The sequence below is a fragment of the Protomyctophum bolini genome (genome assembly GCF_963924005.1).
Source record: "Protomyctophum bolini genome assembly, chromosome: 2".
Taxonomy (NCBI): domain Eukaryota; kingdom Metazoa; phylum Chordata; class Actinopteri; order Myctophiformes; family Myctophidae; genus Protomyctophum; species Protomyctophum bolini.
The window spans coordinates 52,283,131-52,553,481 of record NC_137863.1 but is presented as its reverse complement, the minus strand read 5'-3'; the positions used below and the strand labels follow the sequence as shown (position 1 = coordinate 52,553,481).

General features: G+C 43.0%; 5 protein-coding genes across 8 annotated transcripts; 3 read left to right on the top strand and 2 right to left on the bottom strand.

Annotated features, from left to right (window-relative positions):
• Window positions 1-31,939: 31,939 nt before the first annotated feature.
• Window positions 31,940-42,405, top strand: park7 (parkinson protein 7). Its single transcript, XM_080781902.1, has 6 exons — window positions 31,940-32,104; window positions 33,671-33,772; window positions 35,041-35,100; window positions 36,822-36,891; window positions 40,383-40,469; window positions 41,991-42,405. Exons 1-6 carry the CDS (start codon window positions 32,015-32,017, stop codon window positions 42,149-42,151), a joined length of 570 nt encoding a protein of 189 aa, XP_080638028.1. The 5' UTR covers window positions 31,940-32,014; the 3' UTR covers window positions 42,152-42,405.
• A 1,294-nt stretch (window positions 42,406-43,699) lies between these two features.
• On the top strand, window positions 43,700-225,139 carry kcnab2a (potassium voltage-gated channel subfamily A regulatory beta subunit 2a). 4 transcript variants are annotated; one of them, XM_080783158.1, is made up of 16 exons: window positions 43,700-43,793; window positions 99,256-99,438; window positions 106,799-106,840; window positions 190,235-190,278; window positions 193,383-193,420; window positions 194,486-194,565; window positions 199,756-199,800; window positions 201,026-201,070; window positions 204,064-204,107; window positions 204,550-204,636; window positions 212,337-212,422; window positions 213,405-213,525; window positions 215,215-215,309; window positions 217,796-217,916; window positions 220,757-220,845; window positions 223,723-225,139. In XM_080783158.1, exons 2-16 carry the CDS (start codon window positions 99,365-99,367, stop codon window positions 223,810-223,812), a joined length of 1,101 nt encoding a protein of 366 aa, XP_080639284.1. In that variant the 5' UTR covers window positions 43,700-43,793; window positions 99,256-99,364; the 3' UTR covers window positions 223,813-225,139. The 4 variants fall into 4 exon arrangements, with proteins under 4 accessions (XP_080639284.1, XP_080639286.1, XP_080639285.1 ...); XM_080783159.1 differs by lacking the exon at window positions 43,700-43,793 and adding an exon at window positions 55,450-55,468; XM_080783160.1 differs by lacking the exon at window positions 106,799-106,840.
• LOC308326730 (bolA-like protein 2) lies at window positions 69,576-69,836 on the top strand (the record flags this gene model as incomplete). The annotated part of the gene is made up of 1 exon (XM_080779734.1): window positions 69,576-69,836. The coding sequence occupies one exon, from the start codon at window positions 69,576-69,578 to the stop codon at window positions 69,834-69,836; it is 261 nt and encodes an 86-aa protein (XP_080635860.1).
• Window positions 225,140-231,457: 6,318 nt separating the features above from the next.
• Window positions 231,458-235,112, bottom strand: LOC308325290 (uncharacterized protein). The gene is made up of 5 exons (XM_080777774.1): window positions 234,961-235,112; window positions 234,651-234,871; window positions 234,120-234,267; window positions 233,656-233,762; window positions 231,458-231,951 (listed from the first exon to the last, which is right to left on the bottom strand). Exons 2-5 carry the CDS (start codon window positions 234,860-234,862, stop codon window positions 231,774-231,776), a joined length of 645 nt encoding a protein of 214 aa, XP_080633900.1. The 5' UTR covers window positions 234,863-234,871; window positions 234,961-235,112; the 3' UTR covers window positions 231,458-231,773.
• An 8,417-nt stretch (window positions 235,113-243,529) lies between these two features.
• On the bottom strand, window positions 243,530-245,594 carry LOC308327657 (C-C motif chemokine 18-like). Its single transcript, XM_080781178.1, has 3 exons — window positions 245,465-245,594; window positions 245,188-245,305; window positions 243,530-243,819 (listed from the first exon to the last, which is right to left on the bottom strand). The coding sequence occupies exons 1-3, from the start codon at window positions 245,535-245,537 to the stop codon at window positions 243,735-243,737; spliced, it is 276 nt and encodes a 91-aa protein (XP_080637304.1). The 5' UTR covers window positions 245,538-245,594; the 3' UTR covers window positions 243,530-243,734.
• Between the last annotated feature and the right edge of the window lie 24,757 nt (window positions 245,595-270,351).

Below are 270,351 nucleotides of genomic sequence, written 5' to 3'. Positions count from 1 at the left end.
AAGAGGGAGTGCCACCATTTTTGTATTTTCATGTTGACAGTATACTTCATTAGACAACCTGGAGTCGTTTTTATGTGCAATGGTGTACTAACTTTGTATTTAGGGTTTCTTCCTGGAGGCTGAACCCTTGAGAGTCAAACGGGCCAATGAAATAAACAGTAATATAGTGACATCCCACTATGAGCCCCTCCCCTATAACCTCTCCCCCTTTATCATACAACTACAGCTGTGGGTGCGGCTTCAGTGGATCACCACCCATCACCCCCCACCAGGCAAACCAGGCATACTTAATGAACTGGTGGGCGTGCCCACATAAAAACAACATTTTAACAAATACTGTACACTTTTTTGAAAAAAATTATACCTCCTTATGTAACAAGACCTGATGATCATGTTTTAAGGTGGGTAATTTTCCCAATTTCTTTTAAGCTCAATTGCACCCCAAAGAAATTAACTTTTAACTTTCAGTATATTTTCTGTGGTGTTGGGTTTTCTGGCTCAAACAGGTGCTCTGATGTAAGAGACAGTGATATACGTCACGGTTTTCACTGTTTTGCCTGTTTTCATTGCAGCTCAGCAGACTTCCAAACCCAAGAGAAAGCTCCAGACCACCAAAAATCCACTGAATGTTCAAATAGGTTAACGAACAATAAAAATAAATGACATGGGTCCGTGTTTCTTTACCGTTGGAGTGTGGCAGAGAGTTTCAGTAGCTGACAGGAATTAAACTCAGACCCAAGCCGTTCCCTGGCAACACAATTCCACTGACAAGGTCTCTGCCCTCGAGTGAAATGGTGCGTCGCTGAGCAAGACCAACATCACCCTTCAATTAAAAAAAAAAAAAAAAAATCTGCACCGGGTTCCACAGCTTTTTTATTGCAATTACCGGAAACCCATAATTACTTCAATATTTTCTGCAATTCAGGGTAAAATCTAATTACTTTAGCGTTTAGTTTAGCGAGACAACCCCTCTGTCGAATGCAGCAGCACACAATGAGTCTCTCCACTGGTAACTTCTTATGCTATGAGCTGTGAGCAATTTCGTTGGAATAATAAATCCAAAGACCTATTCTAAATAAGCAAATCTATAAATGTTTAATTTCTCCTTTTCAACACATTATTTTTCTGTTCCTATTGATTCATACGGTTATACCGCCAGTACATTTAAAGCGTGCTCTGAAGCCGGGCTGCAGGCTGTCAGTAGGCAGTAAAGCAGTGTTGTTTTTGGCAGCAATGTTTTTATTTTAGTTTTAGTCATAGTCTTTTGAATAGTTTTCCTTTAGTTTTAGGCACATTTAGTCACCAGGAATGTTTTATTGTTAGTCTAGTTTTAGTCGACTAAATATCATAAGATTTTAGTCGACTAAATCAACGGCTGATTTAGTCGACTAAAATGTATTTTGGCGGGCCTTGATGCCGTCGTAATGACTGATTTTACACTTGCTGAAAATAGCCGATCTGCACTGCAGGGTGACTGCTGACAGCATCAATGATCGTTGTCCTTCTCAGGCTAAAAGACATGCTGCATGTTAAAAGACTTCAGTCTTCAGGAGTAGAGAGAGAGAGAGTATCTAATTGAATCATGGCTCCCATCAGTGTCTCAACAGAGACTTAAATGACTGTTTGCGCAACATGTCTGCTCATTTTGACTGATTAATTCATATGAAGCCAAACGAAATGTTCTGCCTTGTTTGTCATATTACTACATCCCCGGCTCGACACTCCCTGCCTCCAAATTGAATGTTCTCGCACTAATGCCTTATCAATGGTAGCTACTACGTCGAAGAAGTCTCAAATTGGCTCAAAAAGTCACTCAGTGTCTCGCACTCAGGATGCAGCATCTATGCAAGCGAGGGCAATTGGAGTTGTGAAATGCACAACATGCCACCAACATGCCACCCATGAATAAAAACTGAAACTGAATTATGTGTCAAATCAAATGATAACAAAACAACAACAAAAACAAACACATTCCATGAATCACAATATTTGCAATAATTCTACTTTGGACAAGCCTAGAGTTGTCAATATCTGACTGACTGACTGACTGACTGACTGACTGACTGACTGACTGACTGACTGAGAGAGAGTTCCAGGGGTCCCCAGCTAAATGATAATTATGAACCAAATGGACCCTTATGGGTCTGTATCTCTGAGAGTGTACGGGTCCATTTGGTTCCATTTGTACACTCTCAGAGTTAAATTAACATTGATTTTACAATATAAATTGGGGGTCCCAGAGATAGAAATGCCATTAAATCGGGGTCCGCGACCTAATGAGTGTACAGTTGGGGGCCCTTGACATGAAAACGGTATACAATGGTAACACAATTTGTATTAAAAAAAAGTTTTATTTTAGAATGACGAGTCCAATTCACCAGCCTAGATCACAGCTGAGAGGGAGCTCTAGGTTTCAGTTTTTGACACTGACAGACTGACTGCTCCCGTTCAGTAGAACTTAGGCTTGTTCAAAAAGGACATTTCCCTCCCCCTGACCAGCCGGGCGCCTGATGGCGGGGGAAAGGAACTGATTGGAATATCCCTTCCACGCGCAACGTCCAACCAGGGAAACTCCCCCCTGTCAGGTGTAAAAGAGCAACGTGGATACAGGGGTGAAAAAATCGTGGGATAAAAATTATATATAGAAAAAAGGACATTTCATTCCTTTACCAATCCTTTATAGCCTAAATATTAATACATAATTTCAAAGGAGGAAATTAAGTGTGTGTGTGTATAACGAAGTCAAATCTATTCAAAGGCAAAGTCATATTTAATGTACTTGTATAGGCATAGATTCTCAAGTCACAAAGCAGGTGGTGCACTGCACGCAAGTTCCAACATTTGAGACGGCCTCAGATGTGCTGCACAGAAAAAGGGACACTTGTTTCTTCACAAAAGATATCCGCACACCGCCGTCTTATAGCTCCAAAAATGCATTATGAGACAACGCAACGTTTCGACCTACATGAGGTCTTCGTCAGTGTATTCTGAAGACACCCATCAAATTAAATTAAAAATCATTATACAAGGGTTTTTGTTTTCTCGTATTTAGGCAACAAAGTCTTATGCACACCTGTAGGGATGCTCCGAGGCGGGTGCGTAGGCAGGGCTCAATGAAGGCTATTCAGAAAAATGCACATAAAGTGCAAATGTTATTTGGATGACCCTTTTTTTAAGCAAAAATAGCTGCAGACCTACAAGCTTGTAGGTCTGCTATTTTTGAAATATCGTGAAAATGTGGCGCAAATCTTTGAATATATTCTTTCAGAACAAACATTTTTAACTCAAATCTTTGCTCCTGGAAGGAACATATTTTCAGATGGGGGTCGGCGGCGAATTACATATCATTTTTGGGGTCCATGACATGAAATATTGAGCACCACTGACGTAGAAACATAGGTTGTTTTTTTTTTACGTCAAGCCTTAATTTTGCTGCTCCAACATACATAGTCAATATGTTCCAATATATGGCAGTATGCAGATGTCTTTTTCTGACAATATACGCTACGCTAATGATGATCCATGACTGTTCAAGGTCAAAAGTTAAAAAAGAGAGACAGAGAGGCAGAAAGTCCAAAGAAAGATCCCATTGCGTTGATTATCAATATTGTGATAATTAAATATTAGCATACATCCAGATGTAAAGAGTATTTAAATGAAGATTAAGAAATTAAGAGATGTAAATACATTTTTTGTCTTTAATATTTGAGTATTTTAATTGTTGCAATTTTGTTATTATTTTTAAATAAATGTATGTATGTATGTATGTGTGTGTGTACTGTATGTGTGTGTGTGTGTGTGTGTGTGTGTGTGTGTGTGTGTGTGTGTGTGTGTGTGTGTGTGTGTGTGTGTGTGTGTGTACATGTATGTATGTATGTATGTGTATGTATGTATGTACAGTATGTATTATGTATGTAGACCTAATAATACAAAATAAATAAACACTTCATATTTATGAATGTCAAGGCCAATATGATAATGGGTTTTTTATCAGATAGATTCTGTAACGTTCTTTTTCCACACAGAAGCTACACAAGCTACTAAAACTGTTCACTTCAGCAATTTGGTCTGGCTTAAAATTATTCATACGATCTGTGCATTATATTTCATAGCAGAAATGTTAAATGCATTCCATAGCCATTCTTACCATACAGTCCTGGTGGATTAGTTCTACCTAACATTGTACTATATTCAAGGCTATTATCCACTCTGTGAATAATAAAATCAACAAAAATGAGCAAACTGTTTCTAAAAGTGTTGGAATATGTGTCTCTCTCGTGTGTGTGTGTGTGTGTGTGTGTGTGTGTGTGTGTGTGTGTGTGTGTGTGTGTGTGTGTGTGTGTGTGTGTGTCTGTGTGTGTCTGTGTGTGTTCGTGCATGTGCATGTGCGCGTGTGTGTCTGTGTGTGTGCCATTTAGCGGTATGATACATTATTTGCATTGGTTAAATACTCCATGGATGTTGTTAGATCACAGACCTTGTGACAGCCACAATAATCGTCTTCCCTCCCAGTGCTTCCCCTGGGCCCTATAAACCACATTAACCACCTCTCTCTAGCCAGGCAGTTCATTTAGGCTTATAGAAGAGGGGGCTTCCCCGCCAATCCACCAAGGCAGAGTGGTGCAGTTGAGTGTATGGATTTATTCTGAGATTGAAGGAAGACACAATGACTTTGGATTTGACACAAATACGGATATTTACAAATGTGGTGACTGTATTAACGACGTGACATCTCTACAGAATATCTGCATATTTTCTTTTTTTTTATACCGGTAGTTAAAATGTCATACAGTAAGTAGGCCTACATGTACAGCTACATTACACTTCCCCCACCCCCAACTCCCCTTTTTTAGTTTTTAGAGATTGAGCTATACAGTGTAGCTGTTGCACTCGGTCCTCCCTTTCCTCAAACCAGTATCCACTGACCTGTCCAATGATTGACTTCCTCTTAGCAGCCAGTCGAGAGACTTGCATGACCAATCCCTCCCTCTCGGCGGATAAAAGAAGAGGGCTTTAACCTCGTTACTGTCAGCTTCTCACCTGGATCAAAAACCGACTCCTGCTCCAACGCATGCAAACCAATATCCTCCCATTCTCCAGCCCAGCCACCCTCCGGGAATACCTCGGCCCGAAAGTCCCTTCACAAAGGCCGGCGGCAGAGCCCTATCTCCGTGTTCACTTATTGAGTTACCTGTGGCTAAGCTCCGAGCGAGCACACACAATGGGCAGGCGGTTAATGACAGCGGAGGCCCTAACCCCTCGTCCCCGGCCCTCTCCCCGAGCCTCATTTCCGTGCGGCGGCTGCCATTTCACAGCTGTTAGCCACAGACTCCTCTTTGTCGTGATTAAGGGACAAATTAATAGACGCCTCCTGGTAATCAGCTTTCATTAAGGGGGCTGTCAAACCATCAGCAAGGCGGAGCACTTTCACTGCACCGTCCGGACGGACGTGGGGAAGGAAGATCACTTCCCCGAGTCGGAAAAGATACACGCAAGCAAAACAAACCGCCCCCCTGTGTGCGGTTGTCGCGGCGGTGGCGGATATGGTCCCGACTCTGAGCTATATGCTTCATTTGCGTTCTCTCTGTGGCTAACGTGTGGGTAACCGTCGCATTAATATGCTCCTTCGTGAGTTTGTGGCATTAAGTGTTTGTAGCCATGTGCGTTAACAACAGTGCTCCTCCGTGTGCAGCTCCAAGATGGAGGTCATCGTGGGAATGACTTAAAGAGTGCATCTTTCTGCTGGGGTGTAATTGGCCCCAGCATGCAGAAAATGGACTGTGAAATGTAAGGGAGGGGGAGTGGGGTCAAATAATTGATTCCAGGGCTGGGCTGTTTAGTGAGTAATTTACAAGAGCAGTTCAGCCCCGCGCTGACTGGCATATCTGTGGAAGGTTCCCAGGGGCACAACGAGAAGATAACACGCACCTGAGTCCCTGCAGCAGACAGACAAGACAGCCAGACGGACGGACAGGACAGCGGCAGCCACTCGGCCACTGTACATCTGACGAGATTCACTTGAAACGTACTTAACAGAAATATACTAGGCTATAGGCAATATTGAACTCTATATGGACTCGAGTATACTTCATGCATTGCACATGCCCTGCACTCTTACAGGCACACACAGCTTAGTCATTGAGACAAACATGCAATCAGAAAAGAATATTTCTCTCACTACCTGACACGCACGCACACGCAGGGCATGCACATGCACCACTTTCTCTCTCTCTCTCTCTCTCTCTCTCTCTCTCTCTCTCTCTCTCTCTTGCTCTCTTGCTGCGCGTATTCCAAGAATTAATGAAATAAACTCCTCTGACTTCACCACCAGCATGAAGTTTGACATTCCGAGCGAGAGCTGAAGTAATTTCAGTATGTAGATTTTTAGACTTAAACCGACATAGCCGTGTTGTGTGTGTCTGACTCTGCGGTGCATAACCACCCCCACCCACCACCCGCTCAGCGGAGAGCAGACGGCACAGGGATGAGCATGACGGGATAGGAAACCTGTCCATGAGACAGGATATAGGCCCCAGTGTTGTTTTTGGCAGCACATTTTGATTTGACTTTTAGTCGTACACGGTAGTCTCTTGAATAGCTTTCATTTTGTTTTATAGTCACATTTTAAGTCACCTGGAATGTTTTAGTGTTTAGTCTAGTTTTAGTCGACTAAATATCATACAATTTCAGTCAACTAAATCTACAGCAGATTTAGTCGACTACATTTTTTGATACCGTAATGACTGATTTTACACTTTTACACCCAATCTACAAGCTCACAACGCGTCGCGCAGCGACGCTTTGTGAGCTTCTAGATCTGCTATTTTCAGCATGCAACCAACTGTAAAATGACTAACATTTTAGTCTAGTTTGTATTTGTTGACGAAATTGTCACCATATTTAGTCTTATAGTTTTAGTCATCATAGCTCAGTTTTCATTTAGTTTCCATGTAGTTTTCGTCAGTGAAAAAAGGTAGTCGACGGGAAAAAAATTGTCATAGTTTCACGAAAACAACACTGGTCTGGCGACTATGGTCTGCATTATATTCGGTGTTTCCTCTCCTCTCCTCTATGGTCCTCTCTGCATTATATTCTGTTTCCTCTCCTCTCCTCTATGGTCCTCTCTGCATTATATTCAGTGTTTCCTCTCCTCTCCTCTATGGTCCTCTCTGCATTATATTCAGTGTCTCCTCTCCTCTATGGTCCTCTCTGCATTATATTCAGTGTTTCCTCTCCTCTCCTCTATGGTCCTCTCTGCATTATATTCAGTGTTTCCTCTCCTCTATGGTCCTCTCTGCATTATATTCAGTGTCTCCTCTCCTGTCCTCTATGGTCCTCTCTGCATTATATTCAGTGTCTCCTCTCCTCTCCTCTATGGTCCTCTATGCATTATATCCAGTGTTTCCTCTCCTCTATGATCCTCTCTGCATTATATTCAGTGTTTCCTCTCCTCTCCTCTATGGTCCTCTCTGCATTATATTCAGTGTCTCCTCTCCTCTATGGTCCTCTCTGCATTATATTCAGTGTTTCCTCTCCTCTATGGTCCTCTCTGCATTATATTCAGTGTTTCCTCTCCTCTATGGTCCTCTCTGAATTATATTCATTGTTTCCTCTCCTCTATGGTCCTCTCTGCATTATATTCAGTGTCTCCTCTCCTCTATGGTCCTCTCTGCATTATATTCAGTGTTTCCTCTCCTCTCCTCTATGGTCCTCTCAGTATTATATTCAGTGTTTCCTCTCCTCTCCTCTATGGTCCTCTCTGCATTATATTCAGTGTTTCCTCTCCTCTATGGTCCTCTCTGCATTATATTCAGTGTCTCCTCTCCTGTCCTCTATGGTCCTCTCTGCATTATATTCAGTGTCTCCTCTCCTCTCCTCTATGGTCCTCTCTGCATTATATTCAGTGTTTTCTCTCCTCTCCTCTATGGTCCGCTCTGTATTATATTCAGTGTTTCCTCTCCTCTCCTCTATGGTCCTCTCTGCATTATATTCAGTGTTTCCTCTCCTCTCCTCTATGGTCCTCTCTGTATTATATTCAGTGTCTCCTCTCCTCTATGGTCCTCTCTGCATTATATTCAGTGTCTCCTCTCCTCTATGGTCCTCTCTGCATTATATTCAGTGTCTCCTCTCCTCTCCTCTATGGTCCTCTATGCATTATATCCAGTGTTTCCTCTCCTCTATGATCCTCTCTGCATTATATTCAGTGTTTCCTCTCCTCTCCTCTATGGTCCTCTCTGCATTATATTCAGTGTTTCCTCTCCTCTCCTCTATGGTCCTCTCTGCATTATATTCAGTGTCTCCTCTCCTCTATGGTCCTCTCTGCATTATATTCAGTGTCTCCTCTCCTCTATGGTCCTCTCTGCATTATATTCAGTGTCTCCTCTCCTCTATGGTCCTCTCTGCATTATATTCAGTGTTTCCTCTCCTCTATGGTCCTCTCTGCATTATATTCAGTGTTTCCTCTCCTCTCCTCTATGGTCCTCTCTGCATTATATTCAGTGTTTCCTCTCCTCTCCTCTATGGTCCTCTCTGCATTATATTCAGTGTTTCCTCTCCTCTCCTCTATGGTCCTCTCTGCATTATATTCAGTGTTTCCTCTCCTCTCCTCTATGGTCCTCTCTGCATTATATTCAGTGTTTCCTCTCCTCTCCTCTATGGTCCTCTCTGCATTATATTCAGTGTTTCCTCTCCTCTCCTCTATGGTCCTCTCTGCATTATATTCAGTGTTTCCTCTCCTCTCCTCTATGGTCCTCTCTGTATTATATTCAGTGTTTCCTCTCCTCTCCACCACAGCCTGAGGCAATCCAAACAAAAAGCTGTATACATCGTGCTAACGTACTGTATAATCAAAACAGCATTTTATTTGTTGTGCTATAAAATGACGCTATAGATTCTATAGCGTCATTTTGGCACGACAAATAAAATGCTGTTTTTTCCTCTCAATTAAACATTCACATGTATTTTCTATAGCGGCTATAGAAGAAAGTACATGTGATTAATTGAGAGAGAAAAAAAAACCGCACACGGCTAACCAATCTGCATGGAGGAAATTGGTTTCATCTCTGATTTGACAAATTTCATGTCAAGTGAAGACATAAGTGGCGATGGTCTAGGTGCGTGACCTCTGTAATTGGAATTTATGGAAAACACTGTACACATTGTGTATTATGATGATGTGCGTTGTTGTTGTTGTTGCTGGACAAAAGAAAAAACGATGTTGACGGGCCGGGGAGTGGGACCACCTTGCTTCAGTGCGGCATTTGCATGGTGCATATTATGCAGGCTGCAGCGCTCTCTCATTTTGCTAAGCGTGTTTGGGGGGAAATTGCACCAAACAATTTCTAAGATCAATTCCCTGCGTCAAGAACAATGCCCACAAATCCCATTTATTCAAACCCATATTGTGTTGGAGAGGGCCCCTGTGTTTGCATGAAGGTAATTACAGTGGGATTTGACGCTGTGGTGTGCCCAGAATTCTCCAGCTTTAGATCAGGCTCAGGGGTTGCTCCACCCCATTAATACTCCATATGGGGAACCCAGCTGTGATCCGAATTGGAAGAGCGGGAGGGGAAATCGATTTCATTTGCTAGGATTATTGGTGTAACCGAGATGCCATTTGTATGAAACATAAAGTCTCATTTCAGAGGTTATGGATAAAACTGGATCAAGGGGTTGGGGGGTGTTTGTTTTATTCAATCAAACATTACAGAAATAGAGAAGTCAGTATTATACACACACACTGGAGACAGCAATCCCCATCTGCACTGTGCAGAATTTCAATAGTGTTGTGTTTATAATAATACTACTAACACAAACCACACTTTGTTTTCACCACTTTCAACCTGGCATTCCTATTTTGGACACGTCATTATTACAGTATATAGGCAGAAATCCTTCATTATTTTTGATAAATAGCCACCCTATAACAACGTGGCAAGTCAAATGTGTTGTTGTCGTCGTCGTCGTCAGCTTACAGGCTATTTTCGCCAGCGGACACCGCGGTAAATGGTGCATTTATATAGCGCCTTTATCCAAGGTGCTTTACATAGATTGTGCATTACATTCACCCATGCACACACATTCACACACGGCGGAAACCATGCAAGGCACCAACCTGCACATCAGGAGCAATTAGGGGGTAAGTGTCTTGCTCAATTAAACTTCGACACTAACTCTGGGGGAGCCCGCAGGGTTCGAACTGGCAACCTTGCGGTTACCATCCAGCCACTCTACCCCTGAGCCACCGCCGCCCAAATGACCAGTAAGACGCCTGAGGGCGAGAAGCGGCCTCAACCCTGGGAAGCGTGCACACATCCGCCTGGGTGACAGTAGACTGCTGGGCGAGCACTGGTGCTTTAATTGCCATGGGGGGGGGGGGGGGGGGTCAGATAAACATATGGAATGAATTCAGTACTGGCCATATATGGAGTGTGTCTTGAGTGTACAGGCTTTGATGAGGGACAGATCAACATACTATGGAATGTCAAAACAGGTCAGCTCCATGGAGATCTAAGGGTGGCAGCAGGGATATGTGTATGGAGTGTACAGGGTTTGATGAGTGCCCAGGTAGGGCCGGGCCTTTATTTGCAGGCCTGTTGAGAACTCTAGTTTTCGCCGGATGCCGGGCACTAATAACTTTGGGGCAGGCCCGTCTAGAGTTTAAATGGACAGGTATCAGTCAAAAGGGAGACATCGAAGAGGAAGGATGGATGGGGAAGGATCAACATAATTATGGAATGTCAGAACAGGTCAGCTCCATATATGGAGATCTAACGATTTGAGGTTTGAGGTCAGATGTAGAGTTGCTGGCCAATATTGATGACATCAGGGATCTCAGGGATATATGGGCATTCCCATATAGGGGCTTAATAATGATGACATCAGGGATCTCCATCCCTGATGATGTCACGTGATGTCACGGGATGTCACAAGGCATGACCATATATGGTCATACCTGGGGGTGACGGACTGACCAACAGGAAATATACATTTTCACAGTAAATTTGACCTGCAGTCGCAATCAAAATCTTTCACATAGATGTTTAGAAGCCTTTATTACTTGCGCAAGCAGTGCGCGCAAGTAATAATAGTTTCGCCCGGCTGCACCGTCCCAGCCAACCCGCCACTTTTGATGCGTATGCACCGTCCCAGCAAATTGTGCCTGATTTGCTGGGACCAGATTACATGGTGTGTATATGTATAACTAGCTCTCAATGATGACGTAAGAAATATGTGGATTAAAGGACCCAATGCCAGAGTGTAATTGGTTTTCGATGGTGACGTAATGACGATATGTTTTAATGTTGGGAGGATTAAAGGTAATGCTCCTGTGTATACATGTATGTACTGTAAGCTGGCACCACTGCCGTATCAGGCACAGTTTGCTGGACGGTACATACACATCAAAAGTGGCGGGTTGGCTGGGACTGCGTACGGCACAAAGTAATTATGTTTTAGTCTTGGGAGGCACTGATTGACATATACGTCACCATCCAAAGTCGTCACTTACGTATTCATTACAACATTATGTTTCTGAAGTGTATAAAAACAATTACCATTGTTTCATTCTGGCACCACTGCCGTATCAGGCACAAGTAGTCTGAGATTTGACAGTTTGTAGCGGTCGAAAGTACTTGCGCGCTCTGCTTGCGCACTAGTAGGCCATTTATGGCCTACTAAGCAAGTATGCACTCGACAGAGTGCAGTTCTAGTTGTATATGTATCCACTTTGTTACAAATAATATTAGCTTTCTGTGTGAATGGTCCAAACAACCAAGTTCGAATCAATCACACGAAGCCAACACTCCTGCCGTGTAAGGACCACAGCAGACATATCGGACAAGGGCTTAGGGTGGTCAGAAATGATAAATGTACGTCTTATCGAATCACTGTTTGAAGTAAAGAACGTCCATTGCAACGGACGGTGTTGGCAAGGGTGAAGGGATCCTGGCACACTTCACACCTTTCCCGCCCCCCCCCCCCCCCCCCCCCCCCCCCCAAACAGCTGAAACTTTCAACTGCCGGCGCGGTGCTCTTCTCAACCCAAAGCTCGTGCCAGACCACTGCAGTTCCCACGTGTTTGAGGCATGGCCTTGGAGTGATGACAGGCCAGATGGGCGCAAATATTTTCTTTTCTTCGCAAATCAAAGCCTTTCGGAATCAAAGACGTATTTATCACACGCTCATACAAGTAATGTGCAGTGAAACTCTATACTGTTGACAGGGTAACACAACTGGATGGCTTTGCTGATAACTTTGGACATGGTTTTTGTATTGACCTGCACTTTCGTTTCAAATGTACCCAGAATACTGCAATCAATCAATCAATCAATCAATCACTATAAGGTATAATGGACAACACATTCATATATTATTTTGGTCTCAAACAAACTATTGCGATATTAACAAAGTCTCTATATAGTCTCTATGAAACTGCAGGGATACGCGTTTGTATGTAGATCTTCTATTTCCGCTCAATATTTGCCTGTTTTGACTGAATGTTTGCCCATTTTAAAGTTTTAAAGTTAACCTATAAGTAAGGAACAGCTGTGTACTTGAATCTGTATAGAGACAAAGAGGTTGTGGTCTGTCCCGAAGGAGACTAAAGAGGTTGTGCAAAAATGTTCTGAAGCTCATTCTGGTAGCCAACATGGAGTGATGAAGGTCCTGGTTGTTAATGTCCTTGGTCAGAGCAGATATTCGGGGGTGTTCCAGAGCAGTGGTGGGCAGGATAAAAGCATGGTCTACATGTGTTCAGATCGCCATATCGTTACTACAGCTGAAGAGGGAAGTTATGTCATCAAGGCCAGCTGGCTCCAATACAGGCTGCACCACTGTGAGGAAAAGTTTGAACACGGGTTGGAAACATATTAGGACAAAATTATGTTCTATACTGCTCTGGTGACATTTCTTCAACTATACGGTACGTAGCACTGATGTTTGTGGAATTGTGGAACGTGTCGAACGTTGCAAAGTTCGCTATAGACTCGATTCCGCCCCGGTCGAGTTGCGACCCGATATGGACAGAATAGTAAATCTTTGTCCCACAGAGTCCCGCAAGTATAGGGAAAGTCGCCTCATTTACTCGTGCTCTGACACAGATGTTCGCGAATGTGACACACATATGACTAGAGGTCGAAGCAGTTCCGCGTGCGTCACACTCACAGAAGGGTAGCGCAGAAGTGCATTAATGGCGCTAAAGAACACCCTCGAGGGTAATATTGCAACAGTTACCCTTAAAAGTAACTAAAATAATCGCTGAAGAACTACCGGTATATCACTATACGACCACAAATGTCCCAAGAAACTATAGCTAAAACAACGCAGATGAAACGATGCAAAGACGCGCTGTGAGCTGACAAATTTTAGACTACCAAGTCGATTTTTGTAATTTTAGTGAATTAATGTATGCCTTTACACAATTTCGCCAGAGCCATATACCAAAAAGGGGGGTTTGAGGTGATAACCACTAAAAAGCTGCCAGTCAGCAAGGTCTATCATATCAAAACCTAATCTAGGGATGTATAGGAATAAAAAAATCACAACTAAACTTTGCCGCCTCACCGGTACTGACATGTCATATCTGGGCACTTGGCCCAAGGACTAATAGAGAAATTACTTCCGCGAACCAGGGGAATCGAAGGGAGGAGCGTGTTACGTCAGGACTTCGGTGCTTTAAAAAAAATACATAGTCGCGTCTTTGGGCCGGTAAAGACCACAAATGCCAGGGCAGATTTCCTGTGCCACACACACACACACACACACACACACACACACACACACACACACACACACACGCACACACACACAGACACACACACACACACACACACACACACACACACAGCCAATCCTTGTTCTTCAGTTTATTTTCTGTCATAATAATTAACAGGTTTAACAATTGAGATTCATAGGCTTGTTGTCGATGATAAAGGAAATTGCAGAATTCCAGCATACAGTCTTTGTATTTTGACAGACAGGGAGAAAGCTGAGCCAAGTGTAAAAGGAGAATGCGGCAGCTTGGTGCTGTATGTCCGTGTGGGGCCAGTGTTTTCTTATGGGCCCGCTGTGGACTCCATGGAGAGAGAGAGAGAGAGGGCCGTTCTGGAGCTTAGGTCTCCATGATCTCCATCTATGCTAATAAAAACACTTTAATGACCACTTCACCACTTTTCAACTTACTTCATACAATCATGGTCCTCACTATAATGTTCAGGGTAAAACCAAGCTCCATTGTAAAATGCAATGATAAAATGCCACAGTTTTTTCCTACTCTTTACTTAGTATTACTTTACTTTATTTGTTTATTTAGACGGGACAATGCATACACTATTAACACAATCAGTCCCGGGATTCCTTCAAAATAGGAGCTCTGGGGTGCTTTTACTCTGAAGCCAATGGAAACTGCAGGCCATAATTCCTGAAAAATTGCAATGTGAAAATGGAAGCCATCGTTCTCACGATAATAAAAAAAATCTAAATATTAAAAGAAAATCTTGTTTTAAAAAAATAACTCTGCCTAACGTCGATTTCACTGGTGGACGGTTTTCTGAAGTTACCTGGTCCAATAACAGAGCATGTGGAATAATAGTCTCCACACCTGCAGTCACATGGAGTAGTAATAGAGCGTTGCAGTCCCGCCTCCTTTCATGACGACGCCAGGCCCAGGAAATCATTCCCCATTTTTCCTCATAGAGTATTTATTTAAATATCTGTAAGCCTCGAACAAAGCCAACTCGGATCGTGACAAATCATGACAACAAACACAATATTTTGGGCCGAACAAATAATTAGAAAGAAGAAAAAAAGGGCAGGGTGCAACCCTTTTTTGGCCGGGTGTTAGGTGTGCACGCTACAAGTACGTCAAGTCAAACCACAGTTTTCAAAGGCCTAATTTTGCCAATATTGCAGACGGCACACATTGTGCAATTTTGCCTTGTTCATTTCCCCTGGATTCCTTGGATCGTGAAGCACCTCCCAATATAGGCTGCCACCTATGCCACGCCCATTTCTGCCTAAATAGATTTTCTGCCATGTTGCATTTTGATCTCACTTGATCTCCGGAGTCATGTGACCATGAGCGCCAAACAGCTTTTCGGTTTTCCATACAAGTTAGTGGAAGGGGCGGGGCCTATTCTTCCAAGTTCCAATCAACCCCAAATTAGCTCTTCACTAAATCCCACCCCAAAAAGCGATTGCAACGGTTGCTATGCAGGTTAAGCTTTCTTCACTGCTAATGTGCCTATTGGACAAGGATGGGTTGGGGAGGGACTTAGTGAAGGACTAATAGAGAGAATGCACATGTAATGACATCATCGTACCTGGAAGTTATGCGGGAACGCCCACTAGTGGCAAAGAACTACTTTCTGGACTTGACAGCCAATTCATCCAAACAGAAAAGTCCTGTCTGGTTGCATTAAACAATGTTAAACTCACCAACATTGCAACATTCCAAACTCCAACACTCCATGCTGCTCGCTCAATGTTTTGTCTGTCTAGATGAGGGGGGCGTGTTCTGATGGGAAAATCATGCATGTGCATACTCTCTATTTGAAGAAAAACATGTTGAGGGGCCTTTATAGAGCACCGAAGTCCTGACGTTACTGTCAGTAGAGGGCGTCAATCCACAGGTTAGTGTACTTTTAATTTGCATTGTAATCTCCATAGGGGGATTTTAGATCGCCTCATATAAGAACTGTGTTTGAAAAATAAACCGATCACCCCGGCCTTTTCACTCATATGGATATGAAGCAACGACTGAACGTGGAAATGTACAAATAAATCCAAAGAGTAACAAAATAAGCATTATAATCGAGTCAAACAACCCAGAGACTACATTTCCGGGTAGGCGGGTGGCTGCATCTGCCCATCGCACAACAGAAACTGAATGTTAATTAAGTTTCTTTTTATTTTATTAATATTCAATGTTTCGTGTTTAGTACGAGTCGAGTCACCACCAGCTGAGCTTACGTAAATGAGGAATCTCAGGAACACAATGTGTTGACAGCTGGGCGTGACGTACAGCAACATTGCCTTCATATGTAGTTTTAAGGCTTTTGCGGCCACATTAATTCAATTTTCTCCAGAAACTGGCTGTATCAAATATGAATGGACATCATTAACGATGCACAGCCAAGGCCGGGGTGGTCGCTGGTCGGTTTATTTTTCAAACACAGTTCTTATATGAAGCGACCTAAAATCTCCCTATGGAGATTTCAGTGCAAATAAAAATACATTAACCTGTGTATTGGCGCCCTCTACTGAAAGTGACGTCAGACTTCGGTGCTCTATAGAGCACATATCCAAAAGCACTTCCACACCTGGCGCAGAACTGTGACACAGGAGCTGGAACAGATGAATCTGTCCTGGGGAGAGGCGCAACATGCTGCCAGGGATCGAATGAAATGGAGAGTGCTCATTGAAGCCTTATGTCCCATTGGGGACGAAGAGGAGTAAGTAAGTAAGTACTTCCACTTCTGCCCATGGGGGGGCACCACAAATGCCAAAAGTTTAACCGTAATGTTGTAGAAACCCATGACTTCCACAGAGCTGGGTAGGCCACCCAACCTGGTGGAGACATGTGCTCCTCTTTCTATTCAATTTTGACTTTGGCTTTTTTCCCAAACTTTATTCATTGGGAACACACTTCCCAACTCATGTTTGTGCTTTATTTTCTCTTCATCCATTTATTTTTGCTCAAGCTTTCTTTTTAGGCACTATTCTTTGATGGCGTTTATGGAGACACTTTGAAGCTTTCTCCCTATGCCACTGCATAATCCCCATTTCTGTTCGACACAGACCCTCGTATGAATGAGGAGCAATGCCATGAAAGACTCGTGTTGTTGGCAGTCCTGAGCCAAAATAAAAAGTGGCATTTTTTATTTGTTTTGCCTCCCGTTTTGATTCTTGGTAATGCAGACAATCAACAGGGTAGAGGAGTTAAGTGCATTATACATTACGGAGCTGTTAGAGAGCCACCTCGCTCTTGGAGCTCATCCTGACATAGCTGCTGCCACTTTGGGTTATGTGAGGAGTAAAGTACTTTACCAGGGACCGTGGAGCCGCACCGCGACGCTCCTTTGCATATCAAATAAACAGCAGCAGGGGCACTCCAGCGGTGCCAACCCCGACATGTATATATATATGTACATATATCGTACACCCAGGCACATGCACGCTTTCACTGAGATGTCATTGAAGCCTATACTATACCACTTCTGAATGTCCTCTGTCAAAGATGGGATTCACAGCAACCAAAGGGATTGAGAATATGCATAAATGGTTGTACTTCCTGGGAATGAGGTTTTTTATTTATTTAACCGAGACCATTGGGGGGGGGGGGGAATTGATTGAAGGCAAACCATTCTCTTAAAACAGAGTCATGTGTATACAATATAACAGAGCAGCGTCACTGCCGATAGTGGTTTCATGTTCATTATAATATTGCGTACTATTCTGCGTGTTATCATTTTTCATATTACATTGTTTCGATACATCGTTTTATTTCAATAGCACATGCATTCATATATACAGTCATAATAAGTGGAGGTTTTCATGGCTAAATCACAGGTTTATAGTGCCCCCCCCCCCCTATTCTGTGTCCTCAATCCGTGAGGTAAAGAGATCCATGACTCTTATTTTCATCACAAAGCGTCTCAGGGTCCAGCAAAACAAACTGTTGTATAGGATGTACCATTGATTTCACATTCACACGTCCGGACTTAAAGGGCCTATGGGATTGCCCATGAATTCCAAATCTTGTGTGCTTATACTCAACAGTCTGTCAAGTTGACATTCACTCTGCTCTGTAAACCGGCAAGATTATTCACTCAACAGGATCTCTTCTCCCTTTCATCCTGCAAACTACAGGCCAATGCAGCCGCTGACAGCCGAGCGATAGCATACAGATGGAAATGAAGCACCGAGCGACAGAATGGTGCTGTTTGTCAGACACAAGAGGAGAGGAGGGAAGGCTTCTGGGTTCAGGGAGCACATCACTGAGGAGAGGAGGGAAGGCTTCTGGGTTCAGGGAGCACATCACAGTGCTGAACCGGGTCCTCCTGTGTGCCACTAAAGCGTTATTCATAGTCTTGATGGTGGTGAGGTGACCACCGAACTACAACATGACGTCACGAGCCGTGGCGAAGAGCAAACCACCGCCACCGCCTCTGTTTTTACTCACCACCGCTCAACGTTATTTCAGCTCCGGTGGTCACCTCACCACCGGAGAGGTAGTCACCTCACCACCGGAGAGGTAGTCACCTCACCACCGGAAATCCAGACTATGAATGAGATTTAACTTCTCTTCTCTTGTGGTCGTGGTGGAATGTTTCATCACCCCAAATAAACACCTGAAACAGGTTATTAACAGTGGTGGAAAGTAACAAAATTGATTACTGTACTAAAGAAAGAAAAGAAATACTGTACTATAATTTTTAGGTATTTGTATACCTTACAAGAGTATTTCCAACTTCCAATACTTTATTTGACAACGAGTTGAGTTGTCTGATAATGATGTATACCATGCCTGCTCACATCATGTATACTTTGGATCATTTTACAGTAATACTGCAGTAATATTCTACTCCACTACATCTCGGATCCAAGTATTGTACTTTTACTCCACTACATTTATTGGAAAATGTTTAAGTTACTATAGTTACTTGGTAGATTTTGATCATTATTACAAAACACGCAGCATGAACCACTTCAGCTCTCTACATATTTCTGCCATTTGAAAACAGCAGATCTACAAGAGATCTGCTATTTTCAAAAGATTTGTTTACACTTGAAAACTTGAAATGGGACATTCTGCACAATGAGTACTTTTACTTTTGGTACTACTTTAAGTACATTTTGATGCCAATACTTTTGTACTTTTAAAACATTTCAGTACTTTTTCCACCACAAGTTATGAATATGATCTGGGTATGGTGGTAGTCACTCCCTAAAGCCAGACTATCTCTCCCACATTCTTTGAATGCTATAGAGAGTCTCAATTTTTTCCCTGGTAAAGGTTTGATTGATTGATATATTTATTAACAGTTTGCAGAATTACAGTACATTTAAAGCACAACTCAATACAAAGACTGTTAACTGTGAGTGGACGACCCAATAAAGCATTACACTTGTTTACAAGAGGGTCCACCTTGTTCAATTCATCAAAACATTTAGAGACGTACGAATAGACACTTCTATATAGCCAAAGAACAGAATAGGAATTCATCATAAAGGAGGTAAAAAGGGAAAAGAAACACATATACAGTGACGGGGAAAAGGCATTGGGGGGCAGAATAGACCGGAAGAATATTGACAAAATCACGACGCAGTCTTAATGAAAGTGTATTTAAACTCCATGGACACTAGAGTCCATATTCTGGCAGTGAACATTTGGCAAAGCATATTGCCAATATACAATTTACGAGACTGCAAAGGCTAAACAGAAGTATTTTCTACACATAATACATACCGGTAGGCAAACAAACGAACATAAGAATCTGGATTTTTACAGGTTGCTGCGCTGTAGGAAATACCGTTTCTTTCTTGTAGATTATGACACATATTCCAACTTCTGTTCTCCTATCAACTGCAAGCTGATGTTAAAGAAACCTACATTTTATGAGTGTAGCGTAGGTCAAAGGCCTATTCCATTCACTTTATAATGTTTATGTTAGCCCCTGGTTATACTGTCTCTGCTTTGGTGAGTTCCCAAACTTTTAACGTGAAGGACACTATTCTAAGCTGAAGGGAAGTGTTAATAATTGAATGTGTGGTTCATGTCAGTTGTGGAAGTTAAGTTATTGCCACAACATTGATAACAATCATGTGACTGGCCTCAAAAACCGATATGAGTTATATCTACTGTGAAATATATATTTCCTTTTCCTTGGGCGAGAGGAAATGTGCATTCCCCCCTTGCAGACCACTATCCAGTTTATACATTCTGTCCAAATTCAATCATACTGTTAGATACTACTGGAGATGGACATTGTGCTCTGTGGATCAAGGTTTGATTTGTAACAAAAAATAGCAGAGGGATGTCATAATTAGTTAAGCTACTTAATCTATAGATCTCTGTGTATGACTAATAGGGGAAATAGTTCGCAGATCTGCCATTTTTGGTATTTTTGAATTAAAAGGTCTTTTGACACATTTTTACACATCTTTTTCAAATGTATACCAAATAGGGACACCAAAAATTGTGTCCGATATTATCGAACATAAATATACAAATTAATGAGTGGGGGGGGGGGGGGGGATATCAAAAGCAGAGGTACGGATCACAATTCACAGCCGTCCAGAGTAAACTAATCAGAGTTCTTCCCAGCATAATGCAAATAAATACTAACTCCGATTTGCCTGTTTTCCACGAGCTCTCTCTCTCTCTCTCCTATACCCCGTTATCAGCACATATAGCGTTCCACTCTCTCTCTCTCTCTCTCTTAAGGATGGAATAAAAGGCTCCCTCTTTTCTTGGGAATCAAGGCGGAGGCAGAGCCTTGGTGCCAGGGCTGATTCATGTCGCTCACACTGGTGGGATGTTATGCATGGATAATTGATTGTGGATGCAGCATGGTCACCGTTGGATCTTGATGGTTGCTGCTGAAATGTCACCTTACTGATGTTACAGCGAGCGCAGATATTAAAAAGGCTGCTCTCAAAGGCTTCCATCCGAACCCCTCTCGTCTCCCACTGTGTCTGGGAGAGGCCGCTGCTGTTTGTCAGGGTTCCATTTCAGAAGGACGGATCTCGCATTCGCAACCTTATCTGCACAGGACAGTGCAAACCCACTTCCAGAAGGGCATTGAACATTTCCAATCGTAGGGGTATATCACTTTCGTCTTTTAAGTGGAAATCAAAAGTGTGGGAAATGTGGGGGAAAGGAGGACATAATTGCGATACCAGAGTCTATGTTTATTGGCGGTTTGTGTCCTCTCCAAGACCCAGAAAAATTACACTCTGCGCTGGAAAATATCCCCTCTGACAACAATAAAGAAGCCATCATCTCGTGGAAATGTTTTCATGCTAGCTCGAAGACGTTTTCAGATTTCAGATTGTTTGGAAGCGTCTCAGACATTAAGTCAGATAATGCAATACACACACACACACACACACACACACACACACACACACACACACACACACACACACGTTATATATATCGATATATATATATATATATATATATATATATATATATATATATATATATATATATATACACTGTATAGGCTACTGTATATATATGGGATTAAGGAGTGTATACCAAAACTATGCAGAGACAGGTAAATCCCAAAAGGCAGGAACATATAGACAACTTCATGCTTTTTACGCAACATGTTGCTGAGACAGTTAACGGTCGAGCATCCATTTTCCAATACCAAAGGATAGTTTGCTACTCAGTTTTCCGAGTAGTTTATATAGGGTACATTGTTCCAAGCATACAGCTGCCACCATTTTTAGATGCCTTTGGAAAACCTGGAAAGGTGTGGCATGTTTCTTAATTTATGTTTTATGGTATGTTACAATTAAAAATAGTCAAATAGTAATAGTCATGTCTATTACACTACTACATTACTTGCTGAAGTTGCAAAGTTGTACAGATTTCCACACATTTAAATTAGCAAGCCTGCCTAATTTGTCTGCTTAGGTATTTCACCATACTGTATAACATAAGGTCATAAGCTGTTGAGCAACGTTCTGTTATACATTATATGTATTTCCTTTGTGCTTGTTGTTGAAGGAATGAGCCATTCCTCGTTTTTTCCCCCGCTTATTGTACACACTGAAACCATTCAGAACCATGCAGGTTTTCCCCCATAATCAAGTGTGAATGAACATGTAAACTTAGCCAAGTATTAACAGAACCTGGCGTTTCTTCTACACGCCGTGGTTCACGCTGCTGCTGTGTGGATCCTGGCTGGCGTGACAGAGGGAGAAGGCAAACAGCTTGAGGAGGACCCACAACAGACAAGCTCGCCGACCGGGGGGAGATCGAGGGCTGCAGCTGAAGGGGGGAGAGAGTATAGAGAGGAGCATTAATGGCCAACATATGTGTGCATATTCCGGGGGTCTCTCAGGAGTAAATTACATTACCCAGTGCGCAAAATGGCCCGCATCGACGAGACGTGCGTAACGTGGCCTGAGACAGCTACCGTGTGAAAAAGCCGGCCGTTGTGTGTGAGAGCCGTGGTCTGATCTGTCACGGTGGGGCTTTTAAAGGAGTAACGGGGGTAGCAGCTGTTTCATTCACCTGTCCTGTCCCATATACGGCTCTCCATCAAGGCAAGAGGCTCACATCCTGCGCAGGTCTGCACCTACAGCCGTGTTCCTCCACACACGGTAATCTCACATGTAACAGTCCTATCTAATGTGACAACTTTTACAAGGCCCACAGCCCCACTATTTTGCAGACTTGTAGAATGATATGCTTTTCCAATTGTATAAACACAGCGGTTTAACCATTTAAACCCTGTGTAGTATAGCCTATTTTGTTTTCCCACCAACAGTGAACGTGTATCCGATCTACGAGCTCACAATGCATTCGTGTTGTGACCCTGTAGAGCTGCTGTGTTGGCTGAATTCTCACCGAACATTTGCCTATTTTCGCCTGATGTTATGGCACGCTATAGGTTAACCAGGCTAATGGCATGCTATAGGTTAACCAGGCTAATGGCACGCTATAGGTGAACCAGGCTAATGGCACGCTATAGGTGAACCAGGCTAATGGCATGCTATAGGTGGACCAGGCTAATGGCATGCTATAGGTTAACCAGGCTAATGGCACGCTATAGGTTAACCAGGCTAATGGCATGCTATAGGTGAACCAGGCTAATGGCACGCTATAGGTGAACCAGGCTAATGGCATGCTATAGGTTAACCAGGCTAATGGCACGCTATAGGTTAACCAGGCTAATGGCATGCTATAGGTGAACCAGGCTAATGGCATGCTATAGGTTAACCAGGCTAATGGCACGCTATAGGTTAACCAGGCTAATGGCATACTAGGTTTCTATAGGGTTCATGCGTTTCAGAGTGATAGCCATAAACGGGGTGCTTAAAGAGATTAAAATAGGGTGCATTTTGCATCCCAAAACGCAGTTTATTATAGTCGAGGGACGCAATAAAACAACGACCTCTGCATCCACGGGATGCACTACTGTATACTCCTGTATTGTTTTTTTATTCTAGTTTATTTTGCTAGCTTTAGTTATAACAATAATTTCTTCTTCTGTTTTCTACATGAATATAACCACATTATAACCATATACAATGAAATGGTTAAATGCTGCAATTTGTCAAAATGGCAAAATATGACTCCTAACGTCGTTGAAGTGGGACTCATAAAATGTCCCTGGGACTCATCTAAAAGACCATCCCTGCATCCTGGGACTCATTACATTACCGGTATTTCAGTCCGGCAGGCATTAGTCCGAAACACCGTCTCTCCCGACATGCATGGTCGGTTACAACTAACCCGTGGCTAGGTTAAAACTCACCCGTGGCTCCCGACATGAGCCAATACTCTGTAACAAACCGATATGTGTATATTTAGCAGGGCATATAGTCTATGCTTTTAGCACTGGACAGTCCACGGGGCAAATCAATTCAAACACACAGTGACTCAGCCAGCTGGTCTCCGTCAGACTGACCAACATGCAGGTTGGTCTGTGGGCTAAATACGCTGTCATGATAATGTTGTTGTTGTTGATGATTTACTGCCCTGGTTCAAAACACTTAACTGTGTTGGAACTCGGAACACACTGGAGGACTTTACTGTGGTATAACGTCTTAAGAGGGGGGAAACACGAGCAGAACACAAGCACACGATGGAATTAAAATACTGTTTGTTTGTTTGTTTATTTATTTATGCATGTGTTCCCTTGTTTGTATGTTTGTTTGAGGGGGTAAAGTTGATACAGTGCTGCTTAAGCCGTGGATTATCTGTCCGCGTCTTTTACTCTCTGCCTGTTTAGCATCAGCATGAATTCACCCACACTCAGCGTCTGTATCACACATGCACAGAGCTCCCCGAGAGAGAGCGGACCTTAGGGAAAGCCCAAACCTCGGGGTGGTGGGGTGGGGGGCTCCCGCAGAACCGAGGAGAAGAGCCACCGAACGGGGCTGCATGGGGTTGAGCCCATGGGCATGGCCTTCTGGCTCTCTGGCAACCACTTCGTTAGGCACACACAACACTAATCCTCCTTGTGTCTCTATTACCCCTCTCTCCCTCGCAGAGGAGAGGAGTGGGCTGCATGGGGTTGTTAAGGGTGGTGGTGGTGGTGGGGTTGCACCGCTGCGGGGCCAGCAGTGTGTCATCAGCATATTCCCGCTTAAAGACAGGCCATGGCTGTACAACATTACGGCTTCTAATAGAGGCAAAGACAAGGCAACCAAGAGAGATATACATGCCGGAATGATGAACAAGAATGAGGGAGGGAGAGTGCATTTACCCCCCCTCTGTCAAAATAGTATTGTTAGAGGCATAATCTGAGGGTAGGCAGATTAGGCTATATTGCAAGTTGGATGGCTGTGAGGCAATTTAGGTTTATGTGGTTACACATACTCAATAATCTAAACAACACATTAATGTGCTGCCTTAATTTGTAATACTGCGTCTGTGCTTGAAAACAATTTGTTATGCATTGGATTTGTAGGAATCTCATTCTGGGGTAATTCTTAAGCATTTAACACAGATATTTTTAATGAATGTTGAGACATACTGAAGCCTACATCAAAGTATTCCATTTGATTTGTGCATTTTTAATGTCTCCTATATATGCATCCTAAAATCTTTGACGGTTTGATAATAAAAACAAATACAACAGATTGTAGGTATTATAACGTTTAACTTTTTTTTTTTTTTTTTTTTTACAAATGCAACAATTTACTATAGATTCATCATTACATGTTCTCTCATCATGCTTATACATGAGCCATGTTACTGAACGCTCCTGCTCCGAGTTCAAATCACTCAATTGGCGCCATCTTGTGGCTGTACTTGTGGCTGTCATCTGCCAACACAGGTGCATGAAATTCAATGTCACCTTTTTTCCCCTCCCAGATAGCCTTGCTCGTCAGCCTCCAGCTGTCACCTGGGCTCTTGGCAGCGTATGGTAATAACATCAATCTGCAATCAAGATTATATGCTTGTCACTCATTTCTTGTACTCAGTGGCTCACAATGCGTGAACACAAGGTAAAGCCTGTGCACAGATGGGCAGATAAAATGCCCCTAAATATTCATCAGTTTGTCAGCATTCATCTCGACTGCTGCAACAACAAGCACTTGAGTACTTCCATTAGTTGACTGGCAAACTGTTTGCAAGTTATCTCAGGTTTTGGTGCAAATTGGGCTGAAATGTAGCTACAAACTCAACAAATAGCCCTACATTTGAGGAAACATTCTCGCCGTTTTAATCTGTCCCCGTAGAAGAAAATGTACTGGAACCACTTTGAACATTTGCAGCACCTCCTTTACTGGGAATCTGAAACAGGGTTTGCAGCTGTATTATATCTCAACTGAACAGAGCCTATGAAGCATGGAAGCGACGACATCCTGGCATTTCAAGTTTATTTCCATGTTTACACCATTCGTTGCAATAGTAACAGGATTACTTTGTGACAAACAGTAATTTGTGGAATTCCCTCATTTCATTCTGTGGATTTCTCTCTCTCTCTCTCTCTCTCTCTCTCTCTCTGAAAAAGATCCTTCATTCTAGAATGCACAGAGGTTTGATTCCAGAAGCCCTTCAGGTCTGAATAGACCAGATAATATAAAGCAGAGCACATGGCAGGCCTGGTGCGATAGGCGTAATAAGGGAGAGGTATATAGAGAATTAAAAAACATACACCTTTCGCTGATGAGCACCATAACCCTGTTTTTCCTACATTTTTCACACAATTTTATGGTTTAAAAAAAATGTCAGCAGTTCCAACAGGTCAGGGACATTAATGTTACCGCAATATATACGAAATGAGGAAATATCTTGGAGGGTTATAACACTATAATTGAGCTTATCATTCTTCATGCCACTTGTCTCTGACACTGCTGTGCTGACAGTGTTTCAGGCATTTAAAGCTCACCCTTCCTGCTGTTTCCAGGGTATTTCTTCTGTGAGATCACATACTTTAGGGGTTGCATGAAAGGAATAAGTAAGTACATACATACTGTACAAACATACCGGTACATACATACATAAATTAATTAACAAATGGAAATGAGCTTCAGTGCCACCGTGGGTCTGGTTAAGTTGATCCCCAGCTGCATATGTTGGTAATCACCGCTGCCTCTTGGATTCTCTCACAGGCACGCAATAAACAACCTTCTGCCAGCACCCCCTACGCTTTTGTCTAATCTGCCGTTTCACTGGGCTCTCGTTTGTTGCACAAATATGAAAGTAAATCTCTGCCGCAGAATGCACAGAGGCAAATTAACCGGGATGGGTGCCTGCATACTAAAGCCCCAGACATTAAGTCTGGGATTTACAGTGGAATATGATTCCCCAAGGTGTCTTACGAGTTCCCAGACAGAGCTATACATGCACAAACTTGGTGACCTTTTTGCAACCTGCTGCCTTAATGTGTCAGTTTTTAAAACAACGCTTATGATCTAATTTAAATTATACTCGAAAGTAGTTCTGTTGCCATGAGGAAATGTGTGTCTTGCTTTAAATGAAGATAACCTTTCAGAATCAGCTTTCTTGTCACATCACAGTTTTACAAGTAAACAAAAGTGCATGGGTGAAATTCGTTTTGTGCACATAGGGATCCATTTTCGTCACCGCTAAACCCCTTATCCCTAAACTTCTTTGCCTTTTTTTTTACTATTTTGAATTTTGAATATTTTGAATTTTTGAATAGTTCAACTAGCCAATCTTCATTAACACGCTGTGAGCTTGTATACTGGCCATTTTAACTATTCAAAAATGTTTTGCAAAATAGTAAAAAAAAAAAGCAAAATAAGTTTAGGGATAGGGGGTTTAGCGGTGATGAAAATGGAGCCCATATTGTCCTTTTTCCAAGCTTTTGCTACAAATAACGTAATATATTTCATTTTTTATATTGTATGAACACAACCGTTGTTTTGTTATAAACAGCATGGGTGCATGACATTTACTATTATTGATAAAGCACTTTATCAATGCCACATAAACCTTCACGTTTCTGATGTATGGGTAACTACCGCCACCTGCTGGAAGAAGTACAATACTGTACTTATTTCATGTGGTGATGATGCAAGCCAGGTAGCCTATTTAAATTCAACAATAGGCTACACCTTTAAGCATCTTGTGTGCAAAATGAAGTAGGCCTACATTAAAATGAAGACATTGAATCCAACAGACTCACCAGTGTATTTCTGCACAATGGGTTTTCTTTCCTCACATCTGCTTTGGCTTTGGAGATGGCATATTTGGCAATCATGAATTCTGTAAAAATACAAAAGCAACAGGTGAGCACTAAGCACTGAGCTATAAGTCAGCATTTTTGTTAATGTTTACCATCCTAATCAGTCTCAAAAGTTCACAAAAACCTTCAAGAGGACCAAAGATAGCCAGAGTTATTTGGTGGCCCACCATTTAATATTGTTCAAGTCTTATAATAAAACAAAGTATTTTGACCAATCGTCAACTTGAGATGAGATGAGAAGGGAGGAATCTGTTCAAATGGGATGATATAGGAATTTACAGTAGGCCTATATACAATAGGCCTATAGTGAAAAGTTTTGTTTGGTTGCCCTCGGTTGGCTTAATTCAAATAGGAAAAGGAAAACTTCATGGTCAAATAAGATTATTGTTATCAACCTACAGTATACAGTAATTGTCCCCCAGGCACTCAACCAGTTACCAAATTTCACACCTTATTTTACAAAGTTATAGTATAGGCTAGTCATTTATACTCTCATATGTGGTCGTAAATCACAACAGCTCAACTCTTACATGGAATAAAGACTAAAGATATAGAAAACAATTATTTGTGAAATTGTGTTTGTTATTTGAACAATATAAGCCTATCTGATGTGATTTCTTAATCTCATGCATGCCATGTGGTCTCCACAGGTAGAATGTAGTGGCCATCTATAGAGTAAAAAAAAACATCTGTGTGAAGTGACTAAAGTGAGTGTTGCAACTCCGTGTGGGGGTCCCCGGGGGGTCCGCGGAAGTTCCAGAACCACAGGCCCGGTTCCGGCGAGCCACCCGGCGTCTGAAACGGTTGAGAAATGACAGAGTTACCGTGTGGTGGTCCCCGGGGTCCCTGGGGGGGGTCCATGGAGCATCCAGACCCCCAGGACCGCGGCCAGGAGGCTGGCCCGGTTCCGGCGAGCCGCGCCGCGTCTGAAACAGTCGAGAAATCACAGATCTACCGTGTGGGGGTCCCCGGGGGTCCCTGGAACATCCAGACCCCCAGGAATGTGCCCAGTTTCCGACAAGCCGCCCCGCGTCCGAAACGGTTGAGAAATGTGAAAACCAACCAGAAGCTATTTTCGTGCTTGAACGGACAGACCCAGGCATGCACCCAGGGACAGACCCTGCAGGGACACACATAGCTGTGTAATCACAACTCCGTTAACCATGGGTTGCCTCAACCCCGTAAAGCAATAACATACTTGATCAGTAGGCCTAAGTAAGATCTTTGAAGCAGTTTGCGCTGTTGCCCCTTTTAGTAAGTGATTAACCGAGAGGAAATCGTCTACAAACGCAACCTTAATTTACTTTGTGTTTTACTAGAATTTCGCCCCCCTTCGGGAGGCTCAATCCTAGTGTCGTTGCAGCGCAATATGGGAAGAAGGAAATTGCGGGAATTGACTCCAATTCATGTTTCAGCTGTGGTTTTAAACTCAGTAGTGTGCCCTGCACACAGCGCACACTCGCAATTGCAGCTGGAGGGCGACGCGACACACACACACACACACACACACACACACACACACACACACAGCGATGTGTGGATAAATCACTGAGATTTGGGAAATGTGTTCAGAAGTACAACGATTAAGCACGCACAGGCAAATGTCAGAAGCATCTGTTTCGGTTTCCAAACAGGAAGTTGTAAATGTGCTTATTAGACGGAGGCAGCGTGATGCTGGCATCTATTGTGATGCCAGCATCACCACATTTCACATAGAAATATAAGCACCCATTTACTCGCTTAGCGGAGACTGTGGGGTGGTAGAGGACATCTCCCCGGACGCGTGGGTATGTCCAGATAGTTGCCTCGCGGAGGCCTCTTTGTCCAGTGTCCATTCTGGGTCTGGAAACGGCACTTTTTTGAGTGTTGACCCCAATAGAAGGTCTGCTGCTCTGAATTTTACACCTCTCCCGCTTAGCGGAGACTGTGGGGTGGTAGAGGACATCTCCCCGGACGCGTGGGTATGTCCAGATAGTTGCCTCGCGGAGCCGTCTTTTGTCCAGTGTCCAGTCTGGGTCCGGAAACGGTAATTTCTTTTGCATTGACCCCAGTAGAAGCTCTGCTGCTCTGAATTTTACACCTCTCTCGCTTAGCGGAGACTGTGGGGTGGTAGAGGACATCTCCCCGGACGCGTGGGTATGTCCAGATAGTTGCCTCGCGGAGGCCTCTTTGTCCAGTGTCCATTCTGGGTCTGGAAACGGCACTTTTTTGAGTGTTGACCCCAATAGAAGGTCTGGTGCTCTGAATTTTACACCTCTCCCGCTTAGTGGAGACTGTGGGGTGGTAGAGGACATCTCCCCGGACGCGTGGGTATGTCCAGATAGTTGCCTCGCGGAGGCCTCTTTGTCCAGTGTCCATTCTGGGTCCGGAAACGGTACATTTTTTTGCATTGACCCCAGTAGAAGCTCTGCTGCTGTGAATTTTACACCTCTCCCGCTTAGCGGAGACTGTGGGGTGGTAGAGGACATCTTCCCAAACGCGTGGGTATGTCCAGATAGTTGCCTGGCGGAGCCGTCTTTTGTCCAGTGTCCACTTTATAAAGTCCATGCACTCCAGTGAATAGCATTTATCCATTTAGATAACTTTTTTATGTTATTTAATTACTTATTTTTACACAGAAACATAATGTGTGTCTTTACAATAACTGTAATGTAATAATAATACTAATAATGTAATGTAAAAATTATTTAATTAACGAATTAAATAACCTTATTTTATTCTGAAAGCAACCGGATGTCTTAAATCTGCTAGCTCTCAGACCGGAAGTTCTAAATTTGCTCATGAGACGGAGCCTTAGACGGAGCCAACTCGCAGGCAGTGCGAGAGGCTGGTTACAGGAATCTATAGGTCACCCGTTTTGGTGTGACACACACGGCTTCCACATTTAGCTTGATACTGGGTGAAAGTGTCCTTCCCAAAATTATTATTTCGCTCGAAATTCTTATTCACAATGACATCGAGTTGAGGTGTTTGTGTTTTAGGGTAATTGTTGCATAAGCGCTATTTCGCACTATTTCTCCCTCCCCTCCCCTGTGTCTGAAGCAGCTAGCATGGAAGCTATATGGATTATGGAAGCTTTCCCTCCGATTGCACACAGCCATGCCGTTATCCACGCGTCCATCCGATTGCTTTTAATGTAAATGTCCCATCCACTGAGCAAAAGCGATATAAGCGCCTTATTCATTCATTCGATTCATTTGGGTGTGGGGCTGTGCAGTGCTGTGGGCAGCCTTTCTGACGGAGGCTCGGAGCTGCTGCTGCTGACGCTGTTCGAGTCGCATGGAGCAGTATAGAGTAGGCGTGGCGCAGCATTAGAAGGGCGCAGCAAATGCACGACATTGAGGGGTAGAAACCATCCCGGTCGCGTGGTTCATCTAACGCGTGTGTCACTGTGAAGGACTGGCCCCATTAAGTGAACGTAGTTGGCGTGTGTGTGTGTGTGTGTGTGTGTGTGTGTGTGTGTGTGTGTGTGTGTGTGTGTGTGTGTGTGTGCAGGCGTGTGTAGTCGGCGGTGGGCTGGCAGGCGAAAATAGCAAAAGCTATACGTGTAACGTAAATATTTCGGCACAATCCAAGTAGTGACAATGAACAATGTTGATTTAACTAAGGGATTCGCTGAGTGTTTTATTTTGTAAATACAGGGATTTAGAAGGGATAAGCACTAATTTCTCCCCTTCCTTCTTTCTGTTATCCTGCGAGGGCCCTAAAAAGCAAGATGGCTGATTGTGAGACTGAAGAGTAGTGTGGGGGCGGGCCTGGTGGGCCTATGAGAACACAGAGCAGTGTTGCCAGGTTTGCGAATTGTAAGCGAGTTGCAGTGTGTGCAAGTAGCCTGGTGAAAAGGCCTTGTTTCTGCCCCTGTTGGGGCAACAGAACATGTAGACCAGTTTCTGTCCACCGCTTTTGGCCACGTGACCAACTTGACAAATGTTAAAATAGATGATAATGTTTCTAATTTATAGATTACTAGTAGGCTACCACCCCCTGCTGGACGAAGTATACTACTGTACTAATATTGCTTTTCAGTTTTCAAACAATACAAGACATAAGTATTAAACCTCGCGTCACCAGGCTTTCCACGAAATAAGAGATTATCAGATTTTTACACCCCAAGTAGTATGCATGTGTAACGTGGACTTATACAGGGGATAATGTAAACGCAAAATGGCAATATATAATACGGGTTCTCTGTCTGGCGCATGGGATTGGCCCCGGCGTACGTTAGACCATGTGTTACATCAACATTGGCAACCTATCGATTTATGTGAGGTCACGGTGGTGCGTAGATTCAGCCTAGCCCAATATTTAGACTCTCTTTTTTCCCGATTCTGGATCGGAAAGAAACGTCTAAATATTAACACGTTAGTTGTACTATTTATTGTTACCTGCAGTCTAATGGTTATCTCTGAAAATATTAACAAGCTAAATTCTGTGCCGACCACAGACTTCGATAGGTGACCAGTGTCGGCATAACACATTCTGACATAACCACAGAATTCGATAGGTGACCAGTGTCGGCATAACACATTGTCATAACACGGCGGAGCAGTCAGACAACTGAGCTGCTGAAAGTCTCCAACCCTCCACCACCAGCTCTATATATCACCATGGCGGGCAAGAGAGCACTGGTGATCTTGTCAAAGGGTGCAGAGGAGATGGAAACGGTCATTCCTGTGGACGTCCTGCGCCGAGCTGGGGTCTGTAACGATACTTTAAGACCCGTTAGTTAGCCCGCATGGTGTTGTTGTGGGCTCTATATTAGCCACTAGCCTAGCCCCAATATTGCCTCAGTCCCTACGCCCATGCTACAGTCTGCTAATTCTGAGCGTAGGGACTGAGGGAACATATTGGGGCTAGCCACTAGCCATGATGGTTCACATCAGCGTCATGGTGGAACTATACGCTGTTTTGAGCACCTTGCTACATTTTCAACGTTATCGTCTACATAAAGGTTCTGATTTCAAATATAAAGTGCTCAACCCGGGCCACGGATGTTAAAATGTTTGCCCGTGCGGGTGTTTAAAGCACCCGGGCCGTGCATTCCGTATTGTTCAATAAAATACGACGATTCCGGCTATTTTCCTCAAAAAGTTATTATGTATCAAAGTGCAATACACCACCCAAATCGATAGGGGCGCGTAGTTAAAAGCACAATGGTGAAAAACTGAGCAACTGGCCGACGGTCGGATACAAATGGTTTTTATTGAACAATAGGGAATGCACGGGTGATAATACTCGCTCGTGCAGAACTCTATCATCCGTGTCCCCCGGGGGGTGAGCACGTTAGAGTTGAAATCTGGACGTTTATGTAGACTTTAACGTTGTAAATGTAGCAATTGTGGCGCAAAACGGCGTGAAATATTATGGCAGTCCTGTTTCAAGGCTAGGCTTTACAACTTAATATCTATTTGCGTAACGTCCGTGAGGCTCATGACAGCTTTTTCGCCAAGGTTAATAAGCTGATGCATTCATTCATTCATTCAGTCATTCATTCATTCATTCGATAGAGAAAGTCATGCTGATAGTAGCTGTAGGCAGCAAGACGTAAGCTACGTTAATATTAGTTGCACTGCCTGGCAAGATAGCATAGCTAAATGTTTTTGTAGTGTTTGGCAAGCATGAAAAGGTTGGTGCACTGCAAAGGCCAGTATAAATGTCAAAGTTTAAACTGTCACTCACTGTAGTCTGTAGCTGTCTTAAGGTCCAGCTCCTCGCCTATAGCCAGTGGTGGGAAAAGTACTCAAATGTTTTACTTAAGTAATAGTATAAATACTGCAATGTAGATGTACTCAAAATGTACTCAAGTAAAAGTACAAAAGTATCGGCATCAAAACATACTTAAAGTACTAAAAGTCAAAGTACTCATATTGCAGAAAGTAAACAATGTGTTCAAAATCATTTGATAATAGCCGATCTACAAGCTCACAATGTGTCGCATCGGAACGCATTGTGAGCTGCTTGTATATCTGCTATTTTCAAATGGCCGAAATGTATATATGGTTGAAGTGGTTACTTTACTTGGAAATACTCAAGTAAAGTACAAATACCTCAAAAGTGTACTTAAGTACAGTACTTAAGTAAATGTACTTGGTTACTTTCCACCACTGCGCCTAGCCCTGGTCCAGCGCGTTAGCGAGTCTAGACTCGCTATTATAATAAGCACTGGACCAGCCCATAATGACTATACAGAAATGCTGATTGATATGCAATTTGGTTTCATTGTAATTCTAACACTTTTCAATATTATGACACCACATCTACAGATTGCTGTGACTGTAGCAGGACTGACGGGTACAGAGCCAGTTACGTGCAGCAGGAATGTTGTAATTTGCCCAGATGCCAGCCTGGAGGATGCCAGCAAACTGGTGAGCGATGATCAGCATCCCTGAGAGAGATTACAGGAGCCTTAAAGCCCTAGTAGTGACACATGGCTGTCAGGTTTTAATGAGCTGTTCATTGTGGCCACAGCAATGCAGCTTTATTTGCGTGTCCCCCAGTAGTGCAGTATTCAAATTTACCGTTGCCAAAAAGGAGAAGGGCAAAGGAAAACACTATCCCCCCTCCTCACCCCCTTCTCACATTTTTATTGTATATGGAACATGGCCTCAAATTGCACCTTCTTAATCTAATCTGTGTTGTATATAATATGCAACATAACCTACTGTGAAGCTGTTCACAAAAACGTTTACCTAATTGCAACTACAGGGAAAACATGCACATGTACGTAACTATTTTTCTAGCACTCTTTATTCCATCCCTTTGTTTGCTGTGCTTGCTGTGTTTTTTATATTATATATTTACACAAGATGTCCAACCTTGAAGAACGGAAATAAAGTGTGCCATTGACAGCACTGACACTGTTTAAAAAAGATCACACATGTGTGAAGTGAGGGGCGCTCTTATCATTAAACATCGTCTCATGAACAACTGAATTCATGTGATTGATTGGCCGATTTGCTCGTCTACATATGATGTAAATTTTCCCTTCATTGTCAATGGCATTTAATGTTTTTGTTGCCACAAATTTACGTCATATTTTGCAGACATTTAGACCTAATTTCTCCTTTCGTCGTCAATGGCAAATATTGAGACGTGTGGGGACAAAATGTACGTCATATTTGAGGCACATATGACCTAATTTTCTCCTTTTATTGAACTGAATTTAACTGAATTCATGTGATTTGGCATTAATTGTTTGTGTTGGCACTGGCGGATGTTTGACCTAATTTCTCCTTTCATTGTCGATGGCAAATATTGACACACACACACACACCCACACGCACACACTCTTTCTCTGTCACTGTTAGGAGCGCTTGGCATTGGCACCGCTCAGAAACTGGTTAAGCACCGGTATTGCGGACACATTAAACCTATTTTGGGCGGGAACCCCTTTTGGTGTTAGCATTATGTTATGCTTTAGCTATTTTTGAAAAAATCGAAGAACGACTGACATAGAAACATAGCTTTTTCAGAAAGTCAGGATGTAGAAGACATTTTTAGAATCTGATCTCAGGTCAAAATGGGTTAAAATCCCAAACGATACCCACCACTGCTATTGAGCCCTACTGGCTGATGTTCTGTCACATTCAACCTCACCCTGCTTGCTATAACATGTTGTCATGTTGTGTCTCAGGGTCCCTATGATGTGGTGCTTCTCCCAGGGGGGATGCCAGGTGCGCAGAATTTGGCAGAGGTGAGCAATATACAATTCTTTTTCCTTTTGTAAACACTTCTTGCAAGAATTTGAATAACTACACTAGAGATTTATTTTAAGTAGGATTAGAAGGGTGCCTCCAGGTGGCGCAGGTTTAAAGTTATTGCCATAGCCACATGAATGAATGAAAATCATTTACATTTTTGCCTTATATAGGTTTTCAATGGTACCCCAACGTTCAACCCCGGAAATTAAGGCCATGATCCAAAATGTAAATAAAATCAATTTTAACACCCTCCGCGCCATTGCCTTAGATTAATGTCAATTCATTAATAAAACGCTTGCCGCCATTGCCGTAGCCCTTCGGCAATTGTTGTTTTATAGTGCATTTGATCGATCGAGCCATAATGCTACTTACGTTAGCCGGTTAGCTAGCTGTGTTGTTAGCACAGCATTGGATCGTTCATCTTAGTTCGTCGTCGCCATAAGAATCCATTCTATCCGTTTCTTTCAATCGCCTGTATCTCCTATTCCTTGTCCCAGATGGCATTTTTGGTCAAAACAGCGTTTCTTTGACGGCACGAGCCGACGTTGTGGAGGTCTATAGTGTACCCGGCATGATGTGATCATGTAAACAAAGGTTGTCATGGCAACGTAAAGCTGGCAGAGATGAGCTCACTTCCGGTTGAGGCAAAATGTGGCTTTTCAAAATAAGAGCTCAAATTAAAAAAATGCTGGCGTGAATTAGGACCTAATTTATCAATAAATGGCGGCAGTCTAAGTGTTAATATGTTATTTGGATGACCCTAAGGATCATAAAAAAAACCTTGAACGATTACTTTTTCAATTTCTTTTGGGTCACCCTTTTTTTTAGCTTAGATTGACTGGCCTTTTTCCATTGAATTGAATTGTCGTGAGTCTCGAGAGAGAGAGAGAGACTACTAAAAATCACACCCGTGTGAACTGAGTGGTGCAACTCCCACCCCCTCATCTCCTCTCTCTCTCTCTCTCTCTCTCATTAGGGCCGATTCATACTCCTATTTTAGAGCCGAATAAAAGTCGGTTCGGCGCTGTTAAGCCTACAATGTGACGTCATTTGAGGTTCAGGGGGGCGGGTACCGTCCTAAAGTCGACTCTTCGGTGCTACTGAAAATTTCTGACGAGCCAAAATCATTGGTAAAATAGGAGTATGAATCGGCCCTTAGCCGGCAACAGTGCAGCACTAATAATATCTGTAGAGGGTTCAGTGGAGTAACCAGAAACATTTTGTGGTATTTTAGACGTGCGGTGGGGAGTGTTATAGCCTGGCCCAGCCAGCGTGATTTCTGGTCTAGAGCGGAAGTTGCCGATGGGATTACGGGGGGGGGGGTTGGGGGAAAGAAATTCCGGCGCTGATTTGTGTTAAAGACAGTTTGAAATGTATGCCTAACTTGTTACTATTCACAACTGTATCCCAAGAGTCCTTTACTTTCAAAGCAGTTTAATAGAATACGATGTAAAACCAACCAGTTACACTGTAATGCATTATTTATAACTGTATCAGTATTACAATTATGAGAATTACAATACACTGTCTGGCCAGGAATTTAGAAGAATCATGACACTTGACCGTATGATACACTGAAGTCACCACGTGCAGCACAGCACAGCATAACACACACACCACACCACACCACACCACACACTGTGTTTGGTGTCCATGATGCTGTCTCTCCTGATAGTCACTGTGTGTTTGGTGTCCACTCTGTCTCTCCTGATAGTCTCCTGTGGTGAAGGAGGTGCTGAGAGATCAAGATGGGAGAAAAGGCCTGATTGCTGCAATCTGTGCAGGTACTGCTCCGTCTGCTCGGAATTATGTGTGATTTGCATTACATCAGGGCTGGATCCAATTCACATTTTCTCTCCGTCCTGTTTTTATATAGGTATATAGTTTTCTGAAAAACTATATACCTATGTCCATATACCTACCATATATATATATCTAGTGGTTATATATCAGTGGTTTTCAAACTATTTCATGTCAAGGACCCCCAAAAATATATGTAATTGGCCACCGACCCCCATCTGAAAATATGTTGTTGGTATGCGAGCAATTATTAACTTAAATACAAATACATTTGAATAATTGCAGCAGTTATACTGTTTATTTGTGAAATTGGTGGATTAATTATTGACACCCCAATTATTGAAAATAGCTGGGTGTCCTAAGGTGATGTGTGCCCTATGGGACCTGGGAGCTGTAACCAATGTTTTACCTTGGCAGCATTAATCATGGCAATACCATTTTTCAAGTCACATTTTGAAATGCACTCCCTCAGAAAGGCTAACCTGTGTATGTTTATTTTGCTACGAGCTTGTAGATCTGCTATTTTAGAAAAATCGTGAACTTTGAATATAATCTTCCAGGTGAACATTTTTAACTCAAATCTTTGCTTCCCGGGGGGTTCCCTGGAACAACATATTTTCAGATGGGAGTCCGTGGCCATATACAGATAATCCTGGGGTTCCTTGACATGAAAAAGGTTGAGCACCACTAACACAGAAACATGGGCTTTTCAGAAAACTGTCCGGAATTAGAAGATATTGTTGAATCTTTTCTCAGGTATAAATACTGTAGGTTAACAAGAATCACACCACCAGGAGACTATACATACAACATAGTGTACAATACATTCCATTTTGTGACTGAAAAGACTGGGCTCGTTTGTGTTTGACACGTAGAGCACACAGGGGTTTGATTTGTAACCGTAAGCCCACAACCACCAGTCATATTTTTATTTGACAGCTTGTGGTTTAGGAAAGGACAATGGAAGGACATTATGAATCGGGTCATTGGACCCATGTGGCACAGTGGCGTCCTAGAAAATGACTGAAATCCTCACTGGATTGAAATGGTATGAAGAACCTTCCACCACTGGTAACACTCCCGCCAGTCCCTATTAACTTTTTAACCCTTTTAGACCCGACACAAGATTCTACAAATCCTGATAGTTTTTTGCAAAACCCATGTTTCTGTGTCAGTGGTTCTCAAACATTTTATGTCAAGAACCCCCAACATTATATGTAAACCCATTCTGGACAGGAACCCTTCTTGGTGTTTTAAGAATTTTGTCATACTTACACCTACCCGGTGCTGCACTATGCGATTGTAGATCTGCTATTCTTGAAAAATGTGGCGCAAATCTTTGAATATATATATTCTTTCACAGTGAACGTTTCTAACTCAAATATATGCTTCTGGTGGGGGTCCCTGGAACAACATATTCCGCAGCCAAATACATAGAATTCTCCGGCTCCTTGACATGAAAACCTTTGAGAACCGCACTGATATGAAACATAAGGTTTTGAAGAAAGCCTTTTTTTGTTAGAATCAGCCTCAGGTCTAAATGGATTAAGGTTTCCTTTTCCAACCAAATAACTTGACTGATGATAAATAAGTAATGATACATTACTCGTAGCAATAATTGTGTCTGGTTCTAGTGTGTAGGGGACCTTGCATTATACTAAGATCAGTAGCAGTCCTCACAGGCACAGCGATAGACTAACCTCAACATGTACCCCGGTCATAGACACATTATGAGTCATCAGAGAACAGCAGGGTGCACACAATACTTGCCTCCATCACCTCCCTTGCTGTGTGGGTTTCAGTCTCTTTTCCAGGCTAGTTCTGTCTGGAGATTGGCAGTAACAAATGTACGTACTGTACATTTTAGCTTGGCTTGAACCAGAGCCATCTAATCGAGTTACGATAATAGAGGGGGAAGAAACCGAGCGCTCGAGCGCTGTTCATGCAGCCTGAACTGAGACAAGCTGGAGTTGGAAATACATTGTTTTCAACGAGGGCGCGCAAATAAGAGCTATTTTAAGCATGTGTGCAACATGCCAACTGTTTTGAAGTATTGTACAGTAACAACTTAAGTATCTTTAATGTTTATGTTGTACTATTGCTACAAAACAATCTAAAATAAAGGGATCATTAAAGCTGGGCTGTTGCCTGAGTCCAATGCATTTCTGCCTATACTTCCGGTCCAGGACTTGTCCCAGTTGGTTGTCCCCATTCTCAATAGAAGTCCATGTAGGAGAGCCGCCATTGGACTGAAGCCACATGAAGTGAACGCAGTTTGTGTAACTGTCTCTGTCTAAGGCTCTGGCTTGAACTTGCAAGACTGCTACTCTTGCCAGAGAGAGGCGTAGACTGCACGGGAAGGCAGCCAAGCAGCACAATTAATACTTAATTAATTAATACACAATTGATAACCTATTTATTAACAGTCTTTGCATGAGCTCACTGCAGTGGAGCAAACAATATCCTGGGTCGAGGTCTTAAAACTGTGTACAGTACGTTATTCTTAGGCTAAATAACCTCCAAGGGACAGTTGTTGAAACTTAGTATGAGCTACAAACACTACGATACATGTATTAATAATAATATAATAATAATAATACAACTTTATTTGTATAGCACCTTTCATGACATGGAATGCACCTCAAAGTGCTTTACAGAGCAATGGAGAAAAAAAGAGAAAAGAAAAGCAAGGCATAAAACATTACAAGTAATAGCAGTAATGCAATACAGTGAGGACATGAATAACAAAAACATTAAAAGACCAATTAAAAGCAAGAAGTGTAGAAGTAGGTCTTGAGCTGTGCTTTAAAAATGTCTAGAGAGGTTGCCTGTCGAAGGTACAGTGGGAGTTTGTTCCACGCCGTCGGCCTGTAGAAGCAAAAAGCTGCTTCACCTTGCTTCATTTGTTTTTAGGCAAAGGGAGCAGGCCAGCAGTGGAAGAGCAGTATTGAGTTTATATCACGGTGGGTTTCTATTAGCACATACGGCTACATTGTGTTGTAGTCGAGCATGACCTTTTAGAGTTAGTCTGGCATCAAATAACCAACAGGTTAATGGTGGCGGGACTCGGTGGAGACTCTATAATGACACAAAACAATTGTTTTTTTTGCTACAGCAGCTCCAACAAAATACGCTGTATCATCAGTATAGGAACATAACAAATTAGGCTTGCTTGCGTCGAGCTTGAAGCACATTACAGTCGAGTAGCTATGACTTGTTCTGTCCATAATATGGTTTCACACTTTTTTTCTATTTTAAGCTTTCTGATGTGGTCATTAAAAGAACCCCCTTCTACACGATATATGCACATGTGTGTGTGTGTTGCTTCACGTATTGCCATCGTGGTTCCATCGAAGGGCTGTTTTCTCCAATTTAGAACTTTGTGAAAATGAGAAGGTCACAATTATATTCTTCTATAAAGAAAAGCCAAGCGATTTAAACATGAAATTCCCATTCCTTTTTTCCCCCCCCACAGGTCCCACTGCTCTCCTGGCACATGGCATTGGCTTCGGCAGCACAGTAACCACCCACCCTGCCATGAAGGAAAAGATGATGGCTGGAGGTATAAACAGAAAACCCCTTTAGAAACCTTGAAGGTCCTTAACCCATTCTGAACGATAACCCCTTTTGGTGTTTTAACTAAGCATTATGTCATACTTTAGCTATTGAAAAATAGCAGATCTACAAGCGCTACGAGCTTGTAGGTCTGCTATTTTTGAAAAATCGTGAAAATGCAGCACGAATATTTGAATATATATTCTTTCAGAGAAGACTTTTTTTTTTTTTTCGACGTCGGGCAAATAAATTATCCAAAAATGCATCTTATTTCACATCAAACATTATTTTCACCATGCTTCATTCATACAGCGTCTTGATTTGCCGTTAAAAATCTACTGGGGTTCGAAAACATAATGATGTTGCTTTATCGACCCGTACTATTTGTGTTCTGTGTGGATGTATTATACTCACAAAGAGCAGAGTTGACGTTCAGGCAAATTAAAAGCTCAAAATAAATGCTGTATAAATGAATATGGGCTGTAAGGCAAAACATGAGCTGTAACCTTAAAGGACAACTTTAGTTTTTTTTCAACCAAGGTTCATGTTTTAGGTTGTTATTAGAACAGCCTCTGTAAAATGTGAGTGTATATATATTTTTCATTTGCTGCTTTCTTTTGTTTTATGGATATTAGCAATTTTTTTAATTCTTTAATATAGTCGTCCTAGACCCCAAGAAATTACATCTGTCCACAAAAGATCACGGGATCTACTGAATATGACAAACTGGCATATTGAGCCTATGACACACAGTGTGGCTTCCCCCCAGTAGACTACCTTCACATTCAGTATATCTCGTGATCTTTTGTGGACAGATGTAATTTCCTGGGGTCTAGTAGGACTATAGTAAAGAATAAAAAAATAAATCGCTATAAAGCTAAAATCCCTAAAATGAAAGAAAGCAGCAAATGGAAAAAAAGAACAATCATCTTTTACTTTCTCTAATAACAACCTAAAACATGAACCTTGGTGGAAAAAAAATAAAGTTGTTTCTAGAGATTTCAGGAGGGCTATTTGCAGTTGTTCATACGGTTCAGCAGATGGCGCTCTTAACAACCGTTTCTTGTGCCTGCTCTGCAGCACCATCTATGCAGTAGAGTAGACTAGAGCACACCCCTCAGAAATGATAGTGGGTGTAGGGATTTCTGACAGAACATAAGTGGGTCAATTTAAGCGATTCTTGCATGCAAGTACATAAAGTAACATTTCTTCAGTTTACTTTTGGCTCTGGTAATGTTGCTAATGTATCGATTGCCGATTGATTGATTGATTTATTAACCGCATAATTACAGTACATTTCAAGTACAACTCAATACAAAAACTGTTGAGTGCGACAAGTGGACAACAGTATAAAGCATCGCACTTGTTTGCAATAGGGCCCACCATTTTCAATTCATCAAAACATTTAGAGACGTATGAATATACACATCAACGCATGTTACAAGTATGAGGCTCAGACCAGGAATTGCAAGTAATTATTTTCAAAATTATTTTTACCTACCGGTATCTCCTCTCTCTCTCTCTCTAGACCACTATACATATTCTGAGGCTCGAGTACAGAAGGACGGCCATTTCATCACCAGTCGTGGGCCTGGAACCAGTTTTGAATTTGCTCTAGCCATCGTGGAGGAGCTCATGGGGGCAGAGGTCGCGGCTCAAGTCAAAGCACCTCTGGTCCTGAAAGACTGAGTGATGACTGGAGGTGGTTCGCTTCGGCCATGGAGTTGGAAGTATAGCACTTAGTAGTCTATATCAGTGGTTCCCAACGTAAGGTCCGGGGACCCCCAGGGGTCCTTGAGGGAGTTCCAAGGGGGGTACCCAGCTAAATGCGAGTTTGGAACCAAAATAACGGTCCATTCGTACACTCTCAGAGTTAAGTCAACATTGATTTCACAATATATAAATGCCATTAAATGGGTGGTCTGTAGACTAATGCATGTCAAACTGGGGGGGGGGGGGGGGGTCCTTGAAATTAAACGGGTTGAGAATCACTGCTAGAGCTGTAAAAATGGGGTGGGGGGGGGTTCACGGGCTCATCGGTGTCAATTTGGGGGTCCTTGACATGAAAGAGTGTGGGAACCACTGCATATTATAACTGCAGCCTAGCCCCAGCACTGTCGGATGGGGCAAAGCCAACTTAGCCACTGTCATGAGCGCTAAATGGAATTTAAATAATTGTCACCTGTAGAGATGGGGATTTATTTTTTGTAATGATGGGTTAACTTATGCTCTTTGTTCTCCTTCACTTTGTGAGGAAGAAATGCCTTTGCACTTTTATTATTTCATAAATGACACGATACACAATAATGTGACTGAGCTTTTTCAAAATAAGTTGGAACGGTTATTGTCACACAATTCAAATTACAATCCATCATTATTGCTCTACCTGCTACACAACATGTGACCATTAAAGAATGACCTTGAACCTGCTGTAACATTATATCAAACCTTCATTGATGTAATTAGGCTATACCTACATCCAAATGTTAATTACATTGCTGTTTTGTTAATAATACCTACTGTATAATGTCATTAAAATGGAATGCTCTGGCTACCTTTGTGTTTTAATACCATAATAACGTCATTTTGATATTTGATGGACCTGCCCTAGGAACTGTTTTATGGTTAACCGATTTTGCGCGGGAACCCCTTTTGGTGTTTTAAGCATTATGTTATACTTTAGCTATTGAAAGATAGCAGATCTACAAGCTCATAGCGCGGCACCGAGTGCCACGCTATGAGCTTGTAGGTCTGCTATTTTTGAAAAATGTGGTGCAAATCTTTGAAAATATATTCTTTCAAAACGTTTTTAACTCAAATCTTTGCTTCTGGGGGAGTCCCTGGAACAACATTTTCAGTATGGGGTCGGCGGCCAAATACATATATTTTTGGGGGTACTTGACATGAAAATGTTTGAAAATCACTGATATAGAAACATGGGTTTTTCAGAAAACTCATGATTTAGAAGACACTTGTAGAATCGTCCTCGGGTCTAAATGGGTTAATGAGGAGGAAACGTAATGATCATCATCATGATTCATGATGGACTGTCTCAACAAGCCTGATTTCCTGACGTCTTCACTATAGATACAGCGCGGGAAACACAGAACGCAAATAGATTGGCAGTTCACTCTGACCAATTACAACGTGTGGGTGGCTGCATTCAACGGCGGCAGCCAATGGGTGGCCACCCCGCAGCCAACAGGGCGGGGCTCCGCAGTAGCGCGTGGTCTCCATGTCTAAACAGCAGCAGTAGCAGCCAGGACTCAGGAGAGAGAGAGAAGGCAGAAGAAAGCTTCACTTCAAAGGAGAGGACAGATTTAGCAGAAGGGTAAGTGACTGAGTGTGTGTGTGTATTACAGCATACATGTCAACACGGTCTGTGTGCTTGTCTGTGCGTTGTTGTAAGTTCATAGACACACTACAAGACATGCTCGAGGCGAGAGTTATAAAACAGGCAAGTCTGCTAGGTTTAGTTTCCTTCTTGATGAAGGCGCCATATGTATCTTTTTTTAGAATTTTTAAGACACTACCATACATGTGTCTCTCGGCTAATAACGCTGTAGGACTGAGCAGTGTTTTCCACAGCCAACCGTGGCTTTGTTTGGCTGCATATATGGTGTAAATAAGCTGCCATGGTGATGTGTGTGTATATATATATATATATATATATATATGGACGGGCAGAATGTGGCACCCATCTCCCCCATGTCATGATACTATTGCTCAGCCTCTGCTCTGGATACAAATGCAATGTATCATCATACCTCCTCATCATTCAAAGTGTGGATACAATGTACCTCTGTCTGTCTGGCTGCTCTGTCTGGACTCGGATACAATGTACCTCATCTAGAGCTACTCCTCCTCATTCAAAGCTGCATGCCACGGATCGTTTGCGGCAAAAAGAACAGAAATACAAGCCCGATATAACGAATGCGACGTGTTGTTGGGCTTTTAGTTCTGTTGTTCCTTCCTTTAGGCAAGCGACACCGTTCTAGGCTGCTAATACAGAGCAGGCTTGCCCCCTAAAGAGCAATGATGCTGCAGCAGTGCTGTATAGCAACCACCCACATGACGTCTCAATAAACATGGTAATGCAGAGTGTTGCGGCGCTTTATAACGATAGGCGTCGTCATAACATATTATAGAATGATGACGGCATATCGTTATAAAGCGGTTGGCTCATGGTTGTCACTTTGTCATGATGCGTTTTTAGACTCTTCTTGTAGGCTACTTAATTATTCCCGGAACATGAGGGACTGATGGTGATGGCCAGTGTTGGGATCAGCTTTCTCAGTAGAATCAATTGCAGAAAATGACTGTGCAGCTAATCTAGCTGTATATGTTTCACTTGGTTGTAGCCGCTGGAAACGGCTGTTTCTTCTGCTGGGTAAATAAAGTGTTTAGTCATTTCTTACCTCACAGAGCAGTGAGTAGAGGAAGGGGTTTCTCAAACAAGAAGAGGGAAGTATATCGTTTACAACTAGTGTGGACCACCTGAATAATCAGAAGCTCTATAGCTCTGACTCCAGTATTCTGCCACAGTTTTGCGAGTCACATGTCAATGTATGTTTGGTACCTTCATGTATGAGTATGTTTGGTGCACTGCACAACAATTTAGAGGCTAGTTGCAATGTGCAATGTTATTTAATTTATTTTTAAATAATTATGATGTTTGTTCTACCTCATAATATTAATTTATAGACCTTAATAAATAAATCGTTTATCCCAGAATCCTATTGTACATTCTTATTAATGCCCCAGTGTTTTTGAGTGGTGCAGCCACTCCAAGGAACAGCAATGTCCATCCCTATATGTCCCTCCATCCCTAGCCGCGTTCCTGTGGGTCTGGAAGTTCCGGGGACCCCGGCACTGCCACATAAAAGAGTAGCCTTGCCGAGCCATGAGGCCCATAGGGGCAGGAGCCTATCTCCTGTTTCTGTAGCGTGAGGCAGCTTGATGAAGTACACCCCCTGGACATGACGCTAATCCAACCCTTGATGCTGAGTGTCAAGCAGGGAGGCACTGGGTCCCATCTTTAGATTCTTTGGTATGACCCGGCCAGGGATTGAACCCCGACCTCCCAGTCTCAGGACGGACACTCTAACCACAAGGCCACTGAGCTGGCACTGCCCCATAACACGTTAGAATTATTATGCTTGAGTACACTTAACAGTTAAGAGCTTGCTTCCCTATTTCTCTCTATCTCTCTCTCTCTCTCTCTCTCTCTCTCTGTGTGTGTGGGGGGGTGAAGTCACAATAACTGAGTCATTGGTTTGGCTAATTAATTATGCAATTAAATTACACTGGTGCACTTTGCATCTCCTGATTAGATAGACTAGGGGCTCCATTTCCATTTCCGTCACCGCTAAACACCTTATCCCTAAACTTCTTTGCCTTTTTTTTTTCTTTTACTATTTTGCAAAACATTTTTGAATAGTTAAAATGGCCAGTCTACAAGCTCACAACTTGTCAATGTAGAGGCTAGCTGAACTATTCAAAAATGTTTTTCAAAACAGTAAAAAAAAAAAAGGCAAAGAAGTTTAGGGATAAGGGGTTTAGCGGTGATGAAAATGGAGCCCTAGGCCTAGATGTTTGGGCCCTCACATCTAGAGTTCAGGCAGCTGTGCTGCAGTGTTTGGGCCCTCACATCTAGATTTCGGGCCGCTGTGCTGCAGTGTTTGGGCCCTCACATCTAGATTTCGGGCCGCTGTGCTGCAGTGTTTGGGCCCTCACATCTAGATTTCGGGCCGCTGTGCTGCAGTGTTTGGGCCCTCACATCTAGAGTTCAGGCAGCTGTGCTGCAGTGTTTGGGCCCTCACATCTAGATTTCGGGCCGCTGTGCTGCAGTGTTTGGGCCCTCACATCTAGATTTCGGGCCGCTGTGCTGCAGTGTTTGGGCCCTCACATCTAGAGTTCAGGCCACTGTGCTGCAGTGTTTGGGACCTCACATCTAGAGAGTTCAGGGCAAATATGGAGATCTGTATCTGTGGACAACACACTGCATATTTTGTCATAGGCTATTTTATTTTTGGATATAAGAGAAGGTGTAATAGTAGTGAGTAACATGAAATGACTGTACAAAAACGTATTGAGTATGCACATGAACACTGAGGTAGGTAGGCACAGTATACCTAACCTGGCTATAACGCAATACAAACACAACAGGTCTTACAAATCATCAGTCCAAGTTAGTCGCAATGTCTTCTTTTGAAGATATCCGATATCTGATAACTATTCTCCCCATCAAAGCAAATACAATTAAAGTAAAATAAGCAGATTTTAACAGATGATGTCGTTGTCTTCGTGGCATGTTGTTTTGTTTTAGGGAGTAATGTCGGGTTATTGCCTGCGTCTTGTTGCTGGCGGTGTCCGGCATGGGTCCTTATTAGGGTAGTCGACACTACGTAGAAGTGTATATATTATACCGCGGCTACCGCCATTCTAGTGAACAGAGACAACAGAGTTAACGTAGCTGTGTCTTACTATGGCTGTGGTGTGGATGCTGTCAACAAAGCGGTGACGATTTTGACGTCACAGGCTCAGCAAGCAGGCTGGTGGTGTTGTGCAAGAATGTGGTTTTCGTGAACATGGGTATTGTACTGTAAATATGACATTGGCATGGATGCGAGGTAGTGCGTTAGGTCTGGACAGGCATGCTGTCGGTGTTGATGTGCATGGTGAGATGTGTGCAAACGGTGTGGTTTGGTAGGAGCAGAGTAATCTCGTAGGAGAGTAATGACACTCACGTTGACTCCCATTGTGACAATGGAATGCAGAAGTGCTCCTTCTATCTCAATGGGATAGTTCCAGCCATAGGAGCCATGTTTGGAACTATAGCCCATAGGCACCCGCTTTGCGGCGAGATCAAAGCGAGTCGCTACTCTCCTGCTCTACACTCTGGGTAGGAGAAGGCGAACAAAGGTGAACGGATAAACGGGGTGCTGGGCTGTCAATTAGTGTGGCAAGATAGAGCCCCAACTGGCATAGTCCTGCGGGAATACAAATAAGACTGGCGAGGGAGATGGGGGAGTGACATGCAGTAAAGGCCGTTGGGATCGGGAGTCGAACCCGCGGCACGCTGCCAGACTCGGGCTACCGGCCAAGGTGCCTGGACCGCTGAGCCACGGCCCAGGCCCTTGGTTGCTCTGCTCTGTTAGAGCCTGAGCATCTTGAGCTACTGGCACGTATTGGCCTGGAAACCAGACGGATCTGCTAGGTAAAAAGAAGGCAGATTTGGTATGGCACCGCTCAGTTGTGATTGGATCTCATTCCCTCCGAAGTAGTGATGGGACCAATCGGGGCCCGGTATGCAAATATAAATGTTCCCCGTGGAAATGCAGGTTCCACACTGAGGTTCCAGAGACTAATATATATATATACACAGTGATATTAGTCTGTCTGGCCATGCCAGACATGTAGGCTATATAGCTATAGATTTATTTATTTGTGGAAGAGATAATGACAAGATTCATTGCTAAATATCTCTGATGTCACTGATTTAAAACGTTTCCAAAAGCAAGAGTTGATGAAAAAAGCTGATCTCTGTGGCCCCGCCCACATTGCATTATATCACAGTATTTATCGCTAGACTGGCTGCACTGCTCCTGTGATTGTATAACCAAATTAGTATTTACATCAGTGTTTTTGGCAGCACATTTTGATTTTAGCTTTAGCTACTACATAGCCTTGCCGAACTAATACGTGGCCTTGCCGAGCCATAAGGCCAATAGGGGCAGGAGCCTCTCCTGTTTCTGTAGCGTGAGGCAGCTTGATGTACAAGTACACACCCTGGACATGACGCTAGTATGTCGCAGGGACTTATACCCCCAATCCCAACCCTTGATGGCTTTAGCCATAGTCTCTTGAATAGTTTTCATTTAGTTTAAGTCACATTTAGTCACCTGGAATGTCTTGGTGTCTAAATCTACAGTTGATTTAGTCGACTAAAATGTATTTTGGCGGGCCTGGCGATGCCATCGTAGTGACTGTTTTTACACTTGCTGAAAATAGTCGATCTACAAGCTTGTAGCTTGAGCATGAAACCAAGTGTAAAATGACTTATACTGGATCTCTCTTGTCCACTAGTCCCTTCCTAACATTTTAGTATAGTTTTTATTTGTCAACGAAATCGACAGTATATTTAGTCTTAGTTTTAGTCATCATAGCCAAGGGTAGTCGACGAACATTTTTCGTCTTAGTTTTAGTCGACGAAATCAACACTGATTTACATAAACCAAATGGGTTACAAGCTACATGGCTATTTAGGGACATAATGTCAGGCCCAGAGTAGCCTCGGAAACCCAGATGTTTTTATTTCTAGGGAGAGAAAAAAAGTCTGGGGCCGAGTCCACTTCAATTCGGCATACAATAGCGCAAACATCGCTCACTCTGCTGATTTCTTATCGTCTGCACCTTTGTTAAATTGACGCACACACACACACACACACACACACACACACACACACACACACACACACACACACACACACACACACACACTCCTCTCTCTCTGTCGCTCTAATTAGGCTCATGTCCAGCAGCTGTGCCTAGTTTCTCCCGGCGGATCCTGCCGGGAGCTGCCTATGCCATAAAAAGCATAGGTGAGTTCCAGTCTAGGGCCAGAGTGTCTCTGGCTACAGTTATAGTAAAGCCCTGTAACCAGGAGTCAGCCCAGCTCCTTATCCAGACAACAGTCATATCAAAACTTGACCATTGTACTGTAACTCCCTCCTTGCTGGCCTACCGGCATGTGCACTTTCCAAATGATCAAAAATGCTGCAGCTCGCCTGGTCTTCAACCAGCCAAAATTCTCAGTACTTGTAGGTCTGCTATTTTAGAAAAATCGTGAACATGTGCCTTTTTTGAGAACCACTGATACAGAAACATAAGGTTTTTCAGGATTTCGAAGACATTTTGTTTTCGACGTCAGGCCTAAATGGGTTAAAGCAACTTTACAGATAAACAAGTCCATATCTTATTATATGGACTATTATATAGATTATAATGATCAGACTTGGCAATATATTATATATAATTATACTCCAAGAGCATACAAATGGACCCTGATTTTCAGAGTTAAATGAACACTGATGATAGTGTTCTCCCAGAGAATGGTATCAAATGGGGGTCTGCGGCCTAATGCATACTATAGGCTATACTAGTGTTTAAACTGTGTTGTGCTATAGGCCCGTCTTATTTAGCTGCTACAGTATTTATTTACTCTTTGAGTGAAAAGCAAAAAAATATAAGCCTTGAAAAGTCATTGGTTTAAGAAAGCAGGGCTGTCTGTACTACTGTCACTTTGTACCTTTTGCATAATCATATCGGTGCCAAATCTTTGCACAATCCTCACAGAAAAGGCGTGTTTTTATTCCAGTTTAAAACAAAATCACTATATCTGTTGCATATCGGTTATCGGTGATAGTTACCCTCTATCGTATCGGTTATCGTATCGGTCACAAAATTCCATATCGGTCGGTCTCTATACGTTACCTTTTACCCACCAAACATTGAAACACATATTAATTACGTCACCATCAACAGCCAATTATTTGTAAATCATTAGCAAAATATTAGCAAATCTTTGAATATATTCTTTCAGAGCCAACGTATTTAACTCTCGTATTTGCTTCTGAGGGGTTCCTGGAACAACATATTTTCAGATGGGGGTCGGCGGCCAATTACATAATAATTTTGGGGGTCTTTGACATGAAAATGTTTCAGAATGACTGACAGAAACATAGGGTTTTTGAGAAAAACTTCAGATTTAGAAGGCGTTTGTAGAATCGTTCCCAGGTCAAAATGGCTTAATACCTGTCGCTGTCACTTGCTCTGTGTCTACTAATCCTCAAGGCGGGCAGGCCTAATGGCCTTCTCTGAGCCGTTCCCAGAGGACCAGAATCATGATTCAACATGAGGCACTCATGTCTCAATCTCTAGACTATCCTTGATTTGCAAGCTGGTCATGTTTCAGTGGCTTTATATTTAGTTTCATAAAGTATCACAGCCAGGGTCTTTATTTAAAGACCCCCCATGAAGCGGGAATTGGAGCTACTGTATATTCATGTCAAGTGAACTAATAAAATGACGGGTGTGGTTGAGCTATAGCCAAAATGTCCACTGAATGTAACAGTTTTGGGGCAGTATTCCATGGCTCAGGCCGGCCCCCTACCACCCCATTGAGTATTAAAACATTCTGGGTGGGAACCCCTTTTGGTGTTTTAAGCATTATGTTATGCTGTTAGAAAATAGCAGATCTACAAGCTCATATAGCGCTGCACCGAGTGCCGTGTTACGGACTTGTAGGTCTGCTATTTTAGAAAAATCGTGTAAATGTGGCGCAAATCTTTGAATACTCAAATCTTTGCTTCCCTGGTCCCTGGAACAACATATTTTGAGAGGCCGGCGGACAAATTCACATAATTCTAGGGGCCCTTGACATGAAATAGTTTGAGAACCACTGACAGAGAAACATGGGGTTTTTCAGAAAACTGTCAGGATTTAGAAGACATTTGTAGAATCATCCTCAGGTCTAAATGAGTTAACTCGACATTCAAGTCCTGACTTTAGTATTGTAGGTATTTATAGTCGACATTCATCGTTGATGTCATATCTGACTGGTGCTACGTCTTGTTTTTTGATTTAAGATTATGATTTCATAGTATTTGAATATTTGTCTTGATATGCTTGCAGCTAGTTCATGCCCCTAAAGGCCTGGTTGTCCATTGTCCATAGCCTACTACTTTCAGAATAGTATAGTATATGTTTGTGTTTTCCTCAACTTCTCAGCTGGTGTTGAGAATGGCAAACACTTGAGCACCTGGCAGGAACACGGAGGCATCACCCTTCCCTTACACAGCTGTCTGGCAATTAAAGGGTAAAAATAACCATACACTTATAATTAGTGATCGACCGATATGGATTTTGGCCGATATATCCGATCACCGATTAGTGGACAATCAAAAAGCCCGATAGCCGATATTATGACCGATTATGAATAGTAAAAAAAAAAAAAGTTAAAAAAAGTAAAAATAACATAACTTTCAACACAAGAATTCCTTTAAATGTATTGGAGAACATTTATTGCTTAGCAAGCACAAGAACAACATTGTTTTCAGTTACTTCAGTAACACTCCCCCTCCCCCCCCCCCCCCCATCAAATGCATTTTTTAAACAAGTGCAATGTACTGTAGCACAGTAGCAGCATGGGACATTCAACACAGTGAGTAGTACAGTATGAACAGCAACATTGTATTCAGTTACTTCAGTAACACTCCCCCTCCCCCCCCATCAAATGCATTTTTTAAACAAGTGCAATGTACTGTAGCGCAGTAGCAGCATGGAACATTCAACACAGTGAGTAGTACAGTAAACTAAAGTGCAGGCTGTGTTTAGTACAGCAACAGACTCCAACAGAGGTTTTTTGGTTATTTTTTTTCACAGCAAAAATTCTCATAAATAGCTACAATTGTCTTTACACCAGTTATACAACAGTGAACATTAAATCACATAAGGTTCAATGTCGTCGTCCAATTGTCGTACGCCGTCCTGGAGGAGCCATCTACAATAACAGGAGGTTGAGAGAGTCAATGATTATTCTTTTGTAATAATAAACATTTACAAACAAGTACATAAATACTGATAATGGCCCTCTACAAGCCTCATTAAAACATTGTGAGCTTGTAGATTGGCTATTTTTTATTTTACTATATTTTAATTAATGTATACCATACTATAAATGTAAAGTACTAAAATATGTCTTTGAGATATTGTGGGGCAGCCCTAAATGTCCAAAAATGCTAAATACAAATATGCCTACTATGATTTCAGCATGGGTCAGGGATTCAAATGTAATCATGTATCACTATTCTGTAGTCTTCTTGTATTCTTACGTAGCCGGTAGCACATTTATATAAGGTCACATTTTATATGCAACACTACATGGCTACGTTCTATGTAACGGTGTTACATTGAATTTCGTGACCCATACAATTGTGCTCCCTCGTCTGATTTGGGGAAAAATGGCTGCCCCCAGTACTTGTTGCACTGTTGTTGACTAGAAGCTCGACCGGCCGCACATTTCATGTATGCGTCGATAATAATCATGCGTTTATAAACAAAGCAGTTCAGTAAAGTTCTCTTACTTTGTGGAAGAAGAAGAATGTCCGTCTCCTTTCACTCCGTTGATGGCGGTGGAACTGCAGCACACCGTGCTGTGAGACGAGATAAAACATTCGGAAGCGAGTCAGCATGCAGTCAGTCACATAATGCTATTATATTTTACATGAGCGTTACATTACAACGAACGGATTACCTGAAAAACAAGCTCCGTGTTGCTTCTTGGAGAAGTTGAACTGGTGAGTGTTTAAGGCGGATTGTGATGGCTCATGGCTGGAAAGTTTTCCACATGTCTCTTTGAGAGAGAGAGAGAGAGAAAGCGAGACAGACAGTTAATTATTTCCAAGATAATAATAAAGTGTAAATGTATAAGCACGCTGTGAAGGGTTATATAATTGTGTCTATCTTACTTGTAAAACAGCCAGTTTCTCCACGACAAAGCGGCAGGTGAGGGTGTCCCCAGCTCTGTGCACAACATGCTGTGTTTTCTTTTTTCTGTGCTCAGTCAGCACTGCAGACGCACGCAGAGGATTCATTCGTTTCATTGGCTCATGATGTACGTTTTCAACCAATCGAAGGATCTTTTGGTCGGCACATTGTTAGTGAGAGAGGTTGTTGCGCCAATATTTGCGCATGAGAAAAAATAAAATAATCGGCCTCGATTATTCTTTTTTTACCACCGATACCGATATTAATTAAAAACATGAATATCGAAGCCGATAATCGGCCGTGGCCGATTATCGGTCGATCACTACTTATAATGTTAAAGGGACAGTTAGAAGATGTAGAACACTTCCTGGGGGTTTATGTGGTTTTATATATTTTAGATTTGAGCAGTGAGCCCTGTGTCTCACTTCCTTCCTGGACTACAATTCCCATAATGCTTTGGTGCACTGCTCCTCCTTGTGGATAGGGGGAGGGCTGTCCTACTGAGACAACATGTAGTCCAGGAAGTAAGTGAGCCCAGTGTCGATGACGATAACTAAGGTACCTTTGGTGATCGGCTGGGTATATGTATGTATTTATGTCGGGGTACGAATGGTGGTCTCCTTTTGGCTGTTGATGGTGACATAACTAAGGTACGTTTCAAGGTTGGTTTAAGGTCAATACCGTTATTGACTCGTTCTAAAGGATTTAGAACAGCAGTTGTAATGGACATTGGTTAGTAGCAGTAGTTGCGCGCTCTGCTTGCGCACAGGTAGGCCATGTATGGCCTACTTGTGTGCAAGGCGCAAGTTGGCACCTCGACATAGTGAATTTCTAGTTAATACTGTTTCAGGTCGGCGGCAAGTCGGGTTGGGTTAAATAAAAATCACACTCATGTGAAGTGAGGGGCGCTCCGTGCTCAGCCAATCGTATCATCACTAATGTAATTCCGCCCATCACTTTTGGCACTTTCATCTTCAATATATAATGTGCTTTGCTCAGCCAATCAAATCATTGCGATGGGGTGATCAGCCAATCACAAGCCAATGTTTGTGTTCACACACCCAGAAATCTGGGCATAGGAGGTTCTAGCGACCCTCAAAACTGACTGGGGTCTACATCAAATTAATTCACTGGAAACCTTTTTTTAGCCTGCTTCCAGAAACTTGATTGTACCCCAAACTTACAGAAGGTAAATTTGTATTTGGTTGACAACATTTAATTTTCCCATTGGCTGGGAGGATGATGGTTCACAATCACAACCAAGCCCGACGACGATAAGGACTCTACCGGCATCAATAACGATAATAACAATATTATTAAACAAACAGTATTAATAAAATAATTGTTTAATAATCAGAAATCAGACTGCCTGAATGTCATCTTGAATTTGATTAAAAACAGAGTAGTTCTGTAATCAAAATCAGCTGCATTTGGATGAACGTGCAACAATGGGAATCAAACGGGTGAATTAAATCAAGATACATTTTTATTCATGCAGGACTTGGACACGTTTTCACACGTCACATTTTCGTTCAAAGGAAGTCATTCAAATTGGATTTTATGGACTTTTGATATAAACATACCCATTGTTTTGTCATCCATTGTTAGGTATGCCCATATGATGGCCACGGATGCGGTCTAAATGTGTGAAAAACATATTTTTCACTTCACTCCGTCTTTAAGTTTCGTCTTTGGAAGTACACACTTGCAAGTTCGCCTTACAAACTTCAGCTCGTTCACTGTGGACAGATCTACAAGCTACATGACATTTCACAAGTTCACTAATCGCTGGTACAGTACAGACAGTACGTAAATGAGCATAATTGAGAAACGGCAGAGAAGCCTGTGCCTATATGATTGGTTCAGAATCATTGTGTTGCTCTTCTCTCTCTGTTCTGAATGTGTGCCGACATGCAAAGGGAGGTGTGTTCATTTTACAGAGAGAAGGCAAGAAAGGAGGGAGGGAACGAGAGTGGCGAGGAGGGTATTGCTGTTAAAGCATACATGTGCTCTCATCTACGACTCTCTAGGCTGACATATTCATTCTGTCTCCCCCCTTTCTCTTAATTTTGAATCTTTCTTCCTCATCCCCCCCCCCCAATTCTGCGTATCTTGTGGGTCAATCTCTCACGCGTGCGTGTCTTGGGTAGTCCGTCTCATATCACACACACACACACATACACACACACACACACACACACACACACACACACACACAGGCTCTCCGGCAACAGACGAGGGAATCCGTAGATGTGCAGGGTCGGTGTCATTCCTCCCCCTGTCCTCTCGGCTCTATGTTTGCTTCCCTCATTCTCGTTCCTTCTGTCGGAATTCGGCTGCTCTTCCTCCATCTCGTTGCCATCCTCCTCCTCCTCCTCCTCCGTTCGGAGCTGTGACCGCTGTGTCAGGCGTTTCAGCGAGCAGACTGAGGTGGGTCTTCAGATGCATCACAGCCAGGTCTGTATAGCTCTAGGTGTTGGACTATATACCTCTCCCTCTCTCGCACTCGGCTCTCTCGGTCCCTCTCTCTCTCTCTCGTGCACTCTCGCTGTTTCTCTCCTCCCATAATGTCAGAGAGCGTTGTGATGATGGTTGACTGTGATGTGTGTTGTCATTCTTTCCAGCGGAGCAGCAGCAGACAGATGCTACGTTTCACGACTGTCTTAAACCCTATTATGTTCTTAGCTGAACGGAGTCCCTCAAAATGGCAGATTTACATTCCCACCCTGTGAGCTTGTGGATCTGCTGTTTTCGCTGAATGTTCGCCGCAGCTTAGGGGATATGCTAGGGTTCATATAGGTTAACCCATTTAGACCTGAGGACGATTCTACAAATGACTTCAAAATCCTGACCGTTTTCTTGAAAAACCCTATGTTTCTATATGTCAGTGGTTCTCAAACATTTTCATGTCAAGGACCCCCAAGATTATATGTAATTGGCCGCCGGGCCCCTTCTGTTCCAGGGATCCTCCAGAAGCAAAGATTTAAGTTAAAAACGTTGGCTCTGAAAGAATATTCCTTAAAAGATTTGCACTACGTTTTCACGATTTTTCAAAAATAGCAGACCTACAAGCTCATAGCTCGGCACTCGGTGTCGCGCTATGAGCTTGTAGATCTAAGCATAAGCATGTTATACTTTTTTAAGTATAACACCCGAAATGGGTTAACAAACAGTAGGCTACTAGTGGAGTGTAGGGCTTTTCTGCCAGGTCTAGATCTTCTCCCACTCACTGTCTCTTCGTACGCTGGCCGTTGGTGCATTGAGAACTATCCTTGCATACCGTATCTCACTGGAATGCATTATTTCACTGTCTGCATATCATATTTTATGCATAGATACCCCGTCTTCTTGAATTCTTTCCAGGGAGTCGGTTACCAGCCAATGCTGTCATGTTGTAAAAGAGAGAGGAGAAAAAAAAGAAAGTATCTTAAAATAGGTTTGCTAGAAGGTAAATTGCGCGCATGCTATACGCACACGTCCACTTCTCCTCATCTGCCCTTGATGCTGCTGCAGTGCTTATTGGTTGCAGTACATTGCTGACGGGATCGCTAACACCCCGAAGCCCGGTCTTTAACTAAACTCCCGAGTTGCTGACCTGTGTGTGCTGCATAATTTGAGAGGTTGTGACAGTTGGCCGTCTGTGTGTGTGTGTGTGAGTGACATGTGCATTTATTAGTGTGTGTACGCATGCATGGCCACATGTATATTTGTATCGTGTGTGTGTGTGTGTGTGTGTGTGTGTGTGTGTGTGTGTGTGTGTGTACTTTACACGTGCGACTGCCAGCCTGTGGGCTTTAGTCCAAGGCTGGAGAGAAAGCAGAGAGAGAAATGCAGGCTGCAGAGGCTTGGTTTGGTGCAGTATACTGTATAAGCTGTTGAATGCTCTTGAAACATGAGAGAAGAGATGGCACATCTGTGATCGCTGTTATTCCCATATATATACCGTAGAACACTCGTTTCCCCAGACAAAAACGGAAGAAAAGAGCCCCCATCTACAAGCTCACAACGTGCTGCTTTGCGCCACGTTGTGAGCTTGTAGATCGGCTATTTTCACTAGTTTCAGTTTTGGGTCGCGAGTAGGGACGATGAGACATGCCAATGAGACATTTTGGCCGATGCCGATATCCGATTAATTGCTGTTATGGCCGATGACAGATATTACCAATGTCGATATGATCTCATTCTGTATTGAAAAATTATAACTTGTCCATTCTGAAAAATAAATGTAACAGGGTATCTGCACTGCAGCAGGCAGATTTAACTTTAATACCTTTGTATATTTATTATTGTGAGCTTGTAGATCTGTGCAAGCTGTTACTTTAGGCTTGTTCATCTGTAAAGACAGACCGATTTAATCGGACCGATTAATTAATCTAAAAACAACAAAAATAGGCCAATATACAGATTGTTTGCCGACTAATCTCCCATCACTAGTCGCGAGCGTTTGGAAAGCGCTGCTGCAGAAAGCCTGGGCCTCCCCTCAGTCACACATGCCTACAGAGAAGACTCGTGTATCCTGAAATAGCATACAGTAGTACAGTATGTCAACGGCATGTGTGTATGAACTTACAGAGGAATAAGACGGTTGTCGTCATAGCCCCCCTATATGTCTGACTCCGTTTGGACACTTCAAGAGCTACGGTAATAACAGTGTCTCACAGTGCTGCTGTGTCTTAACTTATTTTTTTTTGAGGGGTGCTAGTCCCCTCCTATGCCCAGGCTTTCCGGATTACGCAAATTGTGATTGGTCAAAATGAGTTGATGTATGATGATAAGAACGCCCCTCACTTCCCACGGGTGTGTTTAAAACCAAAATGTAACACTTTTTTGCCAACTAGGTGGTAGCGTAGAGCGTCCAGTTCTCAATGTATGATGATTACAATACACACATACTATACAGTGCTATAAAATATAAGTCTGTATAAAATGCTATCTAAGTCTACATAAAGTTCTATATAAGGGGCTAGGGTAAGTGCTACGGGCCATGATGGAGTCTGAAGAGGTGGGTTGTCAGACTACGGCGGAAGATTGGGAGTGTGGCTTCAGTTCTGATTGTAATGGGAAGTGCATTCCACAGTTTTGGAGCCAGAAGGGAGAAGAGTTTGGGACGTGTAGAGCGTTGTCCCAGCGTTTTTAGTGAAGGTACTTCCAGCTTCCCCGCTTTGGCTGATCTGAGTGCGCGGGAGGGTTTGTAGGGTTCCATCATACTTGCAAGATATGGGGCTTGGGGAGCCATATCTTTGGTTGCTTTGAATGCCAGCATCAGAGTTTTGTACTCTGTGCGGGCAGCGACCGGGAGCCAGTGGAGGGAGCGGAGAAAGGGGGAGACGTGTGAGAATTTTGGCTGGTTGAAGACCAAGCGAGCTGCGGCATTTTGGATCAGTAGGAGAGGCTTAATTGCACATGCCGGTAGGCCAGTGCCACAAAGAGTTACCACAAAGTGTCACTGTTTATCAGCCTAACGCACCCACACACGCACGCACACACAGACACACGCACACTAGGCATGCCACGGTATGAGAATTTACAGTACGGTACGGTGCCGGTATTGATAACCTATACCTCGGTATTTATATATAAAACAATTTTAAAAAGTTGACCTTTTGTGATCATTTGAATTTTGTTGTTATTTGTCATGTCATGATGACCCAGGACCTGAATGGAAACAAGACTGACTGTTTTCAGAGATCCCTTTGGACATGTGTTTGACTGTACCCTGTACTGATTACATTTCTGCCAATAAAGTATTCAATCAATGCATCAATAGCTATTCCCCACTGTACTACACTGTACTATGGCTCCCCCTAATGGCCGTTTATGGCACGTGTACCCTGCACGCTGTAGCAGAGCTAGTGCGTAAACTGAGCATGCTTAGTCACAACTCTGTGTGCCGTGTTGACAGTTCACACTTAGTTAGTAGTACATATGGAAATGTGGAATATACAATTGGATCTGGGTGTCTTTCAGCAACACTAACTCAAAGGTAGGAAGCAACTTTTCAATCTACTGTAGCTGTGTGGTGAAAATAAATGTTTTGCCTTAGTCTGCGAGTGGAGTTGCACTGCATATGAGCAGCATGTGCCCAGTGTTGCCAACTCTCCACTAACGGAAGTAGCTAGTGGCTCCTCGAAAAGTAGCTAAAAGTCGCCAGGGGTGGCATATGCGCGCGTAGCGCGCGCCGCCCCTAGCGACTTTTTTGCGTCCCTAGCGACTTTTAGGCGCCCCTAGCAACGAAAATATGTAGCCAGCCCAGAAAAAAAATTGTCATTTATGTGCACTTAGTTTGTATCATCTCTTGCTGTTTTTTTTATATTACAATGAGTTTAAACGAGCAGCGAAATTTCAGAGTTCAGACCACAGCACAGAGTGCCTCTGCAGCTGCTGCGTCGAAAAGCCCCTACCCATTAAAAAACAACAAAAAATAAAATCCTCTCCAAGGACCATCACCTTACCGTGGTGGCTGCCTGACACTGTTTTTTTACACTGTTTGGATTTTATCTCTGGCGCATATCTGGCGCCTGTCAACACGATTTGTCCCCAATTCACTGAGGAAAAAAAGCTAGATTTCTCGCCAGAAGCTTTTCACTAATTCAGTCGCTAGGGGGGTCTGGAAAGAAGCTAAATATGGCGACAAATCCGCTAAGTTGGCAACACTGCATGTGCCGCCCACCGACGCTGTATTCAAATACCGTAAACTCGGAAATCTCACGGTATCAACACTGTGGCTGTTACTCTCGCGGTATTACCGAAATTCGGTAAACCTTGGCATGCCTAACGCGCGCACACACACGCCTGCACAGGTCACTTCAGACTTATTTTTTTCCTTTTTTTAGTAACCATAGAGTAGACAGCTATGTGTATCCCTTTGTCCCTATGTGTACGTGTCCACGCACGGAAATAGCGTTTGACAACCACCAAGTGTCACTGTTGCACAGCCACACACACACACACACAGGCCAGGGAGGAGAGACAGTACAGTAGACTACAGTTCAGACCGGTATGATTATTATTTTTTATTTTTTTACACATTCAGAAAATAACTTTGACCCCTGGAATAACTTGGCGACCCGCAGGTTGTGAACCCCTGGCTGCAATTACATGCAAGCAATGTTACACGTTACGAAGGTGGTCTTTATTTGCTTGTTCATGTGCCTTATGATAGTCTGGGGGGGGAAGAAGCTCTTTACTGTATATATACTGTCTGTAGCCTCTAATGGCTTCTGAGCCATTCCAGGCGGCATCAACTAAAACAGACCGTGGTCGGTTGGGGTGACTGCAATAATTGATGCATGATTATGCAAGCCTTGCTGACGAGCATTCATCGTATAATGTCTTGCATGGATGGAGGGAAGTTCACATCCGCTCTGTGTCCACGTTGCAGTATACCTTGGGGCCCATGTCAGTTGATGCAAATAGCCTGCATCCTTAGACTCACTACGTTGAGAAAGGAAGCAATCATGTCACCCTCTGGTAGGCATTTCACTTCTAGTATTTTTTTTTTACTTAGTTGACTAGTTCCTATATATATATATATATGAGCTCTGAAAGAATATATATTCAAAGATTTGCGACACATTTTCACGATAAAAAAATAAAAAAGCAGATCTACAAGCTCGTAGCGCGCTATGAGCTTGTAGATGTTTCAAGGGACGTCTCCTGAAACCTGAAGGAAATGTTTTAAAACCCATTTTGGGGCGGGAACCTCTTTTGGTGTTTTAAGCATTATGCTATTTTAGAAAAATCGTGAAAATGTGGCACAAATGTTTGAATATATATTCTTTCAGAGCTAACGTTTTTAACTCAAACCTTTGCTTCTGGGGGGGGGGGGGGGGGGGGTCCCCTGGAACAACATATTATCAGATGGGGGTCGGCGGGCAAATGCATATACTTTTGGGGGTCCTTGACATGAACATGTTTGAGAACCACTGACATAGAAACACGGGTTTTTCAGAAAACTGTCAGGATTTAGAAGTCCTTTTGTAGAATCCTCATGTGACATGAATTTCACAGTGCTGAATTCCTCCCCCCCCCCTACCTCTTTTTATATAGAGGGAGAATGAGAAAGGTTTTGCAATAGGATCCGATAACCGTTGCAGTGCTCCACTCAGCAAGAATCAAAGAGCAAGGCTCCGCTGCTGCATTAACAGTGAATGGTGAGCTCATTTATGGGACACAGTGGACAGTGGCAGCACATTGTTCTATATAGCTCAGGGGTTCTCAACGTTTTTGGCCGGGGACCCCCGGAAATGCTTTGGCAACGTCTCGGGTCCCCAAATATAAATTGACTGTTACAATAACCTTAATAATAGAGACAATACACCATAAATAAATACTGAAACCAGATCATTATGGAAGTTGTGACTTGACTTGACTTAATCCTCTTTACCCCGTCGTGGGGCATAGGGCGTCCACCAGAGCTCTCCATCTCACTCTCTTCTGGGCCTGCAATTTTGCTTCCTGCCAGCTCATTCCAATGTCCTTTAGGTCCTGGAGAGTGGAACGTCTCCAGGTGTTTCTTGGCCTACCCTGTTTCCTCTTCCCCTGTGGGTTGTAGTCCAGGGCCTGTCTTGTGGTGTTATCCGTGTCCTTTCTAAGGGTGTGGCCTATCCAGTTCCACTTTCTCCTTTTGATGGTACTAGCTATACTGTCCTGTTTAGTGATCCTCCATAACTCCTCATTTGTGGTTTTGATGGGCCACCATAGCTTGAGGATTTAACGCAGGCATTTGTTTACAAACACCTGGAGCTTGTTTATTAGGCCCTCGGTGGTCTTCCATGTTTCAGAGCCATAGAGCAGGACGGTCTTCGCATTGGTGTTGAAGATCCGTAGCTTGGTGTTGTTATAGAGCTGTTTGGATATCCAGATCAGTCGCAAGATCCTAAATGCCAATCCATGCTGTGTTGATGTGGTACCATAGTAGGGCTTTCACTTCTAGTGATTTTTACTAGTTGACTTAGTTGCCCAGTTTACTAGTCGAGTAGTCGACTGATTGTTTAACTAGGCCTACCTACCTTTGCCATGTTCAAAAGCACACTCAAAACACACCTTTTCAGACTTGCTTTTCCTACGTAATCCCCCTCCCCCTCCTTGTCCGCTAAAAGAAGAAAGGAGGGCCGAAATTGCACACGGTCCAGTGGACTGTCGATCGACCCCTTTTGGCACAGGTTAAATGAATCATTTCAGCAGCAAGGTACTTGTCAAATACCTTTTAGTCTGCTCTGCTGATAATCTTAAACGTTTGACCTCCATTCACTTAGTAACATAATGGGTAGCAAGTTCTTCTGTGTGTGTGTGTGTGTGTGTGTGTGTGTGTGTGTGTGTGTGTGGGGGAGGGGGGGGGGGGGTTATTGATGGTAAGTGGGGAGTGACACGCAGTACAGTTGGGCGGAGGGGGGGGGGGGGATTCAATAGTGAGTCAGTAGTCACGTTTCCCTGGTTTTGGGCAATATTTGCTCTTGCACATAAACGTCTGAATGGAAACGCCTCGAAATGCGATAAGTCTTCATTTCAAATGGAAAAACACTTTTGCGCTTGAAGGGGAAAGATTTGTGCCACATTTTCACGATTTTCCCCAAAAAATGCAGATCTACAAGCTAGTAGCTAGCCACCGAGTGGCGCGCTATGAGCTTGCAGATCTGCTATTTTCCAATAGCTAAAAGTATAACGTAATTCTTAAAACACCAAAAGGAGTTCCCGTCCAAAATGGGGCAGAAATGTATTTAACTGAATGTCCTCCCTCCTTCACCGTGGTGGTTTGGTATTCAGTGGGGCCCAAATGAATGCTCATTGCTCCATCCGACGAGACGTTAGGGGACGTGATCGGAGAGCAGATGCCTCAGATGGTCTTACTATACTACTAGGGTTGGGTGACGATACGAATATATCGTCAATCGCAAATGTACGAGTCCAATCGCCGAATATTTTTATTAGGCGATTTTTAGGGACGATTTCTTCTTTTGCAAAATATTAGCCCAATTAACCTGTAAAGTGTGTGCAACATGTGAATCAATTTTAGGCCAGAAAAGTAGTAACAGCGGCCGGGTGGAAATCCCCTCCTCCTGTTATAATGGTCCCAGAGTCCCCGCACTCCGTTATTTTTTTTATTGACAACGTGAACGAACCCTGACACCAGCGCTGCAAAAATAGACAGATCTACAAGCTCTCAACGCGTAGCGAACGGTTCTGCAGTGCAGAAACAGGCAGGACACGATGCCTTGAGAGCCTGTGGATCAGCAGCAGCCCGGCCGCAGCAGCATGTGGGCGAGCCTCCGACGCCGGTGCGGGGAGGCAAAACTTCTCCAGGAGAAGTTGCTAGGGCAGGCAGGCTACATGTTGCTGTGGCTAATAACACTGTCACCAGCCAGTGGTTGTGATGTTAGCTTGGCTTGCAGCTGCTTGTCCGTTCCTACTTCACTTCATCGCCACCTGTAACTTATTTGAAGTTATTTATTATTTTGTTGACCTGGCTGCGCTGCAAAAAAAGACGGATCTACAATCTCTCAACGCGTAGCGAACAGAGCTGCAAAAACAGGCATGACATGGCTTTTTTGCGACCTGCAGTGAGCTGTTCTTACTTTACTTTTATGACACGAATATATCGTCCATCGGCGATTTTTGGACAGACGATGGGCGATTGAAAAAAATTGGCATATCGCCCCAACCTTAACTACTACTACTAACTACCCATTAGTTTCCCAGCTCATTCATCTATCCCTCCCTCCCTCCATTCATCCAACTCTCCCTCCATACATCCCTGCTCCAGACGTGGTACGGCGCCTGTTCCGCTCCAGGCATGCCAGTTGGCCAGAGCACATGTTGGACCTGGCTAGCTATAGTGCTCAAAAGCAATGGCTATGTACTTAACGTGGCGCCTGCCTCCATAAGGTGGACTCGGAATAGACCAAGCAGACATGACGGCTCGTGAAGGAAATGGGTTGGAGGAAAACACTGTTGTGCTGAAGATGACAGTGACCGTATAGCCGGCAAAAGACCTTGATCAAAGAGTGTTATCACAAAGATAAACGCATAACAATAAGGTTGAGAAACACAACAAATAATAACACAAAATACACAAAATGCCCTATATAAAATTATAATAAATAGAAAATAGAAAAAAAAGGAAAATAAAAGACATTTCAGTGAGCACAGCGCCAACGCGTGTCTAGCAGAACCAGAAAGAAAGCCGAGCGAGAGATGCTGATGTTGGAGAGAGGGACAGAGAAACGGAACTATGTCGGTGACGGTGAGGAGCGAGGCAGAGGGAAATGTACTGTATAGTGGACGTGCCCAAGTGTAAGTGTTTTATCAGCGTGAATGGCTGTCATCTGCCAAGCTTTAACATGATAATTACAAGAGGGCATTCACAGTAGCATCCTCGATTTGTCCTCATGATGAAGGTCATCATGGCTGAGTTATTAAGGTCAAATGGAAATAACGACCGTAGTAGCCTAGACAGTAATTGGCAGGTATACGTAGGCTGTGCTCAACAACACCCATGGACAGTTGGATTTGTAACAGGACGTCTAGTTGTTTAGCATAAGGTTTTCTGACATGCCCTGTTGAAACTATACACGGGGATCCAATACACACTGTGTTGGAGAGGGGGCTCTGGCCCCAAAAATGGTTGGAAACCCCTAGCTTAGATGATTGTAAGGAGTAAGACAAAGGGTCCACTTGAGGGTGTTTGTGTGTGTGTGTGTGTGTGTGTGTGTGTGCGTGTGTGTGCGCGCACATATAAAAGCACACACAATACAGTTTCCTCTTGTCCATGTTCAGTGACATCCATCACATTTAATATTGTTATTTTAACACCAATGTTAAGAATATACAGTGTTCCTCCTTGTGATGTGGAGACATTTCATTGGCATCCGTACAAGCACACGCACCTTAATCCATTCTGGGCGGGGACCCCTTTTGGTGTTTGAAACACTATGTTACACTTTAGATATTGAAAAATATCATAGCGCTACGAGCTTGCAAATCTGATATTTTGGGGAAAAAATAAATCTTTCAGAGCGAACGTTTTTAACTCATATCTTTACTTCCGGGGTGGGGTGGTCCGTGGAACAACATATTTTCAGATTGGGGTCGGCGGCCAAATACATTTTTGTTGACATGACATGATTTGAAAACCACTGACATGAAACAGAGGTTTTTCAAGAAAAGTGCCAGGATTTAGAAGGCATTTGTAGAATCGTCCTCGGGTCTAAATGGGTTAACACACTTGGACACTTCAGCTGCTGTTAGACCCAGGAACACAGAAATAGACTGGTAAACAAGCACTTGAACTCCTCCGTACATTGATTGCCCGTGACACAGATTATGCATGCAGGCCGAAGGCGTGTGTGTGGACATGCATAAACAGCATGCCGTTAACGCTTCATGCCTCCAGAAAACCTTCTGCACGCTTCACAGCACAGGCACTGAAGCAGTGTTGTTTTCGTCGACTGAAACTAAGGCCTCTTTTAGACGGCGACCATCTCCATATAACACGTCAAAGTTCTCATTTTTTTGGACCATTTACATGAGAACGCACACTTGAATGAAAACGCTACAAAGTGCATGCATATACATGCCAGGTCGCTAGGTGGCGCGTGTCCTTGTGGGGTCCGCGTGACGCAGCGCATATATAAACCATAGACATAAGTCATGCATGCGTAGAACTACTTCCGTTCTTCTTCTACACAGATAGTAAACAAACGTTGCGTCCTCATCACTAGCATGGTTGTTGTTGTTCGTTTCCCCTAGCAACTGACGCATGCCTATGACACCATGTAAAAACGTAGGACACGGGTGAGCCGACCAGAGCTGACGTAAGCCATGATGTCACAATTTTTGCGTATCCACCGTTTTGCCTGTTTATATGGAGACCATAGGAAACGGCGTTCTAAAAGATTTCCACTCTGGGAGGTGGTTTCACTTCGTTGCGTTTTCACCTCCTGTGAACACGGTTCTCGTCTAAATGACAGCAGCAAACGATACTTTATTTTGCCGTTTTTTATGAACACCATCCTCGTGTAAAAAGCACCTAAGACAGTTTTTCTGTTGACTACCTTTTTCCACTGACGCAAACTAAGTGAAAACTAAGCCATGATGACTATAAAACTAAGACTAAATATACTGACAATTTCGTCAACAAATAAAACTAGACTAAAATGTTAGGAAGGGACTAGTGGACAAGAGATCAAGTAGACGTCATTTCACACTTGGTTGCATGCTGAACATCTACAAGCTCACAACGCGTTGCGACACGTTGTGTAGATCGGCTATTTTCAGCAAGTGAAGAAATCTGTCATTACGACGGCATCGAGGCCTGCCAAAATACATTTTGTTCGACTAAATCAACTGTAGATTTAGTCGACTAAAATCTTATGACATTTAGTCGACTGAAACTAGACTAAACACTAAGACATTCCAGGTGACTAAAATGTGACTGAAAGTAAATAAACTATTGAAGAGACTATGACTAAAATCAAAATTTGCTGCCAAAAACAACACTGCACTAAAGGTCTATGTAGGTACTAGGTAGGCCTGTGTGTGTCTGCGTGATGCATTGGGCAGATAGGGGAACATTTAGTCCGATGTGTGTCTGCGTGATGCATTGGGCAGATAAGGGAACATTTAGCCCGATGTGTGTCTCTGTGATGCATTGGCAATGGGCAGATAGGGGGACATTTAGGCCGATGTGTGTCTGCGTGATGCATTGGGCAGATAGGGGGACATTTAGTCCGATGTGTGTCTCTGTGATGCATTGGCAATGGGCAGATAGGGGGACATTTAGGCCGATGTGTGTCTGTGTGATGCATTGGCATTGGGCAGATAGGGGAACATTTAGTCCGATGTGTGTCTCTGCGATGCATTGGCATTGGGCAGATGGGGGGACATTTAGGCCGATGTGTGTCTCTGTGATGCATTGGCATTGGGCAGATAGGGGGACATTTAGTCCGATGCGTGTCTCTGTGATGCATTGGCATTGGGCAGATAGGGGGACATTTTGGCCGACGTGTGTCTGTGTGATGCATTGGACAGATAGGGGGACATTTTGGCCGATGTGTGTCTGTGATGCATTGGCATTGGGCAGATAGGGGGACATTTAGTCCGATGTGTGTCTGCGTGATGCATTGGTATTGGGCAGATAGGGGAACATTTAGTCTGATGTGTGTCTCTGTAATGCATTGGTATTGGGCAGATAGGGGGACATTTAGGCCGATGTGTGTCTCTGTGATGCATTGGCATTGGGCAGATACATAGGGGAACATTTTAGTGTAACTTTGTTGTTGTCAATATTCCTTTCGTGTGAGACAGTCGGTGTCCTATTGAAGGTGTGTGGGCTTTATGGTATTGCTTCCTAATCTCTTTCATGTACCCAATTCATTCTATTAAAGCATGCTCCAATGGATTGGATTCATACTTGCTGTGCCATTGTGTTGAGGCTATAAGGGTTTTAGAAGGTCACTGTCCACTATACAAGATCAGGTCAGATTAACAGTTCTACTGCGTATCCCGCGTTCCCCGCTATTTAATACATGTGTCGGTGCCGCGTAATATGCTAAACCCGCTATTTGTTGAATGTGTTTAATTCACGTCAAAAAAAAAAAAAAAAGAGTCTTCTAAACCCTGACAGTTTTCTGAAAAACCTTACGCATCAGTGGTTTGCCACTCCATCTGCCATTCACTTTATGCATGCGCATACCCTCTATAGGGAGGCCACATAGGGTTCACAGGGTTGCCGATTTGCAGAGCAGTGACCGATTCTAAATGCCAGCTGAGAGGTAACGGCTTTTAACTGTGCTCATCATCAGCTGTGTGAGAGTGAGAGTCATGCCCCCACCCACCATGCCTCGGGATCAGACGCATGCTATTAATCCATTCTGGACGGGGACCCCTTTTGGTGTTTCAAGCATCGTTATGCTTTAGCTATTGGAAAATAGCAGATCTACAAGCTGGTTAAACCAAATACAGGCCTTGCACGGAATGCTTGTTCAGTTCTCTCTTCCAGCATGGCTGCCTGACTGTAACTGTTACCATTGTTTAGTTCTCTCTTCCAGCATGGCTGCCTGCCTGTAACTGTTACCATTGTTTAGTTCTCTCTTCCAGCATGGCTGCCTGACTGTAACTGTTACCATTGTTTAGTTCTCTCTTCCAGCATGGCTACCTGACTGTAACTGTTACCATTGTTTAGTTCTCTCTTCCAGCATGGCTACCTGACTGTAACTGTTACCATTGTTTAGTTCTCTCCTTTCACCCGTGTGAATTGAGGGGTGCTCTTGTCGTCGTACGTCATCCAATAAACATAATAATATATTTCTTCATGAATTAATTTGTCAACTTATGTTATTATCTTTGAATCATGATGATGCAATGCTTAAAAACAACTCACCATGAGCATGTAAGATGACAACTGAATTCATGTGATTGGTTAGCCGATTGTCTCGCCAGTACATGTGACGTAAATGTTCCTTCCATTGTCAACGCCATTTCATGTTTGTGTTGCCACACAGTTACGACATATTTCAGGCACATGTGACGTAAATTCTCCTTTCATTGTCAATGGCAAAATGTGAGACGTGCTCCTATATAAAGTGCCCTATATGTGGCATGTGCCCTATAAAGTGCTCCTATATAAAGCTCATAGCGCGGCACTCAGTGTCGCGCTATGAGCTTGTAGATCTGTTTTTTTATTGTGAAAATGTGCTGCAAATCTTTGTATGTATGTATATATAGATATTAGGGCCGGGACTTTAACGCGTTAATTGAGATTAATTAACTACAGAAAAATGTATGCGTTAAAAAAATTAACGCATTTAATCACACCTTTTTTTTCACGGTGGAACGTTTCTCACTGGGCGCATTTCTAGTACTGAGATGTAGAACAATAGTCCTCCATGTGTTTCATCTGAGATGTAGAACAATAGTCCTGCATGTGTTTCAGCTGAGATGTAGAACAATAGTCCTGCATGTGTTTCAGTTGAGATGTAGAACAATAGTCCTGCATGTGTTTCAGTTGAGATGTAGAACAATAGTCTGTGTTTCAGCTGAGATGTAGAACAATAGTCCTGCATGTGTTTCAGTTGAGATGTAGAACAATAGTCCTCCATGTGTTTTAGCTGAGATGTAGAACAATAGTCTGTGTTTCAGCTGAGATGTAGAACAATAGTCCTCCATGTGTTTCAGTTGAGATGTAGAACAATAGTCTGTGTTTCAGCTGATATGTAGAACAATAGTCCTCCATGTGTTTTAGCTGAGATGTAGAACAATAGTCTGTGTTTCAGCTGAGATGTAGAACAATAGTCCCGCATATGTTTCAGTTGCGTGACAAAATACTGCTCTTAATGACGACACTAGGCTAGGCTAAAGGTGCATAGTATTTGCCAGTGATGTCACTGACGGTGAGCATGACGTCACGTCAGATGACATCCCTGAAGGAGTAAAGCCATCCCATATATGAAAGTTGCAGTTTGCGGTTTCCCCCAGTTGTATTACGCTGAACTCTCACAAACGAACGTGAAACGACTGTATTTAAAGTGTTAAATCGTATCGTATTGATACCCCCGGGGGGGAGGCCATGGCCGTAACCGCAGATCTTATCCGCCAGAAGCTCACCAAGGAGCTGTTAGCGGAGCACGTGGAGGTGGAGGACACCTCGGCCGACAGGTGCGCTGCCAGCTTCAAGGTGCTGGTGGTGTCGTCACGGTTCGAGGGGAAGCCTCTCCTACAGAGACACAGGCTGGTGAACACATGCCTGGAGGAGGAACTGAAACGGATCCACGCCTTGGAACAGAAGACCCTCACGCCGGAGCAATGGGAGAAACGGAAGGCACAGTGACGCACGACGCACACATACCTCGCAGTTGAATAACGCACACATACCATTAAGGTGTGAGTACTGAGTACCAGTCTTTGGCACTAAGTAATGTAGGTACTGTAATAGTTTTACCAGGGCGACATCCGCCCGGACAGCGTCAAACTTTCCGTGCTTGTTCCAGTAGTAATTCGATCGGACCAACGGTTTCCTGGAACCAAAACCAAAAAAATGCAAATATCCATTCCTGAACTGCTGTGAGTTCACTGAATCTGTGTATTTGTGTCAGTTTTGCATCGCGGATTACTAAATAAATTATTAACCCATGATTTTTGTAACACCCAGTGTCGATTATCTAATGTAATCCTGGGCGCTACACTCCCTCTGCCAACCTTGGGGAGAGCAACGGACTCATGCTTCCTTCTAATGAATGAGGAGTCCAAGCTGCTTCTTTTCACCTGACGGGGGAGAGTTTCCCTGGTTGGACATTGCACGTGGAAGGAACACGTTATTCCAATGAGTTCCTTTTTCCCCTCCATCAGATGCCCCGGCTGGCCAGTGGGAGGCGATATAGAGACCTGGGATTACTGCATGTATTTTGTGATGCAAACTCCACTTATGTTATAATTTAGCTATAAAAAATAGCAGCCCTACAAGCTCATAGTGCGCCACTCCAGGCCTAGAAGAAGTGGAATGAGTTTGTTTTTGCGAGGTTTGGAGCTCAGTCTTCTGCATGTGCCATGGAGATGTTCGAGAACCAGGATGTACTAGCCTGGTAAAGAATGGGCAGAATGAGGGCTCCAGCCTCCAGCTACTTTAAAGTCATGCAAGCCCTTTTGTTAAAGGGACACTTCACCCTTTTTGCAAAAAGGTATATGTTAATGACGTTTAGAAGCTTTAGAACACTTTCCTGGGGGTCTTTATGTGTGTAATATGTGGTTTTAGCTATTTTAGATTGTAGCAGTGAGCACAGTGTCTCTGCTGTCATGGACACTGGTCTCACTACCTTCCTGGACTACAATTCCCATAATTATTTGGTGCACTACTCCTCATTGTGGATAGGGGGAGAGCTGTCTTACTGAGACAACATGTAGTCCAGTGTCCATGACATCAGAGACGCCAGGCTCACTGCTACATTCTAAAATATCTAAAACCACATATTATATACATAAAGACCCCCATAAAAGTGTTCTAAAGCTTCTAAACGTCATTAACATATATATTTTTGCAAAAAGGGTGAAGTGTCCCTTTAACAAAAGAGGAAATTCTGCTCAAGAATCTTGGGCATTATTTGAACACACTGACTTATTGAAATGTTATGCCCACAGTTAGAGCTATGCATGGTCAGGCCCCGGATTACCTGACTGACCTTGTGCCACGTTATGTGCCCAGACGGTGCCCGTAGGTCTGCAGAACAGACCTCCACGGAATTCAAAAACAAAGGTGACAAAGCATTTCAGGCTGTAGTGGCCAGACTTTGGAATGCTCTTCCACTAGCCCTGAAACTTGCCCCCTCTGTGGTCATTTTTAAAAACAGCCTTAAAACTTTCCTCTTTGAACAAGAATTTTGTGAATGGTTCAACCTGAATTTTCAGATTTTTGCTTTACTTATTGACTCTTCATGCTTGTATTGTCATTTATTTGAGATGAACAAGCATGTACAGCATTTTTGAGTGGTGCAACCACTCCTACAAGCAGCAATGTCCGTGTACCTGTGTACCTGTTTACCTGTGTGTGTGTGTGTGTGTGCACGTGAGCACGAGTATGTTACGTATTTATACCAGTAGGGGGCACCAGAAACGGAGAGAGGGGTATTGCTGTGGCTGCTAATGAGAGAGAGAGAGAGAGAGAGACAGAGAGAGAGAGGGGGGTGTGGGGGGGGGGGAATTGCACCACTCAGTTCACACAGGTGTGTTTTTTTTTATCTGCTTTGTTTTCGCACTTTGTGAGTCCTCTCTGTGGAAGGTGCTATATAAATAAAATGTACTTACTTACTTACAGTTTAAAATGTACCTGCTCAGCGGTCACTAATTTAATATCACTTGTGTAATGTGGATTATTATTCAGTCATATAGCATCATATGCTATAGGGTTTTATTTTCTTCTGTGTTGCGTATAGTCGGGTAAAGGGGATACTTGGATTCAGAAATCGGTGATATTTTTCAGGGAAACTCTCGGGGCATCTAGCCATCGTGCGTAGCGCTAATAACCGCCCCTGCCTATTTTAGCTCTGACTCTGAGACATCTTTTTTTTTTCATCTTTTTTTTATCCCACGTTTGTAACCCATTTTTCACCCCTGTGTCAATCATCTAATGTGATCCTGGGCTCTACACACCCTCCACCAACCTAGTCCCCATATATGAGGGACATGGGGAGAGCAACGGACTTGAACTCATGCTTCCTTCATGCCTGAGTGTCCAAGTTGATCCTTTACACCTGACACCTGGAAGGGAAACTTCCATCAGGCGCCCCGGCTGGCCAGGGGGAGGCGGTTTCTGGAAAGTGTTTAAAAAAAAAAAAACTCTGCCTAGCGCGAGGCCTCGCATGCGCGAGGCCCTGTGCGGCGGCACCATTCGCACTACCCAAAAAGCGGCCCTTGATATAGGGGCATTCTAGGTATTTCATTCTTATTGGCTGTGTTTGTGGGTGTGGAGCTGGCAGGGGGATTGTGTCCTTGTCACTGCTCTTGCGACACATTGCTTGTTCAGCAGAGGAAGGAACTGGCGGAGATGGCATGAACCTCTGTGCACATTAGGCCATTCTGGGCGGGAACCTTTTGGTGTTTTAAGCATTGTTATGCTTTAGCTATTGAAAACGGATCTATTTATTTAAATTAAATTTGGAATATATTCTTTCACTGCGAATGTTTTTAACTCATATCTTTGCTTCTTGGCGCGCTACGAGCAAAGAAGCAAAGATATGAGGTCTGCTATTTTAAAAAAATCGAAGAACGACTGACATAGAAACATAGCTTTTTCAGAAAACTGTCAGGATGTAGAAGACATTTTTAGAATCTGATCTCAGGTCAAAATGGGTTAAACTCTCCCGGTGAAACTCCTGTCCGTCAGCTGAAAACAAGTGGCTCATCATAACTCGTGTATCGGAGGAGGCCAGTGGTTGTCAAGACAACAGTAGAGGTTGGCAGAGATGGGGGACCACAGTGCGCATGCAGGGGAGTTGGCAAAACGACTCAATTGGGGTGTTTCTCATGATTATTGGCAGCAGCAGCGTTGGGTAATGTTACTTTTAAAAGTAACCTGTTTACTTTAAGAGATTACTGTGCCATGGGTAACGAGTGTCTGTCAGATTTGCAGCATGCAATTTTGCATTTGATGTTCACCAACACATTCATAATTGAATCATTGGAATACTCACAATGACCTAAACTAAAGCTAAACCTAAACTCCGAGTAAATGGTCAATTTATATACTGTAGCGCCTTTATCCAAGGCGCTAATTGTGCATTACATTCACCCATTCACACACCGATGGCAGAGGAAACCATGCAAGGCACCAACCAGCACATCAGGAGCAATTAGGGTGTTCAGAGTCCTGCTCAAGGACACTTCGACACTAACTCTGGGGGAGCCCACAGGGATCGAACTGGGAACCTTGCGGTTCCCATCCGGCCACTCTACCCCTGATCCACCGCCGCCCTGTCTTGCTGTAGCTCATGGGTTCCCAAAGTGGGGTCCAGGGACCCCTAGGGGGTATTTGAGGTAGTTCCAGGGGGTACCTAGCTCAATGAGTGAGATAGTTAGGAATCAAATGGACCCTTATGGGTCTGTAACTCAGAGAGTGTACAAATGGAAATGTACATTAACAGTGGTTTTACAATATAAATTGGGGTACCAGAGATAGAAATGCCATTAAATCGGGGGTCCGTAGCATAATGCGTGTGAAACTGGGGGGGATCCATGAGATTAATGTTTCGGAATCACTGCTAGAGCCGTAAAAAATCCTCCCTTATCGGGGTCACTGGCATATGTTTTCAAATGGGGGTCCGTGACCTAATAAATGTTGATTTGGGGGTCCTTGACACGAAAAAGTTTGGGAACCCCTGCTATAGCTGACACACACACATTAGGTTCCCCCGTGTGCCTTGTTGTCAACAAGTAGGAAATAAACGGAAATGCTGCACTGCGTCGTGATTTTCTATTTTGTTTGTGTTTTGTGGCAACAAAAGTAACATTATATTTATTAGAAATTTGGGAAAACAAGTAGCACTTGCCCTAGCCTCGACGACCTTACAGGCGTGTGCAAAGGCTCAATTTATGTAACTTGGATAGAATTTTATGTAGACGGCATACATATATAACCTGACGCTGCCAGATCCAAAAAGCTTGCTACACAAATTTGTTTCACAGCTTATTTGGATCTGGGATCGCGGAAGCAAATTCGATGACGGGGCTGTTCCTTTTTTTCAAGATACATGGTAGATGATTGGATGGGAGCGTCTGTCTATCACCGTGTGGGCGTGCAAACACAACCAATCATATCGACGTGTCTATATACCGTCACATCCGCATCCCGCCTTTAGCTCACGCTGATTGGTTCGGTACGAAGCAGATCTGACTCAGGGCTCAACTCCGTCAGAGATCCCAGATGAGTGTTGTGTTGGGGAATATGTTTCCGCAATACCGCCCTCATCTGGCAGCGTCAGGTTAATACATATACGCATAGATTCATTATATAGATATTCCACTGTTAGGTTCTTGGCGTATGACTCTTGATGACTATTTTTATGTTTTTTATGTATTACTGTAGTGTACGAGGTGTTCTTACTTACTGTAAATCACTCTGGATTATAAAGACCATCTGCTCAATGCCTACATTGTAATCATTGGTAATCTAGTTGTATGTTATGGTTATACACTGGCATTCGGAAGCCCGCCATTCCGACTCGCCGCACTACTAACCCCATCCATATAAAGGCTCATTCATAGTCTGGATTTTCGGTGGTGAGGTGTCCACCGCTCCGGTGGTGAGGTGACCACCGCTCCGGTGGTGAGGTGACCACCGCTCTGGTGGTGAGGTGACCACGGAGCTGAAATAACGTTGAGCGGTGGTGCGTAAAAGCAGAGAGAAAGGCTGGGGCGGTGGCGGTGGTTTGCTCTTCGCCGCGGCTTGTGACCTCATGTTGTAGTTCGGTGGTCACCTCACCACCGAAAATCCAGACTATGAATAACTCTTATAACCCTAACCGCACGCCGAAGCCACGTCGTCTGAATGGTGCTGTATCAGAATGGCCACTCTATCCCCAATTAGGTTTTACAGTTACCATGGCAATAATTATAATAGAAACAAGAGATGATCACACGTATAGTGATAATATGTCAGCTGAAAGAAGCGCTGTCTCCGTTGTGTGCCCCCCCCCCCGCCCCATATTGGTATGATGATTGTTTTAGCAGTGGTGCGTCACGAGCACGCACGTGCACGCGCCTACATGAGTGGCGCATCGCGGCATGCGAACAGAACAGCCGATGTAGCCTATAAGCCTATATTGTTAAATGGAAACGTTTATGTTTGTGTGTCACAATCTCGCGCTTTGCAGCCGTTTGCGGGTGCTTTCTCCGTTGTCCCTCCCCCCCCCCATATTAGTGATGCTCTCACACCCTTGAGTGACGCCCAAGGGTGACGCTCTCACACCCTTGATTTGTTGGTTTTTTCGTTTTGCCGGCACGCTGCCTTTGCCGGGCTGAATTATGGACCCAGCACGTCCCTGCTCATGCTCCACCAACAGCCATGACAGCTTCTGATGATTTAACAGTGTATTAGATCTAGTATTAGGCTTGGGCGATATTGATTTTTTGATATCGGTATTTGCGAACGCAGTGAGCACTTACTATGAGACCTAGCAGATCATGTCTGTGTGTCTGTGTGTGCGTGTGTCCCCCCTTTGTGCCCATATATGGAGCTACGTCCAAATATGGAGTGTGTTGCATCAATCACAAACAAATCACTCAGCTCCATATATGGGCACAAAGGGCACAGACACACGAACGCATGAGTCATGGTGACATGAGTGTGATGGCAGCTTTGGGGACTCCTTATATGGTTATGGCTGAGTCATGGTGACATGAGTGTCATGGCGTGGTCCAACTTGTATTCCATTACTCAGCCGATTTGTGTCACCATGACTCAGCCATAACCATATAAGGAGTCCCCAAAGCAGCTATACGTCCAAAACCCAAATATGTACGAGCTGCGTTCGCTTCCTGCGTTTGCGCGTCTTACTGGTGATACCGTGAATAATATCGCGATTATCGGTATTATCGATTATCGGCCTTTTTCATTTGGCTGGAACCCGAAATGCTGCCAAACAGTAGTATTTCCAGATGTTTTTTTATGAACCAACTTGCTAGGACTTGTTACTCTCACCGGCGCCATGTTTTGTTTGCTTTCCTGGGCAGAGGCGGTCCGACAATGCTGCCGCCTCGACGCCGTAATTCAGCGTCGGTGCCAGTCAATGCATAGACACTAAGTTATTAGGCAAATTATAGTTGTTTAAAATGAAATACTCGTAAATTCATCACACAGACACACACGTACAGTAATTTAGACGTTTATTAAAATAATATTTTTTTTAAATAAAAAATATATTTACATGACGGTAAAATTCGGTATTCGGTATTATGTATATACTCCGTGATATTACAGATATTGATTTCAAATATCGCGGTAAACGGTAGCCTATCTAGTATTGCAGTTCAGGGCAAGGCGAGCTGCCTTATTCTGGGCTATTTGCAATTTACAGGTCCTTTTTAGCTGCATTAGACCACACAACTGGACAATAGTCAAGGTGGGATATCACTAGTGCCTGGATGACCTGGACAGCAGATGTTGGAGTTACAAACTCAGCACATCTCCTAATCATGGACAAACCCCTCCCATTTTCTTAGTTATGTTTTCAATATGAGTAGACCATGTTAGATGACTAATGTTAGATGTCTAATGTAACCCCAAGTAGTTTTGTTTCATCTACCTGCTCAATTGCTAAATCGCTCAGATTCAGATTCAATTTGGGTTTTGACTTGAGCATATGCTGTGATCCAAATACAATGGATTTAGTCTTTGAGATGTTCAGGACAATCCTATTGTTCACCACCAGCGGTGGCCAAGCGGTTTGCGGAGCGGCCTTGATATCGGAAGGTCGCTAGTTTGTATCCCCGGACCGGCACGTTAAAATTACCACCGCTGAAGTGCCCTTGGACAAGGCATTGAACCTCTACCATGAAATGGTCTATGAGCAGAGCCTGGCTGTAAACAAGTTCTTGAGCTTAGTCCAGTTACCCTGGGTAAACATAGTACCTTTCCTTTCCTTACCCACTCTGTTATGTTCTGTAGTTCCTTGTTAAGAGCTACAGACAGATCTTCCACATTAGTGGCAGACATATACAAAGTAGTGTCGTCAGAATACATGGCTATATTGGCCCTGTCTAAGATCAGTGGCATGTCTTTTTTTTTTTAAGATATTCTTTTTGCGGCTTATGCCTTTTTTTGTTTTTTTTGAAGGGACAGACAGTAGGCTGACAGGAAACGGGAGAGAGATGGGGGAAGACATGCAGTAAAGGCCGTGTCGGGCTCGGGAGTCGAACCCGCGGCACACTAGGGCTGACCCAACAAAATCGATTAATCAACGTTCAATCGATACGCACGGGAATCGATTTTTAAATTTTGAATCGAATAGTCATTAAAAAAAAAGCGGCCGCTTTTGGTCCGTGAGACGGCCCCATTTGGTCCGCGAGCCATGCTTGCGCCTCGCAGCACCTCGCAACGCCTCCTCTTTCCCCGTGTTAACAACAAGGAAGGCAAGCGCATGCACCACAGCTCAGTGGACATTAAATATAGGCTACCATGTTTGATAAGTCATATAAAAACATTACTTACACGAAAATGAAAATATAAACTTCACAGATTATAGATCACTTAGAATTATAACAATCTGTTGAGTATTGCCTGAATAATGCCACAATAAAATCCCAACTTTTATCGATGCGCCATTGCGCTGAGAACCTTGTGGAGCCTGGCGGTGTACATTATATTTGTGAGGACCTGCTTGGATTCACATGGTGAGTGCGCTCAGTGCACCGAAAATTCAAAGATCTGCAATCTCATGCGCTGCGTTGTGCATATTGGCTGAGTATAATGGCACAAATTAAACTAGGCCTATAGATTTATTTTGGCGATGCAGAGAATAGATTTTTTTGCTCCTACAGACCCAGACCAAAACACCTTTTCTCTTTGGCATTTAATTGCACCTGATCGTATTATTGTAATTATGTAGCCTATACTATTTGCCTGTGTTTTGTCTTTTAATTATGCTTTTTTTTGTGCGCCGATGGTGATGCTCCAGCCTGTAGGCCTACAGCACTTTGGTCAGCTTTTATTGTTTTAAATGTGCTATATAAATAAAGTTTGATTTAGGCCTATATTGGAGCAGGTGCTGGCAAATTATATTTTTATTTGATGGAGAGGTAATGCCTGTTGCAGGCAGTTGACTTGTTACAGTCGGATGTTTTATTAAGCCTAATTATTTGTGCGTCACTGCTTTCATGAAGGCTGCAACAGTTGTTGCTTATTGTTTAAAATAAATGAGACCAATCCAAGCATGCCTTTCTCTCCGCGTTGTATGTCGTTGTTTAAGCCAAAGAGTCACTGCTCGCATCGCGCGCCGCCCCCCCCCCCCCCCCCCCCCCCCCCCCCCCACAATATATTGTGATCAATAATCTCGAATGCGGCACTAAAATCTAACGATACAGACCCCACTAATCTCTGAGAATCCACATTCATTAGACAGTCATCTATTAACTGTGTCAGTGCTGTACATGTAGAAAGCCCATCTCTATAGGTGTGTTGAAAGTAGTATTCAATACATTCTCAGAGAAATATGATTGAATTTGGTTAAAGACATATTTTTCTAGTTAGTTTAGCAAGAACTCGCAGAATGCTAATAGGGCGGCTGTTAACCCCTGTGATGTTTGTTTTAGAATGTTTTGGTATTGGAATAACTTTAGCTTCCTTCCATATTTGTGGACACACCCCCCGCATCAGGCTTTGGTTAAAATGTGAGTAATTGGATTAGTTACCAGGTGTACAGCGAGCTTCAGTAACTTGCCATCAAGGTTATCCAGGCCTGCAAACTAAACATACAAGACATATTGTTCATAATTTTATCTAATATAGAGGAAACGCAATGCACATTATTACAAGACAGTTGATCGATAATTTTGATTTGTTGTTTGGTGGAGGAGATGTCATGTGATCCTCGATATGATAATCGCCATAGTCTCACTGTAATTGTGGCCCTGCCACCCATAGCTGGTAAATAACCCCATACTGTAAGGCTCTGTTTTGATTTAGGAACGGTGCAGGAATTTGGCCTTCTAGAAAAGTAGATTGTTGCCAGGGCAACGCCAGCAGCAGAGCTTCTGTTGCTGTCTCTGACAAGCCTCTGTCGTCCCGGAATCATACTTGAGTTAAAAGAGACTACAGATCATTCTTAGACTACATATCCCATATTGATTTATTACCACGACAGTCCGTGTGCCACGTACTTGCTACCCCATTTTGAGTAACAAGGTATATATACTCTCGCCCATCTTGGGGCGAGGGAGAGAGAACCATTTAGGACCGGTCCTCAGGACCGGTCCGATCTAATTGTAAATAATAATTATTGCTGCATGTTAAATCTAATTTCTTGTCTCTCTCGGAACAAACAAATGAAATGACTAAAACCACATCTGCTCTGGACATTACTTTCTTTCTGGTGGAACTTCATTTAATCTTTGCATTCATATAAGGTAACATTTTGGTATTTAACAGGTTATACTCCTAAAGTATCATTGTCTACATTACAATTCACTCGGAAAGTATTCTGTCAAAGCTAAACTAAGTATATATTGTAATTCGAGTACTTTCCAAAATAAGTATTTAGACGGCTCCGGTATTATGGCCGGAGCCCCAGCGCAGCTCGAGCTATCGAAGTCTTATCAGTCTACAGTAATTATACAGTCCTTGTCAGTCTCTAGATATATTTTACAGATTTATATCTATCAACATATCCTTTCTTAAACTTTCCACTTTGCTGGTGAAGAAGTTGTTAAAGTATTGAGCTATGTCATATGGCTTAGTGATAAAAGCCCCATCCACCTCAATGAAGGAGGAAGCCCTACCCAGAGCATTGTTAAATGTTTCCCACAGCATTTTACTGTCCGATTTTATTTCATTTGTTTGATAATAACTTTTCTTCATTATTTCTTATTTTACAGTAGATCTGCCAGTCAGCCAGACTGACAGATTCACTTGCCTTTTTCTTAGCAGTATTTCTTAAAGCCATGCCGTTTTTAATTTCATTATCAATCCAAGGTGCTCTTACAGATTTAACAGTATGTTTTCTAACTGGAGCATGCTTGTCAGCTATTGACAGAAATAACTGCATAAACAAATTCAAAGTTATTTTCCTCTTCACCTTCATGTTTTCAAGTTCTTCTAGAAATTACCCCCCTCTCTCTCTGCGTCTCTCACGGTAACATGCCATTGGTCCGACCTCCCGTTTGTCCGACCTCCCATTGGTCATACTCATTACTATCCCTATCTCTAACCCTAACCTAAACCTAACCGCAAGCACGGGAGCAAACCTAACCGCAAGCACGGGAGCAAACCTAACCGCAAGCACAGGAGCAGTGCATGTTCGGACTAACGGGACTTCGGATTTATGGGCAGTTCCCGTCTCTCACGCACGCACATACACACACTGTATACACACCCATCTCACTGACGTGTGTTTGTGTTTGTGTTTTTTGCTGGCGGATTGACCTGAGGACGTAAATAAAGTGTCTGCTCAAAGACACGCCAGCCACTTGCTCCATTTGCGCCAGATTTCATTAGGACGCAACGGCGTCTGTCAGCAAGCAGGAGAGGGGGTGGGGGGCGGGGGGAGCATTCCTTTACTGCTGTGGGGAGTGGGGCTGCAGAGGGAGTGAGGCTACACAGGCTGGTAAGACGACATCAGGATAAGGCATTTGAAAAGCTTGTGAATTATTGAACTGCACTTTTTTTTTTTAACAGTAGAAAAGCAAGCAACGGAACGGAGCGCACAAATCAAAGCACTTCTATCTGCCGCAGTGGCTCCGGTCCGCCCAGACTGGGTCGTATAGGAATCTATTCCATGGCTCCAGTCCACCCCAGACTGAATCCTACAGGAATCTATTCCATGGCTCCAGAACGGCTCAAACCAACAGTGACTTTAACCGGCGTAGAATGTCTGGGCGACCCGTTTCATGGATGTTATTATTGGTGCATCAGCACAGCAACCTCCCAGAGAAATGATGCTCCTCTCCTCTCCTCTCCTGTCCTCTCCTCTCCTCTCCTCTCCTCTTGTTGTGTTTTGAGTGTAGCCTGTGCTGTGCTGCTGTTTGCAGTGGTGTAAACGGTAAAGCATTGGTTCCCAACCGTTTTATACTGAAGTACCACCAGTGGTACTGGTACTGTACCAGTGGTACTAGTACTGTACTAGTACTGTACTAGTACTGTACCAATGTTTGGGAACCTCTGGTGTAAACTAAATTAACTAAGTGCATTTAGTTAAGTACTTTACCCAAGTACAGTTTTTAGGTATTTGTACCTTAGTTATGTAGTACCTTCCATCCCACCTGTTCAGAATAGCATTCCCTATAGCTTTTTCGTATGTTCCCCCCGGCCCCCACACATGTAAAGCATTTTTGGGTATCAAGAAAAGCTCTATATACTGTAAAGCCCCGTTCACATTGAAGAAGCTGCTTTAAAAAGCAAAAGCAAAACTCTGGAAAACGCAGCTTTTTTTTGAGAAAGTGGGCGTGTACAAGGTACCTGTCACTCAAGCTGCCTGGACTGGCTGTCTGGCTTTGAGACGAGAGACGGGCAGTTTGAGCAGATGCGCATTTGAAAGTCTAAAATGTAAAATAGCGACTGTAGAGGAGACATCATTATATATTTAGTTACATCATAACCTATGTATCGATGAATAAATAATATAATCTTGGTAAACTTGTTTGTAAATAACCGAACGGACGGGATCTCAATCCTCCCCGTCTTCTGCTCATGTCTCCCCCCCCACTCCGCTCTCGTCTCCCCCAGGCCACGAGCGAAACCCTCCGGGCATTTTTTTAAATGGCGGCTCTGTATGTAATGTTAATGTTGATTTAGAAAGAGCATACCGTAGAAATACAATTGTATATATCCAGCACGTCGTAAAAGCAATTAAAACAGCTTATGTTTACGTGCGATTTCCGGACATTCAGTCCCAAGTCTCCCGTGGAAGGGAGCCCCCATCTCGGCGCTGTCTGTCTGTCACTGACCTCGGCTGGCTATATGTGGCAGTAGAGTCAGACCGCTCCTCCACCACCCCCACGGACCCTCACCGTTTACACTACAGTACAGCATCAGCACATTTAAAGTTTGCTTTTAATTAGCAGATGATGTGAAACATTGTGCCAACTAGTAGTAGGCTATGCATACTTTAATTACTTAATTAATAATCAATATCACGGTGATATTATCACCGGAACGGAGTCCAGTGCAACGGACCTGTGCACATGCATATCATACAACTGATATAAACTTTATATCAGTTGTATGATATGCATGTGCATAGAGAGATCAATAATTAATAGCCTTTATAATAAAGGCTATTAATTATTGATCTCTCTCGCGCACACACACACACACACACACGCGGTGCATACGACGCGCTGGGGACTCTGGACTTTAGTTCTTTGTCTATAGACTATATATATATATATGCTCATTTATAAACCGTGTGTGTGTTTAGTCCACGGTCAGAGACAGCTACGGGGTTCAGTTGTTCACCTCGGTGGGAACCGGGAGGGGGTAATTACTGCAGGGGCACTGAGAGAGAACTGGCTCGCAAGTGAGCCCCGTGTCGGCTCCTCCACGGTGCTCAATATCTCTCTCACACACACACACACACACACACACACACACACACACACACACACACACACACACGTGTTCTATCTATAAATATAGGCTAGTATCTACTATCTTTCAACTTTTGGTATGAGGTTCATCGATAGGCCTACATGAACGCAATAGACCAATTGAAATGATTCCCTCAAATAAATCTTATATGCGATTGGTTTATCGATTCAGAACGCAGCAAACCAATCACAAAACATGGGCAACATATTGCATAAATAGAGGGGGTACATACAACTGATATAAAGGCTATTAATTATTTTTTAAAGGTATGATCAAGGCCCCACTCCTGTAGTACATTACTACAGGAGTATGTGGTACAGCGCCACTGTACCACGGTGATAGTGCCTCGGGTGACCTGCGGCCAGACCCCGTCGTCGAGGAGAAACCTCGAGCTTTCCCCTCGAGCGAAAGTGGACCGACTTCTGGACCCTGTGGCCCGGCCCGCGGAGGACCCCCTAAGTTGAGACTGGGTGTCGAGGAGCGTAAACCAGTGATCAACCCCCTGTGCTCAGGGCGAGGTCCCGCGACAAGGGCAATTAATTTTAGTGCGATGAAACGTCCCGCAAATCGTCTCCGAGCACACACGAGGACCGGCACAGAAACGCGCTGAGAGCGGGCTGCTGTTTTGGGGAAAACTCCGACACAACTATATTGTTTAGTTGTTTGTCTATCTATCTATATCTGCTAATTTATCAACCGTGTGTGTGTGCACTGTTTAGTCCACAATCAGCGTCAGCGACGGATAGCGTTCTGGAGAGTTCAGTTCAGTAGTCCATCCATAGCTTCGATGAGAACCGGAGGGAGGGGTGAATGCACGATCACTTGTCCCCAGAAACGTGACACTCGCGACGGAACATGGAACACAACCTGTTTTCACCGCTTCGACAACTTGTTTCTCATATAAACTTTAATTTCTATCACTAAATATGCTATGGTCTTGCCAAATATCCATTCATATTTCATATACAGCCCATATTTAAAAAGTTTATTTTTTAATGCGGACAATTGGGTCGGACAGCTTTTCCAAAGCTTTTTCGTTTTGTAAAATGAGCTCAACTCCGCCTCCTCAAACCACGCTGTGCTCTGATTGGCTACACGCAGATTTTTAAAGCTCCAGCTTTTAAAAGCTGCTTTAAAGTTGAGGTTCGGTGAGAAAAAAAAAACGCAAAAACAAAAAAAAGCTATTCTTCCAGCTTTTAAACGCAGAAGCTGTTCTGCATAGAGATAACATGGGAAGCAGAAGCTAAAGCTAGCTTCTGCTTCTTCAATGTGAACGGGGCTTTAGTCCCAGATATTATTATTATTATTTGTTGAGTATTTCCAATGTCCAGTACTTTTACTTCTGCTCCTCTACAGTAGACCTACATCTCAAATATTGTACTTTTACTCCAGTACAATTATTATTATTATATACACATTTGAAAATATGTATCTGCTATTTTCAAAATATTTGTATACATTGTGAAATGAGTCATTCTGCACAAGTACTTTTACTTTTGGTACCGTAATTTCCGGACTATAAGGCGCACCTGAATATAAGCCGCACCAGCCACATTTAGGGGAAATCCCGTATACAAGCCGCACCGGACTATAAGCCGCAGGTGTTTTAATGTTTAATTACCATTATGTAAAGGTTTCCGCACGGTCGCCCCTTTTCCATCTCGCCCCACTATTATACTGATTATATAAAAGGTATTATCATATTAATTTATCATTGTTAAGTTCACTCTGCATATCCACGGGCATAATAGCATGATGATGCCATTACAAAAAATGGGCTAAATCAAGAGAAATGTGTTTAATAAAACAAAATTAACTGCTAGAAGGAAGGTCCTAAATTAATTTAATTAAGCAGTGACCGTCTCTGTGTCATGTTATTATTTCTTAATTTTAAAGAGTATAGAGATCGACTACTTCTCCAACCTACCTACATCCATTCATCCTGGCTGATTGTTTTCATTATCATATACAAGCCGTGGATTTTGCCGTCACCGCCACTCTGTGGGCTGCAGTGGCAGCATTCAAGACACAGTCCCTCCTCACTCTGCCCAATCTTATCCACAGTTTGGTGACAGTCAATGGCGCAACGGAGTGAAGTGATCACTGTAGCCTACTAGCTAGCAAGCCTAGCATGTAATATTAAATAACCTAGCCATTATAAAGACCAAAGGAACTGTGGCTGTAACTTGATGTGAACATTTAGGCTTGTATGAATTGAATGAATAACATCCAATCGTTTTTCAACCAGCGCTGGCCTCTCTTCTGTGCCTATATAACTAGTCTCCATTCCAAAGTAACGTACTGTAACATGCTAATGCTATGCTGCTCCATAGAAAGGTCTAGCTGCGCACAACGAAAATAGCAGATCTACAAGCTCAAAAGGCGTCCATCCGTGAGGCAGTGTAGACTTGTAACTTTGACAACAGCTGTTGTGAATTTTGGCCAATCAGAACGGCAGCTGCAAAGCAAGTTTGCAAGCATGGACCGGCCATAGATGGATTTAGAAGGCCCTCTAGTGGCCGTTACGTTAGCTCAGAGCCTTAGATGGCTCTGCGTTAGCTGTAAAAATCCATAAGCCGCACCGTTGTATAAGCCGCAGGGTTCAAATCATGGGTAAAAAGGTGCGGCTTATAGTCCGGAAATTACGGTACTTTAACTTTATTGCTGCCGCTAGGTGGCAGCATAAGCACACCTAAGGAATGCCACCCGTCCGCTCTAACTCTACACTCCTTGTTTCCTTTCCAGGTTATTCAGAAAGGTGGGGGCTTTTGTTATGAGCACAGTGTTCAGTCGCGTTAGCGCCAGGGGGGCAGTCAGACAGATATTTTGTGAAGCCACTAAGGAAATCAGGATTTCCTGAAAATTCATATAATGGCCTGTTGTGGCGCTGTCATTGGGCTCAAAAAACCCCATAGCTCCATAGAGATCCATGTATTTGGGCCCAACTTCACCTAGACTGTATCCACACTTTTCCTGGGCTGTGTGTGCTCCAGTTCCTGTTGATTTCATTGGATATCATTGGTCATCTGACCAGTTTCATTGGCTTTCATTGGATCAAATCGACAGGAACTGGAGCACACACAGCCCAGGAAAAGTGTGGATTACCTTAATAAACATGGTCATGAATACTTTCTGCTTCCAGTCACTAGTTTAAAGTCTCATTTCTAATGTCATAATATTCTTTTTGGAAAATTATGGTCCCATTTATTAAAATAATGACCATAAAGTCGCGTATGTTCTGAGGGGCGTGGCTACCGTTACAGTCTATGAACGGGATCCCCCACCCACTCGAGTCAAAATAAAAAACAACGAAGAAGAAGGGGGGAAGTCCCGCCTCGTTGTCTGGGCCAGCCAATGGCTCAGCTGGGCCCAAACGGATCTAGAAAGATGGCGATTTACAATTCAAGGACTGACAGGCTTCATTTTACGTCCATATCAGATTAGTCGGCTCTAAAATAAGAGTCTGTGTGGGGTGCAGTACTTAGTTCAGACTATAGTCATACCATAACCAACTTACCATAACCAACTTTACCTCAACCCCTAACCTAACCATAACCAACTTGCCATAACCAACTTTACCTCAAACCCTAACCTAACCATAACCAACTTACCATAACCAACTTTACCTCAACCCCTAACCTAACCATAACCAACTTACCATAACCAACTTTACCTCAAACCATAACCTAACCATAACCGCACGCACGGGAGCAGCGCGTGCTGGAGCGTTTCCTGCATGTCAGACTATAACGCTCCCTCGGAAATGCCGTCTGGGTGTGGGTGGACTGAGTTATGGATGGACAGTATTGTGTGTGTGTGTGGAGAAACCTTTTGGGACTCAATGTAGCATTTTTGCTTGGTAGATAATACACAGAGGTACTCTATACAGTATGTGTTTTTGTTCATGTCTTATTTAATTAATATTTTCACGGAAATGGTGTGAGAATCGTGATCTCAATTATTGTGGAGAAAAGGCGAGGTTCACATTTGAGCAAGAATCGCGCAGCACTAATAGTGCGTGTGTGTGTGCGTGCATGCATGTGCTCGTGCTCTTAGGGGAGACCGCACACACACCAGGTGATGTCATCTTTTGCACCCCCAGTGCTATCATAGGATAATTGCACATCTCCAATTCCATCTCGGCTTTCATTTTTGATACTTCCTCCGTTTGCTTCTAATGCGATATCGTCCATCTCTATAATATGATTACCTAAGGGCCATGTCTGGGTATATGGGCTTATGATCGGGCCATCTGTACTTTTTATTGAATGTACTTCTTATTTTTAGATTGGGTGTTTGTTTTTTTTACTTTGTATTTTCAGAAAAGTCTCCTATGGACAAGTGGTGAAAACTAGCACTCGTGCTAACACACTGTAAACGATGCATCTACAAGTTGTACAATTGTGCAATGAGCAATGTGATTGTTATGTCCATATCAAATAAATAAACATAAACATCTTAGCCCACTGAATTTGAAAATGGGTTGGCTTGTTATTTCTCAGTATCCGTGATTTTTTCTTTTTAATAATTTTAAAAGAATCTTCTAAATGAAGTTTTCTGAAAACCCTATGTTTCTATGTCGGTGGTTCTCAAACATTTTCATGTCAAGGACCCCCAGAAATATATGGAACTGGCCACTGACCCCCATCTGAAAATATGTTGTATGTTGAGCAACACGCACCGGTCCTGAACAACATGTTCCAGGGGGACATGCTGGATGGATGGTGTCAAAATGTGGGAATTTAGCTGATCTTCAAAGTTCAGCTTTTAGGTTGTCTATTTTCGTCACGGGGACGCCTTGGTACGACTAATTACAAGATTGGCTTCAGATCTGCTATACTTTGGAAGACCTTTGACATTTTCCACACAAAACACTGAAAAACGGAGATCTATGCTAGGTTGCCGGGACATGATCTGCGATTGCTGTAATTGCCAATACCGAGTTCCAATAATGGCTGATTTCTGTGTTCTGTATTGGTCTGGCCGATATATGTATATGGGCCTGGGGCTCTAGTATGAATCAGTAAGTGAAAGTTTCACTTTGAACATGACGTGTCAAAGATTAGTCATGCCAGGCGATGACACGGTGATGTAAGTGATGCTGTGTGGGGCAGCGGTGTGAAGGGGGGAAGCTGTGTCATGACAGCAGACACTGATGTATCTGCATTCTATAGCGACAGCTAGCTAGCCTGTCGGTTCAGTGACCTTATACTAGGGATGCACCGAAAGGGAAATTCTTGGCCGAAACCGAATACCGAATATAGGAAACAGTTGGCCGAAAACCGAATACCGAATAGCCGAATACATCTTTGTTGTAAAGCTACCTGATTATGGCAAAAGACATGATTATGGCAAAACCTAACTTAAATAATAAACACTTATGGGTCCATTAAAAAACATCTAAATAATTGGAGGCTTTGTGATTAATTAATCTCAATTAATCACATTTTAATCGCATATCAATAGGCCTATTTGACCTGAGCAGTGAGCTTTTTTTTCTGCATAAGCATAGGCAATAAAAACAAGTAGTAATAATAATAATAGTGATAATAATATTATTTATATTAAGCTTCTCTGAGTACTTAAAGACACTTTTCAAAGAGAACATGAGAAAACAAATAAAAACAACTTTATTAGAGAAAAACTAAGACTATGGAATAAAATAAATTAAAGTGGAATGAGATAGCAATATTCCAGAGGTGGCTTTGAATTTATAGGTGGTGGCATGTCTCTGAGTTTTGGGAAGTGTTTTGGGAAGTTTTGACAGGTCTGCCTGCTGTGGACAACGATACAGTCTATCATTCATTGTTAAAGCTCCAAATGATATTCCCATTCGTCTTTGTGTCTGTCCGTGTAAACGCAGCAGCGAGTGTGAGGGGACGAGGGTTGGAGAACGGATGTAAAGTACATAGTGTTAAACTAACGTTAGCTCCCATGCTAGCTACTAGCTTTCCTCGTCAACAGAACACCACCACAGATCGGGTGGAAGCTGCTAATATCACGTTGCTTGTGCCCGTGGATGGGAAATAAGATTTAGAAGGCTATGGAATCGTGGATGAAAGCACAGTTGTGTCGGATCTGCCTGTGCGTTCCGTGACTGCTGCTCGTGTGTTGTGTTGCGAGAAACTTGCGACTGTCGCTGGCTGGGGGCTGCTGAATGATGCATAGTTAAAGAGCGTCATAAGCATGCGCCCTTCCTGCGCTGAAAGTAGCAGATCTACAAGCTATCTACCCGTCGCAATGCACAGCGCGTTGGGCTTGTACATCTGTGTTTTCCTCTCAGTTTAGTTCGATTCACAACTTTAGGACCACTACTACTATTCGGTGATATTTTTCGGCTTATTTGAGCCGAAACCGAATAGGCCGAAAATACATTTTTAGCCATTTTCGGCCGAATATTTTCGGTGGCCGAATTTTCGGTGCATCCCTACCTTATACACATCAGAGCCGCCCAGTCCATACTCCATAGTTACTTTGGCATATGCTTAATTGCTTAACCCATTTAGACTTGAGGTTGATTCCCATGTTTCCCATGAAACATGGGAATGTTTCCCATGAAACCCATGTTTTTCTATGTCAGTGGTTCTCAAACATTTTCATGTCGAGGACCCCCAAAGATAACATGTAATTGTAATTGTTCTCAAACATTTTCATGTCGAGGACGCCCAAAGAATAACATGTAATTGGCCGCCGACCCCCATCTGATAATATGTTGTACCAGAGTATGGGGGGGTCAGAGTCTCTAAAGCCACCAGCAGCGATCATAAGCTAGGTTTCACCTGCCACAAATATCTGGTCTCCTATCACGATATTGACATAATATCAATAAATAAGTTTCCAGACCCTAGTAGTCCACTACTCTACTACTACTCGTCCTCTGCTGTGTGTGACCTGCAGTTCTTTGGATCAAAATTCAATTGTCTGGCGGCTGTGGCCCCCGAAGGCTTTAACGGGATAACATTGTCCTCCTCCACTCCGTTTCTTTCACTGCTCGCTGTTCCTTTTCCTCCCTCCACCCTCCTCTTCCACCCCGTTACTTAATTCTCCTGCCTGCAGTTTTAATCTGCAAAGTGCACCCGCTTGACCCATTAGAGCAGTAGATCTGAGCTCTCTCACTCTCCCCCAAGTTGTGTGTGTGTGTGTGTGTGTGTGTGTGCGCGTGTGTGTGTGTGTGTGCCGCAATGCTGCAGTCATCACTCAGCAGTAGCAACATCTTCAGCAGCACCGCAGGCGTCATCTCTGTCAGACTGACGGAAACCCACATTTTGATTTCAGTTTAATTATAGTCATAATCATAGTCTTTTTGAATAGTTTTAGTCACCTGGAATGTTTCCGTGTTTAATGTATTTCGGCGGGCCTTGATGCTGATACTACACTTGCTTGCAGATCTGCTATTTTGAGCATGTGAACAAGTGTAAAAAATAACTTGTGTCTTTTCCTTGGGATCTCCTGTCCACTGGGTCCCTTCCTAACATTTTATAGTCTAGTTTTTATTTGTCGATGAAATTGTTAATTACACGTCGTTTCAGTCACCATAGCTTAGTTTTCATTTAGTTTCCATTTAGTCAACATAATACGTTGCCGTGCGATGAAGTCAACGTGCCGGCAAATGGAACGGCATATTTACAAGCGCCACCACAACGTGCCAAGTGTATGTGTGTGTGTGTGTGTGTATATATATATATATATATATATATATATATATATATATATATATATACGAAGAGTTGTTGTGAGCTTGTAGATATGCTATTTTTGGACACGACAGATTGTATATACATTGCGCGTGACACACAAAGCATGGAGTAATCGGCTCTATACGTACGCGCTAAGAGGCCAGACGTCGCGTGTCTTCACGGTATAGCAGTTCTCGGAATGATCTATACACGCAGCTGTTTTCAGTGGTGGGAAAATGTGCTCAAAATAGTCTTGTACTTGGGTAAAAGTACCAAAGTATTGGCATCGAAATGTACTTTCAGTATACCAAAAGTAGTCATTATGACAATGTCTCATTTAAACCTTTTAAATGGATAACTAAAATCTTTTGAAAATAGCCGATCTACAAGCTCACAATGTGTCGCGTCACGACGCGTTGTGAGCTTGTAGATCGTCTATTTTCAAATGGCCGAAATGTGTATGGCTGGAGTGGTTGATGCATGTTTTGTAATACATCTAAAGTAACTAACTCGTAACTAAACGCGGAAATACTACTAAAGTACAGTACTTAAGGACTCAAGTAGAGTACTTAAGTAAATGCACTTAGTTAATTTACACCAGTGGTTCCCAAAGTGCGGTCTGCGGACCCCTGGGAGTCCGCGACAAATAGCCAGGGGGTCCGCAAAATAATTCAGATTATTTTTTTGTTTTGCCTGTGAATTATGGTATGTGTGATATGTGATAATAATAATCACAGTAATCCTTAATCCTATTCCATTATTCAAGGGCTTTTGGATAGAAATGACTCCATGCATCACTTACAGTTACAGAGGCTGAGTCTATGACTGTGACCAGCTGATAATTGATGCATCAAGGAAGGCGATTTTATGTTTCCGCACTGTCAAATAGGTCTACATATATTCTAAGATAGCATCTTCATTACACGAAAATGTGTTGTGTGAGTTCCATTTGTTTTAATACAAATAGTTCCAATGGCATCTAAATGTATGGTTGCAAATTTGCTCATCGGTGTTGGGAGGATGAGGGGGTACCTGGAAAAATATCTCCCCCCCCCCCCCCCCCCCAAGGGGTACCTGGGCCAAAAAAGTTTGGGAACCCCTGCTTTCCACTACTGGGCTGTTTTTTGAGCCATTGGTGTGCATGTGGCGCTCGCTGCACTGTGTTCTGCCTCTTGTGAGCCGTTGGGGTGCATGTGGCGCTCGCTGCACTGTGTTCTTCCTCTTGTGAGCCTTTGGTGTGCATGTGGCGCTCGCTGCACTGTGTTCTGCCTCTTGTGAGCCGTTGGTGTGCATGTGGCGCTCGCTGCACTGTGTTCTGCCTCTTGTGAGCCGTTGGTTGGTGTGCATGTGGCGCTCGCTGCACTGCGTTCTGCCTCTTGTGAGCCGTTGGTTGGTGTGCATGTGGCGCTCGCTGCACTGCGTTCTTCCTCTTGTGAGCCGTTGGTGTGCATGTAGCGCTCGCTGCACTGTGTTCTGCCTCTTGTGAGCCGTTGGGGTGCATGTGGCGCTCGCTGCACTGTGTTCTGCCTCTTCTGAGCCGTTGGTGTGCATGTGGCGCTCGCTGCACTGTGTTCTTCCTCTCGTGTGTCTCTCTAAAACAGTTGAAGACTTGCGTCATTTGAACTGCAGAGGAAATGCAACTCGGTATCATCCATGTACTCTTGCCAGTGGCTAAAAGTGGTTCACTTAAACCTGGCGTTGGCGCCTCTCTCGTCTCGCGCAGCATTATGTCTCCAGTCCAGCGAAACAGAAGCAGCGGTTTGTAAGGCCTGCAACTATAGCGATTGTTTTCATAATCGATTTAAATGTTTTATCGATTAGTCGGATTATGGTCGGATTACCCATTTAGCTATCACCTTTAAAATTTGATTTTATGTTCTTTTAACTAACAAAACATTAAAGATGAATACCGGTAATTCATTCATAACCATGTGTTACAGTAAATGTGTGATATTTTGCTTTGCAGTCGCTACTGTGCATGTGCAAGTATCAGCATATTGTACGGAGATATATATATATAAGATATATTGTAACTTAGTTACATTTAACACTGGAAAAACATCCACAAATAATTGCAAAAAAAGCTCCAGCCATTAGTTGCCGATTCGATTACGATGACCAAAATTACTGTAGTTGGCAGCTAATTGAATAATCAATTTGATTACGATTAATTGATTCATCGCTGCAGTCTTATAGTATAGAGCGCAGCAGTCCCTCCCCCTTTCAGAAAAACGAGTGGCCCAGGAAATGAAACCCCAATGCATTCTCCCATCGGCACTTCTTATTTCATTTATTTAAAGACGGTTACGCCGCGGACAAAGCCAACTCGGATCGTGACAAATCATGACAATGAACACAATGTTTTGGGCCGATCAAATCATTAGAAAGAAGAAAAGAAAGTCAGGAGACAACACTATTTGTTTTGTTTTTCGTTTTGTTTTTCGTCCCTCCCCCGACTGCGGCGCTCTATTGAGGCCATAAAATCCCACCTTGAAAAAAGCCCTCCCGTGTCCTCTGACGGAGATCAAGATCAGAGACCGATGATGAGCTCCTCCTGTCCCGGGAGGATTCTGCCGTCCGTCTGCCTGATGTCACAATTTAGATCTACGACCCCAACGGCCCCCCCAGTCAGCCCCCCATTCTCATCCCTTCGGGGTCGTGTCATCATCATCTCCGTCGCCTCGTAGCCACGGGAGCGACCCGGGGAACACATAGCTATTCCGTAGCGACGTGATTGAAGGCAGACATTGAGGGCAGGCAGGCAGGCAGGCGTTAAATGAGCCCTTGAGGAGAACAAGGGACACCATATTCACCCTGCCGGGGTGGGTGATTGATGCCAGGAGAAAGTCACCTTCACGATGTCATTATGGCCCATGTACCATTACGAGCGGCAGCTGGCCTTTGTGTCGTCGCCAGTGTTGACTTTTTTGTAATGTTTTTTTTTTTTTGTGGCTGTCGGGAGTCGAACCCGCGGCACACTGCCAGACTGGATTGCCAGCCAAGGTGCCTGGACCGCTGAGCCACGTACGGCCTAGGCCGTAGTTTAGTTTAATTAAAGTCATAATCATAGTCTTTTTTTAATAGTTTTCATTTAGTTTTAGTCACCTGGAATGTTTTAGTGTTTCATGTATTTTGGCGCTTATTTGTATTTATTATCGATTAAAATAAAGTACTCGTAAATTCATCACACAGACACACATATACACATACACACATATACAGTAATGTAGACGTTTATTAAAACGTCCATATTTACATGACGGTAAAATTACGATATTAGTATTATGACGGTATTCAGTATTATTTATATACTTCAAATATTGCGGTAAACGGTATATTGCGGTATATTGCCCAACGGACATTCTTCTTCGTCATGGTATTAGTCGATCAAATCATCACTGCGACCCATACATGACCCATTTTGGGCGGGAACCCCTTTTGGTGTTTTAAACATTGTTATAATTTAGCAGATCTACGAGCTTGTAGGTCTGCTAAATTTGAAAAATGTGGTGCAAATTTTGAATATATATATCTTACGTTTTTAACTCAAATCTTTGCTTCTGGGGGGGGGGGGGGGGGGGTTCCTGGAACAATATTATTTTCAGATGGGGGTCGGCGGCCAATTACATATAATTTTTGGGGTCCTTGACATGAAATATTGAGCACCACTGATTTAGGATATAGAATTTTTTCGACGTTTCGACGTCAGCCTAAATGGCATAACTCTAATATGCGTTCCCAGATCACCGCCGACACCACTTCTATTCTGGGTAATGTCGGAAATGCTCCGACGACGTAGCCTATTGGCGATATGGACAAAATCAATAATTATCGATATTCTTTTTGGCCAAGTACCTCCATCGATATTGTGACGATGTCATTGTATTGACAGTAATTCTGAATTTTTCAAACATTTGTAACAATCGCCCCCTTATATCTTAAGGCAAAATTATTACTAAGGAAAATAAACAACGGATTCGTAGGGATATAGTAAACTTATTTATATAGAGAAGCTGTAAACTCAAATTGTCAAACAGACAGTGTACCCGAAAACCAAACCAAACATCTCTTTAAACCCACCCCGCCCCAAACAAGTCCCGACGCTCGCTGTCGCGTCCTGCGCCACACTGTTTATACAAACAAATCAATCCAATCCCCGTCCAAAGTCAAGTGACGCGCGTCCGCACTAAGAATTAAATAAATAAGTAAATAAAGTCCGCGCTCGTCCTCTTCTTTAAATGACGCGGCCCGCTCGCGAAAGTCCTTATCAATCCTTATCCTTCTCCAAAGAAAAGAGCTCCTCGCTCCGAAATGAATGAACAAAACAAATGGGGTACCCCTAATAGTAAATAAATAGATCCAACAGAAAGCCCTCGGCTCGATCTCACCGGCTTGCAGGTACAGGTTGTTCAACTCCACTGGCAGAAAACCTTCGACCGGCTCCCAATCCAAACGCCGACTCTCCGACGGCGGCAGCAATCAAGCAGAAGCTTAACTCCCCGACGGTCCCGACAGTTCTGTGGTTAATCACGGCCGCAGATAGCACGATCCAACATACACGAATCCGCTTGCTACCTGGCGCTCATCATCCTCCGTGTAGGCCTACACACTCATTCAGTCTATTTTTTCCCCCTGTCCCCCGTGTGTCACTTCCTCCCTATGTAACCTTGTGTGGGTGGCAACATCAGTCTCTGTCACCTGTCACTCACACTGTCCGAGGCCCGTTACCCGTTTAGTGAAAAGGAGAAACTGTTTCACACAGTCAGCATCACACATTACAATACATTTCGTAATTAATAACATGCATAAAGAAAACAAAGTAGAAAAACATTAGAAATGTGCTTCGTCACACATTTTTTTTGAAAATGTAGATCTACAAAAATGGATGGTAGATCATCTTTTTGATTATTTTAGTGTGAATACAAAGCAAGGCTTTTGGCACGCCTCCAGGCGACGGGGTGTGTAGGAGAGAGACAGAACAACCTCCCTCACACTGTCTTCACATGCAGTTAAAAGGTTTATTTAGTTAACTTCTCCACGTCAAGGACCCCCAAATTGACTAATTAGCCCCGCGGACCCCCATTAGAAAATATACGCCAGGGACCCCCCCCCCCCCCCCCATAAGAGAAGGCTTTTACGGCAACCGCAGTGATTCTCAACCGGTTTAATTTCTAGGACCTCCAGTTTGTTCTGAATTAGGCTGAGGTTCCCCCATGTAATGGCATTTCTATCTCTGGGACCCTAATTTATTTATTGTAAAAATCAATGTTAATTTAACTCTGAGAGTGTACCATTTGTACACTCTCAGAGTTACAGACCCATAAGGGTCCATTTGGTTCCAATTAAACATTCAGATCATTTATCTTTATCCATAAAGATAGCCTGATGAAGGCCGTATAGGCGCCTTGTTGTGAGTGTGTAGATTGTCTCTTTTCACTCGTTTTCTTTTCTAATTTATGGGATTTCTTAGATTTGTATTGTATTTCTTCATGAAATCACAGAAAGAAATCATCATTGACTTTGCTTTCAATTATTTTCTCGGGTATGTTTGACCCATAAAGGTTTGTCTGCGACCCACATATGCCTACTGCATGATATGATATGATATGATTTGATATGATATGATATGATATGATATGATATAGTACTTTATTGTCAGTTTGCACTGAAATTTGTCTTGCGGCCCAGCGGCCTTGTATGCAACACAGATATACACACGTTTGACAAAACAGAAATAAAAATACAGTTACATACATGGAGACATAAGGGCACTGTCCAATGTCCACAGCTCAGTCTAGTGATGGACAAATCCCCCACACACACACAAACACACACGCACTCCCCTGCTTTTAGTCTTCTGCGTGGCAGTGCCCTGCTTGCTGGGCACAGAATGCTGAATTATTCATAGAGGCAAGTCATGCCAAGCAGTGGATCATCCGCTATGGCGTGCAGTCCACGTGCATAGCGCGTTCAATGAGGATGATATTGTGAAGTAGCCTATTGTGAGTGAGCGCAAGTGCGAGTGCTTTTTCTTTTTTCAGTTTGAGTTTGCAAATGGAAAGACGCAGGATGTTCCAAATATGCTGTGTGTGTGTGTGTGTGTGTGTGTGTGTGTGTGCGTGTGTGCGTGTGTGCGTGTGCATGTGTGCGTGCGTGCGCACATGCGCAAGCGTCAGCCAGCCACACAAGCTGGCCTGGACAAATGACGGAACTCTAACTATGGCAAAGATGTCCCTGTGTGTGTGCGTGTGCGTCAGAGAGAGACATTTTGGTTTTTGTTTATTTGGCATTTTTGCCTTTATTGATAGGATACAGCAATTGGACAGGAAAGGGGGAGATAATTGGGGGGGGGGGGGCTCGGGACTCTAACCAGCTGGGTTACCAGCCCATGTGCCTGCACCGCTCAGCCAAGAGAGCACTGTTGTTTTTGGCAGCATATTTTGATTTTAGCTTTAGTCACAGTCTCTTGAATAGTTTTCATTTAGCCACATTTTTGTCACCCGGAATGTCTTGGTGTTAGTCTAGTAGTTGTAGTCGACTAAATATCATAGCATTTTAGTCGACTAAGGGCCGATTCATACTCCTATTTTAGAGCCGAATGAAAGTCGGTTCGGCGCTGTAGAGCCTACAATTTGACGTCATTTGAGGTTCAGGGGGGGCGGGTACCATCCTAAAGTCGGCTCTTCGGTGCTACTGAAATTTTCTGACGAGCTGAAATCATTTCGGCACTACAGCGCCGAAACAGCGGTAAAATAGGAGTATGAATGGGCCCTTAATCTACAGTTGTTATGGTCGACTAAGATGCATTTTGGTGGGCCAAAATAATGCCATTGTAATGCCTGCGTTTTCAATTGCTGAAAATAGCCGATCTACAAGCTCACAGCGCAACGCATTGTGAGCTTGTAGATCTGCTATTTTCAGAATTCAACCAATTGTAAAATGACTTATAATGGATCTCTTGTCCACTATAGTCCCTTCCTAAGATAGTCTAGTTTGTATTTGTTGATTAAATTGTCAGTATTATTTAGTCTTAGTTTTAGTCGACAAAATCAACACTGCAAGAGCGAAACATAGAGTATTTATGTGAGTCCCAGGAATACACAGACCCCACCAGGGAATGCTTTGCGGAACACTTTCCCAATTATAAATAATATAAACGTTGTGCCCATCCCGACTTCCCAACTCACCCCTTGACAATTCCCTGCCAATCAATCAATTAATTTGATCTATTTCATCGAGGTCTTAACCCATTCTGAACGGGAACCCATTCTGGTGTTAGCATCATGTTATGCTTTAGCTATTGAAAAATAGCAGATCTACAAGCTCATAGCGCGCCACCGAGTGGCGCGCTACAAGCTTGTTGGTCTGCTATTTTTGAAAAATCGAAGAACGACTGACATTCCTCCATTTTTAGAATCTGATCTCAGGTCAGAATGGGTTAATCAGACCAGTGTGTGTCCAGTGGAAACCTCGTATGAATCTGATCTCAGGTCAGAATGGGTTAAGTGTTCCAGTTCCAATGTGTGTCTGTTCATGTCTTTGTGCCGTCACTTAACCATTCCACTTGTTCAATCTGTATCCTGACTGCGTTCTCTATCCTGATTGGATACAACAGGCTATCCCAGTTTCATTTTCGGTTTCTATACAAAGCTGGAGAAACATGGAGACTCCTGTTACTGAAACAAACACTAGTGCTAACACAATATAGAGCTTTCTTTTTTAGGACTGACAATACAAACATTTTCAGTCTTTTGTTTCATCTTGAATCCATGTTTACTGCTCTGAACCGATCAGCTCACATCCTCATGGTGAGGAGAGGCTGCCATCTTGTGGCCGTTTATGTGAATCAGCCAATATGATTTGTTACTTGACAGGATGTGGAGTTTTACCTTTTGCCGGCCTTATACACTGACTGAGACAGTGGTTTTCAACCAGTGGTCCGGGGACCACCGGTGGTCCTTGCAGGGGTTCCAGGTGGTCCCCAGCTAAATGATGGAGAGTTGGTAACCAAATGGACAGATCTTTAACTCTTGAGAGCGAAAAATTGTACGCTCTCGAGAGTTAAATTATTGTTAAACATCTGCATTACTTGCTTTACAAGAAGTCTACACAATTTAAATAATGTAGAATAGTTGTTATTTTAGGCCTGTTATCTCTCCTGCCTCCTATGGTATCACATCATCAACACAGCATGGATGGAATTGTGGACGAAACATTCTAAATGTTGTGTCTGAGAGGCTAAACCTCATCAAATGGTGGTTCCGTGGCTCGAATGCTCGAATAGATAATGTACCCTGATGTGATAAAGGTTGAAAACCACTGCACTAAGAACATACAAGGGCGTGGGCCTCTCGCTCTTTCTGTTTTCAAGTTTTCAACGTTTTTTTTTTTAACTTTACCTATTGAAAAATAGCAGATCTACAAGCTCGTAGCTTGAGCTTGTAGGTCTGGTATTTTTTTTTAATTGCAAAAATGTGGTGCACATCTTTGAATATATATTCTTTCAGAGCGAACATTTTTAACTCAAATATTTGCTTCTGGGGGGTTTCCTGGAACAACCATATTTTCAGATCTTTAGCAGATTTAGCAGATCGAGCTTGTAGGTCTGCTATTATTTTTTTTAAACTGTCAGGATTTAGAAGACATTTTTAGAATCTGATCTCGGGTCAAAATGGGTTAAAGAACCACCATTCTTCTGTGCGTTAGAATCTGGTCTCGGGTCAGAATGGGTTGAATGCCATGCTGATCGTGCTCGTTGTCTTTCTTGTGTCGCCCTCCTCCTCCAGAGGCCTCGTGTTGTCCGGTTGACCGACTCTACCCTGCCGCGCCGTCCCAGCGAATAGAGAGATCTCCCCCTACAGGCAGGCTGGCCTCGCCCTCACCCTCCTGCCTCCAATGTATCCTGAATCCCAAGACTCGCCGGTCCGCCTCTCCAACCGACAGACTGGCTCACCTGGCATGATCTACAGGTGAGTCCTCGACACGTGTGTCGTGTGTGTGTGTGTGTGTGTGTGTGTGTGTGTGTGTGATTCAGCCGTTGTGAAATCAACACTGTTGGATTTATTTATCCTTATTTGTCCTTTCGGAAATTTGTTTTGTGCCAAGCAGTCATCAGGATATACATAAAACATATACAAACAAACAAGATCACACAGTATATTGACGATTAAAGAAACAATGCCAGCAGAAGGAAACACCAGTCATAGTTCCAAGAGGCGTCACATCACACTTTATGCACGGAACTGAGACGGGGCCTGCCTAAGTCCTATACTTATGGGAACAAACGATCTAGAGGCCCTATAGCCTGCAGAGAAGGTGCCATGTACTGTCGCCCTGATGGTAAAAGAGGGTATTGGCTGCTGTGTATAGAGCGTTGCAGTCCCGCCCCCCCCTACCAGGGCCCAGGAAATGAATCCCCGTTCATTTTCCTCATAGACATTTCAAAAAGTATTTTTTTTAAAGCCTCGTACAAAGCCAACTCTTGTCGTGACAAATCATGACAACATTTTCGGGGCGGAAACAAATAATTTGAATTTTTGTTGTTTTTTCTTCTTTGTAATTTTATTTGTTTGGTCCAAAATATTGTTTGTTTGTCATGAGTTGTCACGACTCTAGTTGGCTTTGTCCGTACTTTTTAAAATGTCTATCGGAAAAAAAATCCTGGGCCTGGCGTCGGTTATGGAAGGGGGCGGGACTGCAACGCTCTATTGTCCCTAGTAGCTTTCCCCTTCCTGAGTACCCAACGGGCAGTGGTGGAAAAAGTACACAAATATTTTACTTAAGTAGAAGTACTGATTCTCTACTTGAAAATTACTTAAGTAAAAGTACAAAGTGCCCATTAAGAAAGTTACTTAAGTAAAAGTATAAAAGTACCTCAAATTAAATGTACTTAAGTACAAAAATTTACCCGGCGTAAAATGTACTTAAGTATAAAAGTACAAAGTACAAAATACAAAATTATTTTCAAAATTAATACAAAGAAATGAATTTCCAAAATTGTCATCCTGTCAAAAGTGGCTTTATTCCAAAAAATTAAATAGCATACAAATACTGAAAATACAGAACCCCCAACAGCATACATCGTGTTGTTGGTGTTTTTAGGAACTATAGTTCAGTTCACAGTTGTTGATTTTTAAAATGAACTAGTTCCGTTCATAGTTCATCATTCCAAATTTTGAACTAAAGTTCATCGTTTGAAAAATGAACTATTATAGTTCTTTTTCGTTCTTTTTTTGCTTTAATTTTTATATATTTTTTACATTTTACAAAAAGTGCTCTTTTGCAATGTGAAATGCCACCGAATTATTTTTCCTTCTCTATATGGGCTTTTGCATGCTTTTATTGTGAAGGCAAAAGTTTCTGAACGTTCTCAGAGCCTGCATCTCCGCATGCTGGGGTTGGCTGATCCACAAGCTCACAACGTGTCTGGACGCGACGAGTTGTGAGCTTGTATATCAGCTATTTTCAGCACGGAACACTTTGTACGGCGAAGAATAAATTAGGCATCACTGCGCTTCATTCACTGTGGAAGAGAGATGTCTTTTGTTGGCCGTTCGTGGCGATATTATGGACACGTCGTACCTCCTCGAAGCGATAATAACCAACTAAGCTATTGGAAGCTATTTTTCGTGGCACATTATGTGTGTACAACAACAAGTTCCCTCAGTGTTTGTTTTAGGAGTTGGGACAGTGTCTGCTGTCTGTCAGCGTGCATGATCATGCAGTAGCTAGATGCGCGCTCCAGTGACGGCTGAGAAAGATTAGTTAATTTGTGTCGGATAGGGACTTATTGGTTGGTTTTCCGCTAAATATTAAGGCATGGGCGTAAGGCATAAGGCAAGGACAAAAATAAAAAATCCTTCTGCTAAGACTGTGTCTCGGTCATCCATGTTGAATGCGTGTGACAAAACACAGTGTGTGCGTCTTGCCGTCTTCAAAGCAGGCCAGGCAGCAGAACACAACTCCGCCCCCCTATTATCTGAGAGTGGAGCAGCCCTGTTCAATTCTCAACTGCGCATTCCTCCAGTAAGACAAATATAAGATTTTATTATTTAATTTGTAGCGAGTAACGAGGTGTCCGATTTTAAATATAGCGCATTAAAAGTACGATTTTTTCCTTGTAAATGTAACGAAGTAAAAGTAAAAATACAGCAAAAGAAAAGTAGTCAATAAAAGTACAAATTCTCCAAACTTGTACTTAAGTACAGTAACGAAGTAATTGTACTTCGTTATTTTCCACCACTGCCAACGGGTCTCATACATTGAAGTGTGTGTGTGTGTGTGTGTGTGTGTGTGTGTGTGTGTGCTCACCCACTGTGTCCCAGTATTCAGCCTAACAGCCACCAGATTCACAGTTTCACAAATCACAATATTTAGTATTGTGGCTTCGTGAGGAAGTTACACCTTGGATAATATGACAGTGACGGTGATTTATTTTCTGAATCAAGCCTCTATTGTTACCCAAACCCATACAATTCAAGTATTGCTTGATTCTAAACGCCTGCCTTAAATGAACCCTGTACCACATTTCTAAATTAAATATACATTACATACATATAGGGAATATGACTTGTCTGTACGTTTTTTTTAAATAAAAGCGTAACATATCATCATATCATATCATCAACAAGACCTGTACGTGCCCGTCGGCCAACGGCCTACTTGAGAACGATGCAACTTGGGAACCTAATAATACTCGTCAACTTTTCATAGCACCCGTTTTAACTGTCTGTCTGTGTCCCACATGGATATCTCTGTATCTGCCAGTCGAAGAGTGCAAACTGACTGTGAAAAGTGTAGTGGTTATGTAATCAATTGGCAGGTGTGGGGTTGCCATGGCAATCAATTGGCTGAGGCAGAGGCTGGGAATTGCACAGGTGAGGGGACTTAGGCTGATTAGGCCCACTGGCAGAGCCTGACCAGAGCCTTTTGTGGTGGTTCTGGAGAACCGTGGGTCCGACCGACTCGATACCGGCCACTGCACTCCCTGTGGGGGTGTGGAACGTGTGTGTCCAATGTGAGTTGCGTGCATTCCAACCGTACACACACACACGCACGCAGACTGACGGAGATGTTGCACATTTATATTAGGATGTCTGAATGAATGTCAGAAACACTGTCGTAGCTCCTCACTGCCTGTACCAATCGCTCCCACTTTTCACACAGGCATTGACCATGATATTATAGAGGTCACGACGAAGCCCCTTTTTCCCATTTAACAAATTTATAAATGAATAATTACTTTATTAGTGAATAAAAATTGCCCCACATGGTAAAACACGCAACCTCACACCTTCTTCCCCTTAGCGACACCTGCATCACAGGCCACTGGTGTTCATTACTGTAAGGGCGGGTGCAAGCTTTAGTTCTGACACACTATTGGTCCGACTGGCAGTCAGGAACGACACACACACACGCGCGTGCGCTCACACACACAGGCAGGCAGGCTGAAATACTTGGGCAGCCACGGAAGTCATATGTCTATATTCTATCATATCAAGGCGATTTATTTTATTTGTGGCTTTCACCTTTATTTCTATGTTTAGAGTATCAACAGGGGGGCGCTGTTGCACCACTCACTTCAGACTGGTCTGAGGGATAGATGGAATGTGGACTAACAGGAAATGGGATCATGCCGTAAAGGCCGTCGGGATCGGGAGTCGAACCCGCGGCACACTGCCAGACTGGACTACCAGCCAAGGTGCCCAGATGGCTACGCCAGCCGCCCGGGCCATCAAGGCGATTTATCCATTTGGCATTTGAGCCACGGACCACCATTTGATGGGATGTAGCCTTACAGACCCAAAAACTAAAGAACGTTTTGTTATCGTTGATAGTATATCGATTTAGTAATGCGCCATGCATGCAGTAACATCCCGGTTTTGATCAAACACCTCAATCTGAGAAAGGATTCAGAGAAAGAAAAAAAAGTTTTAACCCATAAAAAAATAGCAGATCTACAAGCTCGCCACGCTACGAGCTTGTAGGTCTGCTATTTTTGAAAAATCTTTCAAAAATAAAATAATTAGAAGACATTTATAGAATCGTCCTCAGGTCTAAATGGGTTAATACTGCTGTTATAATGCCAGTGGACAAGGGCGAATCATTTCATTGACGGACCACAGCCGATCAGAGTGTTACCTAGCAAAGCTGCTAGACGTTATCAGCGATTTCTTTCCGAATCAATGGAAATCAGTAAATGACGAGAATCTCGCCATTGGCACAGAATGATCAACATTGTTTCCTGTGATCAGCTCATCAGTGAATCATCAATCACCCGCCACCTTCACAGATTCATCCTGTTTTATGTTCATTGATAAGTCTCTTATCAAGCTATTTAATTATTGTATTTTTGGAGTCAAGTTTGTCATGTTTGCACACATTTATTTCTGGAGCATCACTAGAGAAGAGCCACAAAGTGTAATGGTGTTGCAATAAATTAACAAATAAAACTTAAAGTATCCTGTCTGAAAGAAATAATTCACATGGATGCTCTCAACATGTAATTTATGTCATTGCTGGCAAGGTGAAGATCAGACTGATGGTTTGAGGCAACATTGGGGAAAGTAAACGACAAACTCAATTTATTTGCACTTGAAATAAAAGTTTGTACAAAAAGCAAAACTGTGAGGCGGTGTCTCATAGGAGGGCTGTGGGCAGTTCAGAAACCAGTATGTGTCTCATAGGAGGGCTGTGGGCAGTTCAGAAACCAGTCTGTGTCTCATAGGAGGGCTGTGGGCAGTTCAGAAACCAGTATGTGTCTCATAGGAGGGCTGTGGGCAGTTCAGAAACCAGTCTGTGTCTCATAGGAGGGCTGTGGGCTGCTCAGAAACCCGTCCACCAGTGACATCATCGTTAGGCAGGTATGTTTTTAAAGATGAAAAAATAAATAATAATAATGACATTATTATCGTTAGAACGATGGCTTCCATTTACACATTGCAACTTTTCAGGAATAGAAAGCCTGCCATTTATATTAGTTTGGATTCCCCATCGATGTTGTCACTAGAAGACAGCTGGTTTCTGAACTGCCCACAGCCCTCCTATGAGAGCAGACACAGACTGAGTAGGAAAACAATTGTGTAATTTTATCATGAACATGTGTGAGGACCAAGTAAGTTGAAAAGTGCTGAAGTGGTGCTTTAAAGCTGCAATAATATGTCTTCGTGTACTTGCTGGCATTCAAACCTTGGTCTCCCATTTTACAAACCCAATATCTATCTACAGCTGAGCAAGACTCCAGTGGTGACATTGGGCTTATTATGAGCTTCAGGCAGTGCTACCTTTGTCCAAACAGTAGTTCTCCTACCGACACCCTGGGTCTAGTCTAGATGGAACGACACCCTGGGTCTAAAGGTCTCAGTGGAAGAGTATTAGTCTAGATGGAACGACACCCTGGGTCTAAAGGTCTCAGTGGAAGAGTATTAGTCTAGATGGAACGACACCCTGGGTCTAAAGGTCTCAGTGGAAGAGTATTAGTCTAGATGGAAGTTGGAACGACACCCTGGGTCTAAAGGTCTCAGTGGAAGAGTATTATGAACAGTGATGGAAAGGGTGCTCCGCCTTTAGCTATCGCAAATGTGCCAGTATGGTATAACATACTCTTCTTCTACACACGACACACGACTGGTTAAACTAATGTTTTATTCACCAAATCAAGTTCAGGATTGTAGCTTTTAAAGTGCTTTCTCTTGCACAACAACATAAACAATTAAACATTTTGACATTTAGACTGCGAGGAGGACAATGCTTTTAGGTCTAAACCAGTGGCGGAACTACTTTGGGCCGGGTGGGGGGGGGACAGCACGACTGGGCCTCGCCGAACCTGACTCCCAACAGCCCCCCCCCCCCCCCCCCCCCGATCGGATTTTTTTTAAATACACTTACGCAAACAGTTGTGTTACAGTCATTGCGCTGCTGTGCACACATGCTAGAGAGAGAGGTGCTTAAAGGTAGAGTAAGTGATTTCACTCAAAAAACCTTAGGTTTCGTTTTTGGCTGTGGGACCTAAGCCTTCGTCCAATCAGGATAGAGAGTCAAAAACGAAACCTAAGGTTTTTTTGACCCCCAGGGGTTAACTGGGGACAGGGAGGAACTCCTTATATGGTCAGCACACTCTATAGTAGAGAGGATTATCACAACAAAACAAAAAAATAAGTGATATTTGAATTAAGTGAAATCACTTACTCTACCTTTAAAGGAGAATTCCATACTAAAAGGCTTTCTTACCTTTCTTTGTAGTTGTTACGTCCCCATCAAAGAGGTCCAGGTGTTATTTTGTGCAAAAGCTCCTTATTGGCCATTTCCCCTACCATAAGCCCTAAATGAATTGCATTGAATTGAATGGGATGTATGGGGTGTTGTGCTAATTCGCTTATTTCCATCGCTCAAAATTATAATCTTTTTGTATATATCCTCTCTTCATAATGTAAATAATAACCCAAGCGGCACACTTTACTACTTATTTCGATGGAAATAAGCGAATTAGCACAACACCCCATACATCCCATTAAATTAAAAGCAATTCATTTAGGGCTTATGGTAGGGAAAATAGCCAATAAGGAGCTTTTGCACAAAATAACACCTGGACCTCTTTGATGGGGACGTAACAACTACAAAGAAAGGTAAGAAAGCCTTTTAGTATGGAATTCTCCTTTAAAAAATAAATAGGCTACTCATCTTTGTGTTCTGTTTTACCTTATTGCTTATTTCGCACACAGGGAAAAGCAACAATTGGGGTTTAGAAGCGAAAAAGTCCGTTGTGGAGAAAAGGAACTCCACACACTCACAGAGTGATTAGCCTACTAATGAGTGACAGGTGCTGAGGATGTCTGTTGGAGAGAGTGTGAGACAGACTCCACGGTGCTTGTACAGTCGAGGCTGTCCAGCGCAGTACATTCTCATCAGACATGATATTTTGCTAAAGTGTAGGCTATAGCTATAAGCTCTGTATCTGGTTAATTGCGGGATTCGCGGGGGCCCTTTGGTTTTATCTGTCGTGAGTGACTGTGTAAAAAAATCGTCTATCGATCATCTGACAGCCCGGGCCCCCCGGTAGCTCCGCCCCTGGTCTAAACTAGATCCAGGTTTGTCATAATAGTAGCTGATTTTTCCTATTCCCTTTGTCTTCACTTTTTTCCTCCGTGATTCTAAGCTCAGCATTTCAAACTTGGTGTTCTTATTTCGGAACTGTGCCTTTTTGGTTGTGGTCCTAATGGTCTCCGTTCCTCTCCTGCCTGTCTGTATCCAGCCCCAAAAACTAACATCTTCTTTTGTACTGTTTTCCATTAACCCTAGTCTTTCCTTTTCTTCTCTCTGTGCATCCTGCAGTGCTCGCTATGGGAGCCCCAAACGACAGCTGCAATTTTACAGGTACCTGTCTTTCTGTCTGTCTGTCAGTCTGTCTGTCTGTCTCTTATGTCTCTCTGGGACAGCCACGGTTCTCAACAGTTGGAGAATTTCAGAACAAATCATATACCATTCATTCGCTATACACAGTTTTAAAAACCTGCAGTTTGTTCCTGTCCGAGACCAGCAGGTGCTGAGTCATCTGGGAACTAGAACAAGTTGCAGTCACAAGCTGATGTCATGTCGTTGACATATACTAGGAACAGTAAAGTCCCTAGTATGCTTCCTTGTGGAACACCACAGCTCACTTGGAGGGGGGAGGGGGGTTCTCTCCCCTGCATGTAGGATTAGAGAGTGGAAAAAAATAGAAGAAAAAAGAGTGTAATGCATTTTACATCAATCTGTGGATCTGTGAGATGAATAAGGTGGAGAAGAAGCACCGGCGATGTTATGTTCTTCCGTCATCATCACAGCTGTGTTGTTGCCGCGCTCACATGGCGTACAGTATGACTCCATCCATCTTCTGGTTGAGACAGCCAGGCCATTAGCTAAGTAGTTAAGGTGGATCATGAGTCACGCTCTATCATAAGAGTTGAGGTGCTTCGTTGTGCTCATATACAGTATTATATACAGTAGGCGGTGGCGGAAAGTAACTAAGTACATTTACTTAAGTACTGTATTAAAGCTGCTATAATCAATAATATTGTCAACATTTTAATGACTTTATTTTTATTTTATTTTGTTTCAGACAGCCAGCAATTGAGTTAAAGCTTCTAGGGAAATCTTTGAATGCAGATTGTGGCCCCTAGATGTGTCACAGAGACATTTTTTTTTGTGGGAGCGTCTGAATACCAAAAAATAATAAAAAGGCCATTCAAATGTTGACATATTATTGGATATAGCAGCTTTAAATACAATTTTGAGTTTTTTTTACTTTACTTGAGTATTTCCAATTTCCGACTTTTACTGTACTTCTACTCCACTACATCTCAGAGGCAACTGTTCTATTTTTACTCCAGTGCAATGATATGAAAACTTTAGATTTTAGATTCATTTTTAGAGTCATTTGAAAACAACCAATCTACAAGCCGATATGCATTGTGAGCTTGTAGATCTGCTATATTTTGAAAATACCTGTATACATTTGAAAACTTCAAAAATGGGACATTCTGCAATAATAATGAGTACTTTTACTTTTGGTACTTCCAGTATATTTCGATGCCAGTACTTGTGTGTACTTTCACTCAAGTACATTCCATCACATGAATTCCAGGCATTGTCTTGTATTTCTATATTGCAGTATAGGTAATTTAACATTTTGGGTGGGAACCCCTTTTGCTGTTTAAAACATTGCTATAATTTAGCTATTGAAAAATAGCAGATCTACAAGCTCGTAGCGCGCCACTCTGCGGCGCGCTATGAGCTTGTATATCTGCTTTTTTTGAAAAACCGTGAAAATACTTATTTCAGAAAATTTAGAAGGATTCAGAAGATTCTTTTTTTAATTTCGAGGTCAGGCCTAAATGGTTGGTAAAACGTTTTGAGTACATTTTTTCCCCCAACCACTGTCAGTAGGTGCCCTCCCTGTCTCGAGTGTCTTCCTACTGCTTTAGACTCCTCCGAGCTCGGATAGATCTATATAGACGATGCTTTGTTCCGCTGATCGGGTTATAAAACGCCCTGCCGAGCCGAGTCGGCGGATGACGTACCCATAATGACTTCTTTATCGGATTTTGATCTTGGCGCCTCGCAGCACATTGATGTCCTTTCTGTAAAGTGCAAGCCGTCCTACTAAGCTGTTCTTTTAGGTGAGAGAGAGGGGGGATCAATAAGACCTGTCTGTCTGTCACGTTTAACAGCTTGACAGACAGATTCTGGGAAAGGAAGTTTACCCGTTTTCAATGCATCGAATGCATCGAAACAATTAAGCCTAATTCATGTTTACTATTTACTATTTATGTTTAGTATTTACTGCGCTCAACGTTTTTGAGCGGCGCTAAGCGCTCACAACTGTAGGGCTTTGTGTGTAGGTCTGTCTGTCTGTCTGTCTGTGTCTGTCTGTCTGTCTGTCTGTCTGTCTGTCTGTCTGTCTGTCTGTCTGTTATTGGGGTCATTCACAGTTCATTCTCACACACACACACACACACACACACACACAGCACCGCTCAGTTCACACGTGTGATTTTATTTTAGCTTTCAATTGTATTTGTTTTGTCGAGCGTTGGAGCATAAATCAGTCTTCCGTGGGCGTGGTAGTTGCAGTGAAATCACGGCATTCCATCGTGAAGTGTTTATATGGGGCAGGAGCCACCAGGGCCTACAGTATAGCTTTTGGCATTTGCTTTCATGTGGGGTGTGGCCTGGGGGTTTTGACCTGCACTACAGTATAGTCTTAAGCCCAACACACTGCACCGGGTGCGCAGCGACGCGGCACAGGCGTTGCCGCGCGGCAACGCCTGGAAAATAGAACAGTGGCATATCGGAGTGTCGGGCGAGGCGTGAACGCGCGTCGGACGCCGCCAGTGTGGGAGAGGTTCCTTTGAAAATAACGGAGGGAGCTGTTTTGACGCGCGGCGTTCGCAGACGGTGTGTTTTGGGCGCTACATAGAGCCATGTGCAATGCTAATGTTGCTGTGGTTGCCACTGCATTCTGGGCCTCCCAAGTTGACACTGACTGTGGCTTTGTGGTAAGACTGGACTTGAACATGCTTAGTGGTTAGTTAGTCTCTCTCTCTCTCTCTCTCTAGGTCGTCCTCAGACGCAGGCACGTAGAGACACAGCACTACCCCTCTCTCTGTTTCTGGCGCCCCCTTCTGGTATAAATAAGTAACATACTCAGGCTCAAAGACACACACAGGTACACAGGTAGGTACATGGACAAAGCTGGATGTAGAAGTGGTTGCACCACTTAAAAATACCACAGTAAATGCGGCATTCATGGTCTGGAGAGGGCAGTTGTTTTACAGACGGGGTAAAAGGGCAGGGGCTGAAGCCCCCTTTGATGTCTCTGCTCAGACGGGCCTTCCGTCGTCACTTTCAGTCATCCCGGCTCTCCATGCATACATGTGTGTGTGTACGTGCGACCGTGCGCGCACACGCCAGATCTGTGTGCGTGTTTGTGTGTGCGCGCGCGCATGCGCACATGCACACGCAACATCCAGGGCCCTCATTATCATCGTCTGAGCATTGTTTTCCTGTGGAGCAACAATCGGGAGGCTTTTAGTGCGAGAGAGAGAGGTTCTGGTGAATTATTCAGGGCTGATATTATTCGCTGCGGTTTGCAGAAACAAGCCGGTGCACTAAAACTAAATGACATAAATGGATTTTCCCTTCCATGAGATCCGTCTAAACGGGGAGGGTTAGGGAGGTGGTGTACAGTACAGTACAGTGTGTGTGGGGGGGGGGGGTGTAAATGGATGCGTGTGGGGTGGGGTGGGGGGGTGAATGGATGCACTTTCTCATTCACTTACTGGTTTAGACATTTCCTAGTAAGACCACTCCCAGTTTGGGCTCATGAGCCGACCCCCGGTCCCAAGAAATCGGGTGAGTTTCAGGCTTACTGTATATACTGTACGGGGGAGGGGAGGGGATCCGTCTCGTTGATATAGTGGGCTTTGCCTGTCTGTCCGTATAGTGTGCAGAGGAGGGTGTGCTGTGCATGCTGCCTTGTAGCCTGGGAGTTATCGTCGACAATCCCCTTTTGTCTTCTCGTGCGATATAGAGAGAGACCAGTGGATGACATGCGGTGGACGCCCGTGTGGATGAGCAGCGCTGTGTGTTGATGTGTGTCAAAGGCATTTTTTTTACTAGACAGAACCCTATTGGTCCTGTATCGAGAGATGGACTCTATAGACATTGGACTATACCTTTTTATTCATTGGCAATTAAAACTGTGACGAAGTCGCTGAATAGTAAATGGTGACAACATCTTTGAGATTTTGTGTCTGTTGAGATCTTTTTTTTTTTTTTACGATTTCGTATTAGTTTATATTATCGTTATTTCGGTGTAGGTTTCATGAGTGCTGTTTGAGTCTTAAAGGACTTCATCATAATTATAACTGTATCCTTTTAGTCACGGCAGCTGGATGCTGTATCCTCTCTTTATTTAGTCACACATGCCGGGTGTTTGATAACACAAGTTGAGATTTCTTTCAATGCTAGTAAGACTGTTAATGCTGGGGGACTGACAGGAGCTGATATTGCGGAGACAAAAATATTGAAGGCTAAATAATTTAATTAAGGTATGTATTAAATTGATTATTGGATACTATATTGATTGCATGGCTAAGCGGGCACCTGTCCTTCACTTGCTGTTTGTACTTGATGAATCAGAGTTGGACAGAAGGGACTTTGCGATTGAATTGAAAACTATATATTTATGTATTCTAACTTGCTGGATTGAGGCGTGATCATCTAGTATGCATTCATAGATATGTTTAGGTCTACTCGTACCCTTTTTTTAGCTCATGTTTATTATCGCTTTTAGGCATTATAACAATATCCACCAACTTTTGTGGGTCGGGAAAAACAATATAGTTGCTGTGTTCACAATGGGCCTCATTAACTAACGGTGCTTAACCCAGCTGTGTATGGACATTTTCTGCAACATGTTGGGATTATTCAATGTGTTCTTACTCTACGCACACATTTACAACTGCATGCAAAATAAATAATAGACCCCAGAGTCTTTTTGAAAATTAATGAAAATGTGAAAATTAATCTCGAATATATTACAAATTGGCTAATATAGGTTAAATGTGTTCATGTAACTCTGAGAGTGTAAAAGTGGAGCAGGATTTATAGCATTACTATCTAACTGATTACAAATAACTTTATCATGATGATAATTAAATTCTGGGCGGGGACCCCTTTTGGTGTTAGCATTATGTTATGCATTAGCTATTGAAAAATATCAGATCTACAAGCTCATAGCGCGCCACCGAGTGGCGCGCTATGAGCTTGTTGGTCTGCTATTTTTGAAAAATCAAAGAACGGCTGACATAGAAACATAGCTTTTTCAGAAAACTGTCAGGATGTAGAAGACATTTTTTGAATCTGATCTCAGGTCAAAATGGGTTAAAGCCGCAAACAAAAAAAATGTTAATGAATAAAACATTATTTTATCCAGTCTGTATGTCATGTTATGGTATTACAATATAACTGGCACATCTCCAGGCGGTTGGACTTTGTCTCCCTACTCAACCACTGAGGAATTTAGACTGCAGTCACATCCAGTGAAATCATAATTATTCAAATCTGATTTATTTCTCAAATCTGATCTTTTGGCCCGTCCATTCACATTGACCAGCTATGATCTGCGTGTTCAGACTGGCAGTCAAATCCATCCTGAATCAGATCTGTGCCACATGCAGCTTGGAATCTGATTTGATTAACCCATTTAGACCTGACGTCGAAATAATAATAATAATAAAAAAAGTCTTCTAAATCCTGACAGTTTTCTGTCAGGATTATAATATATAAGGTTATATAAGGTTTTCTGAAAAACCTTATGTTTCTGTATCGGTGGTGCTCAATATTTCATGTCAAGGACCCCAAAAATGATATATGTAATATGCCTCCGCCCCCCATTTGAAAATATGTTGTGACAGGGACCCCCCCAGAAGCAACAATTTGAGTTAAAATGTTCACTCTGTAACTAATAATATATTCAAAGATTTGAGGCACATTTTCACGATTTTTCAAAAATGGCAGATCTACAAGCTCGTCGCCTCACAGCGAGAAGGTCCCAGGTTCGATCCCAGCTGGGAACTCTGTGGGTGCTGTTGGCGTGTTCTCACCTCCATCAGTGGGCATCGGTGCCCATACCCGAGGCGGGGTTTGGCGAAAGGGCCTTTCTGTGTGGAGTTTGCATGTTCTCCCCGTGTCCCTATAGGGTAGGTGCCCTCACAAAAAAACATGCAGTAATCCTGGTCTCTGATTGAGGGGAAATGAACCGGTCGGAATAACGTGTTCCTTCCATGCGATATGTCCGACCGGGTAAACTCCCCCCCCCCCCCCCCCCCCCTGTCAGGTGAAAAGAAGCAGCTTGGACTCCTCATGCATAGAAGGAAGCATGAGGTCAGTCTTGACAGTTTTCTGAAAAACCCATGTTTCTATGTCAGTGGTGCTCATCCTTTGTCAAGGGCCCCCAGAATTATCTGCATTTGGCCGCAGACCTCCCACCATCTGAAAATATGTTGTTCCAGCGACCCTCCGGAAACATAGATTTGAGTTAAAACCATTCACTCTGAAATAATACAATCTATATTAAAAGATTTGCGTCACATTTTCACGATTTTTCAAAAATAGCAGATCTATAAGCTTGTAGCGCAGCACTCGCTGCCAGAGCTTGTATATATGCTATTTTTCAATAAAGTGTAACATAATGCTTAAAACACCAAACAAGGTTCCCGTTCTGAATGGGTTAATCCAATTCCCAATACTTTTACTTCTAGTCCACTACATCTCGGATCCAAATAATGTACTTTTACCCCGCTACATTTATTTGAAAGGTTTAGTCACTAGTTACAGTATTTTGTAGATTTTTTATATTATTCCAAAACATGCATGAACCACTTCAACCCTACATGCAGTACTGAAGTAAATGTTGAATTCCAGACTTGTAACAGAGTATTCCATTGCGGTATTGATAAGTAGAGTACTGGAAACGGGTACAATATGCCACCTTCTGGGAACCCAGAACTACAGTCTATTTAGAATTATTCTGATTGATTCACAAGCAATGACAAAATTGACCAGTGTGCGTCCGCCATGAATCTATAGCAGTATGTTTGCACGTGTACTTATGTTGTGCGCAGAGTAAGAACACTTCTATGCATACGTCTAGGTTATGTTAGTGAATAAGGCCCGGTGTTGTGTTCGTCAGGAGAAGAACATTTGGCTTCCATTGCTCAGTAGATGGAAGTGGATTTATTAGCGGAATAGCAGTAGGACCTCTACATTTCTGCCCTCTACGGGCAATACAACACATTACATGGTTATTGATATTGTCCATATCGGAATGTGTTATACACATAATTGAATTACGAACTAAGTTACCGTAGGTGTTAGTTATTTCAGGTAGGCAGTCGTAAAGGAGGCTACTGGTGTTTAGAGCTAATAAACGGGTCCTTGGCTGAGCTCTGGTAAAAAATAAATCCACGAGTATCAGTGCATCGGCGCTGGCTCGGTTTGCTTATTCTTTTGTCTCTCGATGTGTTTGCCTATACTATATGTGTTGATCATCAAAAGTCCAGTGAGACTTTGATTTAAACCAATCGATTACCAAAAAGTCTGTCCTTCGGGATCTCCAGCCGGGGCGAGAACCCGAATTTTGCGACCACGAGATTGATGTCCGGACACTGGGGTGCTTGATGCATGTGAATGCCTCCTCTCTCTCTCTCTCTCCCCAGTGAAGATACAAATTGCATGATGATATGTCCTGTCTTTATACTACCTCCTCCTGTTCCTTAATCACCAGCCAGTCACCTGAATGCCTTCCCCTATATCAGTGTAACCCTGCCATTGTGTGCCTGTCAGGGTTGAGTGGTGCCCTGGGGGGGTGGGGGGGTGAGGGGTGTGCTGTGCTGGGGCGACTCTGATTACAGAATGCATGTGTTCGGCGCGCTGCCCCAAAGCGGGACAGAGAGAGATCTCTCTTTCATGGGAGGAGCAGGTGCTTTTTTTAAGGAGGGCCTGTTCGTTGTGTTCCCGTTCCGTCCGTTTACGCCGTTTTCGCTCGCTCTGAGCCGCCTGCGCGGCTTCGACCGCGGCAACAGCAGCAGCAGCAGGTCGGGGGGGAGGAGGAGGAGGGGAAGGAGGCATGTACGGGGGCATGTACGGTGGCGGCGGCGGCCCCGGCCGGGGGATGCCCGTCCGGCGGCCGTCTAGTCACGCTAAATCCGCCCACCACCAGAAGCCTCCGGCGGGCGGCGGCGGCGTTCGGAAGAGCAGCAGCACCGGGAGCAACAACAGCGGCAAGATGCTGTCCATGTCCTACAGCGAGAGCATCCGGAGCGGCATCAGCCGCTACCACTCGGACCAGGGCCTCAACCAGCCGGCCGCGCGGCCCGCCGACCCGGCCGAGCTGCAGCGGCTGCGGGAGCAGCGCGTCGCCGCGCAGATCAAGAACATGGAGGACTTCCTGAAGATGAACGGCCTGGCGCTGGAGGAGTGCGTGTCCTACCAGACGGGCATGAAGTACAGGTAAGAGAGGATACGGTTATTATAGGCAGAGCTTTGGGTGGTTCCACGGGTTCCTGAAGTGACCACACTGGTGGCTGGCTGGTTGGTTGGTTGGGCGGTGAGCGCAAAAAACTGTGCAAAAAAAACGTGGAATACGGATGTGTATGTTACAGGAAACTCCCGTTTAAACTTTCCAACAAACTCCGGTAACCGAATTGTACCATCACACCTGTATATTACCGTGTATCACTGTATATGCCCGCTAAACTTGAAGTTTACGGGCGAGTCTAGTGCCCATAATTGCCCGTTAACTCCTCTCTTCATGCAGTGTGAGAGTGGCTGACGTTCGGAGATCCCGCTTGAAAGGACAGTGGTCGATTCTGGTAGGATGTGGAAGGGGCGAGGCTCCTCCTGTCAAGTTTGTTAGGCGTTTGAAATGTGTAGCTTTCGGATTCGATACTGTCCACAATCCAGTCTCTTTTTTCGACCTTTGCTGTTGATTTGATTTTCACAAGGAGAAAAAAAAAGGGATGGATAATCGGAGCGTGTGTAAATCTTTTTTCCCGCGGCTCATATATTGTCTAGTCTTGCTGGCTGTAGTATTATTCATCTAGGTCGGCAGCATATTTGCCAATCTTTTCCCCCTCGATCGCAATCGGCCCGAGATATTGTCGCCCCTCTCCCTCTCTCTCTCTCTCTCTCTCTCTCTCTCTCTCTCTCTCTCCCTCTCTCCCCCTCTGTCTCTGTCTCTGTCTTTGTCACTGCCATGCTCTCTTGCTATACCGGCTTCTTCTTTACAAGCCGCGCTGTCCCCATTCAGACCTGGCCATGGGGCCCCACGCTGCTCTGTGTGTGTGTGTGTGTGTTGATCGGAGCAGTGAGCCGACCCGTCGGTTCCGGTTCCAGTTCAGAAAGGCCCAAACATGTGTCTCTGGAAGCGTGTCAAGCTCCTCAACTCGTACTGCGGACTCCTCTTACTTCATAGCGTACTCTTCTTGTGTACTCTTCTTACAATGTGCGGCAGCGTGGCTATAGTGTATCAGCCATGCAGTCAGGGGGGGGGGGGGTCTCGTGCCTTGGGCAGGCTTAGCGGCTGTTGTTTGGATCCATGAGGCTTGTTTAGCTGTTGTTGTTAGATATATATATATATATATATATATATATCCTTTGTATATGACGTATATACGGACAGCTTGGCTGCTGCTGTTGTTGTTTATCCAACAGGGAGCAGGTGAGAGTATGGCTGGACGGCTGCTGTCACGAGGGGGAGGGGAGGAGGTGCAAAGGTGGCGCGGTTGCATGTACCGCTGGGTGCTGGCACTGCAGTGTGTTGTGTGTCATTAATGCTGTGTTGTGTGTCATTAACCCGTTCATAATATTGAGAACCGCTGATGTAGAAACGGTCTAAATGGGTCCCATTGCTGGGACGTGTATACGCAGTGCGCACACGTACCCGGTGCATTTTCATTGATATCAAACGTGAGAAAGAATATTCTGAATTATTTTCTTTTTTTTCCCCTTTTTGATTGGCCTCTCCTTCTGCACCATGTACTCCTTGCTCTTCGCGCATGCACGCGCGTCGTCGTTCGCTTCCCTGCCGCACGGCTCAGAAAGAATGCCTCGTGTGATCGAGAGCGCTCTCCGTGGTTTTGACCAGATGGATATGCTAAGCTCTTAATTTCTGACTTCAGCATGCCCTCTCGTTCAAAATATGAACACGGTGGGATTATTCAGCGATCGTAACGTTAGCGAGGTAAGCAAGGAAAAATATGTGTGTGTGTGTGTGTGTGTGTGTGTGTATGTCTGTGAGCTTGTTGTACAAATATTTGATCTTTGTGAGGATTTAGAAGGCATTAATTATGCCCCCGTGCGGGTCTTAATGGGTCAATGCTCAGTCAGTGACCCGTGCGACGCTGGCGCCCGCGCATGGCGGTCTTCACCCACTGCCTCGCGATCAGTGTTGTTTTTGGAAGCATTTGATATTTTGTTTTAGTCATAATAGTCTCTTCAATAGTTTTCATTTAGTTTCAGTCACATTTTAGTCACCTGGCGTGTTTTTGTGTTTCAGTCTAGTTTTAGTCGACTAAATGTCATTAGCTTTATTTGACAAAATTTATTACAAACGGTGTCAACGTGGCTATGATTCAGGAGGCGTATCTGTCTGCTTAATTTTGTTTTTATATTTAACGTCGTATAAAAAGCATACGTACGCGGACGTCTCTGACGTTTATAACAAACCAAACCGTTTGAAAATGGGTTGAAACTTGAGCTAGTAAGCTAGACACAATGTTATGCTGCCCCGAGGTAAGATGGCCGCCATGTACGGTAGCAACGTCACTCTCCATTGGCCAGAGCGCGGGGTGAGCCATCTAGCTTTCTTATAGCCACAGTTGTCCATCCATTTCCCAAGAACCACCTTTTATTTATGTATTTTATTCTACCAGGACTGTCTCCGAATCTTAGAGTATTACATTAATAGAGACGGCACCGGGAGGAAACCCTGTGAGGCGGAAAAAGACATAGTGGCCACATCTGGTACTGCAGCTCGAGCCAGCGATGGGCCGTTGATCATGCGCGCAAATGGCGCGATGATAGTCAACGGCACAGCGTGTTCACGTGTTTGGCGTCTCTGTCAACCCATTCTTCATATTATCCTCTTAAGCTCCGAATGGAAACCTGGATTGCTTCGCAGCGTTCGGATATGCCCCCGGATGGTGTTGTGTTTAACAGCGGGTGTTGGTTTTCCTCCGCTGGGCACTTGTTGTATCCTGAGATCGGCTGAAATTGTGTAATTGGCACCAATTGGGTCAGCGGTATAACATGCAACCTCCGAGTCAACGTGGAACTCATCATTATTTCAGGTCGGTCTGTGGTCGAGGGTTCTGAAGCACTAACAGTCGGGCTGCCTTAAAGCGTGGTTAAATGATGTGGACGAGGTATAGAAGATGAGTACTTGACCAGCGTTGACGGTACAAAGGGTTGCCCACCTGGCCAAGCCTATGGCAGGTAAATAAAATGTTATTTATACCTGGCCAACGCCTGGCACTGGCAGGTAAATAACGTTGTATTTACCTGACACTTTTGGTCGGGTGGAGTTTGCTTTCAGGTAACTTCCTGACCGGGCAAGTGCACGTTTCAGAGGGGGGTGGGGGTGCAACCGTCAACACAACACCAGATATCTGTCTAAACACCGGAACTTGTCTCAGTCTTCTATAAACACAACACCAGATATCTGTCTAAACACCTGCACTTGCCCAGAGTGCTCCGTCTTCTATGAACACACCACTGACTGTTAAATTGAACAGTAATTCATATTTTACTCCTCATTTTATAATAGACAATTTACTTTCCGGGGCAAGTGCACAGTTTGGACAAGTGAGATGACCATACAGTACCAAAAGGCCAGTGCCATTGAGACCTTGGTGTCAAGCCCTGCTTGATGACTGTTCCATAAGGCTGTCATGGAATTCAAGCAGTGATGGCACATTCATTAAGAAAGGTCAGCAGAGACACTTAGGTCACATTCTCACCTAATACTTCGGTAGACTCATGCGTATGGGCAGAGATTTTGGGATTCTTGCATATTTAATTTGCTGCAGTTTGCCTTCACACTGTCATCCGTAGCAATTGGAAACGCAGCAGGGGGGGCCTTTATCAATGTGTTCCATTCATAAACCTAGCCTACAACACAGCCTACAACACAGTGAAATCTATGGTGATAAAATTATACTCATAACGTGCATGTGTTGGGCCGTCTGGGACTGGACCCCCCCCCCCCCCCCCCAGCTCTCTCGCTCTCTCACTATACACATGCAGCCACGCCACGCACTTTTGGGCATGGAGGCACAGCGCTGAGCACACCGATATAACAGACAGCAGCGCAAAATGTTTACAAGTTTACAAGTCGAGATGAAAGTCCCTGCTCCCCAGTCCCCACACAGTGACAGCTCCATGTTTACGGACAGACAGACAGAATATTCTGTAGGCTATAATACACTGCAGTGTTTTTATGTGTTTTCTTAAGCAATTGATTAATGTACTCGTCCTCATTTCGATCAGGGCTTCAGTCTCCTCATTCGACCACGTCTATCCACGGTAACGGGACATCTTTGCGCTGCGTAAAATATGCCTTCTCCGTCTCCAACTGTGTTCAGCTCCTCACCCGCCACATTGTTTGCTTCATTTCCTTTATTTACTGCGGATTGCATTCACACCTGCACCGAATCGTAATCAAGTGCAATTGGAAGCAAAGCGAAACCCCCGTTTTTTCTCGGAGTGAAATGCGGTTCTTTGATACGCATATATATTAGGATTCGAATGAGCCTTCACACCTGCCAAACAAAGTGCACTTTCTGAAAATGCGCAGCAGGATTTGTTTTAATCGCAGCAAAGCTCTCTGGTGAGAATGTGACCTCAATGTACAGACTGAGAGAGTATAGGGCGGATAAAATCTGAATGAAGCTGTCTTCTGATCCTTTGTAGCTGAGTATCAGCAAAATATGGCCTGATCAACCCAGGAATCACACTGGGAAGTCGCTGATCAGGGGCAGGCATTGCAACCTGTGCGTGCGTGCGTGCGCGTGTGTGTGCGCGCGTGTGTGCGTGCGTGCGCGCGTGTGTGCGTGCCGAGCAGGTCGTGCTATTCAAATGAAGTAAAACGATAACGTCTTTTTTCTTCCCGAGGGGCTTGAAACTTGACCCCGTCACTCGCCACTCGGCCCATTAGGACTCTGGAAGACTTTCTCTAGTGTCCGTGTTGTGGTGTTGAATGAGCCTAGAGTTTACTGAGGCCAGACAGGAAGCCTGTGCGTCTCCCGTTAGTGGATCTGTGGGGGATAGTGTAGAAGAAGTATTGATTTCTCCTTCTAATACTAATGGATATGGCAATGACCTCCATTATTTTTAGCCGGTCACACATTATGTCGAACCTATGCGTTATCTTCACCTTTTGAATTTGCTTCATCTTATCTTGTCTCAAGTGAAAAATCACACCTGTGTGAACTGAGGGGTGCAACTATACATTTATTGTTATAGTTACTGTACTGTACTGTGCTCTGTACTGTATTGTAGTGTAGTGTGCTCTGAACTGTACTTTCATTATATTTGGAAAAAAATAAATGACAGAAATGTGGGGGTCCCCGGGACATTCAGACCACCAGGAACGTGCCCAGGGGGGCCGGCGAGACTTCCCACGTCCGAAACGGTGGAGAATTGACAGAGTTTACCGTGTTGCAGCTTCCCGTGCTCGGACACGCATACTGTGCATACGGAGGGACACGCATGGCTGCGTAATGAAGCGCCGCCACCGCTCAAAAATGGCAACAAAACTGATCTCACTGAACTTTTGTCCTAACTGCTATGCCGCCAGAATGAACCGCCAGACATAAAAAATGTGTGACTCCTTCCTTACCCTCCTTTAAAAGGGGGTCCGGGGACCCCCAGGTGTCCTTGAGGGAGTTCCAGGGGGTCCCCAGCTAAATGATAGTTTGTAACCAAAGGGACCCTTATGGGTCTGTAACTCTGAGAGTGTACAAATGGAACCAAGTGGACCCTGGTCCATTTGGTTCCATTTGTACACTCTCAGAGTTAAATTAACATAGATTTTATATAAATTGGGGGTCTCAGAGATAGAAATGCCATTAAATGGGGGTTTGTGTTTTAGTTTTTTGTATTTGTTACTCTGTTTGTATTTCTCAATTTACTTCTATATTTGTAATAAACCAAAAATGAATAAACGGAACATTAAAAATAAAAATGGGGGTCTGTAGACTAATATGCATGTCAAACTGGGGGTCCTTGCAATTAAACGGGTTGAGAATCACTGCTAGAGCCGTAAAAATCTTCTCTCATGGGGGTCCCTGGCTTATCTCTTCAAATGGGGGTCTGCGGGGCTAATTAGTGTCAATTTGGGGGTCCTTGACATGAAAAGGTTTGGGAACCAGTCCTCTAAAATAGCACCTTACAGGTAGCCTCGGAAACCCAGACGTTTTTATTTCCAGGGAGGAAAAAAAAGTCTGGGTCTGAGTCCACTTCAATTCGGCATTGAGTAGCGCAAACATTGCTCACTCTCTGCTGATTTCTGATCGTCTGCACCTTTGTAAAATTGACATACACACGCACACATGTACACACACACGCTCCTCTCTCTCTCTCTGTCGCTCTAAGTAATTAGTATCTTGTCGCGCAGCTGTGCATAGTTTCTCCCGGCGGATCCTGCCGGGAGCTGCCTATGCCATAAAAAGCATAGGTGAGTTCCAGGCTACCTTACAGGTGGCTGCAGTGTGCAACCACCTGTCAAAAGTCTAAGCTTATCAAGTTATCAACGAAGGTTTTGTGGGGGAACGGTTGTTCGCACTTATACCTGGTACATGCAGTGTATTGTTTATACCCCATGTTATGCTTAGCTTAATTTGTTTCATTTGTAAATGTTTCTTAATACTGCAAATTCAGTCTAATGTAACAACCTCCCCAAGACAAATCCCTTGTATGTGCAGCGTAGACACACCTTGCAATATAGGCGGTGCATATAGTTACTTTCCTGAATGAATTCACAGGCCTCTTTGTGACCATTGTAATACCACTTTAATGAGTAGACAAGTAATATTATGTGTTGCTACTAAAAATAGACTTTTTTTTCATCTTTTTATTTAGGCTTATCTTATATCAGGGGTTCTCAACGTTTTTGGCCGGGGACCCCCGGAGAGGCTTTGGCAGTGTCTCGGGACCCCCGCCCCGCCCCGCCCCCTCCCAACCCCCAATATCAATTGACTGTTACAATAACCTTAATAATAGACAATTCACCATAAATAAATACTGAAACCAGATATAATCATTATGGAAGGTGTATATGTGTACTATATGTAAACTCTTCATTTCCAGTTTCCAGCCATTCAGTTGCAAAAAAAATTATATATATATATATATTTGTAATACTTTGGGGACCCCAAAATAATTTGGCGACCCCTAGGGGGGTCGCAACCCACGGGTTGAGAACCCCTGTCCTATATGGCACGAGCCATAACTAGAAAAAAGTGCCCCATTCTGGGCACAGGTCTCCACCTGTTTTTTTGTTTACATTTGACATTTTTTGGAAAAATGTCAAGTGGCATTTCTTGTTAAGCCTAGTGGGAATATGCGTGCACAATTTCACTGCAATCGGACGCTGTGTTCATGATTTGCATTCCATTTAGCCTGCCCGCTCCTAGTACTTTGTGTGTGGAAGTAAAACACATGGTTAAAGATTACATTTTCACGCAAGCATAATGCTGAAGTACCATAATATACAAAATAGTACTTTTGAGTTGGACATAATTGATAATGATTTTTTTTTTTTTATATATTTTTCATCCCACAATTTTGTAACCCATTTTTCACCCCTGTGTCAATCATCTAATGTGATCCTGGGCTCTACACACCCTCCGCCAACCTGGGGAGAGCAACGGACTTAACTCATGCTTCCTTCATGCTTGAGTGTCCAAGTTGCTCCTTTACACCTGACAGGGGGGAGTTTCCCTGGTTGGACGTAGTGCGTGGAAGGAACACGTTATTCCAACCAGTTCCTTTCCCCTCCATCAGGCGCCCCGGCTGGCCAGGGGGAGGCAGTTTAAAGACAAGGATTACTGCATGTTTTTGTGAGGGTACCTATTGATAATGATTAACATCCCTGACAGGCCATCATTTCTGGTACTGACGGCTGTTCACCACTAGATGGTGCACATGTTCCACTTTAACTGTAATGGTGCATAGCTGCACACTACAGTAGTGTATGTTACAGTATGTGTACTTACTGTACAGTAGGTTGGAATATCTGGATCTTTGTTTGATATAAATGTGTCTATCTTCAACGTGATAGGACACATCATAGGACTAAGTATGAATTAGGCTTGTCCTTTGAGAGCACCCTGTGTCCAAACTACTAGCACATGGTATGGTATTTGGTTTTGTCAATTCTGACATTTCTTAGCTTAATACTTTAGCTGGGACAATATTGGACTGAAGCAAAGTTAGAATGGAAAGCCAGTACTGTATAGTGAAGAATCGGAACGTGGCCTTTGAATGAATCCAGTTTTCATCTGACAAGCAATGCCCAAAGCTAAAAAATAATTAAATTATTTGAAATTATTATTAAAAAATATATATCAGATCTATAAGCTCACAACACGTTGTGCTGCGGCGCGTTGTGAGCTTGTAGATCGGATATTTTCAGCATGCAAACCAAGTGTAAAATGACTTATACTGGATCTCTTGTCCACTAGTCTCTTCCTAACTTTTTAGTCTAGTTTTTATTTGTTGATGCAATTGTCAGTATATTTAGTCTTAGTTTTAGTCATCGTAGCATAGTTTTCATTTAGTTTTCGTCAGTGAAAAAAGGTAGTTGACGAACATGTTTCGTCTTAGTTTTAGTCGACGAAAACAACACTGACTTAAAGGTGGATGGAGAATCCAAAAAATGCTTGATGAATGGAAGAAAATACATCTGAAATGGGTTGCAAAAATCGTGGGATAAAATATATTAAAGAGAAAACCGTCACATGTCATTTGAGGCATCACACCCACTTAAAACAGTGGTTAAGAGGAAGGGCCTGGAATTTTTACTTTGGATGGATCATTCCGCCTTTTACATGCACGCATGAATGCACAGACGCATTCTCACACACACACAACCAGAGCGTCCTCAAGACCACTGTTCCTCAACGTCTGATCGAGGGACCACTAGGGTCATCTCTACACTCTCTCATTTTACAGTGTCGATTGGGGTCCCGTGTCAAATGGTTAGGGTCCCTGAAATGAAAAAGATTGAGAATCACTGATCTAGGAGGCTTGCCCCATATTATGAGCTACTGTATGACGTGAACATTTCAGCTAGTGCTTAAGTTAAGTACACTGGATATGGCACACACCACACACACACACACACACACACACACAGTTTTACTGTATAGAGCTGCTATCTCTTCATGTGAAAATTGCTGTGCAAGAAATGTGCTGTACTGTTTGTTGTACTGGTCATCTCTCTGTCTCTGTGTGTGTGTGTGTGTGTGTGTGTGTGTGTGTGTGTGTGTGTGTGTGTGTGTGTGTGTGCGCACATTAGCCACAGGGCTCTGTTATAGAGTGACATACCTCGTAGTGACAAGAGGAAGTGGGAGCTGGCCTCCGCTCCAGCCTCTCAGAACATTGTACCGTTGTCTCTTTGCATCCTGTGACAGTTTGTGGCTCAATAGCAGTGCATTAGTACAAAATGTTTCCATTTGTCGTCCTCAATAGCAGTACACTTATACATTAGTACAAAATGTTTCCATTCGTCGTCCTCAATAGCAGTACACTTATACATTAGTACAAAATGTTTCCATTCGTCGCTGAATAATGCATGAATCTCTTCATGTTTTCTTGAAAGTTTGCCTTCCTAGTTCATACTGAGGCTGGCTCGTGTCCTTCCCCGAGGTACACATGCAGACACAATAAAACGCTGAATGCTGTATAATATAATATCATATGAATACTTCTGAAATCCCCAAACCAAAAACAAAAATGTGAAGAGATGCAGAACGATGTGGATCCTGTCTTCTCCACCTTTCTCTCCCGGTGTCCATCTTTCTCCCCTGCTCCCCTTGCTCCTGTTCCCATTTCCACTCTCTTTTGCCCATTTATTATTATAAACACTTAAACCATTTAGGCTTGACCTCAGAATATCTTTTTTTTTTTTTTTTTTTATAACTTTATTTATAAGATTTTCAATTTTTGTAGACAAACAACCCCACATATACCCCACCCTCCCCGGTTCCATCACAAAGCAAGACAACAACAACACAAAAAAAAAACAAAAAAAACAAAAAAAAAAAAAACATCATAATAAAATAAACAGGTATTAAAGGATATAAATAATAAATTAAGTAAATACAATAAAATATTTTTTTTTGCCTTTTACTAGATTAAGGGGCTACACAGTGAACCAAATTACATGTAGGAAAAACACTTAGGACACATCATCAAAGGACAGTGAGTCGGAGGACAGTGAAAGGGTGAATTCAAGGAAAGGGGACCAAGCCTTTACAAATTTCTGGCGAGATTTGAACCTGTTGTATCTGAGCTTCTCCAATGGAATAAAGGATAGAACATCCTTGACCCAACTTGTAAATGTTGGAGGTTTATCAGATTTCCAATTGCGGAGAATAAGTCTCCTCGCTATGAGTGAAGCAAAAGCTATGAAATTGGCTTGGGAAGAAGTAATTGGTGCATCGTCGTTGGGAACTCCAAATATAGCAGTTATCGGGTTGGGCGCAATTGGCATATGACAGATGGTTGAGAAAGCATCAAAAATACTATTCCAAAATGGGTTCAAGGAAGTGCATCCCCAGAACATATGTCCAACAGAGGCTGGCTCCAGATGACATCTTATACAAGTAGAGTCAATGTCAGGATAAATTTTAGATAGTTTTTCTCTCGAGAAATGCAAACGATGTACTATTTTGAATTGAATTAGGCAATGTCTAAGACATAAAGAGGTTGTATGAATACGCCTCAAAGAGAGTTCCCACAACTCTTCCTCCAGCTCTAAATTCAGGTCCTGTTCCCAGGCTGATTTTGTTTTATCCAAGAGAGGAGGGCCAATCTCCTGTAAAGCCTTATATATATTAGATATGCTACCTTTGGTGTATGGGTCCCAGTCTAGTATGGTGTCTACTATACTCTTATCTGGCATAGCTGGAAATGGAAAGTGTTCCTTAGCAAAACTTCGAACTTGGAGGTATCTAAAAAAGTGAGAATTTGGTAGCTCATGGTCATCTTGGAGGTTTTTAAAGGATGCAAATGTGCCATCTATGAATAAGTCGCTAAAGAAAATCAAGCCATTGACGTGCCATGTTTTAAAAGCTGAGTCCTCTCGCGAGGGAGGAAAAAGATGATTGTTGGTCACGGGCATATGGCCACACGTATTATTAAAATCAAAGTGTTTTCTGAATTGGCGCCAGATTCTGAGAGAGCTATTTATTACTGGATTGCTAGAGCGTATGGAATTACCATTTGGCAGTGAGGAGCACAACATGGCCACTAGAGAGATCCCGGGATCAGTTAGAGTTTCCATACTGGCCCAAATTGGACCATGTTTGTATTCATGGACCGCAACCCAATAACTCACCTTTTTAATATTTGCCGACCAGTAATAAAACATAAAATTAGGCAATCCCAGGCCTCCTGATGGTCTTGGTAATTCCAAAAGAGCTTTTTTGGCACGCGGACGGGCTTTATTCCAAATAAAAGTAGAAATACAACTATTAAGGTCCCGGAAGAAGGTTTTAGTTAAGAACAAAGGAATCATTTGGAATAGATACAAAAAACGGGGCAAGACAGTCATTTTAATTGTGTTAACTCTGCCTGCTAACGAAACGGGCAACGAAGCCCATCTCACGAGATCCAATTTTGTGCGGTCTAGAAGCTTTTTAAAGTTGTGTTCATACAGATCCTTATAGGAACGAGTAACGGAGATTCCCAAGTAGGTAAAGGAATGAAGTTCCAGCTTGAATGGGAGGTTGGTATAGTCAAGATCTAAGGCCAGGTGGTTAATTGGGAAAAAAAGACTTTTAGAAAAATTCAATTTATAGCCTGAAAGCCTGCCAAAGTGATTGAGTATGTCTATGAGCGGAGGGATGGATTCGAGTGGATTTGAAATATATATGAGCAGGTCGTCCGCGTAAAGCGAGGCCTTGTGTACGGAGCCCCCCCTCTCAATGCCAGCTATTCTGTCATCTTCTCTAAGAGCTATAGCTAAGGGTTCAATAGCGATATCGAATAAATATGGTGAAAGACTACAACCTTGGCGGACCGAACGCTGGAGCTGAAAGTAATCTGAGCATATAGAATTTGTCAGTACTGCAGCTTTAGGAGCTGTATAAAGAAGTGTGATCCACTTGATAAATGATGGGCCAAATCCAAACCTCTCTAAGACCGTTAGTAGGTACCTCCACTCAATTCGGTCAAAAGCCTTCTCCGCATCGAGCGACAGTACCGCCTCCGGCCACTGGGTCGACTGAGAGGAGTAGAGTATGTTGAACAGTCGACGCATATTATAAAAAGACTGTCTACCAGGCACAAAACCCGTTTGACATGGTGCGATAACCTTGGGAATTACTGCATCGAGCCGATGGGAGAGGATCTTGGTGAGGATTTTATAATCACAACAAAGAATACTTATAGGCCGATATGCACCACAGTCTAGAGGATCTCTACCCTTTTTAAGTAAAACTGCAATAGTTGCTTGTGTCATTGTCTCCGGCAACTTCTTGGCTATAAATGCTTCTTTGTATACTGAACCTAGGATGGGGGTCAATTTTGCGGAGAAGGCTTTGTAAAATTCTATAGGAAAACCATCAGGCCCCGCTGCCTTGCCGCTGTGCATAGAAGTAATAGCTTGAGCGATTTCCTCCAATGATATGGCAGCCCCAGTACTAGCTTGGGCTGCTGGGCCAATTACTGGAATGTTAATTTCGTCAAGAAAAGCATTAATTTCTGAAGTATCAACATTGGACTCTGATGTATAAAGATTACTATAAAACTGTCTGAACTGATCATTAATGATTTTAGGATTTGTGGAGGTCTCACCCGGTGCTACACGTATCTCTGGAATAGCTCTGCCCGCCGCTGCCTGCTTAATTTGGTGGGCTAGGAGTTTACCCGATTTATCACCATGCTCGTAAAACATTTGCCTAGATTTAAATAGAAGCTGTTCAGTATGTTTTATCGATAAGTTATCAAATTCCACTTGCAGCAGTAGACGTTCTTTATATAATTCAGGATCAGGGTCAACAGAGTATTTTTTGTCTAATTCAGCTATTAGAGTGGACAGTTCTGTAATACGTTGAATACGTATCTTCTTATCAAAAGCTGAATAAGAAATAATTTGTCCTCTTAGGTAGGCTTTAAGGGATTCCCAAATAACAGTAGAAGACATTCCTGGGGTAGAATTAGTAGTTAGATAAGTATCAATATGGCCATTCATTAATTTTATGAATTTATCACTGGTTAGTAATAGAGGGTTTAGACGCCAGGTTCGCTGAGGCGCTACACTGTTGGGGAAACACATATCCAGTTGGACTGGGCTATGATCAGATATTACTATACTGTGATATTGGCAATTTGTAACAAATGGGAGAGAGCCACTATCGAGGAGAAAGAAGTCGATTCTGCTGAACGAGTGGTGAACGGGGGAAAAAAATGAGTATTGTTTAGCTGTTGGATTAGCCCTCCTCCAAGGATCTGAAAGTTTATAGGAGTCCATAAATGATAAAACAACCTTACCGGATTTGGAAATTGTACTGCCGGGCCTAGGTCTGGATCTATCTAAGTCTGGATGTTGAACAAGGTTCCAGTCCCCAGCTTGGATCAGATAATGTGTGTGGAGATCTGGTAGCTTTGCTATAAAACGAGAGAAAAACTGTGGATTGTCCCAATTAGGTCCGTAAACATTAGCCAACACCACCTGTGAGCCAAAAAGACTTCCAGAAACTATTACGTATCTGCCATTGTTGTCAGAAATCACTGAAGTGGGGACAAAAGGGACCCCCTTCTTAATCAGTATGGCTGCACCTCTAGATCTATCATCAAATTTAGAACAAAAAATCTGTCCGATCCAACCTCTTTCAAGTTTAGATGCATCACTTGTACGGAGATGGGTCTCTTGTAAAAACATGATTTCTGCACCCATAGATTTCAAATGCGTAAATACACGAGTACGTTTAATTGGATGGTGGATCCCCTTAATATTCCAACTAATAAATCGAATTGAGCCTAAGTTACCGACATTGGGACACATCATGATAAATTAGTGAAAATATTGAAAGAAAATATCAGGTACAACAGGTCCAGCAGGTCCAGATACGACGTAACCCTCAAGCATAATCGTTCAAAAGTGAAAAGGCACACATTATAATAATGAAAACCATATTTAACAAAAAACAAATGGGGAAGGGGGAAAAAAAGAAAAAGGAAGGAACCTAAACCCCTGTGCTGATCAACTAACCCGAAAGAGATCGCACGTTCCTCCTCTAAGCTAGAGAAGGAAAAGCACATAGTGAGTGCTCAAAACGCTGGGAAACCGCAAAGCAAAAACGGAGAAACCACACTTTAAGAGTGTAGTTAACGAAGAGCCCTGAACCTAACAGACGGGGCTCCGCCAAAATCCAAATTGGAAATAAAAATATAATAATGAACACATTATTACACATTATACATAGCCTAACTCAAATATTCAACGCCAAATATATCCCTATTATTGATTTTCTTTTAAAGAACAGAAAGAGTATAGATGTGAAACATTCGGTTAGCTTAAAGACACCCATACTCGTATCAATAACAAATCTTTGATTGAATATATATACTGTATAAGTGTGTATACCGAACATAAAGCATACAGTATGTGGGAGGTTTTGATGATCTAAAAGTAAATGTGCACACACACACACACACACCCACACACACACACACACACACACACACACACACACACACACACACACACACACACCCACACACCCACACCCGCACGCACACACACCCACACACACCCACACAAACTTGTGACTTGACCAGGGTCTCCACTAGAGTGGGAAACATCAAACTCTCACGCACGCACGCACGTACGCACGCACGCACGCACGCACCAACCTTAAACCAAATTTCCTTCTGAAAAATAATGATAATAATAATAATAATAACAAAAAATAGGGAATATATCCGAGTTTGTTGTGCTGTTCAACAAACAGCATGTTAGATATCTGAAATATAACCATCCTGTCATATAAGCTACAACACAGCGATAGAAAAAAAAAATGATATATACAATACACGGCTCACAAGGAACAGAAAAGAGTGGACACGAACATTAGGCAGCAGACAGTGTCTGTAAGCATAAACAGTGTCCGTAGAAGCCAAGCAGGTCTAACTAATAAAATAATACAATGAGAACAAACGCAAGGGGCAACGACACAGCCTCTCACACACAGAAAGAATTGTTAATTGTAAAGGGAAAAAAATAAAATAAAATGCACTGCACTGGTAGTATTTATCATGATATGAAGTTCAAATACACAATTATGAAAAGAAAAGAGCAACAGTAGTCATAAATATAGTTCCAGATTAGTCAGCCAACAGCAGAAGTATAAATGTGGACGTGAAAAATAGTTGGCAAACTCGGCATACATAATAAAATAAAATAAAGTTGTCCATTATATCAGCTTCTTTGTGTTGCCAATCAAAATAGAATTAGATGGGATCATGGGCCATATTTAGAACGATGTGTGCAGTCACACTGACAATGCACATTATTTACTCACCCGAGGGAGATTACCAGGCAGGCAGGAGTCATTTCTGAGTGAGAGGGTTCGAGTCATTTGTGTTACAGTCTAGACAATCAAGAGTCACGGCATCAGTGCGTCTGTCACTGTCATTATGGAACGGAAGGCGCAGGGGCGTCTTTGCTGACTTGCGATGATGGTGCCGCTTGCCGAAAGATGTGCCTCGCGTATGTCATGGCTTCGTCGGCATTCTGAAACTGCCTCTCAGTTCCATTATGCTTTATGAAGAAGCGCGATGGGTAGATGAGACCATACTCCTTGATCCCACGGTCACGGATGAAACGTTTCACTTCTCTATACTTCAGCCTAGCCTTGGCCACAGCCTGGGGGAAATCTTCGTTTATGTAAATGTTGCTTCCGTTGTAGTGGAGGGGGCCTGCTTCTCTGGCACGTCTCATGACATCAACACGGTCTTGATGGTAGTGCAATTTTGCCACGATAACGCGAGGGTTACCCCCCACTCCTCTTGTTTGCAAACCTCTGTGCGACCTGTCAATCACAATGTCCCGGTCCAATCCCAAAACCTCTTTTAATAGCTTGGAAACTGCTGTTGGTGAGCTTGAACCTGCCGTTTCAGCTACGTTTGCAATTCTTAAGTTGTCTCGTCTCATTCTTCCCTCTAAATCCAATGATTTCTCCTGTAAACTTGCCACTTCTGACTCTAGTTTACTTATTTTCGTCTGCGCCACAGTCATATCGTCCGAGCACGCCGACAGGCCTCTTTCCATATCCGCCACAGTAGTTTTCATCTTCTCCACATCAGAGCATATTGTTGCTGTATTCTTTGCCACTTCTGTCTTAAGTGAGTTTAACTCGGACCTGACACTGTCAAATTCCTTAGCCATCACAGCAGTTAATTCAGACCTGATCAAGGCAGCGATGTCATTTTTCAGTGAAGAGAGGATTTCAGCTTTCATGTCTGCTGGGTCGGACATTGCGTCAGGAGTCCGGGAGGAGTGGCTTTCCTCCTGGGTAGTAGAGGCACTCGAGACCGCGGCTGCAGGCTTCGGTGCGGGTGTTGATTTGGTGGCCGTGGCGAAACTAAACTTCCGTAGATTATATTCCATAAAGCAGGCAGGCCGGGATACAACTAATGTATCTTGAAGATAACAGGTTTGGCGATACTTTACGATATTTTTTAAGGTTGAGTTGTGTTCAGAAATAACTTTTTTAATAGATTTTGGCGGAGCTCGTCAAACACACAACCTACTCCATTTCTTGCTCGTTAGCGCCACCCGAATATCTTTTTTTTTAATTAAAAATAGCAGGCCTACAAGCTCGAGCTTGTAGATCTGCTATGTTTCAATAGCTAAATTATAACAATGTTTAAAACAGCAAAAGGGGTTCCCGACCCAAAATGGGTTTGTAACTGATTAATAATGCAACCATCCGTTTTGAGCACAGGTAGAGAGCATATCATGTGTTTGGGGATGTTGAAAGTAATGTTTTTTCATCAGCTTGACACCCACGCCAGCCCAGCTGCCATTCAGTGTTTTATATCTTTGAGGTTTGAGGCTATAAGCTAGGCTAACTACACTACACAGATGCACATCATTATCTAACTGCTATCCATTTACTGAGGAGAGAACATGTTTGCCTGATCACTTAATGGTAAAATATGAAAGCTAAATGAATAATAGTCTATAATAAAGACGTCAGAGTCAGACTACAGCCTGACCCATAGCGTACTACACCTCAAACTTAGCTGGAAATGAGTACACTTTACCTACGTCTGAACCCTGCAGTGACGGCATAATGCCTTACTAATTTATCCACAGAAACACAGTTGGTTTTGTGCTAATATACAAATGCAGCAGCTTTATGTATTTGAAGCATGATTTGAAGACCAGTGTTGAACCGAAATGTAACAGTTGAATGACTCCTGGCATCCTTTCACCTCCCAGATCAGGACGCTGTCAGATGTCATCTCCAGTATGGTTCCAATGTCATGAGCACACACACAGTTGACTTTTGTCAAATACATTTTACAATACATCAACTGACATAATCCATGATGAAAAAAACAACAGTTAAAAGTCAGTGTGTATAAAAGTTGCTCTGGATTAAGAGCGTCTGCTAAATGCCTAAATCGTAATTGTAACGACACATCATCCAAAGCATCATTACTGGTAAAATGACCTTATTCATTGCCTCAATAACACAATCATACATATACTGTACAACATCTGAAACCCTGCAATCTGAAAAATGCATGGACAAGTCAACTAAGTGTGTATTAAAAATCACACACGTGTGAACTGAGTGGTGCAATTCTCCCCCCCCCCCCCCTCTCTCTCTCTCTCTCTCTCTCTCATTAGAGACACAGCACTACCCCTCTCTCTGTTTCTGGCGCCCCCTACTGGTATTAATAAGTCACATACTCGTGCTCATTTACACAGGTACACAGACATTGCTGGTTGTAGGAGTGGTTGCACCACTCAAAAAGTGAATTGACATAAATGTTATGATGATGAGACCCCTAGCAGCCTCAAATATTTCCGTCCTTGGAACATGCCTGGAAGAGAGAAACAAGATGTACAGATGACTCAATTAGGAGTTTTTGCAGTATTTAAATTATAATCTGTTGTCAGAAGAAATTAATACTAGAAAAAGTGCCCTTCTGGGCACAGGTCTCCACCAGGAGGATAGGACTGTGTGTGATGTTTGGCAAAATGTTTAGGAGTAATATAAACATGTTTTTTCTTCATTTTGTTGAGGAAATGCAGAGATCACTCATAGCATCTCTGAGGATATCATTCTGGATGAGCAGGACATGTGCAGAATTGTGTACAAAATGGGCCACTCCTGAAAACTTTGGAAGGCAATCTTAGCCGATCGGTGTAGAATCTGAGAAATCCAACAGACTTGTCTTGATCACATGACTACAGAGATCATATGTACCGATTTGCGTGAGATTTGGATGAAATCTGTGCGACTAACAAACAATATATTTTCCAGAAATCAACCTCATGGTGGCGCTATAACCGGCAGATGTGGAGGGATGCAGGGAAAATGTTTTTCCATGGCCTCTAGGGAGTGTGCATGCATAAGTTGTATACAGATCGATGCGGTTATGGGTAAAAACAGGAATTGCCCTGTTATAGCGCCACCGTGAGGCTGATTTGGAAAATAAATGGTGTCATCCTCGGTCTAGTGGAAATGTGTGTGCATAATTTCACGGAAATTGCACACTGCGTTTGTGATTTGTGGCATTTTGCTCGAAACGGACCAATCATGTGAGCTTTGGAAGCCAATCTTAGCCAATCAGGATGGAAGATGGGAAATGGTGCAGATCCGTGTTGATCAAATGACTATGGAGATAGTGTATACCGAATTGTGTGAAGTATGGATAAAATGTGTACGAGTAATCTACATAAATGTGTTTTGCCTAAATCGGCCTGATGGTGGCGCTATAACAGGTCGTTGAGGAATATTTGGGGCAGAGGTTCATCGTTGGCATCCAGGGAGTGTGTGTACAAAGTTTGACATGGGTCGGGCGGAGATTAGCTGGTAACAGACGGACGGACGGACGGAAGGAAGGACGGACACACACAGATACACACACACACACACAAGTGAGAGTACAAAACATACTCTCCCCCCATGCCTTCGGCCTGGTGGAGACAATAACTTTCTCAATAATAGATTCTCTCTCGGGAGTTCTCTCATATCTCGATGACAGTTTAGAACATGTTAAGGATGGTTAAATAATTGTAACTGTAGATAGTTCTTTTTGACGGCACAAAGAGCCTTGCATTAGCTGCTGAAAATCAGCGTTGCACGTTCAGCAGTGAGTCTGTAACTATGTTTTACACTTTACAGCCATACACGGCACGATTTGCTCCTGTCCTCGGCATTATATCCAGATTGAGTATAGAGACGATTCGAGTTGGTTCTGTGTTGTTACCTTAAGTTGTTGTGCTAGAGCTGACAGACAGACAGACAGATACCCGCCGGAAGTGCTTGCCAGTTTACACCACTAGAGGGGGGGGGGGTCTCCCCCCAGCATTCGGCCAAAATACTCATGTATAGTATGTACAGTACTTGGTGGTCTATCACCTCCTAGTATGTACTTGGTTGACCGGGCTCCCCCAGGGATGGGGTCTATCACCTCCTAGTATGTACTTGGTTGACCGGGCTCCCCCAGGGATGGGGTCTATCACCTCCTAGTATGCACTTGGTTGACCGTGCTCCCCCAGGGATGGGGTCTATCACATCCTAGTATGTACTTGGTTGACCGGGCTCCCCCAGGGATGGGGTCTATCACCTCCTAGTATGTACTTGGTTTACCGGGCTCCCCCATGGATGGGGTCTATCACATCCTAGTATGTACTTGGTTGACCGGGCTCCCCCAGGGATGGGGTCTATCACCTCCTAGTATGTACTTGGTTGACCGGGAGCTCCCCCAGGGATGGGGTCTATCACCTCCTATAGTATGCACTTGGTTGACCGGGGGCTCCCCCAGGGATGGGGTCTATCACCACCTAGTACTGTATGTACTTTGTTTACCGGGCTCCCCCAGGGATGGGGTCTATCACATCCTAGTATGTACTTGCAGGGCTCGAAATTAACTTTTTTACTTGGTAGCACTGGTGCTCCCAAATTCAGAATGAAGGAGCACCAGAAAAAAATTAGGAGCACCCACCAAAATTTTACGAGCACCAATATGTAATCGATTTTTTACATTCATTATTATTACACTTGTAGCCTACAGCAGTGGTTCCCAACATTTTTCATGTCAAGCACCCTCAAATTGACACTCATTAGCCCACGGACCCCCATTTGAAAATATATGCCAGGGACCCCCATATGAGAAGATTTTTACGGCTCTAGCAGTGATTTTCAGTTATTTACATTTCAAGGACCCCCAGTTTGACCTGAATTAGGCTACCGTTCCCCATTTCTATCTCTGGGACCCATAAAATCAAAGTTAATTTAACTGAGTGTACAAATGTACAGTGAAATTGGTTTACCCATAGTATGTAGTACACTCTCAGAGTTTCAGACCCATAAGGGTCCATTTGGTTCCTAACTATCATTTAACCGAGGACCCCTAGGGATCCCCGGACCCCACTTTGGGAACCACTGGCCTACAAGCCAGTTGGTATGAGATGCTATTTTTGTGGCAATAAACCAGTTGAAAATATAATTAAATTCTAAATACTGTCTCTGCTATAATTTCTGAATTTGTAAATGGCTACAAAACCCTTTGTTTTATGTAGGCCTGCTTTTTGATTGAAGTAAAAAAATATATATATATATATATATATAGGCCTACTGTATATATTTATGAGAAGTTATTTTCATAACGTCATCATAATGTGTGTGTGTGTGACTCCACACATTCCATTCAATTGAGCCCTTTTGTTGTCTCTCACAGCTGAGGACCTCAGGTCCAGCTGATGTTGATCACCCAATCAGTCCACGGACTGACGGGAGGTTAGAGGAAGTAGAAGAAGCCAAGGAGATATTTCTTTAAACAATCATAACTCTGGACAGGAATGGACTAGGAACTTACTTTTTTTTTGACATGCTCAGATCTTTATGCTCTACAAGTTTAAATCATCTCGCGGGAGGGAACCGGCCCGCGACACTTTCGGTCGCGATCGTTTTGGTCGCACTACAGTAATTATATGCAGTAGCACTGGTGCGCCCAGTTATATTTTGAGATCGCACAGATTAAAATTCAGGCGCATTTGCGACCAAAATGGTCGCTATTTCGAGCCCTGACTTGGTTGACCGGGAGCTCCCCCAGGGATGGGGTCTATCACCTCCTAGTATGTACTTGGTTGACCGTGCTCCCCCAGGGATGGGGTCTATCACATCCTAGTATGTACTTGGTTGACCGGGCTCCCCCAGGGATGGGGTCTATCACCTCCTAGTATGTACTTGGTTTACCGGGGGCTCCCCCAGGGATGGGGTCTATCACATCCTAGTATGTACTTGGTTTACCGGGGGCTCCCCCAGGGATGGGGTCTATCACATCCTAGTATGTACTTGGTTTACCGGGAGCTCTAGTATGTACTTGGTTGACCGGGCTCCCCCAGGGATGGGGTCTATCACCTCCTAGATTCACTCTCACTGAAAGTGTGCATATTAAAACACTATCAGTGCCGGAAGTGCTTCAAAATAGGATCTCTGGGGTGCCGGAGTTGTCTGAGCGCTTTTACTCTGAAAGCCATGACCCGGAAACAACCTACAAAAAAAAGTCGACTTTACATTGCTAGCTTACATTGCGATCATTTTAATTTTTACGATATATGATCCAAAAAGCGTTCATATTTTGCGGGAGAGACGGATGAGGAACAGAAATGAAGCGCCAGTATATCGATCCGTTTATAACCACGGAGAGCGCCCTGGATTAGGAGATACGAGTCATTCTTTCCGCCGCGCTAACATGTAAATCAACGGTAAGCTAATATGAGCCCAGAGCGTAGCATACAGTAGCCGAAAGGCGAACGGGCCAAAAAGGAAAAATTCTGAATATTCTTATCTCGCCCCGTATCATTGAGGATGCGCTAGGACGTCCACCGACGTCTAAGGTACAGTTCGGTTCGAATCCCTATGACGCCCTGAGGCGTCCTATGTACAGAATGTGTTTTAATAGGGTCTCTGGGGTTAAAGTTATTTACCTGAGGATGATTCTACAAATGTCTTCTAAATCTACAAATGTCTGAAAATCCCCTGTTTCTATGTCAGTGGCAGTGGCTCTCAAACCCACGAGTCATGTCAAGGACTTGATTTGAGTTAAAAAATGTTCACTCTGAAATAATATATATTCAAATGAGATGTGTGCCAGATTTTCACGGTTTTTCTAAAATAGCAAAATCTACTGTACTTAAGCTCATAGCGCGGCACTCGGTGCCACGCTATGAGCTTGTAGATCTGCTATTTTCCTACAGCATAAAGCATAAGATAATGCTTAAAACACCAAAAAGGGTCTCCCGCCCAGAATGGGTTATAAGACCCCCCTCACCTGCAGGCAAAGTGTACTTGGACCCCGTACTTCTATAGACCTCTGCATAACCATTTGTCTTTTTTTAGCTCCCGGCCTTTCTCGTCTTCCTCGCGTGTGACCTTCCTTCCACCGTTCTTCACTCTCCGTCTGCATCACTTGCCCGCCCTATTCTATCTTCCTTCATTCGTGTATTCATGGCATTATGTTAACGCACTCACATTTCTCCCCGATGTTGTCCGTAAACAATGGTGTTAGCATTTTGGAAACAAAATCGGTTATTTTAACCCATTTTGCGGCGAGAACGCCTTTTGGTGTTTTAAACATTGTTATAATTTAGCTATTGAAAAATAGCAGATCTACCAGCTCATAGCATGCCACCGATTGTTTTTTATCGTGAACATGTGGTGCAAAGCTTTGAATATATACTCTTTCAGAGCGAACGTTTTTTTAACTCAAATCTTTGCTTCTGGGAGGTGGGTCCCTGAAACAACGCATTTTCAGACGGACGGACGGACGGGGGGGTCAGTGGCCAATTTCAAATATTTTTGGTGGTCCTTGACATGAAATATAGAGAACCACTGATATAGAAACATGAGGTTTTTCAGATTGTTTTTTTACATTTCGACGTCAGGCCTAAATGGGTTAAGGCGTCATGTCATTAGTGTCATTGAAGACCACCTCGGCCGGGGACCACCGGGCGAGGAGGAGGAGGAGGAGGAGGAGGAGGTCGGGGGGCGGGCGGTCAGGGCTCGGACGCTGACGCTGCCTCCCGCTGAAAGAATGTCGAGGTCAGGCATTGTGCCCGCGGAAAGTGCAGTAACCGTAGAGCAGCCAAGAAGCAGAGCCACCTGACCGTGTGACATGGCGTCTATACAGAGACTATATTATGTACCACGGTACAGGCGCACGCGACATTACACACACACACACACACACACACACACACACACACACAGTCACACTCACACACACACACACACACACACACACACACACACACACACACACACACACACACACACACACATATACACTCACACAGTCACACGTAGCCTACAGTACACCCAGGGAGGCGATGACGGCTCGTCCAGCAGACAGCTGAGAGAAACAGGAACGAGAGCCAGCTGTTTGACAACCCCACTTTAACCCCACGGAGGGGCTTCTAGTCTGTGTCAACAACCCTCATGAGGCTTTCTGAGTTCAACAGTGCACTTGTCCCAATAATAACAGGGTTTCTTAATTACCTTGTTGTTGTTTGGGCTTGTTGCACCTTGTCTCCCTTGGCTTGGCCTCTGCGTCTGGAAATGTGACATTAGCCCATTCTGGGGCCATTTTTTATAAACATTACGTTATAATTTAGCTATTGAAAAAAAGTGAAAATGTGGTGCACATCTTTGAATATATATTTCAGAGCGAACATTTTTTAACTAAAATATTGGCTTCTCATTCATCATTTGAGTGTGGCCCAATAGAGATAATTCTGGGGGTCCTTGACATGAAAAAGGTTGAGCTCAACTGACATAATAGAAACATAGGTTTTTCAGAAAACTATTAAGGTTTTAGAAGCCTTTTTCTTTTTAAATCGACATCAGTCCAAAATGGGATGAGGAGGTGTTTGTTCTCTCGCACGAGTTGAATTGTGAATCACACTCTGCGGTGACTATAAGCTTCCCAGCAGGTGACTTTACAGATGGCGAAGGCCACTGAGGATAAGGTGTGAGGGTGTTGCTGTGTGGAGCCTAGTCTCGCGTATATAGCCAGACAACCATTCCACAATCTCCGAATGCTAGTATACAGAGTCTGGAACTATAGCCCCCCCCCCCTCCCCCCATGAGCTGAGTAATGGAAGCTGCCATTTCCGTTCACGGAAATATATTTTCGCTCCCTCTGTTTCTTTTCCCTTTTTTTTTAGTTTTTCTTGTTCACTATAACCTTTAGGATTTGCTGACCCGGTACAGTGTTTAGCTGGAGAAGCTCTCGGGTCATATCATAGCCATATATACTTGAGAGAAAAGCTTTCTCGTCATCCAAATTGCTGCTGAGCCTGTAGAAATCGGCATTGCGTGTCGATGCTGCAGCTCCACCGCCTCCAATTTATATTAAACTGTGGTGTACGACTATATACTACTGTATAGTGCAGGGGTTCTCAACGTTTATGGCCCGGGGACCCCCGGAGATGCTTTGGCAGTGTCTCGGGACCCCCGCCCCGCCCCCTATATATATATATATATATATATATCACTCATTCTTGAGATGAGGGACAAAAGTGGAAAAAACATGTCCCACACATAAGAGCCTTATTTTATGTAAAAAATAAATTAATTCATAAAAATAAAAGCACTTGCAAAGTTAAGTGTAATACAGTTGTGTATTATTATGCCCTTAATTTCATTATAATTGTTTTCATATTCCATCTGAATTAGTTAAAAGCAGGCCCTGTACCCAAAAAGGCCTGTATTTAGCCTGTCCCCAGCAAGTGGCCACAATTTCAAACTGCCAAAAAAGTGTCTAATACTGTCACAATCACATAAATATACATACTAAATTAAAGTAGATTGTCAACAACATAGCAAATAATATACACAGTTAAAAAAAATTTATATTTTCTATTAAATATCTCATATCAAATGTTCGTCCCACGTCTCCGTCAACTCCGTCAGGTTTTTTTAAAAGTCTTAAATTAATCAGAAAATATTGTCGACAGATTTAGCCTGAAGACTCCTTTTCCAAGTCCCATTTATATTTGTTGCAACAGTGGAGTACCTGGTCTGACAAGCATTCAATTGTTTGATATTTTAAACAAACAATGTTGATAACAATGTGGTCACAGCTTTTACATGTCAACTCCGTCTGCACATTTTTATGATCTTTGTTAAGAATTCCAAAATAATGTTTATTATTTTAGTTTAGGGGTTAGGTTTAGCTAACAAAATTAAGCAAAAACAAAATGGCTACATTGTACTAAAGAGGGTTAAGATGAAAACAAATGCCATTTTGTCAACTCCGTCAGACGTCAACTCCGTCAGATTTTGTGTCTGACGGAGTTGACGTGTATCTGACGGAGTTGACAAAAGTGTTCCTAAAACAATAAAATTATTGTTTTTGAATAATGGGCAGTATTCTAATTTGGCACACAGTTAGAGCATGCCATAAGGAACATTTTTGGCTATGGGGCCATCACAGATTTGTCTCGTGGTGACCATGGCAGCCATATTACAAAAGAGCCGCCACCTGATGTTATTTTACAATAACTCAAGTTCTACACCACCTAGGATCTTGATTCTGGTGACTAAGACCTCATTTTCAAGGATGAGGGATACAGTGGTACAATTTAGACTTTCCCTGTGACCATGGCAGCCATTTTTCAAAATGGCCGCCACCTGCTGTTATTTTACAATAACTCAAGTTCTACACCACCTAGGATCTTGATTCTGGTGACTAATCATACATTTTCAAGGATGTGGGGTACATTGGTAATATTTAGATTTGTCCTGTGACCATAGCAGCCATTTTTTTTTCAAAATGGCCGCCACCTGCTGTTATTTTACAATAACTCAAGTTTTAGACCACCTAGGATCTTGATTTTGGCGACTAATCATACATTTTAAAAGATGAGAAATACAGTGGTACTATTTAGATTTGTCCTGTGACCATGGCAGCCATTGTTTTTCAAAATGACCACCAACCTGCTGTTATTTTACCAATAACTCAAGTTTTAGACCACCAAGGATCTTGATTCTGGCGACTAATCATTACATTTTCAAGGATGAACTTTCTCTGGGAGAGGTAAGGGCTTATTTCAGGTGCAGGTTGAGTTTCTACTGACAGGACATTAAAAGGAGGTGGGCTTTCTGGCCTTTGACTTGCCCCTTTCAGGTACAGATGCACAGTTTGACTTCACTGGCCACTGCAGGGAACTGTGGGGGAGAAACTTTGGTCTCTTGACACCCCGATTAGGTTCAGGGTTTTTTTTGGTGGAGACTTGCCTTTCATGACATCTTTGCTGCAGCAGTTGATCTCCTTACTGCCAGTGGTGGCACACTCTGGGTCTCTGGGGCATTGTATCTTGGTGGCCTCCTGCCAGTGTTTCTCCATCCTTCTCCTGAGCTCTGTGTTCTGGGGCTCTGTTATAGTCAACTTACATTGTCTTGGCTGGAGATTGCTTTCCTGCAGGGTCCAGCCCAGTCTTGTGCAGATGGCTGCTGGCCCACCTGGAGGCCCCAACCTCACTTGTTCGGTTGGTGTGATTAGGTGGGGTGGTCTTCCCCAATCAGGATGAGGGGTTTGACCCTTTCAAACGGCAGTCTGGCCAAGTGTCTGTATTTAGTTGTGAGTTTAGATACAGGATACGATTGCTCACCCAGCCCCAGGTGACATGAGGTGAAGGCTCCTTTGATTTGGTAACATTGCTTTGGTTGACATGCTGGGGACACAGAGAAAGACACTGATGCCTTCAGTGTCTGCACATCCTGCCTGATGGTCCTGAAGCCAAATCTTCTGTCTTCAGTCTTTCGCTCACTGTTCACTGCTCACTGTTCACCTCACCGAATTTAGCCCAAGGAGTTTGACCCCTAGTTTGGCCATAGACCCCCTAGTTTGGCCATAGCCACTTGCCCAAATGTGCCGACATGTGCTGACCTCATCACATCTGTGATGATGGCAATGGCCGTTTTTAGCCAACGTAGTGTTTTTTGTGCAAAACGAATGCTTGGAATGGATCCAGAATCATGAAAAGCCCCTAGTTTGACATGCCACATGCTACTTAAAGCATAATGAAATTTAGAACATATAGCCTTATATTGGTTGTTGATGGTACCCAACTTTCAGCAGCTGTCAAACATGCCCCTAGGGTGGTCAAATAGAAACCAATGTGGGATATATTAGTAGACACCTTTACAAACATTGGTGAAGAAAATTCTTGGTAAGAAATGTATTCACAGATTTTATATTATTCTGATAATATTCCCTGAGTAAATTGGTAAAATAATAGCAGGTCCACCATTTTTGAAAATGTCTACCATCCATGGTCACAGGATAAATCTAAATAGTACAACTGTATTCCTCACCCTTGAAAATGTATGATTAGTCACCAGAATCAAGATCCTAGGTGGTGTAGAACTTGAGTTATTGGGAAATAACAGAAAGTTGGCGGCCTTTTTGAAAAATGTCTACCATGGTCACAGGACAAATCTAAATAGTACCAATGTATCCCACATCCTTGAAAATGTATGATTAGTCACCAGAATCAAGATCCTAGGTGGTGTAGAACTTGAGTTATTGGGAAATAACAGAAAGTTGGCGGCCATTTTGAAAAATGGCTGCCATGTTCACAGGGCAAATCTAAATAGTACCACTGTATTCCTCATCCTTGAAAATGTGGGATTAGTCACCAGAATCAAGATCCTAGGTGGTCTAGAACCTAAATCAGTTAAACTTGTCAACTCCGTCAGATGTTCGTCAACTCCGTCAGACGTTCGTCCCGTGATGTTTTTGTTAATTTCCAAAGAAATAGAAAATTTGCTGTCAAATCTTTTGTGCTTATGTATTGAAACACCAACTGAAATGATACGTAATGATGATTTCTTTTTTTTTTTACATGGTTTTCATGTTATAATATTGAAAATAAAGGTTGAAATGACGGTTTTGAGAAATTTGATATTTCATAATAGTGTGATATTGGAACAAAATAATATTAAAAGATTTGTATTACTTAACTTGATTACTGAAAGCCATTATAAGATAACTGAGGACTTTATATTATTGTTGAAATGATAAAATTCAATTAAAAGGGATTTTAGTGTGTCTGACGGAGTTGACATGAATCAGGTATTAAGTGCATAAATGTCCCATTTTAGAAAGAAATGTTATGCGAAAAACCTGTTCCTTCTCAAGATTGGTAGTTGAGACCTGTGTCTACAAATACATCTATTTGATTTGAATGTATCTTAAAAAAAAAAAAAATCCAGTTTGAAAAAAGTTTTGTCCCTTATCTCAAGAATGGGTGATATATATATTTATTTATTTTACCCAGGGAAGTAGCTGAGCACAGGTGCTCATTTTCAGCAACGCCCTGCACATAGAAACACAGACAGACAGACACACACACACGCACACACATTAAAACCTGGGAGCTGACAAGTACATCCACAGTCTTATACTGTTGGCCACTAAGCAGCTCCAGGGGGAGCAGTTGGGGGTTCAGCTGTGCCTTGCTCAAGGACACTTCAATATAAATTGACTGCTGCAATAAACCTTAATAATAGCGACAATACACCGTACATAAATACCGAAACCAGATAGAATCATTATGGAAGGTGTATATGTGTAGGCCTACTATATGTAAACTCTTCATTTCCATTTTCCAGCCATTCAGTTTTCTTTACTTTTTTATGATTTGGGGACCCCCCAAAATAATGTGGCGACCCCCAAAGGGGTCGCGACCCACGGGTTGAGAACCCCTGCTTACTTGACTTTTTTTTTTACAGAAGTCAAGACAACATGAACAATTTGTAATTAGAAGAACATATTTAGAACACAAGATTTCAAATGGACTCTGTCGCATGAAGATGCCAATACCGGTCCTTCGTCCGTGATGTCACTGTGGTTTATAAATGTCTTCCGTGTTGCATAACGGTGTTACAACACACTGTCCAATCTTTGGTATCTTCATGGGAGTTTCGCATGTGTTCATGATCGGATTGATGCGGTCGCCGCAAGTTCTCCTATTATGTCATGTGCACGCTAATTAAATGATTCATTATTATTTTAAAAAATCACACCCGTGTGAAGTGAGGGGGCGCTCTTATCATCGTACATCATCATGAATCATCATCTCATACTGGCCAATCAGAATGCCTGTTGCCGCAAATGTACGTCATATTCAGCGGACAGATTTGAACTACTTTCTCCTTTCATTGTCGATGGCAAATACGAGACGTGTGGGGACAAGATGGTGTCCATTTTCCTTTCACTTTCAATGGCATTTAATGTTTGTGTTGCGGACATTTTGTGGCGGAAAAAGCTGGGCCTGGCGCCCCTCAAAGAAATCACACCCGTGTGAAGTGAGTGGCGCTCTTATCGTCGTATACATCATCATGATGTCATCTTAGTCCGGGCCAATCCGAATTGGCGTCCTCACCTTCGTCATCAATTTTTGCGCTTACACAAACGCCCACATTGGCCATTCAATGTTTGTGTTGGGACAACATTTGGGTCACACACACCAAAAGCTGGACATACAGTAGGAGCGGCTAGCGCCAGCTCCAAAAAAAGTTCCAAGTGCAGAATCTCAGAATATGTAACATGTAAAAAGTTTAACTAAAGTTTTCCACCTGTCCAAAAAGGCATTTCTGATGCACATAACCTTTAATAATCCCCCTGTCCTTGTTGATATAACATTATGCAGTGATATAACAACATATAAATAGCAGCCAGTCATTGACTGCATGCGTGCCAGTCAGCGTCTGTGTCTCGCCTTGGTACGATTGACACACCACCTCATGACCCCCTCCCCCCAACCCCCCCCCCCCCCCCCCCCCTTTTTGCCCCAATTACACAACACTGTTTACCACACAGATTATGAGTCACACACACGGCCAAAGGCCAAGGGTGCTCTTTTTTGTCTTCTCTAGTCAATTGAAAGAATTTAAATTTGCACTTAGTGTATATAATAAATCTACACGTGTGACGTGAAATAACACCGTGCCCTACTTTGGGACCAAAAACACCAGCTGCAGTCAATTATACGTCGTCCTCCTCCTTCATCGCAGCGATGAAAAACCCCCGGCGCCGCCATTAAGATCTGTTTGGACACAACGCAGCGGTCGGTCGGTGGCTCCTGTGAGATGCGGCGCGATGGCACGGATCAAGAGATCCTATATACACAGATCCGCTTTGACACGCCGTGTCAATCCGGTGGCGACATCGCGATGATTTCCAACTAATCCCCATTAACCCCTCTTCACGTTTATCCCCTGCTATACCGTGCTGTTTGCTGCAACCCGCCACACCCCCGGCCTTGACCCGTTAAGAACCTATAAGTCCCATTCTAAAACATGACAGTTTTTTTTCCCTGGAAAAAACCCTATGTTTCTATGTCTGTGGTGCTCAAACTATTTAATTTCAAGGGTCCCCCAATATCATAATGTAATTGGCTGCCAACCCCCTATCTGAAAATATGTAGTTCCAGGATTTGAGTTAAAAATATATATTCAAAGATTTGCGCCGCATTTTCAAAAAATAGCAGACCTACAAGCTCGTAGCGCGCTATGAGCTTGTAGATCTGCTATCTTTCAATAGCTAAAGCACAACATAATGCTCAAAACACCAAAAAAGGGGATCCCGCCCGTTGCACGTCTCATATCATTTGCTGCGTTTGCAGCCCTATACTGTCCCCTCAGGGCGCGGCCATCTATCTCACTCGGTCACTCAAATCCTCTCTAATGGTGTTCAATTAAACCCCCGCGTCTGCGGGACATAAAACCTCTCCCACTATAGACAGCTGGGGCCACGACGGAAAACACGAGTCATGTGATGACCGCGTGGCCACATTTCACACTGTGCAGGATGTCCCGATCACGTTTTGTTTTGCTCCCGATCCGATTCAAATCATTTTGATTTTGAGCATCTGCCGATACTGATTTCCCCCCCCCCCGATTCGATATTTATATTTTATAGAACACGTTTATGCCATATCACAATAGTACAATATCCAAAATCACAGACAATGTTCCGTCTAATATGACGATATGGATATAATATTGATGCTGACTATCACTTTTATTTTGGCTCCCAAACCGATTCTAATCATTTGAAAATGATGTGATCGGCCCTGAATTCCGATCACCCGATCCGATTTGGACAACCCTATACCCTGCTTGTTTGATCTGCAGCACTGGTTCAAGTAATTTATTTGGATGTGTAAACTTGAAACATTATTGTACTTCGTCTTTATCCTTTTTAGTATAATGGTATTAGTTTACTATAATCAACACATGCTTTATTTAGAAACACACCCAAATGCGCGTTGTGAGCTTGTAGATCTGCCATTTTCACTAGTTTGGGTCCCGGGCAAACATCTTATTTCTCAATCAATGGCAGAGAGGAGGCACTGGGGTTCACTCTGGTCCCGAGGAAGTCAACCAAAATTCACTATTTTTAGAGGGTGATGTTGCCAAGATTGCACTGCAGTACGGTGGAAGGAACAATGCTCATGGATGCTGCTGTGAGGTGTATAAGTGGTCCCTAAACGTGAGAGTGTAGCCTGAGAGGTTCCGGTTACTGCAGAGGCCTGGGAGCAGTGCCTCCGGCTTGGCTGGAGCATCCAAAGGGCAATTATTATTGTGTACTTTGGAGACCAAAGACACAGAATAATTGACCTTTTAGCACAACCATAACCTCAAACGTCCAAGTATCCAGTCTGTCAAGCTGTCACAAAATCAGTGTTTTCAGGCAGCACATTTTTATTTTAGTTTTAGTCATACTCCCGTGAATAGTTTTCATTTCGTTTTAGTCACCGGGAATGTTTTTTGTGTTCGTCTAGTTTTAGTCGACTAAATATCGTACGATTTTAGTCTACTAAATCTACAGTTGATTTAGTCGACTAAAATTTATTTTGGCGGGCCTTGATGCCGTCGTAATGACTGATTTTACACTTGCTGAAAATAGCATATCTACAAGCTCACAATCTGAGCTTGCCGTAGATCTGCTATTTTCAGCATGCAACCAAGTGTAAAATGACTTATACTGGATCTCTTGTCCACTAGTCCCTTCCTAACATTTTAGTCTAGTTTGTATTTGTTGACGGAATTTACAGTATATTTATAGTCTTAATTTTAGTCATCATAGCTTAGTTTTCTTTTTTTTCTCCATTTAGTCTTCGTCAGTGAAAAAAACATTTGTCTTCTTTAGTTTTAGTCGACGAAATCAACACTGCTTGGCTGGAGCATCCAAAGGTCAATTGTGCACTTTGGACGGAGACCAAAGAAACAGAATAATTGACCTTTTGCACAACCATAACCTCAGACGTCCGTGTCCAGTCCTGTACCAACGGATCGCTGCTTGAAGGTCCTATCGCTTCACCTTTGAAAGGCCCTTTAGCCACACAACGTCTCTCGTATATATTTCCTGGAGGGGGAGGGAGCTCTCCCCTCCCACGATGCGCTGTTCGCACCACCCTCTGCAGTGCTTTCCGTTCTGCAGCGTTGTGCAGTTCCCCAACCAGGCAGTGGGTGGTGCCGCTCGTCAGAACACTCTCGATGGTACTCGATGGTAGATTAAAATAGGGTGCATTTTTCATCCCAAAACGCAGTTTTGGGATTTAGCCTCATGGCTATTGACGTAATTGACGTAATGAATCAATACATCCCTTATGGTTATTGACGTAATTGACATAATCGTTTAATCCCCTGCAATCGGGAGCTTAATATAACAAAATGTAGCAACTTTTAGCTTGTTTGGCTAACGGCCGACGTAATCTACCTGAAACCGGCCGAAATCTGCGCGTGCACGGTCGATCACGCACGAGCGCGGTCTTTATGTGCATCGCTGCGTAAAATGCGATATTTTGGGCTTGATTAGAGCTTAATTTGACTTATAAAATAAACAATGATCGCTTAGCATCCCGGACATCTGATAGTGCTGCACCGTCCAAAGCTAGTACCGGATGTTGTTCCTTGAACCGGAAGTGACATCGCCAATCTGCATAATGGTGACGTTACCACCACCATCAGGACTGAGTGTCTAACACTATAGGATTGCCGTGTGAGAATGAGATGTAGTGTGTATATCACTGATTTTTTTCTATTGGCATTAAAATGAATAATTAAACATATGAATAGTGCAGGCAGAAGGCACAATCCACTGTTAATTAGGCTGGCCATAAGCCGCAATGCTGCAATTTGTAAAAATAAAAAAGGCAAAATATCACTCCCAACGTGGGACTCATAAAATGTCCCTGGGAGTCATCTAAAAGACCATCCCTGGACTCATTACAGTGAAAACCTATTTACATCACTGACTCTTCTAGAATGCTCTGAGGAAGCGGAGGGCGGGGCTCACTCTGAACGTCTTCAGCGCCTCAGGCAGTAGAGTCGTTGGCGGGCCTTTCACCACTTTTGGCCTGTTTCTGTAGCTTAACCCATTTTGGACTGAGGTCGATTAAAAAAATGTTTCTAAATCCTGCATAGAACCCATGTTTCTATGCAGTGGTGCTCAACATTTTTCATGTCAAGGACCCTGAGAATTATCTCTATTGGGCCACGGACCCCCATCTCAAAGTACTGTATGTAGTTCCAGGCGACCCCCCAGAAGCAAATATTTTAGTTAAAAATGTTCGCTCTGAAATATATATCACGACTTTTTCAAAAATAGCACATCTCAGGGCGGACAGACACGCTAAACAGAAAGCCGGTTCCAGGATCGATTGACCGGTTTCGTTTAAAAAACAATACCACAAAGGGGGCTCTCTTTTAGGACATTTTTGAAGGGGATAAACAAGGACAGGGAAATAATGCATTACTAGTAAACACATTATTGAAAGTCAAAGCTACGGATCACTGCCCAACCAAGCACCCTTAACCCATTCTGACCTGAGATCAGATTCATATGAGGTTTCCACGGGACACACACTGGCCTGATTAACCCATTCTGACCTGAGATCAGATTCTAAAAATGTCGTTCTTCGAATTTTTCAAAAATAGCAGACCTACAAGCTCGTATCGCGCCACTCGGTGGCGCGATATGAGCTTGTAGATCTGCTATTTTTCAATAGCTAAAGCATAACATGATGCCAACACCAAAATGGGTGCCCGGTCAGAATGGGTTAACGCAAAGCATGTGCACTACCTCTAACCGGAGAAATGACTGATTTCAACTTCACTGAAGCGTTACAAAAAAATGTCCCAGGAAAAAAAAAACTAATGGTGGTGGCCCCGACAGTGACACGCACGCACGCACACGCAGACAGTACACGGAGGGAATTGGGAGCGTCTAAATGTGCACTACAGTCACAGTATAGCTGTGTTACCCCTCAGGAGTTATTTATTCATGCTTTTATTTTCAATGTATTGTTGGCAGAGGGACAGGAGATAGAGGTACTATAAGTGGCTGAGCCTCCAGACAGACACGACGCCGGGCCGTATACTATAGCCTCAATATGAAGGAGTACCAGGAGGGGGTAGTGGCCTTACTGGGCTGCGTTCACAAATTCAAGACACCTGTCTTGCGTTTGTCTTGTGTCTGTGTTTAATGCCACTCCAATGCATCTCCAATGGAACCCCATATGGTTTGACCAGACATTTTGTTTGATGGGGGAGAGGGGGGGGGGGGGGGGGGGGGGGGCAGAACACATCCATCAAAGCTGTGTTCAGACACAAGTCAGGTGTCAGACACAAGGCAAGTGTCTTGAATGCAGCCCAGTAAGGTCATATGTCGACCCCACCCACTCCTGGTGCTGCGGCCATCTTGGATCCTAAAACACAGGGAGAGAGGTGGGGCCGAGAAAGGGCCCTTATTGTGATTTATATGCCATCGGTCATTGATTTCCAAAGACTCCCCATTGGCCTGGATGGACAACAGTGGACACGGTGAGGGGCGGACAAAGCGAGGCCAATAGTTTGTCTAAATCTTCATATTCTTCTATCGCTGTTGACGAGGGAATACGTGCGTGGCGTGCCACAATCCTTACAGTATGTGCAACGTTAAGCCTGATTTGTATAGTATGATTTGATTTGCACTTAGTTGTGCGAGCCGAGGGTGTCATTGGTCCGACCTCCCGTTAGTCAGACCAAATGACCTAACACTATAGCCCAAACCGAGCCGTAAACCTCACAGGAAGCCATGGGTGTTTGTTTTTTTAACCCGTAGCACGGGTGAGTCTTAACCGGCCACGCAGGTCTGATGTCTGACTTATGGGCAGTAGCCTATACTCTCTGGTCCCCGCGACTGGCATAGCAGGTCTGAAAGCTCAAGATCTTCTATTTTCCGGCATGGAACACTGGTCGTCCAACGACGTATAGATCAAAGCTTGGGAGAATGGAGGGTTCTATGTGTGTCACTGCCTGTGTTAGTTGAGCTCGAGCGGTTTGCCCTGCTGTAGTCGTGATCCCAGCAATAACGTGCGCACCGCCATTGTGTCTCTCCAATCCGTCCCCGGGCCTCTCTCTCTCTCTCTCCCTCCTTCTCCTCCCCCACACATTCAGTGAAGGGTTGTTGAAGCGCCATCAGCGCTCTGCACTCACTCACCATGATTGAGGGTCCGAGAGGGGGTTTTAGCAACTGGCTAGATTTTGTTTTGGATAAGCACAAATCGGGGGGCCATTTAATCAGAGCCCAAAGGAGACAGAGGCCACGGCACGAGGGAGCTGTGTTGGACCGCACACAGTCATACAGGAGGCTGGAATGGATTTTATTTGTCTTAAAGGCGTAGTGAAATGAAAAATAAGTTTTTCACACTTTTAGATCATAACCGTGGTCAGCATATGGGCATACCTAACAATGGATGCCAAAAAAATGGGAAAATTCTAATTTCTGTGTGTTTTTATATCAAAAGTCCATAAAAACGATTGTTTTATTTATTTATTAGAACAAAAACGTGCTGCGTGATGACGTGTAGAGATACACATCGATAAAAGCCAATAAAAATGAAGCTCACTATACGTTGTTTAATTCCCCATATCGGCGCATCCGTGCAGCACAGATGCTACTGATTACAAATCCTCATTTTATTCCCATTCAAGATAACATCCAGACATTGTATTACTCGGTTTCAACTTAATCATCTTGCTAAAATATGTATCTGAAAACATTATAGGGTAGAAATAAGCCACATAACAGTAAACTGGTACAGCTGGCCAACCATCTGATTTGTAAACAAACACACACCACGCTGCTGCGCATAGCATAGCTACCGTCCCTAGCTACCGTCCCATCGCCTGAAGGGATGCGACGCTCTGATTGGTTCAGAAACTTCAGACCGGTGTTTCATGTTGAAACCGTCTGAAACGTCTAAATAAATTGATCACCATTTCCGTTTCCCTACACCTTTAAGACCTGAGATTTGTTCTGCAACAGCTAACAGCAGAGATAAGGCTATTGAATGGCTGCCTCTGTCGTGACTATACTGCTAACCGTGAGGACGCCAATGAACAAAAAGGATGCTTGTATGTTTTGTTATTTAAAGGTATATTCAATAATTTCACTTAATTAAAATATCACTTTTTTTTGTTTTGTTTTGTTGTGATAATCCTCCCTACGATAGTGTGCTGACCATATAAGGAGTTCCTCCTCCCTGTCCCCAGTTAACTCCTGGGGGTCCAAAAAAAACGTAGGTTTCGTTTTTGGCTAGGTGGCCCAGCCTTCCACCAATCATGATTGAGCGGGGGCGGGCCTTGGTGTGTGTGCTGTTGGCCTGTCGTCTGCCCCCCACCCTCCCCACCACACTGTAGTGTGTGCATGTGCACACCGGGGCGGACCGGGGGCTTTTCCAAATCACCAAAATCACTGAATGCTCCTTTACAACACATTGTTCCTTCTTGGTATAGGACAAAAATCTTAAAAGGACACTCTTCAGTATTTATGTTATCATCTGCTATAACTCCTGCCTGCTGCGAAGAAGCCTTACATTGTACAGTAAACAGTACAGTATGTTTGACTATGGTAGAGTGATAGTTTCAGCGTTGAGGTACAGTATATTCCATTTGAGCCCGGCTGAGCTGTGCAATATTTGTGATTCGAGTGCCGCTGGGAAAAAAAGCCTATACTTTGTCCAATCAAGATGCTTGGCTGGAACTGCGTGTTGTATAATGAGAACTCTTAACCACAGCACTTAAAGGTTACATAAAGGTTACAGGCATACACGTGAAGGTCAACGTTTCCTTCCCCCGCAGCATCAAAACGGCCCAATTATTTTGTGTTTGCGTTATTTTTAGATTTGTTCCATCACGCCAACGTTTTTTTTTATGAATCCTAATAACTGACAATGAATAGAGCTTCATTGTGAAATTGATTGCTGCTTCTCCAAATGAAGCCAAGCGCAGAACCTCCCCAGTCATAGTGTTACTATATTTAGGATATATTCATAATCCTAATTAATGGGCAGGAAGTGGCTGATTGAGGTGGTGATAGTTAAAAGTACACTGACCTGGTACAGTAAATGTACATCCGATACAGTGTTGTTTTCGTCGACTAAAACTACTTTTTTTTCACTGAGGGAAACTAAATGGAAACTACATGAAAACTAAGCTATGATGACTGAAACGAAGACTAAATATACTGACAATTGTGTCAACAAATAAAAACTAGACTAAAATGTTAGGAAGGGACTAGTGGACAAGAGATCCAGTATGAGTCATTTTACACTTTGTTGCATGCGGAAAATAGCAGATCTACAAGAGTGTAGATCGGCTATTTTCAGCAAGTGTAAAAACAGTCATTACGACGGCATCAAGGCCCGCCAAAATACATTTAGGTTTACTAAATCAACATGTAGATTTAGTCGACTAAAATCCTATGATATTTATTTGACTAAAACTACACTAACACTAAGACATTCCAGGTGACTAAAACGTGACTAAACCTAAATGAAAACTATTCAGGGGACTATGACAAAAAACTAAATTTGCTGCCAAAAACAACACTGGTCCAATCCATGCTTCCCTTGTCTTGGCTGGCCAGGATGCAGTGGATCCAATGATCTGCAGTTTGACCTACCGGTATACTATCAACTGGGGTTTTTTTCCCCGGCATAGAGGAATTTGTGGCACCTCAAAGAGCTTTTATCCGCCGCCAAAGGAGAATCACCAGTATGAAAGTATAAGTAAGAGAGAGAGAGACATTTGTTTTTATCCTTGCGGTGCCCAAGACAGTAATATACAAGCTGTTATATACTTGCTGTTATCAACACATCAGGCACTATAGGATGGTCGCCGTCAGATGGTTTATATGTTTATGGTTTATGGTTTTATATGGTTTATATATAAGAATCCCTCCCGTCCTCCTCAAACTCGCTCTCCTCCACCCCGTCCAGTGTTACAATACAAACACAAACTTATTAAATCATTTTGCTATCCCATTTAGACCTGAGGTTGATTAAAAAAAGAAAATCTAAATCCGAACAGTTTTCTGAAAAACCTATGTTTCTGTGTCAGCGGTGCTCAACCTTTTTCATGTCAAGGACCCCCAGAATGTATCTGTTAATTGGCCGCGGACCATCCCCACTCTGACTCTGATTTCTGCCACATATCTCCACGATTTAAAAAAAAAATAACAGACCTACAAGCTCGTATAGCGCGGCACTCGAGCTACGAGCTTGTAGATAGAGTTTAGAGTTTAAAATAATGCTTAAAAAAAAAAAACAACAGGGTTGTTATAGTTGGTGGGAGCCTAATGGGGCATCCTCCGTGTTTAAGAAAATATCGGGGAAATAACAAGAAGGTCAGTGATTGTGATCGCTGTCAAATAAGGTAACGCAAACTCACTGCCTCGTTTACTGTTCCGGTGGTGTGTGTAGTCAGTCACGGGTCACGACACCGACCAATCAGGTTTACTGTCATGCTTAGTCACCCCCCAGGTCCCATTCTGAGGCAGGAAAAGCCCACGTAATAGAAAGTGCTCCCGCTAGTGAAGTCATAGCTGGGAGGCGTGCGTGTGACACACACACACAGGGAGGGGGTGGAATCTCTCCCCGTCTTCCTCTGCCATGGCGTGACTACACTCGCTGCAGCAGTTTAACGATACTGAGACATCTGTCTGAATGAATACGGAGGGGGAAAAAAACTACGTATGGCCTTTGGATGAATGTGAATAAATGGGAATTACATAAAAAGGGCATCTGTTAACACAAATGTTTGCAACTGAGGATTTAATTGTGTTTTTGGAACATTGGAACTGATGGATAAAGAATAAATTTCTGTTTGCCTGGTAATCAAAGCACTGGCACATGTATAGGGCAGATATGACAAATAACTGAAATTATATAACAAAGGAATCTAATGAATGACATATTCATTATTTTTATACTATAAAACATAAAAAAAAGAAAATGAGGAAATAGCTGATCTATAAGCTTACAGTGTGTCGCAAAGTGACATAAGCTTGTATAGGTCTACTATTTAGACCTATATGGACACAATTATGACAAAATGACTGCGATTTATCTCAAATAATTGCGATTAAACAGTTATGGAATAATTGTGACAGGCCCACTTACTGTACCGTTTGACCGCCAGGATTGACCCCTCTATCTATCGCGCATTGCATCTGCAACATAATAACATATTTTGAGATGGGGGTCGGAGGCCAATTACATATAATTCTAGGGGTCCTTGACACAAAATAGTTTTCTAAATCATGACAGTTTTCTGAAAAGCCCTAAGTTTCTATGTCAGTGGTTCTCAAACTATTTCAAGCGCCCCAGAAATTATATACTTGGCTGCCAACTTTTTCATGTCAAGGACCCCCAAGATTATGTAATTAGGTAATGTAAACATTTGCTCCGAAAGAATATACATTCAAAGATTTGCGCCACATTTTCATGATTTTTTCAGAAATAGCAGACCTACAAAGCTCGTAAGCGCTGCACTCGGTGCCGCACTACGAGCTTGTAGATCTGCTATTTTTCAAGAGCCAAAGTATAACATGATGCTTTAAAACACCAAAAAAAAGGGGTTCCCGCACAGAATGCGTTAATGCCGGAAGAATCAGCACAGGTTATACATCTGAAAGTGTTGATCTATCGATCCGTCCGTGTGATGGATCACTAGCGTGTCACATGACGCATGCTCGTATTGATCGCCGTCGTTTGCGTGCCAGTTAATAAATGGGTATATATTCAGACTTGAATAAATCAAGAGGTGAACAACGGGGATTATTTTGTGTAATGATGACAGGACATCAGTCATCGCCTCAAATACAGCAGTCAATAAAATGCCATGGCTTTGCAACGTAAAAAAATAGTGTAATTCGGTCCTTGGATGGAAATTCTACTTTCATTCATTGCGAACGCAGTGATTGCGAATGCAATGAGCACTTACTATGAGACCTAGCAGATCATGTCTGTCTGTGTGTCTGTGTGTCTGTCTGTCTGTCTGTCTGTCTGTCTGTCTGTCTGTCTGTCCCGCTATCCAAATATGGAGTGTGTTGCATCAGCAATCACTCAGCTCCATATATGGGCACAAAAGGGGCCAGGTCCACTCAGCTCCATATATGGGCACAAAAGGGGCCAGGTCCACATATACAGTAACAGCGGGACAGACACACAGACAGACAGACAGACAGACATGATCTGCAGGGTCTCAGCTGCGTACGCGTCCCGCGTTTGTGCGTCTTACTGGTATTTATGGTTGTTGGCTTTAACCCGTTTTGGACGGGGAACCCCCTTCCAGGTGTTCTAAGCAGTATGCTATACTTTTAGCTGTTGGAAAAATAGCAGATCTACAACCTCGTAGCACGGCACCGAGTGCCCGCAGCAGCCAGGAGGGGGTGGGGCAGAGGTGAGTGGGCGGGGTTGACATATGCCCTTACTGGGCTGCATTCAAGACACTTGGCCTTGTGTCTGACACCAGGCTTTTGTCTCTGAACACAAACAAAATGTTTGGTCAAACCATATGGACTTCCATTGGAAATGCATTGGAGTGGCTAATATACACAGACACAAAGACGGGTGTCTTGAATGTGTGAACGCAGCCCAGTAAGGGCACCCTCTCCTGGTGTTGTGGCCATCTTGGAAACTAAAACACAATATAAACAATGGGAGAGAGAAAGGCCCTTATTGGTGCCAGAAAACGGCATGCGTGATATTGTACAGTGTGCATACACTGAATAATTAACATTGTATGGTAAACTATAAGCGATATTTTATAATGTTGGGCATCTAGGTCTTCTGTATTGTGAGATATCTTGTGTTGCAGAATGAGTATCATATTTATTGTCACATCACAGTTTTCCCTTCTCCCTTAGAGATAGGGGGCCCTATTTTGCGTGTCTTAGGTGCCAGGTCTTATGACTTAACTTCAGACCTGGAGGCGTGGCCAATGCTGTTAAGCCACTCAAAACAGCCAAAAAGCACTGGCCACGCCTCGATGTCTTAAGTTAAGTCATAAAACCTGGTACTTAAGACACAACAAAATAGGGCCCAGGGTGAGAAGTTCAGTCACGCAGGAGAGACTCAGAGTAGTCACGCTGCTACTTCGCCTGGAAATGAGCCAGCTTAGGTGGTTCGGGCATCTGGTTAGGATGCCTCTCGGGCGTCTCCCTAGGGAGGTCCTCGATGCATGTCCCACTGGGAGGAGAGCCCGGGGCAGACCAAGGCGCAGATGGAGGGATTACATCGACTCACTGGCCTTGGAATGTCTCGGGATCCCCCAGGAGGAAGTCACCAATGTTGCTCTGGAGAGGGAAGTCTGGAGCTCTCTGGTGGAGCTGTTGCCCCCTGCGACCCGACTATGGATAAGCGGTTGAAGATGGATGGATGGGTGGAGATCACAGTTCGTTACTAAATAAAGAAACCAGCGCTTCTTTCACCTGACAAATATCACTATGTGATAATTTCTTGTTTACAATACAAGTAATGGGTTTCACAAGGAAGTGCCTTAAGAGTGGCCTTAAGCCCAAACCACACCAAAGGATCAGGTTGGGACAAAACCTTTTTTTTTTCCAGGTAGACCGCATTGGTGTGGTTTACCTTAACCCTTTCTGGACGGGAACCCCTTTTGGTGTTTTAAGAAAATTGTATTGTACTTTAGCTGTTGAAAAATTGCAGACCTACAAGCTCATAGCGTGGCTCATAGAGTGCCGCACTTGTAGGTCTGCTATTTTTGCTTTGGCTGGGTAGCTGGGTGGGTGGGTGGGTGCGTCTGAGCACGAAAACAGCATGGTTGTTTTCACCACCTGTGCGCAACCTAACTCACACACAAACAAACACACATGCACATATTAACTGTATATGATTTCGGGCGTGCCAGAACAGTACAGTGACAGCACAGCAGAGGGACCCCCCCACATACGGTAACTCTGTCATAGAGTTGTGTATCATCCTGGGTGATACAGTAGTAAACATTTAGACGGTGGATGTTGTTGGCGTTGGGTTCCTTTATAGCCAGGCTTACAGGGGGGGTTGGACATGGCTATAGGTGAGTGGGCCGGGTGTGGATTACAGGACTGACACTCTATCTGAGCCCCCCCCCCCCCTGTCCCCAGTTTCTGTATACCTGTCACTGGGCAGGCTCCTCAATGCCTCTCCGTCCTTCCCTGTGTGTCGTGACTCCATGTCCCGGGGGCTGTGGAGCGAAGCGGCTGCAGCGTCAGGTTCCCCCCCACACCCCCACCCCACCCCCGGCGATAATGCTAGCGAAGGGAGGTGGTGGCACGATAAAGCATTGGACGGCGTGTGGCTTTTAGGGTCAAAACAGCACTCCGTTTCACACGCGACCGCTTTGTTGATCGGGGGGGGGGGGGGTGGGGGGGACAGGACATAAAAGCCTTTAGAGAGAATGGCATCGCCACCTCTTGACCTTTTCTACCCAAACCTGGACCCTGCAGAGCCCCGTGACCTTATCATCAGCCCCGAGTGAAGTCGACCAGCCAGCCAGCCAGCCTTGTGTCATGACTCTGCATAGCTACAGTATATACTGCTGAGGATGGTGGATATAGCCTACTACTGTACCACAGACTGCCTTACCAAGCCAAGCGTGCACTTGCTGTTTTTTATTTTTCTTTGGCTGATGTTGGGTTTATAAGTGTTTCAACTGCGGTCAGCCAAAATGAGATTTTATTGGCAAATAAGTGATATTACACTAATTGTAAAATAATGTTCTCGAGGTAATTGTTTCCCCCCCCCTCCAAATCACGAAGGATAATTATTTGAGATGCACAACAACGTAGTTACTGTACTGCAGCATACAGTGTCTCTCTCTCTCTCTCTCTCTCTCTCTCTCTCTCTCTCTCTCTCTCTCTCTCTCTCTCTCTCTCTCTCTCTCCCCCCCCCCCCTCCTCCCTCGTTGGTTTTTCTGTCTCATGCTCTCTCTCTCATTCTCTCTGTCACATCTGGTTTGGGGTCAATTCACTTTCAGTTTAATCAATGTGCAGGGGGTGGATTCCAATCAAATGAAATGGTAAATCTTTTCCACAAACGGGTTCATATATTCCAAGTCAATAAAGGAGATTTGAGAGCACGCGTTGCTGCTGCCGTGTGAATCGCTTTGACCTGGATTGACTGAATGCGAATAATAATGTAATAGCTCAGTGCTTTTCTATAAGTAAAGGAATGGAACCGACTTCATTAAAAAAAACAAAAAAAACAATAAGTGCTGTAGATTAAGAAAAGATAGCTTTAAGCATGGGTTGGGGTTTTTTGAAGGAGAGAAGTGTGTGTGTGTGTGTGTGTGTGTGTGTGTGTGTGTGTGCGCGTGTGCGATAGGTGCTTCTCTGAAATGATGTGAAATCTAATTTAGATTATAGTTGCATTAAATCAGTTTCCCCTTTCACGGCCCTCCCGCTTTTCTATTTTTAAGTCTGCGTTGGAGAGCCAAAGGTCACGCGCGCTGGTTCCAAGAATAGGGCTGTCAGTTGGCAAAGAGGCTATATAGCATGCTCTCTGCTGTATCTGTTCTGTTGTGATGGAGGCTTGCTGCCGAGGCAGCAGCAGCTCAGCCTTTTCCTCCACGTCAGGCCCTGACGGCATCTCTTTTAATTATCCCCCCACCGCCCCCGGCACGCTCTATAGAGCTGGCCCCCACTCCGATAAAGTAAAGCCTCCGTGTGGTGTGGAAACTGGAAAGTGACTGTAGGTGCTTTCACTTGTTTAGAGACCCGGCGAGGACGATTCTTCTAAAATGTCTTCTTAATCCTGACAGTTTTCTGATTTTTTTTTTCTATTTCTGTCAGTGGTGCTCAAACTAATTCATGTCAAGGAGCCCAAGAATGATATGTATTTGCCCCCCCCCCCCCCCCAATGTGTAGTTCCAGGGACCTCCCAGAAGCAAATATTTGAGTCACAACATTCGCTCTGAAATATATATATTGAGTATATATTCTGAGTATAATATACTCAGAATGTATACTCACTGTGGTGCAAATCTTTGAATATATTATATTCAAAGATTTGCACCACATTTAGAATTCAGGACTTCTACCTGCCACGGAGTAGTTATACGTCGCAGTATTGATATTTTTTACGGAAGTAAAAAGTACTTTTGTGTGTGTGTGTGTGTGTGTGTGTGTGTGTGTGTGTGTGCGTGTGTGCGCGCTGCCATCTGCAGCAATGGCTGAGTCCAATTACCTTGTCTTGTTTACCTTTTGGCCAACCGCACAGCCGTTAGTAATACACACACTCCCTATAGCTCTGCGGTCCACTATTACCATACCAACGTTATTCATTTTAAAACGGTTAGTCCCAATATTTGATTCTGATTGGCTTGGTTTCCGATTAGACCACGTGGTAAATCTCACGACAGTCCCAACACCTTCAATCACTTCATATCGTCCCCGCAGCTGTGTTAACATTGATCTTATTAATTGTTGTGAAGCTCTTCTATAGCTGAACTTTGGGAAGGGGGGAGCGCTTGATTGCCTTACAAACCCTGGCCGTCTTAAAGGGACACTTCACCCTTTTTGCTAAAAAATATATGTTAATGACATTTAGAAGCTTTAGATCACTTTCCTGGGGGTCTTTATGTGTGTAATATGTGGTTTTAGATATTTTAGATTGTAGCAGTGAGCCCAGTGTCTCTGATGTCATGGACACTGGTCACACTACCTTCCTGGACTACAATTCCCATCATTCTTTGGTGCACTGCTCCTCCTTGTGGATAGGGGGGAGGGCTGTCTTACTGAGACAACATGTAGTCCAGGAAGGAAGTGAGCCCAGTGCCCATGACATCAGAGACAACAGGCTCACTGCTACAATCTAAAATACCTAAAACCACATATTACACACATAAAGACCCCCAGGAAAGTGTTCTAAAGCTTCTAAACGTCATTAACATATGTTTTTTTGCAAAAAGGGTGAAGTGTCCCTTTAAGCACCGCCCGTGCTCATTATGACTGTGAATATGCGGCCCCCGGGCGGCGTTGTGAAGACAACAAGCGCCTCCTATCCCCCCCCCCCCCGTCACAGAGACTGACCCGAGTCACTTTGTGCGGGCGCACAAAGTTTTAGGCTGCACGGGGACCCCCGGAAATGCTTTGGCCATGTCTCGACTGCAAAAATAACCTTAGGGCGAATATAGCATAATTGAATACTGAAACCCGAAAGTGTATGCATGCGCCACGTACTGTGTAAACTCTTAATTTCCATTTTCCAGCCATTCCAGACGTTTTTTTTTTAATAATAATAATAACCACATGAACTCCTATAGCATCCCTATTCTGGGGCAAACATCTGATGGAAAATTAGCAGTAGATCGCTGTTTTCGGCGAAGACATTTTGTGTAGAGGGCGGTAAAATAGGGCTCCTTTATAGACCCCTGGGAACTCTGGTCAACTATGTAGTATGTACCATATATATATATATATATATATCATAGAGTATATATGAATAGAGAAGGCACCCAGCGGAAACCCTGAGGCGAAATGGACATAGTGGCCGGATGAAGGTATTGCAGGCCCCAAACACATGAACGCGCTGGTCCGTTGACTATCATTGTGCACGTTCACGACGGCAGCACGCTCGTTCGTGCTCGTGCGTGTTCGTGGCGCACGTTCAACGGCAGCGCGTTCATGTGTTTGGGCCCAATCCATCCCAGAATGCTCTCTGTTCCTATACCCGGAAAGGAGGAGTGAAATCGCCTCATGCGCTTTTGAGCAACTTAATGCAAGTGGATGGAAGGAGAACTCGGGTGCCCTCTCTATTCATATATACTCTAAGTGATATATATATATATATATATATATATATATATATATATATATATATATATATATATATATATTTATACTGTAGCATCTAAATGGAGGATATCCCAACAATAGCCAATATACAGTACAGCATATAGCACGGTAAGTGGTTGTGGATTGCATTGTGTCTGTCTACAGTATTCTGATGAGATGGCATCATTCAACTGAATGAACGTGCCAGTGCCGACCATTTCTTCCCACTATTTCCATACCAAGTTGGGGTTGGGGAGGAGCGGAGAGGAGAGGGGGGACGACGACGACAACAACAACAAACAATGCAGTGCCTTAGCTGCCAGACGCCATTGATGGCTCAGATAGAGTTACATAATGAATATTTCATGGGCCGCCGAACAGACCCATGTGAGAGAAAGAGAGAGAGAGAGAGAGCCCTTGGTCTGGGTGCCACGCAACGAGACACCAAGGATTCCTGTGTGATGAGCGTGCATACAGTTCATTTGGCTATTTGGCTTATGCCAAATCCCTTCTTTTGAATCGTTTTCATTTAGTTGCATATAGTCCCATTCTAGTCACCTATATTGGATTTTAGTCGACTATATACAATGTGTTTTGGCGGGCCTTGACGCCGTCGTAATGGCTGATTTTACACTTGCTGAAAACAGCTGATCTGCAAGCTCACAACGCGGCGCAGTGCGCCGCGTTGTGAGCTTGTAGATCTGCTATTTTCAGCATGCAACCTACGTAGTGTGAAATGACTCGTACTGGATCACTTGTCCACTATAGTCCCTTCCTAACATTTTTCGTCTTAGTATTAGTCGACGAAAACAACACTGGCCCATTGAGTATGAATGAATGAATGAATGAATGATTGATTTGAAATGGTATTAACAGTTTATAGAATGGGTACAGTTCAAGGACAGTACAGGTCAATACAAAATCTGCCACAATATATAAGAGGATAAAACCAGAAAAAAGCACTTTTTATGTTTACATCGGAGTCCTCCATTTTCAATTCATCAGAACATTTATAGACATACAGACGTACACTTATTATGCAAAAGAAACATGAAATCATACTGTAAGGGAAAATAAATATATGTAAAAAGAATATGTATAGCCTACAGTATAGAAAAAAACTATACTTTAAGTCCTGAATAATAATTTAACTGTGAAAATGGACCCATATAAGTCAAATTGACCCTCTGGATTGTATATTGAAGACGGCCAGAGAGGTTCTCTGAATGCAGGCAGGCTTTTCTTGTGACAGCATCCATAAACATTCTGAACTCTCTCTCTCTCTCTCTCTCTCTCTCTCTCTCTCTCTCTCTCTCTCTCTCTCTCTCTCATTGCTTGCTACAGCTCTCTCAATGCCCCCCCCCCACTCACAGCTCCTCTTCACATCCCTCCCACTACACTGTCTCCCCTCCCCTCCTCTCTCTCTAGCCTGAGCGCACCACCACCACCAACGTGCCTCTTTTGTGCAGAGCATAAGGCGTAGAGCGCGCACATGTAAGTTTAATCCAGGCAGCGGTGTGTCTGTGTGAATGCATGGGGCTGCACACACCCCCCTCCCCCCCCAATGGGGGGGGGGGCATTGACTGACAGAGTCGGTGTGTGTTCAGCAGGCTGGATGGACGAACGCAACTGACTTGGACGGACCTCTGGCGTTTTCTTGCACACTGTGCTCTCTCTCTCTCTCTCTCTCTCTCTCTCTCTTCTCCTCTCCATCCCTTCTTCATGTGGGTGTGTGTGTGTGTGTGTGTGTGCGTGTGTGTGTGTGTGTGTGCATCTTCTTCACTCCGAAGATTTTTGGCAGCAAGAGGTGTTATCTGTCTATACTGCTGAGCTCGGCTTAAAGGGGAAATTGCGAGAGTAAATCTTTCCGGCGCGGGCTCTGATGAGATTCTGAATCTGATTAATTGAGGAAGCGAGCAACGGGACAATAGGGAGGATTAACGAAGACAACATTTTTTTTTTTTTTAAAGACTTTCAGTGGAAATTCTCAGAAACGGATTTTGTGTTTTTTATTTTTGGAAAAGGTTTTTGTCACTGTTTTAACTCATTCGTGGTGAAATGTGCTGGAACTGCTGTATATGCTTTGACCTGAACTGAACTGTCCGCGGCGGTGGCTTTGGTGCTCCCAAAAAAAGAGATGCTTTTTTAGAATGTGTGGGATTTTGGACTATACTGTACTGTGACTCGACGCGGTTCGATCTTGCTTCCACCAGCGTGGATTTCTTTCATCGTCGCAAGCGGTCTGCTGACCTGCTCCCCCCCCCCCCCCCGCCCCTCCCCTTCTTCCGTCTCATCCCCTCACCCCCCCCCCCCCCCACCACCACCACCACCAGCAGCACCTCAGTCTCTGTGAGCGAGTCAGTCGGTCCTTCCCAGTGGCTGCGCAGTGATTTTCTGATAGAGTGCCATATAGAACGCGCGAGACCAGACCAGTTTCTGCGTCCTCTATACACAAGCGGACCCCTATACCTCGCCTGGTCTCCAGAGGATCCCATAGAGAAGCCTCTATATCTATACCTCGGGAGGAGGGACTTCTGGAATCTCTCGTCTCGACACCTATAGGTTGTTATACCCCCGGAGGACAGGTTTTTCTTTTTGTAATTTGTGTGTGGGGAATAATAAAGCGGGCCCCGGAGGGCCACCACCCCCACCACCACCACCACCACCAGCAGCAATGCAGGTGTCTCTGGTGTGCACGGAGGAGCGCGGCGGCATCAGCCGCAGCACGGCGGAGCGTCTGCGGGGGCAGAACGCCAACAGCCCCGGCACGGGCACCCGGAACAAGTTCCGCGCCGTGGCCATGGTGGCGCGCAGCCTGGGGCAGCTGTCGGTGCAGAGCGTGCCCTCCACCAGCGAGCAGAGCATGAGGACGGGCATGAAGTATAGGTAGGGTGCCGGGGGCCAGTGGCCGCATGCCAGCGTTGTTGTGCACAAAGCACTGTTTTTGGCAGCGAAATTTGATTTTTTTTGTTTTGTTTTAGTCGTAGTCTTTTTGAATAGTTTTCGTTTCGTTTTTTTTGTCCCATTTTATTTTTATTTTTAGTCACCTGGAATTTTTTAGTGTTGGTCTAGTTTGAGTCGACTAAATGTCATGGGATTTTAGTCGACTAAATCTGCGGTCGATTTGGTCGACTATACAATGTATTTTGGCGGGCCTTGATGCCGTCCTAATGGCAGATTTTTTTCACTTGCTGAAAATAGCCGATATACAATCTCTCTGCGACGCGCTGTGAGCTTGTAGATCTGCTATTTTCAGCATGCAACCAAGTGTGAAATGACTTACTGGATCACTTGTCCCACTATATAGTCCCTTGCCTAACATGTTTCGTCTTAGTATTAGTCGACGAAAACAACACTGGCACAAAGGAGGGTGATCACGGGCATAAGTGTGTGTGAGAGAGCATGTTTGGTTTGAAAATATTGGTTTGTAAACTACATCCTGCACATAATTCTACATTCCTTTAAAACTCTGAACTCTGACTCTGCAGGGGAGGGAGTCTGGGAGATGGCTGATATATTTTAAAAAGCGTGTTATATTCGTGGACAATCAAAATACGTTGGCTTTTTTATCGGGGTGTCATGGAAATTAATGTCGATACGTACACTGACTATCTAGATTCTGGAAAATAAAAACATGGCACTTTTTTAAAGGTTACAGACCCATGCTGTTATGTATATGCTCCCCACTGTAAACGGGTCAATTTGTAAACTTTCAGAATTAAACGGATACTTTGGTTTGATAGTGACTGAGAACGGGTTCAGTATCAGAAAGTAATAGTGGGATGTTTTGTTCTTGTTTTTCTTCTTTTATGCCCGGGGCAGTCAACCTCCATGCAGCGCTTTGTAATCCACTAAACGGCCGTCAATCATTGAATCCATTAAAAACCTAAATCCTCTATACTTAGTAAACTAATACTTAGTTGACCGAGGTCGGCCCTGCGCTGTCCATGGTCTGGTCTGCCTCTTTGCCAATAATTACAGATCACAGTTAACGCATTGCGTTGTGAGCTTGTAGATCTGCTATTTATTTTTGGGATAACATAACACCCATGCAGGAATATGGATTCTAGGGTTGAAAGGGCTCAAGAAGGACTTCCGAGTCCCACATCTCCTGCTGTGATTGGCTGTCGAATACCTGCTCTCAGGACTCGAGAGGTATTGGTTAACACCACGGACGCCCTGGGGGGTATTTAGGACCAATGAATCAGAGCCGCCCAGCGATTTACAGCAACGGAGCACATTTAGCGACGCACCAGGCGCTATCCTGGACGTAGCTGAAGTAGCTAGATGTAGCCAAAACATTCTCGAGGCGATCGACTAAAACGGGAGGTATGATTGATTCTAATGCGACTATAGCGACGGCACCGCGGTGGGCCGTCTTATAATACATGATCTTTGGTTAGCAATGCATTAGACGGATTGATTTAGATCAAGAGTTATTCATGTTTTAAGATTTTCGGTCTCATCCGCTAAAATGCGAGGGGGGGGGGGGGACACGACATTTTTCCCAACCGGAAAATGACATTGAACGTTGCGCAACAGACGCTCCCAAGCCCGTGGAGCGATGCAATCAGTTTTGATATCCATAAATCTCCGTCCTTTTATTAATCTCCATCCTGAGCGCTGGCCGTTACTAATTGATAGGACGGAGAACTCCGCTTATGCCGCTCGGGGTGTTAATGAATCACACACACACACACACACACACACACACATACTTCCCCCCACTCGGACATGTCAAACCCTGATCTGTTTGGGATCATTTAGACAGATGTAGACATATCACTTTATAGTGTATATACTGTATAGCTTTACTCTACAGTCTACAGAATGTTCTACTGTTAGACAGATGCTATAGGTTGAGGTTCCTTATGATTCTGGATGACTAATGTTTATGTATAGTTGATGTATTACCATGGACTGTTCTTGCTTACTGTAAATCGCTCCGGATTAAGAGCGTCTGCTAAATGCCTAAATTGTTTCCACAAAGCACAACCGTGCCTTTTTTTGGTACGGTATATACACAGTGTGAGCTCTTGCAAATTACCACATCCGACCTTACGTATTTATTTTTTTCTGTTTTGTAGGTATTTTGAATTCAGATTGTTGTGCATTCGTTCCAACTATTGTGAGCCATTTTGGGCATTTTGGTGTTAGCATTATGCTATGCTTTAGCTATTTTTGAAAAGTCGAAGACATTTTTAGAATCTGATCTCAGGTCAGAATGGGTTAATAATGAAACTGTCAGGATGTAATAGACATTCTTAGAATCTGATCTCAGGTCAGAATGGGTTGAGCCGGTCCAGAAAGGAGAGCGGGGGTACAGTCACTTCTCATTGTGTTTTTGAGTGGTGCAACCACTCCTATAGACAGCTGTGTGTGTGTGTGTGTGTGTGTGTGTGTGTGTGTGTGTGTGTGTGTGTGTGTGTGTGTGTGTGTGTGATTTCCAATTTTTGAGTGGTAACCACTCCAAGGAACAGCAATGTCCGTGTTCACCTACCTATGTGTTGGTTCACGAGCACCAGTATATGACTCTGAGTACCAGTAGGGGCGCTTTTGTGCCAGAAATAGAGAGGGATAGTAATGTAACTAATGTAATGTAACTTTGATGATGTTGTATTGAAGTGTAATTTTTATTTCTGCCTCTTGGCCAGTTCCCACTTGTAAAAGAGACGCAGTCTCAATGTGATTTTTACTGGTTAAATAAAGGTTAAATTAAAAAAAAAAAATAGTGCTGCACTGTTGCCTGCTAATGAGAGAGGGAGAGGTGTGGGGGGGGGGAGGGGGGGTAGGATTGCACCACTCAGTTCACACGGGTGTGATTTTACTTCTACGACAAATATTGTACTTTTACTCCGGTATACAGTAACTTAGTTGCTGTGTAGATTTGTATTATTATACAATTGTGTGTGTGTGGTTGTGTGTGTGTGTGTGTGTGTGTGTGTGTGTGTGGTTGTGTGTGCGCCCGGAGTATTTCCAATTGTTACTTCTACGTCAAATATTGTACTTTTACTCCGGTATACAGTAACTGTAGATTTGTATTATTATTTCAAAACGTACATTTGAAAACTTTAGTTACTTTGTACTGTAGGTTTTGATTATTATTCAAAATACACACATTAACCACCTCAGCCGTATATACATATACATACATATATATCGTCGACCGTTTGAAATTAGCCGATCTACAAAGCTCACAATGTGTCGCATATGCTATTTTCAAAACATTTGTACATTTTGAACTTTCGATATGGGCCATGCATAGTAATGAGTACTTTCCACCATGGGTACTTTACTCAAGTAAATGTTGAATACCAGAGAGAGAGAGAGACAGAGAGAGACAGACAGAGAGCGCGCTACGGTTAGTACTAGTGTGTGGGGAGCTGCCTGGCCGGGCTAGTGTCACTGAGTATCCCAGTGAGTACCCATTCTGGGCGGGAACCCCTTTTGGTGTTTTAGGCGTTACATTAAACTTTAGCTATTGAAAAATAGCAGATCAGATAGCGCGCCGCGCGCTATGATCTTGTAGGTCTGCTATTTTTGTGTGGGGCTAGTGTCAGTGACTATCATTTCAATGTGTCCGTTCAAGGAAAAGCTCACCAGCACCACTGCATCCAAGAGATTGCATTTCAGTTCACATTTCACTGCTTTACTTCCCTTATTGACGTATTTGTTTCATGTCTTACATCATCACCAGCTATTGAACTTCATCATTTCACTACCTAGTTTGTTAACCCATTCTGGGCTAGGAACCCCTTTTTGTGTTTTAAGCATTCTGCTATGCTTTATAGCTATATTTTTGAAAAATCATGAAAATGTGTTGCAAATCTTTGAATATATATTATTTCAGAGCGAACGTTTTTAACTCAAATATTTGCTTCAGAAAAGTGAAAACTGTCAGGATTTTGAAGACATTTTGTAGAATCGTTCGCAGGTCAAAATGGGGTAAATTAATAGAGTAATAGAGTATCACCAATGCTCAGGTTTACGATACGTATAAAGTAGAATATTGCAGAGCCGCGTTATGCCTGTCGCCACGGCAGACTGTTCCACGCCGTCACCCAGGCTGGAGAATAACATGCTGATTGCTTCGTATTCAGATCAGCCTTGCCGTTTGCAAAGGAGTCCATTCCAATTCCACGACGGCTGGAGGCTCGAGAATAGATCAATGCTGACACACAGTCTCAGCCCTGGGGCTAGGACGCAACGTGCTCCATCTATACGTGTGCTAATCTCCCCCACAAGGCCAGGGAAAAGCATCAAATTGACTTGTCTGTCGAGCGGTTTCGGATGTCATCTCCGTATTTATAATGTCCGTCATCGGCTGTCATCGACACCCAGTTCAATGCAGCCGGTATTTCCACATACATACCGACGGTGTTGTCAGCTATATATTGTCCCACGTGGCGCTAAGGTCGTGCTGTCCCGACTATTATAATACTAACCGTAAACGGCTAAATCTAATCCTAACTCTAACCTTAACCCGGCCACGTAATTCCCGTAACCTCATATCAGTCTTTACCGGCCATGTCGGTTTTAGCTTCGGTGGCAGTCATTTCACTTCGGCATGTGGGAAATGTCCATATACTGGCTGCATTCAATGAATGGCTAACATTCGAAGCGGGTGGTCTTTTCAAGGTACGAAAGCACAGTGTACAGCTTTAGTGACCGCGACCCAGCAGCCAGCCTGCCTGCCTGCCACACCACACAGACGGACTGAGACATTCTCCTATGTGACACTGTGCCCGGCGTGATACGACTGGTTAAAATCATCATCGGCCCGGGCCGCGAGAGTTTGCGCTTTCCGACCGAGGAATGATTTTAAGTGGCTTTTGTCACTCTGGACTGAAGTAATGATGCACACGACCAAAAACGGCTTATTGCGATTATGTAAAGTATTCAAGAAATGGAAGAGAATAATCTGTGGGAGCGGGGAGACTGGGCAGGTGGTGGAGACAATCCCATAAGACCCCACCCTGTTCTTCACAGCCCCGTTCATAAGCCCTCTTCTCTATCCACTGAACCTCGGTGTTAGCGCTTATGGGATTCACTCAGTCTCTGTTCCAGCGATGTCGGAGTATTTGCTTAGGCGAACCACATGAACAGCAGTGAAGTTCAATGTTTAAGTGTGGATAATATGCACACTTCACATAGGGAGTGCACTCCTCAATCCTGGCAGACCAGAGAGGCAAAAGCAAGGCTTCTTTGACGTGCAAGAGCAGACAGTTTTTAGAACACGTGTACGAACAGCAATCAGGCTCTTTATCTCCATGGACAGTTATTTGTGGGTCTATGGGTATAGTGCAATATCAAGTGACACCTTTTATAATACATATTTTCATATAATTGTCTCTCTATTTTTTTTTTTTTTTTAATGCTTTCGCCTTTTATTTTATTTTTATTTTATAGAGGAATAGACAGTCGGCTGACAGGAAATGGGGATCGGGATTCGAACTGACTGGACTACCAGCCAGGGTGCCCGGACCGCTGAGCCACGGCCCGGGCCGTCTCTCACATTCTTATCCCCCCCCACCCCCCCCTCCCCTTTTGTGCTGTATTCTTAACCTTATGCCTGTATAAGCTATGGGATCACCTGTATGAGCTATGGGATCACCTGAATTTCCCCTCTGGGATCAATAAAGTGTCTGTACGTCTTTCTGTCTGTGAACTATTTTGAAAAAAACATTTTAAATTAGTTCAACATTGTGGAGCTTGTAGATCGGTTATTTGAACTATTGTAAAAGGACTCGTACGGCAAAGATATACTGTATAGCTTTAAAGTTTAACCCAAATTCTCTCCATGCACTATGGTTCCCCCTAGTCATAATTAAGGGGTCTTCTGTGTGTGTGTGTGTGTGTGTGTGTGTGTGTGTGTGTGTGTGTGTGTGTGTGTGTGTGTGTGTGTGTGTGTGTGTGCGTGTGTGCGCGCGCGCATGTGTGCGTGCATGTATGCGTGCATGTATGCGTCCAGCTCCTCTTACCATGTGATTTTAAGTCTAGGTTGTAAATCCGTTGTGATTTGCTTCAGTTGTTGTACTGGCGCTTATTGATTGTTTGATCACAGGCTTTAGTTTCCGACACACTATTGGTCCCACTGTCATTATAGTCCGGCAGCCGAGGTGGACAGCTACATTTATGGAAAAAAAACAAATGTGTGTACAGTATATATATATATATATATATATATATATATATATATGAGCCGCACTGGACTGTAAGCCGCATAGAGGCCATAGCCGGGCCATAGAGATAGATTTAGAAGGTCCCCTAGTGTAAAAATCCATAGATTAGCCCGCGCCGTTGTGTAGGACGCAGGGTTCAAAGCATGGGAAACAAGTAGCGGCTTGTAGTCCGGAAATTACGGTAGTCTTTTTTTTATTGGCTTAAAATATTGTCTTTACATCATACATTAATGAACCCACTTGCTGACCGGCTGAAAGTATTGGGCAATCTTTTTATACGGGTTGCTTGTGTGACCCTACCATTAACATCCTATGGCAGGCAAAAATGTCAAACTTTCCTTTTGCTTTAAGTAGCATGTGACATGTCAAACTGGGGGGGGTTTCCTGATTCTGAATCCATTCCAATCATTGGTTGTTTGCACAAAATACACTCCTTGGGCTAAAAACGGCCATAGACATCATGACAAATGTGATCGTATTTTGGGCACATTTTGGGCATGGCTGCTTTTTTGCCAGCCATAGGATGTTAAAGCTCCACTTTAAAGGAGCATTCAGTGATTTGGGTGATTTGGATAAAACCCCGGTCAGCCCCCGATAACAAGATGTGCACATGCACGCTCTACCTATACTCTATAAATCTGGTGATCCGTGACATGAAATAGTTTGAGAATGACATGATTGAAGTGCTGCACTATGAGCTTGTAGGTGTGCTATTTTTGAAAATTCTTTTGAGTATATGTTATTACAGAGTGAACATTTTAACTCAAATCTTTGCTTCTGGGAAGGTCCCTGGAACAACATATTTTCAGATAGGGGGGGGGGGCGGAGGCATATTACATATATTTTTTGGGGTCCTTGACATGAAATATTGAGCACCACAGATACAGAAACATGAGGTTTTTCAGAAAACCACTGATTTTGAAGACATTTTTTTTTTATTTCGACGTCAGGCCTAAATGCACAAACTGAATTTCACAGACACAAGTCCCGGAGTCAGTTAGCCCCCCATTAGAACGTGTCTGTGGGTTTTGCAGCTCTGCTCTTTGGTGCACTCCGTATCTTTTTACTGCAGTGCCCGCGTAAATATGAGGAGCTGACTTGCCGCGTCTTGCCCAATTGGCATAACTCTACAGTATAAACTGGCATATGCTGAGACTACTAGCAGGGTTGTTGACGGCTGAGGAGATCCGCTAGTTAGTTGTAAAATGTTGAAATTGAACCGGCGCCATGGTGCTCACGGTGCGAGAGTCAAGTTTTGAGCAGATGGCGTTCTGCATCACATAGCTGACTGTGTGGGGGTAGGCGAGGGGGTATCATTGACGTCTTCATTTGCTGCACCTTGAAGTCTGATGCGTTGTACACACACACACACAGGTCTGAACCGGTGGATCGGTGGCATTTCCCGAGGAGATTATTTAGACATGAAAGCTGAAACGCTGACTCACTTTACGTTGATAATCACTGCGTTCTCTCATGTATGTCTAACCCATTTTGCGCGGGGAACCCCTTTCGGTGTTTTAAGCATTGTTATGCTTTAGCTGTTGACAAATAGCAGATCTATTGCCATTTGCAATACAAATACAATACAAATACAAGCTCGTAGCGCGGCACCGAGTGCCGCGCTACGAGCTTGTATAGGTATGCTATTTATTTTTTTTCATTGTGAAAATGTGGCACATATCTTTGAATATTCTTTCAGAGCGAACGTTTCTAACTCAAATATTTTCTTCATGGGGGTTCCCTGGAACTACATATTTTCAGATGGGGGGTCGGCGGGCAAATACAGATAATTCTGGAGGTCCTCGACATGGAAAAGGTTGAGCACCTCTGCCATAGAAACATAGGGGGTTTTTCAGAAAACTGTCAGGATTTAGAAGCCATCTTTGTAGAATCGTCCTCAGGTCTAAATGGGTTAATGTCAAAAATGCATGATTGGGAACTGTGGTATATAAGTTATAATTATTTGAAGTCAAGTTGTTGTTGTTTTCCCCACCCCCCTGTATGTAATGTAATTGTGCTTTATATATATATATATATATATATATATATATATATGTTATTGGAGCAGGAAGGCAGGCTTGGTAGAGGTCTGGGTGGCAAAAGACGTGGGCTTTTGATATGAATATGAGGAGCGTGGGAGGCTGCGTGCCAGGACGATTCAGTGCTCTCGGACTTATCTCCTCCTACTGACAGTATGGTGTGTGGACCGTGGAGACTGCAAGCTGAGCACAAGTAGAAAAACAATAAGTTCATCCACTGCTTACAGACTGCAGAACCGGTGGCATATGAGTATAATCACTTAAAACTGGAATAATATGTCCGTTTTGACCAGGGGGGCAGTGAAGCCAATAGTGTCTGAAACCAGTATGAAATCCTGACTTCCTGAAAGTTCATATAATGGCTTGTTGTGGCGCTGTCATTGTCAAACCCCATAGCTCCATAGAGGTCCATGTATTTGGGCCCAACTTCACCTAGACTGTATTACCTTAATAAACATGGTCATGAATACTTTCTGCTTCCAGTCACTAGTTTAAAGTCTCATTTCTCATGTCATAATATTCTTTTTGGAAAATTATGGTCCCATTTATTAAAAAATGTCGAGTATGCTCTGAGAGGCGTGGCTACCGTTGCAGTCTATGATCGGGACCACCCCCCCACTCGAGTCAAAATAAAAACCAACCGCCTCGTTGTCTGGGTCAGCCAATGGCCAGCTGGGCCCAAACGTATCTAGAAAGATGGCGATTTACTGACAGGCTTCATCTTACGTCCATATCAGACCCGGAGAACGCTCTGTCCATATTTATTTTACAGTCTATGGTTTTGACGCGACAATATTCTGTTTGGAAAAGTGCCATACGAATTGTAGTCTGTTCCATCTGACCCCCCTCTGTGTGGGGAACCGGGGGGCGAACAGTTAGATGTTTGACCTATTTCCCACCATCGTATCAAACGGTATTAAGTACCGGTAAGACGCCCTGAGGGCGAGAAACGCAGAGGTAACGCTCAAACAATAGAGCTTCTTAATGCGGTCAAGAAGCAGGAGTTAAACTATTATTATACCACAGGTTGTTTCGAGGAAGCAATCCGATTGGTTGAAACAGCCTTCTAGCCGTGGATTAAACAGCACCATTCACCTTATCAAAACAAATAATTCAGCTGCTATTTTCCCAGAGAGCTAGTAAACTCGGTGGCTAGGCTAATAATTTACCCATAATTTAATCTGGTGCTAACTGGGTCTGAACACATCCCCTGGTAGTGGTCTCACTGGGTCTGAACACATCCCCTGGTACTGGGACTGGTCTCACTGGATCTGAACACATCCCCTGGTACTGGGACTGGTCTCACTGGGTCTGAACACAACCCCTGGTACTGGGACTGGTCTCACTGGGTCTGAACACATCCCCTGGTACTGGTAAGATATGAGACATAGAAAGACCCAGTGAGAACAGTACCAGGGGATGTGTTCAGACCCAGTGAGACCAGTCCCAGTACCAGGGGATGTGTTCAGACCCAGTGAGGCCAGTACCAGGGGATGTGTTCAGACCCAGTGAGGCCAGTACCAGGGGATGTGTTCAGACCCAGTGAGACCAGTCCCAGTACCAGGGGATGTGTTCAGACCCAGTGAGGCCAGTACCAGGGGATGTGTTCAGACCCAGTGAGGCCAGTACCAGGGGATGTGTTCAGACCCAGTGAGACCAGTACCAGGGGATGTGTTCAGACCCAGTGAGACCAGTACCAGGGGATATGTTCAGACCCAGTGAGACCAGTACCAGGGGATGTGTTCAGACCCGGTGAGACCAGTCCCAGTACCAGGGGATGTGTTCAGACCCGGTGAGACCAGTACAAGGGGATGTGTTCAGACCCAGTGAGACCAGTACAAGGGGATGTGCTAACACCATGGCACGGAACGCGGCGGGGAAAGCTTAATCAATCAACCAATCAATGCAACACTAGCCAACGGAATATCCAACCGAAGGCCGGGACGATAAGGAAGCTGAGGGCGGTGGCGATCGGTCCCACGAACCACTTGGTCGTGGGCTTGGTTTTGATCCTGGCCGGTATGTAGGAGGGGTTGGGAAACGGAGCGCTTCTCTTCTGGCCCTCCGGTATGTCGTTACTCATTTCACAGAGGAAGGCCTGAGCGGTATGAGCGGTAGTACCGTTGACGATCAACTCCCAGGGGACTTTTTCCGTAGTCGTCACGCCCAGCTTCTTCATTTCATCCCCATCCAGGTAGACTTCGCCCGTGACACCGTAGGCTACATACCACTTGTGGGTGACCTCTCCTGTCTCTTCTGGGTAGGTGGGCCCGTTGCAGATCAGTGTGCATTCGTCGCCCTCGCCGCAGTCCTCCGGATACACACTCACCACTGGCTTCGGGACTCTCTTCAACACCTTGACCATGTATTCTTTTATTTTTAAATCAACATCCTTACCACACCAGACCGTTGTATCGTATGAAAGTTTATAATGTCCACCGTCTCCGTGGTCTCCAGGGCTTAGTCCCATCCTCATGTTGCCGATTGTCAACGTTCCGGATTTTGTATCAAAGTCGCCATTATATATATATTTTCGCCAACAAACTGCATTTTTACAAGGGTTCCAGCATCTGTTATTCCATTCAATGATTTTATCATTTTCGCTTGCGTCGTGCACTTGGTAGTGTGGTTTTTTCCACTCCCAACGATGGACGGATATCCCTCCGAGTTTTGGATCCAACTTAAGTGTCTCCCTCCATGCAGCGAACACCTGCTCGACCTCCCCTTGGACTGAAGGCGGGCCGAGCGCTGCCACCGCCAACACAAACACACACCACGCGGCCACGGGGAGACGCATGTTGCTACGATCTGGTCTTTGAACACAAAAATACAACACGACCGGAAGCAGCTGTAACTGACACGCCTACGGCTGACCGCCTCGTTTATATTACGAGGCTCGGATCGCTCTTACCTTCCGCCAGGATGATGTCATTCCGCTGGACTATATGACGTCGTCGGCTGCACTCTGCTAGGGTCACGCCGTCGACGAGGAAGTGAAACCATGTCCATATAGTCCATATATGGAGACGCCATCGATGAGGAAGTGATGGAAACCATGGCCCTCATTTATCAATTGAGTGTCAATATCTGCCCCAAATTTGAGCGTGGGTTTTGTATTATGCACGTGTATTACGCACGTGTACTCGCGTCGCCACGGCATTTATATAATTTCATTCCTAGACATGAACAACTGCAATACGGCCAAACAACGTATGGAAACCATGGCTACATGATGGAAAAAGCCAATGAAAAGGTTTCCCCCGCTGCCCGCCTCCCCCCCCCCCCCCCCTCATACACACACACACACAGACCCACACACGCAACTTGCAAGCCCAACTGGTGTGCTGTATCTTAAATAAATGAAGAATTAACGAACACCTGCATGAATTACACATTTTCCCTCTCGCCTCGCTTGTCTGGCTGTCATGTGCACGCACGCACACATGTGGCTACATGACACATGATCACAGTTGCATGGAATACGTTTGTAGTCTACTATAGTAATTTTACCATTCCTGCGCAGTGCACAAAAGCAGTCATGTAGCAACTGTCACTGTTAGTTGTATACTGTATGTACAATCACCCCTTATGAATCGTGGTTCTTATCGTCAGTGAGGGAAAGTAACAGTAGGCTACATTCAAAGTAATGTAATTGAGTACAATGTTCAGGTATTATTTTTGTACTTTACTTGAGTATTTACAACTTCTAATACTTTTACTTCTACAAATATTGTACTTTTACTACATTACATACATTATAAACATGCAGTAACCACTTCAGCGATATATACATTTAGGCCAATTGAAAATAGGCGATCTACAAGCTCACAATGCGTCACATCGCGACGCATTGTGAGCTTGTAGATCGTCTATTTTCAAGATATCTGTATACGTTTGAAAACTTGAAATGGGACATTCTGCACAAGTACTACTTTTACTTGTTAAGTACATTTTGATGGCAATACTTTTCCTGGAGTACATTACTAATGTCGGACTTTTAGCTGTAACGCAGTTATGTAGTTCTACATTGCAGTATTGATTAGTTTAATTAAAGCTGCTAATAATATGTCACATTTTCAATTACCTTTTTTTTTCTTCCAAAATGAATTTAGTCCCTTTGACACATCTAGGGGCCGCGATCTGCATTCAAAGGTTTTCCTAGAAGCTTTGTCATTGGTCGATTTGCCTGTCTGCATCCTGATGGGTGAGTCATTTCGACCAGCTTTTTTTAGTTTTTAGTTTCTTTTAAACAATGACAAAGCTTCTAGGAACATCTTTGAATGCAGATTGCGGCCCCTAGATGTGTCACAGAGACTAAATTGTTTTTGGGAGCATTTGTCCCATTGCTGACTGTCCGAATACCAACAAAAAAGGTAATTCAAATTTTTGACATACTGTAGTATTGTTTATAGCTACTTTAACCCATTCAGACCTGAGGACGATTCTACAAATGCCTTCTAAATGCAGTTTTCTGAAAAACTCATGTTTCTATATCAGTCGTTCTCAAACCTTTCCATGTCAAGGACTCCCAAAAATATATGTATTTGGCCCCCGACCCCCATCTGAAAATATGCATTTCCCGGGACCCCCCGCAGAAGCATATAGATTTGAATTAAAAACATTAGCTCTGAATTAGCACCCAAAATGTGTTAGGTAAAACAATTGAGTATACTTTTACCCCCACCCCTGCAAATACACCCATATACAGTATGGCCTGATGTCACAGCGCTGTCTGGCATGCATCAGCGGAGATCCATGAATGTTGTGGACTGCAGGAGCTCGAGCACCGTAGGCCTGAACTGCGTAGGTATATACCGTCTTTAATGTGAACAGAACATTCACCATCTGTTTGCCCTTGGCACACTGAGAGGAAATGCAGTGGGATGCTTCATTTATTGATGGATTGTGTGTGTGTGTGTGTGTGTGTGTGTGTGTGTGTGTGTGTGTGTGTGTGTGTGTGTGTGTGTGTGTGTGTGTGTGTGTGTGTGTGTGTGTGTGTGTGTGTGTGTGTGTGTGTGTGTGTGTGTGTGTGTGTGTGTGTGTGTGTGTGTGTGTGTGTGTGTGCGTGTGTGCGCGCGCGCGCGCACACGCACACGCGAGAGGGATGAGCCAGGGCAGGTTTTCAGTCTGTAGAGTCACAGTTGTGTTAAGTTGAATGGAGAAATGGAGACAGCTGCTCTTTCGTTGCCTGACTGATGGAGTTTAATTAGAGCCTGCGTTGTCTGTGCTTCAGCGGTGCTTTGATCTCAGAATTGTCTTCTAAAAAAACCACACTAGAAATAGCCTATAGTGTGTATTAATTCTGCTTCTGCATGCACCAGGAATAGATGGGGCTTCCCCTTTTTCACTCTCTTCCATCGTCAACGACTTAAAGGATCACTTCACCACTTTTCATCCTATCGTCATATAATTGGTCCTTACTAATGATCATTATAAAATGGCACAATCTTTCTGTCTCCTCCCTCCTAGGAGGGGTGTGGGCAGTTCAGAAACCAGTCTGTGTCTCATAAGAGGGCTGTGGGCAGTTCAGAAACCAGTATGTGTCCCATAGGAGGGTTGTGGGCAGTTCAGAAACCAGTCTGTCTCATAGGAGGGCTGTGGGCAGTTCAGAAACCAGTCTGTCTCATAAGAGGGCTGTGGGCAGTTCAGAAACCAGTCTGTGTCCCATAGGAGGGCTGTGGGCAGTTCAGAAACCAGTCTGTGTCTCATAGGCTGAGGGCAGTTCAGAAACCCCTCCACCAGTGACATCATCGATGGGGAATCCAAGCTAATAGAAACCGCAGGCTTTCTATTCCTGATAAGTTGTAATGTGAAAATGGAAGCCATATCGTTCTCACGATAATACAAATCGAAATGTTTTCGTGTGTAAAAAAAATAATCTGTCTAACGAGGATGTCACTGGTGGACGGGTTCCTGAACTGTCCACAGCTCTCCTATGAGACACATACTGGTTTCTGAACTGCCCACAGCCCTCCTGACACAGAGTGGTTTCTGAACTGTCCACAGCCCTCCTATGGGACATAGACTGGTTTCTGAACTGCCCACAGCCCTCATATGAGTCACAGACTGGTTTCTGAACTGCCCACAGCCCTCCTATGAGACACAGACTGGTTTCTGAACTGCCCACAGCCCTCCTCACATACTGGTTTCTGAACTGCCCACAGCCCTCCTATGAGACACATACTGGTTTCTGAACTGCCCACAGCCCTCCTATGAGACACAGACTGGTTTCTGAACTGTCCACAGCCCTCCTATGGGACATAGACTGGTTTCTGAACTGCCCACAGCCCTCATATGAGTCACAGACTGGTTTCTGAACTGTCCACAGACAGACCAAGTAGCTATTTTATCATGAACCAATTATATGAAGATTTACATTTCAAGGACTGACAGGCTTCATCTTACGTCCATATCAGACCCGGAGAACGCTTTGTCCAAAAAAAAGGCCAAACTTGCTGAAAATATCAGATCTACAAGCTCACAACGCGTCGCAGAGCGGCACGTTGTGAGCTTGTAGATCTGATATTTCCGCCATGGAAACCAAGTGTAAAATGACTCACACTGGATCTCTTGTCCACTAGTGCCGTCCTAACATTTTAGTCTAGTTTTTATTTGTCGAAGAAATTGTCCGTATATTAAGTCTTCGTTTTAGTCATCGTAACTTAGTTTTCATTTAGTTTCCATTTAGTTTTCGTCCGTGAAAAAAGGTAGTCGACGAACAAGTTTCGTCTTAGTTTTAGTCGACAAAAACAACACAGGTCTGGTATAGGGTTATCGGATGCTGCTTTTGTCCGTTGATTAGTGCGATTCTGCGAGACAAAAGGCCGGTGTTATGTTACGCACATGGATCATGTTATATTACTCTCGTATGACGAGAGAGGCAACGGTCGAGGATGGGGTGGATGATGGCATTTCTGGTTTGAACTTTAATGCTTATTTATACTTGCATTTAATGAGCTATAGTTTGTTGAACTGTGTTTATGTAATTCCCTGATGTCGTCTGTGATTGGTGAATAATAACAAAGGGGCTGTCTAAGCCTGACTGGCAGGCTGCCAAATTTAGACAGACCGATACAGTGGTAAACAATTATGTCTTCTCACGGCGTGGCGGCTCAGTCGTCCTTTTGATATGAATAATTCTAGTCAACAGTGTTGGCATTGAATCGTTTGAATAGATGCAGTCACAAGCTCCGAGATAGTACCGTTTGGTGGTTGTCTTCACCTCGAATGGTGTGTGTGTGTGTGTGTGTGTGTGTGTGTGTCCGGTCTGTATCAGAACATGACAACGCCCAGTCGGTCTCTATCAGAACATTACAACGCCCAGTCGGTCTCTATCAGAACATGACAACGCCCAGTCGGTCTCTATCAGAACATGACAACGCCCAGTCGGTTTCTATTAGAATATGACAACGCCTAGTCGGTCTCTATTAGAATATGACAACGCCCAGTCGGACTCTATTAGAACATGACAACGCCCAGTCAGTCTCTATTAGAATATGACAACGCCCAGTCGGTCTCTATCAGAACATGACAACGCCCAGTCGGTCTCTATTAGAACATGACAACACCCAGTCGGTCTCTATCAGAACATGACAACGCCCAGTCGGTCTCTATTAGAACATGGCAACGCCCAGTCGGTCTCTATTAGAATATGACAACGCCCAGTCGGTCTCTATTAGAACATGACAACGCCCAGTCGGTCTCTATTAGAACATGACAACACCCAGTCGGTCTCTGTTAGAATATGACAACACCCAGTCGGTCTCTGTTAGAATATGACAACGCCCAGTCGGTCTCTATTAGAACATGACAACGCCCAGTCGGTCTCTATTAGAACATGACAACGCCCAGTCGGTCTCTATTAGAACATGACAACGCCCAGTCGGTCTCTATTAGAATATGACAACTCCCAACTCATGTAAAAAGAATGAAACCCTTCATGCCAGAAGCCTCGCCCAGTAGGGGAGTGCAGCCTCGCCCATATTTCTGGCAGATATAGTTGAGGGGTGATTTCTCCATTCTGCGAAAATGTCCCTGTCTATTGGCTAGATCGGCTATTTTTGTTTGCCATTTGCCATATACAAAATCAATTTTTTTAAATGTTTTTTTTTTTACAAATCCCCGATATTCCACCTGCAGCCAACACAGGCTGACTGGGTTTTCACGAAGAGTTTGCTTTTGAAGTTGGGGTCCATCTGCGAGGTGGTATTAATAGTTTCTGCTCTGTGTGACTGACTGTATCCCTGCTAAACAAATTCCTCCTCACACGGCTACGTGACTCCGTTTCTCCATTCCTCGTCCCGACCTGTCCGTCCATTGCCTTCACTCCGAGCCACAGCCCTGCCGCGCGCGCCTCTTTTCACGCCATTGACCAATGTTTCCTCCTCCCCGCGCAACGCACCTCCGGTCTTCCCCCCTCTTATACTCCCCACCTGAGTTCCGCGGGATTTTGCAGTGGTGTAATGTAACTAAGCACATTTACATAACTGTATTGCTGCCGCTAGGTGGCAGCATAAGCACTAAGCAATAGGCGAATATTGTACTTTTACTAAATTATTGAAACTAGTCCTTACCCGTTCTGAATATATGAACAGCAAATATATATATAGTAAATATATATATATATATATATATATATATATATATATAGAATATTAGTGGTCCATGACATGAAAATGTTTGAGAACCACTGCTCTGAAACAACATTGGACAATGATGTTTGACAGTCAGCTATATTGTTGCTTATTGTAGATTTATTTTCGGATTTTCTGACTTAATCTGGCCTGTTAACATTTTCATAGACCTGGTTGCTTGTTTCCCTCTCAGTCAATGTGGCAACCCTGGTGATTGCCCAACACTGTTTTGGTTCCGTTCCTATGCTAATGTAGCTTAGCAAGAGCTAGGAGAATGCAATAAGCTGCTGCCGTTTAAAAGTTTAAAAGTATTTTGCGCAATTTATGTCCCCGAATGTATGGATATGGACTTATGGCGCCATCGCTGCCTCTTTCTTTAGTAGAAGTGTTGACAGTTTAGCGTGCCTCTCACACGCGCGCGCGCACACACTCACACACACACACACACACACACACACACCGCCTCCTGGCCTGAGGGGGTTGGAGTGATGTAAAAACAATATTTGAACAGTGAAATATGACAGTTGAGGCGGTAAAAAGTAGGCTAGGTTCATTCTGGGAGCGTGCAGATTTTGTTTTGCATGGAGAGATGTGTGGTAATAGTGTGGCTCGGTCGGAGATAGACGACAATGGCTGTGCTGTGTATTAGGAGACGCACACACACGCGGCGCCAAATTGTATAGGCACATTTTGTTGTGTTTCAGCGGTAGCTAGAGGAAGCATGCCAGTGGGGTAACGGTGATAACGGTGGCCTGCGATGCAGGTGTGCTATGGGACGGAGGTGCGAGGTTAATTCACTAATAAATTCATTATTAATCATTAATGTGTCAATTGGGAAAAAGGGCTCCGTTACGCCCTCCATATAATGATGGTCCATGCCTGTGTGAAAAGTGGGAGTGATTCGTGCAGTTAATGATGAGATAATGCGCTGTCAGTGACATTCAGACAGACATTCAGACAGACATTCAGACATTTGCTGAATTATTATTTAGATTATTACAAAACATTCACTAACGACTTCAGCACTATATACATTTTGATGCGACGCATTGTGAACTTGTACATCTGGAACAACATATTTTCAGATGGCCGTGTCGGTGGCCAAATACATTATATACAGTATACTTTCTGGAGTCCTTGACATGAAATATTGAACACCACTGATATAGAAACGTATACAGGATTTAGAAGACTTCTTCTTTTTTTTTCGCGGCTAAATGGGCTAATTAGGCCCACCAGACTGCAGCAAGAGTCCCGGTCTTCGCAGCATAGTAGCTATTCCATTATTGAGCAGGATGAGAGGGGCAGGGTGACCTTATTTATGGCCAGGGTCCATGTCTACCAGCGCTTAGCGAAGAACCTGACCCCTCATGGAGGGCAGTGTTCAAGTTCAGTCCAGCGAAATGTTATATAACAAACAACACGCCACTGACAATGATATTTCGTTATGACAAATAAAAGCAACTGTCCCGATGTCCCTGTTATTTTTTTTTAGATTTTGTGAAGAAGTCTGATACGCTGGTACGGTGTGCAGTAGGGCTGTGCCAATATATCCATATTGCGATATATCGTGATACTTCCTACCGCGATATATATTGTCTCGTCCTCCCAATATGGTGATATTGATTAGTTAGTAGCCTAGTAGTAGTAGTAGTAGTACTACCCATTGTTGTGGAGAGACAAGTTGTGGGCAAGTTGCAGTCAGTGATTTACTGTTTGGAGGAGGCAAGTTTGATGTACTTGATGTACGATTCTATAAATGTCTTCTAAATCATGACAGTTTTCTGAAAAACCATGTTTCTGTCAGTCGTTCTCAAACATTTTCACGTCAAGGACCCCCAAAATTACATGTAATAATTATGCCGCCGACCCCCATCTGAAAATATGTTAAACATTGGCTCTGAAATAATGTATATTATTCAAAGATCTGCGCCACATTTTCACGATAAAAAAAAAAATAGCAGACCTATACATTTTGCAATAGCTAAAGTACTGCTTAAAACACCAAAAGGGGTTCCCACCCAGATTGTGACACACTAAATATTGTAATTTGTTTGTATTTCGGAATAAATACATTATTCCAGATTGTTTCGCCTTTTACGGTTATCTTTTTCATTTTCAGTTACAGATATCGTGATATATCGTTGATGAAATCTCTCTTGCAATATAATTGAATATCGCAATATATCGAATATTGCGATAATATCATTATCGGTGGCCTATAATATCGCCGTAAACATCGTATCGTGAGGTGCCCGCGCATATCGTCCCACCCCTAGTGTGCAGCGACCGTCTTCCAATGCCTGCTCGTGCTTATTATTGCTCACGCGATAACCTTACGCTTCTAGCCGCCGAAAACGGTGTGACTCTGGAGGCTCTGTCTAACACGTGACCAGAATTCAGCAAATCACGTTAAGCGGACACGCTTCGTGATGCCGGAGCGCCGCAAGGCAGGAAAGACATTCGGTGCTGGAAGCTTTGTATTATTCTATAGCACATGACGCAGTGTCTAGAGAGAGAGAGACACACACACGCACGCACGCACACACACACACACACACACACACATACACACCTCCCCGTTTGTCTAGAGAGAGACTGAGTCAGATTCAAAGGAAAAGAGGGCGCTGTTTTTCCTTTAATGTTTTGACGATGGGTTCTCACATTGGTCTGGAGAGAGACACACACACACACACACACACATAAACACACACAAACACCACCATTAATAAAAAAATAATAAACGCAGACACCGTCCATCTCAAGCAGGGAAACCGCAGAAGCTAAACAAAGAGTTAAATATCTCAATCCGCCATTAACCACTTGTATGCTCTTGTGAAAGGGATTCTGGCATGTCCGTTGCATGAGCACGTAGAAACAGGGCTTGAGTGGTTATTAGACCCGAGGACGATTCTACAAATGGCTTCTAAATCTTGACAGTTTTCACAAAACCCCATGCTTATTCTATGTCAGTGGTTCTCAAACATTTTCATGTCAAGGACCCCCAAAATTATCTGTATTTGGCCACCAACCCCCATCTGAAAATATGTTGTTTCAGTGACACCCCCCCCCCCCCCCCCCTGATTTGAGTTAAAACCGTTAAAAATAGCAGACCTACAACCTTGTAGATCTGCTATTTTTCAATAGCTAAAGTATAACATAATGCTTAAAACACCAAAAGGGGTTCCCGTCCAGCAATTCGCATCCCAAGCAATGCTAACATTTTCAGCCATGAGCGCATGCTCTTATTTATTTTATTATTATTTGTTTTGTCTGGGAATATCTCAATTTGCTCCCTCTCCCACTGTCCCCCCTGGGTTCTTTTAGCCAACGCAATTAAGAGACATTTAATTGTACAGTAGTTTGCCTGAGGGGAGTTGTCAACCTTGCCACACCCCCCAACCCCCAGGGCATTGAGAGAGCAAGGTGGTCAGACCAGATAGCCTTATCATGCGTCGCACATGGCGGTTGGGGTGGCCTGTGTGGAGCGGCCAGATGGGAACCGCCAGAATCTCAGTTTCATCCCGGAGAGCAACGGTCTTTACACCCCGGGGCAAATAATTCGCTTTTTCTTCTCTGAGTGTGTCCCTGGGTCTGTCCCTGGCTGGGTCACTGGGTCTGTCCCTGGCTGGGTCACTGGGTCTGTCCCTGGCTGGGTCACTGTGTCTGTCCCTGGCTGGGTGCCTCGGTCTGTCCGAGCACGAAAATAGCGCTATAGCGTTTGTTCACCACCAAGTGTCACTGTTGCACAGCCTAACACACACACACACACACACACCACATCGGCAACGAATTTTCACTGAGCAATTTTTTTGCTCTGCCGTCGAATTTTGCGGACATAAGCTGGTGACTGCTACACCTCCTGACCAATCAAAATGCAGCCCCAAAACTGCGTCTTGGTCTATAAACAGTGGTGTACTGTACAGTTGTTAGTGGACGTTACCTGCTGTGATTGTGAACAGTTGTTAGCAGACGTACTGCTGCGATTGTGAACAGTTGTTAGCAGACGTACTGCTGTGATTGTGAACAGTTGTTAGTGGACGTACTGCTGCGATTGTGAACAGTTGTTAGTAGACGTACTGCTGTGATTGTGAACAGTTGTTAGTGGACGTACTGCTGCGATTGTGAACAGTTGTTAGTGGACGTACTGCTGTGATTGTGAACAGTTGTTAGTGGACGTACTGCTGTGATTGTGAACAGTTGTTAGTGGACGTACTGCTGCGATTGTGAACAGTTGTTAGTGGACGTACTGCTGTGATTGTGAACAGTTGTTAGTGGACGTACTGCTGTGATTGTGAACAGTTGTTAGTGGACGTACTGCTGTGATTGTGAACAGTTGTTAGTGGACGTACTGCTGCGATTGTGAACAGTTGTTAGTGGACGTACTACTGCTTTCTGCTACAAAGCTCCATTCGATTGGAACAACCTCCCTCTATATCTTAGATCCATCTCATCATATAGTAGCTTCCAGGACCTCCTTACATTCACATCTAGACTCAACTTGTCTTTGCTTCTAACCTGACTGTAACCATTTATGACCCTGAAATATTTGCACTGTGACCTTATCTACACTGTGTATTATGTGGTGGTTGGTGGTGTAGGTGGAAGATGGTGATCAAGCTATTTGTGTATATATGTATCTGTTTGTATCTGTGTACTGCATGTTTTGTGTATTTGTGTACAGTATGCTTTTCTGTATTTTGTTTTTTTAGGGTCCCTCTTGAAAATGAGATGCTGCATCTCAAGGGGCTGTCCCTTCAATAAACTCTGAAATCTGCTGCGATTGTGAACAAGAGTTAGTGGACGTACTGCTGCGATTGTGAACTGTTGTTAGTGGACGTCACCTGCTGTGATTGTGAACAGTTGTTAATAGATGTACTGCTGCGATTGTGAACAGTTGTTAGTGGACGTACTGCTGCAATTGTGAACAGTTGTTAGTGGACGTTACGTGCTGCAATTGTGAACAGTTGTTAGTGGAACATTACCTGCTGCGATTGTGAACAGTTGTTAGTGGACGTACTGCTGTGATTGTGAACTGTTGTTAGTGGACGTACTGCTGCGATTGTGAACAGTTGTTAGTGGACGTCACCTGCTGTGATTGTGAAGTTGTTAATAGACGTACTGCTGCGATTGTGAACAGTTGTTAGTGGATGTTACCTGCTGTGATTGTGAACAGTTGTTAGTGGACGTACTGCTGTGATTGTGAACAGTTGTTAGTGGACGTACTGCTGCGATTGTGAACAATTGTTAGTGGACGTTACCTGCTGCGTTTGTGAACAGTTGTTAGTGGATGTACTGCTGTGATTGTGAACAGTTGTTAGTGGACGTACTGCTGTGATTGTGAACAATTGTTAGTGGACGTACTGCTGCAATTGTGAACAGTTGTTAGTGGACATACTGCTGCGATTGTGAACAGTTGTTAGTTGACGTTACATGCTGTGATTGTGAACAGTTGTTAGTGGACGTACTGCTGTGATTGTGAACAGTTGTTAGTGGACGTACTGCTGCGATTGTGAACAATTGTTAGTGGACGTACTGCTGCAATTGTGAACAGTTTTTAGTGGACGTTGCCTGCTGCGATTGTGAACAGTTGTTAGTGGACGTTACCTGCTGCGATTGTGAACAGTTGTTAGTAGACGTGCTGCTGCGATTGTGAACAGTTGTTAGTGGACGTTACCTGCTGCGATTGTGAACAGTTGTTAGTAGACGTGCTGCTGCGATTGTGAACAGTTGTTAGTGGGCGTTACCTGCTGCGATTGTGAACGGATCAGCAGCAGCCACGTCTCTGCGAGGTCGGGGGAGACCAATGCACCCCCACCTCTTCTGACTTCCTTCACTGCACATTATATTATAAAACCAAGTTTCATGATGTTTTAGGTTGTTATTAGAGAAAGTAAAAGATGAGTGTATTATGTTGAGTCTTACGAAGCTATGTGTGTGTGTGGGTGCGTCTGAGCACGAAAACAACATGGTTGTTTTTCACCACACAAACACACACGCACATATTAACTGTATATATGGTGATTCCGGATGTGCCAGTACAGTACAGTTACAGTACAGTACAGTAGAGGGTATAGTAGAGGGACCCCCACACGGTAACTCAGTAATTTCTCAACCGCTTCGGATGTGGGGCGGGTCGCCAGAATCAGGAAAAAACATTTTTTTTACACTATATACTATTTTTAACTATTTTCTACTATTCACTATCTACTATTACTACTACTATTCACTATTCTGCTACCACTATAATTAACCCATAATTCTAAATGTACTTTTTTAATCGGTACTCATTGTGCAGTTTCAAGTTTTCAAATGTATACAAATCTCTTGAAAATAGGGCTTAAGTGGTTATTGTATGTTTTGTAATAATAACAACAATCTACAAAGTAACTAGTAACTACAGTTTTCAAATAATTGTAGTGGAGTAAAATACAACATTTGCCTCTGAGATGTAGTGGAGAAATAAAAGTATTAGAAATTGGAAATGGTCAAGTAAAGTACAAGAGTGGTGAGGCTGGGACTGGACGCCAAGGGTTAAAAAAGACACGACTAAGCCTTTATTAGATTTGACGGTGATTTGACATCCCTGACAGACGAGACGGGTCGCAAACCTTTTTTAACCCCCTTTAAACCCTGCATGCTCCATGGACGAGGGGTCTCCCAGAGACCCTTTTTTCTGTCTGCACCCCAATCTCTCAAAATTCTAGAATGTCCGCCTATTTTCGGTGTATTTAATGCCTTGCCCGGGGGTTATAGGGACGCAAGGACTTCCAGTTCAAGTACTGACTGTCCGTTTGTGTGGAACGGACATTTACTAGATTGTTAATGCGATTTCACTCCACAACCAGAGAGTAGCAGCTAATGGAGATGTTCACAGTGTGAAGGGGAGACTTAAGAGGAGACCAGACATTTGAGAACATTTGTTTCTGTTCTCAGTACAACACAAATCTATTGCCCACTTAGCTTGCGTTGAGAGGAGATGATATTGTCCGGATTTAGACGTATGCGTTTTAAAACGGTTTAGCCGACGCACAGTGCAGCTTTTAGCAGCCTGTCTTTATTTGCCATGCAGAGGAGGAGGATGATGAAAGAAATTATTTTTTTGCTTCTTTGTCACTGCGGCAGTTTAGGAATCTTAACCGCGGCTTCAACGAGACAACCCACACAGGCATAATCCCACTCACACGAACACACACGCGCACACACACACACACACACACACACACACACACACACACACACACACACACACACACACACACACACACACTGTTGTGTAATACACACTGACAGGCATGCACTCTGAGACATATGTTCACTCCCCCGCCCCCCCTCACCGCCCCCAGTCTCTCTCCTTTCTCTCTCTCTTCGCACATACTAGAGGTTCTAATTGTAATTCTATCCAAACAGGCCCGCTGTAACAAAAATATACTCCTACACATCTGTTACATCATCATCCCTGATCCCACATCTCTTCCATCTGCACGGCACGCTTTGCCACTTTATTTATCTCTGCTGCCGCATTAGGACACACAGCCTTTTAATGTGTTTAATGGCGTCTTAGATTAAGTACATTGTGTCGCGCGCGTGTGTGTATGTGTGTGTATGCATGTGTATCACGGTATAATTATTGTGATGTTAATTCCAACCAATCTTTTCCGTGGTTTGATCTAAACCGTGTCTCTCGTAATCTTCAGTCTCCGATGATCAGAATGTAACATAATTCAACGTCTATGTTTCTGTGTGAAAATAGCTCCATTATATTGTATCATCATCTCTCTATCTGTGGCTTCCTATACCGTACTTGAACTGTACGTGACTCACCCACTACTACAGTACTATACTGGATGTGGATCTCTCACAATAACATTGACTCTCTGCTTCATATGTTGTTGTTTGTTGTTGATATAGTCAATCGGTGACTCAGCTTTTTCATTTTATTTGAGATGATCGTGAGATGATGATCATTCATCAGTGGTGGAAAAAGTATTCACGCTTTTTACTTAAGTAAAAGTGTCAATACTGCAATGTAGAACTATACTACGCCGTTACAAGTAAAAGTCCTGGAATTCTAAATGTACTTGAGTAAAAGTACAAATAAAGTATCGGCGTCGGAATGTACTTAAAAGTACCAAAAGTACAAAGTGCTATGAAAAAATCTTGAAAATGTGTCTCAAATCATTGAATAATATTATTTCACTGTGCACAGTGGGGAGAGGGGGGGAGGGGGATAGTTTTTCCACCACTGTCCATAAGAATCCACACTACAACAATAAGAGTCAGTTCTACACAGAGCTAACCCATTTAGGACTGAGACCACATTCTACCAATGTCTTCTACATCCTGACCGTTTTCTTAAAAACTTGTGTTTCTACGTCAGTGGTTTTCAAACTATTTCATGTCAAGGACCCCCAGAATGATGTAATTGTGTAATTAGCCCCAATCTCAAAATATGTTGTCGTCGTTTCCCCCCACAAGATTTGCACCACATTTGAATGAAAATAATAGCAGATACGAGCTTGTAGATCTGCTATTTTTTCAATAGCTAACGTATAACATAATCCTTATAAACACCAAAAGGGTGTTGATTCTGAATGGGCTGTTCAAGACTATGAGGACTTTACTGTGCTGTACATGCAGGGCAGACTGTCTGTCTGTCTGTCTGTCTGTCTCAGCCCAAATACATTCTGCCTCCAAAACCCTCACTCAAGTAAAAAAATAAATAAATCTCCAAATCCATACAAGACCCCATCCTCGCTCCCCTTCTGTCCATAATCCCTCCGCTGCCGTATCAGACACTTTGCAGCAGACTGTTGCATACAGTATATACACAGTATACACAGCACGGGGTAAAAACCAGGGATTATACAATGCAGACCTCCGCGTCTCTTATGCCATTCTGGACGGGAACCCCCTTTTGGAGTTTTAAAGCAATTATGTTATACTTTTAGCTATTGAAAAAATGCAGATCTACAAGCTCGTAGCGCTACGAGCTTGTAGATCTGCTATTTTTTTTTTTAGTTTGAGCGTCACTGATAAAGAAACAGAGGTTTTTCAGAAAAAAACTGTCATGATTTATAAGACTTTTATTTTTGTTTTCTCGACGTCAGGCCTAAATGGCTTAAATGAGGCTTGAAGTTCCCATCTAATGGTGTCTCACGTACTGCATATGTAACTCAATTCAACATTAATGCTAATGCCTTTCTGCTTTGACAGAAACCTTGGAAAGTCGGGCCTGCGGGTGTCCTGCCTTGGATTAGGTAAGAGTTCCTGGGCCAGCAAGAATAAATAAAGTGTGCGTGCGTGCGTGCGTGCGTGCGCGTGTGTGCGTGTGTGTGTGTGTGCATGTGCGTGCGTGTAGCCTCTATTGTTTTCGCATTGAGGGCATGTGGGCATGCACAGACTGAAAGACTGCATAATTTAGATAGATGGACTCGTATGGCTTTTTTGAGCCACTCCACCTCTCAATTAAAGGCCCAATCATGGAGACGCGGCACAGCTGGTCCAACCATCATGTTTCTACTGAACCATGTATTGCTAGTTAGTGTACTAGTAGCTGTCCCGTTCAGGCAAAGTACATAAATATTCATCATACTGATGAGCGACACCACTAACGGAGAAAAATAGGTTTCATTACAAAGAAATAATGCATTCCATTTGGAAAGCCTGCTCACTGGTTTGGTGTGCGTTTGTGTGTGCAGAAAAGCAGGGTTCACAAACAAACAAACAAAAACTCAATTTTCACAACCAGTTATGGCTTATTCATCCCAGTTTGACCTGAGATCAGATTTAAAAAAAATCTTCTACGTCCTGACAGTTTTCACAAAAAGCAGATATCTTGTAGATAACTTGTAGATCTGCTATTTTTCAATAGCTAAAAATGGGTTATACAAACATAGCCAATCCACAAGCTCACAACAATTAAGTTGCATTGCTCACCTTCAGACTCTAAAATATGTAATTTAGATAACATATTATGTAGACACACATAGCATGCTGTGGTGTTTATTTACTTATAGTTTCATTGTACAGACATTCTACTGTTGGACATATGTTAGGTTCTGAGCTTCATGCTTATGATCCTTGATGACTATTTCTATAATGCATCTGATGTATTACCTTGTGCTGTTCTCTTGCTTATTGTAAATCACTGTGGATTAAGCCTAAATTGTAAATTGCAATGCATTGTGAGCTTGTAGATTTTATATATTTATATATATATATCTATTATTTGGGGGGATTATTAAAATAATAATGTCTATACAGGTGTATGCTACCTTAGAATAGATGTAATTTTAATTAATACTTTTTTTTTATCCCACAATTTTGTAACCCTTGTGTCAATTATCTATTGTGATCCTGGGCTCTACACACCCTCCGCCAACCTGGGGAGAGCAACGGACTTGAACTCATGCCTGAGTGTCCAAGTTGCTCCTTGACACCTGACAGGGGGGAGTTTCCCTGGTTGGACGTAGCGCGTGGAAGGAACACGTTATTCCAACCAGTTCCTTCCCCCCTCCATCAGGCGCCCGGCTGGCAGTTTAGAGACCAGGATTACTGCATGTTTTTTGTGAGGGTGCCTCGGGGAGAACATGCAAACTCCACACAGAAAGGCCCTTTCGCCAACCCCGCCTCGGTATGGGCACTAGAGACTGACACAGGAGTGGATTTTCACTCCTGTCCTGTCCCACTCCCACAGAAACAATCCTGTCCTGTACCAATCCTGAGTAAAACAAATCACACCGTCGTGTGAACTGAGAGGTGCAACTCCCCCCCCCCCCCCCCCCCCCCCCCCCCCCCTATCCTCTCCTCTCTCTCTCTCTATCTCATCTCTCTCTCTCTTCTCTCTCTCTCTCTCTCTCTCTCTCTCTCTCTCTCTCTCTCTCTCTCTCTCTCTCTCTCTCTCTCTCTCTCTCTCTCTCTCTCTCTCTCTCTCTCTCTCTCTCTCTCATTAGCAGGCAACAGAGCAGCACTATCCCTCTCTCTGTTTCTGGCGCCCCCTACTGGTACTAATAGTCATATACTGGTGCTCATTAACGTCACATACATAGGTGAACAAGACATACATAGGTGTACACGGACATTGCTGGTTGTAGGAGTGGTTGCACCACTCAAAATAAATCCCATCCCATCCCACTCCCACTCGAATTACTCCCGCTCCCATCCCGCTCCTGTTTTTCTTTGTTAGTCATTAGGAAAGGCAATTGTTCGATCCATCTATCTATCTATCTATCTGTATCTATCTATCTATCTATCTATCTATCTATCTATCTATCTATCTATCTATAGGCCTATCTATCTTATCACTTCTCGCTTCTCAGGACAGATAGCCTACCAATAAAATTAAAATAAATAAAGTTTGTTGGATTTAACTTTGACTACCAAATACAGTTCTGACACTTACGTTAAGTCCAAGTACACGTTTTTCCTGAACAGAACTTAAAGTGCTTTGTCAATTAAGATAAAAAAAAAACCTCTGTGTTAATTTAACTCTACATGAATAATTATTCAGTCTATTCAAGTCTATGTGTATGGCAGTGGTTCTCTGGTCCTTGAGAGAGTTCCAGGGGGTCCACAGCTAAATAATAGTTTGGAACCAAATGGACCCTTATGGGTCTGTAACAAATTATGTTATGGGAGTGTACAAATGGAACCAAATGTTGTTCTATTCGTACACTCAGAGTTAAATTAACATTGATTTTACAATATAAATTGGATCTACGAGCTCACAGCGCATCATGTTGTGACACGTTGTGAGCTGGTAGATTGGCTATTGTTTGGTGGATGTTCCCCACCAGAATAGGGATGCTGGGTTTTCAGTGCAGTTAAAACGCCAATTATAACGGGTCGTTTCGAGGAAGCAATCCGATTGGTTGAAACAGCTTTCTATAGCTGGATGAAGAGGTTACGTTTAGGGACGTCCCGATCACGTTCTGTTTGCTCGCGATCCGATTCCGATCATTTGATGTTGAGTGTCGGCCGATATACCGATGTTTCCTGATCCGACATTTATATTTTCATATAGGACACATAATCACAATAGTGCAATATCCAAAATCACAGACAATTTCCAGTCTAATATCATGATATGGATATAATATTGATGTCCCGATTTCGTTATTATTATTTATTTATTTTTACACGACTTTACACGACTGTTTGAGAACAACTTCCCTGCCGTGCATGATAACGCATGTTCAACTGCATGTATGATATCATTGGTATGTATGACTGTGTTTCATGTCAATGCGTGCAACCGTATATATATATATATATATATATATATATATATATATATATATATACGGTATATATATATATATCCTCACACCTACGTTGTCTCTCACTCTCTCTTCCTCTGCAGGAACATGGGTGACGTTTGGCGGACAGATAACGGATGAGGTGAGAGCTTATGGATATAGATTAGTCTATTATTCTCCTCCGTCAAGTCAGTCAGTCGGCACCGGGAGGCCCTTCCTTCCTGCTTACTCTGCAAACGTATTGAAAGAGGGGGAAAAGCTGCGCAGCCAGAGCATATAAACATGAGCCATATAGGAAGGTGCATGCGACTGCCATCGCGCAAAAAAACAGCTTTTCACCAGCTTTTATTTATTTTTTCTTCAAAATGAGTTAATACAGTAGCACAGGCAGACTCTTCACACACTAGAGCATGTCTGAAATAAGTGTCCGAGCTGAAATCGACATGTAAATCTGAAATAAATGCTTAAACATGTAGCTAGGTGTTAGAGACCACAGAAGTGAACCTTTGAAGCCTTTTTTTCTCAACTCGCTGTTTCTCTGCAAGACATTACTCTATAAGCCATATCTCCAAAACTGGTGGGTCAAACTGAACAACCAATATGTCCATTTGAAGCTATGATTCCCCGCTTTCATATGACATGACACAACGAAAATTAAAAAAAGGCAAATTTAGTCACAGTATAAACATGAGCCATATAGGAAGGTGCATGCAATGCAGCCAGAGCATATAAACAACATGAGCCATATATGGAAGGTGCATGCAAGGCAGCCAGAGCATATAAACATGAGCCAAGGTGCATGCAATGCAGCCAGAGCATATAAACATGAGCCAAGGTGCATGCAATGCAGCCAGAGCATATAAACATGAGCCAAGGTGCATGCAATGCAGCCAGAGCATATAAACATGAGCCAAGGTGCATGCAAGGCAGCCAGAGCATATAAACATGAGCCAAGGTGCATGCAATGCAGCCAGAGCATATAAACATGAGCCAAGGTGCATGCAATGCAGCCAGAGCATATAAACATGAGCCAAGGTGCATGCAATGCAGCCAGAGCATATAAACAACATGAGCCATATATGGAAGGTGCATGCAATGCAGCCACTGAGGCATAATGAAAAGGCATGCAGAGGAGGAATTCATAATTGAACGGCATTCCCTCTTTAAGTCAAATGATCCACTGCTTTGCTCCTTCCCCGTTCACCAGATGGCAGAGCAGCTGATGACGATGGCCTATGAGAATGGCATCAATCTGTTTGACACGGCCGAGGTCTACGCAGCTGGAAAGTGAGTAGCACCTCCTCCTCATCTAGCTCCTCCTCCTCCTCCTCATCTACCCCCTCCTCCTCACAAGCACAGGTTCACTGATCAGCGAGGAAGCCTAGCTCCTCCTCCTCTAGCTCCTCCTCCAGCCCCTCATCCTCCTCACAAGCACAGGTTCACTGATCAGCGAGGAAGCCTAGCTCCTCCTCCTCTAGCTCCTCCTCCAGCCCCTCATCCTCCTCACAAGCACAGGTTCACTGATCAGCGAGGAAGCCTAGCTCCTCCTCCTCTAGCTCCTCCTCCAGCCCCTCATCCTCCTCACAAGCACAGGTTCACTGATCAGTAGGGCTGCGAATCTTTAGGTGTCCCACGATTCGATTCGATTCCGATTCTTGGGGTGACGATTCGATTCAAAAACGATCTTTTCGATTTTTCCGATTCTCGATTCAAAAAAGATTTTTTTTCGATTCTAAAGCAGTTTATTTTATTTTATTAAAAACAATTAAATAGAATTTTAGCATGATCTACTCCAGTCTTCTGGCATGAAAGCAGAGTACATTTAGTAAAAAGCTTGTATAATTGTAAAGGTTTTATCAACTGAATGATTTAAACACACAAAGGTTAAATCCAAGAGTAAGAACAAAAGTTACAAAATCTCTTCTCACTCAATACCAGAACAATACATTAGTATTAAAACAGGTGTAAAATAAATACAATTGGCAGGCTTAGCTTAGCTGGTAGTAAATGCACTATGCAGAAACCCAGGCCATTTGTAAAAAAAAAAATGAAAAAAAAAAAAAAAAAAAAGGGTTTTTTTTTTTTTTTTTTGAAAAATCGATTTTTGGAAAATGAGAATCGATTCTGAATCGGACAGCATTAGAATCGCGATTCTAACTCGAATCGATTTTTTTTGACAGGCCTACTGATCAGCGAGGAAGCCTAGCTCCTCCTCCTCTAGCTCCTCCTCCAGCCCCTCATCCTCCTCACAAGCACAGGTGCACTGATCAGCGAGGAAGCCTAGCACCTCCTCCTCTAGCTCCTCCTCATCTAGCCCCTCCTCCTCACAAGCACAGGTTCACTGATCAGCGAGGAAGCCTAGCTCCTCCTCCTCTAGCTCCTCCATCAAAAGGACGGAGATTTATTGATATCAAAACCGATCGCGGGAGCAGATGTTGGGCAGCATCCAATGTTATTTTCCGGTGGGACGTCATCGAAAATGTCCCCCCCCGTTTTAGCCGACGAGATCGAAAATCTTAAAACGTGAATAACTCTTGATCTAAATCATTCCGTCCAATGCTAACCAAAGATCATGTATTAAGACGGCCCACCGTAGTCCCGTCGCCGTTAGAATTAATCATACCTCCCGTTGTTTGTCGATCGCATCGAGAGTGTTTTGGCTACATCAAGCTACTTCAGCCACATCCGGGATAGCATCCGGTCCGTCGCTAAATGTGCTCCGCTGCTATGAATCGCTGGGCGCTCTGATTTACTGGATTAAATAACCCCGGGCGTTCAGGGTGTTTGTTCAGGTCAGACATTCCTAAACATAAACATAATGACCCTTGAAGTATAGTTGACTTATTGTGACCTTATTGCGATAGACTTTAGTTAAGTGAGTCCTTACAGTATAATAAAGTCACTTCAGGCCTGTGTCTCACGGTGGCGGTCTGACAGACAACGGTGACATTTTGAAACCGCTTCCCGCATTCAGAATGTGCTGGCCCACAGTGATAGTTTAACACATTCCTGAATATATAATAACTGGTCTATATTCCTGAATATAATCGGTCTTTGTAGTTTGAGTGAGGTGGATTGAAATAATCTGAGGGATTATGCCTTGCCGTCAATATCTGCACTGTGTCTTTTAATCCCTCCCAAGAGTATTCTTGGATTTCATTGTGCCAATATGTTTCATTGTGCCAATATACGTATGGTATTATGCCAGTTTCTCTGAAAATGAATTATAGTCTATAGTCGGGGCTTCTGTTTTTTGTTACACGGTACCACAATGGAAACGAGCTTTTTATTGTGTTGTCCTTGTAGCTCCATTTGTATAATCGTACCGCTGTACCTTTTTGCATACTGCTAATAAAGTATTCAGTCAATCAATCAAATGGTAAACGTCCATTAGAAAGCGTCCCATTGTCAAGGGATTTAGCATCTGATAATATCATTATTAATAATATAATAATAATATAATTGATAATATCAATATTATTGGCTTTAGATCAGGGGTGGGCAACTTTACGATGGCGATTGATCATATTTCCACATTCACTCCAGAGGGCCACATTGCATATTACTGGCGTAGCAAAAAAAAATTGCCGATCTACAAGCTCAAAATGCGTCGCAGTGTGACGAGCTTGTAGATCAGCTATTTTTGCTATATTTGAATTGAAATCCTGGATTTATTATTTATTTTTGCCATTTTTTTGGAATCCTTGAAAAGTGACCTTTTTTATTTAATTTCACATGCATTTAGTTATAGGTATGTTAACTTTATGAACTAAATACAAAAGGACATTAAAACATTTTAATACTAGTCATTATGCTACGTGATGAAACTGGGCCATGTTTGGAATTGTAACGGCTAAAATCAATAATAAATCTGTATTCCGATATTAACCTGTGGGCCACATTAATTGCCCGACAGTTGCCCATGTATGCTTTTGGTCAAAGTGTCCTGATAAGGGGGGGGGGGGGGGGGGGGGCATAGACAGAGCAGGCACAAGGCTGATTCCGTTCACCCGCGAGGGTACAGTATACAAATCACAAATCGACAGGCGAGGAGGACAAATCGGTGCGGCACATGCAAACAGCTGTGACAGCCTGTCACAACTCACCATGTCTTATCTGCAGGTGCTAATCCTGACGGCTTGCACTGCTGCCTACTGTATGTACACACATGCATATACTGGCACATGGAGTAGGATGATTCAAACACTTTACACGCAACAATCGCCAAGAGCTTTTCCTGAGACATCACACTTGCCCAACCCCCCCCCCCCCCCCCCCCCCCCCCACGCTGCACATCCTGTCAGTCTCCGTGGGGGAAGGTGACAAAGGCTTGTGTCCAGTGTTGATTTTGCCGACTGAAAATAAGACGAAAAATGTTTGTCGACTTCCATTTTTTCACAAACAAAAACTAGACTAAAATGTTAGGAAGGGACTAGTGAACAAGAGGTCCAGTATAAGTAATTTTCCACTTAGTTGCATGCTGAAAATAGCCGATCTACAAGCTCACAACGCGTCGCGCTGTGGCGAGTATTTTGGCCGTTTTTTAGGTAAACATCACCGAGCGGTTGCTACTTATTTAATGTTTTACCGCTGGATTATGGGGAATAAAATCTCGGGATGCCGGGCATGGCATCCATTGCAAAGGCTAATTTAATCTCGGTTTCTCGGTTACGGCGCGGATTAATGGTAAATTGTCAGGGTGAAAAAAAAAGTAAACCGTTTTTTCTGTGTTCTATAGGGTCCATAGAACAGAACAAACATGGTTTACAAGAATCTTCACGAAACGTTCACTAAACTGTATTCTGCTACATAACTACATACAGTACACTATATCTGTAGTTGGGCGCCGTTGACTATTTGGTTGCCTCACGCGTGATGTTTGTGTTGCCATTTGTCCCAAGATGGCTGCAAAAGATTGGTGCCATTTGTTTCAGGAAAGCTTTATACCCTGCATATCCGCCAACAGTATACAGCATACACTTTCCCCACTTTCAACTGCTTTTATTATATCATGACACTTGCTTTTGGCAATGTAAACCTTTGCCTTCTCATGCCAAGGAAGCTGCTTTGAATTGAATTGTTATTTATATTATTATGTCAGTCTCTCATTGGAGTGATGCGCTGTGGTTATGAAGCAAAACATGAGCCCAGCTGTTCGTCTTTACCTACTTGTACAAACAGCAGGACGCACGCACGCACACATGCATGCACACACTGGAGGAGAGAGGAGAGAAATCGAGAAGTGGAATGTGATGGGGTAGATGGAGCGTGAGGGAGATGAACAGAGGGAGGATGTAGAAAGAGAGAGTGAGTAAAAGAGGTGATGGATGGAGGAGGCAGATGGATCATTGATAGCTTGAGCTCTCGAACCTCACTTTGTGCGTCGAGTGTGTGTGCAGGTGACGTTAAAACACAATCGGCGACGGGATTTCTTTCAAAATAGAAGCTTGGGGGTGTCCGGGAAGATATGGCAGCTTTTACTCTGAAAGCCAGGGTTGCTTCCGTTCCGTATACAAAAACCCGGGAGGCATAATGTTGCGATTACAATCGAGTCTCTCTAGAAGCGTTAATATTCCGTGGCGAGAGGCATGTTGAAGTCAGAAATGAAGACAGAAGTATAGCCATCTGGTCAAAACTACGGAGAGCTCCCTAGATTTCCCTTTTCTTTCTGATCGCTAAACAGGGAAGTGAATGGGACCGTGGCATGCGCCAAAAGCAAAGGAGTACATTGCAGGAGGAGAGGCCAACCCAAAAATGATGACGTTCCCTATCCATGCACACGTCGTCTGAATGCGTTAACCCATTTTGACCTGAGATCAGATTCTAAAAATGTCTTCTACATCCTGACAGTTTTCTGAAAAAGCTCTGTTTCTATGTCAGTCGTTCTTTGATTTTTTGACCTACAAGCTCGTAGTGCGCCACCGAGTGGCGCGCTACGAGCTTGTAGATCTGCTATTTTTCAATAGCTAAAGCATAACACACAATGCTAACCCCTAAAGGGGTTCCCGCCCCAAAATGGGGGGGCGCTGCGATCTGATTGCGACAGCGAGGCGAGCGGTTGGCAGCTCCCATTGGCGACAGCATCTGCTGCTATCTCTAATGGGACTCATAATGGGAATGATTAGCAAGCCTGCTAATGAGTCTACCAACCCCACCCTCCCCCACCCTGCCTAAAGACTGGCATTCGTGCTAAATGGGGAGGTCGTTCTGGGCTCGTGCTGCTCTTTTCACTGAAAGCATATCAACTAGTGAATTATACATGTTCAGAGTTGTTACTGTGTTCTTTTTATTCAGCGTTTCAAAATATTTCCGAACTTTTTTTTCATGCCGTTCATGCTCTCGTATTGTTGCTGAATGTGCCCTTATTATCTCGTCTCACCGTCTGTCTGTCTGTCTGTCTGTCTGTCTGTCTGTCTGTCTGTCTGTCTGTCTGTCTGTCTGTCTGTCTGTCTGTCTGTCTGTCTGTCTGTCTTACAGGGCAGAGGTGGTCCTCGGGAACATAATAAAGAAGAAAGGATGGAGGTATGAATCTAATCGAGTTCTTTCCAATCCCGTTGGGGTTTCTCTGAGCTTGCATCATTTCCCATTTCGTAATTTTGGTACTGCGGTTGCACTTTTTTACGAGCCTGCCAGGCAAGGTAGAGAATGCAAAAGGCATGCAGGCAGGCAGGCAGCCATGATGATGCCCGCAACTCATGTGTCTCCTCCTCAAAGGCGCTGAATTATGGATCGCCCTCTGGTGCCAGGAGCTTTGACACTTTGTCATCCTGGACTGGCATTCAATGTAGACCTGTCAACTTGTGCCTCTTGTAACATTCACTCATTCATTGTCACACAGGCCGACTTCTGGCACAGTTAAGAGGCTGATTTATTATATCAGATCTACAAGCTCGTCGCAGCGTGCGTGACTCATTGCGAGCTTGCAGAAGATCTACTGTCTTTGGTGTGTGACACCGGCGTGCGACAAAGAATAAAATCAAGGACGATGTCTGCTAACCTGACGCTGCCAGATCCAAGAAGCTTGCTATACAAGTTTGTTTCACAGCTTATTGGGATCTGGGATCTCGGGAGGCAATTCGATGACGGGGCTGTTTATTTTTTTCAAGATACTTGGTAGATGATTGGATGGGACCGTCTGTCTATCACTGTGTGGGCGTGCAAACACAACCAATCATATTGACGTGTCTATAGAGCTTCACATCCGGTTTCGCACATATCCCGCCCTTAGCTCACGCTGATTGGTTCGGTACGGAACGGATTGGTGTTAGCTGAACTCCCTGAGAAATCCCAGATGGTTGCGGTGTTGGGGAACATGGTTACCCAATACCGCCCCCAGCTGGCAAAGTCAGGTTAGATGTCTGCCCACCCTAGCCTCAAACCAAAACCATGTTCAAATTGCTGGGGTAAAGTGAATGTCGATGGCATGCTGTCAACTTGAATGTCTCCAACGCTCGTTCCTCGTCACTGTCTGAGTTCCAGGGCACAGTTACTCACACTTGGGGTCATTCAGGGCCGTGTTAAAGGGGAATACCACTCATTTAGAACACTGGAGCGGTGCTTGTGGGGGCCTCTACAGCGCTGCCCGTTGGGTACTGGCCTACTTGGAACGATGCAAGTTGAAAATGCATGCCCCACCCAGACCTGTGCTGTTATATTGACCTACTGTACCTAGACTGGAGGAGACCTGTGCTCCGAGGAGAACTTCTTATTTATTATCAGTGTTTATCATTTCCTTTCCTGTTTACAGGCGTTCCAGTCTGGTGATCACAACAAAGATCTTCTGGGGCGGAAAGTAAGTTTCGACATGATTAATTTGTTTGTGCCTGCCAAGTTGTCTAGATGAGAAACGATCCTCTAGGTAATATTCTCTCTGGTTGAGTGATGGTCGCCCCTAATACTAATAGAGCCTCCGCTGTTGCTGTTTAATGGCAGTGTTGTTTTTGGCAGCAAATTTACATTTTAGTTTAGTCATAGTCTTTGGAATCAATGTGACAAAAAAATAGTTTTAGTCACATTTTAGTGACCTGGAATGTCTTAGTGTTCGTCTAGTTTTAGTCGACTAAATGTCATGTGATTATAGTTGACTAAATCTACAGGTGATTTTAGTCGACTAAAATGTATTTTGGCGGGCATTGATGCCGTCGTAATGAAAATGAAAATAGCCGATCTACAAGCTCTACATAGCCGAACTACAAGCTCACAACGTGTCGCAGCACGACGCGTTGTGGGCTTGTAGATCGGATATTTTCAGCATGCAACCAAGTGTAAAATGACTTGTACTGGATCTCTTGTCCACTATAGTCCCTAACATTTTAGTCTAGGTTTTATTTGTTGACGAAATTGTCAGCGTACTTGGTCTTAGTTTTAGTTCGGTTTAGGTTCAGGTCTCATTTCAGATTTTTACAATTACAATATTAACGTTTCTGGAGAAATACAGTATGTGACTCTTTGATACAGAGAGACAGACATGGCAGCGAGACTAACCGTTCAGCAGAGGATGAAAAATCGCTTTATTATTCAAGCCTTTCAAGCCTGTTTTCTAAACTCGCTGTTTTCTGCAAGACATTAATTACTCTATAACGCATATCTCCTAAACTTGGTGAACAACCAATATGGCAATTTGAAGCATGCTTTCACATGAAATGAAAGAACAAACATGAAAAACGCAAAATTCAATGACTTAGCCTCAGTCAGATATTGTCACATATAGACATTGGAGGTTAACGCTAGCATTAGCTGCTGCTTCTTCTTCTACGTTTTTAGGAAACAAACCCCCCCCCCCCCCCCCCCCCAAAAAAAAACTCAAGTGCATAAGTAGTGCATAAGTAGTGAATCTCCCTGCATCCGGCTGGCAGACAAGCGAGTACCACTATTGGCCACACGGTGGCAGCTAAAGTGTTAACACTACAACGTCGGAGCGGTCATTCTGACCGTATTTGAGATTTAAAAGTTTATTTTCTTAGCCCATGGAGTCCAGAGAAAGTTCCCCTTGCATGACTTTGTCTAAATATTCGATTGAAATCATCTCAGTTTTTTTCCCATTTGAAACGTTTTGTAAATATGATTTTAGGCATATATCTCTTACTCTGTCTGGCTATTATCGGCACAATGAACCGCCGTCCCCCTTTCTCCCCCATAGGCCTACTCGCCTTTTTGCTGCTTGATAATGGTGTCTTTTATAACCCGATTCCCCGACATTTCCTTTTCACTTGATATCGTTTCGTAGAGAGGGCCTACACAACCGATCTATATACCAAATGAAAGACCGAATTTCGTAGTTTACATGGTATTTTGAATTTTTTTAAATGAGCATAAAATGAGCGAGTTATGATTTAAAGAAAAGAGGGGTGGAGGAAAAAAAAGAACACTCAACACACATACAGCTAGCTAACTAGGCGATTATTTGGATCAATCAAATCACGCAAGCCTATAATGTTTCCCCCTCTATATAAAAATGACAATATATAACTCTAATGTCGTATTTCGTCATGTATGTGAACTAGGCTGCTTGATCAAGGGTGTCGCTTTCGTGAGCAATGGTGTGCATGGCCGGTTTGACCTGACGCGATTCTTTCTTTGGCACAATCAATGAAATATAATAGTAGGCTACTAAGCCCATTTTCAGCTAAATGCGGAAATGTCCAGGCTAAATAACGTATCGACGGGAGTCGTGTTAATATTTATTTACTCGTCATTGTCATGTTCACTCCAAATAAACAAGTATTATGCACTTATGATGCGGAGAGCCATCTTATAAAATATTTCGGTTGGGATATTGAGGGGGCAGAAAACAGCCCGGTCACGTGGTTCATGTACTTGCAAGTTGGGACAAAGAAATACACACAGCTTAGCAAATGTTTTTTTATTAATTAAACTGATATAACAACATAACGTGGCTAATAATTGTTTATTTGGAATGTACTTTGGCTGGTAATTTAGGTAAATATAACGCGACTCACTTGTATAAGTAATTTACCGCGGACATGCCGCATTTACTGCAATACATTGGCTTTAGTAATGCGGTTAGCTTATAATATTAGCAAATAGCTAACGGCTGGAGGAATGGGGGTCTGTTACTACGGACAATCCGGTCAATAACATCATTACACTTAAACATTAATACAATTATGTCATGTTTACATGCCTAGTCAAGCAGTCTGTACATGGCGTGGGGTCACATATATTAATTACATCGATAACACACGAGAAAAGATGAGTGATCTTTGCAGGGTGGAAGGATAAAAAGAAGCAGCAACGCAACACTCTTCCATGGCTATGTTGCAATATAGCACTAACCGGGCAAAATATGTATTACATGTATTAGTTTTATACATTTTAGGAGTGAAAACATGTGTTTAGAAATGACAACATCTCAGCAGTTCAGACAATGTCCCATTGTTAACAACACTTAACACACGACACAGACAGCTAGCTAACTAGGCTAGGCTAGCTAGCTTCTCGCTCCATTGAAACCGAGCATTCAATAATAACATCCCTCTGCCCTCATCATGGATAATAATCATTGTATTCATATTATCTTATCAAAATAGTAAACAAATTCCAAGTTAATTAACCAGCCAAACATATTTGATTTAATTTGTTGGAAATGGGATGCAGCCGGCTTGAACGTCTCCAGCTGGACGTCTCCAGGGAGTGGGGGAGAGAGTGGCCAATCAAATCGCACCAAAAACACGGTCCCTCTGACCGTTCAGCCGACTGAGTAGTAGTGATTTTTTTTCAGACTGGCTAGTGTTAAAGCGCTGTGCTCCTTTTTTTTCTTTCTAGGGCTGAGACTGAAAGAGGATTGTCCCGAAAACACATTATAGAAGGTAAGCTCCATGTGTCACACAAAGCCCAGCTCGGGAACTTAACTGCCGACTCTGCGTTAAACATCCTAATTAGTCCCCTTTTTCCTCAATAACACGTCCTCTTGGGCTCATATGAGCCTCTGAGAAAGCTCAGGCAGTCGTGGGCTGCACTATTACACACACAGCCCCATTGTTTTGGGGCTGTGTGTGTAAGTCCCATTGTTTTTGCCAAATCCTCATCACATCATTTTGTCATGATTTATTCGTGTATTGACTCGACTGTTTCCTAAGATTTTTAAAAATAGTAAAACATGACAAATTAAATTAGGGATAAGGGGTGGCACAAGATGGAGCCCAGATAACTATAACTGCAGCCAGCCAGCCAGTGCTGCTGTGGTGGTGTTGTTGAGCAGCGTACACCGCTCAGTTCACACGGGTGTCTTTTTTTTATTCTTACTTCTAGGTTTAAAAGCCTCACTGGAAAGACTGCAGTTAGAATACGTGGACGTGGTTTTTGCAAACAGGCCGGATCCCAATACTCCTATGGAAGGTAAGGGCTACAATCTCTGTACTCTTATCATTGCTGTGCTTACTGGTGTTGGGTGAAATCAGCTATAAGAAATATGAGGGGAAGCCTCGCCGTAGCCTCTGCAAAAGCATTCCAGCAGCCAGCTCATAGCATGGCTCGTTATGGGCAATAGACTTTGAATCCATACCTCCTGGGTTTGAATCCTGTCCACGCCATCATTTTTGTGTGTTTGCGGATAAAGTAAAGTGCTTTGGTCCAACATGCGCTGCGTCATGCTTGCGGTTATGTTTAGGTTTGGCGGTTAGGGTTAGTAATAGTAATGTAGCCTACATGTTCACCCACATGCGCTGCGTCATGCTTAGGGTTAGGGTTAGGTTATAGGCAGGCCTGGCCCTTACCTACAGGGTTAGGGTTAGGTTAGGTTATAGGCAGGCCCGACCCTTCCTACAGGCCGAGCATGCAGCCGCCTGGGGCGCCATGGGGGGAGGGGCGCCATTCTTTTTTGTTTTACTCTGTCCAAACTCTATCTGCCCAGTGTCCCCCCAGTACCTCCCCAATATCTGCCCAGGGCCTCCCTATAGTGACTCTCCAGTGCCTCCCCAGTGTCTCCCCAGTTCCCCCCCAGTGCCTCCCTCCACAGTGTCCCCCCAGTGTCCTCCACAGTGCCTCCCCAGTATCCCCTCAGTGCCTCCCCAGTGTCCCCCACCCAGTGCCTCCCCAGTGTCCCCCACCCAGTGCCTCCCCAGTGTCCCCCCAGTGTCCCCCAGTGCCTCCACAGTGTCCCCCCTGTGTCCTCCACAGTGTCCCCCAAGGGGCCTCCCAGTGCCTCCACAGTGTCTCCCCAGTGCCCAGTGTCCCCCCTAGTGCCTCCCCAGTGTCCCCCAGTGTCCTCCCAGTGCCTCCCCAGTGTCCCCCAGTGTCCTCCCAGTGCCTCCCCAGTGTCTCCCCAGTGCTGCCCCCCCAAATAGGGTGTATAATGGGTGTAATAGGGTGTATAATGTCCGACATACAGTACATGTTCACCCGGCTTTTTGTGGTGCAACTTGAGGTTGGGCTTGCTGGATGCATGGCCCGACCCCTTGTATTTCTGTCAGAAGGCGCTGAGGGTCTACCTAAGCCAAATATTTTCTTCGTTGTATGACAGAAAATGGGTGCCAATCAGGGTTTTTTTGGAACCGATCACTGATTGTTTTTCTCACGGTCGGCCGATACCGATGCTGTACTGTATGTCAAAACCCACGCCAAAACTGTCCCTGTGTATGTGTGTGTGTGTGTGTGTGTGTGTGTGTGTGTGTGTGTGGGGAGGAAGGGGATAATTGTTAGACCTGTCACAAAACGATATCATACTGATATTACATATCCGATTGACTTTTATACAACTTAAATGGTATAAAAGATTGGTTTCTCCAGTTTGGGTAAGTTGCCGGATGCAGATCACCGATCGAGTCATTTGGAGTGAAAATTGTCCGATCACGTTTGATATACATTTTATACTGTGTGAGAGTGGGAGAGTATAAATCATTGCTGTTTGGAGGAAACCACCTAACTCCATTTTTGAGGTTTTAGATAAAAAAATTTTGCATAAATCAATGCTATTGAACACCCTTTACTGTAAATGTTTTTTTAAACCAAAATACAGATGTAAAGGCTTTACATCTGTGTTTTGGTTCAAAACATATTTAACCAAAAAGTAGTAATAAGCGCTTCGGACAGAACCTCTTAACTCCATTGGACCCTCAGACTGTCTGCTAAAGCAGCTAACTCCACCACCTCTCCCCCCTTCAGACTGTCTGCTAAAGCAGCTAACTCCACCACCTCTCCCCCTCTCAGACTGTCTGCTAAAGCAGCTAACTCCACCACCTCTCCCCCTCTCAGACTGTCTGCTAAAGCAGCTAACTCCACCACCTCTCCCCCTCTCAGACTGTCTGCTAAAGCAGCTAACTCCACCACCTCTCCCCCTCTCATGGAAGTAAATGACAATTCTATAAAGTCACAAACACCAACTTTGATGAGGCTGTATTGCCTTGTTTTCAAAACATAATCTTTTCTTCATTTCCTGATTTATTCAACCCATTTTGGGCGGGAACCCCTGTTGGTGTTTTAAGCATTGTGTCATGCTTTAGCTATTGAAAAATAGCAGATCTACAAGCTCGTAGCGCGCTACGAGCTTGTAGGTCTGCTATTTTTGAAAAGTTATTAAAATGTGGCGCAAATCATTGAATATATATTTCAGAGCGAACATTTTTAACTAAAATATTGAATTTTGGGGGGGGGTCCCTGGAACTACATATTTTGAGATGGGGGTCCGTAGCCCAATAGAGTAATAATAATTCTAGGGGGCCTTGACATGAAAAAGCACCACCTACATAGAAACTTGGGTTTTGAAGCCTTTTTTTATTAATCGACCTCAGTCCGAAATGGGTTAAAATGTCCTGCACAATGACCATTTTGGAGTTACTGTATGTGGTTTCTTCTCGACGGGGCAGATATAATAACATCAGACGCATGCCAGACGGCTCACGTGTCTCTCAGTTCTCTGCGTCGGAGACGGTGCAGAAAACAGGTGTGATGCTTATTGTTCAGTGATTGGGCAGAGATTCAGATGTACAGTACAGTACAGTATGTTGCGAGCAAGGCGATGAGGAGGAGGAGGAGGGGGTGGTGAAGAAAATCTATTTTAAAGTGTTTCACGTTGGCAGGGCGGGCTGCACATTCAGCCCTCCAGCGGACTGGGAGACCTGTGTGTGTGTAAAAACTGCTGCCGTGGTCTGGTCCGGTTGTTGTTTTTGTCAGCAAATGTTTATTTTAGCTTTAGTCACAGTCTTTTGAATAGTTTGCGTTTAGTTTTAGTCACATTTTAGTCACCTGGAACGTCTAGTTTTAGTCGACTAAATATCTTAAGATTTTAGTCCACTAAATCTACCGTTGATTTAGTCGACTAAAATCTATTTTGGCAGGCCTTGATGCCTTGGCTGATTTTAGTGAAAATGTGAAAATAGCTGATCTACAAGCTCGTGGATCGGCTATTTTCAGCGTGCAGCCAAGTGTAAAATGACTTATACTGGATCTCTTGTCCACTAGTCCCTTCCTAACTAACATTTTAGTCTAGTTTCTATTTATTGACAAAATCGGCAGTATAATTAGTAATAGTTGTAGTCACCATAGCTTAGTTTTATTTTAGTTTCCATTTAGTTTTCGACAGTGAAAAAAGGTAGTCGATGAACATTTTTCGTCTTAGTTTTAGTCGATGAAAACAACACTGGTCTGGTCAGAGTTCCCTGGGTCGTCGTCATCATCATCATCATCATCTCCAAATCCTCACAAAGCACTCAGTCCTGACGGAGGGCTGTGCACTCTGACATGATGATTTCAGGCTCCGTTGGGCTGAGAAATGAGCTCTGTGCACACGCGCCACTTTGGAAAGAGCTTGGGCCCCTTCCCTATACTTCCTTTACAGGTGTTACCAATGATACTAAATAAAGGCTGTTATTCTGGTCAAACAGAGTCTGAGAGTTGTGGGGGTCCTTGAAATTGTGTGGAAAATGTGTGGATGTCCTAGGTGTCATAAGTGTGACCCGAAATGACAAATAAGGGATGCTTTTCCCGATGCCGATACAGTGTCGGGACAGCTCTAATTACTAGTATCATCGGAAACACCTGTGAAGGAAGTAGGGAAGCGGCCCAGAAGTAGGACGAGTTATTCTATGTGCCTATAGGTGCATACTTAGTTTAGACTAGTCATTGGTTAGACATAAGGTTGGTGAGGGTTGTGTTAAAACGACCGGATTAAGGTTAGTGAGGGGTGCGTTAAGGGTTGGGAGAGGGTTAGGTTTAGGTGTGCTGTCCCGTCCGTGGGAGGTTAGGGTTAGGGCGAGGGTTTGAGATAGGTTGTAGGACTAATGACTGGTCTAACCAATGCATATACAGTAGCCCATTGTGGGTTCTGCCTGGGTGTAGAGCTGTTTGTTTGTTTGTTTCTTGGGTGCAGTACTTAGTTTAGACAGTTTTTGGTTTATACTAGTCATTGGTTAGACCAGTCATTAGTCCTACATCTACAACCTATCTCAAACCCTCACCCTAAACCTAACCTCCCACGGGGCAGCACACCTAAACCTAACCTTAACCCATGTCTAACCAATGACTATAGTCTAAACTAAGTATGCACCCCTGTTTCTTTCCTTCTTTCTTTCTTTTCTTGCCCATGTAGAGATTGCAAATATAGTTCACATATAGTTAGTTCACTGGGACAGCTTTGAACTTGCCGTTCAAAAAGGACAGCAGCAGCGCGGCCATCTGGTGCCTTTTGATTGAGGCTGTACAGTAGGACTGTACAAGGACCGTCAAACAGGGGAGGGTGAGGTGAACTGCTGTAATTCCGTCTGTTTCCAAGAACACTCTGCCGTAGCGTGAGTTTTCTGAAAAAGCGATTTGATTTTTCTAAAATAGCGGACCTACAAGCTCGTAACGCTATGAGCTTGTAGATCTATCATGCTTTGTCAGTATCTAAAATACATGCAAAAGAGGTGGATGTCTGCAATAATGGACGGTGAGGCGCAGAATGTGTTTCATCATGTCAACCAATCTGTAGTCTCACGTTGCCATGTTGACTCTTTCCAAAATGCTTCCGTCATACAGTCTGGAGCAACGGAAGAACTGTCATGAGTAAAATATAAATGCTTCTGTCACACAGTCTGGAGCAACGGGAGCTCTGTCATGACTTGAGTAAAATATAAATGCTTCCGTCATACAGTCTGGAGCAACGGGAGCTCTGCCATGACTTGAGTAAAATAGAAATGCTTCTGTCACACAGTCTGGAGCAACGGGAGCTCTGCCATGACTTGAGTAAAATAGAAATGCTTCTGTTACACAGTCTGGAGCAACGGAAGCTCTGCCATGACTTGAGTAAAATATAAATGCTTCTGTCATACAGTCTGGAGCAACGGGAGCTCTGCCATGACTTGAGTAAAATAGAAATGCTTCTGTCACACAGTCTGGAGCAACGGGAGTGCTGTCATGAGTGAAATGTAAAGCTTGCTGCTTAACAGAAATTGAAAAACAAAAACATAGCTCTAAAGATATTTAAAAATGTATTTCCGTGAACGGAAATGGCAGCTTCCTTATACTCGGATTTCAGGAGGTGTTAGTTCCAGACTCTATAGAGCATTCGGAGATTGCCCAATAGAATGTGGATAACAGGATGTTGACCCGTTTGGTCGCCTCGTGTACTGTATCTTTCAAAAGAGTTCAGAGTAGATAAATGCCATGAGACGGGGACGTCGCTGATTTATTATAAATACCATGACACAGGGACGTCGCTGATTATTTTGTCGCCATGTTTGTGCTCGTGAGTACGCCATGGGCTCGCATCAAGGTTTCCCGGACAAGACTTTTCTCAAACAGTTGATTCAACTAACGGCTTTGGGACAAACATCTGTGGCAGAGAGGATTCTTATGATATTGTAGTTAGACTACAGTTACGCCTATGTTTTCATTCCCACTGACAACCATGCATATACACGTTCTGAGTGCCCCGCATGCCGACAGATTCAGTAGCCCAGCTCTGAATCTGTTCTTGAGAGATTACATGTCAACACACATGGTACAGTACATGTCTGTTAAATCATCCCCATTAGAGAGCCATGAATTAGCCTGGAGTCCAGCTGTCCAGCTATTGTTGCAGCTATTTCTGCTACTAGCACCCCAAACGCCTGGGGTTATTTAATCCATTAAATCAGAGCGCCCATCGATTTATAGCAGCGGAGTACATTTAGCGTCAGACCGGATGCTATCCAGGATGTAGCTGAAGTAGCTAGATGTAGCCAAAACACTCGACAACAACGGGAGGTATGATTAATTCTAACGCGACTAGCAACGGGACCGCGGTGGGCCGTCTAAAACAGAATCTTGTCTTAGAATTGGACGGATTGATTTAGATCAAGAGTTATTCACGTTTTAAGATTTTCGATCTCGTCGGCTAAAATCGGGGGACGTCGACGACGTCCCACCGGAAAATAACATTGCATGTTGCGCAACAGGCGCTCCCAGCATGTGGACCGATGCGATCGGTTTTGATATCAATAATCTCCGTCCTTTTGATCAATCTCCGTCCTAGAGCGCTGGGTGTTACCGTGCGCTCAGGGTGTTAGCCATTGCTGCTATTGTTTGATTTTTATGTGATGGGGAGTGCTCGTTTGTTGCTACATTTACAAGAAATGTAGTAAATACAATATATAGACTTTCTCTGTCAAGTATCAAAGTTGCCTCGTACAATCCAATTTTCCCCTGCAGCCTCTCACAAATCAAGCAGAACCATTTTCTTGCATGTTCATATCTTAGATGCAATTATGCCGTGTTATTAACGGGTATGATACTGCCTTATCTGAATGAATTGGCCAGCCAGACCGAAACAATCGGCTCCTCAGTCGTCACTCCCTGATTGGAGAGTCAATAGTGTTTAATCTGTTCAACCAGTAGGCTTTGAAATAGACTCCCATTGGAAAGTTTCCTCTAGAGCAGTGGTTTTCAACCCTTTTCATTATTTATTCTCTATTTTGTTATCGTTGGATAACGTTTTTTTTCTCCACAATTCCGCGCTGTATTGATGTGGTACCATAAGAGAAATGTTGATCAAAATGTGTAGACTTCTTGAAAATTAAGTAAAGCAGATGTTTACAAGAGTTAAAGATCTATAAGGCCTAAACGGACACTTCACCGTTAATGACGTTTTGAAGATTTAGAACATTAGATATTAGATATTTTAGATTTTAGCAGTGAGACCAGTGACTCTGATGTCATTGACACTGGGCTCACTTCCTTCCTGGACTACAATTCCCATAATGCTTTGGTGCACTGCTCCTCCTTGTGGATAGGGGGAGGGCTGTCCTACTGAGACAACATGTAGTCCAGGAAGTAAGTGAGCCCAGTGTCCATGACACTGGCTCACTGCTAAAATCTAAAATATATAAAACCACACACACACATAAAGACCCCCAGGAAAGTGTTCTAAATCTTCTAAACGTCATTAAAATATATATTTTTTGCAAAGTTTCCCTTTAAGGGCCCATTTGGTTACCAACTCTTCTATCATTTAGCTGGGGACCACCTGGAACCTCCTCAAGGACCACTGGTGGTCCCCGGACCACTGGTTGAGAACCCCTGCTCTAGAGTGAAAGATGACATGTTTGGGTGTTTGTTGTCGTATTTGTATGTTTGCCTTCACATAGACGGTGCGTGCAATGACCCATGTGATAGACCAATCAGGGACGTGCAGAGAGTGTTAGAGGGGCAGGGGCTGAAATCCCGTAAGAGGGCACTTTTGGACAAAACTAGTGGAAATAGCAGATCTACAAGCTCAAGCGTTGCGACGCGTTGTGAGCTTGTAGGTCAGCTATTTTCTGGGCACAACCCAGCACTCTTTAGCTAGTGGAGATGCGGTGTACGACATTGGATTTCTAAACAAATTTATTCAACGCAAAATACTGTGTTCCAAGTCCAGGAGACTTCGGAGAAAGAGCAATTCTCCTGAATGCTGCCTTCCTTCCGGCATGGCATGTAAAGGAGTGGCATTTTGCATTTCTTTCACCATGTAGTAAACGCTGCATTCATTCGTGGTCTGGAGAGGGCAGTTGTTTTACAGACAGGTAAAAGGGCAGGGGGCTGAAGCCCCCTTTGATGCCTATGTGTGGACGTCCCTGAAACCAATGTATGTTTGGCCTTCACAGAAACGGTGCGTGCAATGACCCATGTGATCAACCAAGGCATGGCCATGTACTGGGGAACCTCGCGCTGGAGCCCTATGGAGATTATGGTGAGAATAAGTTGTTTTGTTAAGCCATTACGGTTATGCACGCGGCATCATCGTGCCAGGATGTTATGTGGGAACGCCTACTGAGTAGGCATCGCGATTTTTCACGATATTTTCAACACAATTATTTTCCAGACAAATGACCGAAAAATCTTTTTTTGTAATGATTTATCTTCCCCCCCCCCCAAGCTTTTTTCACAATTTTTATGTAACTACATTGCAAAAGTAGCATTACTTTTCATGTATAATTACTTAATTTCTGTGCAACAACTGTAAACATGCTTTCATGTTTAAACCTAGCTCGAGTTAATTTTCTTTGATGGCATCTTAGGATAGATGTAGACCTATTTGACAGTGCAGAAACATAATTGCCTTCCTTGATGTATTAATGAGCATCAATAACGACCATCACCTACAGCTCCCCTCTGCAGGCCTTAACTACCGAAAGTGACTGCATGGAGTCTGTCTCATTTCTCTCCAAAAGCACGTGAATATGATGGAATATGATTACAGCTCACATTTCATGTCACACCTAAAAAGAAAATTGTTTTTTTTGTTTGTTTTTTATTGATATACTTTTTTAATAAATCGATCGTCAGGATATAATATTGATATATAAATATACGATATATCGTTACATGCCCAGTACTACTGAGTAAATTAGTAAAATCATACAAATACAATCCTGGCCTTACGAGGAAAAGCTGGACTGAAAATATAAAAGCGTCGTTTGGGAACAGTCAATGTTTGGGAAGCACAAATGTATGGGGCACACAATTGACAGGTGTGCTGTGATTGGTGTGGGCTAATTGATGACTTTTGTGTGCCCCATACATTGGTGCTTCCTAAAGGAAGTTTTGATATGTTCTACCCCTCGCCGGAGAGAACGTCACCCATGTGCAGCTTGTCAAAAAGAGGCGATATTAAACGTCATGTTGTTCTTTTAGAAAGCATACTCCATGTTAAACGCCATGTGTTCTTTTAGGAAGCGTACTCCGTGGCGCGGCAGTTCAACCAGATCCCGCCTATCTGCGAGCAGGCTGAATACCACATGTTCCAGAGAGAGAAGGTGGAGGTACAGCTGCCTGAGCTCTTCCACAAAATAGGTAAGGATTGGTTGGAACTAGAGCTACATGGGGTCCGTCTGGGTTTTCAAGCCTTTTCATTATCAAGGTCCATTATTTTTTGGGGATTTGAGGCACGGATCATCATTTTGATGAGATTTAGGGCTCTATTTTCATCCATGCATTTTTGAATAGTTAAATTAGCCACGTTGTGAGCTTGTAGATTGGCTATTTTAACTATTCAAAAATGTTTTTCAAATCAGTAAAAAAGGCAAAGTATACGGTAGTTTAGGGATAAGGAGTTTTGCATGGACGAAAATATAGAGCCCTTGGCCTCTCAGACCCAAGACATATTTTGTTGTCGTTGATAAGATAAGATGCAATTCCATGCTGTATTGATGTGGTACCATTAGGAGAGATAACAGTCAAACATTGATCAAAATAACAAATATTCTACATTCTCTGATTGTTTAGACTTCTTGTAAATTAACACAATTTGTGCTGGCACGAGAAAATATATTGAACAGCTACTCTACCCAGCTGTGCCATCCACGAGATTACGAGATTAGATTAATAAGCATTATTCCAGCATAAAAAAATGTGTATATATATATATATATATATATATATATATACAGTAGGCGACAGGCTTAATAGTCCTTTTTCTCCTCAAAATGAGACCTTATGAAACTCAAAACGTCCACCGCGCTAATAAGATTAATCCATCGCACATCGACACTCAGCCTAGAATGAGGACCCGTGCGGGTCTATTTGGTTTCATTTTACGCTCTCAAGAGTTAAAGGTCTATGAGGGTCCATTTGGTTCTAATCTATATCAACTCTCCATCATTTAACTGGTTGAAATGAAAACCACTGGTTTATATTACAGCTAGACCCATCGGCCTTGATTTGACTCAGTATCGGCAATTATGCAGCGGATGTGTCGCAATTCTATAGTATTAGACTTAATTAAGTCAGAAAACATGTTTTGATCCGGCATTGGTCGGGCACTAGTTTAGATCTGAATCTACTGTGATATGGGGACAGGCCAGAGGATAAAGGGAGCTGTCGTCTACACAGTATTGGGTTCTTAACCCATTCTGACCTGAGATCAGATTCTAAAAAAATGTCTTCTACTGTACATCCTGACAGTTTTCCATTCTGACCTGAGATCAGATTCTAAAAATGTCAGTCGTTCTTCGATTTAAAAAAAAATAGCAGACCTACAAGCTCGTAGCGCGCCACTCGGTGGCGCGCTATGAGCTTGTAGATTTGCTATTTTTCAATAGCTAAAGCATAACATACTGCTAACACCAAAATGGGTTCCTGCCCAGAATGGGTTAATCCACGAGAGGAGATTAACGTCACTTGTCACAGCTGTAGCTGGCGCCCGAATAGAATATTTGGATGTCGTGGAAACATGTAGGAAATCGAGAACGTCAAGCACTAAACTACGATTAGATTGTTATTTTTTCTTTGATAAGCCACCCAGGGTTTTCAGATAACGATGGTGAAGGTTAACCCCCGTTAAACCCCCGCGGTATTTAGGACCATTAAATCAGAGGGCCCAACGATTGATATCAATAATTCTCCGTCCTTTTATTAATCTCCGTCCTGAGCGCTGGGTGTTACTATTTGATAGGACGGAGAACTCCGTTTATGCCGCTCGGGGTGTTAATGATATGATGAATGATGATGATGATGATGGTGATGATTCTGTGCTTATTTCAGGTGTCGGGGCCATGACATGGTCACCGCTGGCCTGCGGGATCATCTCGGGGAAATATGACAGCGGGGTGCCTCCGTACTCTCGTGCCTCTCTGAAGGTAACGTCCTCGACTCAGCCCGGCCAACCCGCCCGCAACCGCTTTCTTTCTCCCTCACTGTTGCCTGTGTTTACCAGTGGTGGGAAAAAAGTACTCGATTGTTTTACTTAAGTAAAAGTACTGTAATTTAGAAGTGCTTTGTTACAAGTAAAAGTACGGAATTTAATATGTACTTGAGTAAAAGTACAAAAGTATCGGCATCAAAATGTACTTAAAGTACTAAAAGTAAAAGTACTCATTGTGCAGAATGTGCCATTTCACAAGTTCAAAATGTGTACAAAAATCTTTTGAAAATAGCAGATCTACAAGTTGCACAATGCGTCGCATCGCGACGCATTGTGCAACTTGTAGATCTGCTATTGAGCTTGTAGACCGGCTATTTTCAAATGGCCGAAATGTATAGGGTTAATGTATGTTTTCTAATCAAAATTTAAATCGCCAAAATAACTAGTAACTAAAGTTTTCAAATAATTGTAGTGGAGTAAAAGTATAAATGTTGTCTCTGAGATGTAGCGGAGTAGAAGTAAAAGTACTGGAAATTGGAAATACTCAAGTAAAGTACAAAAACCTCAAAATTGTACTCAAGTACAGTGCTTAAGTAAAAGCACTTAGTTACTTTCCACCACTGGTGTTTACACTGTCGTCGTGTCGTCTGTGATGCTGTTTCCAATGTACTGTAACTCTCTCACAGCCTTTACCAGTCGCTGTCATCTTAACGGATGTGTTTTTGTCTCTTTCAGGTTCCTAGAACTCTCGGTGTCCCTCTAGACATGCGTGTATATGTTTGAGTGCTGTTGACGGAATGCGATGTGTGTTCCCAATGCAGTGCCTCTTGCTGTTTCACTTCAGCTTGTTTCTAAAGGCTGAGCTCAGGAACTACGGAGCAACAGAAGCCCATATGAATGAAAACAAACATATAGGCCTTTACATGTTTTTCTAAATATATTCATATATGTACATATTTTACTTTCTTACTGCAGCAAAGCTGCGCTCAACATCAAGCAGCACAGCCTCCGTATACAAGTTTACACTGTCTGTGTGTGTGTGTGTGTGTGTGTGTGTGTGTGTGTGTGTGTGTGTGTGTGTGTGTGCGCGCGCGTGCGTGATGTGCGCGTGCGCGTGCGCAGCTAGACTGTAACTTGTGGTCTAAGCTCAATAGTTTCCTGGTTCCTAAAAGTAGCTGTCCCACCTTGGTGTAGTACTGTCACTACTGTGTAGTGTGTACTTGGTGTTGTACTCGGTGTAGTGCTGTGTACTTGGTGTTGTACTTGGTGTAGTACTGTGTAGCCCTTGTGGAATGTGACACACATCCTCCTACACAACCCAACACTGTAGCTGTAGTGTTGCTTGTGTTTGTCGGTGGCATATGGGATACCTTGGGTATCTAATGCTAATGCTAGTACTTGAATAACACAATGCCGGACCAACATTCTTCCTATTATCTTTTCTTACACATGATTCCATTCCTCTAATCATTAAAGCTGATAATGTGTAAAGTTCTATTATTCTGATAGTAATCCTTGCTACTTGCGAGTGTTTGTTCAGTAATAGAGGTCTCCCTCAGTCTCGGTCACATATCCTTAAAGGTATATTCAGTGATTTCACTTAAGTGTGTTGTGTGTTGACTATATAGGAGTTCCTCCCTGCCCCCAGTTAACCCCTCTGGTAAAAAAATAAAATAAAATTCATCCAGAGGCCTGCTATTACAGAACACACACTCTATAGCAATGTTTGCTATTGGAATGTACTGTATCGCTATTTAACCACTTTTAAACAAATTAATGTCACGTACGCCACCAAAAACCCCTAAAGGTCTTCAGGTATTGAATTGGTATAAAACATGTTGTGTGTGTGTAACGTGATAAGCGTATATCTTAGACTATTAAACCTACTGAGCGATGGAGGAGAGCCATACGACAGACCAAGGTTATCATAGTTTTGACCCTTTTTTGTTATTTCTTTTTTAGAGCATGTTTTCTAGTTTTTATTAGTCTGTAATGCTTAGTTTTAGTTTAGTTATTAGTTTTAGTTTTTTTCTGCAATTTTCAATCCTGCACTTGACGGATAAGTCAGGTGCAGGATTGAGAAGGGCCAGAGCAAGTATTATGTTTTAAAAACTAAAGAAAACATAGCATAAAAAAAAGAAGAATATTCACTTACAGATTAAGCTTTTTAAATACGACAAAAAAACTAAGGGCATTTTGTCTATCATTTAAGTCAGTTTTGTAAACACACAAATACAGTTTCAGTTAGTTATCGTTTTTCTTTTCCTTTTCTAGTTTTTCCATTTAACGAAAATGTTTATTTAATTTTAGTTTTAGTTTGTTTTAGTAAACTATAATAACCTTGCGGCGTCTGACGCAGAAGACAGAGTCCGCGTGTTTAAAAGCAGGCCCTGGTCACACGAGGAGCCCCGCGCCCCCCCAGGCAGCACCCCGTGTGAGCAGGGCCGTGTTTTTGAGCATCGTGTGCTGGTGTTTTTTCAGGGTTACCAGTGGTTGAAGGACAAGATCTTGAGCGAGGAGGGCCGGCGTCAGCAGGCGAAGTTGAAAGAGCTGCAGGCGATCGCAGAGCGGCTGGGCTGCACTCTGCCCCAGCTCGCCATCGGTACATATATACACGCAGATATACAACTCTTGTCTGCTGCTCTCTCTCTTTCTGTCTGTCTGTCCGTGTCCCTCTATATGCCTCTCGCTTCGTGCTCTCTTTCCCGAGGGCCGAGGGTTCCCCCCCTCCCCACATCTGCTGGTCTGGTGTGCCTGTTTGTGTGTGTGTGTGTGGTGTGTGTGTGTGTGTGTGTGTGTGTGTGTGTGTGTGTGTGTTGCATGTGCTGTGCGTGTGTATCAGTTTCTAGAGATGCACTAGCCTGACGCACAGTCAGAAGCAGGGACGTGCACACATAGACGTCAAAGGAGGCTTCAGCCCCCTGCCCTTTTACCCGTCTGTAAAACAACTGCCCTTTCCAGACCACAAATTAATGCAGCGTTTACTACATGGTGAAAGAAATGCAATTGCCGCATTCAGGATAATTGCTTTTTTCCCCCGAAGTCTCCTGAACTTGAGCGCAGCATTTTGCGTTGAACTAATTTGTTTCGAAATCCATGTTGTGTATATACAGTATACACTGCATCTCCAGTAGCTAATAGTAGAAAATAGAAGATCTCCCGGTTTCCCCCCACATCAGCAGTAAAATGCAACACCGGAACATAAATCCGACCCCGGTGGACATTATTGATCCGCCGTCAGAAGAAGAGGCGTGCGAGTCTGGCGTTCCCGGCAGCTGCGGGCCATTAAAGCGTCAGAGATGAGAGAAGCGCCGCGTAAATCTGAGGGAACTCCACAAACCCATCTGGGTGAATATGCGACCCCACCACCACCACCACCATCCGCCTCCTGGTAATGCTGTGCCATAGATTAAGGTTTCACGGCCCATTAGCGGACAGCCCCGGTCTCCCCCAATTACTATAAATCCATAGGACAGTCCTATGAGCAAAGCACGTGTCGTGATTTACCATCTTGCCCCAAGTGCCACTCCGCGCGCGCGGGGCTCTGTGATATCGAGTTAAAGCGGAGATGAAATACTGCCATGCCGCTGTTTGAAGGAATTGACTTTGAGGCTTGGTCGTAAGCAGTGGAACAGGCGAAGAACTTCAGAGTTGAAGGGCGGGGAACGGTATAATGCTGTGAAACACTCTGTAGTTACGGAAACCTCACGTTTCCTTCTATGGTGACATAGAAAAGTTTTTTTTGTAAAAAAAATGAATCTTTTTTTGTTTGTTTTCTGAGCTCAATTGCACCCATACGGTATAGTAGATTTGCTGTGGTCTGGGGTTTTCTGGCTCAAACAAATGCTCTGATTTGCCTGTGGACTCATCACTCATACACACTGCACGATATTTGCTCCGATTACGCTGTCGGGGGGGCGGCATTTTATTGCGCTCGCCGACAAAAGCTTTGATCGCCATGTTTTTGCTCGCTGTGTGTGAAAGGAGCTGCGAGAAGATCCAGCGCCGATGGATCTTGGGGCGGTGGCGGCGTCCTGTGTCGGTCCCGCGCTTGTATCACGGCATCCTGCACGTATGTGCTATGTCAAAATGAATTGGAATAAAAAAATAAATTATGTTTGTAGCCTATAGCCTATGTATCGGGTCTGGATCACATCTGGGTGAACTCTTGCAGTGTGTGATCCCTAGTCGGCGACCAATCGTTTAGTGTGAAAGCCACACAGATTTAATGACAGTCGATTTAAAAAAAAGAGACTCCTGTAGTGTGAAATACATAACGATCTGATGACTCGCCGACAACTTTAATGAAAACTCCTACAATGTGTATACGGGCCATTAACAGTCCACAAATCCCATATCGTAACAATTTGCCAGCAGGTGTCAACTGTTGAGGGAACTAGTATAGTACCAACGAGGTCAACTAAGTGGATTTACTAGTCGACTAGTTGAACAGTCGACTAGTTGCTTAAAGCCCTATACCCCAGGCGCTAGGATTCAAGTGGTCAATGCAGTAGATGAAGTGAAGGGAGTGAATATAGTGGCTAGTGAATTGTGAATGATGTGAAATGTTAGCCTGTGACTGGCTGGCTGGCTGGCAGGCGCAGTCCTTGATTACCTGAGGCCCCGGGCAGTCTTGTGATTCAGTGTATCCTCTGCGGTGATCCTGATCTCCTCTCCTGTAGTAGTAGTAGTTTGTCGTCGTCAGAGGAGGAGATGGTGACTGGCCATTCGATTGAATTACCCCCTCAGCAAAACAAGCGACAACAAGGAGACAGTGTGTCACACGGCATGTTCTAAAGGCTTGTTAAGCGCTCACGGAGGATATGTGACATTTGCACTACAGGGCCAGGCCATGTTACTACTCTGTGGGCGGAAGACGTGAGTCATGAGCAGTGGTGGAAAGTAGATAAGTAACATTTACTTATAGGTGTGGTACGACAGAGATGCTTGGATGCAGCGATGTTTAAACTGCACACGATTTTGACCTAATAGATGCGCAAATCACGGAATTCACAAACGTCTTGCAATAGAGAGACATCGGGCTGTGTGTGTACAGTAGCTACTGTCATCTGTGTGTGTGTGTGTGTGTGTGTGTGTGTGTGTGTGTGTGTGTGTTTGTGTGTGTGTGTGGGGGGGGTGTCAAGGTATGTAAGTTTTTTTGATTGATGAATAGAAAATTTGACCGTTTTCACTCAATCGAATCTGTATGTGGGAATTACAAGGAAATTAACAGTGTAAACAGAGGACTGTGTGTGTGTGTGTGTGTGTGCGTGTGCGTGTGTGTGTGTGTGTGTGTGTGTGTGTGAGATGTGGGAATGTCATGGGTGGTGTTCTTTTGTACATCTACAAGTGTCCGTGTGTGTGCGTGAGTGCATGCACGTGCGTGCGTGCATGCTATCTATCTGCAGCAGGCATGTAAATGTTGTTTACGGTCTCCCACAGCGTGGTGCCTACGGAACGAGGGAGTGAGTTCTGTGCTTTTAGGTGCGTCTAGCACCGACCAGCTGATGGAGAACCTGGGGGCCATACAGGTGAGACCAACATCGTGTCTGTCTGTCTGTCTGTCTGTCTGTCTGTCTGTCTGTGTATATGAGTTCTTGTGTCTCTTGTTCAATGTCACATTTGTACTCATTTCTTTTTTGAGCGGTGCACACCGCTCCAATGACTGGCCTCGTGTGTCCCTATTAGTATGTCTGTTTGGAGAACAGCTGCAGTACCGCTGGGTGACCTACCTCCAAGTGGCGCTGTTGAGCTTCACGCTGTGCATTGCTACAATAGTACTGTACAATAAAATAAAGAAGTATAGTACAGTGCAGTGCACAGTACAGACGGTACAATACAGTACAGTGACTTACAATACAATAAAAGTATAGTTGCACCGCTCAGGTCACACAGGTGTGATTTAAAAAAAGAAAAGTGTCACCTGACCAGTCGACTACCTTTTTCCACTGACGAAAACTAAATGAAGACTAAGCTATGATGACTAAAACTAAGACTAAATATACTGACAATTTTGTCAACAAATAAAAACTAGACTAAAATGTTAGGAAGGGACCAGTAGACAAGAGATCCAGTACAAGTCATTTTACACTGAAAATAGTGAAAGTGAAGTCATTACGACGGCATCAAGGCCCGCCAAAATACATTTTGTTCGACTAAATCAACTGCAGATTTAGTCGACTAAAATCTTATGATATTTAGTCGAATAAAAACTAGACTAACACTAAAACATTCCAGGTGACTAAAAAACTAACAAGAGACTATAGGGCTGTATTTTGCGTGTCTTAAGTACCAGGTCTTATTCCCTAACTTGAGTAAACTAAAGACCTGGAGGCGTGATCAATGCCATGTGGCTATTCTGAGTGGCCAAAGAGCATTGATCACGCCTCCAGGTCTTTAGTTTACTCAAGTTAGGGAATGAGACCTGGTACTTAAGACACGCAAAATACAGCCCTTTATCAAAATGTGCTGCCTACAACAACACTGCACCTGACTTGCTCGTTGCCCTGTGTTGGAATGACAGCGTGGCCTCCTGGGCAGTGGTGTTTGTTACACGCTCGGGTGGTCTTATACCGTACGAGTTAATAAGGTCAGCGGAGTGTCTGTCGACAGTCTGAGGAGTAGCTGGAGGCCGCTCACTGCTTCCTTTCCCTCGTGAGATGCACTCGTTTAATGGGATTCTCAGTCCACGGAGGGGGGGGGGGGGGGGGGTTCATGTGCTCTCATCACATTATGTCTGGCCTGAGGTGGTTGCTTTTTTCCATTTCCTCTTGCCGTGTATGTGTGTGCGTGCGTGCGCGCATGCGTGTGTGTGTGTGTGTGTACACGTGTGCGCAGTACAGAGTCATCGTATTTATACACGTGCCGTGTGTGCGCTCATGTGTGCACGTCTCATTGCTCCCTCAGTGCATTTGATATTTCATTTCTGAAATGCTATGCTCCGATGACCACAGGAGTTACGGTATCCCTTCTTCTTTAAATGCTATGCTCCGATTACCACAGGAGTTACGGTATCCCTTCTACTATCTAATGCTATGCTCTGGTTACCACAGGAGTTGCGGTATCCCTTCTACTATCTAATGCTATGCTCCGATTACCACAGGAGTTACTGTATATCTCTCTATATCTATCTAAACGCTATGCTCCGATTACCACAGGAGTTACTGTAGCCTAAATGCTATGCTCCGATTACCACAGGAGTTACTGTATCCCTTACTGTATTACTTACTGTGTTACTGTATTACCACAGGAGTTACTGTATTTGATATTTCATTTCTGAAATGCTATGCTCCGATTACCACAGGAGTTACGCATTCCTGGATTCATAGCAAGTACAGTATAGCTGATCGCCCAAGAAAAAATAGCAATAAACCAAACACCACAATGTACAGAAAACAATCATTCATATATGTTTTATATTTCCTATAATAATGTGTCATAATTCATTCAGTCATAATGTGCCACAGCCTCTGCCTATCAGCTCACGGCTTCACGTTGCTGCATTCAGAATATGGATTTTATGGGTATAAGTCTCCCATTGGCTTAGAAGAGGCGTTCGGAGTATAATGGGTGTTATGGGTATAAGTCTCCCATTGGCTCAGAGGAGGCAGCCTGGAGACGAGGCAGACAATCAAGGAAAAGGTTTCTACTACGGTCACTACTAGAGGTAGTAGTGATACTATTGAATGTAGGCCGGGATGCTTTTCAAGCACCTGGCAAAAAAAAAAACTCCTCCTCTGGAGACACACCTGGACTTAATTGTGTGGCTCAGCAAGGCTGTGCACCATTTGAGCACCATGGTGGCTTATGGTGCACATTTTTGTCAACATTCCATCTTTGCCACGGACATACAGAATGAGTGGCCATATTGTGACCAGAAACACATACATAGATCGCCCTGAATGACTATAACACATCCTGTAACTGTGTTCAAATGGACCCGTCAGGGTCCATTTGGTTCCATTTGAACACACTCAGTGTCAGGCCTCACTCACACCTTCACGTCTAGCATACAACATTGTTGCACTGTTTGCAGCGGTGGAAAATAAGTACTCATCACATGTTTTACTCAAGTAAAAGTACCAATACTGCAATGTAGACGTACTCTGTTACAAGTAAAAGCCCGTAATTCTCAGCTATACAACAATCTGTTGTGCAGGTGTGAGTGAAGCCTTAAGGGGGTCTTTGCAAATGAAACATTTCGAGAACCACTAGTACTTAGTGGACTCCTAATGTGCCACTGTTCTGCCCGGAGACTTGACATTCAGTAAGTGGGTGTTATGACTCAAAATAAGAACATTATAGTGGAGTGTGCCACACGGACGAGACAAAGTCTGTTGGTGACCCTTGCTTTGCAGTGAATATTGACTCTCTCACCCTCTCTCTCATATATATTGTCACGCCTGCAGGTTCTTCCCAAGTTGTCGTCGTCCATTACTCACGAGGTGGACAGCATCCTGGGGAACAAGCCGTACAGTAAAAAGGACTACCGCTCCTAACGCGTGGACGGAGGCACAGCCCCACCCCCCACCCCCCCCACCCTCTCATCGCCCCTGCAGAGCCCCCCCCACCCTCCCAGCCTTTTTGCCTGATCCTCTGTTTGCTTGAGCTTTTTACTGAATAATGAGACCCTGGGCCGCATGAGTCAGGCTGCCGCGCCTCACGGGCCAACCCAGGACCACCTCACGTTAAGAGTTATAACAGAGATACGATGATGAGAGAGAAGTGAGACGGGGGAGGGGGGGGGGGTTGTTGGGGTCAAGTTAACCTCCACAGGAGAGGAAGCGACGGACAGACAAAAGTAGTTTAAGAGAGAGAAAAAAACTAAACAAGAAAGAAAGAAAACAAAGAAGAGTGGTGGTTGTTAGGGATTTGCGCTCATAGTTAAATCAGTTTTACTGTATGTTCGATTCAGCTGAAACTGAAAAGACAAATACCTTCTTTTTTTGGGGGGGGGGTGGGGGATAATACGAAAAAAATAAGCACACGCTTGCTTGGCAGCCAGATATTCTTTTCCTTTAGTCTTTTTTTTTTTTGTTTACTTTGTTTTGTTATTATTATTATTTTTGTTTTCTTTTTTTTAAAGGAATGCATTCAAAAGGAAAATGTATTACATTCATGCTCTATGAATATACAAGGGTTACTCTGTTGTCTGTTCTGTTTACAAACACCCAGGTGTACTGTATACAAGTCTGTTCTATAGTCGACTCTCCAACAGCCCTGTTTGCAGTGGTGGAAAAAAGTACTCATCACATGTTTTACTCAAGTAAAAGTAACAATACTGCAATGTAGACGTACGAGTAAAAGCCCGGAATTCTCAAAAATCTAAATGGAATTAAAAGTACCGAAAGTAGGAAGTACTCATTATGCAGATTGTACCATTTCATGTTTTCAAATGTAGGAAACTCTTTTGAAAATAGCCGACCTAGAAGCTTGTAGATCGGCTATTTTCAAACGGCTGGAAATGTATACAGGCTACTGTAGGGCTGAAGTGGTAAAATGTATGTTTTGTAATAATAATAAAAATTGACAAAGTAACTAGTAACTAACGTCAAATAATTGTAGCCGGGGAAAAAGTAACAACATTTGCCTCTGAAATGTAGTGGCGTAGAACTTGAAAGTACAGAAAATGTGAAGTGCTCGAGTAGTACAAAGTACAAATATACCTCAAAATTGTACTCAAGTACAGTACATGTACTTAGTTTCCTTTCCAACCACTGCGCGTTTGAGTGCTGTGACATTGATCCTTTACCAGGCTTACACAATCTGCAGCATTTTAGCATGCCTATTACTGGGGATGATGTCTATGAGGAGATCATATTTGGAGGAGATGGGGGGGGGGGGGGGGGGATCGGGTGATAACTGTAACCTATACATCATCATTGCACTGTAAGGGGCGACCCAGACCTTTTTCTTTGTTTGTTTCTCGTTCGAATGCTTGATTTATGCTATACGGTATGTTGTGCAACGGTGTATAAAATTGGGCGTAAAACTGTTTGGGGTCCCTTCGTGATCCCTTCTTCTGGTCTGAAGAGCTATATATAGCCTTGAAATCATCCTGGGGTCATCCGGTCGCATACGTTGGTCGGTGGACATACCAACAGTCAGACAAACCTGTGTGGCGGGTTAAAAATCACCTGTGCGGCGGGTTAAAAAACATTTGTGTGGCGGGTTAAGAATCACCCGTGCTGCAGGTTAAAAAGCACCCGTGCGGCGGGTTCAAAATCACCCGTGGCTTCCCTGTGAGATACAGGGTTTGGTGTCTGACTCATGGTGGGTCTGACTGTATGTCGGTATGTCTAACTTCACACAACGCCTCACCAGATCCTCCATCCCCCTGTCTTCCCTATACCCCATGATGCAGCATGACATGTCTCTACTCTCTGTCTGAACATCTCTCCTCCTCTTCCCTCTTGCCTTATTATTACCCCCCCAAGTCTCCTTTGGTTGTTGTTGATGATCAAAGCGCTGTGCTCTTAAATCTTCTAAATCTTGACAGTTTTCTAACATTTTCATGTCAAGGACCCCCAAAGATATATGTAATTGGCCGCCGACCCCCCATCTGAAAACATGTAGTTCCAGGGACCCCCCAGAAGCAAAGATTTCAGTTATAAAACGTTGGCTCTGAAAGAATATAGATTCAAAGATTTGCGCCATATTTTCACGATTTTTCAAAAATAGCAGATCTACAAAGCTCATAGCGTGGTACTCGGTGCCGCGCTACTAGCTTGTAGATCTGCTATTTTTCAACAGCTAAAGTATAACATAATGCTTAAAATGCAAAGGGTGGAACTGTTCACCTGAGTGTAACTGCTGCTGCTGCCTGTGTCATGGCATTGAGAAGAGTAAGACTGCCCTCTGCTGGAGAGAGAGGCTCTCACATCCTTACAGCAGTAGAGCCAAAACGCATTGCTGATCAGCTGTTTTTCACTACTTCTTAAACATTAAGCTTTCTGATGTATGGAATTTCTTAGATTTTTATTTTATTTATTCCTGAAATTTAAATTTATACTGAAATTTGTTTTCAATTCATGATATATATATATATATAAATATATATATATATTCTTTTTACATTTTTTGCGAATGATTTTTTATTTTAAATAATACTAATACAAAAAATACAGGGACCCATAAATATGTGCGGCCCACAAATGGGTCCCGACCCACAGTTTGGGGAAACGGTGCACTACTGTATGTCCTGGAGGTTGGTGTGGGAGGATCAGAGAGAGGAACGGGTGCTGTTTTGCGGTGAGAGGCCTGTGTTTTTATTTGAAATGTACTCTGTGTGTGTGCGTGCGTGCGGAACACTGGTGAGGACTTGTCCACCCGGTGACATTTCACGTGGCTTGAGCCAAAGGTATTCTGTGTATCTTTTTTTTCTTCCCCCCCCCCCCCCCCCGAGTGTGTCACTCTCACTATGCAAGAGTCTACTGTATATGCCATCTTAAAAGCATGTACTACTATCCAGCTTGTTACCGGTATCTATCTACAGTATGGACTTTATTCCATAATACAGTATATCTTCACTTGACCATGCTGTTCTTATGCTCAACAAAAATCTGTCCTTCACCATCATAATATTATACAGTATATGCATAGTACGAGTTAGGATCTTTAGGATTGATAAGGCTTTTCCCACAATGCCAGATGATAATACAGTACAAGTATTATTGCACACACAAGAACACACATTTGACGCTGTGGTGTAATTAAGCAATATTACACGAGAGGGGGTGCTTTAACGTCATTAATGCACGCCTGAACCCTGCGGGCTCGTTCCTGCAGCATCGCAGAAGTTTCACAAATGTCAGAAATGTCCCAAGAAACTAGCTAGTTTGCTACGCTCTGGGAGAACAGAGCAGCTGAATTCTTTGTTTTGATTAGGTGTGGAGTGGTGCTCGTTTGAACCACGGCTAGAAGGCTGTTTCAACCAATCAGATTGCTTCCTCGAATCGACCTGTTGTATAATCAGTAATCATTCTTTATGGTTTTCTTTGTGCTCTCTTACTGTGATCATTTCAAAGTGGATAGCGTGAGACGCACATTTTGATTTTAGTTTTAGTCATAGTCTCTTGAATAGTTTTAATTTAGTTTTAGACACATTTTAGTCTAGTTTTAGTCGACTAAATATCATAAGATTTTAGTTTACTAAATCTACGGTTGATTTAGTCGACTAAAATGTATTTTGGTGGGCCTTGATGCCGTCGAAATGACTGACTGTACACTGTACACTAAAAATAGCAAATCTACAAGTTCACAACACGTGCTGCAACGCGTTGTGAGCTTGTAGATCTGCTATTTTCAGCATGCAACAAAGTGTAAAATTACTTATACTGGATCTCTTGTCCATTAGTCCCTTCCTAACATTTTAGTCTAGTTTTTATTCGTTGACGAAATTGTCAATATATTTAGTCTTAGGTTTAGTCATCATAGCTTAGTTTTTTATTTCGTTTCCATTTAGTTTTCCTCAGTGAAAAAAGGTAGTCGACGAACATTTTTCGTCTTAGACGAAATCAACACTGCAAGCAAGGTGATGCCACTCAAAGCTCACTAACACATGTAAATTAGACGTCTTTAATAATATAACAACTTTCCTCTCATTCTCAGCTATAAGGCAAAATTAAGTTTTTGTTTTGTTTAGTTTTGGTGTTTTTCTTTTCTTTTTTTTTTTTTTAACTGTGCTGCCGATACAAAATGATGACATTATTCGAGATTATAGTTCTCAGGCAAAAGTGGAGGGGATGGGAGGGAGAATCAACAATGAACTGTGCATGGCATTTGTGCGAATGAGGTTTAAAATCTACTGGGTTTTTTTTTACACAACAGAGTAATTGCTGTCATTGGCATAGATACTGTGAGTCTATGGTGGGAGGGGTGAATTACTCCATCCCTCATTGTAGTATCAGTTGACCTCTTGGTATGTTTTTCTTTGCTGTGTCTGCTATATGGCTGTGAGTGAATTAAAAGTGGCCCAAGCCAATTTCTTGGAAGAAAAAAATAAAATATAAAGAAACATAAATTATGTCAAGATTATGAAGAACGGTTAGTTCAGTTTAGTCTGTGAAGTTCCTGTGTCTTAATATTTTCAACAGCTCAGCGAAGGGACATGTATTCATTTCGTAAACCTTAATTTAATACTTTGTTTGTACAATGGTGTCCCCTCTACAAAAAATATAGCAGATCTACACGTTTTATAGCTTGGCTATTTTCAGAAGTATAAATTAGGCTTAACGAGCACTGTGGAAGACTGGAGCGAAAGCCTTTGATGTATAGTAATGGCCGTGTTCTTATCAGCTGTGTCTCCCTCGCCACCATGCTGCACAGGGCATCGCCCCATCCAAGTTCTATACGGAGATGTGTGAAACTCACCCCCCCCCCCCATCCAACATGCTGTGACGGAATTAAATAACCTGTCTATATGCAGCAGCGTCACGCATACGCAGTGTTTCCCAAATGTTATAGCTTGAGGCCCGAAAGTGAAATTCGGGTTGCGTCCGAACTTAATACATACGCTATCTTCAGCCTACTGTTTAGTACTACATATACTATACAACTTTGTACATTGCTGTTCGACATACAGTAGAGCTGAAATCGCTTAAATTGGAGAGTTATTAACGACAGCCGCTGTTCCCCCCGGAGTCCGTATATCGCCGTTTTGAATGGAAGCGGGGAAACTACTGCATTGCATTGTGGGATATTTCTAGCCGCAGTAGTGACCACTGTTAAATACTACAAAATCACCTGAATTTAGTATGCAAACTCAGGTAGCCAACTAAGTAGCTAATAAGCTTTCGGACATACTCGCATACTAAATAGTATGTTAGTATGCAATGTTGTACGGGGGCCTAAGTATGCATCACACGTACTATGTAGTAGCTATACACTAAGCTTTCGGAAAATCGCACATACAAAAGCGTAATGTGGGATACTAGACAATATGTTAGTATCAATGTTGTCAGCAACCTGGTCTATGGAAACAAGCCCAAAAGATGCAATTATAGGCCACATGAGAATTGGATATTTGAAAATAGCCGATCTACAAGCTAACAAGCCTGTGAGCTGTTATTTACAAAAAGAACACGGTGGTACACAATACCACCAATACTTTTAGATGGATGGGGTCTGTGGATAAAATGCATATTCATTTCGGGGTTCCTTGACATGATTATGTTTGACAACCACTGGGTTTCATGTTGGGAAGCAAACCCAAATAAGAAACTACACTTTAGAAACGAGCAAAAAAAAGACAAAAATGCAAACCTTTTTAAACCTGTATTTACAGAAATACAAGCCCAAATATGCTTCTAATAAGCAGACCTGATGGCAACCCACTGGTTTGTATGCCATTTCGGATGGGGGCCAATGGTGTCTTCCTGAGACATGGCAACCCACTGGTTTGTATGCCATTTCGGATGGGGCCATTGGTGTCTTCCTGGGACCCAAACTTAAAAAGATGAACCACTTAAGCCCTATTATTGGTACAGTTTAAAATATTTATATATTTAAAACAATGTGTTAAAAATTGACCCACTGTTTGGGAAACATTGATATAAAGGCTACAGTACTGGGTGCTGTTGCCAGCCTCGGGATATAATTTATGGGAAAGTCACACTTTAAGAGACCTGTTTAGTTTAAACACGGTTTAACAAGTGAAGTCAGACCTGCAGACCGATATAGAGAGCTTATTTCATGGAAAGACTGTAGGTTACAAAGAGATTTATATTTTTTATGTTTGAGCCTTTGATGTGGTAGTGCTGAGAAAAGAACGTCTGTGTTTTTTTTTCACCATGCTGCTTTCCTATGTTAATATTGTATCAATGTAAAGAGACAAAATAAGCAATTTCTTTGTACCATGTATGCATTGTAAGGAACGCTCTGAGCTGAATACAACTGTGGAGTCAATTCACTCTGTTATGGTGCGTTAGAGAGAGACGGATATCTCCTGTTCTGTATATATTTTGACCTTTGTATGTATATATATATATTTCTGGTTGTGATCACCTCTGCCTTTTTCTCTTTCATTTTTTTATTTTATTTTCGTTTGCAGGCATTGCTAAACTGCACTGAGCTTGAATCGGAATTTAGACACGATATGTACAGCTTTGATCTTTAATTAAAAATGAACTGACAATGAAAAACAATATCAAGAATGGTAAATAATACCTGTGTCTGTCTTTTATTGGTGTCATGGTTGAGATTAGTTTAGATGTCTTTATCCGCAAGGGAAATTAGTTTTGCTCAGGTCAATGCATACATTCAGGACAATACAATAAAGCATGCTCACCTCATGAACTCATGGTTGAGCTGGTCACCTAATGAACTCATGCGGTTACCAAGTGGTGTTGCTTATAGGACAGGGGTTCCCAAACTTTTCCATGGGTCCCCAAATTGACACCAATTACCCCGTGGGCCCCGTTTGAAGAGATATGCCAGGGACCCCCCATAAGAGAATCGTTTTACGGCTCTAGCAGTGATTCCCCAGTTTGATAAGGCTACGGTTAATAGCATTTGTATACTCTGAGACCCTGATTTTTATTGTAAAACCAATGTTAATTTAACATTTTATTTTCCTACATTTAAATTAAGCGTGCAACGCTGCACGAAGAAACGCGTTGCACGCCTGTAGATCTGCTATTTTCACTAGTACAGGTCCCGGACAAACACTTTAGGGTCTCAACCTGTGAACCTCTGATCTGCATGACAGAGAGATATCTGTACACAACGTTGGTTATATTTCATATCATTCTGCTCTGCATGACATACAGTGAAGACAGAGACATATCTGTATACACAACCTTATTTAGATATCATTCTTTATTTAAGTCAGTGCTGTACATACAGTAAATGTGCTTCTAGCTTATAAACAACACATTTCATTAAGGCACAAAACTTCAATGTCAATCAATGGTGTACAAATTAATTCAATAGACTGTATTGAATTAAATCAATCTCTTCATCTGTAAACAATCATATATGAATTTAGCAGCTTTCAATCAATAATGTCATACAATTATCTATGTAACGGGTCCAGGGGTGCCCATGACACTTAAAAAAAAAAGTATATTATTATTATTATCCCATTGCTAAAAATATATACAGTATATAATGGATATATGATGGAAATATACCTGAATAACGGAGCTGGCGTTACACTGAAAAATGCATTTTATTAACTCTGCAATAATGTGAAGACATTGAGGGCTGGATATGAACCTAGTAGACCCAAGGCAGAGTACTTATGAATAGTCTGTGTGGAAGTGTGGAGGCAAGTGGAGTGCTGGTAAGCTCCATCCTAGCAAACACACCACGTCCAGCATATTCTGATTCTGGTTTAGTGGGATGAGGAGTTTTGTGATTGTTTTATATATTTCTGGGAATGTCATGTGTTCTACCTGCACAGCCTTTGTGATCTACTGGTCTGGTAGATTGCGATCTACCTTTTGGGCAACCAGTTAAGTTACGACAGGGAGAGTTGGCCCAGGGTGTCGTCCAGGCTGTGATTTGTGGACTTTGCTGGATAGAAGTCTTCCAGGGTGATCCGTGTGTTCCAGCCTTGGATCAGAGTGAACTTGTAGACACTTACGATGAGAGCAGGAAACATCTCCATCAGGTCAATGTCAGCAGCAGCCTCAGCACTGTAAACACACACACGTCATGACCTGAAGGGGGACCGCATGTAATTCAGACAGGGAATTAGTCTGCTCCCGTGCTTGCGGTTATGGTTAGGTTAGGAGATGAGGTGGGTTGTCATTTTGTCGGACCAATGACAACAAAATTCAATATCATCACAGGAAGAACTAGAACTGCACTCTGTCGAGTGCCTACTTGCTTGTTGCACACTAGTGCTCAAGCAGAGTGTGCAAGTACTGTAGACCGCTACAAACTTTCAAATCTCAGCCTCTCTGTGAAAGAACGTTTGCGATATTGAATTATTAGGTTTAGCTATTTGCTACGTACCTCGCTTTTGGAGGAAAAAATGTAGTATTTTGAAGTATGGTAATTATTACTTATGCCTGTTACGGCAGTGTTGTCAGATTACATATGTATACTACATAGGGGCATACCTTTAGTCCACCCGACAATGAAACATGTCATCGTTACGTCACCATTGATAACCAATTATACCCTGGCATTGGTACATATATTCATCACGTCATGGGACATGAGCTTCGTAGCATGACGGAAAACATACCTGCACGGTCTGCTTCCATGTGTCCCGTGCCAGCGTGTGACGTCATATCATGTGCTGCTAAGGGACATACGTATGGCAGCACCTGACTGATAACATTACTTGCACGCTCTGCTTGTGCAAGTAATGAACACTGTAGGCCTACCGTATGTACAGGAGAGTACACTGACTTTAGTGACTTCTGTCTGCTCTACTGTAACTGCTGCTTTCTAGAGCACAGAACACACTCAGATCTGTCCGACTGGATCCACACCCAGAGAAGTGATCACACTTTAGGTAATACAAATGGAAAATGGAATTTGACTTAAAGAACCATTTTTGTAACTATACCTTTCAAGACGGGAGTGTCCATTTTTTAAAAACTCTTAAAAACCCACTATTATTTAAAGGCTTTTAATGAGTTTGAATGAACAGAATTATTTTTTGTATTTTGTATTTGACTAATTTTCATTGTTGATTTTAATTGCCTGTTTGTGTATTGTATGTGAAGCACTTTGTGCTATACAAATAAAGTTATTATTATTATTATTATTATTATTTAGGTTGCTGTTTCTATATACACTTACAGTATTTGACAACATTCATTTTTTGTAATTGTTGAATAAATATTTGAACATTTTCAGAAAACTTCGGGACTCAGGTCAGGATTTAGAAGATGTTTTTAGAAGCGGCCTCGGGTCTAAATGGCTTTCTTACCTTTATTTGTAGTTGTTACGTCCCCACCAAAGAGGTCCAGGTGTTGTTTTGTGCAAAAGCGCATTATTGGCTATTTCCCCTACCATAAGCCCTCAATTAATTGCATTGAATTGAATGGGGCTATGGGGTGTTGTGCTAATTCGCTTATTTCCATGGCACAAAAATATATTTTTTTTATATATCCTCTCTTCCTAATGTAAATAGTATCCCAAGCGGCGCACTTTACTACTTATTTCGATGGAAATAAGCTAATTAGCACAAAAACCTAACCCCCATTGAGGACTTACAGTATGGTAGGGGAAATAGCCAATAATGCACTTTTGCACAAAATAACACCTACTGTAGACCTCTTTGGTGGGGACGTAACAGCTACAAATAAAGGTAAGAAAGCCTTCTAGTGAAAAGATTTTTAGCTGCACGACTTTGTGTTCTGTTGTGATCAAATTCAACGTACTGGTGCTGATGGAGATTGCGTATGAAGCGCAGCAGTCCAAACGCATCATCATGGTAGGGAAACCTCTTTCTCCTGTTGTCCATCTCCTCAAACACCTCCTGTAGCAACTGGAAAAAACACACAACTTCAACATGAAACGGACCTGTTGTCTAATAACACACACATATACACACCTGAACCATACATGATTTAGTCTAATAGACTCCAGTATACATATGATTTAGTCTGAAAACACACCTCTTCAGACCGTAGCACTTGCCATAGCCTCGACAACCTTGAACAACTTCAGTGATGCTTGCGGAACTCGACTACGTCTCGTTCCTGACCGCATCACAGTCGTGGCAATAATCACGATAAACCACACCCTCTCATGTAAAATTGCTTAAGTATGTCGCACTGGATTAAGAGCATCTGATAAATGCCTAAATTGTAATGGACATATATTATACACATGATTTATTCACCTTGTGTTTCATGGTGTGTTTCCATGTGCTGAACAATCCCTCCTCACCACACTGGTTCCACACAGCCATGACGTTGTGGCGCTCAGGGTTTTCATAGTGCTTGTCGATTTCCTTCTCATTCGCAACCTTTTGCAGGAAATCAATTCTCCTGGAAGAATTTACAAAACAAAAGGTTTACTTTAAAACTGGCATCCATTTTTTGGGCATGATATAAATTATGGGCAGAAAATGTAAGAAAACATCAAACAACCATGAAAACATCATGTTGGTAGAAAACTCACTGATGATCAAAAGGTTTACTTTAAAACCATGTTTGGGGCATGATATTATTGTCAGAAAAAAATAATCAATAGCCAAATTAGCTGATCTACAAGCTCCAAGCCTGTTGTGACCCGTTGTGAGCTTGTAGATGTTTTAATAGGGCTAAAGAGAATAAAATGAGCTGGGGTTGTGATTATGCCATGATATGAAGTATTGATTAAAGCTACTACTACTACTACTACTACTGTAATGTGTACTTATTTCTAGTACGTTTTGTTAGTCCAGAAGTATGGATGAGCCAAGCATTCCTCCACTTTAGGTCTTTTCTTTGGGTCTGCATGGATCATCCTCTCGATGAGATCCTTGGCAACCACATCCTGAACGTGATCCAGGTTATAGATTCCATCGTAGATGTTGGTTTCACATCTAAAGTCATCACCGAAGGGGTGGTGTCCTCCGGATAGGATGTAATACATCAACATCCCAGCCACCTGACAAAAGGAGCATGGAAATTGATTTCATCATTTATATTGTTCTCATTTATTTAATTGTTCTCAGTCAGATTTTCCTTTTTATTAACCTGGATATCAGAACTTCTTTTAGCAACATCACTGTGAGCAGGTATCGTCTCCTTTGCCTTCCAGCATCTCGTTCCTGCATTGATTGTGTGGAGGGTTGTCCGTCCTTCCTGCAATCGTCGGCTTATTCCAAAATCTGCTAATCTTGCTTTATTTTTAACATCTATAAAGCAAATTGGGTAGATCAATACAATAAACAGTGTTTGCTATTCATGGAAATGACATGAATTGTATGTTGTTTCATTCTCTGAAACTGTATAGGCTATGCTCTTAATCTATTCTGTATCTTACCAATCAAAACATTCTGGGGCTTGATATCCCGGTGGAGAATTTGAGGATACTGACAATGAAGAACATTTAAGCTATTGAGAACCTGCTTTGCAAGGCCCTTCATTTCACCAAGGCTGTCTTCAGTGAAGTTACATTTGATGTATTCTTCCAGTGTGTATTCACATAACTGAAGACCAAGGTATCCAAAGTCCTCATCCTCTGCAAAGTCGACATATCGTACAATCGAAGGATCATCAAGCTCTGGAAGACGTAAAAATCCTTCCTCATTCTTCAGCACATCGCAGTTGGATATGGGCATTCTCTTAACTGCAACTTCAGTGCCGTCATTTCTTAACCCCAAGAAGACCTCAGTTCCATCACTTCCCTTTGCAATGCGGAATTCATTATCTTTCACAAACACAAGACTTCCAACTTTGATCACTTTACTTTCATCTATGTCTGCAAGCTTCTCTAACTGTTGCTTCCATCTTTGACTGATTGGGTGCCATTTCCGTGGTGTTGATGACACACTGGCTATGGGATGGCTAGGTTGTGGTTTTGGTGACACACTGGCTACGGGGTGGATAGGTTGTGGTTTTGGTGACACACTGGCTACGGGGTGGATAGGTGGTGGTTTTGGTGACACACTGGCTACGGGGTGGATAGGTTGTGGTGTTGGTGACACACCGGCTATGGGGTGGATAGGTTGTGGTTGTGGTTGTGGTGACACACTGGCTATGGGGTGGATAGGATGTGGTTTTGGTGACACACTGGCTACGGGGTGGATAGGTTGTGGTGTTGGTGACACACTGGCTACGGGGTGGATAGGTTGTGGTTGTGGTGACACACTGGCTACGGGGTGGATAGGTTGTCGTTGTGGTGACACACTGGCTACGGGGTGGATAGGTTGTGGTGTTGGTGACACACTGGCTACGGGGTGGATAGGTTGTGGTGTTGGTGACACACTGGCTGCGGGGTGGATAGGTTGTGGTTTTGGTGACACACTGGCTACGGGGTGGATAGGTTGTGGTTGTGGTTGTGGTGACACACTGGCTACGGGGTGGATAGGTTGTGGTTTTGGTGACACACTGGCTACGGGGTGGATAGGTTGTGGTGTTGGTGACACACTGGCTACGAGGTGGATAGGTTGTGGTTGTGGTGACACACTGGCTACGGGGTGGATAGGTTGTGGTGACACACTGGCAACGGGGTGGATAGGTTGTGGTGTTGGTGACACACTAGCTACGGGGTGGATAGGTTGTGGTTTTGGTGACACGCTGGCTACGGGGTGGATAGGTTGTGGTTGTGGTGACACACTGGCTACGGGGTGGATAGGTTGTGGTGTTGGTGACACACCGGCTACGGGGTGGATAGGTTGTGGTTGTGGTGACACACTGGCTACGGGGTGGATAGGTTGTGGTTGTGGTGACACACCGGCTACGGGGTGGATAGGTTGTGGTTGTGGTGACACACTGGCTACGGGGTGGATATATTGCACATGTGAACTTTCAGTCAGACAAGATTCCTCAACAGGAATCGTTGTTGGCTTATCTGCATCAACATGAACTTCATCTTTTTGCTCCTCTTGCTTTATTTTTTTTATCCTTCTCTTCTTCTTTTTGGTTCCTGACAGCTCTGTGTTGGCAGTTGTGGAAACATCACGCTCTGAGCTTGCCTTGTTTAGGCACTTGTGCAGTTCTGTTATCTTTTCTTTCAGTTTGTCATCAATTAATCCTGAATAAAATGCAGTTAGCATTATATCCTCAGGCACAGGATCTATTCCCACTGATGCAAAGATGTCAGTGGCATGTTCACATGGAAGCAGGTTTGCCAGTATGTATTGAATCTCACGACAGGGGGGTGCTCTTTCTTCACAAAAGGAACAATCGTTGTGACCAATGTAACCATGAGGTTCTGATTCCAGTCATCTTTAACTTCAGTTTTTTGTGCAATCAAATATAGTGTCTTCAGAACTCTATGCTGTCTTTCAGGAAATTGAGTAATTGTGGAAATGAGTTTCAGCAGCTTGGGGATCATAGACAGTGATACCTCACTGGGTATCTCTTTCATTGCGCAGAAAACTATATTTACATTTATAACAATTAAGTGTACAACCTGTACATCGACCATTGAAAGAATCTTGGCTGCATTCTCAATGTAGAAGTTCATCTTATCATTGTCCTTCAACCACTTAATACTTCTCTGACTATACTCTTCTATTAGTGGTCCGCTAACAGTAACATTGACAAGTAACATGTCAATGACGGTCAGATGGGTCTGAGGATCCTCCTCCAGCATACAACGATCAAACATGCTGAAAACTTCTGTTGGTGTTTTCTGTTTCATAGCAATATCCAGATCTATAAAAAGTTTTATTTTAGAATAATAGTCACCGTCGCTCAATGAAAGCTCATGCATCATGTCAGATATTTGTAAATTGAAAAAAAACATGAGCAGGATGTTCCAAGATTGGTCCTATAATCGCTCCAGCTTTGACTAGGACTTTCACAATATCACCTCTCTTACTGATGGCAGCAACCTGAATTGGTGTCATAGCGCGGGGACCATTAAAAGCATTTGGATTTGCTCCTGCTTTAATCAGTTTGTGCACAAAATCAAGTGGTGTTTTGTAATAAGAGGCATAATGCAGAGGGGTCCAGTTTTTCGTGGATAAGTGATCTGGGTTTGCACGCTCTTTCAGAAGGAATGCAAAAATGTCCTCCTTGTGAAATGCCACAGCAGCACTTAAAGGACATATATGACTGTTGAGCTCTTTGCATGGGTAAAGGCCATTGATGTCTTTGCCTCGGATTGATTTCTTGAACTTGTTGAGGTCGCCACTCATAATGAGCTGTATTATGGGATGTGTTTCTGTTGGGGCAGATGTGGTCCCTGGTGGAACCTCTCTGAAATCATTGTTCATGCTCGGTGCTACCGGATCCATTTCTTTGCTTCAGAATAGCTGTGGGTTGACGAAGAAAAATGTGTTCAATAGATTTATTCAAACATGTATTATGTATTTAACTGAAGAAAGGTTCCGTTTTAGAAATGTAAGGTTGTTGTGTAATCATTGGTTGAAAGTAAGTATACATTTACTCAAGTACTGAATACCATTTTGAGGCACTTGTTTCAATACTTGGCGAATGTATTTACTGAGTTACTTATAGAGTTCACATTGTGAGCTTGTAGATCGGCTATGTTTGAAAGATGTTTGACAAAGAAAAAGGAAAAATACAGAAGTACATTTTGATGACGATACATCTGTACTTTTGCTTGAATAAAAATGTCAATACATGACTTATTACTTTCTTAGTAAGTATTTCTTCATTGTAGTAGATACATGAAAAAAACCTTTCCACCCTGTGTGTAATTGTTAAGCTTTAGGGCCGAAGGTCGCAGTTAACTATGAAACCTTGTGCTTTTTGTCACGTCACGTCACTCACAATCCCCATACATTTTTGTCACTCATTGTGTCACGTCACTCACAATGATACCTGTCCATTCACCAAGCCCCAAAGTTAGTGCAGCCGCAGGTATATGGCAACAGGCCCTATACCTGTTCTGACATTCCATATGTTGATCTGACCTCATCAAACCCTGTACACTCAAGACACGCTCCATATATGGCCAGTACACGCAACCTCACCCTCTAGGGCAAAGTCGCTTATCGCCACCCGTCTTACTGGTCTTTTGAAGTTGTACTTAAAAAAAATATATATATATCAGACCTGTCATACTCACTCAAACCAAACCACCTTTGAGATATACAGTACAAAAAAAACCACTGTTCTTGTTCTGATAGTAGGAAGGAAGGGGTTAAGTAAGGACGAGTGGAAACATGATTTCACAAATCAGCTCATACTATACAGTATCTGCGACATGAACATTATTGCAAAACATATGTTCATAATAAACAAATACTACAAGTCAAACCAACAGCTTTAAGAATAAGGTGGTACATTTAACTTACAGTTTCTGGGTATAATCTTGACAACACGACTCTTTCAAATCCACATGAATCAGATCTGTCTGTTGACTCACAACTTCATGAAAATAATGTTACTTACAGTAGTAGGACTTCCCACTTCCTCTTCCTTCCTTCTCTCTCTCTCTCTCTCTCTCTCTCTCTCTCTCTCTCTCTTCTAACTTTCACTATCCAGTAAACTAAGCTTGAAAAAGTGTGTGTGTGTGTGTGTGTGTGTGTGTGTGTGTGTGTGTGTGTGTGTGTGTGTGTGTGTGTGTCACCTGGACGGCAGTGGCTCAGTGGTAGAGGTTCAAGGTTCAAGTTTATTTAGGGTGTGTTCGGAAATGCGCACTGGGAATGTGTCCAAAGTCCCCGAAGGGCAAATTGGGTTGCAGCATAACAGTACATTAAACAATGAAACAATAAATACAACAAACAGCACACATACAGTAGCAGATACCAAAAGTACAGTAAAGTGCACATTAACTATTAAAGTGCAAGCGTTAAAGTGCTATGCAATGAGTGCACGTTGGCCATAGAATGTGCATACGCACAAGACCAATAAAGTGCTCATCATAAAACCTTATGATGAGCACTTTATTGGTCTTGTGCAAATAGAGACGGGACAAAGGAATATTTGTGTCTGGTGTCAGTGGGCTCTCCCGATGTCCTTGAGCAAGACTCTCAACCCCTAATTTAACCCGATTGGTGCCTTGCATGGTTTCCCCTGTGGTGTGCGCGCACGCGCGCGTGTGTGTGTGTGTGTGTGTGTGTGTGTGTGTGTGTGTGTGCGTGCGTGCGTGCGTGCGTGCGTGCGTTTGTGCGTTTATTTAAATTTGTGGATGTGCTACGTTTGGTATACTGTATTTGGGTTTAGCACTCCAATGAGAACCATTGCGATGCACACTCACTCCAATGAGAACCATTGCTGATGCACAACCTCTTTTTCTCATTGCATTGTTTTTGAACACTTGGTGGCTTCAGATTGACATCAATGGGTGTGTAATCAGAGGGTCACACACAGGTGCACTGATCAGATGGATGGACCAACAGGACCTATCAGGTTAGACGCAGGCAGGCAGCTAGCTATAGCTAGCTCAGATATTCTAATATATGTTTTAATAATTCTGCTAAATAGCTGAACTCTCCTGGTATCCCTGCTGCTTTGGCAAGTCATTTTTCCTTCAACAGAATAACATAGATGCTAGTTTACTATGCAGATTACTCAATAATCTCGTGTTTTTGTTTCATTAATGTAGTTTTTTTTGTTTGTTTCTCGACCACACATGTACAGAAAGGTACTTAGATATCAGGTCGTTAGATAAACACTAGGTTGCTTGTTTAGCTGCTATCCTATAGTTTATTTGAGGCACTATATTGTTCTCTGCATTCTATTTACCACTAGTACATTACTATATTTACCTTGTTTATTGACTACAGTTCATGTTCACTTATTCTGATTTATCACTTCCAATTGTCTGCTATATGGTTAAATTGTAATTGGATTGGACATTGTTCTTAAAACATGAAATAGTTTCCATAATAACCAACAACATAATACTAACTGATGGAAGTTCAGATGATCTAATGTTATTTACTATTAATAGAAGACAAAACATCCACTGGAACAAAATCAGTGATGTTCTCTTTTCTATTTCTGGGTTCAAATCCTTCTACATAATGTTGAGCATGTAGACATGTGAGCCAGTAGATGGTGCTACAGGCCACACTGAGGAAATAGACAATCTGCAATGTTTTATTATGACTTCCCATAATCACTGGTGGAAGGTAACTATAAGTACATTTACTCAACTACTGTACTTAAGTATCTTTCCGATTAATTGAAAATGGAGGACCCTGTTGTAAACAAGTCAGAGCAGTTCTTGTATTGACTTGTTTTCGTTTGAAAGCTTGTACCCATTCAACAGGCCCGGAAATGAAGGCCTCATATAGCCTGGGCCCTCATCAAACCCTGTACAGTCAAGAGAATGTCCCCACTACCACCCTTAGATCTCCATTTATGGAGCTGACCTGTTCTGACATTCCATATGTTGATCTGACCTCATCAAACCCTGTACACTCAAGACATGCTCCTTGTATGGCCAGTACAGAATTCATTCCATGTTAATTGATCTGACCCCCCCATGCCAAAGCACCAGCGCTCGCCCGGCAATCTGCCGTCAACGAGGCGGATGCGTGCACGCGACCTCGCCCTTCTCGGCCTAAGGCGTCTTACTGGTAGATGTGTTACTGTATATATGTTCACTATTTATTTCATTTTATTTAGTTTTTAATAATGATAAAAAAGTTAATGTTGGACATAGCAGGTTTCCACCAGACAGCGTTCATATTCAATGTAGAGCATAATGACAAAGTGTTTCCCAAACTGTGGGTCGGGACCCATTTGTGGGTCACAGACACATTTCTATGGGTCACACGACTAGAGTAAAAAAATCCCATTTATTTTCCTACATTATTATTATTTTTAAACAAACTAACAAACACATCTAATTAAATTCCAAAATAAAAAAATATAAAAAAAATAAGACGTAGTGAAACTAGCTGAGCTACAAGCGTGCAACGCTGCACGAAGCAACGCGTTGCACGCCTGTATATCTGCTATTTCCACTAGTACGGGTCCCGGACAAACACTTTAGGGTCTCAACCTGTGAACCTCTGATCTGCATGACAGAGAGATATCTGTACACAATGTTGGTTATATTTCATATCATTCTGCTCTGCATGACAGACAGTGAAGACAGAGAGATATCTGTACACAACCTTATTTAGATATCATTCTTTATTTAATTCAGTGCTGTACATACAGTAAATGTGCTTCTAACTTATATAAAAACAACACATTTCATTAAGGCACAAAATTGTACAGAAATTATGTTTTGGCATCATTTGGCGTCTTTGCGTTTTCCCTCGTATGCTATTGGTCAATATAACCAGTTATAACCCTTTGGTTGGGGGCAATACAAAAATAAAGTCTCAATTAAATGAGTTGTATTAAATTAAATCAATCTCTTCATCTGTAAACAATCATACATATGAATTTAGCAGCTTTCAATCAATCATGTCATAAAAGTATCTATGCTGGGTCCAGGGGGGCCCACACACTTTTTTTGACTTTATCTACTTTTACATTTTTTTCTAAAAATATGTAAAATAAAAATATATAGGCCCATAAATATGTTTGAAACTAGATTTAATGTCCGAGTTTAACAATAAATGATCCAACCCAAAAGTATACTGTAGCTATAAATACATGAGTGAGTGCAACCCGCTGTAACTGTATAGTACTCGCACAACGCCATCCGTATGACAGTCGACATTTGTGCGGCGGAATGTCACCACTTTGTCCACAGGCAGGGGTTTGTGCCAAAAGCGGAAGAAACATTCAGCTGGACCTGGACCTGGAGGGAGACAGAGTATGAGACATGCAGACACAAGTGGTGGAAGGTATAAGCATATTTACGTACTGGTACTTCAGTACAAGTCTGAGGTTATTATATACTTCTTGCTCTGAGGCAAATATTGTAGCCTATACTTTTACGCCACTACAATTATTTAATTGTTATTACAAAACATACTTTACCCACTTCAGCACTATACATTTCGGCCATTTGAAAATATCACATCTACAAGCTTACAATGCATTGTTTTTTTAGTTTTTTTTTTTTTTTCTTGGACCTGCATAATGGCTACTTTTGCTTTGGTATAAGTACATTACAGTATTTCTGCATTGCAGTATTGATACATTTAGTTAAGTAAAACAAAAAAAAAACATTATTTTCCATCTACATTTCCAACTTTGAAAGCAGTTTTAGCTGCAGTACCACAATGTCCTGAGGTGGTGGGGGTGCTGATATGCAAATAATTTAATATTTGAGTCATTATAACACTGATACTAGATAAAACCAGGCTTGTTTCCATTCCATCCCAGCTTGGAAAATCAACAATGGTGGACATTGTAAACAAAGTGGAAATGCAAATTTGGAACTGAAGACTAAAGAAGAGGAGGAATTATACAAAGTAGGGTGACATTGATGACATCACGATGAGACCAAAATCAGTTGAGCTGTTCCTGAGAGCAATTTCCATTAAAGCACCTATATGATATGAAAGCCTGATTGTTCAAAATTGGTTATTTGTGGGGATAGAAAACACATATGGGAGCCCCAAAAACACAAAAGAAATGGAAAATGTTGAATTTTATGTTATAGGTCCTTTAATATCGGAATACTGATATATTATTGATTTCAGCTGTTACAATTCCAAACATGCAAACATGACCCACTTTAACTACTTCAGTCTATAAATCAGTAGCTTAATGACATGCAACATTTAATGAAAAATAAACTTTTCAGGACTACAAATACAAAATAGCAAAAAAAAGATATTCAGGATTTCAATTCAAATAGGCTATAGCAAAAATAACATCTACCATCTCAAAACGCGTCGCAGTGCGACACATTTTGACTATAGTGAACCTCTCCAGCTTCAAAGTTCACGCCCACCCCTGACATAGATCATGGTCTAATTCTTCATGTGGGTGATGATGTCCTTGACCCATCTCTTGTTTGGGTCAACACAGAACTTGGCACCAGTCTTCATTGTGAGTCTAGAACAGACGGAGGTATAGACACATTTTTATTTAGTTCCACATTTCATATTTTAGCCATCTGGAATGTTTTAGTCGACTACATATCATAAGATCTTAGTAGACTAAATCCACAGTTGATTTTATCGACCAAAATGTGTTTGGCCTTGACTTGATGGCGACATAAACAATTTACTGCTTGGTTGCGCTCTGAAATTAGCAGTGAAAGTGGTTTAAGTGTTTTTTTGGTGAAAGTGGCCAGTGGTTTAAGTGTTTTTTGGTGAAAGTGGCCAGTGGTTTAAGTGTTTTTTGGTGAAAGTGGCCAGTTTAAGTGTTTTTTGGTGAAAGTGGCCAGTGGTTTAAGTGGTGAAACAAATATTCTCCCATGTTTTCCTCGTGATATACTGTAGTGCTATAATGGTGCTATATAGTAACAATGTAACTCAAACGTGCAGTGGATGAAAAAGTTATTTACAGGCAGGGATGCCACCACATATCGGTATCTGCCGTTATCGGTCAATATCTGTGTATTTCCTCAAATCAAACGGACATTAACCGATGGCAGTATAGCCTGTATTTATCTGTTGTTGAGAAGCATACATTTCACGTTGGCTATGTTGGTGTGTTGGTTATCTGTAGCCTACCAAGATGTAGATTCTGAACATTTATTTATTGTATTGAACATTTATTTCTTGTATTGGAAGACACATTTGTTTTCCTGGCACAAAAGGGGGAAATAAAAACGACAAAAACTAAATAAACGTATACATCTGTATCGTTATCGGCTAAATTGTTTGGGACGGGAACCCCATTTGGTGTCGTTATACCCTTCAGGATGGGAACCCCTTATGGTTTGGGGTTCTTGTTACCATGTACAATATATTAATTAACAGCATTACATTTTGGTAATTTTATAAATAAATATTTTAAGTTTTTCAGAAAACCTAGGGCAGGATTTAGAAGGCATTTTTAGAATCAGACTCAGTCCTAAATGGGGTTCATCAGTATCGGCCAAGAAGGTACATCCCTAGTTTACAAGTGTGTCCCAATTAAGCCAAACATGTTTGAGAACCCCTGTGTTAAATGCACCTGCATGATGTGTCCAATACCAGTGTTGTTTTTGGCAGCACATTTCTATTTTAGTTTAGTCTTTTGAATGAAACTTCATTTAGTTTTAGTCACTTGGAATGTTTTAGTGTTGGTCTATTTTTTGTCGACTAAATAGCATAAGAATTTAGTCGACTAAATATCATAAGAATTTAGTCGACTAAATCTACAGTTCATTAAATCGACTAAAATGTTTTTTGGCGGGCCTTAGTGCCGTCGTAATGGCTGATTTTACACTTGCTGAAAATAGCAGAAATTCCAGCATTAACACAGTATACTCACACAACTCCATCCATAGAGCAGTTAGTGCTGGTGTGTTGCACCTTCACCACGGCCTTCTTAGGCAGGCGACTGTCGCGATACTGGGAGCAGCACTCGGAGTCGGTTGGACCGACACCGTCTGGGAGGGGGAGAGGAGAGTGAGACCGTCAGAGACACACAGAGACAGGGCAGGTGCATGGAATGGAATAACACGGAAAAGCCCAATTGTGTTGTCTCTATAATAGTCATGATGATTAAAACTGCAGTGACAGAGTGTGCTAAATGAACTTACGGTTACGGTTAGCCCCATGGACATCCAGAGATGAGAACAGCAGCATGCAGACAGCTAGAATTACTGGTAAATTCTTCATCCTCTCAGATTATGGTTGTAGTAGTCTGCTGTCAGTCTAGAGAAGACTATACTAACTGCCAAGTTCTCTCTCTCTCTCTCTCTCTCTCTCTCTCTCTCTCTCTCTCTCTCTCTCTCTCTCTCTCTCTGCAGACTCTGTGTATATTGTGTTGTGTATATATGTTGCACTTATATATGTATCTGGTCAATGTGTGTGTGTGTGTGTGTGTGTGTGTGTGTGTGTGTGTGTGTGTGTGTGGGGGAGGGGATCGGGCCGCAGGGCTGGGGTGTAGCCTATACCTACAGAATTAAGGAAATGCATCGAGGTAGATGATTATCTTGAGAACGGAAAGCAGAGACGTGTTAATACACTCATCTTAAGTGTGTGTGTGTGTGTGTGTGTGTGTGTGTGTGTGTGTGTGTGTGTGTGTGTGTGTGTGTGTGTGTACGCACTCACAGTCACACACGCATGCACACGTGCGTGCGCATGCATCCTGATCTCATGCAATGATGTGCATCTGATCAAATGCTGCGTTGTAGCTACAGTATGCTGCACATGCTTGTAATTTTTCTACAGGCGAAAGGACAGATGGAAGCAAATAAAATGGATGGATAATATATTAAGAGAAGTATAGAGTGACGCTGGAGATGAAAGAAAGTACATCGATATGTGTAGACAATAACAGCTATTGACACCAGGATGCATGGTCTGGATTTTTGGCTTGAGACAGAACAGCATTCTTGATAGGGAGAAAGTTTCATGCCAAACCCCTTTATTCGATTTTGAGATGCTGTATGTTGTGAGACTGTGAAAGTGGGAATGTTGGCCTGATGGTGGTCCCATTAGCCTGGCTAATAAGCCAGACCGAATAAGCCGTTGGCAAAAGAAAATTGCCTGCCGGCGACAGTGTTGTGTGATATTAGTCTGGCTTATTAGCCAGGCTAGTCCCCCCTAGATGAACCTAGAGGAAAGCACATTGGGTCACTATAATGACTTGGTGCCATTACCTGGTAAGCATGGATGTTCACAGCAAATCCCACGGCACTCCAGACAGTAGTTTGTTGTTTGTTGTTTGTGACAGACAGACCAGACAGCCACAGTAAAGAGAAATGAGAAGTATGTCCGCACACAGCTGTAGCTGTCATGTCATCTTTATTTATATAGATGTACCTGATTATTGCACAGTAAAGCTTTTGCGTGTGTGTGTGTGTGTGTGTGTGTGTGTGTGTGTGTGTGTGTGTGTGTGTGTGTGTGTGTGTGTGTGTGTGTGTGTGCGTGTGTGCGTACTGTCAATCAAATCCGTGACTGCAAGAGCCACCATTCTAGGAATGAAGCGATCAGAAAGTGCACCACACTGGACCAGTCTGAGGCTGCAGGGAAAACTGGCTCTTCTTCCCTTTGCAAACCACTCATTATCACACTCTGTACTGTCAAATAACACCATAACACCATTATTTTCACCATTAAAGCCTGTTTACAGGTGTTGCCGACCAAGTTCAACTTGGTAACCATCAGCACACGACCCACACTGCATCCTACATCCAGTACCACATGACAAAGAAACAGAAACAGTTGCAGAAGACTGTACATTGCCAGGCATGACCGTCTGGTGGACCTGGTCTCAGACAAGATTACAGGACAGGACAACAAGAATGTATAAACACAGCACTGTAAAAATAGACTGGTTTGATCACAATGACACACATATCAATTCACTACAAGATATTCCAAATACCCCAGATATTGTGTTCATCAATGAAATTAGAAAAACTGTCACTATATTTGAAATAGTCTGCCCATTTGATTTGTATATATGGACACTTGTTTTACATCCAAACTTATGAAATATCAGCTTTTGGTGGAATGAATTATGGCCTTGGGATATCATATAACTGTCAACTTATTGCCCTTGTATTTAGAAGTCTGGGCCATGCATAAACTTGTGCTCAGGGGTCTGCAATTGGGTGGATTGCAAAAGACAAATGCAAAAAAGTTGGCTAAATACTGTTCAGTCTCAGCTACTACGGGCAGTCTGTCTATCTGGAGAAGGCGTTGTTTCCCCTAGGTGGCTTAAAAAACCCAAAACAAACATCCTGTATTGTAGTGTCAAGTAATAGTATGTCATCAAATCTTTTATCTTTTTTTCCTCTGTGTGTTAAGCATGTGTAGCAGTTATTCTGTTGGACCATATAATCAGTGTTGGGCAAGTTACTTTTAAAAAGTAAAGAATTATAGTTATCGTTACTTATCTAAAAAAGTTATTTGTTACTTTACTTTACATTAAATTATGAAAGTAACTACTTTACTTTACTTTACTTTAAAAAATAATAATATAAAAAACTATTTAAAAGAAGGTTTTTTGTTCTGTCGTGTCGCACAGTAAGAGAAAAGACAACTCCCTCTTAATGTAACCTAATTCTGATCAGTGTTTGGGTCTCTTGTATTGCACCTCTTGTGCAGATCCAAATAAAATAATTCAAATCACATAGGTCGGCATTAGGGGTGTAACGATACATTTGAACAGCAATACGATACGTATCACAATACATGGTTGATGATACGATACATGGACGATAATGGTTCATTATGGCGAGACGATACGATTCAAAGATTTAAAATCAATACAGTAACTATTTAGCAAATACATTAAACTTTGAAACTTGTGGATAGTGCAGGTTTTTTAAGGGAAAGATTTATTATGGATATAAAAAAGTAAACACAGTGATTCTCTGGCAAATAGACGTACATTGTATTTGAACACATATATGGACAAACCCACGCCTTGACATGAACACACACACAGAATACACACATTTATCGATCGACCAAGTGTAGCTATATGGAATGGAAAAGTACATTAAAATTTAAAAAGTACAATGCACAAGTACTTAGTATTGATGAAATTGATTGTCATTGCAAAACGATACGATACAAAGTCAAATGATACAATACGATATTTGCTGTTTACATATCGATATACTTCAATATTTTAAATTAAAATCGATATTTCGATACAGTTACTATATCGTTACACCCCTAGTAGGCATACAAAGACATTCACTTTTTAAAAAAAAGCAAATGCATTAGGACACCACTGAGTTAATAACTATTTTTAACGATTCATTTAATTAAAAAATAGAACCTTCGGTAACATTTTATCTTGATTATTGTAAAATGCAGAGTCTGTGTGTAGTTGCAACACTCAAACCACAGCAACAGAAGCATTAGCTCAAAACTAGGATGCATCTATTCCGCATGCACACACACGCACGCACACACACACACACACACACACACACACACACACACACGCATTCATGGTTACTTTACTAACTTAACACCTCTGAGCCAACCGTTTTCTCATTGACCACAGCTTTGTTTCCTTTGAAGATGTCATCTAAGGCCTCACACACACACACACACACACACACACACACACACACACACACACACACACACACACACACACACACACACACACACACACACACACACACACACACACACACACACACACACGCATTCATGGTTACTTTACTAACTTAACACCTCTGAGCCAACCGTTTTCTCATTGACCACAGCTTTGTTTCCTTAATTCTCAGTAAGCACAACCAGCCCCCCTATGCCAAGTTTCCACCCACCTGTCTGTCCTACACCATGCGTGATATACCCTGATGCATGTACAGACGTGTGACAAATTTGCGGATAGACCTACGTAAAGTGTGTTATAGGAAACGGAGCAGCATTTGCTTCATCATTCACACCTTGGCATAGATTGTACAACTGTGTGGAACTTTATTGATGATGATGATCATGTGTGATAATGAAGTCACCCACTTCCGTCAATATAGCCATTGATTTGGCAACTGACTTTGATGTATACGTCATAAAAAGTCCATAGGCTTAACCAATAATAAATGACGTCACAGGCGGAATACAAAAAGCCAGGCGTGTGTGTGTGTGTGTGTGTGTGTGTGTGTGTGTGTGTGTGTTTGTGCCTGTGTTCTCATACGTCCACCACTCTCCTCCAACTGTCCTCTCTCTCCATCATTCTCTCTCAAGTCTGGCATGGTGTAAATATGTGTCGACATCTTACAACATCTTATGACATCTTACAACAAATGATCAGCTCAACAAGATCTACTCACCATTGCTGAAAAAGTGAAAATAGTTTAAATATGTGCCTGAGGGGGCTTTAGAATAGCGGCGCAGGCGTTGTATGATCACAGACATTCTAGGGCTAGTATAGGCCACTGTAATTGAAAACAAAGTGTAGGGGCACGGTGGCACAGTCTGTAGTGCTGTCGCCTCAAAGCTAGAAAGTCCTGGGTTCGATTCCCGCTCGGGACGCTGTGGACACTGGCGGCGTGTTTCCTCCTTCCGCGTTATCAGTGCCCATCAAGGGGCCAGCTAGGCACTCCAATGTTGAAGCGCTGGTCCCTAGTGGTAAGAGGAAGGACTGCAGGCGGACCCGTGGATTCTTGACGAGGAAACCCCGTGCAACCGAGCGCCCAATGTAAAGCCCAGGTGCACTCTGGGTGCACTTCCGCATTTGGACACCAACATTTGGTGTCCAAATGCGGAAGTGAAATGCTGAATCAGCGAAAAGACGGTACTTCCGGCAGCCTTCCGGGTGCTTCAAAACGCCACTGAGCAACTTCCACTGACATGAATAGTGGAGTGGCTTCGCGCTAGTTTAGTCTCTATCCTTTTAATACTCTATGGTGCCCATACCCGAGGCGGGGTTGGCGAAAGGGCCTTTCTGTGTGGAGTTTGTATGTTCTCCCCGTGTCCCCTAGGGTACTTGTATTAAACGTTAAACTCACCAACATTGCAGCTGTATAGGGCAAACTTAAATTATCCTTTTTCAAACTGCAAAGCTTTTGTTAGTGTAACAATCCACCAACATGTTATGAGCTACTTTCTGTCCAAAATATTCCTACAATATTCCGAGCGCCCATCTTTACTAAGTGTGCATGACCAGCCGCCAAACGGCTGGGAGAGCGCTTGTTTTACCTGCGTAAAGATGACGCAGGCGACACCCAGTCCCGCACGGCGTTCTATTAAACTAGCGCTTCCTTCACACAAATTATTTGATGGCCGTCGTAAAAATTATGAAAACATGGCGGTTCGGAATACGCTATATATATATTTTGGACAGAAAGTAGCTCATAGCTTGTCTACGGTGGATCTTTATGAAACAAAAGCTTTGCAGATTAAAAGTTGATAATTCAAGTTTGGCCTAAAGCTTTGGATGAATGGGGAGTCAATGGATTCATCCCATTATTAAAAAGAAATCTAGAGTTGCAAATTGCGTCTAGAAAACGTGGAGATATTTGACTAAACAAACATTTTATGCCAGAACTTTCACATGGATCTGAAAGTAGAGGACCATATCTGACTCTCAAGTCGGCGCTGACCGCATTTATGCCGTCGTTCTCCCGCGGCTAACTGAAAGTCTATGGATGCAAATCATGCAATCTATGGCCGTGTATTCAGGAATACATCAAATAGAACAAATGCACTTGGAATGGGAAATAGAGTTTTTTTGTTTTAAATGTGTAATGCTACAGACATTTGTGCACAGCAACACTGTTGAAAACAAAATATTGCATTGTGAGTTTGAGCTTACAGGCCCCTTTTGTCAATCAATCAAGTCACGTAAGTGACGTAACTCAAGTGGCATATTCCAAAATAGTTTTTTATATGTTTAAATTAAATATTCTTTAGGGACATGTCCTGTGATCTACCTGTACAGCCTTTGTGATCTACTGGTAGATTGCGATCTACCTTTTGGGCACCCTGGACGAGAGTGACTGTATATTCTTCTCTTGTATTGATTATCTATATTGTGGTGGATATGCAGTGCACACACAGTTCATAATGACATGTATAATTAACTGCGTTCTTGCCCATGTTCAATATGGTTGTTCCTCTTACCATAGGCAGTATTTTCCTTTAATGCAATGCATAGTGTGTTACCTTTAAGAGTGAAGAAACACACCTCCAAGGTGTTGAAATATTTACCTCTGCGACAAGTTTTGTGTTGTTCATTCTCTGTCTGATTAAACGGAGTTCCACCACCGTTGGCTTTTCCAAGAGAAATAAATCTCCTTATTTTCCCTGCCTACACCGGCACTCACTTATTAGCACTTTGAGATTTATACAAATTTAAAGTGCATTATTATATAAAATCCATTATTATAATTATCATTATTACATGATTACTATAAACCATGGGTCTGTGACGTGGGAGTACTGTGTAAAAAGTTACAGCGGTGGATGAGGCGGCATCACTGGGGCTACGTGAACTGGCAGAGTTGGGTGACTCCCCCATCAGAGGAGGAGGAGCCAAGCAGTGCTCGAGCAACTCCATAGGAGAAACGGACCTTTTTCATGTCTAAATAAGGCCAGTTTGTTGTGTTTCCTCCTACTGACACATTTTGTCACAGGTTGTCATTGTTACAGAGACGTGCTGTGGGCCTGGGTGTCAGAAACGTGAAGTTCATAATTCTTATCTCATATGAGTTCCCCTCTCGCTTAAAAAATGCTGCAGCGAGAAGGTTTTAGGATGTGGCGAGCACATATATCTCATGCAAGTCACCGTCGTCACGTGACTATGTGTATACTGTCCTCAATGACATTTTTATCTATTGAACTGAAAAAATCATATACTGCATGGACACACGTACATGTCCTCCCAGTTCAGCCTTTTAATACCAGACATAATGTATACATAATAGACACTGCCATGCTTAATTTTATGAGCACTGTTTGAGTTAATTCAGAAAATTGGGGCTGCTGGCTATTTAGAGCAGGGGCTAATGTATTTTGGTTTACATAGAAGTCAGTCAATTGGCTTTGTGGGGAGAAACACCTCCCCCCCCTGCCCCTGCCTATATACACAATCAACCCGCCTAAATATTACAATTTCTCATTTATATATCTTTGTGAACCTGCACAGTTGCTCTGTGCCCTGCACTCATTAAAAAACTTGTGTTCTCAACTCAAAAGTTTTCAGAGCATGATCGGTGCAAACAAAAAGGCCCCAAAATATCAAATTAAGTCACTCACAAATACATTTATACCACTTTAAATACCGGACAGAAGTCGAAGGAAACGAACTTTGTCAGTGTTTGAGACATATGGGGCTGTGAAATCTGGTTTTAAAACATGGCGAACACATGCACGTCACACTTAGTGTGTGAAGTGTGAACAATCTGTTAGGCTTTTTAACAGGTTACTAACCCAAAAATCACCAGGGCTTTATCTATATCTCTGATAGTAGGCTAATCATCACTTAGTCACTCACTATACAGTTTTTCATTATACAGACAGTATAGCGCTTTTCTTCAGTAAAAGTCTCCACGTCCCTCCACCTCTTAAATAAACAGAAAATACATGTTCGGGTGAGTTGCCATTTTTCAACCAATCAGGAGAGCGTAACAGCTTTTGCAGTTCCAAGTTTGTCTAATTTATTTGTGTCTCCACTTTCACCAACTCTAGTTTAATCAGTAGAATTGTTAAATAAAGAGTTGAATAATGCTCTTGTCAAGTAAAGTTTTATTAAAAAAGCAGGGTTAAAATACAGCGACATAATATTGCACTACTATTTTCTCTACAGCTCTAGAAGCTCATTACTTTGTGACGCGTTGTGAACTTGTAGATTTGCTATTTTTGAAGACTATTTTCTCAGAATCTTCACCTATGACTAGAATAATAATGAATAATAATGCAAGGTTCATGTGGTTAAAAACAATACGAATATAAGAAGATCAAAAAGACATGATATAAGCGAACAAGAAAAAACAAATGGCATAATAGCAAAATAGAATGACATAATTTAGCTTCACCATCAGTTGGATTTTTTCTTTTAGCAAATAAAATTATATGACCCACCCCAAACATATACTCTTTTCATTTAAAGTGGTTATAGGTACAACATGTAGTAGGCTACTTCAAGATATATATATATATATTTTTAGTTTTTTATCATTTTCACTACTAATTACTGCTGTAGCAGAAGAACACTGAACTGCAGTTTCATCAAATGAAGTGAAAACAAACATCACTTAGTCTCACAGATTGATGCCGGTGTACCTGAACATTCATCATTATACCATGTTCCAGGGTCAGTCCCGTGATTGTAGAGTGCACAGTTCCTGTATCCATCATTATGAGGATATCCACTGTCCCAGTACCTGCACAATAAACAATGTATTTATTTAACCACATCCACTCAGTCACTCAAATAAAGTGACTTTGATAGACTTTGATTACAATGAAAACATGTCAAATGTCTCACTGTGTTGTCAGTGGTGTTCCATCCACCCACGTCCAGCTGCCCTGAGTCCTGGTCAGACCAATCCATGATGCATAATAACCCGCAGGGTCCAACCCTCTGATGAATACCTGATTATTTGTACATGATTGAATCATCATTAATCTTTTCAATACACTTCACTATAATGATCGACACATGCACGCACACGCACACACACACACACACACACACACACGCACACACACACACACACACACACACACACACACACACACACACACACACACACACACACACACACACACACACACACTAACCTGTTCTTCTCTACTGTTAATGACCACCAGATCAGCTCCTTGACTCTGACACTCGTCTCTATTTTGCTGCCATGTTTTCCCTCCAGTAGTTCTGTAGTAACAGCTCTTTGCAAACTTCTTCCATCCACAGGGACACGGCCTGTCTACAAACATCAAACAGGATATAGTTGTAATAATAATAGTAGTCAGAGATGTAGTGGAGTGGAGGGTAAAACTATTCATCTACTTTATCAATGGTGTTTTCTACTCCTTTTTCTACTTCTAACTCAAGTAAACATTCCTGGTATTTTTTTTACTTCAGATAAGTATTTCAAGTTTGCGATGGGCCTACTTTATACTTCTACACTTCACTACTTCTCAGAGGCAAATATTGTAGTTAGTTTTGACTCCACTACTATTATTTTATTTATACCATTTTAATTTATTTTGTATATTCTCTCACCTGCTATCTGTGTCTTCAGCTGGTTTACTTCACGTTGAAGCAGGTCCTTCTCCTGGTTCAGGTTGGTGTTGTCAGACTCTAGCCGTTTCTTCTCCTGGTTCAGTTTGCTGTAGTCTGTTGTTGTTGCAAATATTGTAGTTAGTTTTGACTCCACTACATTTATGTATTTATTTTATTTATACAATTTTAATTTATTTTGTATCTTCTCTCACCTGCTATCTGTGTCTTCAGCTGGTTTACTTCACTTTGAAGCAGGTCCTTCTCCTGGTTCAGGTTGTTGTTCAGGATATTTATCTGGTTATTCTCCAGGGTCAGGGTATCGTTGGACTTCATTCTGTTGCTGGCTGAACCATCTGCAAGGACAGAAATGGATGACAACACTGTTGTTACTATTGTTCATGATGAGGTCAAGCATCTGCATGGAGCAGTGGACTGACCTCATGCTTCCTTCTATGCATTCACTCTCCCCTGTCTTTTCACCTGACAGGCGAGAGTTTCCCCAGCCGGACGTACTGTAGCGCGTGGAAGGAACACGTTCCTTACCCCTCCGTCAGGCACCCTGGCTGGCCAGGAGGAGGTAGTTTAAAGACCAGGATTACTGCATGTTTTTGTGAGGGTGCCTACCCTAGGGCACACGGGGAGAACATGCAAACTCCACACAGAAATGCCCTTTCGCCAACCCCGCCTCAGGTATGGGCACTGATGATGCGGAGGAGGGAACACGCACCCAGCACCCACAGCGTCCCCAGCAGGAATGAAACTGAAGACCTTCTATCTGTGAGAGGCAACAGCACTACCAACTGTGCCACGGTGCCCCTAACACCACTTTATTCATCATACTTTGCAGATGCATGCAGTAATACACACAAAAAGAAGCAATGCTAAAAAAGAAATTAAAGTCACCTGAAGTTTTTTGTTAATACTGTGGAAATCTGGATGCCCATCGTCACAAATAGGGGGGAAAAAATCTGAATTTGTCTTCAGAGTTAAATACTGTAGTCTGTAGTGGCTTTTATAGATGTCACAGCTAGGCAACAACGTGATGTGGTAATTTAGTCACATGTAATACTCACAGTGCACAGCCTGGGCTATGGTCACAGCCGTCAGTATAAGACCCAGACACACAGCAACACCCACAACAACTCTGAAAGGCCTTCTCCCTGTTAAGAAAAAAACAAGATAAGAGTAAATGCCGTTAGCTAAACCCAACCGGACCAAAGTACTTTGAAATGACCTCTAAAATACTTTTACACATAAAGTGAATCACATCTATAACTGTCCTCGGCCTCAACTCTCTCACATTCTTTGTCAAGACTGGAAAAGCATAAATATATGTAGACAGCTTTCAAGGATGAGAGGCTTGAACTATTGACAAGTTAACGAATGGTAACTATCTTGATTATTACTCTCAGAGCCCTTGATTGGTTTAATGAAAATGGCTGTATCATGATTTTTAGTAAATTGTGTAATTCAGTCAGAGAACTCACAAATAGACATAAGATGTAATGCGAGTGTGAATGCTATTTTATCTTGGCATTCGGGGCTTTGCTACAGTCTCTCTCTCTCTCTCTCTCTTTCTCTCTCTCGCGCACACACACACACACACACACACACACACACACACACACACACACACACACACACACACACACACACACTCACACGCGCACACACACACACACACACACACACACACACACACACACACACACACACACACACACACACACACACACACACACACGCACACACACACACACACACACACACAAACATATACATACTGTGGGATAACCTATGGTTTAAAAGTTTAAAACGTGTTTGTATTGGTGATTTTTCAGTCTTAGTAATATCTCTTACCAGACAGCTTCTTCTTGGTCCGTAGATCTCCATAGATGGCATCGCCTATCTTGTGCAGATCAAGACTCTCATAATGTCCTTCTTCAGACCTTTCTACATTAGTTCTTCTTGCAGTGACGGTGGTGTCATTCTCGTAATCTGTATCGTCTTGGTCTCCATCTTGGACCTCAATGTTTTCAGAATGCCTCGCTACAGCCATCTGTACCTTCAATTCTTCCTGCAGGTTTTTGTCCTCTTCACAACACAGTATATATACTATCTTCACTACCCTAAACGATGACAGCACTGTTATTTTGACAGCTCAGACTGTATGCACACACACACACACACACACACACACACACACACACACACACACACACACACACACACACGCTTATGCAGTTTCCCTGCTATCATGTCATGATCTTTCTAAAGTTACACAACACACAACTGTCCAGTTTTAAGATCACCAACACCAACGATTTTAAATAAAAGTTCAATGACAAATAAGGAGCTGACAGGTTTTAGTCAAAATTATGTAGCAGGTAAGATATACAAGTGAATGAATGCATTCCACCAAAGATCCCTCACATGCCATATTATTTATTGACACTTTTATTTTGTAATTTTTTTGTGCAATAGATTGTTTTGGGAGCATAATGTGTTATTTTATTTTGAAGTCCTCACTCCTGTTGACGTGACGTCACTCCATAGACTTTACATGTTAAAATACCTACATTCAGAAGCCATAAACAACGCATAAACTTTATTCTTTATGGTTTAGCGGTCTTAACATCTTGTTTTCTTCATAATATTGGTCTTTTACATTTTAACATTTGGAAACGGCAGTAAATGGTGCAGAGAAAGCAGGTAGGGATGTAGTTCTGGTCCATAGCCTTACTCACGCACATTCCTCCTCCTACAGATTTTGTCCAAATCTCACAAAAGTCAGCACACATGATCTCCGGACCTATCCGATTAAAACACCAACTGCAGAATGTTGGTAGTGCGTATCGTTCGGCCGTAATCGTCGTCCGAAGATATAGAAGGAGGGGCCTTTTTTACCAAAAATGCCATAAATCACGAACGGAATGTCCGATCCATTCCAAATTTTAATCACATGTCGCGGGTGGTTCAAGTAAACAAGTTCCAAAAGCAATTCCATTTTCATCCATAGGGGGCGCCGCAAATGTGAGAAATGTAACCGTTCTTCACAACATGATTTTTGGGAGATACAGTAAATCCCCTCCGAAGTAGTTATTCATGATCACAGGGGTGACGTGACATTGTAATTGGCTGGCAAAATTAGTGGGAGGGGCCTATGCAAGCGACTGCGGCAACCACACTTTGTATTTCTTCAAAATTGTGACCTTTCTAGTTTATATTTATATTTGAATAGAAAAGAGAGGTCGCACACAATGCATCGCAACGCATTGTGAGCTTGTAGATCAGCTATTTTCAAATGGTCGAAATGTATATAGGGTTGAAGTGGTTACAGTAATGTATGTTTTTATAATCAAAATGTAAATCTCTAAAGTAACTAGTAGCTAAAGTTTTTAAATAATTGTAGTGGAGTAAAAGTACAAATGTTGGCTCTGAGATGTAGTGGAGTAGAATGTATTGGGAATTGGAATACAGTCAAGTAGAGTACAAATACCTCAAAATTGTACTTTTGTACAGTATTTGAGTAAATGTACTTAGTTACTTTCCACCACTGTGTTAACAGCAGGAGGATGAGTTAAAAAACATCAACAAAGAGAGAAGTATATGACCATCTGTTGTCCAGATCATATCTCACACCACGGCTGCAGGGCTGAATCATTCAGGCCGCGGTAGTCAAGTCATACACCCAGCCAGGCCACCCTATCCATATACCCACACGCGTGTACGTATATACGATATTACCGTTAAAATGTCATATTCTACATTTTAAGTTGCAACACTTATACATACACGCACGCACACGTGTGGGGATTGAAAAACCATAAAACCTGGGTGATCTACTCTACTGTATGCTATCAAATTGTACAGTACTGTACAGTATATGACTGATACATTATCTGGCTGATTTTAGTTTATACCCTTCTAAGGACCAGCTGAGACCCCAAAGCTGAGACCCCAACTTTGAGAACCAATGGTGTATAGTGACGGGCCCTTTTGGTGTTTTAAGAATTATGTTATACTACTTTAGCTATTGAAAAATAGTAGATCTACAAGCTCATAGTGCGGCACTGAGTGCTACACTACGAGCTTGTAGGTCTGCTATTTTTTTTTTATCGTGAAAATGTGGTGCAAATCTTTGAATATATATTCTGTCAGAGCGATCGTTTTTAACTCAATCTTTGTTTCATGGGGGGTCCCTGGAACAACATATTTTCAGATGGGGGTCGACGGCCAATTACATACAGTATTTTTTTGGGGTCCTTGACATGAAAAACTTTAAGAATGACTGACATAGAAACAGGCTTTTCAGAAAACTGTCAGGATTTAGAAGACATTTGCAGAAATGTCTTCAGGTCTAAATTGGTTAAGAGCGTACCGGACCGCATCTCCATGATATGATCTACTGCACCACGGATATGTCAACATGAAGTCATAGTTCTCTCTTTTTGTATCTTTTTGTCATCAGTTTCCTCCTTTAAGTGAAAGAAAAGTAGTGTCAAAATATCTTTTGTATATTCGGTTTCAAAACAGGCCATATGTGGGTACACATGATCACAGGGGTGACATGACATTGTAATTGGCTGACAATATTAGTGAGAGTGGCCTATATGTAAGCGACTGTGGCAATTAACCACACTTTGCAATTTTTCAAAATTGCGAACTTTCTAGTTAGTTCTCTGCTCTTAGTAGATTTTTGTTCGAAAGTTGTTTTAAGTGTATTTAACCGATGCAAACAGTGGAATATTGTCATAATTCAAGTCTTTTTTGTCTAACCAAAGTATGTCTCCCGAATTAGTTCTCTGCTCTTAGTAGATGTTTGTTCCAAAGTTGTTTTAAGTGTGTGGTATATTAATGTTCATAATGGTGGAGGATATATCAGGCAGGTTGTATAAAAAAGAGAGGGTCCAGGCAGTGTCCTTTTCTTTCTCATGTTGAGTTTATTTGAGAACACCAATGAGCTTGCCACAATCATGACCAAACAGGACCCAATATTCTCTGAGAAGCCCCGTTCGTCCTACCACGAGGCTCCTATATACTGAGTCTCACACATCCAATCCCGTGCATGTGCGTGCATGTGTATAGGTGTCAGTGTGTGTGTCAGAGTGTGTTTGTGTTCAGATGTATTACCCCAGGCCTTTGTTCACCTCCTGGCTCCCTGACCTGCTTGACTCTCGTCCGGCCAGGTGCCATATAAATATATAGGCCTTCTGCCCTGGGTCACTATTTGGAACATAGCCTGTGTCATAATTCACCAACCCAACAAAAGGTCATTGTTCTAGTGATCCTCCGGACTCTCTGATCGTATGTCAGTAAACTCCCTAGTATCAGCTTCTCACATCTTGGCTTATTTAATGTGACATACCTATATCCTTCACCTAACCGACAATTTCTACTAGATGTGAACTACATGTCATATCAATCAGGTCTTATGTTGTGGATGTAAGTACAGGTGTCCTATATGTATATTCATGACTTGATCAAACAATTATAACATACTAAAGATAAAAGGCTCTCTCTCTCTCTCCAAAGGGGAAAAGCCTAGGGCAGGGGGTGGTCATGGCCTCTTCTGCATACCCACTTAAGGCAGCCCAGATGCGTTCACTAATGGTTTCACCCCACATATTTTAGGTAACCAGGGCATCTTTCACTCAGTCTCACATAGACAAAGGCTCTGTGGCCTTTTACCACTATTCTATATTTTATGTGTATTATTGTTAAAGTCTGGGCTCCAATACACTACAGAAATCCCCCCTCCTGGCATCCTTATGCCAGGACTTACAGAGGTGCCCAGACAACCAATAATTAACATGACTGGCCCCTTAAATAATACAATGATTTCTTCCCAACCCCCTGTTCCATGAACCACACAAACCATGTTTTCCACCTGACCCCCCTGGAGAGACAAACAGCCTATTACACAGTAAAATAAGGCGAAACACACGCTAACCTAAGCACAAATGAACAAAATATAACAAAATATTACTCAAACAATACTATCATCGACCTTACTCATAAACTAAAACAAACTTCTTAGAGTATAAGCCGATAAAAACAATTACAGCATCAGAATTCATCACCTGCCTTTAAACCATAGTTTGACGTGATAGGCACACCTTAATTTCGGACCCCCCTTGACACAGGAGCGTCTTGCACCATAATTACCTAAATTGCATCATAATTAGAACAGACAAACCCTTTGTAGATAGATTTTAAACTGAACCATGTGTTAACCCAGAAATGAAACTCCTCATATAACTGAAATCCTATTTAAACCAAATTAAATTCCTATTCTGATTAAATTCAAATACCTGCGAATGAAAAGTTGACACTCAACAAACAAATAAAAATCAAACAATAACTCAACACATACACGTGTCATTAACACCCACACGTTCAAAATAATAAATCATAACTAAGTGACAAAACTGCACATCACCGAATATTACATGTACTGAAACACACAAAATAAAAACAAAGATTCTCTAAGTTGAAATGCAATATCTCCAATGACAGCGGTCCTCTGCCATTCCTCCCCCACGGACCTGTGAACAATTGACATGTAGTACCCAGCGTGGGTGGGGGCTTCTAGCTGTCACCGTTCAGCTCCCCCCCCCTACTCACATAAATATGCATACTGTGACTTTAACATCCTGATTTGGGTCTACCGTCAGTATGACCCCTGCACCCCTGCGGAGGTTGCAGTCGGTCGCCCCGGTTACACTGACGCCAGAAATGACTGAATTCTCCACATATGTAACAAGCACTCTGGTTCCTCTGATGGGAATTACTACCCGGTCCTTGACGTCTAGGTGGTCTAACCCCTGGCAGAGGAGAGTATGGGAGGTACCGGGGTTCAGCCTGGCTGGCCCGTGTCGGCTGCTGCTGACCATCTGAACTAACCACCCTCTGTCCTGCCAGTTGGGCACGAGTCAACGCCCTCTGCATCTCCGCATCTTGTTCTGTCTGAGTAGTTAACTTTCTTCGGTACAGGTCGACATAACGTACAACATGGTCTATATACATCGCTTTAGTCATGCTGGTAAGACCCACAACCTCCCTTAACTTCCTCTGCACTGTCTCAGGCAACCCTTGTTCAACCGTGCCTCTGAAAACCACCTGCTCCAATTTATTTAAGTCTGGATCGTTTCCTGTGACTGATCTCCATCTCTGATACACTCTGTTCACATACATTCTTGGGTGTTCAGTTTCACTCATGTTATCAATAATAATACTGCTGGGGTGTATATTAGTCGGAAAGAGGGCCCTCAAAACACGCCAGAGTCGGCCCCTGTACGCATCAAAAAGGTCCCCATCATCAACAGTTGTTTCAATGTATCTCTGAAGTCCTGCCCAATTGAAAACATTGTCCATTGCATAAAAAACAACTTGCCCGCCAATTAATTTCTTAAAATCACCCATTGTCAATTGAATGCCCTCCAAGAGTACCTCGAACGTAGTAATCCATGCATAGGCTCCATCACAGAGTGGCGGCAGCTTGCTCACAATGTCTGTTATGTCCACGTATGAAAATGGACGATAGATCAGGTTATGACCCTCAATTATCACTGGCATTTGTGTAGACGTGATTGTTTCTCCCCTCCTGTTGCGAACACGTTCCCGCTCATCCATATCATAGTGTCGGGTGACAGCAAGATGTCCTGGCTGTCTCTCAAATGACCCCTGGTCACTGTCGTCGTCAAAGCTCACCTCAGACTTCACTGAGTCCCTACTGCAGTCGTCTGATCCCAGATCGATAGCACAACTTTGTTGGCCAGCGGTGTGATCACGCCGGCTGTCCTTGCAGGTCTGGTCGGCGGTTCGTTGCCCCTGCCCTGCCTCAACTAGTACTGACTCAAGGGGTGGTGATGTCCTGGCCCTAATATCCTCCTGGTCCTTACGAACTTTTTTCAAGTTTTGACCTACGACACTAAACAAATCTAAAACTGCTATTTCAAATTTACGCTTCACTGTTCGGGCTTCCGTTTTCTGTCCTGCTCTATACGTATGGACAAGGACCCCCATAGTTCTAATAATGTCCTCATTGAAAGTGCCCGTTACCGGCCATGGCTGTTTAATTTTAGGCCAGCGTTTATTCCATTTCTTTGAAATCACGGAAATACCCACAACGGCAGGGTTATCCCGCTCCAGAATTCCCACTGGGTTCAGAATTACCTTAGAACTCATCCTCAACACTAAATGAGTACCAGATTAACACAAAAACAACTGCAGTGACCTTATCTGTCCAACTGTTATATCAGATCTACTGCCTATTCTATTTCCCAGAAGTTGTTTTGTACAACAAGAAATGGGACAATTCACTACTTTCCCTCTCCATCCAGACCAGGCCTCTGTGTCTTTTGTCTGAGTCCTTGCCTTGGCCTTTGTTGTTTTTTGGACATAAGAACACAAAAACGATGTCATTAGTACCCCTTCTCCAATTCTTTAAAAATAACCCTCAATGACATGGGCCTTCACTCACACTCACTGTCAGGCTTGTGATCTTCTCATTTAAACCCCTGGCCAGTCTACCCATTTCAAGCTTCATATGACCTGGCAAACATTTCTGTTACTTCTGACACCGTAAGGTGTACCAAATCAAATTCCACCGCCAAAACAAAAAACAGTCAACAGTAGACAACGTCTACCATCGCTATGCCTTTTTTAACTGAGAAGATTCCATGCCTGCAGACATTCACATCACACAATAGGACAGGGTAGAAGTAGCCTATTATGTTTCTTCCACAGTACTACAAGGAGAGAATGACCCCCCCTTGACTCATGCACTCACACACTCATGTGCTGTGTCCTCTCTCACACATGGGGAACTATAGCTACCCCCACATTCCACACACTCATTTGCATACAACCAACTCATATATGGAGATTTCTCACTCTAAACAACTGTTTACACAATTTCTCAAATAATTCCACACTCCTACATATGTACACTACCGTACATAAATAGCCATTTTATATAGTTCCCTTATCTAATTTAGTTCATTCATCCAGTTATTCATTAACCTCCTATTAATTTAGTACCTATTATTATTATTATTATTATTATACATGTTCCAACCCAACTCAATATACCTTCAATATACCGTCCCCCCTTTAAAACATGTGGAACATGTTTTAACCATAGTCCACCTCAAACCTAAACTATGCAGGCAAAGGCATAACGGTCCATGCACAGCACCATCACCCATGGATTAGAACGCTTGCATGTCATGCCTTCCCATTCCCATTCCCAAGGACAGACAGGCCCCCCACCCCCGCCCCACCCCCCTCAACACTGAGGAGAGCTGGCCGGGTGGGTGGAGCTGTGGAGCAGCACACACATCATGCATGCAGCAACAAGTAATCGAGTATTTCTACTCCCCACTGCCGTGCGCATGCGGACCATACACTCCTGTAGTGTAATTTGAGAACTCTCCTGTATGGTATTTTAATATACAACACTCCTCTCCACTCCTTTCCCTCCGCGCGAGACGCGCATAGAGAGAGAGACCAAACTTTCACTCCCCATATATAGGCCAACATGTAACACAAGAGACCCTATTCAATATAACAACCATCAACAACATGATCAACAGTCGCATCATACCACCACGACCTCAACCACATAACATAGGCTACTCCACTCCCAACTTAATTACAGTCACACAGAGACAACACAAAACACACAGACAAAATAGGCAGACCACACAACATAACAGACAGATTTACACAGAATTTACACCATGCAACACAAACATCCCCTCATATCAAACCAAGTCAAATTCAATTATACTCCCATATCAATCCAATTTAAATCCAATCATCTCATCATATCATTTCATACATGCAACCCACACAAGACACATGCCTAGGAAAAAAACCAATTCAAACACAAAACAAAACCGTTATCCATTCCATCATCCTTAACACAAAAAGTGTCTAAGGGTACAACATCTTAACACGAAAAGTGTCTAAGAGTAGGCTACAATATCTTAACACAAACTGTGACTAAGACTGTACCATTTCAACAGCTCAGCTTAACACCGTAGGAGTGACTAAGACTGGCCAAAAACATCCTGTTTTGTTCTGTGCTTGTCTTGTTACGCATTTCTTCGTTTGCCTTGTTTGTCCATGACAATGTTACATATACAAAAGGAAATTAATCACACCGTTCCACCCGCGACGCAAAAGTGCGGACCCCCCAGACTAGATTGTATAACCGACGGAATCATTTGACTGCACGGCCTAACTCCCCCAAATACAGAAAAAAAACGGCACGGCCGCGCCCGGCCCATCACATTTACCGTTTCCATTTTCAATTTTAGTTTTATATCTTATTCCATTCCATTTCACTTTTATTTAATTCAATTTAATTTCACTTTTAATTAGCTTTAAATCTTTACATTAATTTACTTTATTCCTAGCAATAAATACTAGAAATAAAGTAACATGGACCCTCAGTGCCCGCAACAAAGGAAATATTTCCACCATTATGCAACCGACGCCAAATCAACGTAGGTTCTTTCCGTTAACCTGTTCTGTGGAAACGCAGTAAGTATATCAATCAACTTACCAGGTTCCCCCCCCAAAAAATAAAAAGAACAGGCTGTAATCGTCCGTCGCTAGCTCGCCAGATTTGTGGTATATTAATGTTCATAATGGTGGAGGATATATCAGGCAGGTTGTATAAAAAAGAGAGGGTCCAGGCAGTGTCCTTTTCTTTCTCATGTTGAGTTTATTTGAGAACACCAATGAGCTTGCCACAATCATGACCAAACAGGACCCAATATTCTCTGAGAAGCCCCGTTCGTCCTACCACGAGGCTCCTATATACTGAGTCTCACACATCCAATCCCGTGCATGTGCGTGCATGTGTATAGGTGTCAGTGTGTGTGTCAGAGTGTGTTTGTGTTCAGATGTATTACCCCAGGCCTTTGTTCACCTCCTGGCTCCCTGACCTGCTTGACTCTCGTCCGGCCAGGTGCCATATAAATATATAGGCCTTCTGCCCTGGGTCACTATTTGGAACATAGCCTGTGTCATAATTCACCAACCCAACAAAAGGTCATTGTTCTAGTGATCCTCCGGACTCTCTGATCGTATGTCAGTAAACTCCCTAGTATCAGCTTCTCACATCTTGGCTTATTTAATGTGACATACCTATATCCTTCACCTAACCGACAATTTCTACTAGATGTGAACTACATGTCATATCAATCAGGTCTTATGTTGTGGATGTAAGTACAGGTGTCCTATATGTATACTCATGACTTGATCAAACAATTATAACATACTAAAGATAAAAGGCTCTCTCTCTCTCTCCAAAGGGGAAAAGCCTAGGGCAGGGGGTGGTCATGGTCTCTTCTGCATACCCACTTAAGGCAGCCCAGATGCGTTCACTAATGGTTTCACCCCACATATGTTAGGTAACCAGGGCATCTTTCACTCAGTCTCACATAGACAAAGGCTCTGTGGCCTTTTACCACTATTCTATATTTTATGTGTATTATTGTTAAAGTCTGGGCTCCAATACACTACAAGTGTATTTAACCAATGCAAAGAGTATAATATTGTCACAATTCAAGTCTTCATGTTACTATGTGTTTAAGTGTTTTGACCAACTATTTAGTGACATTTTGGTAGTTTGTTTAGCAGCACTCTAACACATGCACACACACAGCAGAGACTGCAGCATGCTTGATTGTCAATTGACCTTCATTACAGTTGGTGTTTTGCAGAGGTGTGCTGTGCTAAAATGCCTGCTACATTTTGTGTGTGTCTCTTTATTTCATACAGGTATGTTTTTGTTGCTCCCAGAGTCCCATGATTTATTGTATGTTTGTGTTTTGTGTTATTTACTTTTATATAAAATACTGTTTAGCGGTGGTGTATTTATTTCAAATGTATTTGTGATGTAATGTGAATGTTTTATTTTTAAAACATCTGTTTATTATGATTTTTGGCATAGAAGCATTTCAGTAATGAATAACCATAAAATTACAGATCGGACAAAAAATAGCAAAGAACATACAAACAAGAGACTTACAATAAAAGGAGACAAAACATAACTCAAAGAAAAAGACAAAAACAATAAAAAATTATAACTGACAAGGCTGATGACTACACGGCACTCCGAGGACAGAAACAACATCACTATTCTAAAAAACATTTCTGATATGAAAAAGAAGACATATGTATACATGTGTACCCTCATAGATAATACAAACATACATACAGTATACACATATCAAACATTAATTACATGACATTACGGGGCAGAACGTTGAATTACACCACTTCAGTCCAATGTAATGTTTTTAGATAAAGGTGTTCCCTTTTCGACAAGGTGAAGCACTCCTCCCAGCTCCCTCAGCCACATGTCAACTGTCGGAGGTTTATCCGATTTCCAGGCTTGTAGTATTAATTTCCTAGCTAACAGTGTTGCGAGCGAGATGGCCTGTGCCTAATATTTGTTTTGTACTTGATCTGGTTCCACCACACCGAAGAGTGCATCTAGAGGTGCCGGGGGGAAGTCTCTTTTATAAGAGAATTATAAGAATTTCATTCCAGAAACGTTGCAATTTATGACATTGAAGGAACTGATGAGACAAAGTCCCTTGTTCCGTTAAACACTTTCCACACATGGGAGAAGAATCTTTAAAGACTTTGTTTAATTTAGTTGGGGAATAGTGCAGCCTATGAACAATCTTAAATTGAATCAGAGAGTGCCTAACATTGATAGAGCTATGGTGAATGTTGGTGATAATAATGTGAATGTTTTGTGACAGATTATGTATTTTGTAAGTCATTGTTGGCTTGCTCTGTCTTGCTTGAAGCCAGCTTGGAGAGAGTTGGTGTGTCCCGCACAGCGTTCTATTAAACTAGCGCTTCCCTCACACAAATGATTTGACGGCCGTCATAAGAATTATGAAAACATGGCGGCTCGGAATAGGAATACGCTGTGCAATTTTTTGGACAGAAAGTAGCTCATAGCTTGTCTACGGTGGATCTTTATGAAACAAAAGCTTTGCAGATTGAAAGTTGATAATTCAAGTTTGGCCTACAGCTTTGGATGAATGGGGAGTCAATGGATTCATCCCATTATTAAAAAGAAATCTAGAGTTGCAAATTGCGTCCAGAAAACGTGGAGATATTTGACTAAACAAACATTTTATGCCAGAACTTTCACATGGATCTGAAAGTAGAGGACCATATCTGACTCCCAAGTCGGCGCTGACCGCATTTATGCCGTCGTTCTGCCGCGGCTAACTGAAAGTCAATGGATGCAAATCATGCAATCTATGGCCGTGTATTCAGGAATACATCAAATAGAACAAATGCACTTGGAATGGGAAATAGAGTTTTTTTGTTTTAAATTTGTAATGCTACAGACATTTGTGCACAGCAACACTGTTGAAAACAAAATATTGCATTGTGAGTTTGAGCTTACAGGCCCCTTTTGTCAATCAATCAAGTCACATAACTCAAGTGGCATATTCCAAAAATAGTTTTTTATATGTTTAAATTAAATATTCTTTAGGGACATGTCCTGTGATCTACCTGTATAGCCTTTGTGATCTACTGGTAGATTGCGATCTACCTTTTGGGCACCCTGGATGAGAGTGACTGTATATTATTATCTTGTATTGATTATCTATATTGTGGTGGATATGCAGTGCACACACAGTTCATAATGACATGTATAATTAACTGCGTTCTTGCCCATGTTCAATATGGTTGTTCCTCTTACCATAGGCAGTATTTTGTTTCCTTTAATGCAATGCATAGTGTGTTACCTTTAAGAGTGAAGAAACACACCTCCAAGGTGTTGACAAGTTTTGTGTTGTTCATTCTCTGTCTAAAGAAATAAATCTCCTTATTTTCTCTGCCTACACCAGCACTCACTTACATGTATTAGCACTTGAGATTTATACAAATGTGTGCATTATATATAAAATCCATTATTATAATTATCATTATTACATATAAAATCCATTATAATAATTATCATTATTACATGATTACTATAAACCATGGGTCTGTGACGTGGGAGTACTGTGTAAAAAGTTACAGCGGTGGATGAGGCGGCATCACTGGGGCTACGTGAACTGGCAGAGTTGGGTGACTCCCCCATCAGAGGAGGAGGAGCCAAGCAGTGCTCGAGCACCTCCATAGGAGAAACGGACCTTTTTCATGTCTAAATAAGGCCAGTTTGTTGTGTTTCCTCCTCCTGACACATAGCAGCAGGTTGTCATTGTTACAGAGACGTGCTGTGGGCCTGGGTGTCAGAAACGTGAAGTTCATAATTCTTATCTCATATGAGTTCCCCTCTCGCTTAAAAAATGCTGCAGCGAGAAGGTTTTAGGATGTGGCGAGCACATATATCTCATGCAAGTCACCGTCGTCACGTGACTATGTGTATACTGTCCTCAATGACATTTTTATCTATTGAACTGAAAAAATCATATACTGGACACACATGTCCTCCCAGTTCAGCCTTTTAATACCAGACATAATGTATACATAATAGACACTGCCATGCTTAATTCTATGAGCACTGCTGAGTTAATTTAGAAAATTGGGGCTGCTGGCTATTTAGAGCAGGGGCTAATGTATTTTGGTTTACATAGAAGTCAGTCAATTGGCTTTGTGGGGAGAAACACCCCCCCCCCCCTCCCCTGCCCCTGCCTATATATACACAATCAACCCGCCTAAATATTACAATTTCTCATTTATATATCTTTGTGAACCACAGTTGCTCTGTGCCCTGCACTCATTAAAAAACTTGTGTTCTCAACTCAAAAGTCTTCAGAGCATGATCGGTGCAAACAAAAAGGCCCCAAAATATCAAATTAAGTCACTCACAAATACATTTATACCACTTTAAATACCGTACAGAAGTCGAAGGAAACGAACTTCGTCAGTGTTTGAGACATATGGGGCTGTGAAATCTGGTTTTAAAACATGGCGAACACATGCACGTCACACTTAGTGTGTGAAGTGTGAACAATCTGTTAGGCTTTTTAACAGGTTACTAACCCAAAAATCACCAGGGCTTTATCTATATCTCTGATAGTAGGCTAATCATCACTTAGTCACTCACTATACAGTTTTTCATTATACAGACAGTATAGCGCTTTTCTTCAGTAAAAGTCTCCACGTCCCTCCACCTCTTAAATAAACAGAAAATACATGTTCGGGTGAGTTGCCATTTTTCAACCAATCAGGAGAGCGTAACAGCTTTTGCAGTTCCAAGTTTGTCTAATTTCTTTGTGTCTCCACTTTCACCAACTCTAGTTTAATCAGTAGAATTGTTAAATAAAGAGTTGAAATTTGAATAATGCTCTTGTCAAGTAAAGTTTTATTAAAAAAGCAGGGTTAAAATACAGCGACATAATATTGCACTACTATTTTCTCTACAGCTCTAGAAGCTCATTACTTTGTGACGCGTTGTGAACTTGTAGATTTGCTATTTTTGAAGACTATTTTCTCAGAATGTTCACCTATGACTAGAATAATAATGAATAATAATGCAAGGTTCATGTGGTTAAAAACAATACGAATATAAGAAGATCAAAAAGACATGATATAAGCGAACAAGCAAAAACAAATGGCATAATAGCAAAATAGAATGACATAATTTAGCTTCACCATCAGTTGGATTTTTTCTTTTAGCAAATAAAATTATATGACCCACCCCAAACATATACTCTTTTCATTTAAAGTGGTTATAGGTACAACATGTAGTAGGCTACTTCAAGATATATATATATTTTTTTTAGTTTTTTA

Excerpts from the sequence above, each read along its gene's own strand:
- kcnab2a (XM_080783157.1), top strand. The coding sequence starts at position 163,839 with ATGCAGGTGTCTCTGGTGTGCACGGAGGAGCGCGGCGGCATCAGCCGC. Across the intron at positions 194,566-199,755 it reads GAGGTCTACGCAGCTGGAAA|GGCAGAGGTGGTCCTCGGGA; the intron begins GTGAGTAGCACC and ends TCTGTCTTACAG. Across the intron at positions 201,071-204,063 it reads AAGATCTTCTGGGGCGGAAA|GGCTGAGACTGAAAGAGGAT; the intron begins GTAAGTTTCGAC and ends TTTTCTTTCTAG.
- LOC308327657 (XM_080781178.1), bottom strand. The coding sequence starts at position 245,537 with ATGAAGAATTTACCAGTAATTCTAGCTGTCTGCATGCTGCTGTTCTCA. Across the intron at positions 245,306-245,464 it reads GGATGTCCATGGGGCTAACC|ACGGTGTCGGTCCAACCGAC; the intron begins GTAACCGTAAGT and ends TCCCCCTCCCAG. Across the intron at positions 243,820-245,187 it reads TGCTCTATGGATGGAGTTGT|ACTCACAATGAAGACTGGTG; the intron begins GTGAGTATACTG and ends CGTCTGTTCTAG.
- park7 (XM_080781902.1), top strand. The coding sequence starts at position 32,015 with ATGGCGGGCAAGAGAGCACTGGTGATCTTGTCAAAGGGTGCAGAGGAG. Across the intron at positions 33,773-35,040 it reads TGGAGGATGCCAGCAAACTG|GGTCCCTATGATGTGGTGCT; the intron begins GTGAGCGATGAT and ends GTTGTGTCTCAG. Across the intron at positions 40,470-41,990 it reads GGAAAAGATGATGGCTGGAG|ACCACTATACATATTCTGAG; the intron begins GTATAAACAGAA and ends CTCTCTCTCTAG.
- LOC308325290 (XM_080777774.1), bottom strand. The coding sequence starts at position 234,862 with ATGTTGATGTATTACATCCTATCCGGAGGACACCACCCCTTCGGTGAT. Across the intron at positions 234,268-234,650 it reads TACTTCTGGACTAACAAAAC|GAGAATTGATTTCCTGCAAA; the intron begins GTACTAGAAATA and ends AAATTCTTCCAG. Across the intron at positions 231,952-233,655 it reads CGCAATCTCCATCAGCACCA|TGCTGAGGCTGCTGCTGACA; the intron begins GTACGTTGAATT and ends GTGTGTTTACAG.